Raw genomic sequence first — 288358 nt, 5'->3', positions numbered from 1 at the left:
TTTATCATAGAGTACTGTCATGGACAAAGTAAAGGGAAAACTATTTCAATATGCTTAAAAATATTATGCCTTTAACCAAAATACTTATATTAAAAATATATTTTTATATATTTCAATATATTTAAAATATATTTAATAGTTGTTTAACAATATACAGTAAACTATAACTCATGATTTCATCATGGTAGTTATAACAGCCGTTTATTAAATTTAAATAAGAACAAATTCAAATAGCCTTTGTCTTTGCAAAACCTTTGGTATTTAGTTGCATAATGTACTGTTTTTAAACTGCTGATAAATGAGGTTGAATTTTTAAAATTGTATGATGTTTGGTGGAACTGGAAAAGGAAGAGATGCGGCTAAAGATTATCTGCCCAGACCTTGTAATCAAAGTCTGTGTTAGACAGCAAGGTCAAGTGGAGCGATAACACAGCCTACATAATAGGCCCTAGACTTTGCTGAGTACCGGGAAATTCACTTTTTTGGAGGTCCTCTCCCGGAAAGATTAGAAACTTTTACTCTTTCAGAAATTTCTAACCCAACCTTGAACATTCATTTAGACTATTTAGCTTATAATATTTATGATATTCTTTCCTGATAAACTATCCTCGGGTCAGTTTTATGGATGCAAAAGTTCCACATTTTCGGTATAATCACTTTATAATACGTGATAATAATATCTTTGAAAATTTTCAAATACGTAATCATGAAAAAAAATAGGTATTGACCAGCACATTAAATTAAAAGAAAATAAAAAATTAATTTTCCTTTACTCCATTTACACGCATATTATTGAACAGAACAATACACTAACAAAAATAAACAAAAATAAAAAGGCACCGCGTGGCACGGGGTCCTGGGCGATGCCCGTTTGCCCTGCCCTGGAGCCGTCCGTGTCCTGCCCAGGGTCCATCCCTGTCCTACCCTTCAGCCGTCCTTGTCCTTGTCATGGAGCCGTCCCTGTCCTGCTCTAGAGCCGCCCTTGTCCTGCCCCACACAGGACAGAGATGTCAGTCGTGGGCTAATGTAAGAAAATGTCCTGGGATTTTTGCCCGGATAGATTGATGTTAACCACGGCAACAGAAATCAGGATGGCAGTACCTGGTATCGAACACTAGTCCTCTGTAAATCGAGTTTAATGTCTCACCACTGCAAAAGCAGCAAAGAAGCAGCTACCCCCACGTATAACTTAACTGAATGCGCAAGTAAAACGTCCTAGGTTTATTATTAATTTATATTGCTGGCTATTTATGGTAGTATTCCAAGACGAATAAGCGTTGCCTTGTTGGGACACAATCTTAACCTAACTTGCGGGCCGTATTCCAGAACGTGTCCAAACCGAGTCCCAGTAAGGAAAAAAATCGACAACCATTTTAATATACTATTTGTTTCCTGCCAGAGACTAGGAACTGGTTTCAACGCATTTTAGCGGACATTCCGCAACCATTGATACAATTGTTACGGCAAAAATACTAGAGTTAACAGCGCCTTCGCACGAAAATAGAACCACCGCCTTTCTAAGGGGTTGAAATAGCAAGGCTTGAAAGACAAAATATCATTATTTATTTAATATTTTTACTATAAAATCCATTATAATACATTGTAAAACTCCTATTATCTAAAACCTTTGTCTTAAACAATGTTTAATGAAACGAACTATTACCGTAAAAACTGGGGTTGAAATTAAACAAAATTAGAACTTAATATCAAATTCGTCGGAATTTACTAATAACCATCTTAATATTCTCTTAATCCTTTGTCCAAAAAAAATTTTTTTAACGACCACGTATTAGTGCAAGGGATGAAAAATAGTGTTTGTAGGTCACAAATAATTGCACTTACTTAGTAGACATAATATTAAATTCATTAAGACTACAATGCTGGCAGCATTAAGTTAAATACATTCAAAATATTTTAACTGCATGGAATATAATAAAATATTAAATCGACCGTTTTTTAATATTGGCAACATAAAGGATGTTATGTAGGCTACATTAAGTTCTTAAAAATTTTCAGGAGTTTATATAGGTATCAAAATATTTCCAGAATAAATAGTTACTTCGAAATATACCTTCGCCTACATGCTGTGCCGAAAGGGATTTTTTCTTCTAAAGCTACTAGACATGACATAATTGTTACAGTGTTCTTAACTAAAAAGGTGATATATCTCTTATTCCAAATTAAATAAGTCGTGTCCGTAGAATTTCTGTAAATTTTCTCGTAAACGTTTCGTATATTTGCAAACGTTTTTAACAGAGTACAGTGAAATGTGATTTGGAAGATTACTTTTGTTAACCACTCAGAGCTGAAGATCAGCACGTACCATGACGGCGTAAGGCCGGGTTTATAAACTACGTAAGGGAAGCAAAGTAACGACGAAAAAACGCAACACGCTGTAAAGACAAGAAAATCGTGGTCGTTTATAAAGCACGAAAGTCACAAGACGTCACCATGCCTGCCAATTGAAATCGTGAAATTGTAGGAAAGAAATATCTTTCATTGGGTTCTTTTTATTTATATATATTAACGTGAAAAAAAAGAAATTATCAACAATTTTAATGTAACATGTTAATTTTTTACCATGCAAAAGTTTTTAACAAGTGTAAACCGTGATTTAGAAATAATTTTAATAAACGTGACGAAACTTTCAGTACTCGCCAGAGATGTAACATCTAACCTCGGTAACGAGGAAATTCGTGTGTTCTCATGTTGCAAGTAAACTTATAATACTAAAAACGGACACAAAATTTAACGTATAATTCTTGAAAATAATGCTGAGCGTGATTATAAAACGCAAAATGTGTTTCAACTACATATATTGATGCGAATCACACGTAGTTGCTGAACCCACCGCTAGAATTAGTTGCCGGAGTAGTTTCTTCGACTATTGAATCATTGGATTAACAGACCGAAATTTTAAACTATATAATAAAACTGCCCCGGTAAAAGCGGAAAAGACTTGAAAAAATACTAAAATCCGGCATGGTACCTGATTTCCGACAAGGAATTTTATTCAAATACTGTCCATCTTGTCAAAATTATTTAAACAGTTAAAACTATAACGTTCTCCTTTGTCTTTGCGAACTTTGGTTCGCGCCATCCACCACAGATGTCAGCACGGTGGTTACACATTTCCGTTCCATGCGACGACAGTTACATTCACAAAATTACTCCCACCAACTGCCATATACCGAGAGCTAAGATGTTAAACATCAAAACAAAATCATGGCCTTCTATGCACATAAAGTAGGTTCCAATAAATAAATCAAAACGCAACCCTAAACACAAGAATTTGATGCCTGCGCTTGAGTTTTTGCGTCTTGCGTAGTTGATCAACTGGTATTAAAAAAATTTGGTCGTCAAACGTTTTGCGTCTTGCGTCTCTTGCGTAGTTTTATAAACCCGGCGCAAAAAGACAAAACAGCGACCTTTCACGCAAACGCAATATCCCACCAAGCTGATGAGGTGGGCGGGGTTCTCTGGCGCAGTCGGAAGATACGGCACGCAGGAGCGGCTTTCACTGCGAGCCGAGTGAAGGGGTCAAGGTAGAAAGTATCGCCTTCCGCGCCACGTCCGGTCGCGCACTTTCCATCTGCGGGGAACACCGCGCGTGGTGAAACCTAGTGACGTACTCATCAGCGGTGGACCTCTGGGAGGGGCGATAGCCCCCACTGCCACTCCACGATCCCCAGTATTAAAATTATATGGAGACATAAAATAAAATAACTTTCCAAGGCGTCAGACAGGTGTTAAAATAGCCTTCGGGACTATTACTTTTCGAAATTTATTTATTTATTTATTTTACTAGGTGATATTATTCCATGCCTACCTTACCCAAAAAAAAAAACCTCTCCTAAAAATCGATGCAGGGTCCGCCCTTGATGCTACTTCATGCTAATTTTATTTCCTGATACTTTTACCTTAAGGTGTTGACCCGGCAAGGGGAAATGAGTGGATAATAAAAAAAAAAGCGTTGCGGGGAAAAATACTAGTATATTACATGTAAATACGTATTTTATGCTCCGCACTTTATGGTCACTGATAAATAATTGCGAGAACATATGCTGCTATGATTTCTAAACCTAATAAACACAACGTTTGTTAAATTTGAGCTGTTTTTTAAGATAAAGGAAGTAAACAGTATACAAACACTCTATCCTGAGATTACTTTTATCGAGCATCCGCGCCCCCCCCCCCCCCCCCCCCTTTTTTTTTCCATCACACACACAAGAAAAACCTTAGGGGCCGCAAATTCCATGCCCCACCGCCTCCCTACTAATACTACTGACCCCACAGACCATAAATATTTCACTTTTTGTAAGTCGGTATAACGTTGAACTATTTATTCTAATTGCTCAGAAAATAAAAGTTTCTGTAATTTGACAAAAGATTCATTTGGAAACAAGTTGCCAATAAATAATTTCTAATACTACAAGAAAGATATTGTAAGTTTGTACAACTCATGGCTATAGATATTTTTGCGTATATGAAATACTTTTTTTCGAGATAAAACGTATTTCTTACGAAAATTGGGGCATTGTTTTATTCTTTGATTTGTGTTTCATTCAAGAATAATTTTTTAAACCATGGAAAAGATAAGCGAATATTCAACTATGTGACTTTATTTTGTTTTTTTATTCTTATTAATGTGCGCAGTTAATACTGAAAAACTATTCAGGTAACTGTTTACAAATAACTTAGGCCTATCTATTAGAGGTACTTGGACAATGCCAAGCATAAATGTTCGGGTAAAATCTGAACCCAGTATTACTACGAACACTATTTTGTAGTGATACAGTTGTTTTCATGTAAATGTAAAAATGTACAAATATCTGTAATTTTACATAAATATTTCTGTTTCATTTACAAAAACAAATTTGAGTGTAGCTATCAGCTTCACTGTGAGGAAGACTTCTAGTACTAACGTTAAAATATTTTCAAATACAGTGCAGAAAACCTGGTTTTCCAGAGTCAATAAAGAAAAAAGTTACACTCCCAACTGGAATTAGTAATGAAATATTACAATATTTCAGCAAATTTGTTCGTCTCAGTTTTGTGACTCCTCAAATGATTTTCAGTCAAACGTCGTCACGATATAATGGTTGCCGTCATTTTTTCCATTCATGTCTCTCTACCCCTCATAATCACTAATGACATTAATGTCTACGAGACTTTAAAAATTAATTAATTAATTTACATTAGGTGTTCCTTCATCGTTCCTCTGCCCTATTTCCTCGGTGTTAGGCCCTGTCACATTGTCGATATTTCGCTTCCAACACCTTTCAATAAAGTTGGTTGAATAATGTTGGAGGGTTTGAACGACAACTAAAACGACACTAACACAGCCATGTTTGTTGTGAGAAGTTGGATGACGATCCAAATCGCATCGCAGCATTGTAGTGTAAAATGTCTAAAATGTCACTCAGGTGCTAACAATTGAAATACTTGAGCTACTTTTTACACCCATTATACATATTACAATCAGTGAACATTTGTTAAAAATATTTGCTGCAAAACAACAAATGAAAGAGGGTTGTCATGTTAAAATTTACAAAATAGCCCTTAAATAATAGTAGGTAATTACGAGAAAATAAAATAAAAAATCATGTGCGACGCTCGCTGGTGCTTCTAGTGCGGTCTCGCCTCTGAACTGGCGCGCGGTCTTCTCATCGTGCATAGGGCACAATAACATTATACGGCGGGAAAATGAAGATAAAAGTGTAATGCAAGTTCCTTCAGTGCTTTCAAGAATTTGTACAGGATTTTTCATGCCTAAAAAGTATACAGAAAACTCATGTTTTCGCTCTTCTAAAACAACATTTTTTTAAATTTTTTTTTTAAAAAAAAGGCAACAGGAAACAAGACTCTCCATCTGTTCTCAGAGTATTCTTAAATTTTTTTTCGTAAACTCGGATATCTTGAACCGATTTTAAATCGCGTGGTTTTTCCTGGATCTCTGCACACTGCATTTGTGTCCAGGTAGGCGTGACCCGTAAGTCCTGTTCTCGCATCACTGGCCGCTCGGAAGGCCCTCGCGCTATTTGTTCTCCTCCTCCTCTCCGCTGTCTACCTTCGCTCCGGGAGAAATTCCCTCTCCGGCAGCCCGTCGCTCCATCTTCATCCCCTCCGGATCGCTCTATTCATTTTGCACGCCTCCGCGCGCTCCGTCTTCTGCGGGCGTCATCCGGGCCAGGCGGCTCTCTGCTCGGGCTCTTCAGCTCCGGGTCCGTGCTTCCCGGGTGGCTGCAGCTGTGGGCCAGGCACAGGATCCTTCAGTTCTGCTTGGCCAGTCGGGGACGGGCTTCTGTGATCGGCCAAACCAACCAGCCAACCAGAAGTTAAGAAAGAAGTCTCTGTTTGGCCCACAGATGCAGTTCCCAGACAAGAGTAGCTACGCAAAGTCCTAAGATCCTCCGTGACCTTTCCCGCGTGGTTGATACTCGGCATAATGCAAGCACAAGACACGTCCAGGTCCTTACCTGACACGTATCCTTCCCGCACACTTTTAGATTTACTCGGGTTAGGAACAAAAAAAAAACGGATGCACCCTGATTATGGCGACTGCAATGTTGGAAGAAACGTCGGTGAAACCTTCACCCTCGACGTAGCGAAATCCCGCAAGCCAAGAAGCGTAAAACAATAATCAATGAATAACGTTGTGCTTAATATAGTGGGATATACGAAGATATTTTTTGTGATTATTAAAATAAAAACAAGGAATGAAATTGCAATATCGAAAAATGGCAGGTGAAGCCAAACTTTAATGCTATTCTTAGCGTGCACATTTGCAATTTTTATTTCATGTTAAGCCGTTATCTGTGTGCCATATTTACCATTCGGCTGCTCTTTTACAAAAGGATACTTAACCCTTAAGGGCCCCGCCTACCTGGGCACACATACGGTGTGCATGCAGAGCTTCAGGAGATGCCACGCGGTTTGGAAACTGCTCAAAATATCCCAGTGAAGTCTGTTTCCGAAGAGCATTTAAGAACACACTGAGGGTGGATAATTTGTTAGGTTTCCGTATTTAGTTTTTAAACTGTATTTTTAGGAGACTGATAATGGCTAAAATGTTTTTTTTTCAGAATTATTTTTTTTGGGCATGAAACCCACGGTGCAGATTCTTGAAAACACTCGCGGGATTTGAAATAGGCCTTCATTTTGCCACCAAAAAAAATATATGGTTACCGCTCAAATCTCATAGTTGCTCTATGCATGACGAGAAGAAAGGACGCCAGTTCACAACCTTTAGATTAGAGGCGACAGATCACTAGGAACAACAGCGAGCGTCGACCTTATCCTAACTCGTTAACATGAATATACACTCCCGAATAGGCTGCCTGAATGTTGGTGTTTTGCGTTGATGCAGTGGCTGGTGTGTGTTGACGGTATATCTTTATATATATAATTCTTCTGTACGTGTGTATGTGACTGAACTCCTAAACGGCTGGACCGATTTTGATGAAATTTTGTGTGTGTGATTAAGTTGGTTCGAGAATGGTTTAGATTCACAATTTGGTCAAAAATAAAAGTTTCTTTTATTTAATGTATTAATAATGTTCGCAGGCTTTCACGGCTATTGTCTGAAATAGCTTGGCTTCTGGGTTGTAGCCGCGTCCTTGGCGAATAATTCACCAATTATTCGCGAAGGACGCGCTTACAATCCAGAAGCCAAGCTACTTTAGTTAATTTATTAATTTATTTTTTGTTGTTGATCTTTGGATGGTTTAGGTTCACAGTATATATATGTGTGTGTTGTGTATTTATTTGTTTTGTTAATCTTTGGATGGTTTAGGTTCACTATTGGATCTGGTAGGCAGCGCTGCGATCGCGTTTTAGAATATATATATATATATATATATATATATATATATATATATAATTTGTGACATATCAGTTAAACCCGATGGTTGGTGCTGCGATCGGATTCTAGTAATTCTTTTTATTTTGTTGCATTTTCGCAAATCAGTTACTTGCGTCGTAGCATAGTGTTTTTATTACATTAAAACTAAAATAGAATTGCGTGCTTATTGAGAATATTATATTATTTATTTAAATAACGTTTTAAAGTGTAATTAAAAATATAAATTGTACAAATTTGTGAGGTGCAGTATTGAAGTGAGTTTTTTTTACATGAATTTTCGTGAATTTTAATGATGTATACACGTGCATTTAATACCAATCAACTTATGACGTATAGAACGCCTCTTTGAAAATAAAAATATAAGTTTGTAAAATAAATTATAACATTTATAAAATAAATATATAAATTACTTAAAATAATTAAAGTATACAGATATACTCACACACAATCGATTGGTCGAGTTGTGATAACTGTACACGTGGAAGCGTTAGGTATTTTAATAAATTTTTTATATGCATTTTCATTAAAACGGTACAAAGAATTACATTTTATTTAAAAATAATTTTAATTTTCGAATTTAAAACGTTTGAACAGAACAGCGTCTGTCGGGTCAAATTCAAATTCAAAAGTCTTTATTTATGAATTTTTACAAGGATTGTACAATAGTAGTTGGTACTCCAGCACTCAGTGCTCTTTTACCAAAGGACATTACATATTCAGTAAACATTATAACTATTCACACTTATACATACATTTACATTATTTACATGTTTTTCAGGATTACCTTGAAGGAAAAGTTTAAAAAACCTTCTGCATTATTTGGAACCCGGGGCTCAATGTTTTTTGTTCGCTTGGACACTAATTGTAGGACGCACTAGGACGCACTAGATAGAAGTGTGTTCGGTATTACATGCATTATAATAACAAAAACAAAGCACTATATAAAATATGTACATTATTTACAGTCGTCGGTTTGGGCATCGTTCGTTGAGAGAATGGTGGCATGGCACTGTGGTGGGCGTCCGTGGCAGGAAAACACTTTTTTTTTGGGTCGTACTGTACAAGGGGGGGGGGGGGGGGGGCATCTGTGGGGTGCCCAGTCACAGTGGCCGCCCTGGATGTTAGTCGATTATGAGTTTGTGTGGGTGAGGTTGTGTGATATTGTGGTGACCAATGTTACGTACTAGTGTGGACGGGTGTTGTGCTGCTCTGCGAAAGAATGTGTCTGCGTATTGTATAACAAGATCCATGGGCGATGGAATGTCTGCGAGGGCGTGTAGCTGTATGTTGGTTACATATTTGTATTTTCCGAGTGTTGCTCTGAGTAATTTGTTAAAGCATGTTTTTAGTTGGTGGAAACGGATGTCGGTCTGTCGGGTCCGTTAGTATTGTATAGATGTCAAAGAAATACTACCTATTGTAGCAGTTGCCATAGTGTGATGCGACTTCCGTAACATTTTTATATAGTTTTTCGTTTCATGTTGCATAGACCCCGAAAACATCAACTCAAAAGTTTATATATATAAATGTTAAGTTGGTTTGTGTACGCTTCAAAAACTCAAAACGTTCTGCACACTGATTGAGGTCAAATTTTGACACAATATAAAACCCGCTTCAAAGATAGTTTTTTATCTATTTTTCGCGTCAGTTACATACCCGCAAACGCGAGAAAACAGATTTTTTAACGGTCAGCTGTGTACCAGCAACCGAGCCATCTGCCGGAAGCGAGAGAAAAACACTCTATACTAAGCTAACGTGAACCTCAGTCACGTGAGAAATATTACCTGTTTATTGACAAAAAAAAATTATCCACAAATCGTAAGTAGAGGTTATGTTTTGTATGAAAGATGAACAGAAATAACATTTTTGTATAATTATTATTAACCAATTTTGTTTAACGAATATATTACTTATTTATTTAAATTCATGCATTTAACTAATACTATCAATTTTTAACAACTTTTCAAAAATTTATATCCTGTGTCTAATTGTTGTTAACATGGAGTTGTAAAAACGATGAGGGATGGGCAGAAAAAAATATTAATAAAAGTTTTTGCCCTCTTAGAATTGCAGAATCTTTATTATACCTTTTTTTTTTGTCCCTACAACAGGAAAAATCTTGATTTAAGTGCTTTTTCGTGGTCACATTGGGATTTCACTGTGCTGTACGTCAAAATTGAAGTACAGTTTAAGCTTTGTGTACTTTGTATCGAAATTTTTGTTACTTGCCAATAAGTTTTGTCCTTTGTCTCATCGTTGTCGAGCTGCAGCTATGAAAAACATGAGAGATAGGTGATAAAAGTTTAATTAAATTTTTTTGGCCTTTTCAAAATGAAAATTTTTCGATATTAAACTTTTTGTCCTATCTCTCATGGTTTTCAACCAAGATCTGTGAGAGCCATAGGAGGTTATAAGCTTATCCCTTCTTTCTATTGCAGTGAAAACCGAAATAATGCCTAGCAGGAAAACGAATTTGGGTCGTCGCACTCGCCATACAGAAGGTTCGAGAAGACGGCTTTCGAATATGGCTGAGGAAGAGCGGGCATCCGTACGAGAGACGAACAGACTAAGCACCACCCAGGCGCGTAACAAAGAACCAGAAGAGAGACGAGCAGCCAGGTTTGAGGATGCACGATTGCGGGCACGGCAGTCGCGTTCTGCAGCAACAGATTTGGTTCGTTCTCAACGGAATGAACGCGAGGTGTCGAGGATAACTGAAACACGCATCCAAATAACTGTAGATCTGAATCTACGATACAATCGTCTTGCATTCCGGTACAATCAAGCTGTTGATTATAGTTCAAGTCCGCACGTTGTCATTGGCCAGATGACTCATGTATGTACCTACTGTCAGGCTCTAAAGTTCAATAATGAAACGAAAGGGATGTGTTGCGCTGGCGGAAAAATCAAATTTCCTCAACTTGAAGCACCACCAGAGCCGCTGAAAACTCTACTTGCTGGATCTACCGCTGAATCGAAGCATTTCCTATCGAACATCAGGAAATATATCTCTTGCTTCCAAATGACGTCGTTTGGTGCGGAAATTGTGACTGCTCAATTCATGCCAACTTTTAAAATCAAAAACAAATATATCACAAATTTGGCTCCCTGCTTCCGTTCCCAGGTGGTTGCCATAAATTCCTTCAAATGTATTTCATCGGTGATGATAGAGATGAAGTCGATGCACGTTGTGGAATACATACCTCGCTAAGAAGATCCATAATTTCGCAAATACAGGAGCTCCTTCACAAAAAAATACAATTTGGTGCGTTTGTTAAAAACGGCAATGGATATGATGCCATCAGATACCTACAAGATTGTCATTCGCGCCGACAAAACGCCCGCTGAAGAACATTTCCGGAGATATAATGCTCCATTTATAGACGAATTAGCAATAGTCATAGTCGGAGATCAGTTTCAAACTGTTCTCCATCGAAGAAACGATCAATATTGATAAACGTCGCAGAAACGCACCGTTGTTACGATGCTTTGCAATATCCAGTTATCTTCTGGGATGGTGCCGATGGATATCATTTCAATGTGCAAATGATAAACCCAGTGAATGATGCAGATATCAATAAAAAGTGCAGTGCAATGAACTTTTACGCCTATCGCTTAATGATTCGGAGGAACGAGGACAATTATATATTGAAATGCCGTCAGTTTCACCTATACATTGTGGATATGTATACAAAAATTGAAACGGAACGTTTGCTGTTCCTTCGTTTGAATCAGACCAAACTTCGCTCCGAATAATACATTCATTTGCAAGATGCAGTTGTGAATGACGGTAATACAACCAACATTTGAAAGCTAACTATTTTGCCATCTTCATGCATAGGCAGTCCACGTCACATGCAGGAATATGCTCAAGATGCAATGGCATATGTTCGTCATTACGGGCGTCCAGACTTATTTACCACCTTCACATGCAATCCAGCTTGGGACGTGATACAGCAGCTGTTACTTCCTGGCCAATCACACGTCGATAGTCATGACCTCACAGCACGTGTTTTCCGACAAAAGCTTAAGTCGCTAATGGATTTTATTGTAAAACATGAAGTGTTTGGATCTGTGAGCTGCTGGATGTATTCAGTAGAATGGAAAAAGAGAGGATTGCCTCATACGCATATACTAATCTGGCTCTACGATAAAATAACTTCAGATGAAATCGACGATGTTATATGCGCTGAGATTCCACGGGCCGACGTCGATAAGGATATGCATGCAGTTGTTATCAAAAAAATTATACACTGACCATGCGATACACTAAATCTGAATCCACCAAGCATGGTAGACGGGAAATGCTCTAAGCAATATCCTCGAGCATTCACAGCCAACACAGTATCAGGAGATGATGGATATCCTCGGTATAGGAGACAATCAACTGAAGATGGCGGGAATTCGGCAACTATAGCTACACATGCGAAATGGCGATATAGATGTAGACAACCGTTCGGTGGTCCCATATTCGCCTCTGTTGTCAAAAACATACAAAGCGCACATAAACGTAGAATATTGTTATTCTGTCAAATCGATTAAATACATATGTTAGTATGTGAATAAAGGCAGCTATATGGCAGTGTTTGGTGTGCAACCAGAAAATAGTGACAGAAATAAAGTACGAGTTATCGATGAAGTTGCATAATACCAGGCTGGAAGATACATAAGAAGCAATGAGGCTGCGTGACGAATTTTTTCATTTCCCATGCATTTCCAGCTGTGGTTCACTTAGCAGTACATTTAGAGAATGGACAGTATGTTTATTTCAAAGATGCAAATGTGCGGCAGAGAGCCCTTAATCCACCTGGTAAAACTCTGACTGCTCTTTTCACCTTATGTTAGGAAGTTGCTTTCGCCAGAACTCTGTTGTACTCAGAGGTGCCCTCTTATTACACATGGAATGTAACTAAAAAATAATTCGTACCACGCAGACGAGGTGAGCCAGTCTATGGTCAATCTGGCATTTTCAGAGAAAATATAATTCGTAGACTTTATACAGTGTATCCTAATCAAGATGAATGTTTTTTCCTTCGCATGCTGTTGGTAAATGTGCCTGGTCCTAGATCTTTCGAGGAATTGAAAATTGTTGACGGCGTCACACATGCCACTTTCCGCAGTGCGTGCCAAGCTCTGAATTTATTAGAAAACGACCAACAGTGGGATATATGAATTAATGACGCGTGCAACACGGACATCCAAACCAAATTCGTGCATTATTCGCAATTATATTGACCGCTTGCTTTCCTTCATCTCCCTCAGAGTTATGGGAAAGATATCGATCGCAAATGGCTGAGGATATTTTGCATAGAGTACGCCTAGAAAATGCCAATATGTCCATGGAATTTACAGAAGGCATTTACAACAAAGCATTGATAAATATTGAAGACAAGTGCTTAGCTATTGCAAATAAAGTTCTTAGACAATTGGGAATGCCAGCACCCTCTCGAGCTGCGATTGCTTCATTCGATGTGGATTTGCGCCGTGAACAGAGATACAACACTGGTGATCTCCAGTCATATGTCCAATCAAACATTCTCAAATCAAACCGTGAACAGAAGGACATTTATTATCACATAATGCAAATGATAAATGGCGGAGTAGGGGGTACCTGCTTCTTGGATGCGCCAGGAGGCACTGGGGAAACATTCCTTATCAAATTGATTCTGGCAACGATTCGATCAAAAAAATTGACATAGCCTTAGCTCTCGCTTCGTCTGAAATAGCTGCGACATTGTTACCAGGTATAAGGACTGCTCATTCAGCTCTGAAGTTGCCATTAAACATGCAGATCATCGAGACTCTCACGTGCAATATTTCCAAAGCATCCGGTAAGGGAAATGGATTACAAAACAGTAAGCTCATTGTTTGGGATGAATGCACGGTGGCACATAAAAAAATCGCTTGAGGCTCTTGATCGATCGTTGCGAGATTTGCGTGGAAACGTTCAACCATTCGGGAATGCATTGATATTGCTCGCAGGAGATTTTAGGCAAATATTGCCTGTAATTTCTCGATCGACACCAGCGGACGAAATAAACGCTTGCCTGAAATATTCAACATTGTGGCGACACGTACGTATATTAGAGTTGACTACGAATATGCGTGTCCAACTGCAGAACGATCAATCAGCCGAGGTATTCTCACGGCAATTACTGGACATTGGGAACGGACAGCTGCCACTCGATGTGACGTCAAGACGAATATAATTTCCTGATATTTTTTGTAATTTAGTAACATCGAAAGAAGAACTGATCGAAAAAGTATTTCCTAATATTCAAATTAAGTATTGGAATCATTATGTGAACGAGCTATCCTGGCATATAATAAAAATGTCTATCAAATTAATAATGTTATTCAAACGAGCATTCAAAGTGAGGAAATTACTTATAAGTCGATAGACACCGTTGTGGAAGCAGACGAAGTAGTTAATTATCCAACGTAATTTTTGAACTCACTTGATCTACCAGGGATGCCACCACACATATTCAAATTGAAAATAGGCGTGCCAATTATCATCTTGCGGAATATTAATCAGCTAAAACTCTGCAACGGCACGCGGCTCGCAGTTAAAACATTCGATGAACAATGTAGTGGAAGCCACGATTTTAACGGGCCTTTCAAAGGTGAAGATGTCCTCATCCCCCGAATTCCCATGATACCCTACTGATGCGCCATTTCAATAAAAGATTACAATTCCCAATTCGATTGGCGTTCGCAATCACAATCAATAAAGCTCAAAGGTCAATCTTTAGAGTTGTGTGGTTTAGATTTAGATGCTGATTGCTTCTCACATGGACAACTGTATGTTGGGTGTTCCCGTGTCGGCAAACCAGTTAGCCTTTATATCTACGCAGACAATGGGAAAAAAGATATATATATATATATATATATATATATATATATATATATATATATATACTAGCTGTACCCTGCCACGCTTCGCGGTGGTACATTGTGGTTGCATGGATGATAAATAAGGGACCAAAACAAAGCATACGTTTCACAGAAATTTAATTTTGCAATACTTGAGGGTATACAATATTTTTTTGTATATATATATGTCAACTCAAAGGTTTATATATATATATAAAAGTCACAATTTTTGGGCACGATAACAGCCTCAATTTTTCACAAATCTCTTCCAAACTGATACATAAAATCTAGTAGTCGAAAATCTCAGTCGAGTTCGTTAATGGGCAATATCCAACCAAAGGGGTAGAAATGGGGAAGGGTTTTGGAAAAACCAAAAATCGCTGTAACTCCCATGATATAGAAAATATCACAGCTGTTTTAATAACTCGTAGCAGTAATACCAAAATCTTTGTCTGAATAAATTTTTGATACTGTTTTTTTTTCAAGGGGTTGAAAAAACAAGTGTTGGAGGACAAAAACAAATCATAACTCCCTTCATAAGCACAAGATCAAATTTGTAGAAATCATTTATTAATATTATAATTCTAATGAGGGGTAGAATTAAAAAAATAATAATAACTCCCTTAGTAGGTAGACTATCAAATCCGATCGGATTGTTAGTAAATCTTATAATTTTTATCTAAAACTGTTGATGGAAACAATTTTTTGATAAGACGAACCATTGTTGCAGAGATATCATAAAAGGAGTAGAATAAAAAAAATCATAATTTTTGCACCATATACACTATTAAATTCGTTTTATTTTATTGTAATACCTTAAATTATTATCTACAACATTCGTCTGAAATAAGTTTTTATACGACCAACCATTACTGCAAGGGGTGGATTAAACAGGAGTTGAACGACAAAAAAATTCATAACTACCTTCGTAGGCACACCGTCAAATTTGTTTGGATTGTTTATAAATATTATCATTTTAATCTAAAACTTTTTTTGAAAGAATTTTTGAGTAGACGAAATATTGCTGCAAGGGATTGAAAAAAATTAGGGGTAGAATTAAAAAAAACAATTCATAACTCTCTTAGTAGGTACACTATTGAATCTGTTCAAGTTATTTGTAAATCTTATAATGTCTACCTGCATCTTTTGTCCGGAACAATTTTTAATAATACAAACCATTACTGAAAGGGGTTGAAAATATCTGGGATTGAAATTAAAAAAAAAAAAAAACCTTCACTACCATTCACTCTTTGGAATTAAAGTTTATTTTTTGTTTATTTTTTTAACATTGTTGAAAACTTATGTCTCTAGTAAATTTTATATCACAAATCATAAAGGCAAGGGGTGGAAATAATAAGGGCAAGAAGACAAAATGTCATTACATTTTTTATATATATACTATCAAATATATTAAAATTTATCTTAAAACTCAGAAACTTTATCTAAAACCTTATGTTCAATATATTTTGATGTAAGAACTATTACCGCAAAAACAGGGGTTGAAATTAAAAAAAAAATCCGTGTATCAAATCCATCGGAATTTATTAGTAACCATCTTAATGGTTATTAATTATTTTATACGACCACGTATTAGTGTTTGAAAGTAAAAAATAATTGTATAACTACCTTAGTTGGCAAATATGAAATTCGTTAATATATTCAATGCTGGATGCATTAATTTAAACACTTTCCAATTATTTTGGCTGTTACGCAGTTTTGCACTGCGTAACTATACGACAACCAGACAACGCCCCTACCTATCTGATGGATACCACCCGCAGCACAGGGGCGCGCAATGTTTGATTTCTGCGCGCCGGACGGCAATGCATCGGGGCCGCTCGGGCCGCTTCGACTCCGCCCGGCTTCGCGGGCTTCGTCCGGAACCACCAACGATGACGTTCTCCCGCCGGCGGGTATCCAGACTGTTCCTCGGTCGGGCCCCGGCGGACTATATAAACCGGCCCAGCCAACGCTTCAAAAAAAAAATAATTGCTTCTGCAGGCAGTCTCCGACTGGCCCAGCAGCATGAACCTGCAGTGACGACGATCTACACCACCGGCCTCCTCCGTCACGCTGCCCGACGACGTGCCGACTCGCTTCAGCAAGAATACGGTAAGAAACGCCGTCAGAATCTAAGTCCGTAAGAGACTCTGAAAATATTTCAACCCAGTAGAATAATTACAAGTCCACGAAGGACTTAGAATAAATTCAAGCTGAATTAGTTTGGACTTAGAATTTTCGCAGAGTGAGGAAACAGAAGGTTTGCCTCGTCTGTAGAATGAAAGGAACTGTCTCGTGAAGGTTACGGGATAAGTAAATGTTTGACTGGTGTTGAAAGTAAAACGGCAGTGGGGCAGTGTGGCAAGTGACGGAGGAGAGGTCGAGTACCGCATAACGTAAAGTGTACCAACTTGCAATACGTTGAGGCTTACCGTAACGTAACCAACGTAGTTTTACGTAACGGGATTCGACTGAACTGTTATATGTTCCCGAACAACACGATCAATGTAACGAGCACTCCTGTGTGAACTTCAGTACGCAGCTACTTCGTAGAAAGACTGACGAGGCGAATAAAGATAAAGACTGCTCGCCGCAATATTGGCGGGGCACCACGGCATACCGCTGTCAGTAATCAGGAGACATTTGAATACGACTCGCTGACTACAAGTGTGTGTAAGAACGTAAACATTTTAAGTGTCATAAATTTGGTGTTGAGACTTACACCAGAAACACTGTTTAATAACTTTAAAGAATCAGACCACGATGAGAGAGAATGTATTTTAAGATTAATCGATATTTCTTTCATAACTGTGCTATAAGCGATTTCATGTCAATTCTCCTTGATTATTTTCTTTCACTTTTCTTATTCTCTAATTGTAATTTGATATTGTTTGGAAAATGTTAAATTCATGTTAGTACAGTTATTTAACGTAATATTGAATGTGCCAAAAACTAAATGATTTGACGTTCATATTTTCTGCTAATATAATTTGCTGTTTGTATTATAACAAGGCGTTAATTTAATGTGTGTAAAATATATATGTGATCCAATATTGTTAATTATATTTTTCTGTTCACAGACATCGTGGGCACTTGCTGTAATCGTCGAAAATGAGAAATCAGAAGGTTGTCATATATGATCATGCGTGTATTGAAGGATGTGATGTTGTTATTACAAGTTTTGTTAATAAAAGCACTTTTGTTTCACGAACTTCAGAACCACTTTCTGAGATTCTAACCCTTGTCCCCCCACCCATCCGGACTGGAGGTAACACGGCTGTATGAAATATGAGAAAATGTTAAATCGATCTTTTTTGAATATTGGCGAAAATATAAGCTATTATTTAGGCTATATTAAGTTCTTAAAATGTCTCAGGAGTTTACAGAAGTTTCCAAAATATTTCCAGAATAAATAAGTACTTCGAAATCTACGTACGCCTGTAGGCTGTGCCAAAAGGGATTTTTTTTTGTGGCGTTGGTTTGGGCGCTGGCTTGTACACGTATCGTTTGTGTTCTTTATGAGGTGGAAGAGGGAGAGTGTTTTGGTGGATTATGACGTGATATGGATTATGTGGTGATTGAATTGCTATGATTTGAGATGCTGTGAGATGCTGGGGCGTAAGAAAAGTTGAAGTGGACAGTTGGTGACTGTGATGGACTCCACTAATATAATATAAAATGTGTACGTGGCAATCATATGCGTTACAATATTTGAAATTCGTGCTAAAAAAAAATTACACTAACACATTTGAAATGTAGCTATATTCAAATGTTCACAGTTCTAATATAACTTAATTAATTTTTTTAAAGACAACCCCATTTGCCTTTTCCAGCATAACGAAACATGCGGCACTGTGGCGACGCTTCACTAACGCTTGTCCGAGAGTGAAGAGTGGGGCGCTCGATGTTCCCCTCCCCCTTTCCTTCCTAGACCGCCCCACTCTGAGTGTTAATATTTTCTTCACGCTGTGATGAGTCTTCGTTTCGACTTAACTTTACCAGCTGTAAGGAAGTTTCGGTTCAAAATATATACCTACGTCCCGTGCAAGTAGGCGTACCGCGTTGTCTGGCGACCTTCGCACAAGGCAGAAAACGGAGGCAGGACCGACGAACAAAGCTTGTTTTCGCTCGCTGGAAGACTGGTTTCGTGCCAAGGCCGATGGACGCCATGGACAATGACCGGCAGCCGTCGCTGTTATCCAAACTTCTCGCAGTGGCGTAAACGCCGCACGGCTTGCCTTGGGAAGCGCTCGAGTCTTCTCGAGGTTTAGCTCAGTTGAAGGCTTTCGAAATATTACATTCTCATTCAACCTTAATTTCTTGAAGAGCGTATTCATATTAAATGAAGTCAAACTGAAGTCTATATATGTGCGTGTATGTGTTTCTTTTTCTTAAATTATAAGTTCAGAAATGTTTTCACGCACATATGTGTTTTGGTTAAACAAAAAGTTAGGATGTAGAACGGGCTATCGTCTTATATCGGGTTTCTACGTACACATAAGAAGCATTAAACGAATGAGATCAGAGCACAAACATAATAATCTTTTTTTCTGTAAAGCTGTACCAGGCATGGCACCACAAACATAAAATAATTTATTTTAGCAAGTTTTCTGAAACTTTTCTTTGATAGTACTCAGAATGTATAAAGTTAAGTTTTTGATTGCATAAAGTACATCATGTCCATTTTTCTATGAAATAGAGTTGACACATTTAAAACACTAAAGTATTACCTTGAAAATAGTGTTTCGTATAATAAGAAATACCAAGAACAATGTGTTATCATTGCATAAAGAAATGCATATCACAAACGAAGAAACGTGTTGGTAACGTTGAAACAAATGGAAAAAAAATTGTCGTCCTGAAAAATTAAATTTTTGTGACATGTTGACCATTACGCTGTAAATTGTTTTGTATAGATGGAACAGAAATATCACAAATATTTGTAAATTTGTACATTTACATGAAAACACCTGCATCACTACAAAATAGAGTTTGCAGTAATACTGGATTCGGATTCTTATCCGGGCATTTATGCTATGCGTTGTCCCAGTACCTCCAACATCTAAGTTGTTCGCTGAATAGCTTTCCAGTATTAACTCCAAAGAAACTGCACCAGAATGAATACAGTTTTGACCACTTTACTGTGAACCAAACTTAGTGCTTTATTTTAATATATGCTACAAAGTATGCTTTAATTTTAAATGGATACTCATTAAACATAAATTTTCTAGGAGCCAGCACTGTTTTAGACATTTTTTGGTGCATTTCTAAAGCTCCTATTGCGATGCCCTTGACATGTTTTGCACATTACTGACAGAATTATACAGCCATTTATTATTTTAAAGAGCCAGCGACCTCGCTATCTGACAACACGACATGGGGCAGCGCTTCTAACTTCAATAGCTTTTGCGACTGCTCGCCATGTCGATCCGAGGGATGGCCCAGTCATGCATAAAGTCAAATAGTTGAATATTCGATTAGCTTTTCCATTGTTAAAAAAATATTTTCGAATGAAACATCGATTGAAATATACAATTATGCTTAAATTTTCGTAAGATATAGCCTACTCAGTATTATCTCGAGAAACGTATTCATATATCCAAAAATAACCATAGCCATGTGTTGTAAAAAATTACAATATATTTCCTGTAGTATTACAAACTATTTCTTGGAAACTGGTTTCCAAAGTACAGATATTGTCTCTGTGTGCTGTCAATATTTTCTTGTAGAAATCTGGTGCCGGGCCTCCAGTACAGTCTCCCTGTGAGATAACGATAATGCCACACACCTTCCTCAGCTTCCGCCAAAGAAACAAATCCCGTTTACTCGACAAGCCATTTACCGAGTAGTTAGATGGCGATAGGTGGGCGGGGGGATCTTGTTCGAGTCTCAAGACATTGTTAAAAACGAGGCAGGACGCTAATTCGGTCGAAAGGTGATCCCATTAGCCTGCGACGCACAAGTAACGGTGACGCCTTTGCGTGCTCGACTTGGGGGGCTGGCGAGATGGCTGCCTCTCGGGCCTGCTGCGAGACAGATCGCGTAACAAGGTTAAATTCTGCAGAGCACGGAACAAGGGGAAGAGACAGCAATGTTGTAAACTTCTAACATTAGTTAACGATCGGTCCACAAGAACGGGGGAAGTTCCTTCGACTTGCCACAAATATATATATATATGTAAATATATATATATATATATATATATATATATATATATATATATTTGTAATTTTACAAAAAAAATCTTTTGGAAATCAGTTGTCAAGAAAATAGTTTGTAATGCCACAGGAAAAATATTACAAGTTTGTTCAACACTTTACTATGGTTATTTTTTGCATATATGAAATACGTTCTTCGAGATTACACTGAGTATTTCTTAAGAAAATTAGCGCATAATTTTATTTCATTCAAGAATATTTTTGAACCATAAAAATGATAATCGAATGTTAAACGATTTTACTTTATTTGTATTGTATCATGTTTATTAAATGCGCAGTAATACGGTTTAAAAATAACTTTAAATATTGAAGGTACCAGCACTACACAAAAAAAAAAATTAATGCCCGGACAAGAATCCGAAAGCAGAATTACTGCGAACATGTTTTGAAGTGAAACTTCATTAGGCGATTTCTGACGCTAATATGGTGCGGACGGTGCAGAGAATTCCCAGGCCTCGTTCCCTTGAGCGGGCTCCACGTGGTGGCGTGCGGCTCAGGTTGAACCCTGCCATGCTGCAGGGACAGGCGGGTCGCGGCAGTAGGGACCGCCTGCTCCTGCTTCTGAAGGGAGTATTTGGGCAGAGGACAACACAACGGGGTTTGAATTTATTATACACCACGCTACGGGCCATATTCGTAAGAAAATGGTGTTCTTTCGAATACGTATTATTTGGATTAGCCTACTTGTGTAAATCAGTATTGTTAAAGAGTGTTATATGAGTATTGATTTAGCTATGTAACTAAATATTTTAACGCTACGTCTAATAAATCGATGAACGCCGGCTGCACGCACGAAAAAGTGTCCCATAAAGCACATTGTCCCGTTACGCTGTGTCCCGTTACGCTCATTGTACGCTTGCGCCGCATCTATCTCTCTTCCACTCGTTTGGAACAACCATCGATTTGACTTTTTCGAGGCACATTAAACTTGAAACACTCCCATTCGTTTCCTACTTATCCTTTCATCGTCCCTTTTCCTGTCACGTTAAACTAAGGTCCGTTAACCGACTTTACAGACAACCATTTTTTTTTTGCTGGTATAATGATTTTCATGCTTTAGTTTGACAAGGTAATTATTTGTCACGAATTATTATTTGATTAACTAAATCACACACCGTATTATAATTATGAGCTTATGAGCGTGTAAATATCTTAAGTCAAACTAAGAATATGCTAGTTAAAAACAAGTTTAAATAAATCCCGTGCAAGGAATATTATTTTTTTTAATGTTCACTTTGTGGCAATATGGTTATAATGTGAAGTATCACCATGAGGAAGGTCAGTGCCGTTCAGTTTACGCGTCGCGGAACGGCGGATATGTTGTCATTGTTCATTCATTCGACGGCAGAACATTAATAATGTCTATGAATGCTTTGCAGTACGTCTATGTAGCTTATTGGCAAAATATGTTGCTCTATAACTCAATGATAATGTGATATTTGCAGTACTTAAATTAGTCTTTTAAATGCTCGATCACATTTAACATATAACATAATATAAAATTCATTTAAAAACTAATTTATTATAATCAATCCTAGTTTTCATATTTACTAAAAAAAAAAAATCCTTCATGGCGTATGTCAACAGTGAGTAATTAATATTTATTGATCAATAATTATTTATATTCAGAGTTTTATTTTGAAATGAGCAAAAATTCCGTCAATTCATGTTTATATATACTTTAATAACATTTTTAAAATAAAAATTGGTTTCTTAAATACTTGAAAAAGAAATGAAAGCCTAAAAACCCACGCTGTGTTATCTTGTTATTTTATTGTATAAATGGTTATCCTGAATAATAATACTAAGTAATATTATAAATGTGGTTGAGAATAAAAATTTATCGCAGTTGATTAACGTGTATAAATTGTATTTAGAATTGTTTCCATGCTGTAGTAGGAGTCCTCCAAATCTTAATACAACATTTTTTTGGTGTGTTATTTAAACAGTGAATAAAATTTATTGTTAAATATTAATTATTGATTGATCAATAATTATTGATATCCGGAGCAGTTATTTTGAAGTGAGTAATAATTGTGTTTATATTTGTTTATTTAAAATAAAATATCCCTCCCCGCCCCCTCTCTTTCTTTCTCTTTCTCTCACACACTCTGCCGTTTTACCCCTTAAGATATACTTACGAGTCGAGGTTAAAATTGCCAAAGAAGTTTCACCTTTATCACATACACTGAGTTACACGCGCTATTTATTTAAAAATGAAACTTCTTTGGGCACGATTAAAGTAAAGTTTCAAGGTTGAATTTTAATGCAACGTTTTCGTGAAACATTGTCGTGAAACGTGCCTGACGCGAATAAGACAGAGATAAGGTACTTGGCTATAGAGATATAAAGAGAGCACTATGCTATGTACATTGCTTGGCTCGTTTTCGTTCTCCTCTTTGGGCGACGATTCGGCCCCCACCCAAAAAAAAAATAATAGAACCGAGAGAGATAGATGAACGAAAGAATAAGACAGAGAATGTGTGCATGTGCTTGTTTCAGAAACTATATATATATATGTGTGTGTGTGTGTGTGTGTGTGTGTGTGTGTAGGTGTGTGTGTGTGTATCCTATACAGTCAGTTGTGAATGCCTTGAATTTGAGCAAAATCATAGTTTTGTGCCGAAATAATGGCAATTATATTTTATTATTTATAAACAGTATTTGTTTACGTTTCTGAAATATATATGTTTTAAGATGCTCCAGTACTGCAATTAAAAATAAAGAAATTCCTTTCGGCACAGCCTAAAGGCGTTGGTAGATTTCGAACTACCTATTTCTTCTGGAAATGTTTTGGAAATTTCTATATCGCCTGAAACATTTTAAGAACTTAATGTACATAACAACCTATATTTTCACCAATATTAAAAAAAAGATAGATTTAACATTTTTTCATATTCCATGCAGCGAAAATATTTTGAATGTTTTTTTAATTAATGCAGCCAGCATTTATGTCTTAAATAATTTCATATTATGCCTACTAAAGTAATTATGCAATTATTTTTTACCTCTAACACTATTTTTCATCCCTTGCAAAAATATATGGTGATGAAAAAAAAATTTGTTTAAATGTTTAAGGTAATATTAAGATGGATGTTTTAATTTTTTTTATCTCAACCCCTGTTTTTGCGGTAAAAATTCATTAATCAAAAATGTTTCTGCCAAATGGTTTTTCATAAAGTTTAAGTGTTTGACATTATATTATAATGGTTTTGATAGTAGTAAGTTATAGCTATTTTAAAACTAATTACTTTTTTATCTTTTTACCCTTGTTATTTCCACCCCTTTCAGTAATAATTTGTTACTTAAAATTTACTCTAGACAAAAGATTCAACAATATTTAAAATGTTAAAAAAATAAATACTAATTTTATAGAGTGCATGGTAGGGAAATATTAATGATTTTCTTATTTCAACCCCAGGTTTTTTCAACCATTTGCAGTAATCGTTTGTAATATCAAAAAAATTTCCAGACAAAAGTTTCAGATAAAAATCATAAGATTTACAAACAATTTTAACGGATTTGATAGTTTACCTTCTAAGAGAGTTATGTATTTTTTGGAATTCTAACCCTCGTTTTTCAATCCCTTGCAGCAAAGGTTCGTCTAATCAAAAATTGTTTCAGACATTGGTTTTAAATAAAAATTATAGTATTTAAACATTTTGAAGGCATATGATGGCGTGCCTATGAAGGGAGTTACGATTTTTTGTCATTCAACCCCTTTTTTCCCACCCCTTGTAGTAATGGTTGGTCGTATAAAAAATAAATTCAGACGAATGTTACAGATAATAATAATTTTAGGTTTGACAATAAAACAGAATGGATTTAATAGTCTAATGGTACAGAAACTATAAATCTTTAAATTCTACCCATTTATTTATTTTTACCTGCTGCCTAATTGTTTTAGACAAAAACGTTTTAGATAAAAATCATAAGATTTACAAAGAATTTGTATGGATGTGATAGTGTTCCTAATATGAAAGTTATTATTTATATTTCACTTTGCCTGTAAATTTTCAATCCTTTGCCGCAAAGGTTCGTCTATTCAAAATTGTTTCAGACAAAAGATTAAGATAAAAATTATAATATTAATAAATAATTTGTACGAATTTGATGTTGAGCCTAAGAAGGGAGTCATGATTTATTTTTGCCTCCAACACTTGTTTTTTCAACCCCTTGCAGTTATGGTTGGTCGTATCAAAAACGAATTCACAAAGAAGTTTTTGATATTACTCTTACGAGTTATAATACTTTCAAACGGATGTGTATTCGTCATATTGGTCGGTTATTGCGCATCAAATAACTCGACCAAGATTTTCCACTTCTTGATTTTATGTATCAGTTTGGAAGTGATTAGTGAAAATTTGCGGCAGTTATCGTGCCCGCAAAATTGTATACATAATATATACATAATATTTTCAGTTGACAATGGTTTTGGGTCTGTGAACCATGAAACGAAAAACTATATAAAAAATTTTTTCTGAAAGTAGAACCACGATAACGGATACAATAGGTAGAATTTCTCTGAATACTATCTAAAAAGGTGCGTGTAATTAATGTATGCACGTTAGAAGGTTTACTTCCACCGTTTTGATTCACTAAACAAATTTAAAATTAATACGCGTAGTTAAAAAATAATCTATATATGGTTACATATATATTACATACTACATAACATAAATATTTTACAGCACAGTGGATATATAATTAATTATGCCACACGTATGTAAGGGAAAGGAGATGTATATGTTTTTTTTAATCAGATGTATAAATATTTTATTTTGTAGTGATAGAGTGGCTTTCGTGTAAATGTAGAAATTTAAAAAAAATTAAAATTTTACATGATTAATCCAGCTCCGTTCACAAAACTAAGCGACAGTGCGGGGTCCGCGGGGCGCTGACTGGTCTCCGCCCGCGCGGAAGCTGCGGCGAGCTAATGAAAAGAGGCCGGCTCCTCTGTTGTTTCCTAGCGGAGGGGGGGAGTGTTCGGGAAAGAAGACCGAAGAGGAACTGGCGAGATTTCCGGCCGGATCTCTTTAATTCACCTTCCCCTCAACAAAGTATTTCATTACGTCGGCGTCCCCGGGGCGTCATTCCAAAATGGCCGCCCGATAACACGCGCAGAGGCAGTGGAGGCTTCGGCGCCCTTGCAAAAAAAGAACATTCCAACGTCCCGCCGCTTTCCAGACGCGGCACGAACAAGAGCTGAGAATTGAATTAATTTCGAGAGTTTGGGAGAAAAATAGTAATCACTAAAACTCTTTAATGCGTCATAGTAACTCCCAGTTTTTCTTAGGTGGTAAAAATTAATTACTGGCTTTCATTTTTCAATTTGTATTCTTTTTTTTTTGTATTTAATTTCCCTTTGGTTTTTTTTCTTATCTTTCTTCAGGCAGCGAAGCGCATTTATATCACTGATTAATGAAATTACAGATGTGCCAATGTATAGGTATACCACATATCCTCCCCCCCCCCTTCCCAAAAAAAGTTTATAGCACAGACAAATAGATATTACCTCAAGTTTTATAACAATGGTTATAAAAATGTCTTAGAAATTAATACTTGCAATAACTCAAACGAAGTTGATTCTCAATAGCAAATAATGTAGGTTAGATGATTTTTTATTTTGTAAAATTTATGAATACGTACTAGATATTGTAAATGATTGCAACAATTGCCATTATTAGATATGTATAGCCATATATTGTTTTAATGTAGGGGAGAGCGGGGCAAGTTGACGATGTTAAGCTTTGAAATGGCCTTTAACAGATAAATAAGCATATATAATATCTAATTTGGTACCAATACGAAGTACATACTAATTTCTACCTAAATATGTAAAAAGGTTGTATTACTTTGCGTAGTTCCGAAGATATTGACAAAAAACCAATTAGTTAGCACATTCGTCATCTTGCCCCAGGAGTGGGGTAAGTTGACGAACCTATTGGGGTAAGATGACGAAACCAAAATATATATATTTATGGACAAAGTAAACAATAGTTTTATAGATATCCTACACTAAACAACGTGCAGGATGTAAAGAAGATATATTGTAACATATTTAAACGACTTTGATATAATTCCTTGACTTCATAATTGGAAAAGTTTTCGTGCCACCACTCAGAACATGTGTAACACTGAATCCAGTCTTCATTTGGAGGTTCCACGTAAACTTCTTCACATGCAGGGCAAGAAACGCTATTTAGGCTTTATGGTTTTGCTACAGAATGATCAGAGCTTTGTTTTTCAGTTTTCTTAGTTTTTCTTTCATTTTTCTTCACTTCATTCTGCTTCTTCTATCTATCTCTTCGTCACTCCAACGCCTCCTTTCCGTTTTCCGCTTATAATATGCCTAGGCATCTACAAAAAAATCAAAAAAAAATTGTTACGACTATTAACACAGGAACTATTTATAATATTTTATAATTTCATTATTATTTTTATTTTACTTAAATGTTCGTCATATCTGTACATCATTGGTTTAAATAACACATATAATACAAAATAATGCTCACACTGTCATTACCTATGGCAAGTTGACGATTGCAGGGGCAAGATGACGAATTCGTCATCTTGCCCCCGTCAACTTGCCCCAGCAGCCGTATTTTTGCTTTACCAAAATCACGAACAACATTAACAAATTTTCTTCAACAATCTATACACTAAAATACTCCCAAAAGTCAACATTTCATTTTACATATATAAACATTTAAAACAAATGGACTCTTTTCTCGTAATAGCTTAACATACGTACCTTCAATATTACAACAATGGCTCACGAAACAGACTGCCTCTCAAAACTGCCACATTCAAACTGACTGAAAAATTCCGCTGCACCTGCCTAGTAGGTGCAGATGGTGACACACAAGGTCACAGGTGCGCCAACCGTCTATCTGTGTTTCTGGATTAGTTACATACGATTCGTCATCTTACCCCGTTCGCCAATTTACCCCGGTCTCCCCTACGTTATTTCCTTTGAATATTTATAGATTTCACAGAGAAGAAACAAAACACCAACATGTGTAAAAATTTTCATTAACTGCAAAATTTCTTTCAAATTGAAACCCAAACTCAATAAAAAATTTAAATTAAAAAATTGAAATAAATATTTAAATAAATTAATATTATTGAAATAAATTAATATTATATAAATAAATTAATGTTATATAAATAAATTTATAATAATTTTATAATTTAAATAATATAAATATATTATTTTTATACATAAATTTATATATTTCAATATAATAATAAATAAAAATTAAATACAAATAAAATTATATAAATAAAAATTTTTAAAAAAATAAACTTTGACGCGCATACGATTTAATTTCTACTGGGAAAATAAGTGTGTATATGTAGGTGAGTGTGCGCTTTTGTGTGTAAATGAGTGTGATTCAGTTTCATTTTAGTGTGAATTCTGGAGAGGAAAAAATATTTCTAATAAAGGTAAACTTATATGGGAGAAATATACATAAAACCAATAAAATTAAAATATCTAAAATTTAACTTTCTGGCATATTTTATAATACTTACTATTCTCTAAAAACTTTCCAAGAAGAATAATTTTCAGTAAAGTTGCATTATTTTAGAAATATTTTATAAAATGACGAAATTCGCACGTTATTATAAATTATGAATTCTGTATTAAATAATAAAGTAGTTTTAGAATTTTCACAAAAATATATATTTTTATTGCTTTATTCTAATGTTCCTGTGCAGTGGTCGATATAGGAACGCAAATATTTTAAAGTAAACTTAAATGTAATCCCTTGAATACAGGAGTATGTAGTTTTCGCGAAAGGATTTCGAGACCTGCTAAAAGTCAAAAACACTGTAGCGTCGTCTGAGATTTGGGATTGGTTGAGTTTCTTTCAGGTACAGTTTAAGTATTGGCGCACTAATCGCGGCCATTCTTTGGGGAAGCAAACGCGTCCTGAATGGTCAGGCCAAATAAGGCAATACATAGCTTGCCTCGCAGACAGTCACCAATCACAAGGAAGAACCTCTGGGGCGGGCATGTATTATTGGTTATTGCTAGAGAACGGAAATATTCGCAGATTCATTTAGTGATTTGCTAAAATTAAAATAATTATACTTTTGTGTTGCGTCTGACTCTTGTTTTACATTTAATCTGGGCCTGTTAGAGACCCTCGATCAAAGAAGTATCGAATCACAAGTCACCCAGTTGGGTCACACCACACAAGTCAACGGCCAGTGAACACATGACGGTTACCCACGTATGCAGAGGATCGTGGAGTCTATCCTGGAGGTCATTGAACCCGCGAGTTTATCCCGTCCATACTTATAGCGATAACATTTGAACGTATTTTGAAGCAACATTTGATGGTGTGAAATGCTCTTACATCAGTACCTTTGTGAGTTACAGCGAGAGTTCTGCAAAACTCGCGTTGCTTTCTGGCATCAGTGTGAAGTGCATATTACTGTGCATAGTCAGGACAGTTTAGTTTTCTGATCGGTAGAGCAATGTAACTTCGCGAAAAGATTTCCAGATCTGCTATGTATTAAACTATTGTAGCATTGTCTGTGTTTCGTGGTTGGCTGGGTTTATTTCAGGTGCATGTCTACTGTCATAACACCAACCACAGTCATCCAGCGCTAAAGCCAACACGTCCTGAATGGCCCGGCCAAGCAGGGCAATGGCCTCTCTTGCAGACGGCCGCAAATTACAAGGGAACAATTGCTAGCGCTGTATAATGATGATCTAGCAGATTCTTTCGCGAAAATTAAATGCCTCTACTGATTGGCGGACTTCCACATTGTATACCCTCTACCCTGGTTCCTAATGACTGGGCCACTTGTTTGTTTGCAAGTTTTTTTTCTACAGGTCCCTTCAAAAGTTTGGGCCATCAACAGATTTAAGATGATAATATTCTGATTATAAATTTGCGGTATAAATTACTTAATAATTTTAATGGCTCTTAAAATATTCATTTAACACATTATTAGGTAACAAATTAATAGAGACCGGAACAATTTGTGGATTCATTTCGCGATATGCTGTAATTCAAATAATCATACCTCATTGTTGCCTCTGCTATTGGCTCACAACTCGCCTGGATGACTCTGGGCCAGTGAGAAACACTCAACCAAAGCTGTATCGTTACAAGCTATTACAGTGGGACTTATCAGAAGATAGCAGCCAATGTGTGGTGACATTTGACCATGTGCATGTAAAATATTGGAGTTCATCCTAGAAGTCATTAAACCCGTGATTTTTTCCGGTCCCTTCTAATTAATCATTCTTAATTAAATAAATTTTAGAGTTATATAAAATCTTTGTTGCAGTTAAAATTATGTTTTTGAACTTTTTTTTAAATAATGAAGTTTGCATAGATTTTTGTTTTTTAAAGGAAAAAAACCTGTTCAAAGTAAAAAATATAAATCGCAGGAATATTGTGATTTGTTTTACTAACAAAACAAGCTTTTGAAACGAAAAGCAACTCAGATAATAGTTTTATAACTAGGCCTCGAAAACGATTAAATAGTAGAAATATATTCTAAGTTAAGAAGTAATTTTTTTCCATAAGTTTAGAGCCAAATATTATTATACTAAATTTTTACTAATGTTCATAAACTTGGCGTGACTTACATTTCTTCAGCATGTGTATCAAATTGTACATCAGTGTTTAGCCTGGCAAGGTCCCTACACTATTAAAATATTTCACTTTAAATTTTCGAAGAATGCACGTTATATATTATCCAGGGATCTTCATAAATTTATCGTTATATTCGTAAATTTATGGGTAAAAATTTAACTTATTTCGAACACGAACCCACATCAATATTCTTGGTATATATTTTTTAAAAACTCGTTAAGCCTTATGCAAAAAACCAAAACACGCACTTATTTCTTCTATGTGTGCGTTTACCCTGTATATACAGAAAACAATGTTTCAAAGATAAAATGCGGCATAGTTTCTATGAAGATCCATTTATCTGAAATTGCGAAGAACTCCTCGTTTATTTTATGTGAATTCTTTGTTGAACAGTCTTTAAATTTACTGTAATTTCTAGCAGTATAGTAATAGCAAGCCTTCAGGGCCCTGTCAGTTTTTAACTAATTGAAAGTTTGCTAGGTTTTTTGAAAACTTAAAAAAATTAAATGGTTGGCCAGTGCGCGTCCCAACCTCCTCTCGCCGCGCTACGAACAAAGCCGCGCGAGACATTATGCATGGCAGCGGGTCGTCTGCGGGAATATTTATTCTGCGCTACGGAATACGTTTAAAAAAGTTCCTTTTTATGATCGACTTCCACCTCCTTCCGTTTGAAGGCGCGCCGACGAGGCAGCAGCTTTCGGGAGAAAAAAAATACCGCGTGGTGGAGATGAAAGACACCGAAGGGTTAGGCCCCTGGAGAGGGGCTTGGGAACGGCACGAAGAAGGTGTGGCGCGTAATGGCTGCGGTAATTCCACTCAAACGAGGAGAACTACGTGTAACGGGGCGCGAACCAATTCCTCATGCAAACACGGGGTTCCAGTGCGCCCTCGTACTGAGGGTACCGGGGATTAAAAAAAGTAGTGTCCAAAATTATTATTGAATAATTTCAAGTTTTTCCCTCATGCTTTAAATAAATCAATACGATAAAAGTAAATTGTATGTAAATGTTTACGTAAATTTAATTTAGTTTTAATTGATTGTTTCAAGGCCTTGAACCCATGGCCCATGTACTTATCGCGAAAAGATTTCCAGACCAGCTGTGTGTTAAAACTGTGTAGCAATGTTTATGTTTCGTAGTTGGCTGAGTTAATTTCACGCACATATCTACTGTCAGCGCACCAATCACAGCCATCCAGTGCGGGAGTAAATGCGTCCTGAATGGACCGGTTTCTCTTGCAGACTACCGCCAATTTCAAGGGAACAATCGATATCCTTATTGCAGTCTAATGAGCGAACAGATTGTTTTGTGTAAAATATATGACCCTATACTGTAAGCCTAAAAAATAAATTCTAGCCATTAGTGATTTTGGTGCTGGACAGAGGTGCTGGAGTACGCAGTGTTCTTTAGGGCCCAGAACCGAAAGTACCAGGAATTTCCGGTAACTTTGATATCGTAAAATAACCGTGTATTTAAAATCGATTCCCGATTCTTTCGGGACTCGACACCGACAGCATTAAATTTAGTTTTTATTGCGCGCTAAGGTTCCTTTCATTCGACACCCTCCTCTGGCGAGGCGATCTCTGCAGGAGGGGTGAGGGGAGTCCTCAGTCGCCAGGCGGTGTTCGGACTGCTGTCTGTGCCTGTGGCTGTTGCGCCGATATTCTTTCAATACGATATATTTTCTTTTAAGTTTGTTATGCAAAGAAGAAATGACATTTTTAGTTAATAATTCTGTGATTTTGCATGCTTTAAAACGATTTTATTTCCTCTATAGTTAAAGATTGAAATCAAGATAGTAAATACTTTTTGCAATTAAAAATTGTAACACAAGATGTTTATCTTTTTTTTTAATTTGGGTCACTAAGACTTGTTTAATCGTTCAAAAGTAACTATTATTACTTCAATCACCGAATGCTGCACCATTAATTAAAATGAAAACTACCAAGCACCGAAAGAACTAGGAATTCACGATTCCGTTGAAGACTAGTACCGAAATTCCTGGTTCTGAAAATCTGTTGCGGTTCCGAATACCCTAGTTTTCTTCGTTCGCTGATAGACGCCTCCTGCTACGTACTGCTCGCCCAGACGCCCACGTGGGTGGCCATTCAGGGCTGCGACTCGGGTGCGGGTGGGCGATCAACGTCAAGGGCTAGTGCAAACACCGCGTCGATTGCCCGCGGACACGTCCTGCCACGACATCCTGGTGGGCGGGCGTCAGTAACCCCCCGCAACACAGGCGGTTCCCACGCTCAAAATAACCTCCTGCAATTCTACAAAATAATCCTCTGGAAACAAGTTGCCAAGAAATAGTTTGTAATACTACAATAAATATATTGTAACATTGTACAACACATAGCTATGCTTATTTTTGCATATGTGAAATAGGCTTTAGAGATAATACTGAGTATTTCTTACGAAAATTGACGCATAATTTCACATTTCGATTGATGTTTCATTCAAGCATAATTATGTATAAACCATAGACAAGATAATCTAATATGCAATCATTTGACTTTATTTTGTTTTATTATGCTTTTTAATGTGCGCGATTAATATTGGAAAGCTGAATGGTTCACAAATAACTTTAAATATTGGAGATACTGGAACAAAATAAAACATTAATGTTCGGGTAAGAATCCAAACCCAGTATTACTGCAAACACTTTTTTTTGTAGTGTGCAAATTTAAATACATCTGAAATTTTACATAAATATATGTTTTATTTACAAAAATATTAAAGTGCATCGTCTATTACTATAAAGCTGCAAGCAATTTCGTTGTGCAAATTTATCCCGCGCCAATGATTATCCCTTGCGGGACCAGTATACACTTCCCGTCAGGGGCAAGACTGGATGGGCGTGGCCACCTGGCAATGGGGAATGGATAAGCCATTTCATCGCGACCGGGAGTGTTAGGTGGAGGGCTACAACGAAAGGCTGAGGAAAACCCATCCCAGCATTATTGCCAGCCAACCCCCTTAACCATTTAATAGGCCCATGCATTTTTCGCGAAAAAATTTCGAGACTAGCTGGAAGGTAAAACACTTTATCATCGTCTCTGTTCCATGGTTAGCTGGGTTTATTCCAGGTTCGTGTCTACTGTCAGCACACCAATCACAACCATTTAGTGCGGAAGCAAACGCGTCCTGAATCGTCCGGCCAAATAGGGAAATGACCTCTCTTGCAGACGCACGCCAATTACAATGAAGAAACCGCAGGTGTGTGTATACCTTGTTGTAGTCTAATGATAGTTCCCCTAAAATATATTACCCTGACCTTAGATTTACTGAGGTTGACTCAAAGGAAACAGTCGACAGTCTAGAATGTCAATGTGTGTACACTGGAAAGTCCCTATTCATTATTGAATCACAGGATATTTTTTCACGTCCTGAAGGACAATGAGACAATTAAAAACACCTATGAAAGCATCTGAACGAATCATGTGCGACCCGGAAATAAGGTGATATGTAGCAGCAGCTAAAGAGCACATGATAGGTCTATACCTATTACTAGAGCCACGAGCATTTCACTCTAGGCTATGCACTCACCTTATCTACATATATATGATCAAACGTTTTTAGAATGCTCATGAATTGATAACAAGGTCACCTCATTTGGCGGGTTGTACACAGATATCGAGAAAATTCGCGGATTCATATCGCGATGGACTAAAATTCAAAATGCATATACCTACATTAAAGCTGTTTTTGCTATTGGCTCACTTTTCATCTGGATGACCATGGGCCAGTGAGAATCCATCAACTAAAGAAGTATCGACTCACAGGAAAACCAGTTGAGAAGTCACACAAGTCAGGAGCCAATGAACTGGCGTTATTTTCCCGAGTATACAGAGGACTGAGTATTCTATTGTGCCGTGTATTAGGGATTTAGGCACGTTTTATTTAAAAATTTTGTAATCTTAAATAGTTTTGGAAATATTTTTTTTTTCCTCTCTCATCTTATTTTCTTTACGGCCAGGCCCTCAACCTCTGTTCTCAGAGGCGAGCTGATTTTCTTTCCCAGCCTCATGCTAGGCTAGCATTCTGGCTAATATTTCTCCCGCCTCCAGGCACGTCGGAGCCGGTAACGTTATTTCTTCGCGGGTCTTCTTTTGCCTATAGCAGCTTGTGAAGCAGTGCTGAGCCCTGCTAACTCTGTCACGAATCGGTATAAGGTTCACTAGCAGCAAGACACGACAGGAGGATCCCGTGGGCCTTGCGTCCCACAGACCATGCGTTTTTTGAAGCCATCCCCCGCCTGCTCACCCACCCCTCACTTCTCAGAAGTGTGGCTAGGAGCGACGACCGCACGGGGACGTTAACCGGAGTCAAGGCCATCTCAGGCTTGACAGCCGCAGTTACGATTCTGCACCTTAGCGACACCTAGCGACGGCTGTGGTAACAAACGCCACTCGTGGGCGTCGGCGGCGCCGACACTACCGCGCTCGCGCGGAGGTAACGACAACCTTTCCCCTTCTTATGTCTCAGGCCGCTAGGTGGCACCACTGGTTACTCCATTACCCCCTAGCTTGACACTCTCGTCGGTCACAAGTCGATTTATTAGTACTTCCTCTCGCCACCAAAAGATAGCGCCTCAGTCGCGCAGTCACTCCAGTAAGATCTAATTTTTTTTATGCCGGACACCTTCGGGTGGACTCGGTCATTTTCGGCTCAGAGCCTACCCCCCCTCCCATTCTCTAGAGACCCCGCGCTTATGATATCCTGGTGATATCCCGCTCTGGACTTACTTCGGTGCGCGCCTCCTGACTGACTGGTACCTTTAATATCTGCGATCTTCGGCGAATCATCGACATCGCACCGTATATTATGTAGTCTGCTCAGACTAGAGGGATGGAGTCCCTATCTAAAATTATTATTAACCAGTCAGTAGTTTAGTTGAGAGTACCTAGAGAAACTTAGTATTTTTTTATATTTTTTTTAAATTTAATCATGATGACTTCCGTGGCTACCGCGAATCGTGGTTCGAGTTTTCGGAGACGAGACGCCCTCTCCTGAGCGCCAGGACCAACACCCTGTTTTGGTAAGTCTTGACGTCATCCCCCCCTTTTATTTTCCTTCTATTGGCCTTTTGCGCCATTTAAGCATACTGTCTGGAAACAGGTCTAATTCTTTGGAATTTGGACTTCTGTTTCAGACAGGGTTCCAAGTTTGGGGCAGCCAAAATCCTCTGCCAGAACCTCTGGAGTCGGTTCTTGAGCAGACCCCACCACCTTTAGGCCAACTACCTCGCTCACCGTCTACCTACAGCCCCGGGTGATACCCGCATTATTCTATTATTCTATTCACGAACTCAACAAAAAAAAAAGTGTAACCCAGTTAAGACAGCGGACAGTAAAAGCAAGTCGAGGAGAAGAAATTTATATTATGTTTTGCAAGGACTATATGTACAACCCTTAAAGTTACCAATGTTGATTTCATTAATGTACTTAAGTATTGTTATTTTTGTTAAGCATTCAGGGCCGGCCCGATAGGAGATAAGTTCAAAGAATATAATATAATAATTGTAATTGTGAGGAATTTAAATAAGATCACTTATCAATGAAAAACAGATGTTATTAAGGAAAATTTAATCTATAAAAAAAGAAAGAACAATGATTAATAAAATAAGGAAGTCTATAGACGTAACAGTTGTTTTTATTTATTTAATATATAATAACGATCCTTTTTCTCCCAAGTGTTCGTAGGGAGTCTCTAAATTTTCTTTGTTTGCTCCTAGTGTCGCCTCTGTTGTTGACTTTTGTAGCTATCAATTGAGGGGCCCCAGTATTCAGAGTTTCCAAATCTTTTTATTTAATTACTTAATTATTCTTTAAGACACTAGGGGTATTACAAAATGGTAGCAGAGCGTGGTTACGTCTATAGGCATACCTAAGTTGAAAGGTCATACCTAAAATTAAAATTTAAAAAAAATTGAATAATAAAAAAAAATTATATTTTTTTGTCACTTAGAGTCTTTTTGTAGTAAGTAATTTGTGAACTGTCCGCTGATACACGTAGTAGCTAAATTGACCTTTGAATTATAAAATTATCATAAGTTTTGCTGCACGTCGGTCTCTGTGTTTACATTGGAGCGCGCCCGAGAGGCAGCTGGCTGCCCATCCATGCGCGTGGCTTATCAACAGAGACGTGTCCGCTGGACAAGATACTCCCTCCCTCCCCCCCACTCCACTAGTTAAAGGCGCTGCGTGCCAAGGTCAGTCCTGCCGGCTGACGGGACGTTCATTGTAGGTACCGTGTTGTGCAAGCTAACCTGACAGCTTGTTACACCCGAGTACACTGTTCATTTCCCGACGCGCGTAGTAGTAATAATAATAATTTTAATTATGAAGGCACATACTTCCCACGCAATAAAGCAATTGTTTTAATCATAAGCTAGATTTAAGTGTATACCTAAGTTAAAGTTTAAGAGATAATTTTAAGAGGGTAGTGTTTTGTTTTGTGTAATACTATGAATCCGGACAGGATGATTACTCCGGAGCTATTACTAGTAGATGAATTAAGTTACGAGTTGCAGTTGCGTAATTTACCAACTTCTGGAAATGCGCAAGAGCTGCGAAAGAGGCTTCGAGCCGCAGTACGTGATAAGTTACCTACCTCAGTACATAATCTAAATTTAGAAATACTCGAGGAATTCAACATAGCTTGCTCCAAATTTTACGACATAGCTGCTTTCGTAAGTTATTCAGATGTGGAAGAGAATTTGCCCAATGTAAAGCGACACATTATGCGATTAGAGCATGTCACCAGACGACTGGAAAATCTTGTGGTACTTTCCGCAGATGTGCTCAATGGTGTTTATCGAACAGAGCTAAATTGTTGTCTGCAACAGACAAACGCCTTCCAAATTAAATTGAAAGCTAGGGCAGCCCAATTAGAAACTCAACAGGACCTCCGGGCCAACATTGCCTAGGCAGAAAACCTAGGAATGGAAACACTAGGAAATGTAGAGAGTGAAAATCCGGAATTTCCTCAGGAAATAAGGCAACCCGACACACAAGTATCTTTGTGCCAAACAATGCAGGTTCCGCCCATTTCATCAACATCTCAAGCATTCTTCGCAGTTTCAACCCCTCCCATCCCAGCAGCCACCACTCAAATTCCCTCAGGCGTGCATGTTTCTACAGCTCCCATCACCAGTGTCACATTTTCCGGCAACTTGCCTGCAAATCCGCATCCTTTAACACAGCAAAATTTGTTTTTCCCATTCGCCACAAACCAATCATATTTTAATCCATATTCACAGTTTCATTCTTTATTGACATCCGGGCAAGGAATTCCGATCCCTACCATCCCCACCGCGCAAATTGCACATCCTTCACCCCCACCTCCGCCATCAACGCAGAATCAACCAGAAACAACATTACCAGTTACGCCAAGGGCGGCTGAGTATAGCTGTTATGGGAAAATTGCCCATCCAGTCGAGAGATTACTTGTTGGTTTTCCCGAAACAAGTGGTCTTGACCCAGATAAATTAATCGAATTCATAAGGCACTTACTTAAAATCAGACAAAAAGGGGGCATTCCTGACAAACTGTTGTTGGAGATAGTTTTTCCCTACACCTAACCTCCACTAAGTGAAAGAACGAGTCAAGCTATAGAAAATAGTTACTCTTTTGACAAATACCACGAAGAAATTTTGAATTTCTTTATACCTGCCAGACTTTTGACAAATTACCGTTTGGAATGGTACAACAGGCTACAGCGAAGTAATGAAGCATTGCCGCACTATGTAGCATCAATCAGAGAAGCCGCGGCGGTTCTCAGATTGGGCGTATCAGAGAGCGAAATAGTTAGTTGCATAGTAGATGGACTAAATCAGGCAGAGCGCTCACGCGCTGTTTTCCAGGCTAGGCCACGGAGTTTTGTAGAACTAGATCAACTCTGTATACAGGCCATGAGTTACGAATATGCAGACACTCAGAGAAACAGGTCAGCGAAGTCCGTGGATAAGCATGATTCTCAGGCAGAAACTGCAAATAGCTTTCCATACACGAAACAACAAAATAGCCACCCACAACAAAAAACAAACTACTACAGAAATAATAAGTATAATTCAAACAAGAACATACAACAACAAACACCTTTCTGTAATTATTGCAAGCAAACAGGACATTACATTGAGCAATGTAACCACAAAAATTTCAAACCAAATTTCAACAAGGCAAAAAACGCGTAAGGCGGTGGCCAGGCAAATTTCTACCTGGTCCACCTAAAACTTCATCCGAGAGGAATTTTTCAGTGCATAATGTGCATACTAACGAATCACAAAAACAAAACAGAAATCAAAAAAGGCATAACGCAGGAAAACAAAAACACAAGAAAAATAAACGAAAGAAATACACAGAAAAAGACAGTAAACACAAACAGAAGATTATGACACAGCAAATTAATCATAAAGAAAATTCTGAGAAATTCATAAGAATTTGCAAAACATGTGTTAGCCTGACTAACAAGGGAAAACGTAAGTGTCACAACATTTTCGGTCACGTCCGAACTGTATTACCATACACTAAAACAATGTTTGGCAAAAATCAAATTATTGGTCTGATAGATACAGGAGCTACTCGTAGTTTTATTTCAGGCGATTTGTTTAGGGAATTACAGAAGAACAAGCAGGTTCTGAAAACAGAAGTCACGGATGTGCGCTGTTTTACTGCAGCGGACGAACCAATTAGTATATCCAAAGTGGCTATAGTGAAAATCAAGATAGAATTATTCACGTGGAATTTCCCTTTTCTTGTGGCAGAAAACTTAGCCACGCAGCTTATTCTAGGCTCCGACTTCATCGCTAAAACAGGTATTTTGATTGATCTACAAGCAGGAAGTTTTGTATTTAAATTTAATAAAAATCTTGTCATATCATTCGTGGAACCTGAAAATAAAAGGTCAGGACAAGTTACTAATGTTTCTACCAACACTGACGAGAGAAATTCTTTGTCCCTGGATCATCTCGAGCCCAGTAAACAAGTTGCTATTCGAGATTTGTGTAATGAATTTTCAGATGTGCTAACTAAGAAATTAGGTCGAACTAACCTAATTGAATATCAAATTGAATTGACTGATACCACGCCAGTCAAAAGTCATCCTTATCAACTTTTAGGTCCTAAAATGGAAATTATGAGAAAACACGTACAGAAAATGTTAGATAATAAGGTAATAGAACCTTCTAATTCTCCTTTCAGTTCACCTGCATTTCTAGTGCCCAAGGGCACGGAACAACGTTTCGTCACTGATTATCGAAAACTGAACAAACAGATTAAAATACCGCAAACACCCCTCCCAGATTTGAACTCGGCCTTTCATTGGTTTAGTAAGGCCAGGTATTTCAGTGTGTTCGATCTCAATTCGGCGTACCATCAGATCCCACTCACGCAAGACTCAAAACCTATTACCGCATTTTGCGTACCTTGGAATCTTTACCAGTATAATGTGGTACCTTTTGGCTTGGCCACAGGTGCTCAAGTACTCACACGACTTCTTGAACAAGTAGTAGGAGATTTTAAGTTTAAATTTGTTTACAATTATTTAGATGATCTTGTAATTTATTCAGAAAGTTTTGAGGAACACATCCAGCATCTGACTCTTGTCCTTGAAAGACTGCGCAAGGCAGGCCTCACTGTAAATACAAAAAAGGTAAAATTTGCTGCTTCCGAAATATCTTTTCTTGGACATTTGGTATCACACAAAGGTGTTACAATTGATCCAGAACGAACACAGGCGATCAGAGAATTCAAACCACCTACAGACACAAAGGGCATAGCTCGTTTTATTGGCATGGCTAATTTTTATGCCAAATACATACCAAATTTCGCCGAGCATGCGGCACCTTTGAATGCATTACGTAAGAAAAATACACAATATATTTGGGGTCCTGAACAAGACAAGGCATTTAATTTCTTGAAAGAAGCCATAGCGAATCCACCTGTTCTGCGCATGGCAGATTTTAGTAAACCCTTTATTTTACAAACAGACGCCTCAAGTGTTGCTATAGGGGCGGTATTGTCTCAGGAAATAGATGGTGCCAGGCAACCCATTGCCTTTGCCTCACGTACATTAACTTTTCAGGAAAGGAAAGCATCTTCAGTGTATGAATTGGAATGTTTAGCAGTAGTTTTTGGTATTGATAAATTCCGACAGTTTCTGGAACATAGGGAATTTCTATTGGAAACTGATAATCAGGCACTCGCTTGGCTGTTAGCTCACCCTAAACAATTAGGAAAACTTGGAAGGTGGATCACCAAAATTTCTTCTCTCAAATTTAATATTCAACATATTCGCGGTACTCAAAACATTGTGGCTGACACACTTTCTCGAATGTTCGAGAACCCCTCCGAAACAATATCTCAGGAGGAACCTCAGATTTCGTGTCAGGCACTCCTAACCGATTTCCCCTTAGCTTTTCAGGACATACAAACACATCAACAAGCCGACCCATATTTGGCAAAAATAATTGAACAAGTTAAAGCGGGTACAGCTCCGAAATTTTATAAGTTATCTAAAGGTCTCCTACAAAAACGTACACAACAGTCAAGGCACCTTAAAATTGTTCTTCCACAAAATCTGCGTGATATGATTTTCACATATTACCATAGTTCACCTCTCGGTGCCCATTTAGGCATTTATAAAACCATTCAAGGTATCCGACGCCATTTTATTTGGGAAGGAATGCACCGGGACATTACACAGCGAGTTAAGTTATGTAAGCTATGTGCACTAAGCAAACCTGCACAAAATACACAGTACGGTTTTCTTGCCTCAGAAGTAGCCGAAAGACCTATGCAAAAACTTTTTATTGATTTTGTAGGGCCGTTTCCTCGATCCAAATCCGGACACTCTATGCTTATTGTGGGCATAGATGCTTTTTCGAAGTTTGTTTGGCTTATTCCACTCCGTAAGGCTACAGCTGACACCACTGTGCGTGCATTACAAAATCACATTTTTAAAACTTCAGGATTACCGAACATAATTGTATCCGACAACGGAACACAGTTTACATCCAGAACTTTCAAGAACATGTGTTTCTCGCATGGTATACAGCATGTGACAACATCGCCATACTACCCTAAACCCTCGCACGCGGAGAGATTTAATAGAAATCTTCGTTCGGCGCTCATAGCGTTCCACGCGAATGCGCAGGAAAAATGGGACAGTAATTTGGTGTGGTTACAGATGGCATTTAATTATGCCCGACATGAAGGACACAAATCCACCCCATTTGAGATTATGTTTACTTATAAGCCCAACACACCACTTTCCAATATTTGGTCTCTCGAAGACCTACTGCCGGATGATCCCAAGGACATCACGGAGATTTGGAGAAAGGCGCGTAGGAATTTAAATTTGGCTCACCAAACAAGTCAGAGAAGGTACAATAGGTACCGCTCTCCTAACCCCTACAGGGTAGGTGACACGGTAATGTGCAAAGCACACCCGCAGATTAAGGCCATCGATAAGCGATCGGCCAAGTTATCGTATCGCTGGACTGGACCTGTTACAGATCCAACGGTTTCTAACCCCAGTGACTGTGAGTCTAGCCGACCCCAGTTCCGGAGAGTATGTGACACGAGCGCACATCTCCCACCTTAAGAAAGCGCATCCGAATTTAAAATAGGAGCGATTACTTTCTCTAAGCCTTGGCATGCCAGATATATATATTTAAGACTGAATAAGGAGTTTAACTGAAGAATAAAAAACCTAGGTAGTAACATTAAGTAACAATAAAAATCCATGGTACTAGTTTGTAAGAAAACTTAATATAAGGTGTTAGTTTAAGTGGCCACTTAAGTTAATAATTTTATTTAAGATAATGAATTTAATCATGTTAGTCATTAAGAATGTGCACATTAGTTCATAAGAGTGTTTAATATTTTTAGTGTGTTAGCATGTAAGTAGTAGGATACCGGCGAACCTGGTAACTCGTCCTACTGAAGTTTTTGGTTTTTGTTTTTGCTTTCCCCTAAGCTCCGCTTTAACGCGGGGGAGTATGTGCCGTGTATTAGGGATTTAGGCACGTTTTATTTAAAAATTTTGTAATCTTAAATAGTTTTGGAAATATTTTTTTTTTCCTCTCTCATCTTATTTTCTTTATGGCCAGGCCCTCAACCTCTGTTCTCAGAGGTGAGCTGATTTTCTTTCCCAGCCTCATGCTAGGCTAGCATTCTGGCTAATATTTCTCCCGCCTCCAGGCACGTCGGAGCCGGTAACGTTATTTCTTCGCGGGTCTTCTTTTGCCTATAGCAGCTTGTGAAGCAGTGCTGAGCCCTGCTAACTCTGTCACGAATCGGTATAAGGTTCACTAGCAGCAAGACACGACAGGAGGATCCCGTGGGCCTTGCGTCACACAGACCATGCGTTTTTTGAAGCCATCCCCCGCCTGCTCACCCACCCCTCACTTCTCAGAAGTGTGGCTAGGAGCGACGACCGCACGGGGACGTTAACCGGAGTCAAGGCCATCTCAGGCTTGACAGCCGCAGTTACGATTCTGCACCTTAGCGACACCTAGCGACGGCTGTGGTAACAAACGCCACTCGTGGGCGTCGGCGGCGCCGACACTACCGCGCTCGCGCGGAGGTAACGACAACCTTTCCCCTCCTTATGTCTCAGGCCGCTAGGTGGCGCCACTGATTACTCCATTACCCCCTAGCTTGACACTCTCGTCGGTCACAAGTCGATTTATTAGTACTTCCTCTCGCCACCAAAAGATAGCGCCTCAGTCGCGCAGTCACTCCAGTAAAATCTAATTTTTTTTATGCCGGACACCTTCGGGTGGACTCGGTCATTTTCGGCTCAGAGCCTACCCCCCCTCCCATTCTCTAGAGACCCCGCGCTTATGATATCCTGGTGATATCCCGCTCTGGACTTACTTCGGTGCGCGCCTCCTGACTGACTGGTACCTTTAATAACTGCGATCTTCGGCGAATCATCGACATCGCACCTTATATTATGTAGTCTGCTCAGACTAGAGGGATGGAGTCCCTATCTAAAATTATTATTAACCAGTCAGTAGTTTAGTTGAGAGTACCTAGAGAAACTTAGTATTTTTTTATATTTTTTTTAAATTTAATCATGATGACTTCCGTGGCTACCGCGAATCGTGGTTCGAGTTTTCGGAGACGAGACGCCCTCTCCTGAGCGCCAGGACCAACACCCTGTTTTGGTAAGTCTTGACGTCATCCCCCCCTTTTATTTTCCTTCTATTGGCCTTTTGCGCCATTTAAGCATACTGTCTGGAAACAGGTCTAATTCTTTGGAATTTGGACTTCTGTTTCAGACAGGGTTCCAAGTTTGGGGCAGCCAAAATCCTCTGCCAGAACCTCTGGAGTCGGTTCTTGAGCAGACCCCACCACCTTTAGGCCAACTACCTCGCTCACCGTCTACCTACAGCCCCGGGTGATACCCGCATTATTCTATTATTCTATTCACGAACTCAACAAAAAAAAAAGTGTAACCCAGTTAAGACAGCGGACAGTAAAAGCAAGTCGAGGAGAAGAAATTTATATTATGTTTTGCAAGGACTATATGTACAACCCTTAAAGTTACCAATGTTGATTTCATTAATGTACTTAAGTATTGTTATTTTTGTTAAGCATTCAGGGCCGGCCCGATAGGAGATAAGTTCAAAGAATATAATATAATAATTGTAATTGTGAGGAATTTAAATAAGATCACTTATCAATGAAAAACAGATGTTATTAAGGAAAATTTAATCTATAAAAAAAGAAAGAACAATGATTAATAAAATAAGGAAGTCTATAGACGTAACAGTTGTTTTTATTTATTTAATATATAATAACGATCCTTTTTCTCCCAAGTGTTCGTAGGGAGTCTCTAAATTTTCTTTGTTTGCTCCTAGTGTCGCCTCTGTTGTTGACTTTTGTAGCTATCAATTGAGGGGCCCCAGTATTCAGAGTTTCCAAATCTTTTTATCTAATTACTTAATTATTCTTTAAGACACTAGGGGTATTACACTATCCTGAAAGTCATTGGAACAGCTAATTTTTCCAGTCTGTGGTTAACCATGATTGGAGAACCACTTCTTCTCCTTGTTTATAAGTATTAAGGGCCGTCAAGGGCGTGTGAGGAGCACTGTAGTTCAGTTATAAGAATTTTAAGCAGATGTATTTTTGCTTGAAGTCTACTTTGCTACTCAATGAATCCGCGAAATAATCGTGATAAATTCCAAATTAAAATGATTCAGTATCGCAAATCGCCTACTCTTGAACGTCTAGGGAACTATATATACAGCATAGTCATACACAAGGGTGTATCAGTCCTCCAAAGAAAAAGAGGGAAGAGGAGGGAAGATTTTTAAAATCCAACATATTTCATGGGGGAGAAGGTTTCATGATGCTATACAATAATAAACAATAACAAAAAGGAACAACAACATAAAAAAACCTTTGCTCCAATAGTGCTACTTAGTCACATTTTAATGCATAGTAACATAAGTAATGACGCCATTTTCCCAGTTTGCTTCGGTAAGACTCTGGCCTCGCATTGTTGAACACCCGTATTTGGACTTGGACTTGTTTCTCTCTCAGGTAGAGATAGGTGTAGTTAGAGGTACGGGAATTTGGCGAATTCAATTGGTCGCTAGCTATTTTCACAGTGTTCATGATTGGTTCGTAGTTGTTTGGACCACCCACCCCCCTCCCCAATCTACGACCCTGAACGAATGATGCTCAGCTAGGAGAGAAGTACCTACACGAATCATGAAGTGCCTATTTCAAACTTAGAACAGAAAGTTCACACTTATAAATCAGTCAATGAAAAAGTAAACGTTGGTAGATCAAACATAAAGCTTTAAATTTTAGCCTAACGACAAACTAATGGACGAAATTTTCGGGTCTCTAGATGTTCATCCTATTTGAAAAAAAATTAAAAAATACGAACGTCGCTAGCAGTAGTTAAATCATAGGTAACCATTAAAATTCGCGTTCCCAATGACTAGAGACCTGCAAAATTCGCGATTTCAAATCCCTAAAGGATAGACTCGATTATCCTCTATGCACTCGTGTAAATAACATCTGCTGATTGGTTACCGACTCGTAACACCTGTTGACTGGAATGATCGTGATTCGCTAGGTAATTCTTCTGTTAAAGATTTTTCATTGGCCCAGAGTCATTCAGATAAACTGTGGCCCAATCACTGAAGCAAAATAATGTCAAAAGTATTTGGACTCTATCCTATCGCGAAAAGAATCCGCGAATTTTACAGGTCTCTACCAATGACCTCTACGACAGACCCTACAGCCCTCTGTATACTCGGGCCAATGTCACCTATTCATTGGTTGCCGACTGGCGAGTAGTCTCACCAGGGTAGCTGTTATTCGGTAATTCTTCAGTTAGGGGTTTCTCATTGGCCAAGATTATTCCCTATAAACTGTGTGCCAAAAGCGGAAGTAGTTTAGAGGGGTACATAGGGACTGTAAACATTTGTGGTTTCAGTGATAGACTCCGCAGTCGTCTGAATACTCGGGAAAAGTCACTTCTTCATTGGCTGCTGATTAGCAAGGCGGCTTAACAGGGTAGCTTGTGATTCGACACTTCTTTGGTTGAGAGTTTCTCATTGGTCCAGGGTTCTCAAGATAAACCGTGAGCCAATAGCAGAAGCCACACAAATGTAAAGGTATTTGATTTTAGCTTATCGCGATGGGTGAAATTTCCCATTTGTATGCCTAGAGACCGGAAAAATTCGCGAATTCATTTCGCGATAGGCTAAAATACAAATAGTTATACCTCAGTGCTGCCTCTGCTATTGGCTTTCAACTCACCTGGATGACTCTGGGCCAATGAGAAACACCCAACCAAAGCTTTATCGAATCACAGGCTGCTACGTTGGGACGTCTCACAAGACAGCAGCCAATGAGTGGGTGATATTTACCGAGTGTACGCAGAACTATGGAGTTCATCCTGGAGGTCATTGAACCCGCGAATTTTTCCGGTCCCTAGTAATACAATACAAACTGAATCCACGAGTTGTTCATGTGCCTACATTGTCCAGCGAAGCTACAGCGTTGCGGGCAGCACTTCGGCGCGCTGCGTGCGTCCGACGCCCCGAGGAGAAGAAGAAGACGGTCTCCACACGAGGTGCTGGGGGAAAGTGCGTCTCCGAGTCGGGAGCAAGAGACGGGAAATCTGCATCGTTCCCGCCTTCTTATTCGTCGTCGGAGCGGGGCTGCGAAGTGCGCTGTCGCGTTAGAGCGTCCCATCGCCTCGTGCTCACGCCTCGAACAGCGGCGGGGACAGGATTTCATCTGGCGGGGTACTCTGTAAGAGCAGTGATGTCACACAACACTGTTGTATTTTCTTATACTTTTACAAAAAAGGGTTCCTTAGGAGACCAGTTGTCAATAAATAATTTTTAGTACTAGAAGCAAAATATTGTGATTTGACACCACGCATTGCTATGGTTATTTTTTACACGTATGAAATTGGTTTTTGGAAACCATAGCCTATTGAATATTTTCTTGTCGCGCTTACTAAAATTGGCGGATAATTTGAAAATTTAATATTGATATTTCATCCAAGCAATAATTTTTAGAAACATGTAAAAGATAATCGAATATACAGCAATTTGACTTAATTTTGTTTTGTCATGCTTATTATTTTATGTTCACAGTTAATACTGGAGAGCTGTTCAAGGAAAAGTTTACAAATAACTTTAACTTATGTAGGTACTGAGACAGCAACAAAAATTAATTCCCGGGCAAGGAACTGAACTCAGTATTACTGCGAACAATTTTTGTAGAAAAACAGTTGTTTTTATGTAAGTGTACTAATTTACATGTATCTGTAATTTTACATGATAATTTCAGTTCAAAAAAAAATTACATTGTACACCTGACTTGACCAATCATTTGAAGAGTGTATTTTTCATTAAAATATTTCCACCAGTTGTGTGTTAAAACATTGTAGCTTCTTTTTTTTTTCGTGATTGGTCAAGTTCCTCTCAGGTAAATGTCTACTGAAAGCATACTAATCGCAGCAATCCTGTGCGGAAGCCAACTAGTTCTGATTGGCCTGATCAAAGGTGGCAGATGGCCGCCAATTAAAAGAAACGATAGCTGCGCATACTTTATTGCAGTCTAATGAGCGATCAGATTATTTTGCGTAAAGTACATGCCCCTGTTGATAGACTTTCATTGGCCTAGATACCTCCTGATAAACTGCGTACAAATAGCTGAATCAGAAGAACGGTAGGGTACACGTATTTGAATTTCAGCCTATTGCGAAATGAAATCGCGAATTTTTCCTGTCTCGAATAATAATGTATTGTACAATTTACACTGTTTCTAGTGTGGATCTAAAAAAAATGGGTGGGTGTACTTACGTACGCTTACTTGCCTAATAAAAAACTAACTTCAATATTGCATGTAAATAATTAATTGAAATAAAATATAAAATTACTGAACTAATAATTATAAATCGGTTGGCTAATGTATAAATTCAATCAATTAATAAAATTAAATAAATATTCAGTATTCAATATTAATATAAACACGAGTATAAAATTAATTATTTAATTTAGTAAAATAATGAAGTTGAATTTTAATTAATAATGATCAATACATACGCTGGATGTCTAGTCTAATTTTTAATTTAATTTTAATTAAATAATAATTTATAATGCATATAAATTACACGTACGGGAACATAACCTCGCTTAAATAAACACATTTGTAAGTACACGTAAAAAAATTTGCAAATACCTAGAGACCTGCAAAAGTCGCGGATTCATTCGGTGATAGGCTGGAATTCAAAAACATATACCTCTTAGATAATTTTGCTATTGGCTTACTGTTCATCTGGACGAATCTCAACCAGTTATAAACCCTCAACCAAAGAAGGATCGAATCACAGACAAACCAGCTGAGACGACTTACAAGTCGGCAGCCAATGAACTTGCGTTATTTGCCCGCGTGTAGGCCTACAGGGGTATGTGCATATCCTGAAGGCCATCGAAATCGCGAATTTTGCAGGTCTATACTTATATATAAGAGCCTAACTAGTTAAGTTGGGCTCAGGTAAAACCTGCATAGATACAGGGAAAACACTAGACTATTCATGTGGGGTTCAATAGTGCAAACATTAAGCAGGACATGAAGGATGCTGCGGCAGCGCTCTTGTCCCGCACAGCGCGGCGGGGGTCGGCTCGCGAGCTGCCTAGCCCGTGCAGAGTCAGCACGTAGTCGCGGTTGCCCCCGTGAGGGCAGTCGGGGGGGCCAGAGACACACGGCCTGGGCGCGACATCCCTTGCCGACATGACTGAACCTCTGGCAGGTGCTGCACTGCGAGGGGCCCTGGGGAGACTAGGTTGGGACTGACTGCCTGTGGTACTTCGATAACTAGCTTGTCGCATTTATCGCGGGTCTGTCGGTTGTCCGGGAACCAAAACTTGAGGAAGATAGAGCGATCGCCGCGAATTCCTGCTGCAGGTACGCCACACACACACGAGCGTGGACAATGTGATAGTTGTGGCCCGAGGCTAAGAACGCGAAAAGTGGTTTGACAACATTTTTCTTGGCCGCTAATTGCTGCTGTTGGGGAAGGGGTGCGGGGTTCGCAGTCGCCCATCTGCCATGTCATCGTGTTTTCACTTCTTGTCGCGCCCTTGGACTTGCCATACGTGGCTGTCATCGTCTGCGTCTCATGGTAGGGGAGCCGATGTCGAAGCGTCATGTCCGTCGAACAGCCTAAATGCACTCGTATCACCCACTGACCGAACCCCGGAAATAGTTAGCCCGGGTTGCGGCTAGGTCGAGAGATGCTGCACCTCGGGTGTAAACTAGTGCGTTGGTCGCTTTATCGTCAAGTCAGTCAAATAGCTTACTTATACTTTCCCTGTGCACACAAGTGCGCACAGGAATTCCCTTGGTCGCGTGTGGGCTGGGCAGCGCTTACAAGTGCAACTCTGGACAGCTCTCTCGTGGGTCTGCAATCGTACTCTTGGCACTGCTTCTACCTGGCAACTCCTATTCTGACAGTGCACCAAAGTCTCTCCCTGTCTGCCGGCGTTGTTCGTCAGCGGCCATACGGGACAGCTGTCCGGCAGCTGTCGGAGTGATTGGTGCGGGAGTGGGCAGAGGTTGGGAGGGGAGTGAAAGGGGTGGGGGCGCTGCTCGTCCCAGTTCCAGATCCGGCCGTTTAGAAAGCCCCTCCGGTGAAAGGAAGGAAAGTGTGGGTGAGCGAGGGGCACCCACGCTGACGGCGCGGTGCGGCTTCGCTGTGTGAACCGCACCGCCTCTCGTCGCACCCACGCTATTCCGATAACTTTCCCAACTAACCGCTGAATACTCGATTTTTTTTTAAATGTTGGATTTCACGTCTCGTCCAACAATCAGGGGATCCGAACACATAACTTAAACAAAACACAATTTATAACAAGGGCCGTGTGATTTTCTGCGAAAAGATTTCCAGACCAGCTGTGTGTTAAAACGTTGAGCTATTGTTCGTGTATCATGGTTGGTTGCATGGGCGTGGATCCGGGGGGAAGGGGGGGGGGCACGCCTCCCTGGAATTAAGAAGCCCCTCACTAAAGGGAGCCTGCCTGCACTTGTAAAAGCTTGACTGTGAAACTGCTTTGAAATCAAAACTATGTCTTATTAAAAACCTTTTGTATATTTTAGAGTGTTCTGCTTATTTCATGCATGTAGGCCAAAAATAAGGGCAACATACAACATACAAGCACCCAATCAGAGATGACACGTATACAACATACAAGCACCCCAACCATAAATGAAGCGTATACGACATACAAGCATCCCAACCAGAGATGCACGCGGTTAACCCCGCGTTCAAAACTCTCGGACCACGCGGTCCTCCCTGGAGAATACTACAGATTTGCGCCCACATGTCTACTGTCAGTACACCAATCATAGCCATCCGGTGCGAAGCAAACCCGTCCTGAATGGTACGGTCAAATAGGGCAATGAATTCTCTTGCACACGGCCGCCGAATACTAGGAAACAATCGCTAGCGCAGGCATGCCTTACTGCAGTCTAATGAGCGAACAGAATTTTTCGCGAAAAATACATGGCCATATTTAAAACAGTCGTGGCTTAGAAAATTTGAAAAATATCCACCATAATTTAGAAACACACATTTTGAACTAACATTAATTATAAAATTATAACTTATAACTGTCACAACTTAGGAATACACGACTTAGAATTGTCATAACATAAAAACACGCGACTTAAAACATTACAGTATTGATTCACATAACTTAAATAATTCATAACTTTAACACATGACACATTACTGAGAAGCATCACAAATTACAACAACACAACTTAAACAAATATATTTTGTGCTTTCTAAGTTATGTTTTTAATTTTTTTTTTTTTAATTACTACAGCGTCCCGTAAACGAGCGTATGAGAGCAGAGAACATTTAACGACTCAAATCATTAGTGATCGGAAGGGGGGGGGGGGGGGGATTTCAAGGTTTCCTTTCGTGATGGACTGAAATGCAATTTTTTTTTTTTTAAACTTTGTCTTGCTTTCGCGATCGACTCACGGTTTACAAGAAGGGTTTGCCGCAACTAGGATTCATCGGCAAAATAAGTATTGTTACGAACTGGGAAGCAGAACCGCGACGCGTGCCACATACCTGAACGAGCTCTCCAGCGGTAGTCTGGCCCGGGGCGTCTCACACAGCCACTGACGTCATGCGCGCATTAGTGCGGCTTGACCTCATCACCTCTACCCTAGTCCTCCGCGTCATCCTTCCTCGGCGCTGTTATCTATCGCTGAGCGGCCTTGGGAATTCCGCGGGCCACCGCGTGGAGTGGCGTGAATAAACATCGCTTTTCTGGACTTTTCGGGCGTCGAGTCGGCCCGGGATGATGCGACATGTCGCAGTCACTTCTGTCCAATCTGCAAAGACGACCCACTAGTATAGAAGGACGACGCCGTTCTTTGCGGCAGTTCCGCGAGAGTTCGGAGAGTTCGGAGAGTTTCGAGAGTGAAGGAAATTGCGACATCGGTGAAACGGGTGAGAGACCCTTAAGTGATAGGTGATCAGACATGTTTTAAGAACAATTATTTATTAGTAAGAATAAATATTAGTAATAAATAAAACTGTAATAAAACTTAATTAGGCTATCCCTTATGAACCCGGTAGTTCTCCCCATTATAAATCGTAATAGTATCAAAGCACGGGCAACCCATTCTCAAGCGAGCAGCCAATGAGCAGGACTGTGGAGTCAATCCTAAAATTCTTTGAGCCGGGTGAATTTTCCAGCCACCACAAATCAATTGTCTATGCCAGGGACAAAAAAAAATTCGAATTATTGTTTGTCGACAAGGTAGAAAGTATATCTTTGCACACTTGAATGACCTTGATCATTCTATGACGTGCTATTTGACACGCCTCGTAGAACTAGAATCCAGTAACTGAGAGCTCTGCAAAATTCCCGTCATTACTTAGCAACAGACCAGCTTGCTATTGTACGTTGTGATACCTTGTGTCATTGGATAGTGTGTTACTCAACACTCCCTGAACGACTAGAAAGCAATCACAATCTTGCAACAAACAAGTGACCCAGTCATGAGCAGAGGTACGGAAACCTCGGATTAATTTGGTCGCAAGATTGAAGGAAAAACTTCACGCTCTTGCACTGTTTTCGTGATTGGACCGCAGCTATTTGAACACACCCCTCCACGACCGTGAGCTAACGGTGCACGAATTTTAAGCCTTCCTATAAAATAGGCTATATAAAGTAATTAGAAAAATTCGCGGTTTAGTGGGCTCTAGGTTAGACCCCAAATCCTCAACGTATTCGAGCCAATGCTACCTGCTCTTCGGCTATTGACTTATGAGACTTGTAGTTTGGATTGAATGTGATTCACGATACGCCTTTCTTTGAGGGTTTTTCATTGGCTCAGAGTCCTTCAGATGAAATGTGGTCCAATCGAAGAAGCAAGGGAAAAAAGCGTAAACTTATTTGGCTTCTAGTCTATCGGGAAATGAATCCGCGAAATTTCCCGGTTTCTAACTATATATTGAGGGAGAGGTGATTTATCGCGAAAATGTTTCGCACCAGGATAGTTTGCAATACGCTATAACATTTTACACTCTTGTAGAGACTCGGAAATATAGCTGATTATTTTGATCTCCAGATAGACTGCAATCACCTATACCCTGACATTGCTTTGATTATGGTATCACAATTGTTTGGACACTTCCCTCTGCGACTGTGGGACAGTGAACCACTAGTTAGCAGTCGTGAGAAGTAATCACCTTGACCCGCTCAAAAGAAGGGGAGGTTCTACAGTAAGGACTCGGCTAATAGGAAAGCGTATTTGGGTAAAATATACATAAGAGTGGGAGTTTTAGCCTGACATCAAATTAACCCGCGAAATTTCCGGGCCTCTTCTTTTATTGCTGGATGATTATTGTTGTTATTATTATTTTTACACGGCCCTGGCATGCAAGATTGAATAACGAATGTTCTTTATTGCAGTATGCGTTTCTTCATTGTCTGATGTAAGTGCGGAAAGATAATTCCGCCGATCAAATCCAATAAGATAATAAATGCTGCAAATGTGAACAAAGTCTATCTAAATATATATACCTATCTAAATGTCAAATTTTCTTGTGCTAGATCATAATCTTTAGCAATTTAGTAGAAACACAACAGGACATGTAAAAAAATTAATTAGTAACTAATGCAGTTATGTTATAATTAATTGTTCCTGAAATTATCCAGAAAACAAACGTTTTAATATTAAATGGTGAAGTGATACTGTAAGTTCTATAAAAACAGAGACTTTCCTACAGACGTCTTGTACTCATCTTTTCATTTTCTCATCTACATTACTTTTACTTTCTTTCCGGCGAGATAAGAACAATATTTATTACGAAGGTGGTAAACGTATCATAATTCACGCGTGCTTAAAGTGCGTTTACTTACCAATTTCAGCGCCTGTTTAACAGTTACGTAAACTTGCTAGTCGCTCGAGAGCGTCTAAATTAGCCACACGCCGGAACTCGTCTCCTCCCCTCCCCTTTCCTTCCAGGTTCCTCGGGAACAACCCCTGACCCTCTTAGCCGCCTGCTGATAAAATTAAAAGCTCCAATACCTCGCTTGCTTGCCCTCCTCCCCCCTTGCTCCTTCGTTACCTCAAGAAAGCTTTTACCCACCCACCACTTAAAAGCAGGCGCTTTTTCCTTTTGTTTGCCACCTGAGGCGGGGGCGACCGGCCTCGGGCGAAACCACGGTAGTAGAAAGGGGCCGCGGTGGTAGACCAAAAATCATTTTACCGACAGACAGTGGTGGATGTATCTCTCTGCTGTTCCTCTCTTAACACGAAACTCACTCCCAACACACCGCTTCTAACTACTCATTCGTCAGTCGCATATACAACACCGTCCACGAAGCTCACTCGTCGCTTGTTATCGCTCGCCAAGGGGTCACTCCTCCTCTTCACTCCACTGCTCGCACTCGCTCGCTGGTGTCGTCACCAGCCTCTGTCACCTGGTCATCCTCCCCGCTTGTAGGTCTCTCAGCCCCGCCCTGGAGAAGTATCGGGGGTGCTGTCATAACTTAGGAACACACAACGTATAAACATACAAGATATAATTTTCTAAGTTATGACAGTCCTAAGTTGTAACTTTCTAAGTTATGACATTTCTATGTGACATGGTTTGGCGTTGTGTGTTTTTAAGTTATGAAAATACTAAGTTATTATTTTATAAGTTATGATAGTTCTAATTTATAACTTTCTAAGTTATGTTGTTTCTAATTTTCGCGTTTCTAATGTGAGATAGTTCTAAGTCGTGTGTTTCTGAGTAATGGTAGTTATAAGTTATAGCAGTTCTATGTCGTCTAGTTCTTTGTTGTGTGTTTCTAGGCTACGTGTTACTAAGTTATAAAAGTTCTAAGTTGTGTGTTTCGAAGTTATGATTTTCTAAGATATGTTGTTTCTTATTTGCGTGATACGGCGTTGTGTGTTTCTAAGTTAGGCCCCTACACGTTTCTCAGTCATGATAGTTATAACTTATGACAGTTCTAATTTGTGTAGATGTTTTCGAGAATTATAAGTTATGACAGTTCTTGTGTGTTTATTTGTTGTGTGTGGATCCCAAAGGTCTCGAAACCCTTAGAAATTATTTGTTACCACGATCTCCGACTTAACACTCGGTGGTACGAGCACAACGATGTCTTAATGTGCTATTGGGACGCACGGAATGCATCAAGCGAGACAATAAGGCGCCGAGACTAGGAACTGGGTTCAGCGGCGTTTCCCCAGAGATAAGCGTAGCTAGAGCACCGCTCCAGCCATGGAAACATTACCATGCACTAAATACAAATATCATGACTACTATTTTTTTGTACTTGTACAAAAATAAATTCAGCTGTCACCAAGCTTTCAAATATACTCCGTGTGTTGTACTTTCGCATACCTTGCTCACAGTGGTAAGACGCTGTACTCGTATTCCATAGCGGATTTTGAATTCATGTTTGGCCATTTCGGTTTTATTTTGTTTCCCATAATTTCTCCAGGCAGATGCTGGTATTATTCCTTACTATAGGCCATGGCCAATTCCTTCCCCATGATACTTATTGTGTATAGTGTGTTATCTTTTCCAATGACTTCGCTGTCCATGAAACAAGCCTAAAGAAGCGCACCTGGTCAGGGGTGTATCTGTGCTAGTGAGGCGGAATGACAAGTGCGACGCTCGCTGGTGCTTCTAGCGCGGTATCTCCTCTGAACTAACGCGCAATATTCTCGTCGTGCACAGGACAAACTATGATATTTGACATAACCTTATACGGCAGAGAGATGGATACAAAGGTGTAATGCACGTTCCTTGGGTGGTTCCCAGAATCTGTACCGAACGTATCATGTCTAAAGATTATTCCGAAATACGCTTTCAACCATTTTTATTCTCCTAAAAACGCAGTTTAAAAACGAAATAATAAACCAGACCTACTCATCCGCACTCGGAGTATTCTTAAATGCATTTTCGTGAACGCACACTCGGATATCTAGAGCAGTTTCCAACTCGCGCGTTTTTCCCCCAGGAGATCTGCACTTCGTATGTGTGCCCGGTAGGCGGAGTTCAACACATATGTGACGTCAGCGCAACAGAATTCGAGGCCGCTACAGAATTTCCCATTAGAAAGTATTCTTTTCCTTTTATTTTCAACGCGTTGCGGGCGCGATTTTACCGAAACAAGCTCAGAATTTTGTTTTCAAATGGTGGTTAAACTGGCGAATAGGCAATACATTCATTATTCAAGCATTTTTTTTTAAATTTATAGATTAATTTGTAAAATCATCCAATACCTAAGTTCATGAATTAAATTAATTCAAATTAACATAAAAGTTTCTTTAAATAAAATATTCTCAAATATGTCTATTAAACCAAACATCTACTTAATAAAACTCTAACACCGACTCACTGGAGGATCCAGAAAGGAGGGGGGGGGGGGTCTTAGTGGCATGCCTTCCTCCCCCCTGAAAATGGAATAATAGTTAATTTTTCTCCTTATTCCTCATCCTTGTTTACCAAACTTAGTTAAGAATTGTTTTACTGCAATGCTATAAATAACATGTATTTTTGAACCACAAAAAAGTACTAAATATTTTAATGTTAAATCTACTGAAATTGTATTTAAAAAATTAATTTGTCCCTCCCCTGATCCTCATTCTGGATCCACCCTTGCACTGACTGACTGACAATGCACAGGTTAAACCGGTGGGTACAGAAGCATGACATTTTGAACAGGAGTTCCTTATATAACGTTGGTGAGCACTAAGAATGGATTTTTGAAAATTCAACCCCTAAGGGAGCTAAATAGGGGATGAAAGTTTTTATGAAAGTTCGTCATTTTTGACGTTTGAAATACGGGAATTAGTTTTCAAGCTTCTGTTTACAAATAAAAGTCATTTGTAACAGAGTAGGTACACATACGGTGTGCAGAGATTTAGAAAACAAAACACGCATTTTTAAAAACTACTCACAATATCCGAGTGTATGTCGAAAAGCATTAAAAAATACACTGGGGAAGAATGAGTAGTTCTGTCACCGAACTGCGTTTTTAAATTTTTTTTTTTTTAAAGAGTGAAAATGGCTAATCGCGTGTTTTCAGGATAATATTTAGGCATGAAAAACCCCGTAGAAATTTTTGAATGCACTTAAGTGACTTTCATCACACCTTTATCTTAATCTCTCCGCCATATGATGTTACGGTTACCGCTCAAATCTCACAGTCGCCCAGTTCACGAGAAGACTGCGCGCCAGTTCAGAGGCGACCCCGCGCTAAAAGCACCTGCGAGCTTCGCACCTATCATCCCGCCTCACCAACGCAGATACACCGCTGACTAGGCGAGCGAATGACACGCAAATGTCGGCCGGGTGGTGAGGCGTTTCCACTGGGTAAAAATGCTGAACGTCGCACAATGACGATTCTGCTGACTCGGATGGGGCGTAGACAAAACATGTTTTCGTGGCCTTCCTTCCAACCACCTCCACTTACCCAACCACCTCCCCTTACCCAACCACCTCCTGCAAACTAACTACAAACAAGGCTCAAGAAAACGGCTGACCTTCCCAGTGGCGCTAGGCGATCTTCACAACAGCACCGCTTCGAGTTACAACGTGGTGGATCACGGACGTTGTTTCAAAGAGGGTATGACACATTACAGGCCATTATTTTATATTTACGTTCAGTAGTATATAATAGCCGGACTTGGCGCAGGGTTTAGGGTGTGGTGTTGTGGTGTTATCCGCCATCTTGGATTATCACGTCACGGCGGCCATCTTAAATGACCGTGACCTTGACCCTTGACCTTCAAAATTTTTCAAATTTGCCAAAATTCGCCAAAATTTACAGCTATTTGAAAAAAAAATTCCGCAAAAAAATCTCAAAAAATTTGAAAAATATAAAAATTTCTCTTTTCGAGGGAAAAATTCCCGTTTCGAGGAAAAATTTACCGTTTGTAGCGTTACCAGCGGCTATAAATGTCCATATAGAGGCTTAAGCATCCATGTCTACAGCCTCCGATAAGCCTCTGACGTCATCATGGAATATGTCATCATGGAATATGACGTCACCGTTGCAATTTCCGTTACGTCCGCCATCTTGAAAATCTTTATTTTCCGATTTAAAATAAAAAAAATAATAATAAATCAATAACATTTTAATAAAATGTATTTTAAAAACATACACCAACGACAAGGAGCTCTGAGTCCTCGGTTCTAACCCGGTGAGGGCTAAAAGTAAAAATGGCGAACGATCCTTCCTCCACGGAAGATGATGGCAGACTGACCTCCCACCACTTATTTCAAGGTATACATATTTATATCGTCAGATAGTCTAACGTCATGTTCGCCATCAATGCTAGAAATACGGGAAAAATTTTAAAATTAATAAAAAATTATTAATTAAATTCTAATAAAAATCTTTAAAAAACACCGTTGCACTTTTCGTTTCGGCCACCATCTTGAAAATCCGTAATTTCAATCCTAGATATTCGGGAAATATTTTAAAATTAATAAATAAATTAAATTATATTTTAATAAAAAATCTTTAAAAAAAAACATTGTTGCACTTTTCGTTACGGCCGCCATCTTGGAAAACCGTAATTTTTATGGTAGAAATTTGGCCAATATTTAAAAAATTAAAATTAAATTTTATTAATCACATTTTTATAAAATTCTATTTAAAAACTCACGCCCTGAAGTCCTTGGTTTGAACCGGTAAGAAATAAAAAAAAAGTCGTTAGATTCTTCTTCCATGGAATCCACCTGTCGACTGACCTCCCAACACCAATAAATACCAAGGTATATATCATCAGCTGGTATGATGTGATGCCAGCCATATTGCTTTCGTCTGCTGGAGGCCACCATCTTGTTTTCAGCTACTAAAGTGTGCCACCATCTTGTTATCAGCTACTAAAGTGTGCCACCATCTTGTTATCAGCTACTAGAGTGTGCCACCATCATGTTAGTTTAATTTTACCCGTCAGATTGTGAACTTATCCGTTGTTGAGCAAGAATAGAGTTCTAGCACAACCAGAAATTTTTGTAATTTATTATACATTTTTGTTTTTTTATTTATTATTATTTATTTTTGATTTTTAAAAAAACCTTTCTGTTATTTTCTGATATTAAGGAAACCTTACGATGGTTTTTCCGAGTGCTCCCGATTATTTGTGAGAAATCGAACTCTGCATGAAGGATTTTTTTTACTTAATGAGTCATACCATTTTATTCAGAGTTACATTTAATTTGTGAATTTCTGCTACTAAATCAGCACTTACAATATTTTTATCAGGTGGAATTAAATATAATATCATTTTTCAGTCAATTAATATTAAGCTCTGAGACATCTGAGAAACACTAACAAGCAAGACGAACTTCCTTCTCCTTGGTGCTTAACGAAGCATTCCTTCTTTTGCGTACTTTAGTGAGCATCCCGCATCCCACATAAAATAAATAAATAAATATGACTCAAAACAACACGTGACGACATCTCATGCCAATAATCGGGACTACTTACTACAAGTTCTTTTGCATGAGATAACTTTACTCTCACCGCTGGCTGGAGCTATTGTAGCCGATTGGAGCATTGGAGCCATGTATCCTCGAAGCATCGTATCCTTTTGTTGTGTCTTACAATATTTTTATCATTTGAAATTAAAAATGAAACAACCATTACTCAGTCAAATAGTATGCCATGAAACATCTGAGGAGCACTAACATGAAAGACGAACTTCCTTCTCCTTGTTGTCTAGCGAAGCCTTCCTTCTTTTGCGATCGTTAGTGAGCATCCCGCATCCCACATTAAAAAAAAATATTTACCTCAACACATGTGGCGCCATCTGCTGGCAGGAATAGGCACTAATTGCAACAAGTTCTTTTTCGTGATATAACTTAACATTCGCTGATGAATGAAGTCAAAGACATTTCGATCCTATTAGTCTCGTAGACACGTAGCCTTGTGTCCTGGATGCTTCGTAGTCCTGTAGCCTCGCGATCACGTAACCTTGTGTTCTGGAAGCTTCGTATACCTGTAGCCTCGCAGTCTCGTAACCTTGTAGACACGTAGCCACATAGTCTCGTAACCACATGGCTCGTAGTCGCGTAGTCATGATGCCACGGAGCCTCGTAGACTTGTAGCTACGTAACCAAGTAGCCTTGTAATCTTATAACTTAATGCTGTTGGAGCAGTTGGAGGCAAAGAGAAAATTCAGCCGAGGACAGATGCATCAATTGGAGCCTTGTAGACTTGTAGCTACGCAGTCAAGTACTGATATAGACAAGCAGTCCTGTAGTCTCGTGTCTTCGTAGCCTCCTAGTCTTGTAGTCAAATAGCGCTAGGCCTAAGACTATTTGGAGTCGAATAATTTTGACGTAATTGATTATTGGAGCCAAAACACTGTTGGAGCCAATGACTGATGGAGGCATTGTATCCTAACGTAAAATTAACGAACGCAACCTACTGAGTTGAATGTTCGTGAAAATGTGCGTTCTTTTCGTTAGATGTGCTTCCTTTTTGGTGAATGTGCTTCTGATTGTGCTTTCTTTCGATGATTGTGCTTCCAAATGGTCTTCCTTTTTGTTTTTGTGGTTCCAAATGTGCTTCCTTTTTGTGATTGTGTTTCCAAATGTGCTTCCTTTTTGTGATTATGCTTCGTCTTTGTCGAATGTGCTTCCGTTTGTGCTTCCTTTTTCGTTGAATGTGATTCATTTTCGAAGATGTTTTGACTCGTGTATTATAGAAAATAGATCTTGATTTGACTAGTATATTGTTCCTTTGGTTGCGGGTATATAAGCGAGTCCTACACAGCAGGTCGCTCGGTTTGTTACTGTCGCAGACGGTGTAAGGATCACCTAGTTTGTTTCATCTGGTGCATAAGTCGCGTAATTACCTGTTCTTGAGAACTCGATGGCATCTTTACCGTCTTAAACGGATAACTCGATGGAAGTTATACCATCGAATACCGGAACCCTGATGTCAGCGACGACTAAAATGGAGCAGATCCCGTTGGCAACGACGACACCAACACTGGAGGAGACTTCAACAGTCGTGGTACCACCGACAGAAGAAAGCTTAATGATTTCAGTACTGGCTGCACAGGAAACTTTGACAAACGCTGTTTCGCCCTCGAAAGAGACTTCAACAGCAATGTTCGATGGCACGAGACTATGATGAAGCACCTAAAGCTGCCAAGATAGAAGAATGTGGCGGTGTCCTGAGACCGAAACGATGGAAACGACGTGATATATTAAATAAATCTGATCAAGCTTGTGATGATCACCGTCTCAAACATGAAAGTTACCCTGAGGTTGGTGGTAAAACGGAAGACACCAGAGATCATAATATTTATTATAAAGGTGCAAGGAAGATGGTGGTAGAAGAGAATGATTACACATCATGGAAAGATCCAAACATATTGGTTGACCGGCTAAGACTTCTACATGGTTCGCTTTGTGCAGGAAACTATTCGTGCATCAAAGAAATATCCTTCATACTCAAGGAACTGAGGAATGCTGGCTACATACAATAATGACTTGTTTTACTTGCATTTGTATAATGTAAAGCAATAAAATAAATAATTTAAATTATAAGAATGTAATGTTTTTATTTCTTGTATTATGATTTCTTACTAAGACTAATATCTCGTAACTTGTGCTTCCTTTTTGCCTTTTTTAGTTGATGGAGCTTCCAAATGTGCTTCCTTATTCGATGATGCATCCAAAATGTGCTGCCTTTTCGTTGTCGGTGCTTCCAAATGTGCTGCCTTTTCGTTGTCGGTGCTTCCAAATGTGCTGCCTTTTCGTTGTCGGTGCTTCCAAATGTGCTGCCTTTTCGTTGTCGGTGCTTCCAAATGTGCTGCCTTTTCGTTGTCGGTGCTTCCAAATGTGCTGCCTTTTCGTTGTCGGTGCTTCCAAATGTGCTGCCTTTTCGTTGTCGGTGCTTCCAAATGTGCTGCCTTTTCGTTGTCGGTGCTTCCAAATGTGCTGCCTTTTCGTTGTCGGTGCTTCCAAATGTGCTGCCTTTACGTTGTCGGTGCTTCCAAATGTGCTGCCTTTTCGTTGTCGGTGCTTCCTTATTCGATGGTGCATCCAAATGTGCTGCCTTTTCGTTGATGGTCCTTCTATTTTTAATGTTGTTTTGACTCTAGTATTATTGTAAATGGTTCTTGATTTGACTAGCGTATTATTCCATACGGTGCATGTATATAAGTGAGTCCTAGACAGCAGGTCGCTCAGTTTGTTACTGACGTCGTCGGTGTAAGGATCACCTAGTTTGTTTCTTCTGGTGCATTAATCACGTAATTACCTGTTCTTGCGAACTCGATGGCATCTTTACCGACTTTAACGACGAACTCGATGGAGGTTGTACCATCGACTGCGGGAACCTTGACGTCAGCGTCGACGATGGTGGAGCAGATCCCGTTGGCAACGTCGATGTCAACACTGGAGGAGACTTCAACAGACGTGGTATCGCCAGCAGAAGAGACTTTAATGCCGCTAGTGCTGGCTGCACAGGGAAACTCGGCGAACGCTGGTTCGCCATCAATGGAGACTTCAATGGATGCCGAATCGACAACAACTAACGAACATCGGTGCTGTTACTGCGACAAGATTTTCTCAAACAACAGCAATGCTCGACGACATGAGAATAGAGAATGTGCCAAGAACCTATATCGTAAAATGTTTGTTTGTGAGAAATGTCATAAGCAGTTTGCCAGAAAAGATAATATGAAAACGCACATGAAGGCATGCAAAGGTCCTGCTGTTCGGCAGAAAGTAAAGGTTTCGGCGCAACAACGATGCATTGATGTTCATAAGAGTATGCCTGGAGATGGTGCAACTGCGGCAACGTCAGTATCTGGATCGGGTCTGAAAGGTTCGTCTTCATCACCACGGTATCCTTGCAGCTACTGTGATACGTCGTTCGCATTTGCTCATGATGCACGAAGACATGAGCGGAGCAAATGCACGAAGAATCCATCTCGCATGAAGTTTCGATGTGATGAGTGTCATGAATGGTTTACTAGAATTGATAATTTGCGACGACATGCGAAAAACTGTAAAGGTGAAGTCCGTGTGCCTACTGCTGAACTACCTGCAGAAATTTCGACTCCTCGGTTTAGGTTGAAGGCTCGTGAGCGTACAAGCAAGAAAACCGATGTGCAGCAACCGATTGGTATGACGTCTGAACAGGAAAATAAACCTAAGACTGTGTTCGGCGCATTACAAGTGAACGATAATGGCTTCTACTTGGCGCAGTCTGCATTTCGTGGAACATTGAAGGACTACTATTATTTAAATACGTTAGGTGAGTCGAAAGACATTTGTAATTTTCTTGATGATATCAGAGAGGACATAATCAATCAGCTTACTGATGATGTAGCAACAAACGGACCTTTGAAATATAACTTGTGGTTGGACTGTATATATGGAAAGCCATATTCGTTCGATGACAAAGTGAAGAAGTGTGCATTCAAGACATCGGCTGCAGTAATTTACAGTTCTAACGATGTGAAGCAAACTGTTAAAAACGGTATCCAGAAACTCTGTCAAGAAGAGGTGGACTATGTCTGTAAAGGTTCTGGCTGGACTCTGTCTAGTATAAACCGATTGGAGCTAAGAATTAGTCATTTCACACCGCTGCGGAACTAAATGATTATAAGATTGCTGGCTTTCGCAAATGATCCTGTAGTAGAATAGAAATTATGTAATAAATATTATGTTTGTAAAAGAACTTGTGGTGTTTAATTCCTCGAACCTGTTACTATTATGTTAAATTGATGTTATATTTAATTTTTTTGCATCGTCCTAGATCGTACCAAGGACTTTAGTCGACCTAATCTATCAGTATATAGATTACAAATTTATTTAATAAATTTTGGAATTTTTCCCGAATTTCTAGCTAAATAATTACGGATTTTCAAGATGGCGGCCAAATGACAAGATGTCGGGTGTCACAGCAATAATAAATGATTACTGCACTCTAGCGGATAAGAATTAAACTAACATGGCGTCAGCGCACTCTCGCCGACGATACACTGATGATGGCTTCCAGCAGACGAGGACAAGATGGTGGACATGACGTCATACTACCTGACGATATATATATATGCTTTGAAAAAAAAGTGGAGGGAGTCAGTATGCCTGCAGCCACCGCGGGGGGAAGGATCGGTCGCCATTTTTATTTTTTTTTGCACTCGTCGGGTTTGAACCGAGGACTCCGAGCTCCGTGTCGTAAATGTTTGTTTTTTAAATATTTTATTAAAAATTTTATTATTTAATTTTTTTATAATTTTTAAATTTTTTTCATTAAAATCGAATAATAAATTTAAAGATGGCGGCCGTAACGGAAATTGCAACGGTGACGTCATAATTCAAAATGGCGGATAACACAATGCCGGAATGTTCGAGAAAACGAAATGACATCATCCAAGATGGTGGATCCAAGATGGCTGTCGGGGTCAAGGTCAAAGGTCAAGGTCACATTCTGATAGAGGCTTAACTGAGGCTTGAGTTAAGGATGCTTAAGCCTCTATCAGGACATTTCTAGCCGCTGGGATTTTTAAGGACTAAAACGGGAAATTTTCCCTCGAAACGGGAATTTTTCCCTTGAAAACGGGAAATTTTTTCTTAAAACGGGAAATTTTGAGTCATTTTGAGTCATTTTTGAGGAATTTTGAGGAATTTTTGCCGCCGTGACGTCACAAATCCAAGATGGCGGACACCGACACCACCACCACAGCCTGAAGCCTGATCCAGTAGCCCCATTTACATACTACTGACATAATCAATCAACATACTGATCACGTAGCAACAAACAGTCCTTTAAAATATAACTTGTGGTTGTACTGTATATATCGAAAGCCATATTCGTTCGATGGCAAAGTGAAGAAGCGTACATTCAAGAAATCGGCCGCAGTAGTTTACAATTCTGACGATGCGAAGCAAACTGTTAAACACGGTATCCAGAAACTCTGTCAGGAAGAGGAGGACTATGTCAGTAAAGGTTCTGGCTGGTCGCTGTCTAGTATAAACCAATTGGAGCTAAGAATTAGTCATTTCGCGCCTACATATGCAGGCCTAAATGTTTTTTAAGATTGCTGGCTTTCGCAAGTGTTCCTGTAGTAGAATAGAAATTAAGTAATAAATATTACATTTGTAAAATAACTTGTGGTGTTTTATATCTCGAACCTGTGACTTTTGTGGTATTTTTACATTAAATTTAATTTTTGCATCGCCCAGGGATCGAACCAAGGACAGGAATCAATCAGTAAATTTATTGAAATTTTTTATGGTGAATTTTGGAATTTTTCCCGAATTTCCAGCTAAATAATTACACAATATAAATATGGCATCCAAATTTTAAGATGGCAGGCATCTCAGTAATAATAAATTATTGCTGCACTCTAGCGGGTAAAATTAAACTAACAAGATGTTGGCACACTCTAGTAGCTTAAAACAAGATGGTGGCCACCAGCAGACGAAAACAATATGGCTGGCATCACATCATACCAGCTGATGATATATACCTTGGTATTTATTGGTGTTGGGAGGTCAGTCGACAGGTGGCTTCCATGGAAGAAGAATCTAAAGACTTTTTTCTCTTACTGGTTCAAACCAAGGACTTCAGGGCGTAATGAGTTTTTAAATTGTATTTTATTAAAAGGGTATTAATACAATTTTATTATAATTTTTGAAATATTTTTTAAATTTCTACCATAAAAATTACGGTTTTCCAAAATGGCAGCCATAACGATAAGTGCAACGGTGTTTTTTAAAGATTTTTTTATTAAAATATAATTTTAATTTTTTTTATTAATTTAATAATTTTTCCCGAATTTCTAGCATTGAAATTACAGATTTTCAAGATGGCAGCCGTGAAAAAAAATGCATCGGTGTTTTTTAAAGATATTTATTACAATTCAAATAATATATTTTTATTAATTTTTAAATTTTTCCTGAATTTATAACATTGAATTTATGGATTTCCAAGATGGTGGACATGATGTCATACTATCTGGCAATATATGTATACCTTGAAATTTGTGATGGGAGGTCAGTCTGCCGTCATCTTCCGCGGAGGAAGGATCGGTCGCCATTTTAATTCTTAGCCCTCACCGGGTTAGAACCGAGGACTCCGAGCTCCATGTCGTTGGTTTATGTTTTTAAATATTTTTTATTAATATTTTATTAATTTACTTTTTTATAAATTTTAATTTTTTATTTTAAATCGGATAATAAATAAAGATTTTCAAGATGGTGGACGTAACGGAAATTGCAACGGTGACATCATATTCCATGATGACATTCCATGATGACGTCAGAGGTTTATCGGAGGCTGTAGATATGGATGCTTAAACTTTTATATGGACAATTGATAGCCACTGGTATTTTTAAGAACCACAAACGGTAAATTTTTCCTAGTAACGGGAATTTTTCCCTCGAAAAGAGAAATTTTTATATATTTTAAATTTTTTGAGTTTTTGGCGGAATTTTTTTTCTCTCAAAAAACTGGAAATTTTGGTGAATTTTGGGCAAATTTTGGACAATTTTTGAATGTAAAAGGTCAAGGCCACGGTCACGGTCATCTAAGATGGCCGCAGGGACGTCACAGTCCAAGATGGCGGAAAACACCACAACATCACACCCTGAACGCTGCGCCAGCTCCGGCTATTATATACTACTCAATACGGTTTAAGTGGCCTAACTTCATCGAAATTATATATATATATATATATATATATATATATATATATATATATAGTTATGATTTATATTGTTGGAAGAACTGGGTTCGTAAGGGATGGTCCAATTAAGTTTTTCAGTTTTATCGATTACTGATATTTACATTAATAATCACTAATTGTAAATAAAAATGTCCTATCACAAATCACTGGCATATAAAATTATTATTTTCAAGTCACTCAATGTCTGCCAAGTACACAGTTCGCACTCCTCACTGCAGCTAGGCTCAACAGTGGTTCGCCCCTTACCTCGCTCCTGTCCACACACAGTCACGCGCCACTCAGTCGCCGCACTCTCACGATCCAGTGGAACTCCGCGTCGCACCACTCTCATGGGAGGGAGCGGTCTCTCTCGCCCTCTTCGCCGATGTCGCACTTCCCTTCGCTCGGAATACGCTCGGAACTCCCACAGAGGCCGGCGAGGCTGCTTAAGTAGTCGTGAGTCGTCCTTACAGAACCGACGTCATCCCGGGCCAACCTGACGCCCGAACAGTCCAGAAAAGCAGCGTCAATTCGCATCACTCTGCCCGGCGGCCCACGGAATTCTTCAGGCCGCTCAGCGAAAGATAACAGCTGACGCGGAGGGTGGAGGGGGGATAGCGATGACCCTTGTAATCCGGCCAGGCACGTGTGGCACAGCTTACGTCAGTGGGCGGCACGTGACACGGCGCCTGACGCCAGTGGCCTGGCAGGGCTGCCAGCCTGCCGCATGTCGCGGTCCTGTCTGCGTTCGTAACTCTCTCTCTCTCTCTCTCTCTCTCTCTCTCTCTCTCTATATATATATATATATATATATATATATATATATATAGTGTATACTTCATAATTTTTGCTTAATTATCTGGCAAAATTGAATTTTTAACATTTTTGTGCAGTATAGATAAGGAGTACCAAATTGAATAAATAAGGGAACATTTTTGGGTTAAAAGGGAACGCTGTTGGGTACTGCGTCATACGTTTTGGCTTTCTTTCAGGAAAAAAAAAGTATTTTTATTTGGCCTTTTTAAAATAATATAAATTCTGAGGAGTTTAAAAGGCTAGATAATGTTACATGTTTTTTTTTCTAAATTTATTTAAACCATATCACACAGTAGCCAATAAAAATGACTTTAAGTAAAAAGTTCTTAATTTTTATTCCATTTCATTCTCTTAATCCATACTACACAATAATGTTAAAAAAGCATTTTTTGCAAGTTATGAAAAAAATTATGTATATATATTTATAATGTTTTTGAAAGTTCATCTTCTCAAAAAGTCAGCAAGTTTAATCGTATGGAACGTAAATATAAAATAATACACTCTTAAGGAGGTAGCACAAAAGGCTCACCCCCCCCCCCTCCCCAAAGCTCTCATCTTTATTGCAAGAAATTTATAAATTATTGTTATTTACGCATCAACCAAAAACAAGTACATAAAACAGCATTCAACCCAACGAGGATCACAGGCTTTCGCGGTCCTTGTATAAAGCTACTTGGCTAGTGGGTTCTAGCCGCGTCGAAGGTGAATATTTCCAGACTCAGGTGACTGCGACCCTGAAGTTGGTGACTGCAAGGTCGACAGAATCTTTGGTGAAATCTTTGCCTTTGACGATGTTAGAAACCACACACCAAGCAACTGTATTTTTCGCATTTTTACCAGCTTCAAGTATAACATTTCATACAAAAAAAATAGGTGAACATTCAATTGACTAAATTAGCAAATTTTGAAGAAACCTTAAAATAAAAACGTATATATATAATTTAGAGTGTGTCCCTGATTTCACTCAAAGGGTTTTGATAGCCTCATAAATGCCGAAGAGAATATAGCTACACTAAAAAAAGGGGGTTGTCTGTAAAATCGGTTTACGGACGATAATTTTACGCCATAACGTCATAAGAAAACATTGATGAAAAATTGCATACTTTTTTAATTTTCAAATATTATTTACAGTTTTTGCAAATTTAATTTAAATAATTTGTTTAAATATAATCACTAACAATTAGTTTAAAAGCCCGCCTTAACCTTTTTTATATTATAGAAGATTTTCTCGCACTTTGGTTGGCCGGTTCTTGCACGCTCGGCTCAGGCGGAACGTGACAATTTTTCGTTCGTGCAGCCGGCTTTCATCAATTTATAAGACGTTATCACGTCAAAAATCGAGTATCTCCCTCCCGTTGAATGTGTTATAAATACGCGATTAGTGATAATTCCGGGGAAGTTGTGACGATTTACATCTCTAAGACAGCATTATCTTATGCCTGTCGGTGCTAACAGGGTGAGATAAATTTGATTTAATTTTTATGGTGTCTTTTAACTCATTGACAGCGAAACCATAATCTATATATATATATATATATATATATATATGTGTGTGTGTGTGTGTGTGTGTGTTTAGGTGTGTAGGTGTGTGTGTGTGTCTGTGTATGTATATGTATATGTGTGTGTGTGTGTGTTTTTCTCACGAAACAAAATAAGTTGGTCATGATCTAAAGCGCTTATCAGAGTAAGTACATTCTTTTGAATTTGTAGCAGAACAACTGTTAAATGCTGAGATTATTCCTTTCTACAGACAATGACCAGAGATATTATTCAGGGTAGCCTGCACAATGTGTGACGATGGTTCAACTATCGACTATCGTCACATCTCTACTGAAGGCAGCGTCTCAAACCTCTAAGGCCACACGTAAGGGCGAGAGATCTGTTCTTTCAAGTAAGATTGCAGGTTGCATCGGCATACAACTATTCTGAAGGTTGACAAAAATGCCTGATTTCCTTTAAGATGCTCTTTTCGAGGAGACTTCAGAAGCAGTGGTGGACACAATTTATTTTTGGGAGGAGATTAGAAGAATAAAAACATTACATGTATTTTGATACAATACATAAAATTATTGGAGTTTATATTATAGATTATACATTACTATTTCATAAACGTATTTATAAGATATTAGAAAAGCCACACGGCAATGCGTTACGTTGTTCAAGACTTCTGTTAACGGAACGAATGGTAAACAGCTGTCTTTTCAAATTCCATGGAAATGTTCGCGCTCGCTGACACGCAGCAGTACAAGCGCCAACTGTTGGTCGCACCGAAAAAAATTGAATTGCGCGCGCTACTCCCTAATTCCTGTCAACCCATTTCCGTCTCATTCTCGAAATTACTCCAACCAAATGCCTTATACCGAGAGCTAAGATGTTACACGTCAAAAACAGAATCTGTGTGCTCTGAAAACTCACGTCAACAACAAGGGGATCTGGACAGTTATGTTATCATTCTCAACATGCATCACTTCCCGTGTGGTTTGGAGTGGCAGGTGTTGTAACAGCTCTTTATGCGTCACTCAGAATAACACACTGCCTTCACCGAGATCTCGCAATTTTTTTCTTCATAATTTCAGGGATGAGATATTAATATCCCCTATCCCTCCTTCCCTTGTAACCACCCCTGTTCAAGAGGTCCCCGTCTGCCCGGGAACACACACGGTGCGCATAGCTTCAGGTAAAACAACGCTATTTCAAAACTACCCAAGATATCCGAGTGGGGTTGCTAATTGAAAGCATTTAATAATTCGCCGAGGGCCGAAAAGTACTTTTGATTTCGGATTAAGTTTTTAAAATGTATTTTTAAAAGAGTTAAAATGGCTAAAACATGTTTTTTCAGAGTAATGTTTAGGCGTAAAACCACCGGTACAGATTCTTAAAAGCTCTCAAGGGCCTTGCATTACACCTTCATTTCCATTTCTCCGTCATATAATGTTACTATCACCGCTCAAATGTTACAGTTTTCCTTTGACAACGAGAAGACTGCGCGCTAGTTCATTGGCGATACCACGCTAGAAGCACCAGCAAGCGTCGCGCTTATCATCCCGCCTCACCGACACACACACACACACACCCCTGACTATGCTAGCTCCTTAAGGAGGTATTCAGCCAGAGCCAGAGCCTATCCTCCTTATAGGCGAAGGAAAGCCGGTGGCTGAAGGAATAATTCAGTAGGCGCGAACAAGGCGCCAGCCTGCACGCACACACACTCGCACACACGCCAACATTGCTTTATGTTGCCGGCACCGCCAGCCGGCGACCCCTGAGAAGCGAGGGCTACAATATTTGGGTCGAGGGTTTAGAGAATAGCGAGCAGCTCAAGCGAAGCATGTGCAGCATTTAAATTCAAATGTTCATATAGGCAGGGGCGGTTTTATGAGGGCGAAACCCCTTTAAAAAAAATTTCCTGGAGGGAAACTTTATAGTTTTACTATTTAAAACGTAAGTAGGTAATGTTTAAGGATTGCCATCATTCGGGCTACTATTTTTGAAATTTTGAACTTCCCATTTAACTGGAGGTATTCCTTACCAACAGAAACACTCCTCCTCTAATCCCAAATAATAAAAAATAATTATAAAATTCGAATCGGTATTGGGCACAGTAAGTAGGGTAAGTAGGGCCGAAGTATAAACAAGAGTGTTTAGCTGTGTGTCGAACTGGCAGATTTTGTAGGCAAAGTGTTCACATGACCCGATTTTGTACACCACAATTATAACATTTTTTGTAAACTCATTTTTCATTTGTCATTTTTTTCTAATGAAACTATCAAAATTACAATCCACCATATGTGTTTGAAACTTTACAATAATACGTGTTTCAGTATGGATATATTAAAAGTAAAATTTTAGGCAATTTAAGCTTTGAAAGTGTTAAATGTGCCAAAATAAATGATTGATGAATGCATACCGGAACCTTTAGATTAGTGAATATAAAATTACGAATCAGCCAGTAAGAACACTTAATCGTGACACCCAGTTACGTTACTAACCACTTGCTCCTCGGCTTTAAATGGCAAGTAAGATCACCCTCAAAACGGCTAGTTTTGTTTTATTTCCCAGCTCAGTTCGAACCTCAACAGCTTCACTCGGGATTCCACATCACGCAGCAGCTCACTCCAGTGTGGAATTCTTAAGAATACAGTTTCAATAGGCATTCTTCGCTTCAACCTATACACTGTAATTATTCTTCTTATTTTTAATAAAACAGAAATATTCAAGTTAAAATTTCAGATATTTGTAAATTTGTACATTTACATGAAAACAACTGTATCGCTACAAAATAGTGTTCGCAGTAATACTGGGTTCAGATTATTACCCGGGCATTTATGCTTTGTGTTGTTCCAGTACTTCTAATACCAGTACTTCTAATAGTAAACTTTATTTGTAAACCGTTTCCTGAATATATTTCCAGTATTAACTATGCCCATTAATAAAAATAATAAAACAATAAAATCCAATTATTGAATATTCGATTATCTTTTCCGTGTTTTAAAAACGTTATACTTAAATGAAAAATCATTTAATATATAAAATTATGCGCCAATTTTCGTAAGATAAATTCAGAATTATCTCGAAAAATATATTTCATACATGCGAAAATAACCATAGCATGTGTTGTACAAAGTTACAATATCTTTCTTGTAGTATCACAAAATATTTGTATTTCTTTGTAACTGGTTTCCAAAGGACTATTTTGTAAAATAATAGGGAAAAAAATATTTCTGTGTAGTGAGAGTTTTCTGCGTGGTATAATATACTAATCGTGACGTAGATCGAGTCTGGTCTTCTGGGCGTAGTTCCATCATCGGTTTATGATACACCATCAGACCTGTCAAATTTCGGCTGATGTAAACAAACGAATGTGTTTCAAGCCGGGCAGTTGGTGGGGAGATGTGATGTGTGTGTGTGTGGGGGGGGGGGGGGGGGGGGAGGGCAATATTCTCGACATGGGCACAGAGGAAGGAGGAAGTGAAGATGGGATTAATGTTTTGAGATATGTATTTAAACTGTGAGTATACCTCGATAACCAATAGGATGAAAATTGCAAGTCTATTACTGATACATAGAGACAGGCATTTTTAGCGAAAAAAATCTGAACGCCTAATAGACTGCAAAAAGGCGTACTTACTTGTGATTGGCGTTCGTCTGCGAGAGAAGTCGTTGCCTTATTTGACCGAGCCACTCATGACGCGTTTGCTTCCGCACTGAATTACTGTGATTGGTTATGAAACGATAAATCGGAAAGAAACTCACTCAATCACGAAACACAGACGATTCTACAGTGTTTTAACTTTCAACTGGTCCCAGAATCTTTCCGCGAAATACGCATGCCCCTACTGATACAACTCACTGTAAACCTTACAAACACATAGATCACGTTTACAGTTACCGTCACGGTAAGTTTATACACGCACACCCGCCTGCACGAAAGGTAAGATAACAGACTGCATGGAGAAACGAATACGTTTGATGTAGGTATATGTATAAGATATTGTGTCTAATTTGAAATGGGGTGGAGAAATTTCTTGGTGATCTCTTGACGACAGAATGCTGAAGGTATTATAAGGCAAGTAAAAATCTGCCTTGCATATTCTAATGTAAGTTATTAAGTCACGAATTAGGAAATACTATCATCGTTGACACTTGGACACAAAAAATAGCAATGTTTATAACCCCCATAAACGATGACTTACTTCTGACAGATCTGCTAGCATGCGTTACTGCGCAGTTTGCTCGTCTATGGAGTAACGCAAGTCACACGTCAGGCCAGTTTATATTTAATTTGTTGGTGAGCTTGTAAGCAGCCCGCTCACAATATCAGAGACTGTGCAGCGGTGTGGTGTTGACGTGGTATCGTAAACTTGAACTAGCCATCCACAGTGGTTTGGTCTAATGCTGTCACTCAGTAAACTGTTTACACCGCCTATATTAATGACGATATTTTTCCTCGCATGTTATTTACTCAGTAGATGAAATTCTGAAAGAGCTCAGACCACGTCCATACCAGCCAATTTGCTGTAAAGAGATTTATATGTTAAACTTAAATGCACGCGATTCCGTCAGTTTTTATTATATGCTTTCAGAAAAACGCCAAGTGGAAAATTTTTATAAGCATAAAGTTCGCTACATGAACAAAGTTCCATTTTTTTTTTTTTTTTTTTTTTTTTTAATATTTGCTATTATGTGAAGTTAACTTTTTCGTTGTGTGACAGCTTTCTATCATTCAGTTCTACCGCCTGAAGATGGATGTACTGTCATTGGCAGAGACCCCGAAATTTCGCGGATTTATTCGGTGTCAGCCTAAAATTTACAATCCTAAGTATACCTATGTGTACTAAAATTTTCTTTCCTATTTACTGATTCCTTGTTGTAAAACCTCCCCTTCTCTACTGTTAGCTAGAATTCGTAGAGGGGAGTGTCCAAACCATTGTGATACATTCATAAAGCGTTGCCAAGGTAATTGGAGACCAAAATAATCCGCATAATTTCTGGGTATCTAGTCATTGGTCAGACCTTGATCTTAAAAAAAGTCTACAGCGACGGCATTGTATCTCTTTAAATGTAGTAGCATCAACGAATTCTGTAATCGGAGAAATCATCGGTAGGCGTGTGACGAAGAGCGTTGCTGCGTGTTTTGTTTGTGACATACAGACCTTCGCCGCTCGATATCTCTGGTTTAGCGGATTTGGAGTTCCGCTTCTTGCAGTTGAGAATGTTCGCAAAAAAAAAAAAAAAGTGCCGCTACAGCAGAGAATTAAGAAAAAAAAGTATTGTTGCTGTATCGTAAACTGGCTGTTTCTTGCGTTCGCTGCACTCCTTCCTCCTGTACAGTTAGAGCGATTCTCCCCTGCCCCCGTCCCCCTTCGTGCGCGCCATCTGGAGCATTGTGGATCAGCTGCGGTTTGGCGCCTCCCTACATAAACCGACAGCACGGCTTCCTTCTGATGAAGTGATACATAAGTAAATATCCGCAGACGATACCTCTGCTGGCGGCAAGGGCGGAGGCGCGGTTACACGGTGCGGAGACCACGCCTTCTGGGCGCCTGCAGCCGCAGCCACACGATGCGGTGTTCAGCGAGACACTATGTCTGGTTGTTTCATTTCCTTGTGATTTCTATTGTTTAAGGGTTATTTATACAAAATTATCAACTTAGAGCTCATGCATTTTATGTTGCCATAAACTTTCGTCATTAGTTATCTAATTCCAGTAAGAAGGAACTCAACTAAACGTTATTATGATCATTTTCGTGACATTTCACAGCTATAAAATAATGATAAGCAAATATCTGGTGGCAAAATTTGTGAAGAAAAAAAATGCAGCAGAGCTATCGCGATAAATTTAGAAGAATTACTCTTTAAAAAAGTAATCACAAGAGAATGAAATAACAAATCAGAAGTGTGTGAACGAGTCTTAAAAAAAAAAGAGAGCGCTAAAAATAGATGTGAGGCTTTAAACGTGTTCATTTATTTGATTTATGTAGTTAGTGTTGATCGCTACACAGAAAAATTGAATACTTTTACAAAAAGATTCCTTTGGAAACCAGTTGCCAAGAAAGGTTTGTAATACTACAGAAAGTATATTGTAACTTTGTACAACACATGGCTAGTTATTTTTGCACATATGAAATACGTTTTTCGAGATAATACTTAGTATTTATTACGAAAATTGGAGCATATTTTTTTTTTTTATTCAAGAAGATATATTTTTAACCGTACAAAGTATAATCGAATGTTAAACAATTTTACTTTATTTTGTTGTATCGTGTTTATTCCTCCCATTTCAGGTCATGATTTTATATTTATATTAATCACTGAACAACTTTTAGACTTTTTGAATTGTTTAACTTTCACGAAATTAAAAATATATACAGCGCGTACTTTTTGCGTAATTAGCTGCCAAAGTTACATTTTTAACGTTTTTGGGTTGTACAAAGAAGGAGAATTTAATTTATTGCAAAACTGAAACTTTTTAGGTTTAACTGCAATGCCACTGGCTACTTCATGATATGGTTTGCATTTATATCACAAAAACTCATTTCATGTTTCTTGGCTGTCAAAATCGTAACAAATTTGAGAATTTTGAAATTCCATGTAAAATTAATTAATATTTTCTGAAAGAAATTCAAACCAGTTAATACTGGAAAGTTATTCAGGAAGCGGTTTACAAATAACTAACTTTAACTGTTGGAGGTAGGCTACTAGGACAACACACAGCATTAATTCGAGGGTAAGAACCGAACTCATATTATTGCGAACTCCAATTCGAAGCGATACAGTTGTTTTCGTGTAAGTGAATATTTGTAATTTTAAATAAAAACCGTTGCAGTGCAGCTGCCAGAGGAGCGGCGTGCCGTGACGGGCGGGCATTGTGCGGCCAGGGCGGGGCCTAGTCCGCGGGACAACAGCTGCCCTCCGCCCGGACGACCCGCCAGTGGTCTTCGGCGGTGCCACCATGACGGAGCGCGCAGCCCGCAGCCCGCCAGGTACCCGTCCGCCCGCCAGAGGCTTGGTAACCTCTGAATGTCTGCAAGTGTATCGGTTGCGACATTTTATCATATAAGAATTTTTTTTAAAATTATTCAGATGCTTTCGTAACAATATTCTAATTTATCTTTTAAAGTATTTAAATGCCTGTGTTATGAAAAAATCATCCGATTCATAGAAGTTTAATTAATTAAGCACAGTAACTCTGGAAATTTTGAAATAAATACCACAGCGAAAAAAAAAATATTTGAGGTTCATGAGTTGGCAGCGTGTTTATGGAAATGTATTATGATGGCCAAACAGGAGTGTTGTAAATCGCGCGGCGGCTGACGGATGGACAGACGACGGTCGGACGCGACGGGCTATTGTAATTTCGTCTTAACTTGTCTCAAATTAGAAACATCTCGAAAGTAGTAGCATTTGCAGTACCAGCTTCCCCGAACTGTCACTTTCAAATGTGTCACACAGATGTTTCACAAACACCTACAACATAAGGCCCGGTCTCACTTTTTTTTTGTCATTTATTTTATTCAAAGGCAGAGGGCGGTATTCCAAGGCATTCGGGCAAGGTACCAAATGAGCACTACCTTGTTGGGATACAACTCGTAAAGAACGTGTCCCAACCCAATCCTTGTTAGGTAACGAAAAAAGAAACGTTTTAGTAAGCTGTGCTCTGCACGAGGCTAGATAGGGTAGGGTGGGGCTATTTGAGTACCCTAACATAAAAATCAAAAATTTTACATCTTAAATCGATTTTAAAAATTAATTTTTGCTAAACATTGTAATTGCACTTATTGAATTACATGTATCTCAGTTATAGAAGTCGTATCTATCAAAATGCATACTACAGAAATAAAAGTCAAACCCATTGTAAAATATGTCAATAATAGAATGTGTGGGGCTATTTGGGTTTCGCAAGGGGCTATTTGAGTCGTTAAAATTATATTTAATTATGGAGTAAATGAGCTGTTAAATAATATAAATTGTGCTTCGAAGTTATCTGCAAGTCCCTTTATGCAATCTTTCGCGTACAAATGTTTCCTACTAAATAAAATGTCCACTAATACCATGTTTGAAAAGTAAACAGAAACACGAGTTTCCATAGGCATTAAATGCATTTCCCACAAACAAACATTTTCTGACCGACAGCTCCAACACAAACTTCATGATACCAGCGAGCACATTGCTGACAAGCTATCCAGTCACCTTTCTTCAGCGATTCCAAGGAGTTATAACGTAGGCTACAAAAACTACACGGTGTGTTATCAGTTCCTTCGCAGTGCATTGATACTTCATTTGGATCATCCTCAGAAGTTGAATTTGTAGATATTTCACGTAAATCTTCAGCTGGACAGTGAACACTTCTTTCACTGGAATTTTTCTTTAGTTTCTTGCCTGGTTGTCCTTTCAATAGTTATATTTGCCTCTTTGCTCTACAGTCAGAAATATTATCTTTTGATGTCAAAAGTCGAGATTTTTGTTTTCTGCTTCCTTGTTTTTTGTTACTATTTGTTTTAACTGGTGTTGAGAGAATCTGTGAAAAATCTGGAGACTTTGAAGACAACTGCTTCGTGGTTAAAGTTACAGTAGATATCTCGAAGGAATCACGATCTTTTTGTGTAGAAGCAGATTCTCCAGAAAGTGGAGTCGATGGAATAGAGCCCTCTAGCTCAGGTTGTTCTTGCTGTGTGTAGAATAGTGTCGATGGTAAAAATTTCTCTTCAGGGACTATTTCAGGATTGTATGGATGTATTCCTGTGCATTGAAAACCTTTTTCTGCAAGAGCTGGCGTTGCAGTTCTGAGCCAGGCCTTTTTGAACAGTTCCCCAAAATTGAACTTGCTGATTTTTCCACCTGGATGGCTATGGATATACTTCGTGGCTTCAGTATGATAGTGTGTATTGAGAGTCTTAAACACAGTTCTGTCCATGGGTTGAAGCACATGAGTTGTGTGTGTGGGGGCAGACAAAGTTCAATGTCATTTTGTTCACAAAACTCCAAGAATTCGAGGGAGCAGTGAGAAGAATGTCCATCCATCACCAGAAGACATTTTCCGGGAACCCTAAAAACATTAAAATGTTTTAACCAAAAGAGAAATATATCCTCGTTTATGTACCCAGACTCTGACATTTTAACTACCATTCCTGATGGCATGTGCTCGTTATACTCTTGTCGGAAACGAACACCCTTAAATATCACCATTGGTGGAATATACTGACCACTTGCACTGCATGCTGCAACTATTGTAACATTTTCCCCATGTTATAATCTGGTGATAGATGTTACTTCTCTTTTCCCTTTTGGAGCTACAACTTTGACTGGTCTATTGTTCAAAGGTAGGCCACTTTCGTCAACATTATAAATGTTCTGAGGTTTACAGTTGACTCCAATTTTAAGAGTTAGTTTGAAGCAAATAATAAAAGTCATTAACCGCACCTTTATTCACCCCTGCAGCACGAGCCTTTGAAAGTCCTTCGGGTTTTCTCAACGATAATTCAGGATGTCTTTTCATAAATGAAAGGAACCAATCTTTCCCTGCGATTCCAGATTCTCCCCATAGATGTTTTATACTATTTGACACAACATACTTGTAAACAGCACGACACACTCCTTTAGAATCACATCCTAATCCTCGGTGGGATAAGTTTATCAGTCTCAAAACAAGTTCCTTCTCTTTTTCGTCACTTAACACTGTTGGGTAACCAATTTTTTTTTTTTCTTGAAATATATTATTGGAGGTGATGCTCACTGTACGACTGTCGAAGTCATTTTGTATACACACTTATCCTCAAAGTTTCATATGGTATGCTGAAATGAACTGCTGCTGCTCTCACGCTTAAACGGCACTCCAAGACAGCTTTGGATGCTAAATTAAGCTGCTCACTTGTCCACTTTAAATATGCACCAGTCCTTTTGTAAGTGCGAACCATCTGAAAAAAAGTGCGATAAAATTACATAATATGGTGTGCAACAAAACTTTTTCATATAAATGTAATGTAATATAATAAATATTAGCAAAAACCATCTTTACATTTAATAAATATATACTTGGTATCACAACAATCACTTTTGTGTTGACCCAAATAGCCCCATTGTTGACCCAAATAGCCCCAGAAAAACTACTCAAATAGCCCCAATTACTTTAAATCACAAAATTAGCAAATTACTCAATTCATTAAAAATTATTCTTGCTGTGAATATACTAAGAGACTCACAAATTCTTCTTCTTTCGTTTGACATATAACACTTACGATAAAGTTTCACGTTACACTTGGATATCACTATTTCCCCGGGTATTAAAGTTAGAGTTTAATATTTCAAGACAGTGAGATGATTACCTTGCGCCGTTCGCCGCCCGTCCGTACACAAAATATCACATAACATCAGCACACAACATGTCCGTCTGCTCAGCACAACCTTCTTCTCGCTTCTGAAGTCCAGTCCGTGCCGATGATGCGCGGAGTTATTGCGCAGTAGCCGAAAGTCTTATTTCGACTCAAATAGCCCCACGACCCAAATAGCCCCACCCTACCCTACTGATTTAAATGCATTCTAGCGGAAATTTGGTAACCACCGATACAATTGTTACGAAAAAATTCTTCAAATAAAAGCACTATCACGCGAAAAGTGGTGTCACTTTAATTTTCTCAAGTATTTTTAAAGTTGTGATTATTTGTTTTTATGACCATTACAGTGTACAAACTGTATTACAAGATAGTTTTGCTATCATAAAATTTCATTTAACATACCAACACGCTTGGTTGTCCCCCGATGATCACAAAAATGACTATATACGAGTTAATGGCGCCAGATGCGGTTCAGCCATCTGGACGAAATCGACGAAAAAGTGAGCTCTGCGCATGCGCGGAATTTGGGCAACAGATGAGCAACGTATAGGACACCAAGACCTGTGCCCTAAAAATAAGGGACTGGCCGTATTCTATCGTGCACTAGGAATACGAGGTGTAGCACATTCAACACATAAACCCTTATTGTTGTTTGTTGGAACACCGGCCCTGCGCTGGCGCTTTTCATTTCCATTTTCTTTTTATTGCCCAGTTTTCAATGGAAAATTTGGACATTAATGGGAAAAGGAAGAATTGAGGTGTTATTATAATGTAATTTCAAGTGCTGGTCTATACCCTTACGTTTTCGATTGATTTTTCATTATTTAATTGTAGAAAAACTTTCGATATTCGTATTGGCTCATAATGACGCGATTTCTCTGGAATTTGATCGTTGGAAATTGCAAAATCAACCGGAGTAAATTTTCTAAAGGAAAATTTATATCAAAATTTCTTAAGATAAATCAGAAAACTATCGTCGAATTTTAAGTTCAAGAGTGACATAAAAAAATGTTGTTTTGAAGATTTTATTCTTAAAATTTCCCTTGGGAGGTTTATTACATATCCCTCCCCCATTTGATCACCGTGGTAAAGGCCCCTATCAAAAATGCAAAAGTTCCACATAGATAAATAATAGACCGGGTCCCTGCATGGTCTAAAGACGCCACTGTTTATCAAACGTAGCTCTTGGGAGAGAGCGTGGCTATTCGTAGCGCCAGAACACAGTGGAGTGGCGTAGTGGTAAAAATTAATTAATGAACCAAGTCTGAATCGCGGGCTATCGGGGCCGGAGTAACTAACTACTACCAAATATTGTAGAAGACATTATAGGAAACTCAGGTCTGATAATGTGGGCGAAGCACGAGACGCGCTATTACAGCGCTCCTAGCGGCGTGAGCTGTAAGATACTAATTCGTGTTCGTTTAAATGGGAGACTTAAACCACGAAGGTAAGAAATAATACCTACATGACTTAGGCACGGTTTTTCTATAAATTCAGAAGAAAAAAAACTATTCTTGTACTGCAAATAATGATAATGTATTTTTCGAATTGTTCGAAAGTAGTATGTAATAGCCGGTCCAACGCCAGGCTTCAGGCTGTGGAGCCTGGAGCCAACCGCCATCATGGATTTGAGACGTCAATGCGGCCATCTTGGATGACCTTTACCTTTAACCTTGACCTTCAAAATTTGCCAAAATCCGCCAAAATTTCCAGTTTTTTTGAAAAAAATATTCCACAAAAAATTTCAACAATTTTGAAAAATTAAAAATTTCTCTTTTTCGCGGAAAAAATTCTCGTTTTCTTCATAAAAAAATTCAAAAATTAGGATTTTGAAAAATTTCAAACGACTTTTGCCTTAGAAAGAACACTAAATCCTAAAAGAGGCTTAAGCATTTAGATCTATAGCCTCCCATATGCCTCTGACGTCATCTAGGATCATTACATCCCCGTTGTAATATACCTTACGGACGCCATCTTAAAAATATTTATTTATTGCACGATTTTAATAAAGAAAAATTAAAATTTATAAAAAAAGTTAATTAAAATTTAATGAAATATTACTTAAAAACCACCGTTTCACATATCGTTACGGTCCCCATATTGGATTCTAAAAATGTTGCATGTTTCATTACGCAAGCAATCTTGGTTGAGTATTATGCCATTGTTACACATTTCATTACGACCACCATATTTGACTCTAGACTGTTTCTCTTTTCGTTACGGTCGCCATTTTGGTAAACCGTAATTTTTATGCTAGAAATTTGGAAAAAATTTCAAAAATTATTAAAAATTTATTAATATAATTTTAAAAAAATAAAATTTAAAAATGAACTTAGGCCTTGAAGTCCTCGGTTCGAACCCGGTAAGAGCAAAAAAAATGTTGATAGATTCTCCCTCCATGGAAGCCACCTGCAGACTAATCTCCCACCACCAATACCAAGGTACTATGCCCGGCAGTTATCTTGGCGTCTGAGCTCCCTAGTCCTATCTGGGGGGGGGGGGGGGGAGGGGAGGGCGAAGAGGAAGCGATACCATATTGTCAAGGTCAGCGGCCAGGTTGTACTAGCAGAACAGAAAACATTCGGCGCGTGACTTCCTACACTACATAAGTCTGTATCCACGTCCGTGGGGGCCCCAGGGCGGTAAGGCTTTTTGGCTAAGAGCGCTGGGTTACCAAACCAAAAGTGAGAAATCCTATGAATTGTACTTGTATTACATAAGTGTAACATTGTGTAAATTGCAGTGGTTGTGCTCGAATATTTGTACTCATCTGTCAGAAAAAGTAACAAACTATTATCTAAACCTGTAACGTTTTACTTTGTCCCATTAAATATACTTACGGTGTCTACTAATCATTATGCTAACCAAAATTAATTGAAATGTTAACTCAGTAACTAGCGAAAACCAGACACGATTTATTTTGGAAAACTAGGTCACTTAGTATTTAAAATAAATTTAAAACTATGCTTCTCAATTCATTGTGTTCTCAAAGTTAATTAATACAAAAGTCCTACAATAAAAAGGAAACGACCAAAACATTACGCAATTGTAGCTCTCCGCGCGAAAGCTATCTCACAGTTGATGACGCAGGAGCCAGTCTAGCCCTTATCGTTCTCCGTTCCATTTAGCGCTGGATGTACATTTAAGTAAACATGGAGCTTGTTATGTTATATATTTGCTGCTTTAACTTCATGTCAGTCGTTTAGGAAACACCTGACTACCAACGTTAATGGCATTTAAAAAATGCTTGTGTATGTGTGGCTTTATATTTTAATGCACTTATAATCGATTATTTATTATAAATGTAAATACAATTTGCATTGTACTTCCACTTTAGAATGCATATTTTAACCTTCAAAACCTCATATATATTATATGATTTGTTTAATGTAAGTGTGAAGTTCTCTTTCCATGATAATTGATTGTATTAGGTGACGAAAAACAAAATTAAGTTAAAATTAATTACTAATATTACTATTCTTATTACTTTCTCTAGGTACTCCCGTTTTCCCCGTTCTGTCATTTCGTCAACGCTTCATACTCATCATTTCTCCACAATAGGCTATCAAGACCTTACTTGTTAATAGCCGCCCAACTTACAGACACCCTAACTGCCCAAATATGTTACTCCACTATACACTACGTAACAGTAACGTAGTAAAGATATATTTCCGTTGTTTATTAAATACTTAAAATATCTGTTTTTTTCCTGGCGTAGTCTGTGGGTCATGTGGTTGTTCTTTGCTGACTTTACGAATCCTGACTATGGACCGTTCACTCACACCCGTGTACTTCGCTGCTCTTGCCGTCTGTCTCTGTAAAGGCTCGAGCAGACATTTATTTTTCGCTTCTTCATCAATAAACTCCATCACGGTTTTTATTATTTCCCGCTCTCCGCTATGTATCACTTTACCGCGCCTCTGCGAGCTGCCACCTTCGCCTTCCATTTTTGGGTATACACTGAAGGGCGATATTTTCCTAACAGCCACTACACGGCTCTCGGCTACGTGTCGCCTGCTTACCCCCTCTTCTTTCTCCCGTCCCGCTGTCCCCGCACCCCGCGCTGAGACACGCCAAGATAACTGCCGGCCACAGTATATTCATCAGCTGCTAAGATGTCACATCCGCCATATTGTTTTCGTCTGCTGGAGCATGATACCACTATGCTAGTTTAAGTTTTAACTGTTAGAGTGCAGCAATAATTTATTATTATGGAGACACCCACCATATTGTCATGTGGGTGCCATCTTGGAAATTCATAATTATTTAGCTAGAAATTCGGGAAAAATTCCACATTTCATTAAATAAATCACTCGTTCATTTACAGATTAATTCGGCCAATTCCTGTCCTTGGTTCGATCCCTGGTCGTTACAAAAAATTAATTTTATGTAAAAAATAATAATTTCAATAAATCATGTTCAAAATCCTAAAAGAGGCTTAATATCCTCTACTACCAGCCTCCAGTAAGCCATTATGACCGCCATATTGAAAATTTATATTTATTGACCTATAAATTCGGGAAAAATTCCACAATTCACCGAAAAAATCACTCATTCATTTACATATTGAATCGATGGATTCCTGTCCTAAGTTTGATTCTTGACCAGTGACTAGTGTAACTAAATATTAAATCAATTTTATATTCTGTTCTCCATTACTTTTTGTAAGTAGTAAGTAAATGGGGCTCCGGTGACATGGGTTTTGGGTTTGATGCTGAGGTACCGACCACTATCTGGGATTCTGATGTCATGGCGGCCATCTTGAATGACCTTGACCTTGACCTTTGACCTCGACCTTATTTTGGATCCACCATCTTGGATGATGTCATAGCCGCCATTTTGTTATCTCGAACATCCCACCATTTTGTTTTCCACCATTTTGAATTATGACATCACCATTGCAATTTCTGTTACGGCCCCCATCTTGAAAATCTTTATTTATTATCCGATTTTAAAGAAAAAAATTCTAAAATTTATAAAAAATTAAATAATCAAATTTTGATCATAAATATAAAAAAATACTGTTGCATTTTCCGTTACGGCTGCCAACTTGAAAATCCATAATTTTAAAGTTAGAAAATCGGTAAAATGTTAAAAATTCTTTAAAAAATTAATCAATCGAATTTAATAATAAAAAATTAATAAAAAAGTTAATACAAATATGAAATGGTACACTTACGTCATGGAGTTCGGAGTTCATAGTTCGAACCCGACAAGGTCAAAAAAAGATCACGACAGGTCCTTCCTCCATGGAAGCTATCGGCAGACGGACCTCCCACTACTTATGTCAAGGTATATATATCGTCAGCTAGTATGATGTCATGTCCACCATCTTGTAAATCTTTATTTATTAACTGATTTTAATGAAAAAAATGTAAAATTTATAAAAAAAATTAATTAATTTTCAATAAAAACTTTTAAAAAACACCATTGCACATATCGTTGTGCCCACCATATTAATTCTAAAAAAAATTATGTTTCGTTATGCCCGCCATATAGGATGACTATGACATCATCGGTACACTTTACATTATGTCCGCCATATTGATTTCTAGAATGTTGCACTTTTAGTTATGCCACCATCTTGAAAAACTGTAATTTTTATGCTACAAATTTGAAAAAATTCAAAAATTATTAATTAAAATATAATGAAATAATATTTAAAAAATGCATTTACACTTTGAAGTCCTCAGTTCGAACCTGGTAAGATCCAAAATAAAATAAAAAATCGTCGACAGATCCTATTCCACGGTAGCGGTCGGCAGGCTAACCTCCCACCACTAATACCAAGGTAAATATGACACTAGCTAGTATGACGTCTCATCCACCATCTTGTTTTCATCTGCTAGAGTGCGCTGACACCATGTTAGTGTAATTCTTATCCACTAGAGTGCAAAATATTTTATTATTACTGAGGCGCCTACTATCTTGAAATTTGGGCACCATCTTGGAATTGTGTAATTATTCAGCTAAAAATTCCGAAAAAATTACAAAATTCACCAAAAAATTGCAATCAACTAACAGATTGATTCAATCGTTTACAATCCTCTGTTAGATCTCTGGACGATGCGAAAAATTTTTATTTTATGTAAAAAATAATTTCAATAAATATTGTTCATAATTCTTAAAGAGGTTTAAAAACCTCTACTACCAGCCTTCAGTAAGCTGTTATGACCGCCATCTTGGAAATTTGTATTTATTGACCCATAAATTTGGAAAAAATTCTAATATTCATCGAAAAAATCATTCATTAATTAACTGATTGAATTGATGGTTGGGCAATGCACAAAATGAAGTAATTTAATTAAAATTACCACAAAAGTGACATGTTCGAGGAATAAAACACAAGTTCTTTTAAAAACATAAAATTTATTACATAAATTCTACTCTACTACAAGTACAAAAAAACACAGGCAATTTACTAAAGTCTTGAACAATTCTGGAATTCTGCATCTGCTACCCACGAATTAAAGCGTGGTGGAAAGCCCCACCACTTAACGTAGGATCATCCAATTCTTAGTTTTATAATTTTCTCCACCAAATACATATCGGGATACATCGTAGACTGAATCTCTTCGTCATAGAAGCCACCACGAATAGGTTTGTGGTCCAAATCCTCGAGGTAGTAGGTCCTAGGCTCCGATTCACGAACATGTGTCACACGGAAAAGTTCAGGACTCCAGTTCGCAGTGAAACCTTTCTCGAAGATGCCTTTCTGCTTGGAGATTCGCACAATGTCACCGACGCTAGCTTTAAGCTTTCGTGGATCTTTCTTCTTTGTGTTTTAAAACACTGTTTGAAGCAGGCGATTGTTCGTTACGTCCTTTGACTTCATTTTCGTGGTAGAATACACTGTGGAATTATACTCATCTATTAGTTTTGGCAAGATGTCAAGCCACTTGTAATTTCCGTTAACCATGAACTTTCGCCACATCTTGGAATGCAAAGATCTGTTAAACCTTTCGACAACGGAGGCTTTGACATTACTAAATGTAGAGTAGTGTTTGATGCCATACTTCTTCATCAAAGCCTTAAAGGTTGCATTGTAGAATTATTTCCCGAGATCCGTTTGCAGGTGCGACGGTACACGTCCATCACGCAAAATATTGTTCATGGCCTTGGCTACTTCAGTTGCAGTCTTTGATTTTATTGGTCTATCCCAAGCGAACTTGCTAAAAACATCGATGACTGCCATCATGTACTTGAAACCTTTATTCAATCGGGAATACGGTATCATCTCAACACGGTCTGCTTGGAATAAATCATCAATTCCGTGAACTATGACTTTGCGACGAAGATATTTTCGTCTAGCAGGAGCATGAAGTTCGTGAGCGATTCCGGTTCTACTCATTGTATGTAGCCAGCTTACCTCAGTTCTTCGAGTATGGAGACTATTTCATTGATGTGCGAATAGTTTCCTGCACCAAGTGAAGCGTGTAGAAGTCTAAGACGATCAACTAATTCATTGGGGTAGTCCCAATACACATAGTCAAATATCTGATCACTTTCTAGCTTTTTTAAACCTTCACTGAAAAGATTAGTGAGAATGTCGATTTTTTCATGATATTCGTCTTTATATACACCAGTATCTGGATCGTTATCACGAAAATGTGCATTGGTTAGTTCTAGCAGTTTTTTTTTACTCTTGTAAATCTTTGTGAGAATATCCTTTAGGCTCCCTGCAAAACAGCAATTCGTACAGACCCGGAGTTCCGCGCGTTTTGAACTCTTCTACGCGCACAATATTTCCTAGTAGAAAGTCTATTTATTTAGAACCGAGGAACCACTTATTATGTTTTCTGTACACTCCATAGGTCGTGTCATTATTCCGGCTCGTAAACGATATCAGGTATAGACGGACCATTGCATTAACTTGGTGTCCCTTTTTCGGTATTTTTTTTGTACATGGACTCTGTACTCGTAAATTCCTCTTCGTCTCTATCTGGTTCATACTTTCTCTTCTTTACAGTTGACATTTCATCTTCAACTTCTGCCTTCACAGTGATGGTTGGTTCTTCCTTATTTTTAAGTTCATCGAGACGAGATTGGCTTAAATATCTCTTAATTTTCCATCTCACGTGCAAGTCTGGTTCTTCTAGCAAGTATATATTTTTCACGGACAGACTGTATAGCACGATGAAGGTCACCGGCCAAGTCCAACATTGTACTGGCTGAAAACATATTGCATGATCTTTTATATGTTTTTTTATTCTTTCGCAGAAACTTCTTTCTTGTGTTTGGCTAAATCTGAATTTGTTGACAAGTGAGTTAGTGATGCATTCAGACTACTTTGGAAAGTCCTCAAATCGTCACATCTTTGTGCATTCGATACTTCGATCATGTCACGAATTGGAGAATCCGAGGCTTCCACGCGCTGGTCGATGGCTATCAGGTACTCTAGTAATTCGTTTTTCACACTTTCGACTCTTTGAGCCAGTACTGAAATGTATGTGCGGATATCGTCGTCGTGAGACTTGAGAGAAGTACGTATCTCTCGACTGCCACGGCCGAATTTCGAAATGCTATGACTCATGTTTGATGATAAACTGATCGAAACCTTGTCTGTACCTGTCACATAGAGGCCAGTCCTTGACTATAACTAGGAATCCGTGCTTGTTTTTCCAACACAAGGAGCACATGTCTTTGAATTCCTGAAATGTCATGTCGGTGTTTACGTGGTCGTCATAAGCGTGACGTAAATTTATTTCATCCATGCGAAAAAGTAGGGTAGCGAGGGGCTTGTTGTAACAGTTTTCATGAAAACTAATATATCTTGAGATCCATTGATTAAATTGCTACTAAATAAAGATGGATGGATGCTGTAACTCTTCCTCTACCAAATCAAGTAAAAATAATACCATAACTATTGGTCATTATTTTACAATCAATTATTTTCTAGAAGAAGTGCGGTGTTACAACTTACCTCGTGCTTGGGGCAAGTTGTAACGTCTACCGGGGCAAGTAGTAACGACAAAAAAAAAACAATAATACCTCTAATCATTTATTCTTTGTTTATTTTTAATAAAATTTACATCTTTCTAAAGTAGGTATTATGTAATTCTTATCAAAAATTAACTTAAATACACTTTTTAAGTAATCAACACCTTAAAGTAAGTAATTAACAGTTTTATTTAGTTAAACATTACTTATAATCATCATGGCACTTTTAAATCACGGTAAGTAATTAAATTATTTATATCTAAGGTATGCTTCGTAATTATCTCTTTCTAATATCTATCTAACAAAGTATTGCACTTATATAAGAATCAACATTTGGTGGGTTTAATTATAATTAAATTCAGTCTTCATCTGAGCTACAATTAATGCAAATAAAAGATATAGTGTCTCCTGTAACACATCCTACATGTGCCCACATCTTACAAATGATACACTCGACCCAATCTTCTTTATTTGAATTTGTGTAAGCCTCACCACATACCAGACAATACCAGCTTTCCGAATACTGCATTTTTTTCCCTAAAACTTCAGCTGCCGCTAACTCGTACACTTCTTGGGTTTGTATTGCCCGCTCTGACTTTCTTTTATACACCCTCATTCTAGAAGAAAAGGAAAAAAAATTAGTAGGTATCTACATCATAACTTGGGGCATGTTGTAACACGTTACAAAAAGCCCCGGGATTTTGTTACAACCAACCCCATGGTATGATTTTTAACATTTATCAAGATAACTATTTTAACAATTTAGTAATCTTAAAAACTGGTGCACATTATCAGAGATAGATAAATTTGAATGTAAATAATATATAGAAAGTTTGAAATTAGTCGATAATAATAACTCAAACCAAAATTTTACGACAGTACAATATTATATTACCTGGCAAAAATGAAGCGCGTGCACACTTCCGCTCACTGCGCCGGCCGGCGGGACACTGGCTATGGCAACATGATGCGGCGCGGTTTATAGGTCAAATCGAGTCAAAGAAATACGCTAATAAAGTTTAAGATCCTAGTTAAAAGAGCCTGTTACTACTTACTCCTGTTACAACATGCCCCTCGCTCCCCTACTATGATGTTCGCGAGGTCACATACCAGATGCTTGGGAATACGACTGTACGTCTGACATAGGTATATGCAATCCACTTTGGCGTGCCTACCCATTGAAAAGTACTCTTGTATTATGCCTTGCTTCTCGCACACGACATCGTCAAAAATAAACAAGGAATTGGCTCTTGCTTTGCCAGGAGGCTCCACATCCGCATTATCATTAAACGGAAAGTACCTACTCCAGACTGTCCACCGATCGTAGAATCGTTGCCAGGCGCTGGTACTTTGGCTGCAGCAACTATTTGTAATAGAGGTACACATTTTAGAACCTATGGCCGTTTGGTTCCTCTAATAAACTCAGTAGAACGCACGTTTTGCCATAGTTGGATGGACCTGCAATTATGCATCGTACGGTAAAATGTAACAGTAAGCCATGTTGCGATTCGCGCGCACAGTCTCCGTCGTCTCGTGTTATGCGCACGGGAAAACACACTTGATGACTTGCATTGTACTGAGGAAAATGGAAATAAAAGCAAACACATTTATAATTTCTAGTCAGTTGTGCGTAATGACTCGAAGAGGTAATAACAAAAAACACATCGGTGCAGGACTCGCGTACTCGCTGATAAACAATCTACCTTTCGAGCTACACATTCCCGGCTACAGATTCTGCGGCCTCGGCACTAAACTAGCGAAAAGGTTAGCTCGCGGTGACGTGGGCATTAATTCTCTCGACGAAAAGTGCAAGCAGCATGATATTGCCTATTCACTCAACAAGCATCTGGAATCCAGGCACTGAGCCGACGAGATATTGGCACAGGAAGCCGAAGATATAAGTAAATCGACGAACGCGGGACTAGGAGAGAAAATCGCAGCTTGGGGCGTCTCCAAAATCATGAAGGCAAAGACTAAATTAGGAATGGGTGCTCGGCGAGCTAGCTCCATCAAGTCAAAGACTAATTCACGCAAGACCAAACGCAAGAGTGGCGCAGCCGTACTAAAAGCCAAGAAAAAGTTACAGACTCTTGGCAAAAAGATTATTGGAGGATTTCTTCCTTTGCTTTTGCCTGCATTCGGTGCTCTCGGTGGCCTCATCGGTGCGACGAGCGGTATAGTGCGGGCAGTCAACACTTGGAAGAATGAGCGCAAGCAGTTAAAAGAAGCACAACTACACAATGCCAGCATGGAAGACATTGCCATGGGTAAAAATAACGGCGCGGGACTCTACTATAGAGCATCCCACTCTTAGATTGCAGTACACGGCTTATGGCACGCGCTGTTGCCAAATCTCTAACACATTACGAATTTCAGGAGATGTGTGTCTTTGTAATCCGGATCGAATAAGAAGCATTTTAAGAAATCATATCGTAATTTATAATATTTTATACTATTACACATATAAATTTGTAATAATGCCACTTTCATGTAAATTTCAAATAAAAACTACCTATTGTAGACGAAAATTTCTTATAGTTTTCTTTTATGTTCTAAAAATCCCATATATATATATATATATATATATATATATATATATATATATATAGATCACATTTTCATGGGCCCGATAAATGCCGTATTTTTGGACAAGTCATGTCCAAAATGATAAATAAAGTACGGTAATGGAAATTCTCGGTCGAGTAAGTTATGGGAAAAATCCGAACAATTGGGTCGAAATGGGGAAGATTTTTTGAAAAACTGAAAAATCGCAACAACTCCCATAATATGAATAATATCGCATCCGTTTTAACGTATGATAACTCGGAGTACCTAATGCCAAAAAATGTTTTCTAAATAAATTTTTGATACGACCATCCATAACTGCATGGGTTCGAAAAATATTTTCACCGGACGAAAAAACTTAACTGCCTTAGTAGACACCTTATCAAATCTGTTTAAATTGTTTGTAAATATCATAATTATTTTCAAAAACTTTGTCTAAAACAATGTTTGATAAGATGCTTGGTGTTGAGAAGGATAGAAAAATAATTCAAAATTTTGTACCATGATTGCTATTAAATTCCTTCGTATTTATTTCATACATTTTACATATTATGTTCAAGATTCGATTAAAATATTTTTGTAACAACCATTACTACAAGGGGAAGAAGAAAATATGGGTGTAAGGATATAAAAATCCCTTTTTGTTCTAATGTAAAGAAATATAATCATCAAAATATTCCTGCGCCATTAGGCTGTGCCGATAAGGAATTTTTTTTAACTTTAACGCACAACAAGAATCTGTTCACACACATTTAATTCATGGGAATTTATACGATAAATGTAACGTTAACTTGATTATGAAATTAATAACATCACATACCTTTTAATCACAATCGCTACCATGTAGAAAATAATATCACGTATGTTAATATATAATTTGTCAAAATTAGAACTGTAACGAGTCACTGGACACAACGCGTTGCTTCGTCGCGAGACGCGATACTAACTGGCAGGCTGGTTTTCAGAAATGCGTGTCTAAGGAAATACATGGTTGACTAATGAAGCCATGTATTTTAAATTGCTTGCAGGACAGAACCCCACTTATCTAAACACACGACCCTGTTTCCTCTTACGACGGCAGCTTGTGAGAGAAACCTCTATTGCAGCGCGCTCTTGTACTGATAAAACACATCTTTAACAGCTATTTCCACGGAAACTGTAGAAGAAATTGAGATGGAGCTGCTTTTAAAAACTAATTCAATTCATTGTGAACATTTTTCACGCTTACGTCCCCCATCTATCTTTAATAGAAAAAAAGTTTTCCGCTGGTCAACTTTTTGATGTGTCAGTTTGTGAGAAAATGCATTTCAATATATTAAAAAAATTATTTAAGTGAAACCTGTACAGTTTTTGTCTTAACATTTTTTCGGTGGCGTCCTAAGGCATTAATTTATTATTAAAAAAAATCTGTTTCAAATACACATGTAGGTTTTTTTTTTATGTGAAACAGTTCGCAGTGAATAATTTATGTTTTTTTTAATTTTTTCGGACACTTAAAATATTGTTAAGTATTCAAAATAAGCATTGCCTGGTGCGTATTTCGATGCTATACAATATGAAAAAAAGCTTGGTCCAAAAATTAAAATTTTAGTTTCGTTTGATGTTTGGCAACAACGCACGAAGAAACAAGGACAGCGCTAACGGCAATCGGCGTGTGTTAGAGAGAGAGAGAATGCGCCCATTTACTTCCACACTGCAATCTAAGAGTGGGATGCTCTATAGCAACCTCACAAATCAGGACGAGGCATGAGAAAGAAACAAATGAAAATTTTTTAAGTTCTTTGCCGAAACATCCGCTCACCAATATAGATTTAATCAAGTACGCTCGAAAACTGAAAATACCAAATTTCCGAGGCGTGTTTATGCGAGACACTTTACCCAGCAAGCCAAAGACACGCGAGCGCACCATAATTAATTTAGATACATCGTCGGGTCGTGGCACGAACTGGGTAGCGTACATAAAGTCTGGAAAAATGGTCTAGTACTACGATAGTTTTGGAAATTTACGACCTCCGCCAGAACATAGGCTGTAACTGGGCCGGAAAACTACATTGTTCTACAATTACGAAACCGAACAGGCATCTAATCTAACAAACTGCGGAAACTTGTGCCTTCGCTTTTTAACTAAAAAAATATGTAGTTTACAAAAAAAAATTGCTACCCAAAGGTTGTGCAGTGATGATAATTTATTAGTCATGTCGATAACACTTACCTTGACAGGTCACGCATCAGAACTGCGGGCGGTTCATTTCCCGCCCCTGGATTTAGACGGTAAATGGTGTATCGGACTCAAAGATTTTCAAACGTATATAATGCCATAACAAATATCGACGAAGAAAATTGTAAAATCTGCTTCCTAAAAAATGATGGGACCGCTCATGAAATACAGTTACCTGTTGGCTCTAACGAAATTGACGACATTGCAAATTACATCAGAGAAATTTTACCACATGCGTGGAAATCCAAACACTCAAAAAAGCATTCTAACATGCAGTGAAAATGTCGACTTTTCGAAACCTGGGACCATAGGTACGATGTTCTGATTCGAACCAAAGGTGTATGATACAGGAAGAACGTACGAATCTACGCTTGCAGTAAACATTTTGCCTGTGAATGTCATAAGAATAAACTGTAATTTGGCAAGTTGACCGTATCTCAACGGGAGACTAAGCAACATGCTGCACGAGTTTTGGCCAATGGTCCCCCCAGGATATAAACTGGTCGAAGTACCGCAACGTATCATTTACGTTCCAGTCGTCGTGAAGTACGCACACGAAGTCGTCGTCAGAATTGTTGATCAGCGAGGACGCTTGGTGAATTTTCAAGACGAAGAAATTACATTATGTCTGCACTTAAAGCGATGGGCATAAGGTTTGTGACACCAAACAGTTATAAAAGAAATCGCATTGGCGTGAATAAGAACAGTTCTCTACCAGACATCGATGCATTGAAAACCTGCTAGAAACCATTGGAAACTGGCTGCATAGGATACCACGATGAACGAAATTTCGCCCTCGATGTAAACTTCAATGGCTGATGATTCAATAATAACTAACGATCATCGATGCCGTTACTGCGACAAGATTTGCTCAAACAGCAATGCTCGACGACACGAGAAGAGAGAATGTGCTAAAAATCTTTCTCGTAAAATTTTTGGCTGTGAAAAGTGTCGCAAGAAATTTACAAGAAATTTAATTTGAAACATCATTAGAAGACATGCTAAGGCCCTGCGGCGTGGCAGAAAGTAAATGTTTCTATACAACAGCAAATGATTGATATGTATAAAAGTACCCCAGGAATTGATACAACTGCAGCAACATCATCATCTGGTTCGGGTCTGAAAAGTTCGTCTTTATCAACTAGACATCCTTGCGGCTACTGTGATACGATGTTTGCATTTGCATGCTCATGATGTACGGACACACGAGATGAGTAAATGTACGAAGAATCCTTCTCGCATGAAGTTTCGCTGCGATGAGTGCCATGTTTGGTTTACTCGAATTTATAATTTGCGACGACATGCGAAAAACTGTAAAGGTGAAGTCCGTGTGCCTACTGTTGAGCTACCGGCAGACTTTTCGACTCCTCGGTTTAAGTTGGAGACTCGTGAGAGTACAAGCAAAAAAAAAAACAGATGTGCAGCAACCGATTGCTATGACGTCTGGACATGCAACTAAACCCAAGACTGTGTTCGGTGCATTACAGGTGAAAGATAATGGGTTCTACCTGATGCAGTCTGCATTTCGTGGAACACTGAAATACTACTATTATATAAATACGTTTAGTGAGTAGAAAGACATTTGTACTTTTCTTGATATCAGGCAGAACATAATCAATCAGCTTACTTGGCGTAGAAACAAACAGTCCTTTGAAATATTACTTGTGGTTGGACTGTGTATATTGTAAGCCGTATCCGTTCGAGGATAAAGTGAAGAAGTGTATACTTTCAAGAAATTGGCTGCTGTAATTTACAGTTCTGACGATGTGAAGTAGTCTGTTAAACACGGTGTCGAGAAACTCTGTCAAGAAGAGGAAGACTATGTCAGTAAAGGATCTGGCTGGTCTCTGTCTAGTATAAACCAATTGGAGCTGAGAATTAGACATTTCACGCCAATGCAGGACTAAATGTTTATTAGATTGTTAACTTTCGTTAGTGTTTCTGTAGTAGAGTAGAAATGACATAATAAATTGTTTATTTGTACTTTTGTGGTGTTTTATTTCTCGAACCTGTCATTTTTATTAAATTATTGATCAAGTATCGGACCAAGACAATCGAATTAATCAGTAAATTAATGAGTGATTGTTTTGATGAATTTTGGAATTTTTAACGAATTTCTAGGTCAATAAATACGAATTTTCAAGATGGCACCCAAATTTCAAGATGGTAGGTGACTCAGTAATAATAATTAATTCTGCACTATAGTGGACAAAAATTAAACAAACATGATGGGAGCGCATTCTATCGCTCGAAAACAAGATGGTGGACTCCTGCAGACGAAAACCAGATGGTGGATGTGTCCTCATACTATCTAGTGATGTTTATATCCTGGCATTAGTGGTGGGAGGTCATTCTGCCTGTGGCTTCCGTGGAGGTAGGATCGGTTATATATATTTTTTATTTTGACCTCACCAGGTTCGAACCGAAGACGTAAAAGCGTTTTTTATATAATATGTTATTTAAATTTGATTAATTAATTTTTTTGTCAATTTTTAATTTTTTCCCATTCAAATTAAATAATAATTAGGTACCGATTTTCAAGATGGCAATCGTAATAGAAATGCAACAATCTAGAATCCAAGATGGTGTCCGTAACGAAACCTTCAACGACTATGTCATCCACGTCCAAGATGGCGAGTGTAACGAATTTTGCAAAGTTTCTAGAATCCAAGATGGCAACCGTAACAATATGTGCAACAGTGTTTCTAAATATTTTTTATTAAAATTTGATAAGTAATTATTTTACTAATTTAAAAATTGTTCCCGTTTTCTAGCATAATAATAACAGATTTTGAAGTAGGTGGACATGACTTCATATTAGCTGTCGAAATATACCTTGGCATTACAGGTGGGAGGTCAGTCTGTGGCGGCTTCCATGGAGGAAGGATCTGATTTAAATTTTTTTTACCCTCACCGGGTTCGAACCGATGACATAAAAGAGTTTTGTTTAAATTTTTTTAATTAAATTTGATTACTTAAATTACTATATAAATTTTGGATTTTTTTCCATTAAAATCGGATCATATATAAAGATTTTCAAGATGGTAGCCGTAACGGAAATTGCAACGGTGACGTCATAATCCATGATGTAGGAGGCTTATCGGAGGCTGTATATATGGATTCTTAATCCTCAATATGGACATTTCAAGCCCATGGAATTTTTAAGGACTAAAACGGGAAATTTTTCCTCGAAAATGGGAAATTTTTAGGAATTTTTATTCATTTTTGAGATTATTTGAGTCTAAGATGACCGCCGTGACGTCAGAGTAATCGGTCATTGACCCGGCACCACCACCCCAGCCAGAGGCCAGGCGCAGGATCCCCCAAACTATACTACTTGTCTTTGTTCTGTCTCCCTCCCCCTTCTCATTGTTCTAGCTTGTCGTTCGCCATATCAGGCATGACAAGTGTCAATCAAATTCTTCTAGTAGGGAACACTCACAATGTATCTTTACACCTACACACAAGTGTAAATTCATTTTGTGTGTTTAACTTCATTAATCCATTAATGAAACCTTACATCGATTAAATAATTATAGTACATCAATAAATATGCAGCAAATGATAATGCACAGAAGATGTGAAGCACTATAACTGTGTGAGCATATTTACCCAAGATTGTTCTTTATTTAAAAGTTTATTCTAAATTAAATTCCGTCCTTTTAACAGGCAAATATTATAAACGGTCGGAAAAATTTTATATTATAAATTCCAAAAATAAATTTGAGATGCAATTGAAAAATTAACTTTGCTATGGTATTATCATAATTCTCAGCAAAAAATGCATTGAAAGAAGGTAAATGTTATTTAATGTCTTGCATTTCTTATCTCTATTGAACAGTAATTTTCAGTTTGGCTTTTTATTTACGTAGTGTTGAATATTTTCGAGGTTTATCAGGATGTTTTTCACTCACTCACCCTCGTGAAATGTTATTTACTAATATCTCTATTTCTAATTTTTACATCGAGGCTTAAATTTACACCTAAGTCCCTCGCACCGAAATTTGGCGTGCAAACAACTACGCTATAAACGCTTATACGCAACTGTGAATAATTAATCCATAGAATGCAAATGTCATGTGGTGCTCATTGTTATACTGTTATAACTTCAGAAGATGTGGGCAGGGTTTCAATGTTGTCAGCCATACATATACGCATACCAGTTGACTTTTTTTGCGGGAAATATATTTAGCTTATATAGTATCGATGAGTTCATTTTCATTTTTCATTTACCATATAAAGTCAAAGTAAGGAAGGGCAGGAATGACGTTACACGTTTAGAAAAAAATATATAAAGAAGGCATTCTAACTTTGTACATGCTATTGTACCAGGGGCGTAGACAAGGGGGGGGGGTTTAGGGGTTCAACCCCCCCCCCCCCCTTAGCACCAAATCTTTAATTAATTTCTTATTCATCACTCAAACAAATTTCATATTAAAATTAATAAAAAATTTACCATTACAATATTTAAATTTAAGTACCTTAAACTGCTAAAATATCACTATTTTACACCTTAAAATCCAAATTTTACCGGGGGAGGACCCCCGGACCCCCCGTATTCCCCGGACCCACCGCTTTAATACGGGGGGGCCATGCTTCTTAACACCCCCATACACAAATCCTGGCTACGCCACTGTATTGAACCAACAAACCAAGAAGTTTTATAGTTCACTTTGTTAATTTATTTCGTAATTGTTACATTTCTTTTTAAGTAACTATCAATCGATATTTTCAAAATGAATTATTTCCAAAAAATTCACTAACATTTTAAATCTTTTAATGATTCAACAGAAATGTTAAAAGTGTAAATTTGTCTAAATAATTCTTCCAAGTCTTAGATGTCTGTATCAGAAAGTTTAACACAATGTGATGCACGCTCTTAAGGGAAGCCTACATTGCACAGAGCCTCACCTGAACCGTTCCGAAGTTCTCCGGACTTTATCGATCACTCGTGAAAGGATTAATGTATTTTAAGGCCATAGAGTATTTTAAATAACGCTAACCTAAACTAACCAACCTTAAATTTTATTTACTATAACCTAACCTACTCTCACTCGAAAAAATGACCTTTTATTTATTACATTTACCGAAACTAACCTAATTAAACTTCACTAAACTTCGCTTTCATCACTGTGAACTGTAGGCTATCCAAATTTTAACTCAATTAGAAAAAAAAATTCGATAAATCACAGTAACCCCGGCACGCATATCACGCGAGTATAAATTTTTCAAACTGTCTCAAGATGCCTTTTACGAAATAACTTATTCATTGTTTTTTCCAATAGAAATTATTTATTTCGCAAGGGACTAAATTAAAAAATAAACATATAAATTGAATGGCATTTCACACAATTTAGCATAACTTGATGTAAATTATTATCACTGAATTAATTTATTATACAGAGATAAACATTAAAAAAACAGGCGTAAACTTTGCAAGAAAGATATATAGTAAAACTATTATCATAAATAGATACAGTATATATAATTTATTAAGACTTTAAACCTTTTAAAATACGTGTAAGTCTAACAAGATATAAAAATGTTGAACTCGAATGTGACTTCTGTGGCTCCATGTATATATTTCAAAAAGTTGCTTAACAATTGGCATATTAATGGTACATGGACACACATATGGTGTGTAGATAGGAATAAATTCGCGCGATTGAGAACTGCTCGAAATATCCGAGTGGGGTCGTTTACGAAAAGCATTTAAGAATACGTTGAGAGTGGATGAGTAGTGTTGTTTCCGTATTTCATGTTTAAACTGTGTGTGTTTCAGAATATTGTTTTGGCATGAAACATCCGGCACATATTCTCGAAAGCATTCAAGAGCCTTACATTACACCTTTATCTTCAACTAGCTGCAATACCCGGCGTTGCCCGGGCTGAACACAGGGTGTAGTTAGTAATTGTCTTCTTAATTTGAATGTCAGGTGTGAAAATTAATTTATATCACTTTCAGATCCCGACAGACGTTGTTCTGCCAGTGTATAGTTATTTACCTGGTCTGTATGTAATTTAGACTTTATAAAGCAATATAGAAAAAAGCTGAAAAATAAGAGATTACTAATATTGAAAAGATTCCATTATCTAGCTAATGCTCGGCCTGCATTGCAATGCCTCATTCAGTTTTGTTTTGTAATATGTTTGAAGTAGTTCCACATATACAAATCATCTACCCATTTCTCTCTATATATATCTCTATCTGCATCTATATACATCTATGTATCTCTCTATCTCTATTTATCTCTTTATATCTACATATATACTTCCCACTATCTCTATATCTTCTATATAAGTCTCTATATAGCTCTATACATCTATAGGTATATCTCTTTATCTAACCCATTTCATTCTCTATACCTCACTCTATCTCAACTTATTTATCCGTCTCTATCTCACTATATAAATATATATATATATATGTATGTATATATATATATATATATATATATATATATATATTCCATCCCTAAGGGAGTGAAAAAGTGATAATTTCATTTTATAACAGAAAAAATCATAGGTCATAGACATACAAATAGTGAGTGAGTGTCATTTCTCTATGTCTGACACACGATCATACTCATAGTAAGGTCTGGCAAATTCATATTTTTCTCCTTGGTGAGACCAGTCCGCTTAGTGCAGCTCGCAGCGGCTAGCAAAATAAAGGCGCTAATAACAGGTTTGTTCTTAACTTCGTCAATAGATAGAGTTGCCTTGAATTTTAAACGCACCATAGTTTGATGTGTTTGTCATGTCTTTAATTTTCGTTTGTTTGTGCCGTATGCGTTCCTGTACCATTCATCCGATTGCGATGAAATTTTGGGGATTTGTTATGCGCATGCCCATGAAGGTTACTGAGACGGTATCTATAACTATTTTTCAATCGTTGGAGCACGAATCGTGTCAAAAAATGTGTTTATTTCATTTTATATAGCTGCACTTCGTCTGTTTTTGTTGTATAAGTGCGCACGCATGACACAATTTATTTAAATATAAAAGAGAGACATATATATATATGCATGATACAATTTATTTAAATATAAAAGAGAGACATATATATATATATATGTCTCTCTTTTATATTTAAATAAATTGTATCATGCATATATATATATGTCTCTCTTTTATATTTAAATAAATTGTGTCATGCGTGCGCACTTATACAACAAAAACAGACGAAGTGCAGCTATATAATATATAATATATAATATATTATATATATTATATATATATAATATATAATATATAATATATATATGTCTCTCTTTTATATTTAAATAAATTGTATCATGCATATATATATGTCTCTCTTTTATATTTAAATAAATTGTGTCATGCGTGCGCACTTATACAACAAAAACAGACGAAGTGCAGCTATATAAAATGAAATAAACACATTTTTTGACACGATTCGTGCTCCAACGATTGAAAAATAGTTATAGATACCGTCTCAGTAACCTTCATGGGCATGCGCATAACAAATCACCAAAATTTCATCGCAATCGGATGAATGGTACAGGAACGCATACGGCACAAACAAACGAAAATTAAAGACATGACAAACACATCAAACGATGGTGCGTTTAAAATTCAAGGCAACTCTATCTATTGACGAAGTTAAGAACAAACCTGTTATTAGCGCCTTTATTTTGCTAGCCGCTGCGAGCTGCACTAAGCGGACTGGTCTCACCAAGGAGAAAAATATGAATTTGCCAGACCTTACTATGAGTATGATCGTGTGTCAGACATAGAGAAATGACACTCACTCACTATTTGTATGTCTATGACCTATGATTTTTTCTGTTATAAAATGAAATTATCACTTTTTCACTCCCTTAGGGATGGAATTTCATATAAATATGGGGTCTATGTGTTAACCAGGTTATAAGCTAGCTGTAGGCCAAATTTCATTCAAATCCATTCAGTAGGCTTACTTTTACGTGAAAGAGTAACAAACATCCATCCATCCATACTTACAAAGTTCGCGTTTATAATATTAGTAGGATTCTCCGCTATATAGTACTGTTATGGTTACCGCTCAGATCTCACAGTTGCCCAGTGCTCGACGTGAAGACTGCGCGCCAGTTCAGAGGCGACACCGCGCTAGAAGCACCATCATCCCGTCTCACCAACCCCTTGAACATCCCTAGTATTGAGCTTGATGGAGGAGGTTCTCCGGGCGTGTTGTCCGCGCAGGGTCCGCGCTGCTGGTGCTGGACGCGGCGGCGCTGCCCGCGCTGGCCGCCGCCGCCCGCCGCCCCCGCGACGCCGCCCCCGCCGCCGCCGTGTACCGGAGCGTGGCCTGGGCGCGCCATCCCCAGCTGCCCGCGAAGAGGGAGGTCTGCGGACGATCGGCGAGTGTGCTGTGAGTGTCTCCCGCTCGGGCGGTCTTCGCGCTCGTTCTACGATGACACGGAACGGAGTTTCTACAACAGCATTCAGACGGAGACGGACCCGTACGGATTAGCTCGGCAGTGCTTAGCTCCTCAGTTTACGTTGCTCCATGCGACCAATAGAAGCCGTCATGTTTACTTATGTTCTCTATACGTTGAAAATTGTTTCAAGTATAAGATGATTTAGTGTTATATTATTACTTTGTCGTTTTTTATTATATATGTAAATTATGTGATATGATCTCGATGCATTATATATATATATATATATATTTCAAAATTAAATTAATATTTCGTAACCTTGAAATGCAATCTCGTTGGTTGCCATTTGTTACGTTTCCGTGCATTGTGCGGAAGCAGCAGACGCGTTGGTGAAATGTTCCGGGAGATCCAGTTCCGTGTCCGAGCTATTGTAGAACGGGCCTTATAAACTACGCAAGAAACGCAACCAACGCAAGAAAATAACGGAATTTTATAAAGTACGTAAGTCGCAAGACGTCACAACCCTATAATTTTAATTGTAAAACAGTATAAAACTAATTTCTATCTCGGACTTATATTGCTTGCAGCCCCCTAGGACCTAGGTCCTAAGACACTACAAATTTAAAAAAAAATAATTAAAGATGGTTTACTTCCATGTAAACATGGGAACCCAGAGACAGCAGTTGCCTTCTGATTCCTGTTAGGCCTACTTATTAATAGCCATTACACTGAAAAGAGAGAACGAAATATTAGCATGTTGTATTAGTTAACGAGACAGCACACCCTTAATTCCGGCATAGCAACTCAAACTTTTATTAAGCAATAATGCGTGATCACACTAGCATCAAGCTCACAGGTTTTAAAATAATGGTTACATATTAAAGAGAAAAGTATCACAGACGTAATCATATAAGAGTAATAATCGCTACTACGTTTAGAAGAGACAAAAGATAATGCGTTACTCAATATAACAACCAAATTACTCAAAGTTACATATAAATAAATATTCAGCTATCAACAACATATTTTATAGATACAAGCGACAGCAATAAGATCACTAGGAGGAATAGTTTACCCTGCACGCGAGCATAACATGTTTTTGCTACACCGTCAATGGCATGCTTACGTAATCATGAAACGAAAGTCAAATATGGACTCACGCGCGCACAGGCCATGAACATCAAAATATTGAAAAAATAAACGCTCTAACGGTAATATGAATGATTATAGACATACTATATGCATACATGAATAGCTACTTGAACAAAGTGCAAGCGATTCACGATACGACGTGAATATAACACAACCGAGTTACAATTAGCGAGACTAACTGGTGTCAAGGGGCACGTAGCAAATACGTAATTTTAATCCCAAACATACAAACCTACAAATCAACAAGAAACTCTGGGCGTGAACCAAGCTCGAACAACATCACTAATATTGAGCGTATTTGAACAGCAAGCAGGTAAAAAAAGTAGAAAGCAGTGACAGCAAAGGAGTTACAAAGCGCGTGACGATACTTTAACTCACGTGAAAACAAGTAAAATCACCTTCTACAAACACAACACTTATATCGACCAAACCATAGGTTCACGACAAGTTTTCTACTTACGGTCAAGATTAAAAAATGGACATCAAGCGGCGGAGCTGAACTACGCGCAACGCAACCAACACCCGACACGCAGACAACCCAGGAAACGTGAAATGATTACAATCACTAGTTAGGAAACGCATCATGCAGAATCTAGGCATAAACCGTGGAACCAAGTAAACGAAATGCATTACATTCGCTCTAAGAGCGCAGTTAAGGAACCGCATGACGCGAACGTGAAACCCTTGCACACATTGTGTAGCATTTAGGACCGATATGCGAGGGTAAGCTAATCTGATTAATTTAACAAGAAATGCAGCAACGGATAGACAATAACTTATTACGGCCATAACACGTGCGATATTACATGACATAAGTAGAAATTGTTAATAATTTTATTTAAAAGTGTTATTTTCTTTCATTGACGTATATAATTAAATGAAAATCGTTGGCTTCTATACACATAACGTCTGCGCTGTTAAAAATTTTCGAAACACTTCTCTTCAAAAATGACCGTCAAAAACGTAAACCAACACGCGAGAAAGTTGTAAGTTAAACATAACTTGCGTTGCGTTATTGCGCCTTGCGTAGTTTACAAACAGGTACTCTAAAATGTGGTTGCTGAACATTCTGCATTTTACGTTCTTGCGTAGTTTACAAATCAGGCCTTACTCTGCCAAGGTATTTGAGGAGAATCTTGCATCGATTCTGACCAAAATATTTTATGTACGTTGAAGGCAAATTTGTTGGAAAATGCAATGGAATGTACGGAATATTCTTCGTGAAGTTCTGGAGTAGGAATAATTGGTTGGGTTATTTTGTTCAAGTGTCTTTTAAGTGAATACCCAAGGAAAATTATTTCAGCCAGTATTTTTGCAAGATAATAAAGTTTAAATTTGATTTTATATTATTATTTCTAGTCGTGTTTTGAGTCTCGTTCGTTTAACGAGGAGTCAAAACTTGTTGAAATGGGCTTTAGCTCTCGGTGATTTAATGACAGAGAACCAAGCAAGACACTCCTTACGAACAATTCTGAACTTTACCACAAAACATTATGGTTATGGAACAGATTGCCTTTTATCAATGTAAGGAGTCATAATGGCAATGATTACTTAATAATTTGCAAACTGTAAGTCACTGTTGTAACTGTCACGTTTCATTGTCTACTAATGTTTTCGGAATACGCCATGTTTAATAGCAATATATATATATATACACATCTTTGATTGAATTTTGAATGTTGAAGTTTGATGTACTTAAACTTTCACATTGAGATATTTTTTAATTACTTTCTCTAAGACTGTCTCGGCTACCAGTTTGTGGATACCTCTATAATTCTCTACCATTTCCACCAACAAATGGAGAGAATTTGAAAGCAAACATCGTGCAAATTAATTGGTTCTAAACACAATCCCCCCTCCCTATTTTCATTAAAAAAATAATAATAATAAATTCTGCGTACGCTCTTGAATTTCAGTTCACTATTGAGAATGTTTTAAAACTTGACTTCATGATCTGTAGTGTTCACAACTGTGACGTCTCGTCTGTCTGCTATTTGAAATAAAACCATCGTTGTGTCTGCAAGGTTCTTTCATCGCTGTTATTTCTTCCCTACAATAATTTTTGTGACACAGATTATCTTGAGTCCGCAAAGAGAGGCACCTAACCCAGTGTATGCCTATATTAGTCTATATATTTCTGAAGTACTTTAATTCCATGGATGTAAATAATCCATAACGTATATTTTGGGTGTGTCTGTAAGGCCGGGTTTATAAACTACGTAAGGAACGCAACGTTGCAAAAACGCTACACGCAAACAATGTAAATCACGATAGTTTAAAAATCACGATATTTGCAAAATGTTGCCAACCCTAGAACTTGAATTTGTAAAAAAATTCTTCCAGTGTGCTTCTTTTGATGATTCATATTGATCATGAAACGTATGAAATTCTCAATAATTTTATTTAAAAAGTTTCTTTTTTCCACTGTGCGAAAGTTTAACAAGTGAAAAACGTGATGTATATAATAAAAAACATATTTTTCTTCTATGCACATAACATCTTCGTCTTTAAAAGTATTCGGAACACTTCACTTCAAATATGGAAGGCAAAAACGCAAGCCGAAACACAAGACGTTTAAAATTGGTCCATGCTGCGTTGCGTTTTTACGCCGTGCGTAGTTTATAAACAGTTACTGGAAATCGTTGCTGTTGAACTTTATGCGTCTTGCGTTTCATGGGTAGTTAATAAACTTGGCTTAAAATTTGTCAGTGATTTGTCATGATGACGTAAGCAATAAAAAATTCCTCCCATAATTTCAGCGCCAGCGATAAAACGTAATAATTTTGGTTTGCGCTTGCACAGACAATCTTATAATGTTTTCCCTGGTTTACCACCTGCCACCGACGCATCGACGTCTCGCGTACGTTAGCGCAACAAGAAACATAAAGCTCGTCTCTGGAGGCAACCGAAGCATAAAAATGTATCGGGAATCGATAAAACTAAATGGGTTATGAACCGAGGTTCGCCGACCCTTTAATAAGGAAGCACCGCGATCCTTAAATCTTCCATCATTTCGGAGATGTGTTCCCGGGGTCGGACGATACATTATTCAGGCTTTGCGCCCGAGGTCCTTCCGTTCCGCGCGATTCCTTCTGCGTTGCCGACCCGGACATAGCACTCGAAGACGAATACCTACTGCGCCAGCTGCCAAGTGATGAGTTCACGTGCTGGTTCCCAGAAACAGGTAAGGTACAAAGATCTACTAGGCTTACATGCATTATGATATTATTTGTATTTTTAGTTCACAGTGAATTGCAGACAGAGACGTAGCCAGGGGGAGGTCGGTGGGCTCCAGCCCCTCCAATCCAGGATTTAAAAAGAAAAAAAGGTAAGATAGAGTAACACAATTAAAGCAACCTAGCTACATAGGTTACAGAGATATTATTTAAGAAGGAATTTTGGGAGGATGTTTGAAGTTGTTCTTCTTTAGGCATGTTATAAAAAATATTTAGAATTCATTTTTACAATGCGCATGCACCATACAACGAAATTTTCCATTTTCACAGGATGAATAAAACTCTACATACAAAAAATTGGTGCGTGTATTTATGTACGCGAGTTAGAAGTAATATTTTCTTGGCGTCGTAAAAAACTGACTTTAATTTTGCATGCAATAAATAATAGAAATAAGATAATAAAAATGACTGGAGTAATATTATAAATACGGTTGTTAAAGTATAAATTCGATCAAATAAAATTTTTTAAACAAATATTCGTATTCGATATTAATGTAAAAACGTTTATAAAAATAATTAAATATTTTAGTAAAATAATCTAAATATAGTGAAAATCAATAAATTTACTGAATGTTTTTTTATAATTTATTAATTTTAATTATTTATAAAATAATGTAATAATTCATAATGCATATAAATTATACATACGGGAACATAACCTCACTTATAGAAATACTCTTGAAAAAGTTTGAAAACACACTTCTATCACTAATATTCACAATAAATAAATGGTTTTATTTATATGGACCAGTATTCAATATCAGTCACTAAAATATATGATTTAAAAGCAATTATATAATTTTTATTTGTATGTAGCCTTTTTTGTACAGTACGAAGCCTTTATTTTTATCCTTAGTGGGCTACAATAATGTATATCCTCCCCATTATAGCCCGACAAACTTCACAAAAGCTCCAGGAATTTTGTTTCCAAGTAGTCTCTATTTAATTCCGGTTTGCACACGTGTTTTTGTACGCATTTCTTTAATAAAAACCTGGCATGAGTTTTTCATGTTTTTTATGATATGTATTTATGACTGGTCTTAACGAATTCTTCAATTAACTGTTAGTAAGATCGAAGTATGAAAACAAATAAAAAAAGTATAAAATGTTCAGTTTTCTTTTCTCAAGCCAAATCATTGATCACATTTCTAAATGAAGTCCACTACTCCCCGGGATTTTCGTGTGACGATCAATTTTCTTTTAAAATTTAATTATAAAGAAAACTTAAAAATAAAAAATGCAAAAATGGTTAAACCGAACCCTCTCCTTCTCTACGGCCCTGTTTCAGACATAAAATAATGGCATTTAGCAGTAATAAGTGGATATAAAATCATAAAAAAATATATATTTTTTATTTTCTGAGAATAATTTGTGGACGGACGCGGATCCAAATTGATTACGAAAAAGGGGAAGGGAGAGGCACTGGGTCACATGCTTTCCTCCCTCCATGAGGGTAAAACCACTCCTGAAGTAAAATTTTAAAAATACTTATTATAACAGATGAATAACTATTCATATTTAAGTCTGCACCAAAGTTATAAGTACCTATATATTAGTCCCATTCCTTCGGGTTTAGGCCCTTTCTACAATGCACGGAAGCGGAGACGGATAGGTACATCTCACAGAACGGAGTATCTACAATTGCACGTATGCGGAGACGGACCCGTACAGGTTAGCTCAGCAATGCCCAGCTTTTCCGTCACGTTACTCCGAGCGACCTATATAGTGGCCGGGTATTTGACTGAAGTGGTAGCTATGTCGGCTTACATTTTAAATATGTTAAAAATTATTTCAATTACAAAAATTTCTAGATTTTCTATTTTAGCTGAGTGGTTTAATTTTATTATACATGAGAATCCTGACTGTACTGTGCTTCAATTAAATTTATTTTTAGTAATTGTGAAATTCCGTCTCATTGGTTGCCGTTTGTTAAGTTTCCGTGCTATATGGAATGGGTCTTCCGATCCACGCCTCCACAATTACAATAGAATAGAAGATAATCCTATGTCCACCCTTGTTTTCGGGTAATTTTTGTAATAAAAATAAGTGTGGTAGAAATAGGTACAGTACTATTTTTAAATAACCCTAATTTTTCGCAGAGTGCTTTAGCTGGCAGGTTATTGCTTGCTACTCACGTTTCCCCCACCAAATTATTCTGTCAATCTTACATAGGCTATACATATCTCTGTTTATTTCTTCATCCGCCCCTATTCACCTCGGCCCGTAAACAATTTAAAACCCTTAATTAAAATTATTAAAATATTACAATAGTACAATTATGAGGTATGCTCACTTGGTATGCTTTAACATGTACCAACTAGCAGTTACATTAAGTAAAAACATAATATAAGTTGGACTCGCAATAATCTGTCGCGTTCGTCCGTCACCCGTCCGTCCGCCATCCGACCATTTGTCTACAAGCCGAGCGATTCACAATGATCCACATGTCCATCGTAACATTGAATATATACGTTATATATATTCAATGATCATAATACTTTTCTACTTTGATGCTGCCAGCACCTATTAATAATGTAAAGGTTGATCAATTTGACGATCATGTACACTAAGCACTTAAATAAATGATTAAACAAACACTACAATATTTATTTAAATATAATTTCGAGTTACAGTGCATTATTAATTACTTTTGTTTCTCAGACAATTATTTTTAAAAATATCAAACTCAAAACGTGTTCATAGGTTAAGTTAAGAACATACATAATAAGGAAGCAGGTTAACAAATAAACAAACTAAAAAAAAAATTAAAATAAAGATAATGCCTTGCAGAAAATATTGAGGTTATGATTACATCCATCCGTCGAATGTTAAAGCTTATCAAGGTTTTGACGAATGGACGGATGGAAATTTTTTGGCCGTCTGATTATAGCTAAATGCCACGTGTTTGACGGATGGACCGTTGACTGATGACACCGCGATGCGACGCGACGCGGCGCGATGTGACGTGACGTCATACCAAACCAGCCAATCACAACTACATCGCCCGCGATGCGCGACAGCTCACTTGGCGACGAGGCTGTTTCGGGGTCGTTACCACAACGCCGAATTACCACAACGCCGAACGTACAATAACGCCGAATACCATAACGCCGAATTCCAAATTGACCACAACGCCGACGACCCGAAAACTGCTGTGTACCACAACGCCGAATGACCACAACGCCGAATGACCATAACGCCGAAAAATGTTGCTGCGGGAGTGCCAAATGAGCAAACTGAAAACTACTAAATGAATTTATGTGTGTTTTTCAAAAGTACCTTAACGCCGAAATACCACAACGCCGAATGCCATAACGCCGAATCGGTAATTGACAATAACGCAGAATTAAATGTTGACGATAACGCCGAAATACAAATTGACCATAACGCCGAATCCATACTTGACCACAACGCCGAATCCGTATTTGACCACAGCGCCGAATCCCTAGCGTGTTGCCTACCAGCCAGGAACCTAAACGCAGTATTTGGAAACTTATTTTCTTTATAACGAAAGCAGCAAAGTTTAGAATCTTATCTGTAGTTGTAAAGTGGCACAATTAATTAAAGTAAGTTATAATTGTCAGTTATTATATGAATTTTTAGCGATGATTAGTAGCCCCGGATACTTGGTGAACGGAATAGTTATTTATAAAATCATTCCTCTCGAGCTGTCTCCTCAGTTAATGCTTCGTTATCATTTCATGATAGCATTTAAACTCACTTCCATGTATCATTATTAACCCGCATGCCTAAGTTTCATTGTGCACTGTGGAGGTACATATAGCTGAAGTAGCTATTCAAATGCTTGGAAAACATTTAAGTCTTGCAAGATGACTACATAACATAATTATGCATTATATTAAGGTGGTTTGGACGCAATAATAGTTGTAGTTTTATATTTGTACCAAACAATGTCCAACTTTTAACCATTGATTCCGGTTTTCAATGGTTTCCCGAAAGGATAATGCTGAAATGGCGCGGTTGAGATATTCGGGCGTTTTTAGGGTCTTGAAAATTACATTTCATAAATTCCTTACATATCGTAGGGGTTTGTGAATTTTTTCATGTTAAGAATAAATCTTGTTCTAGCCGCAAATGCGTTCTTAAATGCGATATAAATGTGTTTAACAAAAAAAATAAGCATAGTACACCTAATAATTTTTTCTTGAACCATTCGTATTTATGTTACAGATTTTATGAAAGTATAATTAGCGAACATATTTGCTGTTTTTTTTTATTCCCAGGGGCTTTATCTTGAGCCTAGCATAGATAGAAATTAGTGTGATGCAATAAATAATAAATTAAATATTATTTACTTGGATACTGTAAATTGTATGCACCTAATTATAAATTTATCTTATTAAAGCGTAGCGACGAATTAGTAAAATAGCATGTATGTAAACTGATAGAGCTAGAGTTAGGTCCCGTTTGTAAGTTTACTGCGTTCAAGAAAGGTAATTGGTTTGTGCAGGAGCGCAAGAACTAACTATTCTCTATACCGCGAGGGTAAACGTTGCTTCCAAAGAGCCCGCTAGAATGCGTGGAGTGCTCTGCTATAGTGATGGGCAGAACGGTTCTTTTGACCGAACCGGTACTTTCGGATCAGTTCCGTGAAAGATTCGTTCAGAACGATTCGTTCATCTCGGTCATTTCGTTCTTTTCTGTGAATAGGATCTGGCTCTTTTATCAGGTGTCGTAACTCGTTCATCCTTTAGAGTATTGGCTACGTGTTTGCTTCCAGCCTCCCCTCGTTATCGCGTGACCCGATAACGAGAGGAGGCTGGATCGCGTGGGTGGTTATCTTTATCTACTCTGCATGGGTAAATGAAATTTCAAACGTCTAGTTGTATACTGACTGTTATAAAATTATTGACTGTTGATCGCTGCAAATGCTTCATGCAGTGATTCTATATAATACGGGAGCATTAAATCTAAGAATGTTAGGTACGAAAGTGATCTTTCTTAACTTTAATTTGTAATCGCACTATTATAGCTAGTACTTGAACATTGCTTTTCGTAGCCAGTGAATCACAGTTGCGTATATGAAACAAGATTATTTATATTGTATTACTTTTTAAGTTACAAATATTAATATACAGGCTATTTACACTCTAGAGAGAGTAAAGTGTTTACATGTAGACCAACACATTTAGAGAAAAAAGACAAAAATTGAATACTACTACTGCGATTCAGTATGAAGAGAGAAAAATGAAGTAGGTACATTAATTAACACCTAAATGGTAAGTGTGAACATTTGTAGTTACTTTCCCTGTTATTTTTAATTCATGTTTTTTTTCCCCCCAAATTTGTGTATGTGAATGTGAAAACGCAATTTTAAACCACTACTTAACAGTTGACATTTTCAGGTATAGATACTTTTCATGTTACCCTATTTTATTTGATCAGTTATCGTTTGCTCTTATGAACATGCTCACGCTGTGATTACTAATTCTTCAGACTCCTGACGTCATGAATCATTTCACGAACGAATCAGACCGGGCGCGTGGCCGGTTCTCTCATCTCGTTCTCTCGTTCTCTCCGCGTTTTCGTTCTTCCGAATCTTTCAAGGTACCGGCTCTCAAAGAGCCGGTTGGTTCTCTCGTTCTCTCCGCATTTTCGTTCTACCGAATCTTTCAAGGTACCGGCTCTCAAAGAGCCGGTTCTTTACATCGCGAACGAATCGCAAGATTTCGTTCTCTCAAAGATTCGTTCTTTTTGAACGAATCGTTAACGAACGACCCATCACTACTCTGCTAGAGGTGCTTGGCGCGGCCATTGTGCTAAGGAAGGCGCGCTGTTGTCACTTACTCGTCTGTTCTTTTCCAAGTGAACGAAGTGCGCCGGAAAGTCCAGAACACAAAACGTGACAACTTCGTAGTCGACAGTGTGAATATTTATGTAAACTAAATATATGTATGTTCAGTTCGAAAGCGTAGGTCAGATATTTTATTGGGTTTGCCATAAATTTACGTTGCCGTGATGCAGTAGGTACTGTGCGTATAGTGAAAAATCGTTACGTTTTTCTAGTAAGGCCTGTTCTAAAATACAACGGTAACGGAACAGACGGAACCGAAAACGAAAACGGGCCGTTGTTCCGTTCCGTCCGTATTTTTCTCTTTCTACAACTACACAGACCCGTAAGAAAAACAGCCGGTAAATAGCAAGCGTGGCGTCACATAAAACTAAGAGTATCAAATTAATTACTTTTTAAATCTTTGTATATGTACGGTAGTATATCTGGAAATATATTAAATAGACATTTGGAAAGGAATTCAGAAATAATGGAAGGCATAAATCTCCTCGTCTTACGTTTAAACATTTCATTTTAAAGATTTTCTCCAACTTGTCATATATATATAGTAAATATTTTACCATGAAAATCAGCAGTTCGTTAAAATTCATCACGACGAAAAACACACGAACAATTAAATCACAAAACTTGTTTACATTTTGTTTCTGTAAAATAAAAATAAAAAAATAAAAATTTTACAAAAATAAATCAAAACAAATTGCGGGAGGTTATGCCGTCCACCCTGGATAGTCAAGGTCACTGTGCGGAATGAGCGTTTTGTAGTAGGAGTGTGGGGGTGGTGGTGGAGGGTTAAACCAAATATTTTAGAATGACAATATAGGAAATTCGAGCCTTTTAACATGGTGAAAGCTGGCGACACCCGACAGCAGCGACCCTGGTGGCTTTGCCTAAAGGAACGCCCGCGAAATTAAAATTCCCATGCATTACAATGGGAGATACCAGCACAGATTTACTCTCGTCTCTTGAAATATTGTTGTTATCGTGAAATAAATTTACGGTCAATATATTTTTACTGAAACAGAGTATTCATATTTCAAAACAGTTACCCAATTTACAGAGCTATATTGATTTTTAAGACCATTAAATATAGTGTTACTGTAAACATAACAGACAACCAAATGACGCAAATCAGACAGTTTTTAATAATGAAACATACTTAACTCTAAACCTGAAATTTTATAAATCACATATTTTATAAATATTCCGTGAAAGTTGAAAAAAATTTCCTCGAGGAACTGCTTACAGTGAAAAAAACAACTTAAAAATTGAATATGAATTGTCCCGAACCAAAATTAAGTATTTTTAATGTTGCTAATTTGAAGTCAACCAAACACTTATAAAATTGAGATTAATTTAATTTATTTAACATAACCAAACACTTAAAACTAATTTACATTATTTTTATGTTGAAAACCAAACATAAAACCTTTGAAATCAATAATTTAGGTAAACTGCTTGAAATACTACAGTGACAACTAAGTCATTCAGCATAATGAGTGGAGCGCAAAAATACAAATTTGAGGATATTTAAATTATTTTTTAGGTAATGCTCTGGTTTAAAAATATACAATAAAAATTTAAAAACAAAATTATATTAAAAATAGATTAAAAAATATTTTAAAACATTGAATTTTGAAATATGCATCATTGTTTCCAATAAGGCACTATCATTTTTAAACAGTGGAAAAGGAATATTTGATTTAAACTATACACAAGTAAACATGGCTATAGCAAATATTGTAGTTCCTATTAAGATATTTGGCTATAGTTTCAGCCTTCGGAAAACTAAAAAACGACTTCTAAAAGCTAGATACATCGTAATTATTGCAACCAAACATTGCACAAACTTTTCCAGTCATTATAAATAACTTAAACAGGAGAAAACAAAGAAAAAACGTCCATTTAAAATTATCAAAATAACATTGTCTCAAATGCGCTTACAACGTATGTCCAGGCTAGGCCGCCAGAATGCGCTAATGAAAGTGTCGCCCGTTTTTTCGACGACTTTCCTATATTGTCCTAAAATATTTGGTTGAACCATCCTCACACTACCATAAACCTGTTTAGGGACTTAAGTGGGGGGAAGGGGCGGGGTGGTACATATCCCACATTGTAAACAAACAACGTCTACCATCAACTACTAAGTACTATAACTACTATTATAAACGTTCATTTAGTAGTGTGTCAACAATGTGAGGGATATAATAGACTAAAGATGATGATAATACTTACAGATTTACGCAAATACTGAATGCTGGTTGTGATCTGCCATACCACTGGCGCTAAAATACTAAATTATTCCACGCTTGATAACTTAAAAAAAAATTATTTTCATATTTGAATTATTTTCACCTTGTAAACACCGCTCTTAAAGTGACAATAGATGGTTAACACCACTATGCAAGACTAATTTATATTCAAAGTCATCCACCAATGCCTTGTCATAAGCTTGGAACAGTTTACCGACATCAGATTAGTCATCCCATGGCTGAGGGGATGACACTGACATCACGCAAAATGTTTATTCAGATCTGTATAATTGTGGGTGTGAGTGTTCATGAACGTAATAGAATTGTAATTTTTTATATTAGTACTTAGTCTGCCACTTAGGAGTGTTTTTGTGTATTTGTAACATTTATGTAATTGTATCGTTTGAGCATTGATTTTTAAATAACATATCAATAAAAAGAAAGTGTATTTTAAATGTGTCCAGTGTAAGGAACGTTAGCATGCCCTCTGCGCTTTTAAAGACGTTCATAAATGAGAATGAATCACTGGAATATCAGGTGTAGGAATAGCGATATATATACACAAAAGCATAAAAGTGACTGCCTTAGACTTTCTCATGCCAGGTAGGCATGAATACTTATCAGCACAAGTACGTCATAAGCACAGGGATATTGCCGTAAGGGTCCTGTACAAGCAAAAAAAAAATAATATGTAGGTATATTCCATATACTAATTAAACTGAAGACTGTTCATGGTAAATTTAACACTTCTGAGCACCTGGTTACTTTTTTCTCTCGATAAATTTGTATCCTTTCACTACTTATTTATGCTAAATATTTATATTTTTCTATTCAGGATAGTCTGTTTTTTCAACCCAACAAAAATTATATGTCCGAAACCTCTACGAAATATAATATTGGTTGTTAGGTTATTCAAATAGTAGTGATTTTCAAAGTGTCCACTTTACCGTGAACGGCCTACCTTGAAAATGAATTATTTAACATGTTAGAAAAATATGAAGATATAATCTTATTAGATGATTTCAACATAAATATGTTAAAACTTTCCGCTGTGAAACAGTTCTACGCAGGAATCCTAAATATTGCGCAACGATTTAAGGTGGCCATCTGATAGCGGGTATGTTTTTAATGTTCGAGGCGTGGGAAGGGCGGGAGAGCTAAGAGCGATACAGACACGCGCATCAAGGTCCTAACGCCTATATCCGCCAGGCGGTCTTCTGACATGCAGCAACATTGTCGAAGACTCCCCTCTAAGGCAATTTCAGTGGGGATCCTATCATTTTATGACGAAATATTAAATGTGAAGGTTTTTTGCACGTTCCTAAACCATTTTAAAGTCAGTGAAACTTTATTTTCAAACCTAAAATTGACGGTGAAAATAACCATTTTAGCCATTTTAAGCTTCCAAAAGAGGTTATTTATATAGAGGATTGTATAAGCTGGCATCAATGGTCTAGGAACACGTGTAACATATGTTAAGTGGTATTGGTAGCAAGTGCCGAGCTCACACGCGGTACACTTGTGTGATACGTGAACTGCTGAAGCTCTGCACAGTATTTATAGTGGCCGGTCTAAACAACCTCCTTAAATAATTTCACGTAACTGGATATAATAACCCAAAGATATCACATGAATACCAGAAGAACCTCGTATTTTACAAAAAAATTCGAAAACTCAGCAATTATAAAAAAAGAAGAAATTATTTCGTTATGGGTATATTTCAGCATATTGCCTATCGCATGTAATTTCATTCTGAATAATCTAATATTGGTTTTTACTTATTGTATGCTCGTGTAACATGCATATTTTGTCTTTAACAAGCTGTTTTGAGAAAAATATGCCAACTTTGCTTACAACTAATGTATACAGAATTAACGATATTTATAATAAACATAAAATACTTTATGTGTTAATTACGAACAACAAACTACTACACTTATTGAGACAAATGTTTTAAGACGCTCGTCCACTCACAGGTGACTTGTGTGAATGAGACACTAAATCGATATACCGCCCTTATCCTCGGTGCCTCCAACTCTGAGTCGCCCTTCACGCACAAGCAATTGAACGAGCATGCAGCGTTTTCATTGTGCAGCGTGTACCTACGGGACTTTAAGCGGTAACCTTATCATTTTTGCTATAACTACGTAAGTCTGAATCGAATAATATATTAGTAACTGCAAGAGTGGAGGTTAGCTACAGCATTAGCCTCCCACCTAGGCGATCCGGGTCCAATTGTAAAAAAAAAAATTATTCTTTCAAAAATATATTTCATTTCGATCAATGTTCCATTTGCCCTATAAAAAATAATAAAGTGTTATGTTTTAACTAGGGGAAAAATCAGTACTGATATTGAATGTGCAAAAAGATAAACATGTTGGCTGTATGTTTAGCTTCACAGTTGCAAGAGAGTGCGCTTATCTTACGAATACAGCATTTCAATGCCTGGCAGGTAGGCAACAAGTTATGGTTTCGGCGTTATGGTCATATTAGAATTTCGGCGTTATGGTCATATTAGAATTTCGGCGTTATGGTCATATAATGGTTTCGGCCTTATGGTCATATAATGGTTTCGGCGTTATGGTCATATTGTAGATTCGTTGTTGTGGCATTCGGCGTTATGGTATTTCGGCGTTGTTGTACATTTGAATTCTCTTTCAGTATATTTAGTGACTTTCTTCTGAGTTTGTTTTTGTGGCAGTACTGCAATGACATTTTTCGGCGTTAATGTATTTCGGCGTTGTGGTCATTCGGCGTTGTGGTACACGGCAGTTTTCGGGTCGTCGGCGTTGTGGTCAATTTGGAATTCGGCGTTATGGTATTCGGCGTTATTGTACGTTCGGCGTTGTGGTATTTCGGCGTTGTGGTGCGTCCCCGCTGTTTCGTCGCTTCGGCGATGTCGCTGATGACGTCAGAAATAACAGCCAATCAGAAACAAGATTGTGGTAAAGAAGAAGAAGAACTGAAAACAAGAGTTAAGAAACGATGTATTAATGCATCTAAGTAATGTTAGTAAACAACACGTGGATTTTGTTCAATTGAAATGAGTTTTGAAGAGCGTCATTAGATACCAGGTCATCTCATCCCGCTATTTTACTGTTATTGGTCAATCGCGTCTGACGTACATGCTAGACCATATTGCCGCGGGAATTCAAATTAATCACGTGTCTAAATGGCACTTTCTTAAATTTTCCGATTCACATAGACTGATGTAATTTATGTACAGGTTAAATGTATCACGTGTTTCCGCTAGTAATATATTTAATCTTTGTTATGTTGTCAGTTATTTAATCGTAAATTAGGCTCAAATGTGTATTTTAAAATCTAAACTGGTGTTGTTGGTAAACATTGTGATGCGTGCTGTTCTTGCAATATTCACAACATTGTGTTATTTAATGCTAGTTTGTTTATGCTTGTTACCATTGATAAGTAATTATATTCAATATTACATTTAGCTTCCTTGCTAGATGTTTAAGTTTCAACATGTTATGTTCATTTGCAGTAGTAAACAAACTTTGTAAGTGTATTAAATATCATACAATATAACAAGTTTTATGGTAATGACTATCCTCCAAAAAATATTCTAAGAATATTTAATGGCCCTTTAACTACCAAATTTTATATTTGTGTGCAGTAATATGATTTTGTCTAATCCATTGCATTCTAACCTGTGGATCTTCCACATGTGATCCCTCTGCCTTTTACCTATCTCTGAGCTTTCCAAAATCCCCTCCCTTTAATTACCTTAACCTATTTCACCATTCTTTCTTTCTCCTCCTTTACAGTGTGTCCCACATAAGCTCCATCATCATCACTGATGGTCTATGCATCTTCCTTCTTCCGTCATCGTTTCTCCTCCGATATTTGTCACTTATCTCACTACATTGCATTGTACCTTTATAACTCTTAAATGTCCATCGCTAGGTACGAGTCCCAAATTCCTGTGGCGTATTCCATATCTGGTTATCACCAGCATGGAAGATGCCTTTTCATTGACTTTTATTTCTCTCCTTTAGTGTCATAGCAGTTAACCCCAGACCCCTACTCCCTTCTTCACCGTCCGCTATTTTTTTTTTTTTTTTAATCTACTCATCATGCTTTCCCAGACATCTTTCATTATGAACAGCAAGGGCCCCATGGCACTCCCCTGTGGTACGTACTCCATGTCACCACTCCCTCTTCCTACAATTAATTTAATATTAAGTGAGCTAGTAATTTTGCATAGAAAATTTTATTACAGACCTGTCATTTATAATTATTAATTTAAGTAAAAAAAATTAAACTGCACTCTAAAGCTGTCTGGCCTACTATTAACCATGTCCCTTTCCATCAGCTGTAATTCTTAAGAATGGTAACTCCTGAGTAACATGGTAAATGATCACTATGTGAAAGGTTTGCAAGGTTAACTAGGATCTGTAATTCTGAAAATGGTAGCTCTAAGTGAAAGATTTATTAGTGTACAATAATAACACAATTATTTTTTTAAAGTAATTAATTCTTTAAAAGATATGTATTTCCCTGCTGAAATTCTTTCATTTTAATCCTTACTCAACTTATTTACCAAAAACTAATAGTCTCCAAAATTACCACATATACTATTAAATTTTGATATAAAATCTCAAATTAAAATTGCAAAACAAACTCCCAGATCATTTACCATGATAAAAATATTTTGGTATTTTGGCATTCTTGGCAGGTACATGTTTCCAAGCTGGTATTCCTAAATATGCTCCTTTCCCACTACGGCCACTACTTACGCACCATAGTGCAGGCAGTAAGGCATACTCAGTTTCTGATTTACCTGAACACTTCTTCTGGAAGAAAACATGCCTAAAACACTGAAACACTTTATTCCTACCTTGTGATACTTTCCAACAAGTGGTCCGCAAATATGTGGCTTAAAACACAAATATCACAGACCATTGTTCAAAGTCTTTATTACATGATACATCGCTGGGTAATTTTATTTCATCTCTTAACATTGGAACGTAAAATTGTACTAAGCCGTTAATGAGAAACAGTATCACATAAACATCATTTGCAGTTTAGACAAACATAATTTTTTTTTGAACGAGAGTAACTAGAATAAAAAAATATATTTTTTTTAATTTGTCAGAAAATTAAACTACTGGTAGAAGATGGAGCATGAGAATAGTTTTTTTTATTTTGTGATCAGATGTTTACAGTAGTAATCATATTTTGAACTGTTAGTTACAAAAAATTTCACCACAAAATGCCAAACTTCTGCTGTAAGAGGTAGAAAAAGAGGCAGGTTTTTTAAATGTGTACACAGTGACATTCCTCTAGTTTCAAAGGTTAAAAGTGCAAAACTTTATTTGTGTAGAATAAAATTGTACATTTGTACTATATAAAAAAAACAGCATGCAAACAAACATATACACTTAATTTGTATCAATATAAATGTTTATTTACATGTTCATAATTAATCTCCTTGATTGTGTTTGTAAGATTAATTTTTTGTTACAAGTAAAAAATATATAAATGTTGTAAGACCACCTAGTGAAAAATGACCAAGCTAATAGTAATTACAACAATTATGTGAACAAATAACCATCAATAATATAATCCACTATAACTCTAGTGTGTTAAAATGTAGTAAAAATTTATGTACCTACTTAAAATAATTCTTAAGTGACAGGATTTAAACCTGAAAACTTGTAATCCATAACTACGTACAAACCACTGAGCCAAATAAACATAATAATTTACTGTGAAAAATATTTCATTGTAGGTAAGTGTTTGTATCCTAGGAGTGTAACATCTTTTAAAACTTGCAATATTTATTTTTGTGACTATTAAATTTATTACTAAATGTACTCGTGATTATATTGATGATTTGCATTTCGAAGTCACCATTAATTTAACAGATTTTCATTATTTTTCATGCACATAACACATTTCTCCATATCTTAAATTGTTTTCATTTTATTAGATGCAGTCTGTATACTCTCATCATAATTTTTTACTGCTAGAAACAGTAACAAGGTAATTTTTCTCAAATAATTCATCAGAAATATTTCAACACTCCAAATCTGATCCCAGAACATAATTCATTACATCAAAATTCAGTATTTAACAAAATATATTGGTAATCCATAATAATCTACATTTACTTATGCCTATTATAAATTGTGGTGAGTAAGAAGCTATAAAAGAAATACAATTAGTCACTATGTTCTGTCATACAAACTACATCAATTGACATGATTTTTCTTTCTAAATATTTCATCAACATAAATAGGCACTTCAAGTATGTTTTATAATGAACACATATTTGAAAGATAAATAAAAAGCTGACAAAAATACACAAAACTTTATTTTTTACTACAGGCATTATCTCATTACTATTTTGCTTTAATTGTTTTTTTCAATGCAAATGTGTAGGAATTGTTTTCCCAACTTGTAGCTGATCATTTATTACATTAATTTACATAAAAAGTAATTTAATATTTTTTCTGTGATTTTACATATTTGCGAAGTTTCAAATGGTTTAGCGTTAAGTCTCCTTAATGAAATATGTACATAAATAAATTTTGTTACCAAGATATTTATGTAAATGATATAACATTATTTACATGTTGGTTAATACCACCTCTATTAAATGTTAAATTTATTTATTATACTGTTGCCATTAGTTTTTTTTTATAAAAGTCATTTCGCACAAAATCCTGGATAAAAAGAATTAGTGTGGCAGCTAGCCATGAAAATTAATACCATATTTTCTTTATCTCTGAAATTTATATGGCATATGTATGTATGTGTGTGTATGTATATGTATATACACACACACATACATTACTAGGTATATAATTGTACGAATAAAATATAAACTGCAAGGCTTTCAATATCATCACACTTTAATGTGATTGTTAAATGGACAAAGTCACAAGACCCACTTGGCTGACCCAGCCACAGGCTGGAAACAGTGGATGATGATGCTTAGTATAAATTTTGGTGTGTGGTAGACAAATACAGGTTATAAATTGAGGTAAAACTAAGCATGACTCCCTAAATACTTCATTTGGAGCTAACAAGACATATTTTACATCACTAGATTATTACTTGTTACCATGGGCACCCATACCTGGGGCAAAGAACCCCCCCCCCCCCCCCCCCTTTTGATAGAGAAAGACAAAAATGTAGTTACGTATAAGTCATCCAACACTGAAATATTTTCACGTAGAAGATTTTAAATATATGTACCTACTTACAAATCACCATTTGTCTTCCAAAATATTTAAAACACCATATACCTCCAGATCTCACTTCCCCCCCCCCCCCCCTCAAAATATCACATGGGTGCACTTGCTTGTTACATAAGTATACAAACACATTTGTAACTTTTCCATGCATCTGAATTACTTAGTTTGATATGCTACATATTTTCTATTCATGTTGAAAACAACTGTGGTTAGGTTCAGGTTTTTTTTTGCTAAACTGCATTAAATCACTGTGGCCCAATTATGACCACAAAACATATTAAAAATTATAAAATGCACAAATATGTAAATATAATAAGAACATAGACAATTACTTGTGAATGTAACAAGGGACAACTCTTTGCAATATGACCAGAGTTATTTATTTAGTTTCAATTTAGTGAAAAACCAGAGAAAGAAAACAATACAATGAAAGAATGAGTGATCTGACAAGCTATGGAATGTTTGCTATTTAAAGATAAACAAAGCAATGACAAATTAATTAAACCAGAAAATGAAGTTCATTAGGTGTTGTTCACATCAAACATGCTTTTATTCAATGAACGCTGAGCAATATCAGGAGCCTTATTGTTTTCCTACAAACATAATACATCCAATAACATTTAGTCCTGTCAAACAGTTTTAGAAGTTCTATCTTGCGAAGTCATAAGTTTTTGTTAAACAATTCTGTAGCAAACACACATTCTGAAATTATCCATGACTGCAATTTACATGTAAATTATTTCATATGAAATACAAAAGATTACTATCACTCCAAACACACCCCACAATTTTTTTTGCTAAATCTAAATTAAATGACACTTCCTTCAAAAAATCTATAAGCCTACTATTTATGTTACAATTTTTTTCATTTTCTTGCACACTTTGTTGCTGCTTCTTCCAACACGTTTTTTACTTAGCTGTCGATTGAAATGATTCAATCTTAAAAAAGTCCTTATTCTGGTAAATATGTATTGTACGGATTAGCGCCAAAAAAAATCGTAAAAATATGAAATTACTTTCATTATATGCTATCTTACGTCCTCTTTTCAGAACCGCCTGCGGAGATTAAAAATTCCAATTACTTTTGGAGATATCGCCGTTCTTATTTTGCAATACAAGCCCTATGTAATCATTCAACAGACGCCATTTTATATTTTGCCGTGTGTGCGTGAATGCCTAAATAACAGAAATTTTCCATTAAGTAAGGTTAGTTACATGATAAATACTTCAAAATAAACGGAAATTAAAAATAATATTAATTAATTTTACTTGTATAGTTTTAAGTATTTATAATGTAACTGACCTGACATAACAAAACGGGACAAAGGTAGATTAGGTCAGGTCAGCTACAGTATAAATACTTTGAAACTGAACGGACATTAAAAATAATAAAATTAATTTTAATGGTTGTTTACTTTTAAAGTATTTATAATGTAGCTGACCTGACCTAACAAACCGGGAAAAAGGATGAACAGTAGGAACTCACGTAATTTTCTTTTTACGTGATGTAGTCGTTCAACTACGTCGCGAAAAAAAAAAAAAAAAAAAAATCATACTTGTAAACAAGCAACACTGGTGGAACGCGGGAAGCCTACGATTCACTCATCCTTCTGGACATACCCGAATACTCACGTTGGCAAGCCTTCTTTCAACAGACGAGAGGCAAACGCCCGATCGTGCATCTTCGGTTTTTTTTGTTTATTGTAAATAAATATGCAACTCATGAAAACTAATGGTCAATTAGGTTATGTTAGCTACATTATAAATACTTCAAAACATTGTGGATGGTTGATTTGGTTAGGATAGCTACATTAAAAATACTGTGAAATCATGTTAACGGTTACCTAGCGCTGGATAGCTACATATTAAAAAGTTATTTGCTAAGCAACCATAAAATGATTTTACAGTTTTTTTAATGTAGCTATACTTACCTAATATAACCAACCATTCACAGTGTTTTAAAGTATTTTTAATTACTTCTTGCTAATTTTAAGAAAAGAAGGCTTGCCAACGTGAGTATTCGGGTATGTCCATAAGGATGTGTGAATCGTAGGCTTCCGGCTGAACTCCGCATCAGTGCACATCACGAAAATTAAAAAATTCCATATCTCCTAAAGTATTTGGAATTTCTGATCTCCGCCGGGTTTAATGAAAAGAGGAAGTTAAAGAGCACAGAATAAAGGTATTTTCGGATTTTTAAATTTTTTTTTAAAAAAATCGCCAAAAAATTAATATTAAAAAATTCGATATCTCCAAAAGTAATTGGAATTTTTAATCTCCGCAGGCGGTTCTGAAAAGAGGACGTAAGATAGCATATAATGAAAGTAATTTCATATTTTTACGATTTTTTTTGGCGCTAATCCGTACAATACAGATTTACCCTTATTCTTACAAATGAAGCAACCAATTTCTTCTTAACAGCAGGCATTTTTACATTACTAAACCACAGCACGAAAACAAAATCAAAACATGCACGCAATTTCACAGTTTTGTTTACTTTGAAGGTCTAGCCGGATACGTCATTTCACGAAAACACCCGAACGACCAAACTCGTTTTTCTTCTGTTGAGACGACCTAACGCATCTCGGCCATCTGGAAATTGTTTACATCAGTTCACTTTGAAAGTTTTACTGAATAATCGTGCGATATGTTTAAAATGAGACATATTTAGCAGAAATAGTTTTTATTTATTTAAAATATTATTACCGATTAAAAAATAAAATCTACTAACTAGTGACATCTAGGTTGTAAAACGGACTTACTTTTTCACGCTAATGTAGTTACATATATAAAGGCTAGGTAGCGTAAATGGTTGCGTACTAACTTGCTAGGTAGCGCTAGTTAAGAAATGTTATACGTAGCGCAAAATTTGTAACTTAATTACACCACATCACTGAAAGTAATTGAGAGTAACTTGTAAAAATATTTCCGAATAAATTAGCAGGCTTTGTATACAATCCGATTTTTAAATTTCGTTGACTGTATTATTTATTTTAAAGCTGTAAAAGTAATTTTCGTACTGCCAACTGTGCAAACTCAAATCGCAGCAATTTGTCGTTAGGCAAGAAAAATTTAATAAATCCTTAGCCTTAAATTTGCAAGAAAAATTTCCGTTGTAAGTTTTTATAAATTATTAAAAAATGGAAGATTTCTTAATATGTAAAGTTGGTCAATTCACTGCAAGTATGTGACGCTACATTTACTGTTTGAACACGCAGCCGCACGCTCACACAAAAAACCCTTGTCCAAAGACCACGTGATATTGTGTGGCCAATAGGAAGCTGTCGCTGAACGAGTGAAGCTGTAGTCTTTTGTTTTATGTGTTTTATTTTAACGTGAAGGGTAAAACTTCACTTCGGTTAGGGTGGATTCTAGTTTTAACATCGAAGTGACGTATATCTGTTGTCAAGGAGATACATTAAAAGTAACGAAGTAGTGATCTGTGCGTGTTGTAGGCGGGCAAGTTTTTAAGTTTTGTATTATTTGTACGTTTACCTTTATTTTCGTGATAACTCCAGTCAAGAGACAACTAATCGTAAGTGTCAAACCAATTTGTGTCATTTGTACTATTGAGTTAGGTCCAATTTTTGTCATCTAAACAGCAATTATTAAATGCCACTGAGATAACTAAACTGATAATTTATTTTTACATTTCAGAAAATAATTCATTTTCATTACCAATTAAATACACACCAGGCAAGCTAAATTGTGTGTGAATATCGACAACCACTAACCTAGAAGGTTTTAATAATAATCCCAATATTGTTCGAGAGTCTTTGTAACGGAAAATGTTAGCTAAGAACAAATAAAAATTTAATAGGTTTTGAAGGAAGTGGCAACAGAATTATAGCTGTGCATTCGAATTTTATCTGAGCAGACAATGTGTATTCTTATGTGGTTGACATCTCATGTAAGTTCGAGAACAAGTTATGTATCTTTTTCGATCCTGATAGGTGAGGGAAGATTTCACAGCAATTTTTCATTTCATCACGACCTAACCACTTGTCTTGTTTATCTTTTAGCCTATTACTGATGAATTTATACACTCATGATTCGCCTTTAAAATTTATCTTCTGATACAAATATTTGTCATTTTGGCTGAGCAGTTTGCTACCCATTTTTACAACACACAAAAATGATTAACATGTTGAAATAGGCTACATTAACTATCTATTTTCATTTTGAGGTTAGTAGAATCTTTTTGCAATAAACCTTACTTACTATACAGACAACTTAAGTAGGGTCTACTCGTAGAGTTGAAAAGGTTGTTGTGGAAAAAAAAATTGAAAATTGTACATTTTAGTACTAATGTTTTCTTAACTACCCCATACAAGTATGTACAATTCAATATAGTAGAGAAAACTCGATATTGAGGAGACGAGGGAAATTGTAAGTTTTAAATCATTTGAATAAAAAAAAAAATCATTAAAAAATGCTTGAAAATTTCTAAATTAAAGTTGAGGGTAATCACCAAACAGATATCTTTAACATAGGCCTATAAATTTGTGTGAACAGCTGGTTAGGTTAGCTTAGCTTAGCTACATTTAAAATACTGGGTAGTTGTTTCTTATTGCATACCAAGGTTATAATTCATATTTTCAAAATCAACTACAGTTTGGTTATTCTATTAATGTGCTAATCTAATCCATAAACTTTCCTTTTATGTAATAATCTGAAACACTTGCAAAAATTTAATCGTAGAATCCTATGTTAATGAAATCAATCATTCACCTAAATGAAAAAAAAAATATGATGAAATATAAAATAATACCTTTGAAACAATTTACAACGGCTCAAAATATGTGAACATCTTGTAATTTCAAACATTCAACATGACGGAAATTATATTCTATATACATGTTACTGGAAAATAATTTAGTCTTAGGTAATTAGAAAAATGTCAGGAAGTAAAAAAAGAATCCTTTTCAGATTTTTATTCACTTTTTTTTATGCACCCTTCTACTTGATAATTAAGTACAGAGTTGAGATTGAAAAAGAAACTGAAACAGAATGAAAAAATAAAACAAGGTATACTAATTGCAGAGTTAATGTAGCAAGTAGGCAGGTGCTCCATTCCGACAATGTTCACGCTCCAGGAAGGAAACAAATTTGTGCAAATTTGTAAAATAAAAAAATCCAATTAATATAATTTTTTTTCTTATAAAAAATTCTTTAAATTCTTGATCTTTCTTCAGTTATATATTCATAGAGATTTTAATTACAATAATATTGGATTCTTCAATATGTACACATAACTGATTTGAAAAACAAATTTAAAACATGATTTAGCACTCAGGATCACTGTAGCTAGGGATGCCAAATTTTAAACACATATTGATCTATCAATCTTTCTATATATTATTTGAATGATATTGATACCAATAAAATGTCTGCTTGATAATATTGATATATCAGGTTATCAAAATTTGAAAATCCTTGATTTGCTTTATTATGAAATTATTTAAGTATAAATGTAACATTGAATTCTGGCTATTTCTAAACACTTACCTACTAGCAAAATAAAACTTATTTTTGTACATGCAAAAATTTACAAAGTAATGATACAAAAAAGAAAGTTAAAAGTATGGATCATTAGGCTACGATTTTCACAAAAAAAACTCTTAAAGAACCTTTAATGACTGAAAGTCAATATCAGTATCTTTATCTGTTATGTAGTTTTTAAACTGTAAGAGTGTAGGATTGACGAATAATTATAAATTTGTACAAATTGTGAGGGGGAAAAAATATGAAGATATTATTTTATTCCAGTTTGAGATAAAATTTCTATATCTCGTATCCAAGTTAATTTCTTGATCCCAATGGCATGATCTTGTATGCATTGATCCTGTGGTACATGATGCTTGCTGTTTTAATTTAGTACATAGAAAAAGATCCTGGGCTGAAAAAAATATTGTGGTATATCAATGAATGATCGTAAGTTGATACAAAATAGATTTTCCTTTTTATCCAACTTTAGAGTATAATTTTTAAGTTATATCACAAGTTTTGGTTATTTTCAGGATCTTTCAATGTCATAAATTAAAATGGCAAGCATCGTGTACCACAGGATCAAAATGTACAGGATAAAGGAATAAACTTGGATACGTGATACGGAACTTTTACCTAGTTTGATATCATCGGAGCTAATATCAGTATTAAAATAATATCTGAATCAAAATATTGATACCAAAATATAAAATATTTTAAGTACATGAAATAGGTATCAAGATCATTGCCATCCCTAACTGTTAAATGCTTAGGTTAAATTAATATAAAAAAACTGGGTGTATATAGATGGCAATTACTGACTGCAGCTTGTATTACACTGTCCGTTACCTTGAAGTAACATCTCCGTTGGTATCCACTCGCAGCCGGCAGCTGCTTCCAACTATAGTGCAGGCGAGTTTGCTTTTACAGGAAAGGTTTTTAATACAGCATTCTATGTTTTGGAGCATTTGTAATCATGCACCAATAGAACTGCTTACATTCAGATTTCTTTGCATGGATTATAGCTGTTGACCTGCGCTGCCAGAGTTATAGTTTGTTCAGAGTGTATTGTATACTGTGGGTTTTCATGTCAGTACAGTGTTACCTGTTTTCTAGCAGATTACATTAGGCCTGTGCGATTACTAGTTTTTGAAGAAAAGATCTAATTGAATTTTAAAATATTTGCGAAGTCAAATCAAATTGTGAATATTGGGTAAATATGTAGTTGGGCGGTATTTGCGAAAAAAAATTTAAAAAATCCAAAAATACCTTTATTTTATGCTCTTCAACGTCCTCTTTTCATTAAAAGTGGCGGAGGTAAGAAATTCCAAATACTTTAGGAGATATCGAATTTTTAAATTTCATCATATGTAGTTGAGCGGTATTTGCGGAAAAAAATGTTAAAAATCCGAAAATACTTTTATTATATGCTCTTCAACTTATTCTTTTCATTAAAAGCGGTGGAGATAAGAAATTCCAAATAATTTAGGAGATATCAAATTTTTAAATTTCATCACAATACCAGTGCCGTGATGTGGCGGTTAACATTGTTTCTTGTTTACGTACGAGGTACGAGTATCTACTTTTTTTATTGGATAATGATGTCAGGTGATTGTTCGTGATAGGCCAGAATTCAAACGAACCAATACGTGATTATTTAGTTCATTTATTGTTTAAAATTGTGTTTAATTACCGCCTCCAATTTAGGTGAGTTTTTAACGTTTCTAATTTTAAAGTCTTATTTGTTATTTTGATATTGTTGCGCAAGTAATAAGTAACAAAAAAAATTTACGTGAGTTGTTACTGTGCATCCTTTGTTACGGGTTTGTTAGGTAAGGTCAGTTACATTCATTATAAATAATTTAAAACTAAAGAATAATTAAAATTAATTCACATTATTTTTAATGTCGGCTTAGTTTGAAAGTATTAATAATGTAACTGACCTGACCTAATCAACCATTTTATTAATTACGCATTGACGATTCACGTATTCACGAACACACGGCAAAATAACAAAAATGGCGTCGCTCGAATGGTTCCACAGGTCTTGTATTGCAAAATTAAAAAATTCCTTATCTCCTAAAGTATTTGGAATTTCTTATCTCCGCCGCTTTTAATGAAAAGAGGAAGTTGAAGAGCATATAATAAAGGTATTTTCAGATTTTTAACATTTTTTTTCGCAAATACCGCTCAACTACATATGATGAAATTTAAAAATTCGATATCTCCTAAAGTATTTGGAATTTCTTACCTCCGCCACTTTTAATGAAAAGAGGACGTTGAAGAGCATAAAATAAAGGTATTTTTGGATTTTTTAAATTTTTTTTCGCAAATACCGCCCAACTAAATATTTACTGAATATTGTTCTCAGTGAAGCTATATTTAACTTATCTTATGAAATACAGTATTAAAGCTACAAAATAATCGTTTAACTTTTATAATATTTTTTACTAATTTTGTGATTAACCAATCTGACCCTATGTATAACATAATTCAATAAAAATTATAAAATAACCATGCTTAATATTAATATTGAGCATTCGTAAGAGCAAACAAAGTGACACCCTTTTTTTTAGTAACCATTTTTATTCAATCATAACAATATACAACAAAAAAAAAAAAAACTAAATATTTTCATGATATAGTCTTAGGCTTCCAATGTTTAAAGCTTTGCAAATCTGAAGCTTCAAATCAGACAAAGCTTTGCATCACAACCAAATCATTTTTTTTAAAAAACAAATTTCCTGGAAAAGTCAAATTTAATAAAAAAAGCTATGATTGATTTGCTTAATTGAAGCTTCGCACAGGCCTAGGTTACATATATTATCATATTTCAAATTTTCACACATGGTATTCCCATTAAAACTATATCATTCAAAATCTGGCAAGATCATTAATCAGACATTTCTGTAGTCCTAAATTTTCTGAATTAAATACCTTTCACACTACAAAGTTACTGTCGCCATTATTGTTAATGAGATATTTTCATTTTGTATAACTTTCCAGTGAATGGTATTAGCATTAGTTTTGTAATTTTCGTCCTACTTCCAGGAAAAATGCACACATTGAAAAAAGCATCTAAGCCTAGCTGGGCTCCCCGGTGCCTGGACCATGGGGATTTTTGCCTTTATTCTCATTTTCTCAACATTCCTGGCCCCATGAAAAGAATAGGAATCAGAGTATATAGGGCCTAGGTGTTCTCTAGGAAGGGATCAATCTTAAATAAAAGTGTACGTACTAGACTGATGATAGCCACTAAAAAGTTAAACATTTTGTCTCAAACTTCTATGTCACCTGTGAGTCATCTAAAACTGTCACCAGTAATTTATTTTTATAACTTAAGTTTATAGCTTTATGTCTTACTCAGTCTGGAGTAACAAAGAATGTTTATTCTGAATAGGCTAGTAGGCTTATTTACGTTGAAATGTTTCAGTAGGTATGTATAGACTTAATTTCGACAAGGACAGTCAATAAAAGTAAGACTTGAAAATTTTCATTAATAGTCAGAATTTTGTGAATGAAATGTAACTGGCCAAATATTACGTTGTTTGCAATTATGATTTTGTCTAAACTTGTTACTAACCCATTCTGAGCATAGACAAAACTTTTTCTTCTTACATACAAATTTCACTCCAGTTTAAGTATCATGTTCTAATTTATTTCACAGTTTCTGTAGATTTAATTGAATTTTGTTTGCCAATTTTCTTTTAGAACTCTATTGCATTATTTCATAGGTTTCTATGACTTTGCATTTATCATTTGCATGGTTTGTTATTTCTTTTCATAATTAAAGGTTTCTAATCTGAGATATATTTTATCTCTCTTTACCTTTTAATCATAGCTGTATAATTATTTGTCTACAAGCACCCGTTCTGTTAAAAAACAAGTAAGTTAAATGTTTATACATTAACCAGGCATAAATGGCAATACCTACAACAGTGTGCTACTTGTGATATTGTAGATAAAGTCTGATGTTTCAATTATTATTAATATTATTATTATTATTCCTTCAAATATGTAATGCTTTTTTTTAAAAAAAAAAAGATTAAAATTTTCACACACAAACAAAATGATATAGATTTTTTATGAAGACATCCTCAATAATTTATTCATTTTTCCTGAAGTATTCAAAAGTTTGAAACACAGTGCAGTAGAAGAAAGTTGTAACTACAATCCTGCAAAATAAAGATCTATTCAGACTTTCGTACAATTAATGTAGAAATGTCTTCATTGTTCTTCTATACATCCGCCCCTTATATTGATTTCATTACAAAAACTTTATAAGCTTAGTAGAGTATTAGTGCACAACTTGGCAAAATCAATTAAATTATAGAATCTATATAACATATATTTGCTCCAAAATTAAGTATCGTGTAATGATCCCAATTATTTGCTGTGTAAATCATTTTCAGAGGAGAAGTCCTAAAAATAGGCTACTGATCCAGGGAAAAGATTTTAATTTGGTTTTCATATTTAGGGGGTGCAATGAAATCTTAAGAGAAAGCTTAATGTTCCAGTTTTCAAACATTTGTGTTTTGGTGACTTGTATCATTTCAGAATAGCACGTTGTAAATGGACACACAAACATTAGCCTATCGCATGGCAGGGTTATTGTATGTGCCATTGAAATGCTTGGGAAGAGCGGAAGCTTTCATGTGAGATTTTTTTCCATATATTACTTGGCCTATTTTCAAATGAATGAATATGACAGCAGATAATTCTACTTTGACTTCTTATTGAAATGAATAGTGCATACTGTTGTTTCCAATTCTAACACTGGACTAAGAGCAGATATTTTACTATGTGTATAATGATTCATCCTAATATATGTTTGTTTTGTTCTTGCTGCTTAGTATTGCTATTTGTGTAGCCTGTGTACTTGTTTCTTTGTCGTCCACACCTTTGCAGTCGCTACAAATGAGTGTTAGTGTGCATGTAACAAATTGTAAAGAAATAATGAAATAAATAAAAAAATTAGTGTTGGAAACTTCTGTAGAACCTACATTTAAAATTACCTTGAAATTCTAGGATTTTCATAGGAGGCACAGATTTGTTATTCTGATTGAGGATAAAAGTAAATACAGTAGAGTCTCGCTAATTCGGACCCCGCTAGTCCGGACATCCGGTTAATCCGGACGGATATAAAAAATACGTAAATGATGAATAAGAATATTGTGACAAAGGAAAATAAGAAAATATATTTGTAAGAGAGGGTCCTCTTGCCCTCAGTAGCCGGGAGTATTACCGCTAGTTTTCCGCTCATCGTCTTTTCCAAGAAGTGACTCGCTCTATCTATACCTGCGAGTTGTTTTGTTTTTTTCCCTTCAGTTGATGATTACTCGTGCTGGTGACAAGTGTTTGTGACAGTTTAATTTTATTCAGTGCGAGCATTGTATTGTGTACACTTATTAAGAGCAACGTAATGGCTACTAAACGTAAGAAAGTGACTGTAACTATGGAGCAAAAACTCCAAGCCTTATTTCGTATTGATGCGGGTGAATCATTAACTAGAATCGCGCAAGATCTAGGAGTGGGAAAACAAACTGTTTCTGATTCGAAAAAAAAATCGGAAAGAAATTGAAGATTTTTGTGCTAAAATGGTGAGTAAGGACAGTCTGGGTAACAGAAGCACGTTAAAAAAACCAAAAAATGAAACTAGACGAGGCTTTGTACATTTGGTTTTGCCAACAACGTGAACAAGGCGTTCCGCTGTCGGGCGTAACATTACAAGCGTTCGCGCTCAAACTCAATGAAAAATTAAAAGGTGACCCTGCTTTTACTGCCAGTGTGGGATGGTTATCTCGTTGGAAAGATCGACACGGTATTCGTGAACTTAGTGTAAGTGGTGAAATGTTGTCAGGTGACAATAGTGCAAGTGAAGACTTTAAAGTAAAATTTGAAAAGTTTGTTAAAGATGAAAACTTAGAGCCTTGCCAAGTGTTTAACGCTGATGAAAAGGGATTAAATTACAAAATGCTTCCAAAAAAAACATTAGCATCAAAATTGGATTCTGTAGCCAAAGGTCATAAGGTAAAAAAAGAAAGAGTAACTTTGCTTCCTTGTAGTAATGCTTCTGGCAACTTGAAAATTCCACTATTGGTTATAGGCAAATCGGCTAAGCCTAGGGCCCTTAAATATCTTAATAGAAATGCTCTTCCAGCCCAGTACACTTCACAAAAATCAGCATGGATGGACAGCAAAATTTTTAAAGCATGGTTTTTTGAAACATTTGTTCCTAAAACAAAAAAGTTTTTGAGAGACGAAAACCGCCCAGAAAAAGCTGTGTTGTTAATTGATAATGCACCATGCCACTCGAGTGAAGAAGAATTGCGAGACTGTGAAATTTTCGTAAAATTTCTGCCACCAAACGTGACTGCTTTGATACAACCAATGGATCAAGGGGTGATTGAAGCAATAAAACGGCGATATAGGAAAAAAATGATCATGTTTCTTTTAGAGCAACAAGAAGCAGATCCGTCCGCTAACTTAATGGATCATATTAAGAAAGTGACAATGAAGACTGTCATTTACTTGGTCGCAGAAGCATGGGAAGAAATTAAACCGTCAACTCTTCAAAAAAGCTGGAAAAATTTGTGGCCAAGCATTTCACAGGAAAAACAGGGACAAGACGAAACTCAACCAACTTCAACTAGCTTTGATTTTGTACATGTTTTTCAACAGTTGGAGGGTTGTGCCAACATAGAGGAGAATGACATATCAGAATGGATTAACGATGACAACGGTATTGGTCATCAAATGTTAAGTGAAGATGAAATCGTGGATGCATGCATTGCAAACACAGCAACTGAAATAGACAGTTCGGAAGATGACGATGGAGGTACGGAGGAATCAGCTGGCCCAACTCATGGCGAAGCGACTACAATGCTGGAGGGGTTGCTGAGTTACTTTGAGAAGCAAAGCGACACAACGTCTGCTGAGCTACTGACGTTGAGGTGCCTACGAGATCGCACGGCAAAACGACGGCAATCTTCTTTAAAACAAAAGAATATTACAGACTTTTTCGAGTAAATTAATTGTTTTTAAACTTTAATTGTTTTATACTTTTTAATTACATGTAGGTATGTACAATACATATTATTGTTTTATATATGTTACATACATATGTATATAGTTTCTTAAGTACCTTATAATAAAACGCAGTTGATTTTTAAGCATAAAGATTTTTTATTTAGCCTATAAAACTTGTTTTTGATACATTTTAAAGTTGATTACGGATGATCCGGACAGGGTCCGGTCCGGACAAGTCTGGATTAGTGAGACTCTACTGTATGTTAGTTTAGAGTTGGATGTAATTAATCACATGCAAATTTGACTTGAAATTAAATTCACTTTTACCAAAGTGTCAATTGATCGGTTTGTGAAATTGCCTTCTTATATTTATATCTAGCAATGTATATCCAGGCAATATATCATGCAGCGAACAATAAGCAGTGGAAATATGGTAATATTGATGTAACTTTATAATTTTTCATAATTTCTTATAGTAAAACAAAAAAAATTTAATTTTACTAACAAACAAAATATAATGAACACAAAACTATTTGCATGTGATAAACTTTTACATAATATTTCAGTCATCTACAGAATTGTTGACGGCATACTCAGAATACTTTGGTTATACACTTTTCATATGTTGAGAATTTTTCAGAAGAGATGATCATGAGTTCATTTGTATGTGTGATGAAAGTAATTTTAATTGCCAGTATTGCTACAACACATTTAAAAGAACTTTTGGGGTTTTTACTTAGTCTCTAAGTGCATAGGCCTTCCAGACAATTATTATTCCTAGGCAAGGTGGGATATACCCCCTTATCCCCAAAACCCACCAATTAATAGAATTTAAAAGAAAATGGCAAGCAAAGTATTTCTATCCCCCTTCTCTCCAAAGAAATTGCATGCTTACATTCCTGTTCCTGGTTTTAGTTACAACTATTATATTAAATATTTTTGTCACCGTATTTCACAGGATTCCTGTTCTCGCAAATGGAATTTTTTATTGCAAATTTGTGGTATTTAGTTTCGTAAGTGACAGCTTGAATAATGCAAATTATCTTGCTGGAGGGAAGACAAATTTTGCTTAGTTATGCTATTGGTTATTTACGATTTTTTTTTTGTATTTTTTACTACCTTGTTTGCTTAAATTATAAGCACATACAAGTCACACGAATATTCATAATTGCTTTTTACTTTGTCACATATTGGGATAATTTTTATTCACTGCCTGAATTTACTTAAAAATAACTGGGTTGTTTATGAAACAAATGTTTTCTTTATCTGATACAACTGACTCAACTTTATAACTGTATTCACTGGTTGTTGGTTAATCATGAATGTTAATCATAATTATGAGGGAGGGATGTGGAAAATAGGAAGTGGTTATTTCTGGATACCTTAAATTTTTTAAGCACCGCCAACTTAATATTTATTTATTTTTTGGTATGATCTGCAAGTTGCCAACCAGGTAATAGAAAGCTATCAGTGGTCCCAAAATTGATCATCTTTTACAGTTTTGATACTTTGAAACCTAAGTTTGTAATCAGTGGTTTGTAGTCCTTAAGATTGCCTGTTTATGTTTGCATGTTTTGACAAGCATTTTATAATATAAATAACATTACTTGATTATGGATCACATTATAGTGGGAATGTTTTTCATACCTTGTAGTTCACATTTCATTGTACAAAGAAGGTATCTTAACAAAATCTTAATTTATTTACTCATTTTGAAGCCTTCAGTAACTGTAACTCTGTGTTAAGGATTCTTTTAATTTTTCATCAAATGAATGAGATTAACACAATACAATTATATGAGTTGAAAATTGTTATCTTATTAATAAAATTAAATGGTTGTTAAATGTTCTTTTTTTCCTTATTAAATTATTTTTGTTAGGCATGTTTGTAGGTGCTTATTTCAAAATAGTATTGCTATCAAACTAAAAATTTTGTAATTTGAAAGCACACAATTTATATTTATTTTGAAATTTGCCTTTTGCATGTGTATTGATGTTCATTAGAGTAAAAATTTGTTTTGCTAGGCTGTATAAAGTTTGCTATAAGCATGTTTGCATTTATTTATATTGTGATTTTTGCCTTGCATTACACTATAAACATATGTTATTTGTAGTTTTTAGTGCACTTGTTACTTTTTGTTCCTTTCAGTTCTATTTTTTTTTTTCTCTTGTGTTTGGCTGCTTCCTGCGGGCAGGCGGTGAAGATGCCGTCTGGCGTAGGCGCATCGTACAGGTCTCTCGCAGACGATGTGTACAAGAGCACGACGATCGAGGAGAACAAGTTTAGCATGTTAGAGTCGGTGAAGAAAGTGTTTAGCTTCGCGAACCCCGGCACACCCACGACGACCACGTCGAGGTCCGAGCCCCTGGTCCCCGCCACGCACCGGCCCCGGTCCCAGCCCCAGCCTCAGGTGGTCTCCAGGTAACGCACCCCACGTCGTACTGCTTCCTGCTTCGGTGGCGGGTCGGTGTGCTCTTACTGCTGTACATTATCTCATTCTGCATTATCACTCTGACTCTGTTAGAAATCTAGTTTCGGAGGCCTTTAACAATCTCTTCACATTTTTTCCTCCTGCTGTACATAGGCTGTTATGTTCATTTATAACCTTTTTTACTATCCATACCTGATGGACTCGTTTGTGGTGGTGCTGGGTGTCTTTCTAATTTATTCACGTAACCTTCCTGGAAATGATTTTTAAACCTGAATGTTAAGGTGGTGCTAACTGAAGTTTTTTTTTTACTATGTTTCCTATATGTTTTTTTACAAATAATACAAGAATTAAGATACACACTGTTCCAGATAAGTTTAAAATTTTTGACAGCTGTCGTAAGGTACATTCAGATTGTGACAGCTGAGTATTATGACTTAATCAACAAAGTGAACACAGAGTCATGTACCTCCACACAAGTCAGTCATGTATCAATAATTATATTGTTAATTTTTTAAAAATAATCACCTGTCAAAGTCTGAATGTTCCTTGCAGCACAGGTCAAAAAACTCACCTTATCTTAGAACAGAGTGGGTTCAACTAACACCAAAGTAACTTAATCCTTCTCTTCAAAGAGACTGTGTTGGTACTGAAAATTAACTTTTGCAGTGGTTAACTTGTTAACAGTAATCACACTGGCAGTTAACCACAAATAGTTTAATTTTTGTGGGCTCATGTTTGTATGAAGTTTTGGTGGCTTGTAATTACTTTTTTTCTTATCAAATAATGGGTTATGTATCTGTGGTACTATTTATATCCTAACTAGCGACCCTAAAATCGCTTGTAATTGTGAATATTCAAAAATCTTTAAAAAAAAAAACTTTTTATGTATTAATTTGTATTGAAAATATGATACAAAATGACCAACAAAAAAAGCTGTTTATCCAATCGCTACCTTAATTCACAGGATCACCTGCTGTGCTAATCTGAAGATTGCTTGATAATTTCATCAAAATCAGTCCAGCCGTTTTGGAGTCCATAGGGAACATACATACACACACTGATTTTTCTGACCACTTTTGTCAGTTTCTGTAATGGGGAAGAAATACTAGTTTATTGTCTTAAAGAGAATTTTGCAGCGATAAAAAATTATGAGGCATCACTTTTGTTGTTTGTGTGTTTGTGCGTACATGCAAAGTTTTAATTTTAATCTTAGGCGGGGGAGCAAATTTGTAGGGTTCCCAAGGGAGGTTCTGCGCAGCCCGGGTGTTTTGCATGTTGTTTTTAACTGACACAAGTCATCTCTGGATAGGGTGCTTGTATGTTGTATACTGCCCATTTGGTGGACTGTATGCATGAAATAAGTAGAAAACTTTAAAATATACAGAAAGTTTTCCATAAAACATAAATTTGACATGTACATTCATCAACCCTGTTTCACAGTCACAATTTTGCAACCACAAGTGAGCCCCCTCGGTGAGGGGCTCTTTATTTCCTGCTCTCCTCCCTTCCCACCCCCCAGGATCTACGCACATGATGTTATCTATTTTAGTTTTAAACCAAATTAATTTTGACTGAAATTTTTTTTCTTTATTCTGTTAACTACCACTTATGAAACACACAGTTCTTAGTGCGTACTATTTGTCATTTTATTTATTGTTTTACTTTGTCTGGCAAAGAACGATCTTTAAATCAAACATGTATTGAATGGTTAGATAAAATTCTAACAGATCATTAATATTTATAAGAAAAATTGGCAAATCCATTATAACATGATATTATCTCTAATTTATTGTTTTAAATGCTTCTGCTGAAAGCTTCTTGCAATATGGACTTCAGGGTTTTTTTCAGGTCCAAAGATGAAGGAGATATTATTTTGTAAAAGTAGAAAATATTTGTATAGGTATATGAAAATTCAAACACACATTCACAAATGCATGCACTTACATATACATACTCACAAAATCATAAATCATACTGTCCAACAAAAAATTTCAGGAAAAAATCAATTGACACATGTACTGTGTAGCTATATCAGACAAAATGGGACAAATTTTGAAGTTGCCCTTAAAAATATTGGTTTATTCTTGTGGAACTTCTTAGCTATATGAAGCCTTGAAGTAATACGTGATTGTAAATTAGGCATATCTGTCACGCTCTAAAGAAATTTGTTACATTTTAATGATTTTAGAATTGGGTCATGGGCCACAATAGAGTTTTTGGCCACTTTTCACAGTATATGTTAATTTTAAAGATTAATTTTTTTTTTGTGTTTCAAACATTTTAAATATATTTCAGTTTTACAAAATTTAATTAAATCAATTGAACTTAACTTGGGTATTGATATTTCATAACACAGTATTAAATAATTTTCTCAAAAAAAGAAAAATAATGAAGTAGACAGTCACACTGAACTTAAACCTGATAAGGTTTCATTCTGTAATCTATTTATTTCCCCTTGACACAAAACATGTTAAAAATTTTCACTTTGTTGATATTCATGCAAAAAAATTACACACACACACACACACATATATGTATATATGTATATATATGTATATATGTATATATATGTATATATTTCATTTCATGGAAGTTACATCACTTCAAAATTCGTCATATTTAACATTTTCCCCCCCTTGTAACTATTAAATAATGAGTTGAAAAAGCTACACAAGTCATTAAAAATATATAAAACCCTATCTCAGCATATGATCAAGTAGACAGTTCTAGGTAAAGCCATGAAGTGTGATTGAATAACATTTTTTTTTAAACAAAGGTGGTCAAAAAGGTTTATTATTGTGCTAAAAGTATGTTCTTGTTTTTTACTTACTGATTTAGAAAAGGAAAAATATTTTATGCTGCGTTAAAACAGATATAGTCAATATGGAAAAAAGAAATGGAAAATCATAGTATCATTATGGCTGGGGTAAATTTGAAACAGCATGACGCGCATAGCACAGAGGCATGGAAGTTGAATGTTTGCAAACAGATTGTTGAAGCCACATTGTAAAATAGCACTTGTCATAACATAGTCATTAAAAATAAAACTGAAATAATTGTATTTAGGAAAAAAAAAATTGTTAAAAAGCTGATAAAATTCAAAAGTTTGAAAATGGAAATTTTGACTATAGTTGATATGTTCCAAACAACATTGTTGTGTGTAAATGTAGCTTTGACTTCTTGTGCTGGGCATGTGCACAGGTGCTATTTACATATTTTTGGTTTGGTGGGGGAAGGGCGGTGTCTACAACTGCTTCTGCATCTAAGAACACAGGAAAAAAATATAAAATAAATTTATCAAAATTTTTAAATGTGTTTAGTTGTTGGTATTTTAACAGTTCGAAAGAAACTAATTGCGGAATAGAGACAGTGTGTCATAGGTAAGAAGTCATTAGATCCTCCTCCGTCATGAAAGAGGTTGACTTCGGAAGAAAAAAACCCTCCCCCTTTTCGTTTTGAGATGGATATGTTGCGTGTTATCGCAAATGTAGTCCGGGCTTATGCCCGTTCTACAATGACACGGTAGCGGAGACGGATCTTCCGGAACATTTCACTTTGTCTGCTGCTTCCACAATGCACGGAAACATAACAAATGGCAACCAATGAGATTGCATTTTGAGGTTACGAAGTATTAATATAATTAAAAAAGAATTATGCTTTGAGTTCATAGCAGAATTTGCATATAATGAAAATAAACCACAAAGCAATAATACAGCACTATATATTATTGTACTTTAAACTGTTATTAACGTATTTAGAACACACATAAACATGGCTACCACCGCAGCCAAGTATTGTCGCACGGAGCAACGTATAAGGAAGAGCATTGCTGAGCTAATCCTTATGGGTCCGTCTCCGTGCAGTTGCAGAAACTCTACGTTTTCGTGTCATAGCAGTCTGGGCTCACAGGGGAACGCAGCGGGAACTCGTCAGAGGGCGCGCATTATCGCCGCTCATCCCGCAAGTAACGGTATCGTCGCCCACTTGGGCCGGACGCAGGGTGTTATCGGTGTCGACGTGTGCGCTGGTAATTAAACGCTTCTCCCCCTTCCCCTCCCCCTCCCCCTCCCCCTCCCCCTCCTCGTCTCGTTATTAGCGTCTCGGGTATCCAAACCAGCGCTGCTCGCCGATGTTAATTGGCGAGACGTCGGGCCCGCGACCCCGCCGTTCACTCTCCCGGGTTGTGAGTGACGTACGGCCAGTGTTGCTAGCTGTCTAAACCTATAGCCCTCCAAGATATTCGAATATCCGCATTTACCTTTTTTTTGTAAACTATAACAGAATTAGTAATTATAACTTTGCAGACTGCAGCTAAACAAACTCCTGTGTCAAATAATATATTACAAACTGTGGTTTGGCGATAATTTTATTTTTTTGCTACTTTTAACATTTTTATTTAATTAGAGACTGTTGACACCTGAGATTTCCATTGAATATAAAGCAGGTGTACTTAAGTGCATTTTCTCTCAACATAAGAGACATAGCGACGAAAAATCATATGTTGTGTTACTCGCTACTGTATTCGCTCTAAGCGTTACTGTTTTTTATTGCGCTCTGATGAACGTTATTGCCTCGACGCACCCTAGCGGCTATAAAGACGTTTCATTAAATAAAACATTCGAGCGAATCTTTCAGTACTCGCTAGTGATGTGTAAACATCCAACCTCGGTAAAGAGCAAATTCATGTGTTCTCATATCGCAAATACACACACTTGAACAAGAAATTCAACGTAGAATTCTTTAAAATAATGCCGAGCGTGATAAATATGCTGATAAATAGAATTTATTTTTTTCAAATACCAAAATTTCTAAATGCAAATCACACACATACTTTATGCGCCCACTGCTATATTTCGTTGTCTGAATCGTAAACGTTGCTTGCGACCATCATGCGCAGATAGCAGCACGAAACACATGAAAATTTTAAACTATTAGAAACAGCTCCGATAAAAGCTTAAAAGACTTGAGAAAATCCTAAACCCCGGCTTTGGATCTGATTTTCGACACGAATTTTATTAAAATACTGTATATATATATCATTGTAATGCCAATTTTCTTATGTATATTAAAACTTGTAATTTTTAATTCTTCGACTCTTTTAGTTTACCAAATATATTCCAAGGTAGTTTTACTATATACGGGTTTATGTTGCTACACGTGGGTCCGACATCTTGACGACTTCGGCACCGTTACAAATTTCCGTTCCTTCTACTTTCGTTCCATTCACGAAATCACTCCTACCAAATGCCGTAAGCAGGGTTCTTCGTCCGGCTCTGGCTAGCGGTTAGTAGAAGCGAGCTGTGTCGAGAGTTGAGAGCCATTGTTGTAATAAAAAAAAAGTGTAACTCATTACATGTGATGGAAGTAAAATTTCTTTGGCAATTCAAACATCGACCCGTGAGTTCTCCCTTTATATTTATTTGGCGTCAAAAACGTCTCAAAACAATATTTCACGAAAACGTTTCATTAAGATTCGGCCTTGAAATTTTACTCCCATCGCACCCAAAAAGTTTCAGTTTAAAAAAAAAATTATGTCCATAGCTTTGTGCTTACTGCGGAAATATTATAGTTTTAAAGTTTTCTGAACACCTGTAAATAAGTAAATCAGTTCTGTTTTTTAGGGTATATTAAAACCAAATACAAAACAGAACACTGAAATTCTCTAAAAAATTATACTGTCGAAGTATTTTGATTTTTGAAACCTGCTTTATAATAAAAGTTTAATTAAACTGGGCTACTGCTTCTGCACACTTCTCTTGTAAGGCAAATGATTTTATTATTATACCAGTTTGTGTGCTGATAACAACTCACTAAATTCGCTCAGGATCTCACCTTGAGCCGAATTATCACTGTTAGTTACAGTAGTGTTGTGATGGGAAGAATATGCATTAATACAAACTAGAAACTTGTAGGGTAAGATAAATTAGCAATCTCTGACACAAAATAAAAATAACAGACTTGCAAATAATATGTTTTAAATAATTTATGTATATAGTTTGGAATAAGCAAGACAGAATAGAGTACGATCTGTACTGTAAAATCCACACATATCATGCACACTTAATAGTTATCAGTTTTCAATATAAAAATGGCTAGATCAATGAATAAATCAACATTAAATCATTTGTAGTAACAATGGACCATGTTAGATAAAATAACTAAGTTCTGTTTTAGCTCTAGCGTGCAAATGTTCCGGATGTTACACATGTATATGTTATATTGAAATATTCAAAATCAATTTCTGTTTCACGCCACTATAGGGGTTCTTTAATATGTTAATAGTTAGGCCGACCAGCAAGTTCAGTGGTGAATACAAGAAACGTTCAATCATGACCACTGAAATTATGAACGACAGTCTTAGTTTTAAGTCAGTGTGTGAATTTAAATGTTACGCTGTCACAGTTTAAATTGTATATTTCAATCAAATAAGAATTAGGTTTCTATTAAACTTTAGATATAACGTCTCAGTTAGCAGTTTTTGAATGATAAGCTTGGCTTCTTGTAATAGTCACTAACAATGGAGGACAATGGTACAATCAGGGACTTATGAATTATGCCTAAGTACAATACTTTCAAGTACTGCCCTTATTACTTCACTAGCTAACACTCCCCGATTTTTTTACGGCGCTTCTCATACACATTACTTCATTTTAGTTTTTGATTTAAGAAGGTTTTTCACACACATAATTTTCCACAGACGTTAGGTTCGAAATGTTACTTTCTGATTGGTACGTTTGCCCTGGCGCAAAAATCACAAATTCACACACGTTATACTAAACGTAAAAATATCTGTAAATTTACTGTTTTAAACTTCTTTTTTTTTGTTTCAGTTAATGTTTATAATGTATTAACACATGCAAAGATTGTTTATTGTTTTTGCAAAGTCCACTCGACGTGATAGTGTGTTGATTATAGACAGTTGTTAGGTAGATTTCAAAGAAATACTATCTATTGTAACCGTTACCATGGTGCGAGTTTCGGAAATTTTTTATATAGTTTTTAGTTTCATGGTTTGTAGACCCCAAAACCGTCGTCAACTCGTTTATATAATAGACATATATATAATCACAAATTTTGTGGACACGATAACTGTCGCAATTTTTCACAAATCACTTACATACTGATACATAAAATCTAGTTGTGGAAAAACTCTGTCGAGCTCGTTAATGGGCAATATCCGACCAAAGGAGTAGAAATGGGGGAAGGGTTTTTGAAAAACAGAAAAATCGCTGTAAATCCCATAGTATGGACAATATCACATCCGTTCGAACGTAATTATAACTCGTAGGGATAATAAAAAAATATTTTGACTGAATAAGTTTTTGATCCGACCAACCATAACAGCAAGGGGTTGAAAAAACAATTGTTGGAGGACAAAAAAAAAATCATAACTACCTTCGTCGGCACAACATCGAATTCAGACAAATTATGTATTAATCTTATAATTTTTGTCGAAAACTTTTGTCTGGAACAATTTTTTATTAGAAAAACAATTACTGCAAAAGGTTCAAAAAAATGAGGGGTTTGAATTTATAATTGATCCATATAACTCCGTTAGTAGGTACACTATCAAATACGTTGTGATCGTAAATCATATAATTTTTATCAAAATCTTTTGTGTGGAACAATTGTTGATAATACAAATCATTACTGCAAGGGTTGGAAATAACAAGGTTAGAAAGACAAGTAAGTCCTAAATTTTTTAAATTGAAATTGGTACTATCAAAACCATTATAATTGATTGTACAACCCCTAAACTGTATTTGAATATTTTGGATTAAACAATGTTTTTTTATGAAACGCGTTATTACCGTAAAGACAGGGTTAAAATAAAAAAAAATAACTTCCTTAGTATCGAATTTGTCAGAATTTATTAATAACCATCTTCCTCAATCTTAGAACAAAAAAAAATCCGTACGACCATGTATTAATGCAAGGGATGATATGAAAAATAGTGTGTGGATTACAAAAATAATGGCATTACTACCTTAGTAGGCATTACATAAAATTCGTTGACATTCAATGATGGATGCATTAAGTTAAAAACATTCAACATATTTTCGCTGCATGGAATATGGAAAAAATGTTAATCCGATCCTTTTTTTAAATATTGGCGAACATATATTAAGATCTTAAAATGTTCCAGGTTGTTTAAGTTTCCAAAACATTTCCAGAAGAAAAATAGGTATTTCGAAATCTACCTACGCCTGTAGGCTGTGCCGAAAGAGATTTTTTAATTTTTAATTGCAGTACTGGAGCATCTGAAAGCATATATAGTTCATAAACGTAAACAAATACTGCTTATAAATGATAAAATATCAGTGCCGTTGTTTCGGCACAAAACTATGATTTTACTAAAGTAGACTAATAGTTGAATGTCTGAAATTTTAAATTAATTGTATTTAGTGATCGCCATAAAGAAAATTGCATAATATAGATTGGAATACTTTTACTAGTGTGTGTATGTATGTGTGTGTGTGTGTGTGTGTGTGTGTATATATATATATATATATACACACACACACACATTTTACAAAACCTTTCCGCTGAATTATAATATTTTATTTATATATATACACACACACACACACACACACACATACAAACACAAAATACACACACAAAGACCTTACATACAATAGCTTGCTGACACTAAGCGTATTAGTCTTGCATTTTGACATAAATATGCATCTAAATTGTTTTAAATTTCCCTTTACTGATTCAAGCCTAGACGTTTTACTTTGTTATAACTTTCACAGTAGCTTATCACTGGTGTCAGGCCTTATAATTTTATTTATTTTACGTGTGACTTAACATACTGTTTCAGTAAAAAAGCAATAAACAAACTAATTAGGGCGTAGCTTCATTTCTTTCTAAGGAAACGATAGTAATAAGTTCTTAGCTGATGCATATTGTAACACAATTCGAAAAACGAAGAATAGCAGAGCTTGAAGGTAGGAAAAAAAAAACACTCGTGATTCTAGTGCATTAAGAGTGAAGGGAATTGAAGCTAGGCTACACTCGGTAAAGTTGGCAGGAAGGGTGGAAAATGATGAATATGAACTCTTCATAAGTTTGGCCAGTTAGGTTCTGAGAAGTCAGCTGTAGCATATTTTATTGCAGTTGAAGTAACCATACTTCTGCAATCTCTCTGCACTGGACTTGAACGGAAGTGTTCTGCGCCACGTCACTTTCACGTAAGCAGTCGTGGAACGCTTTGGCAACCTTCATTAAAGGGGCGCGTCTCATTTTAGGCCATTATTTTATATTTAATTTAAACGCTTGTAAACATGTAGAATTATTCAATGATTTAACTTCCATGAAATGAAAACTATTTATATCTCATACTTTTTGTATAATTAGCTGGCAAAGTTGCATTTTTAACGTTTCCGTTCAGTATGAATAAGGAGAATGAAGAAAAATATATATTAATTTGGAACTTTTTAGTTTTAAAGTTAATTTTACTGGCCACTATGTGATATGGTTAAATTTAAATTAATTAAGATTACCTAGCCTTTTAAAATCCTCAGAATTGTGTAATTTTAAAACACTTAATAAAATCAATTTTTTGAAGGAATTACAACCATATCGTGCCGTAGCCACTGGCATTGTCTCTAAACCCAAAAAAATTAAATTATTTTTTTCCCCCAATTTGGTTTTCGTTATCCGTACTGCACAAAAATGTTAATTATGCATAAAGTATGCACAATATTATTACGAACGCGGAAGACACGGCCGCGACGCCCGCGACGCCCGCCAAGTACCCGGGCGCCTGGCGGGCCCGCACGCCCACTGACGTCACTTCGCGCATACCTTTGTAGATTAGAGCGGCCCGGCCTCGCCACCCCCTCTACTCCCGCGTCATCCTTCCTCGGCACTGTTATCTATCCGTTAGCGGCCGGGGATTTCCGCGGGCTTACTGAGGCCGCCGCGTGGAGTTGCGTGAATAACGCGCCAATATTCTGAATGCTTCGAGCGTCGGGTCAGACCGGGATGACGCGACACTCACAACCACTCCAGGCAGTTCCAGAAAGACGGCCACCGGGTATAAAATTGGGGACGCCGGCCTCCGCGGGAGTTCCAAGGTGCAAGTTGAGTGAAGTGCGAGTTCGGCGAGCGGCGCAGGCGCGGAGCGACGGGACCAGCGAGTGTGACCGAGTGGCGCGAGACTGTGTGTGGACAGGTGCGAGGTTAAGGGGTGAACCACTGTTGAGCCTAGCTGCAGTGAGGAGTGAGGAGTGTGTACTGTGAACTGGACAAATACTTAGTGATTTGTGTACAGACATTGTGTTGATTTAATTAGTAATGTAAATATTAGTAACAAATAAAACTGTATAACAATTGGGATAGCCTTATCAACCCGCTTTACCCATGCGTAACAATATATATATTACATTTTGTTGAATTTCGGTCGCTCAAAAAGTCTAAAAGTTTAACAATTTTAAACGTAAACATAAAATAATGACCTGGAACGGGATATACCGTCTTAAGATTATCTGGAGTGGACCATAGGTGTTTGTTGCTAACCAAGGTATGGCCGTGAAGTCCGGAAGAGTTATTTTCCCAAGTTTTCATCCGTGGCCTCTCATGCTGCGAATATTTTTTCTCGTCCTTCTGGCATATTTATTTGCGTTTCCCACGATACCACGCCCTCCGAAATTTCAGACATCAATAACACAATCTCTCACTTCCTCCCCTCGTCGATTCGCTTCGGGAATTTTTTTTCCCCAGTGTACCAATGGGGCATCGCTACGATTCTCGATAAAACACGGGCTTGTATTTATACACGTCGAGTTACAACTACCCTCCTTTCTCATGTAGAGTTGTACCGATCCATCGTCCACTGACGTGAAATGTTTGGGTGTCCGGTGTTACCTGCGACAGAAAGTGATTTTGGAGGGGCGGAAGGAGGAGGTAGCAGCTGCCACGCCATTTTTAAACTGCCCCAGCACAGAACTACTGTATGGAGGGAGAGATAGGAACCGAAACACGCTGTATTGGTTTCGACATATTTTATGCCAGAACAATCTCTCATTTAATATTGCAACGATCACAGTTGGTCATTCCCATAAATGATCTTGGACAGCTAACGCCAATTAATTCACAGGATAAACTATTTGCTAGCAGTATGTCACTTTTAATTTCAGGAATTCCATAAATTATAAACTATGCTTAAACGAAACAATGTTTGGAACGCAAACAATATAAAATTATGGCCTATAAATCATTTAAACAAATATGGCGTCATTCAGTTTCTAGCTCTCCCCCTTAATCCTTAGTCACTTATACACTCATATCTGACACAATTTTAAGGCAGGGTCCGAATTAAATTATTCAGTTGTGTGCTTGCGTCCTTGTATACTTTTGCCCTTGTGTAATTCACTTGCCCTTGCGAACTGGACGAATCCTGACGGATTCAAAGTTTGGCTTCTTCAAACGGTATTAGCTAGCCGAACCGTTTGTTTACATTATTTCTTCAATTGAATGTTATTGGAAAAATAATGTCTAACCCGAATCATTATATTGTAACACTTAAATAGTAACACATTAATTTACGGCTACTTACTTTATAATTATTCGTAAGCCACTCAATGTCTGTCAAGTTCCACAGTTCGCACTCCTCACTGTAGCTAGGCTCGACAGTGGTTTGCCCCTTACCTCGTGCCTGCCCACACACACAGTCTCGCGCCACTCAGTCACACTCTCTCGATCCCGTCGCTCCGCGTCGCGCCACTCTCGAGGGGGTCTCTCACCGTCTTCGCCATTGTCGCACTTCCCTTCACTCACGGAACTCTCCGAACTCTCGGAACACGCTCGGTCATGTTGACTGGAGGCTGGCGTCGCCTTTTTATACTAATTGGTCGTCTTTCCAGAATAGACGGGAGTGACTGCGGCATTTCGCGTCATCCCGGGCCGACCCGACGCCCGAAAAGTCCAGAAAAGCAGTGTTTATTCATGCTACTCCGCGCGGCGGCCCGCGGAATTTCCAAGGCCGCTCAGCGATAGATAACAGCGCCGAGGAAGGAGAGGGGGAGAGGTGGTAAGGTCGAGCCACACTAATGCGAGCATTGACGTCAGTGGCCGCATGAGACGCCCCGGGCCTGACTACCACTGGAGGACCCACTCAGGTATGTGGCACGCGTCGCGGCTCTGCTTCCCATATTAAGTCAAAATGATTTTACGATTCTATAAATTATTAATGTTACATCAAATAAAGCTACAAATGTTTTTCAAAATGGCGACGATTCTTTTACTTGAAGCACGTGGGAAGTACACAGATTCGTTTACTTGCATACTACACTTCCAGTTTGAACAGCCCGTGTTATGTCACTTCCGGGAACAAGTACGTGTAAGTATGTACTTTTGGCGAATGCGGACACGGTGTAGGGGGTGGCGCACACAGACGCGGGTTTCTTGCTCCAGTTGTCTTCAGCGCATGTCTTGACGCTGGTGAAGCAGGCAGTGTCGCACAGAGGACAATCTTGCTCAACCAGCGCCACACGCTCTTATTTCACTTTGTCACAGGATTGCTGTTGTGATCAATATAGTTTATGGAAATTTTTTTAACCTCTTCCAGTGTGAATAAGCTACAATAAATTTAAACGAATACATTATATACATGATGATAATTTTATTACAGATTTATTTGTACATCTTATAAATCTCTGAAAAATCTATATAAATAAAAATGTAAATTTTCGTTCAAAATCTTAAATCTCCGAAAGTTATTTACCGATTGCTTTTAAATTTGGCAGGTAATATTATAGATAAATATATACCTATGGGTAAAAAAATTTAATTTTAATATATTCATTGCTATAGAGCATGGGCGCAAATCTGTAGGATTTCCAGGGGGGGCCCGTGAATTTAATTTAAGAATTTTGCTCTAGAGTTCAACCGAAACAAGTCTTCTCTGGATATTAAGCTCGTATGTTATACACTTTATTTTTACGTAAGTGATATTAACAATAAAGCAGAGCAACATATGTTTTAGTAATTATTAATTAATGACTATAATAAGTGATCTCTCAAACATGTTTGAATAATTTGCTAACCTAAATACATAAAATATCCATTAAAAAAATCTATAAAAATAATATACGTGAATATAATGCAAATAGATAACACCCCACCCATACATTACCATTTTCCAAAAGTGTTTATTCTAATTTCAATTTAAAAATAAATGATTAAATTAAAATAAAACAAATATTTAAGGGGGGCTCCCATACAACAGACATGATTTTTTTTTTTTGCCGTTTTTATAGATGATGGTAAGGAACCCTTCGTGCGCGAGTTCGACTCGCACTTGGTCGGGTTTTTTTTTATGCCACATCACATAATTACTGCGATTCAAATGCTGTTCGTGAAATTCTTTGTTCACAGTTTTTGATGCGCCCTAAAAACCCAAAGCGCCAAAGCTAATAAACGGATCAACATCAAATGAACGATCGAATTATATTAAAACCCTTAAAGACTATTTTATTTAGTAAAGGCATCAACCAGGTAAAAAAGAAAAAAAACTTAGTGACACAAATGAAAAATCTCGGAGATAGAACTATAAAATTTATCCTACAGCTAATTGAACCACATACATTTCTCGGCTTATATTTAGTATAATCAGTATTTTGGCAGTGAATTATTTAGTTAAAATATGCCGCTTGATTAGTTATTAAAGAGACGCGTTTGCTTCCTTATTAACTTAAATACGGATGTGTAACGTTTAAACTTCTTTCTCAATCTTACTTCTGTTTACTCGTGCAGTGTTGCAGTTATCAAATAACAAATGTTATAAAGTGATTATCGGCCATGAATTGTGAAAATTATCGTTTGATAATAAAAGGGGAGTGATTTTAAATTCCATATTGACGAGGAAAAAAATTATTCCATGTATATTCACATGTAACGTACAGAGCAGCTAGCCTTACAGAATGGAGATGAGCTAAAAAAATTCCAGAAAATGGTATATAAGTTTCAGTTCGTAAATAAACTAAATTCTTTTATAATTACTCTTAAAGTATTAAGTTGTTTATTTACTGGAAAAAATAACGTTACATAATCACTTAAATAAAATATATTACCTAAAATAATAGTCACTACTTATAAAACAATCAAGCTTACCAGGTGAGAATCAGATTATGTTTTCCGTTTCTTCCGCGTCACGAACTTATCCATGTTGATGTTTGCCAAGAAAGCAGAAGACTGGGGCACACGAGAGCAAAACCACTTTAAAAACAGACTACCTGAAACCTATAATACTGTCGTTTCAGAGGACAGGGTAGTGTGGGTAACAATGGGGAGGAAAAGCTAAGGGAACCCTACCCTAGCTTCGTCCTTTGGAATGAACGGTTTCTGGGAATTAAGGGTTTAAAAGTTCTCACTGGAAAACTCCATACCATGGCTTTCGCAGAAGGGGTAGGGGAAAATAACTACGGAACTCGAAGGTAGGAATGTAAAGCATGTCAAAGTATCTGTCGTCGTTGTAAATAATAATATATATGAATATATATAAATAATATATATATAATATATATAATATATATATATAAATAATATATATATGTTGTGTACACCATTAACTTTAAAATCACGAAGTGGGCCCCCCCAAGGAGGGGCCCATTAATTCCAGGGGGGGGCCCGGGCCCCCCTGGCCCCCCCGGGATCTACGCCCATGCTATAGAGTGTCATACATATGTATATAGAAGAGAGATAGTGGTATAGAGAGTTATATATATATATATAAGGGGAAGTCCCCTAGTGGCGGACATAAAACTTTATGTATGATTTCGTTATGTCAACAGAGTTAAAAATCAAAATAAATTAACAAAAAAGCAACTTCTTCATAATCATATTAAAAACTTAAATTAATCTTTGATTAAAAAATGCAATCACTGCAAGTGGCACCTGGTACCGGACTGACTGATATTCGAACTCCAAGCGCTGGACATTTTCAAAACATCCTGCATGGATCGCATATGTAGACATGTGTACATTCAGGGATGTCTGCGCATGCCTCATGAGCCCGCCCACGGCAGCTGGAGCACTGTGTCCAGTCCTCGCCGAGGTCCTCTGAGCACACTGCGCAAGTAGTTCTTTAACCTCCACGCCTTTGGCTTGTTTCCCCTTCTCTTATATTGCTGTTTCGAACTTAGTTCTCATTCTTTTCTTTTTCTCCTTAACGTTCTTTTCTTTCCCAATTTATTCAACAGTAATTTTGTATGGGGGTGATGATAGAATTTATCTTCTTTCACATTTTCTCTTCCGAGCCGCTGATCGTTCTTTGGAAGCATCTTACAATGGCGACAATTTATGGACACTCTGGACAGTGTCTGGATCAAAGTTCGTCGATGGCTTGGGACTGCTGATTGTTGGTTAGTTGGTAGATTCTATAGGAGGGTCCGTGGATTCTTCATAGACCTTTGTTGGTCCATTTTTCTTTGGTGTTGGTCTCTTCCATTTCGATCTCTTTCCGTTCTTCTAGTCTCTAAAACAACGTACAACAATTAGTATGATTAGTATAAATACCAGAATAAACAACTTGTTCACTGTCCGATGTTAAGGGACAACTATGTGTCCGGTACTACGGTACAAGGAATTGTTAAAATTACGTGTTCCATACTACAACTGTTTTGGAAATCAACAAAATCTTTCACAGTCTACGAATGATAATGGAACACTACCTTTATTAGCAACTACCATGAACACTTTAACACAAAAACGTTAGCAGTAACACTCACCTGGATCTATGTAACGCAGTGTTTTCCTGCCAAAAACAGCAATCTCCCGCTCCTGCCTTGGCCTTCTGCGTCACTGGCAAACCGCGTCCCGCGCCTGTGCGTATCGGTACGCTCTCCCGCGCCCCTTTTAGCCGTTTATGAATCGAATGCGTTGTGACTTGCCGAGGTAGTAAAAGTGTCCGACGCTAGGTGCCGTCGGGTGTTGCGGGACTTCCCTATATATATATATATATATATACTCACACACACACACACACTCACACACACACACACACACACACACACATAGGGGGATATAGATTTAGAGTGAGGGATAGAGGCTTTTTATTTGTGTATCTACTTTAAACAAATTACAAAAAAAAATTGAGACATTGCAACGTATGCAGGGCATTAACTAGTTTAATCGAGCACGAAGAAACCATGACCACCATTGTTTTATATATATATATATTATTTTACATTCTCATTATAAAATATTCTTTGCCACGGATGTGCACTCCCCTAATCTCCAAATGTTTGTAACAATCGTCGCAACCTTTATTCTTGTGTCTGTACGCAGGAGTCCTACACTTTCAGTTTTCGTCCGTGCGCTACGGCATGGTTGTGCTTTGTTTGCCAGTACTCTGTAGTCTGCTGTTCATTTAAATTCTCGAGGGTAGGGTGGACTAGACACCCCGCTCTACATCCGTCAGATCACTTTTCGCTGGCACGTGGCGAAAAGAAATTGACGTGGTAACTGGTGCGAGAGTGCATAAATTTGTCTTCGCGAATACAAACTGCTAATTTGCTATCCGCGCGCTTCTCTCGCCTGGACTGGTGGTTCTGCGCGAGTGATGACGTGCGACGCGGCGATGGGGTAAGCGAGGGTTGCTATAGTCTGTCTCGCCCTAGATTGCAGTGCAAAGTAAATGGCGAACACGGTTGCCAGATTGACAACACTATCCGGCTTGTTAACATTAAAAGTTTTATTTTATATTCCATCGTTATATCATAATCACTTTTTTATGTCTGAATATCTTAACTCTCGGTAATACATTTGCTAGGAGTAATTTCGTGAATGGAATGGAAGTCGCATGGAACGGAAACGTGTAACCACGGTGATGCCTCTTTGGCGGATGGCGCGAACCAAAGGGAAACGTTATGGTATTAAATGTTTGATGGGTTTTAACTAGATGAGGCAGTTTTTTTAAAATAAAATTCCTTGTCGAAAATCAGGTCCAAAGCCTGGTTTTAGTATTTTTTTTTCCAAGTTTTTTTCTCTCTCTAATTTATTGGAGCAGTTTCATTTAAAAATTTCGTTCTGCAAATCGAATGATTCCATAGTCGACGTAGTTGCTCCGGCAACTAATTCTAGCTGTGGGTGATTTGCGTAAAGAAATGTAGTTGAAAAAACCATTTGCGTATATATTTATCACTTTTAAAGATTAAATTACGTTAAATTTCATGTCCTAGTTTCGTATTATAAGTGTATTTGCAACATGATAACACATGAATTTTCTCGTTAAGGAGGTTAGATATTACACATCTCTGGCGAGTACTGAAAGACTCGATCACGTGTTTTTTTTTATTACAATTTCTTGATTTTTCTAAGACTATAAAATAGTTTATACTGTCAGTATTATTACATTTGTCATTCTGACAAAAAAAAACTAGCCGCTTAACACCAGTTATTATTTCACAGGAGAAACTATTTTCTGCAGTTAAGGAATTCCATGTAAATTTGTGCTGTGCTGAAAAGTACTATACTTGTATAATCAAAATTTATAAACAAAAATTGTTGAAACCAAGATAGCATCTTTCACTGACGTCTCCTTGGAGATTTAAAAAAAAAATAATCAGATGATGCTCTTGATGAAATACAACAGAAAAATGAATTCCCACAATTCTCATTTCAAATGTTACTTTATAAAAGACCATTTTTCAGATACATTTAAAAAAAAAATTCATTATATTACAATGTGTCTGAAACTTTTGCGCTCTGTGGCGTGCATTTGGCAACAGATCACACCGAAACAAGCAGAAATTGTGCATTGGAAAGAGAGTGAATGACCATTTAAATGCACACTGCAATCTAAGGATGAAATGTGCTGTTGCAATCGGCAGCCCCGTACGTCCTCTGGTTTCCTCCTCGACAATTTCTTCGTTTCCTAGCCGGTGTGTAAGTAAGGGAGGGACAGGAAGGGGCTGTTGCCCCCTCTAAAGCAACTCATTAACCAGCTTAAAGTGACTAATGTATTCATCAATTTATGGCCACTAAATATACAAAATTAGAGAGTAGTTTTATCTTTAATCACGATTTAGAAAGTAATCATAAGCAGTGGTATTGCAAGTATATACCTTTCACAAGAGGTACTTTAGTTTAAAGAATTTCAGATTTTGAAAGAAAAAAAGCCTAAAAATGTGATTTAAAGTGTTATCTTTTTTAAATTTACCATGGGTGTCCTCCTGTGTAGGGGTTGTTCAAAAACAGGCCCCTCCCCAGACGCTCAGAAACAGTCCTGTCAAAAATGTATTCTTGTAGATTTCTTCGGCTCTTTTCTTACACAATGCTCATGCTTCCTAGGTCCGGTTACTTCTCCACCTTAGCTATTCTTCAGGAGCAACAGAGATGCAATTGTTATACTAGATTAATTCCCAGGTTTCCTGTTTATACTAATACTAACTGAAGTACTCGGCGTTGCCAGGACTAAACATATGGTAATATAAGGAACATCACTACCGAGTTTCAAGTCTGTAGGACATAACACTAGAAAAACGGGAAAATATTGATTTAGAAATCGACTTGATTGGACATTCTCGTTGCATCAAGGCTACGCATCAGCAAAACCGGGACGCCAAATTTCAGCTTCATTTTGTGGGAGGCAGGTAACACCTAGGCAAGACGTGACGAACGCACCAAACGATATCTTGTTACAAATTCAAGGTAACGCCATCTATTGAAGTTTTAAATTAAACTGTTATTAGCGCCTTTAGTTTCTTAGCAGGTGCGATCTTCACTAAGCGGATGGGTTTCGCCAAGGAAAAGATAGGAAGTTGTCAGACCTTACTATATGACCGCGTGGCGGACATACAGAAACGACTCAAGCTCACTGTTTGTGTCTGTGACCTACCTTTTCATGATTTTCTATTATAATAAAATTATATTTTAAAAATATAAAAACATGCTTTCTCCTATATGAATTAAAAAGTAAAAAAAAAAAATCTTTACATTTACTTGTTTAATTCAAAAGTGAAAGAATGAACAACCGTGTATAACGTAATTTTATTTAATAAGCTTAAAATAAGAATCAAGTAATAGACAAAAAAATAATGAAAAAAAGCATAGCGACTCTGACCTAAACAATAGCTATTTGTGGTAGAAAATTTAAGACATCTGATATTAAGCTTGCGTTGATCTCTTCTTTCATTTTCTTAATGACTCCAGCCTAACGAATAGACATTAGTGTTAGAAATTTAAGACAACTGATATCAAGCACCCCACGCTGTTTTTCATTTAAATTAATTGTTTTGTTTTTTACTTGATTCTTATTATAAGCTTATAAACAAAATACGTCATTCAGAGTTGTAGTTCATTCTTTCGCTTTTGAACAAATTCGAACCCTCGGGCACATTTTACACCATGTTCCGGCCTCTTGGATTTTAAACAATCAAAATCTAAAAGGAATAGATTTTTGAAATTTTCGAAATTTTGGGGGTTGACCTGGAATAGGGTGAGGGGGGGGGGGGGGGGACGGGCAGCCTACCCCCGGGCAAAGTTCCCACCATGCTCCGGCCTTATGGATTTACAAAAATCATGGTTATTGCCGATAGCACGAAAGTTTATAATCATGAAATTATTGTATTGTCCTACGGATTGCTTATACTTGCAAAGTTTCAAATCGATACGAAAATTAGTAGTAGGTTAAAATCGACTTACAAGATGTGATTACATAGTTAGAAGTGAAGCTAATAAAAGCGTGTTAAAAAGGAATTTACCCTTTTTTTCACTCCATTAGCGATGGAATTTCATTATAATGTGTATTCTATGTCAATCTCCGTGCATAAACTTATTTTAATGCAAAAAATCGTAGATCCGTTGCTCCGTTACTGCGTGAAAAAAGGGCAAACACACAAACACACTTTCGCATTTATAATATTAGTAGGGATTGCAAAGAGAAAGAGAGCGAGCGAGTTTGTTTACTAGTTAAGAAATAAACTCTACTGGACCTGTTTGAAAAAATTATTTCACTGTTACAACTACCTACATTGTTTCAGATGGACATAGGCTATGTTTTCGTAAATATATATGTTTCTGGAAGACAGCAATATTTGTAAATAAAACAGAAAAAAAAACTTCCTTAGCTTATGTTTATTAAACCGTTCAGATATAACGAACTATATTTGTATGTCGTTATAATACACCGATTGCAAATCGGTGGTAATAAGGATTAATTTATGTTTGAAGTTCAAATGAATATTCCCTCGTATTATTTTTTTTAAATATTATAATAAAATAAATCTAATGCCATTTAATGTTTTCCTACTTCTTCATGATGATACTGCATATATGTTGTTTTCATAGTAATATAGATGTATTCAGAGCTGAGTTCATCATATTGTTTTGTGACAGAGCGTAGATCTAACACGTCAACGTTAGTGTTTAATAATATGTATAGTTCAAGGGGAGAAAAACTTTTAGTAATTGTTTGATCGATCCTCAAAACAGCCTTCCCTGCTCTTAGGTTTTAAAATTTTTTTTGTTATAATCTAATTTTTGTGTTGTTTATCCAAATATTTAGCATGACAGGGTATAAATAATACCTCTCCCAGATTTTATACCTAATAGCTGCCTACTTCATCCTAACTGCTACAACCGTCGTAATTTTGTACCTCAGAACCAAACCTCACAATTGAGCACTTTGCAGGAGAGAAATAAAACTGATCTCTCATAGCCCAGGCATTTTAGGGGAAAAATCGAGCAAACCTAAAAAAAAAAATAATGTAGTTTTGAAATTTGGCACAGACATTCCTTTGGGTGTTAAATATTGATCCTAAAAAGTCCCCATCTCTCAGATGCCGGCTTCATACTTGTTTAAGGCAATAAGGGCGTAAGTGCCGAAATATGCATATCAAGACATTTGCGCGAAAAATATTCGTTCTAATATATCAAAATTTGGTCAAAATTTTAAAGTTAAGGGTTCTTAGTCCTTAATCATTCGTTTTTATTTCTTTATACACAGCAAAAAAATTATAATATAACCTAATTAATACTCAACTAATGGAAATAAAATGTATCACTGCTCTATATAATTACCAGTTACATCAAATCCACCACTGATAGGCAAAAATATACCTTTATTATGGTTTTCCGCTATTTTATTAACTTTAAATTGGTGGGTCAAACATGTGTATGCGATAATAATTGACTGACATATTAAGGATTACAAGGAACTACTGCACAACAATTGGTTTTTGAGCAATTTAGGTTAATATTGACTATAGCATTTTACCAGAAATAAAAATAATGTAGGTTTTAAATTTGGCACAGACGTTCATTTGGGTGTTAAATATTGATCCTAAAAAGTCCCCATCTCTCAGATGCCGGCTTCATACTTTTTTAAGGCAATAATGGCGTAAGTGCCGAAATATGCATATCACGACTGTTGTGCGAAAAATATGCATTCTAATATATCAAAATTTGGTCAAAATTTTAAATTCAAGGGCCCTTAGTCCTTAATCATTCGTTTTTATTACTTTATACACCGCAAAAATTATATTATAACCTAATTTATACTCAACTAATGGAAGTAAAATGTATCACTGCTCTATACAATCACCAGTTACATCAAATCCACCACTGATAGGCCAAAATATATCTTTATAAAAGTTTTCCGTTATTTTGTTAGCTTTACATTGGTGGGTCAAACATGTGTATGCGATAATAATTGACTGACATATTAAGGATTACAAGGAACTACTGCACAACAATCGATGGAGGATACCTCTTGCATGTGCTTGTGTGGCCGAGACCTGCTACATTTGGTCAAATATGTGAGGCTTATGTTACATTCGTACAAAAACATTTTTTCTGTGACAGCAACTGTAGTGTTTGATGGTTATGACAAGGTAACCACTAAAGAGGAAGAGCGAAGGCGGCGTTCTACAGGGAGGTCTTCCACCGATATTTCAATAGCTGCTAACAATGTTGTTTCATCGACGCAATTTGACTTTCTGAGGAATGACCATAACAAAAATGGGCTCATCAAATTATTAGTAACTTATTTTCGAGATTCAGGTCATAACGCCATTCAGTGCTCAGGAGATGCTGTACCACTATAGCACCTATTGCTCTTCAGTATTCAACAAGCTGTTGTTTAAAAGTAATAGCAACTGATACAGACATCCTTGCGATGTTGACTGCGAGGTCAGAAGAAAATACACACATTGAAATTGTCCATCCACCCTTAAACAAGACAACAGGAAAGATTTACAGTATATCAGCTATTCAGCAGGACATTGGTGAAATGAAAAACTATATTTTGTTTTGTCATGTTATGACCGGATCAGATACAACCAGTGCTTTCTTCGGTAAGGGAAAGAAGCAAGCATGGAACATCATCAAGAACGATGTTTCCATTCGGAAAACAGTCATGTTTTTACATGTCCACATGCGGACAAGAAGATCGTTATTGCAGCTTGAGAAAAGTTTGCAATTGCAATGTATCAGATACATGATAACTATTCCACTCTGGATGAAATGAGAGTATATATGTACACCTGCAAGATCCCAAAGATTCATGTTAGTGCTTCTTTCCAGCTAGCCTCTCTTCCACCAACCAGTGCCGCATGTGAACAGCATTCTCTTCGGGTTTACCTACAGGTGCAAGAGTGGCTGGGCCATTCATTAGATCCTGTTGAGTGGGGATGGAAAAGTGTGAGTGGCACACATGTTCCTATAACAACATCCCTTCCTCCAGCTCCAGAACAGCTCCTGAATTTGATATCATGTAACTGTAAAAGTGAATGCAGCTACAAATGCGAGTGTTTGCGGGCTGGACTGCAGTGTGGTATTATGTGTGCCAAATGTCGTGGGGCAACATGCACTAATGTTATCATCATGGTTCTGATGAAGAGGACCTTTAATGGACTGGTTAATTTTTTTATTGTGTATTTCCATGATTGATTTTTGATCAGGTTTCATTTTTTTTGCTATGTATTATGCAACAATAATGGATGTTAAACAACTAAGTGCCTTTTACTTCACATCTTATACAAGTTACGATACAACGAATATTTTTCGCGCAACAGTCGTGATATGCATATTTCGGCATTTACGCCCTTATTGCCTTAAAAAAGTATGAAGCCGGCATCTGAGAGATGGGGACTTTTTAGGATCAATTTTTAACACCCAAAGGAATGTCTGTGCCAAATTTCAAAACTACATTATTTTTTTTTTTAGGTAAAACACTAAAATTCCTGGGCTATCAATGATACTGCGTTCCCTATCAAATCAATATGCGTGTGGCTGGTCAAAAGGAACTTAGGATTGATCTCTTCAGAATGGTATTTTTTTTTATTCAACGGCCACATTGTAACAGGGCATAGGCTAGACTGTCTAAATTAAAATCAAATTAACTTTTGGACTTGGGCTCTTATAACTCTCGCTAAATGCTTCATAAAAGTTTTTGAGTGAGTTAACAATGTGATGGCTCGATATAAACCGAACTTTAAAAATACAATCTAAAATAATAATAAAAATATTCGCCAAAATTTGTACGAAGGCACATTTGGTTCTGTGGTACAGCATTATTACAACAGTTCTCGAATGTATGCATAATCTAGTGCTCAAAAAACAATTGAACTTGCCATGTAGAGCAATATAATGTAATACGGAAGATCTACTCCAAGATATGGTTTGATGTTTGACAAACCAATATGACGGGATCTAGTCCATTATTAAATTCAAAAAATTAAACGGCACCTTTGCATAAAGGCCGGCGTGCCTCTTGGACGAATGGAACAAGAGAGCTTATTTGTACTAATCTTTACTAATATGCATAAGTGTATTGTCTAGGTTTGAACCATAATTTATGCACGTTTTTTAAGAAAGGGGCTTTGATAAGAGCATCGTTGTCTTACATATCAAGCAAGCATCATTTCGAAATCTATATTAGTTAATTAGTTATAAGCAAAATGAAAATAGCATTGAATCTTATGATGTTAACGCGGGTTGCGTAGTGCCCCTGAAACACTGGAGTGGCCTCTTAACGGCAGAATTTTTTGCTTTCGCTGCTGTGAATTTACCTCCGCGGTGCAGACAGCCGTAAACTTCGCCTAGCCAATCAAATAACACGGTTATTTGTTAGCAGCTTGAGGCGTCTAGTTGTCTGTCAAGTTGTGCGCCGACGTCAAAGGTGAGATATTGCGTGTACATGCTTGTGGCACTGGCACTTCCCAGCATGAAGCATGACTTGCTTCGTTCACGTGTAGGCAGCCATGTGTGTAGGAACGTGCAAGAATATGCAGGCATGTGTGTATGTGGACTTGGTCGTGTGTGCAGGCTTGTATGTAGGAACGCGCACGAGTGGTTTGTTGGTGTTTTGAGATGGTAGAAACTTAGTTTTTTTGCATAGTGACATCTGGGCAGCATTAATTACCATGGTGAAATAAAATTTTTTTTCAACATATATGTTAAAGTTTGTTCACGATTAAATAACAGTTTTTCGAAGTCCTGCCACTTAATTGTGTAGCTTCCGCCGAAAATTAACATCATTATCAATGAGATCCGGGTGACGCATGTTCATGCATCGGTCAGTACAACTGTGGATTTTTAGAAACATCAATCAATTCATATTTGTGTTACATTAGGAGCATTTCCGTATTGACTGTTTAGTATTATTAAAATTTAATCTACTTTAGATCACTAATTAAGTCACAATATTTAATGTATTTGTGTTGGGATCTTGACTACCCGTGTGTTTTATCTCTAGGCCTTAGTTTAGTAGATTGTTCAAATAATAACAATGTCTCAAACATTTATTTATGTGCTTGTTATAAGAATCCTTTTAGTTAACCCAAAGAAAATAAAAATTTTGTTGGATTAAAATTTTTGTGCAATTTGTTTTTAATTATAGGCTTTTTTTTTCTAAACAGCCTACTTCGTGTTAGCAGTGAGAATTTAAACTTTTTTGTCACTGCATATTTGTTAACACTGAATGTACTAAAAATTTCACATGTAACTACTTTGTCCCACACAAAAACATGTTTAGAAGTAGTGATTTTTATCATCGTGATTCACAGTTCTGAGTCTCATTTGTATGGAAATGTACGACCAATTTCACGATCTTAATCGTGCTTGCGAAAATTTTGTTGTCGATACTGTATAAACATAAGCAAAATAGGAGAATACATTAAATAACCCACGCATATCCCAACAGACTTACTGACATCTCTCTTTCTTTCCTATTTTTAATCAGTGATTTTTACCGATCGAGTGTCCTAACGCTACTGCGAAGGACATTTCTGTATATTACTCACGACCTTTAAAAGAACTACAGCTGGATGGACAAGCATATTGCCCTGTTGTTCCAGAAATGTTTTTTTTATTATTCTTTTTACGAGTAAAATACGAAACAAATTATTTTAAGTAAAAACAACAAAGCCCGAAGGCAGACTTGATACCGCAGTGGTGTGCTCAATTATGCATAACATTTGTGTGCGTTCATACACTGTAAAAAATCTTTACATATACAAATGCTTTGAAATTTTTTACATTTTTGATGTGTAATTTTGAAAACAAATACAGTTAGTGTAATTTTACATATTTTTTTATAAAAATTATAGTTTAATTACTTTGCGTTTGTAGCAAATTTACATACCCTGAGTGAAAATACACCCGCTGTACACTTTTGATAGTATTCTTTACTTAAGCACAGTAGTAAAAACAACAAAAGTAAGTGTAAAATTACACTCATCGGTGGAGACTTTGCTGCCAAATTTTGTGTAAAACTATATAATTCTGTTCAGTGACAGTGTACTGCTATCTGGAACATAGTGTCGAGTCTTGCTCGAAAACATTGTGAAATTAAATGCAAGCAGGGGTATACTTTCCGAGCAAAAACACACAAATTATTGTTGGAATCAAAGTAACATCGTGATGCGATTTCGATTCCTATTTCTTCCTTTGATATTAGCAGTATCCAGCGTTGCAAAACAGCGAATGCACATTTTTATATAAAATATTTAAATGGCACACATTAAAAAATATGGTAATCATAATACGTGTAATAGACGTTATTAGCCTATGCAGTTGTATGGGAAATGTACCATACAGTGAGACTAGGCGTTACAAGATTGAACGATACACAATCCAATGGTTAGGAGAGCCCTCCCCGTTATTGGCTGGAACTAGAGCCAATAGGTCCTCTCGTGGTTGGTTACCTGAAGAAGACCCCTGCAAGTATTTAGGTGTAGCCATCCACAAGCAGTGGTGCAAGGAATGGACATTATATGAAAGTGGACATTGCACCCAAGTGCACAAATGGTTTGCTCTTCTGTACTCTGATAAACTCTTAATACATACCATTCTCTGTATTCTGTATTCTATTACATGCCCTTTGCATTCCGCATGTCTATGCCCAGGGTTTTCCCTGTGTCTATGCAGGTTTTACCTGGACTCAACTTATCATAGTTTTTATATAGTCTAAGATAGGAGAGTCAGTCGTGGCTTCAATCGCTGCTATGGCTGGCCAATCCCCGCACAAAGCACCCGATGCATGTGACCCTTCCCTGAATGGTTAATTTCGAGCATGACTAGGCGTATATTCTTCGGCCTGAGACCCACCTAGGTCTCTCCCTAACCCGGACTCCTCCTAGGCCGATCTTCCAAGAGAGAAAAATAAGGGTTTATATGTTGAATATGCAACACCTGTACCCTAACCGTATTCCTAGTTCACGATAGGTTATGGCCAGTATGAACCTTATTTTTAGGAAACTGATTTTTTTTGTGTCTTATCCATTGCCGATTTGTTGTCCAAATTCCGCTCATGCGCAGAGATAACGTTTTCGTTGATTTCTTTCAGATGGCGGACCCGCGTCTGGCGCCATTAACTCCTATAGCCTATAGTCACTTTTGTGATCATAAGGGACGTTCCAAGCGTGTTGATGTGCCAAATGAAACTTTCTATTAGCGAAACTATCTTAGAATACATTTAGTAAACTTTGTCATAATATTAAATAATCACATTTTAAAAATTACGTGAAAAATGAAACGGGCGGTTCTATTTTTGTGCGAGGGTGCTGATTCCTCTAGTATTGTTGCCGTAACAATTGCATCGATCGCTTTGAAACGTCCGCTAGAATCCGTTGAAATCAGTTTCTAACCTCGCGCAGGACACCGTTTATTAAAACTTTTGCTGATTTGTTTCCTTCTGGGATTCGGTCAGGACACGTTCTTGAAATACGACCCGCGAGTTAGGTTAAGGTCGTATCCAAACAAGGAAGTGCTTATTCGCTACCTTACCCGAACGTCATGGAATACAGCCCTTGGTTTTTGTAGTTCAAACTCTTCCACTGCGATGCGTCTCGACTTTAAAGCCAAGATAATTTATCAAAAAAATGGCCGTGAAACCCTGCAGTCTACCTCATACAAATATGTTACTTTTTCTGTACATTTAACTAAAAAACTAGTAGAAGGAGCATGGATTTATTATAAATTCCCAAACAGCTGTATAGGTTAATAACTTACATTTCACTTTTAGTAACAGTACCAAAAAATCATTATTTGAATGATTATTACATTGGGAAAGATTGAATAGAAATTTTATTTTGGATATACGCCATTGTATTTTTTACACTGTATGTCATAGAGAAAATATGAAGAAGGGACAAAGAAAAATGGATACACAAAACACACAGAAAACAAGCCAAAATCAGTCTATGTTGAATGCATAGACAGGACAAGGAATTCCGTGGAAGAAATTGGAACAATTATATCACAGCACAGACAAATGCAGTTGGCTGACAACGACGAGGTAGTTAAAACAAGATCAGTTAATACAGACAAACAATCTTGGACAACACAGCGACAAACAAAGGAACCCAGCGATGATACTAAATAGATAATCTGGGCATCACAATGACAATACAGCGATGGATCGGCGAACCCAGCGACGAAATTAAACATATTCTGGCAGCATTATGACAACACAGAACCCTACTGTGGTTGTCTGTGCTCTGATATTGTGTAATTGCTTCCAAATACTTATCAATGTTAACCATACATATAACATTTACATCGGCTGATTTTGGCTCTTTGTGTGTTAAAATTTCTTTGTCCATTCTTCAGATTTTCTCTGACATACAGTGTAAACCAGCAATGGCATATGTCCAATATAATGTTGTACATTACCAAAATAACTATTGGAGTTTAATAATGAATAGAATTTTAAATTCTATATCCATTGTACACTTCGTTGTATGAGTGGTCGCAAAGGTCTAGTGGTTACATCATTCGTTTTCTACCAAGACAATGTGGATTCGTTTCCCAACAGGGTCAACCCCAGAATTTTCGCAAATGGGGAAACTTGACGGATGTTGCCGTAAGCCGATTAGTTTTCTCGGGATACTCATTTTTCTCCCAGCTATGCGTCCCTTCCGTCAATGTTCATCGTCTCTTGTGTTGATGAGACATTAAGACCAAATTGATTGATTGATTGATTGATTTATTCGTTCGTTCCGTCGTTGAAGCACGAACGCCTGCTTGCCTTCACACCCAAGGAAAACAGGTCGCGTCTATAATTTCACAAGAACTGCTAACATCTCAATGCTGGGATCTAGCCTGTGAGGATGTAAAAACAGTAATTTTTTAAACAACTATAGACACTAGTATTATCACAAGTTATAGAACTACTTACAAAATTTTTTTATGTTCTTAAGAAATAATCAAAGTATTGTAGCGTAAAATTAATCGAGGGTTACAGGATGTTTAAAAGTTCGTGGTTCATAGGTTACAGGGTGATAGAATACAACTAGACAATCAAATCACCATACAACATATGCTCGGAACTCTACCGGCGAAGCGCTTGAGGGCGGTACGTGGCGTTTTATACAATTATTAGAAATTTAATAGAAAAAAAAGAGAATGACAAAACAGCAGTGAATTCAAGGATAGTGTTTTATTCAACAACTTACAACCACACAAATTCCACGTCACAACTACTTGCAATGCTAAAAATTGCAGACGCCAACACTGACGTAGACTTCACGCGCGTCTTTTTGGAAAACATTCTCATTACACTATTTGTGCTTCCTCTATGTAAATCATGTCGGTTTTCTCTTGATTCACTCGCGCATCCATCTCGTCGCAGATCCACAGCAGAAATTCGGACGGTGCCTTCTAGTGCTTCACGGGTTGAGTTTCGAGCATACAAGATACGGTGACTTGTGCTAGTCTAGTTGCATTCCATCACACCATAATGTATGTGCCACGAATTTTGAAACGTGTAAATGTTTGGAACTGTACATAGTGTTTGTTGATTTCCCGCACGTTGAATTCACTGCTTGCTCTATACAGCTGGAGACAATGTATGGCTGTATTTAGTTGCGAACATGCATGATTTTCCTTAGTTTAGCTACCGCATGTTGCTTATAGTTGCCCAAACGGAGCAAATATTTTTGCAATACTTGATGTGTGCATTTGTATGGTGTCATGATACGATTGTATAAACTTAATTCTCATAAGTATCGCAGACTTTCGAGGCCAGTGTCTGAGGTTTATTGGCTTGTGGGTTTTATCTACGTTAACATTAAAGAGTTCACTAACGTTTCGGTTGACATTGCGGTCGCCATCATTAGGGTAACAATCTCCACTGATTTATTTTTTAATCCACCACGGCCGAAGTATTTGTGGACCCTACTAACCAAATGTGAATTGTACATTTACCCACAGCTGCAGCTAATCAGGAAACATTCACCTATCGGGCGAAATTATTTGTAATTCAGATGACTGCCATGTCCCTGTTACCTTGATGATGGCAATTGTAATGTGGAACTAAACGTTGGTGAACACTTCACTTTCGACTGTAAAAAACCACAAGCCAAGAAACACGAGTTCCAGTTGTTTGTGTTATTGGTTATAACTTTATTTCCAGAATTTGTATTCCTTCGATGTTTTTTATTTTCAAATCTTGTGATTTTTTTTAGGGACAAAAAGATGCCCGCCTCCACTTCAGCAGAAGAGACTGCGCTGTTGGGGTAAGGCGTGAAGCCAACGTGCTTCTTCATATGCAGCGTCATTTGTCATTAGGCTTGACTTTCTATTCGTTTAGGTGGTGGATACTGTTGAACGTCGGCCTTTTTTTTAACGCCATCTTTTTTTTTAACGCCATCTTTTATTCGGGTCTATGTTTTCATTCATTGGTGTCGTGTGTGTATTGTCTCTGTACTCGTATAACTGTTTTATATAATAATTGTGTGTGTATTTTTTAAAGTTATTTTTCCTTGCTAAATGTGTTCTCGATATTTATAGGTGCTTTTTTATGAACTGTTGAAAATTTGCAAACATAGTGCATGAAATATTTATTATCTTTGTAACATATTCGTAGTAAATTAAAATGAATTTTTTTGTCCAATTGTTGAAAATATTTGTTTTATGTTTTAGATAAAAGCATGTTAACGAATGAATTGATGTGGTATGTGAATGGTTTCAATTTTTTTATCGGAAAATATGTATTTGGATGTATGGTAACGTATTTATTTTTTATAGTTAACTTAGTACATATTATTTGGCATTTAAGCCCACATAACTTTCTGCTTTAATTCAGAAAGTTCAAATGCATCAGTTAACAACAACAAATCTTTTATTTCCAGTCATGACTTGAGATAAAACTTGTAGTCATTCGCTTTACAAGTTCATCTTGATTTTTATGTAAAAATTTAATTTCACAGGTTATGTTTTACGATTTTTTTACATGAATTTAATGTCTAACTAATTCTAATTTAATATTGTTTGTATAAATATGGTTTATTTATGAATTTTTGTATGTTGTAACATGTGATGGTGAATATTTATTATGAATTCCTTAATAGAAATAAAGATGAATATTTAGTGAGAGAATCTTTTGAATGTTTTTACATTTTGGATTTCACTGTATCTATTTTGCACATCGCCCTCTAGGTAACTGTTCACGTTCATAACAATCCCGAAAAATACCCTTGCAGTGAATAAATTATAAAATATTTTATGAGGAATTAAATCTTGCTTACTTCATTGATACTACGTATTTTCCCATTACATATTTGTATGTGTGATTAGGTTACTGCTTGTTGAGTGTTTACTTCACATAGTTTATGTAGGTAAGTCTTTTAAACAATAATGCTTGTAATAGGTATCGTTCATGATACTCACTGAAAGGGTATTCGACATTAGTTGTTATGGGATTTTCATTTTCATTATTTTTTGACTGGTTTGGCCAATGATTTCTAGCATGTGCTTGGCTTAGAGAAATTCTTACACCTGCGCATTTAATTTATATTTATAAAGTTTTCAAAATTTAGATTGATTTATTACTTGCTCTGATTTTTGGTAATGTATGTTTCTATGAGCTCTGTTTACAATAAGGTATTCAACCTATGAATAAAAAATTTTGATTTGTAACATCTTAGCTCTTGATATACGGCATTTGGTGGGAGTAATTTCGTGAATGCGACGCAAGTCGAGGAACAGAAAAGTGTAACAACCACGATGCTGCCATCTGTTGTGGATGGCGCGAAGTAAAATTGACATAGCCAAAGGGAAGCTGTTGTATTAACTGTTTAATGAATTTTGTCAAAATGGGCAGTATTTTAATAAAATTCCTTATCGAAAATCATGTCCAAGGCCAGGGTTTTGTATTTTTTGAAGTCTTTCGCTTTTGTCAAAGTGGTTTCATTATCTAGTTTAAAATTTAGGTCTGCTAATCAAATGATTTAATAGTCGACGTAGCTGCTCCGGCAGCGAATTCTAACGGCGAGTACGGAATCTACGTGTGATTCGCGTCAAGAAATGCAGTTAAAAAAAATTGCGTACTTAAATGTATCACACTCTGTATTATTTTAAAGAATTCTACATAAAATTTCGTGCCAGAGTTTCGTGTTATAATAAGTGTATTTGCAACATGAGAACACATGAATTATGCTCGTTACCGAGGTTAGATATTACACATCTCTGGCGAGTACTGAAAGACTCGTTTATGTGTTTTTTTCTTTTCTTTGGTTATTCCTATGTGGCCGTGATCGCTACAGCGGCAGGCACCCGTGATGAGGGTCATGGGTTCGATTCCAATTGCTGGCATTGTTTTGTCAAATTTATGATTGTCGAATCTGTTGCCCAAGTGTTTCGGATCCCGTTGTAATCTCTTGTCGGCTACTAAGTACACAGAGAACCCCCTTGATTTTTCACTCCGACAGCTTGAGTTTCCAGGAGGGTCCAACGTCTCACTCTTCGGTCGGGCCCTAGTACTAGACCCTTTTTTGGCCTAAGCCAGTGGTACCAGCGGGCGGCCCGCAGCATCGTTTCAAACGGCATGTTTAAAAGAAAATTCCACTAACTAAATATAATGAGGTATACTGTCGTATTTTAGCCATCCTTCAATCAAAATAAATGTTGGTACTTTAACAAGGAATGAATATACCCATATACATACATACATTCATACATATATACAAATACACTCAGTTGTATATATCACTTGTAAAACTGCAAGGCAGAATTCTGTACCATGCAATTTGGTGCATGGCTGGCTGTTCGTTTTTTACTGACCGTACAGAACATGGCATAAAAAAATTGCCGTAAAGATACAATATCTATTTATGTGTCTGTCCCTAGGATTGGTTTCAGAAATTATATCTGTCACCGAGGGGGGGGGGGGGGGGGAGGTGAGCTAGCCTTTCAGTACTCGTCAGTGATGTTTAAACATCTAACCACGGTAACGAGCAAACTCATGTGTTCTCATATTGCAAATACACTTACAATACGAAACTCGGGCACGAAATTTTACGCAGAATTCTTTCAAATAATGTCGAGCGTGATAAATATGTACGCAAGTAGTGTTTTCAACCACATTTCTTGACGCGAACCACAAGTAGTTTCCGCACACGCCGCTAATTCACTGCTGAAGCAGCTTAGTTGACTATAGAATCGATAGATTTGCAGAGCGAAAGGCTAAACTATATTATGAAACGGCTCCGATAAAAGCAAAAAAAGTCTTGAAAAAAAGTACTGAACTCCGGCTTCGGACATAATTTTCGTCAAGGAATTTTATCGAAGTACTGTACAATTTTTGAAAATTCATCAAACATTTAATAGTGTAACGTTTCCGCTTATCTCCATAAACTCTGGTTCGCGCCATTCGCCACAGGTGGCAGAACTGAGGTTATACATTGTTATACATTTCCGTTCATTCGACTTTCGTTCCATTCACGATATTACTACGACCAAATGCCGTATACTGAGAACTAAGATGTTTACACATAAAGAAAGAGGGGTGTGGGGAGTTGCAAATCAGGGCATTGTAGATGTGTGTTAAAAACCTGAAAAACAGGTAAATGATCAGTATCGTAGTAACAAAACAGTACATATCAATTATTTCCCATTTTATGTGGAGAATAACCGCATGTCTCCGCAGTTCGACTGCCGCAGCGGCGGGTAGGTTCTTCAAGTTATCTCGAGGTTGGCGAGTTTTTCTTGTGACTTTCGACGTTCGTGTGCTGGGCGTGCTTCGTATTGATTACTTTATTTTTTTTTTATGCCCCTTCGTGCGGGTATGTTAATATCCCTAGTCCCGTCTCGTCTAAGGATCAATACCAAGACGTGACCGTTCCACTGCTGACGTAGGCTGCAGCTAGGGCCCACCACGTTGGTCGTGAAATGAGAAAAAAAAAGTAGGAACTCGGTTCCAAAGTGCTGACATCCGTTCTTCGAGAATGGACGGGTTGTCATATTGAAGTGGGAAAGAGATCGAAAATAAGAACTGTGCCCTAAGTCCCTACCATGCTCTAAAAATATATATGAATTTATACATTCGGTATTAGTGTTGTTTTTGCATTTTTTGTCGTGTATTTTGGAAAATAAAACACAAAGTTTGTGAATTTTTACACATTCCTTTACAAAATTACTACTAAATCGTGTAATTTTACATTAAATGTATGTTCATCTACTAAATATCAACATTGGTGGGAAAGTACACAGTTGTAGTGTAAATTAACGATTCTTCTGAGAATTATTAGACATAATTAGACAGGCAATTAGGCATTTAATTAGGCCGTTAATTAGGCAGGCAATTGTGCAGTTAATTAGGTAGTTAATTAGGCAGGCAATTAGGCAGGAAATTAGACATTTACATCCACCCTGTCCTATTAAAATTTCACTAACATAAAGTGAAATAACATAAATTGTGATGATAATGCACTAACGGGGTGTATGTAATTTTACACCCAGTAGGCCTTAAAAAACTATTAGCAAGTGTAAATTTACTCACTTTTATCCCTAAGTGCACTGAAAAAATATTTTTGTGGCATCCACAAATAATTTATTGGCCACCACAAAATTATTTGGTTAGTATACACCCTGCCAAATAATTTGTGGTTGCCACTAAATATATTTTGTTAGCATTACAAAATTACTTTGTAACTACCTAGTAAATGGTTTACTAGATAGCACTAAACTGTTTGGTTAGCTTAACAAATGTATGGAAGGTCGACAAAATTATTTTGCAAGTACAACAAATACATTTTTGTGGGTCCCAAAGCACAGTGTTATGGACCCAACCAAATAGCTTTGTGGGTTCCACAAATTTCTGTTGTGGTCACCAGGAAATTGTTTAGTGGTCTATACAGAATGGTTTTGTCAGCGGTACCAAATAGCTTTGTGTTTTCCAGAAACTGCAATTGTGGCACCCAATAAAGAGATTTGTCTGCACTACTAAGTAGCTTTTTAGGAACCAACTAATATTTTAGTCGGCACTACTAATTACCTTTGTAAGTTCCACACATTGCAGTTAAGGTCACCAAGATAAATATGTAGAGTAGCTGTGTTTGCGAAACAAAAATGCTAAAAATCCGAAAATACTTTTATTATATGCTCTTTCACTTCCTCTTTTCAAAACAACCGGCGGAGATAATTAAATACCTATAATATTATACAAAACATGTCAAATAGGTCCACTCGTTCCTTTTTCTTTGTACTGAGTATTCCAGTTTTTATTCCATATTGTTTATCTCGCTGTCCATATTACGTTCACAAATGTACCCAATATTCAGCATGCATAGTTAAGTACCCCCTTAAAATTTAAATGCATAATTAATGGTTTTAGTAATGGACCAGTGTTATCAGTGGCGAGTTGTAATTTTACTTCGGCTATTTGTTACTTCACTGCTATGAGCAAAGATGTCATTTCCCAGACAGTAAAAAGTATCGAGGCCCAGGAATGCAGTACAAATTTTAAGGGACTGGTTTCCTTAAATGTCTCCATAATTTGTTTGTTTTGTTTGTTTTGTTTTTTTGCTCATGGTTTGGATTTAATATTTGAATGTTTTATTGTTTATAAATGGTTCAGTAGTTTTTAAAATGGTTAATAGTTTATAAATTTAAATGTTGATTTATATTTCAACTATAGCTCGACTGAAAGCATGCATTTATGTGGTGTACAGTTTTTAATAAACTGTTTGTATATTTTCAATCATTTTATTTTAAATTCAGTTTCTATATTTCATGCCCGAATCTCTAAATGTATGATTTTCTACGGACCCTGATATATCCTAAGTTTTAGGGATCTAGGTCAAGGACCGCAGGAGTAATATTAAGGCCTGCGGATTGGCTGGCAGCTGGTGCCTGGGGGAGGGATCTAGGTCTCGTGTGCCGCAGTGAATCAATACCTGGGGGGGGGGGGGGGGGGGGTGGTAAGGGGGCTGACAGTCATTACACTTGCCTGCATTTTTCTGGCTGCATGTCGATGGTCCCGATGCTTTAGGAGTGGGGGGAAAAATTACGAAAAATTATTGCGGGCGGCATCAGGGACGGCCGTAAGATTATACGTGAATGCCACGTTTATCTTGTGGTGTGGGTAGTTCTCGTAATTACGTAAAATTGTTACTTTTAAGTACAATCATTTTAAATCGCTTCATAGGCATACATAACAAGTTATTTAATTTTTTAAAAATTCCATGCGTGGCTGTACTATTGAAAAAATATAAATATAAATCCCTTCTGAACATCAGTACGTTTCGTGGTCATGGTCGTTAAATGCTTTTGGCATCCTGGGTTGAGACCACGTCTGTTGGTAATTTTGTATCTATGTTTTATGTTTTGTGAGAAGCAGCTGATTAATGACTGGTTCACTTGGGTTAGTTCAGTCGGGATAGAGTTTGGCCAATCAGGTGTTAGGTGCAGCAGCATTGACGTGTCAGATGTCACCTATTTTAGATCCCTTGTTACTGTGTGTGTGTGTGTGTGTGTACACACACACACACACACACACACACTTCAACACACACACAGTAGAATTTGTTTTCAATTTCTGTATTTAGTCTAATTATATATGTATACAAAATATAAGTTTGCGGTCAGGGTTTTTGGACTTCCTTTAAAACTCATGTTTCAATGTATTTCCATTTCCGGCAGGCAGCATCTATAAAACGCAATGTTCCATCTTGCATTAGTTACATGGTGGATTTGACACTTTGGTTTTGGCTATTTAGAGATCGTCTTAAAACTACTGCAGTGACTTCTCTCCATTTGGCTAAATGAAAAAAAAGTATATTTTGCATTTATTGGGTTTATATTAATTTTATTGTATAGCTTTCTTCTCAAAAAGAGCCATTTAGGTGTAGGCTAAGGGTTGTTATGTTCGGTCTTTCTTCCATTTTCAGAATCTAAGCTCTTAAGAGAATACGTATAAAGTTATTAAATACTTTTTTTTCCTTACATAATTCCTAATAGCAATTAACAGAAGGAAAAATAATCTGCTTGTTATTACCTAAAACTTGTTTAGAAAACATGCTTAGCCTTCAATGTTGTGGATCTGACTGGATATTTGGATGCGAAGTCCACCGCACCACAGACCTAGTGCTTGATGCCTGCACCAGTGTGATAAATGGAAGAGGAGACGAAGGAAGATACTCTGCCAAAATTCAAGATAGAGAAATTCATAACAAACCACATTCATTAATGTCCTGACCAGTTGAATCCCGGCAGCAGATGAAAGGTTTGTCTTAAAGAGGGAGCGATAAGACTCCATATTAATTTCAACTTTTTTATGTCTACAATTTTTCAAATCTAAATATTAAAATTTTTATTTCTTTAAGGCTAATATCACACAGTAAGAGATTTGCAAACACCATAGCACATTGTCTGTCGAGAAAATTTATTACAGTTATATTCATTCTCAAAAGTGAAATCAATTATTGACGTTAAATATTTCACAGGTAAAATTATTTCTCACTATTAATTTAAATCTTTCCACGAAGTTCTTTAATAAGCTTATGCATTAACAAAGCCAATTTATGAAAATTAAATAATACAAAATTATGGACTAAAAACTGGTGAACCAAGTTGAAGTCTTTCATGCGCTATCTCTTCGCCTTAACAATCTATCATACCCAATTGGATTCATGTATGAAATGGGTATTGGAAATTAAAACTAAAATATTGCTTAAAAAACCAGTAAGTTAAGATAAATTTGGTTGAAGTATTTATAACAACTGAAAATAATACTGCATTAAACCGAAAAAAAAAATTAATTTTGGTGCCCTAGGCAGATTGGAATACTATTGGCATGACAGTGTTTATTTCATGGCATACAATTTTAAAGGAGATGGATAGGAGCCGAAACACACTATATTCATTTCAACAGTTCTTATGTAATTTCAACTTTAAACATTTAGTAATAAAATTGGCCTTCCTTAAGAGAAAAATTGTACTTAAATAGTATTTCAATGACAATAACATAGTGTCTATTGGCAGTATTATTATTACAGTTATTTACTTAATGCCAATAACTTCACAGAAAAAAAGAACTATTCGTAGCAACCGGTCATTAACTTTAGACATTGCATTAAATTATGTACTCTGCTTTAATGAAGTCAGTTTGTGAAAATTAACAAAAAATTCGTCTGGCTTAAAAAGGTTTTAACCAAGATGGCGTCGTTCGGTTGCTATTCCTCCCGCTTAAGAAGTGGTTCTTGTTGAGCTAAAATAAATTCAAACTTGGTACGCGTCCGACAACATCCACCGGTGGCATCTGGAACGTGAGAGCAATGTTTTCCCAGTTTTATGTTGAGAATTTGCAAGTGAAATTAGAGTAGAGGGAAGTGAAGTGTTCCGACTGAACGCGAGGGAAATTTGACTGTGAAAGCGAATCGATGCTCTACTTTCCCGACAGCAGTGGCAGGTAAGGCGCCTCGGAAGCTTCTGTCCAATGGTCTAAGTTTCGAAATTGAGTAATGAAATCGATGACGAAGCCCCAACCAATTGTTTCTAAGCAGCGTTAGGCTACCTTGTACGAGATTTAGGTCTATGTGCATTGATCAGGTTCTGTTCTGGTCATATTAGTACACTTAAACATTCCTGCAAAGCAACCCATATCTCGTTGGTGCCTTAGAATAGCTAACGTTATATATACATACTAGCTGCAAGTACCCTTTTCGCTGGTTTTTTTGTCGTATATTTAATTATTTATATCTAATACAGTTTTTTTATAAAAGACATGTTAAAAACTTCTTTTTTATTTTGTTTATTTCTTTTTGTACATTAAAAACCTCACGTACTAAGCATACACAAATATCTTGCATATACTAAATTTTATTAAAATAGTTATTATACACTACAATAGATGTTTTGTTGTCTAGTGCATACACAAATAAATTTTAATCATACACTTTATCTTACGAAAAATCAATTGCCGCATGAGTCACATTTCGCCTTATATAGTCTCTGAGCTATCCCCACTACTCACACATAGACCTTGACCATACTAGAATATTATGGAAAATTCTTCCTTGCGCTTTGGTATTTTTTTTATAATTTTACTTTTCACACTTCACTATTCACTTTCTACTTTTTTTTCCTTTATTCGTACACTTCTTCTTATGAAAAATCAACCGAAGCGTTTGCATCCCATATCTTCCACACCCTTATAACTATCGACGCGCAACCACCATCGTGCACGATGGGAGACTTGGGGCTACTACCACACACAAACACCATTCGTCTGCGATGTGTAGTTTTGGCTGCAGAGTGAAATGAAGAGACACACACACCACACACACCACACACACCACACACACCACACACACCACACACACCACACACACCACACACACCACACACACCACACACCACACACACCACACACCACACACACCACACCACACCACACCACACCACACCACACACACCACACCACACCACACCACACCACACCACACCACACCACACCACACCACACACCACACCACACCACACCACACCACACCACACCACACCACACCACACCACACCACACCACACCACACACCACACCACACCACACCACACCACACCACACCACACCACACACCACACACCACACACCACACACCACACACCACACACCACACACCACACACCACACACCACACACCACACACCACACACCACACACCACACACCACACACCACACACCACACACCACACACCACACACCACACACCACACACCACACACCACACACCACACACCACACACCACACACCACACACCACACACCACACACCACACACCACACACCACACACCACACACACACACACGTCCAATATAAGTATAAATAATGAGTCTAAATACGACCGACAAACTTCGGCAGCAGGTACATAAAGACGTAAGTTCAAAATCTCTTTACGAGTTAGGACATAAAATTCTTCCCAAAGCTGGTATACGTCTTTGAAGTTGGGGTTGAACCAAAATTTTCATTGTAAATAATATAGTATTTAAGGTGAAACACCGAGCGTCTGAATTTTGTTTGATTGAATTATTTGGTTTTTGGTTGCAGCAAAATTATTTCATTGAAATAATTAGGAGTGACATCTTTATTACCCACATATTTTTGTGATGTGTTACTTTCCATAATTATTTCAGTGCAAAAATTTTTTTGTACGGCCACAAAATTTGCGGTGGTTTTAGAACTTCCTTCAATCAAACATAATCCAGACGCTCAGTTTTACATCTTAAATACTTTCTATATTATTATTATTATATACAATAAAAACTTTGTTCAGCCTTGACTTAAAAGACGTATGCCAGCCAGCCTTGGGAAGCACTTTACACCATAAATCGTATAGCAATTTTCAACTTATTTTGTCGGTCAGTAATTAACTTTGGGTAGTCCATTAAATTACAATTAAACGACGGAAATTTCGTAGGGCCTAAAAACCGTCCAAACCATGATAGCGTTTATCAGTTTCTATCTTTCCATCTGAAATACTATATATATTGAAGAAAAAAAAATGTGAGCCAGTCTTTCAGTACTCGCCAGAGTTGTGTAACATCTAACCTCGGTAACGAGCAAATTCATGTGTTCCATATTGTAAGTAAATTTATAATACGAAACACGTACACAAAATGTAACGTATAATGTTTGCCAATAATGCCGAGGTGATAAGTAAACGCAAAATATGTTTCAACTACATTTATTGACGAGAAACATATGTCGTTTCTGCACTCGCCGCTAAAATTGGTTGGCGGAGTATCTACGTCGACTATAGAATAATTTGATTAACAGATCGAAATTTTAAACTATATAATGCAACGGCTCCGATAAAAGCGGAAAAGACTTTAAAAAAAAAAACAACTAAAACCCGGCTCTGGAACTGATTTTCGACAAGGAATTTTATTAAAATACTGCCCATATTTTTAAAATTCATTGAATAGGTAATACTATAAAGTTTCCCTTTGGCTTTGTAAACTTTGATTCGCGCCATCCGCTACAGGTTACAGCACCGTGGTTTCACATTTCCGTTCCATGCGACTTCCGGTCTATTCACGAAATCACTACTACCAAATTCCGTACAAAGAGAGCTAAGATGTTGCACATTAAAAAAAAATCTTTAACTATTTATGTCTGTCGATTGTTTGGTGTGCATGTCCCAGAAGTTAAACATTTTGTTATATAATCGTTTGTTTATGGTTGGCGCGTGAGTAGAAGCGTTTGTTCACAGTCGGTTGTCGCCGTCGCGCTATTGTGATTCCGGCATAACGCGGTGGCGTGTCGCTTGCCGCAGTGGGTCCACAGCCATCGACCGTCAGAGTCGCGCGCTGGTCAGAACGAGGGGCAGGTCGATGTAGAACACGGCTGCTATCGATCCAGGGTCCAGACGGCAACATGGACTGGCCTAGTTACGGGAGTTGTTGCCCGCCTCTTCGGATGAACAATTATTTTTTCATTTGCGCGAAATTCCAGCGTGACGGGACGTAAATAACATTTTTTTAAACGCTGTTACGACGTCCTGCCATTAATTTACATGTTCCAGTTTGTAACTGCTATGAGCCAAAAAAAAACTGCTAAGTTCATTACAAATTTCACGATTATAATTACACAACTTAAAACCACATCATGTGTCTAGGATGAGGTCTAACGCCAGTGAGTGCTAAAAAATTAAATAATGAAGTATTTGAAAATATCCTTAATTATGTGATCAATCTCACACGCATTTCCTTGTCATTACACCGAAGACAATAAATTTATTACGATTAGCTCTTTTGCATTTTGTGTGTCTTCTCAAACTTTGTCAACATATGTTTACTAAATATTATCTAATAGCAATAAAACGTCACAAAGGGTATTACTTGCGCAGCTGGTAAATAATAGTTAATAAATATATGGTGAGAAAAATAGTGATCAAATAACAAATATAAGGCAGTTATCGGAATGATTTACAGGATAATCCCTTTATTAGTAGTAATAAGAAGACAGTGAAATAACCAACTCGGCATGTGAAGGACCCCGTCTAGTCAGAGATTTATCTGTACAGTGAGACGGGATGATAAGTGCGACGCTCGCTGGTGCTTCTGGCGCGGTATCGCCTCTAAGCGCAAGGCTGTGGACTGGCGCGCAGTCTTCTCGCGCATAGGGCAACTACTCGCGCATAGGGCAACTATGAGATTTGAGCGGTTACCTAACATTATATGGGGGAGAAATAAATAAAAATAAATGTATTGCAAACCCCTTGAGTGCTTTCGAGAGTCTTTACCGGGGAGTTTAATTTCTAAAAATTAGTTTGTAAATACGCGTTTTATCCCTTTTCACTCTCCTAAAAAATAAAGTCTAAAAATGAACTATGGAAACAGAACTACTCATCCTCCCTCAAAGTATTCTTAAATGCTTTTCGAAAAGAGTTACCACGCGGATATCTCAGATCGCGTGGTTTCTTCTGAAGCTCGGCACACCGTATGTGTGTCCTGGTAGGCGGTTCTCTAAAGTCTCCCATGCTTGGATTGTTGTTCGGGAAGTAGGTACAAGTCTTAACGCCACAGCAGACTGTGTTCACTTTCTCACGCTTCACTCCAGCATGAATGTCAGTGTTGAGGTTTCTTGGACGAACGTCGTTCAGGCTCGTTCCAACTTCACTTGCGTAAGCACTGTTGACTAACTGGAATAAAGTTAAAAAAAATAATAATAATGCAATGTTAAAACAGAAATGGACGCTTTTAGTGCTTGTAAGTGTTAATCCAAGGTTTTTGCTCTTTTTAAGCAAGGGCTTTATAAATGTATTTGTATAATTTTGGAAATAGAAGCCGGGTGGACTATAGACCGTCTCACGCTTAGATTGCAGTACACGTCTTAAGGCGCGCTCTGTTGCCAGATCTCTAGCACGTTACGAAGAAGTTAAGGGAGGTGTACTTTTTGGAATTCTGAGTGCACGAGAAGCATTTTAAGAAATCAATTTTAGTAATTTATAATGTTTTGGCCTATACCTACTATCACGTTCATAAATCTGCATTAAATCGCCTCTTTTTAACTTAAAACAAGAAACAATCCACACTCATTCATTAATACGAATTCATACGAAAATTTTAATATCCACTTGATAAATAGATAAACATTATTCACTACCTTCAATTTCAAATACTTGTTATATTTGGCAACAGCTCATGCAGAAACAGTAACAGGGCTTACGGAAGTAGAAGTGTTAGATAGAGAAGTGCAGTTTATTTCCCCACTGCAATCTAAGAGTGGGACGCGTTATAGAGAAGGAAGAAAAGGCAGCAGGTGCATTGGTCAAGATTACCCCAGACAGGGAAAACTCAGGGAATTAAAAGGTGTCCTCAAATACTGGAAAAAACAAAGAAATTGACAATATGTTTGTTACCAAACAGGATGAGAAATTTTAAATACTAGTGTGTTTCTTTATTGCCTTAAAAACAGTCTGTATTTTAATCATAAATTCATGCTTAGTTATAAACCCACTTGTTTTCGTCATTAATAAAACATAAGCTATGAAATCAACGACTGTATTTTGTATTGATGTAATGGTTTGAAGCGCGTAGTAAATTTCGATAGTCATTCACTTGGTCAGAATCAACCCTGTATTGTTTCAAATTTTCATCTAATGCAGTGGTTTTATTTTACAGAGACTGGCAGCGTTGTTTGAATAGCATTGATGGAAATTATGACAGTTCAAACTGCAACTGGGTACTACGCAGTGAAATATTTAGTGGTTAATTGGACGTTGAACGTGTTGTAATTCGTTTCGATTAGTACTTTTAGTTTAATGTATTCATGTTATTTGGCAAGATCGAGTGATTGAAACAGGAAAATTTCTGGGAAATTGCTCGCACCGCTCGCTGCAGGGAGCATAGAGTGGCGCAGATTTGAGATAAACATGTTTTATTTTGTGCGGGGCAAAAAGTTTAGAAGTGAACAGAGATGATGATGATTCCTTAGTTTTCAAGTTATACTTCTTTAGGCGCGTTACGGGAACCTTAGTTTTGAAGTTATACTTCTTTAGGCGCGTTACGGGAACCTTAGTTTTGAAGTTATACTTCTTTAGGCGCGTTACGGGAAAAGGAAAGGACAAAATTGAATTATTGACGTTGCGCGCGCACCATGCAACGAAATTTTCACAGGATGAAAAGAAAAAGGAGGCGACTTACTAATTAAAGTCCACATACTAATGAAAATTATATATGTTCTTTTAAATCTTATACTTTATTCTTGATTGATATTGAATTCTGGTCCGTATCATTAAAACATTTATTTATTGTGAATATTAGTAGAAATCATGTATTTATATAATTTTGGGTTAGACTTTTTTAGACGCGTTATGAAAATATTATGAGAATGAATTTTTACGGTGCGCGCGCTTGGCATGCAACAAAAATTGACAGGACGAAAAAAAAGCGACATGCAAATAAAAATTATATATGTGCTTTTATATCATATACTTTAGTCATCGATATTGAATACTGGTCCATTTAATTAAAAATAATAATTATTGTGAATGTTAGTGATAGAAATTGTGTTTATAAAGTCTCTCAAGTGTATATAATATATATTTATTTTATTTTTGTTTATTATTATTATTATTTGAGTGTCTACCAACAGTCAGAGCCTTTAACAGGTGGGCACTTAACAAATAAATACAAAAAATAACAATATCATACACAAAACACAATAATAACACAACAATAAAATGGGACAACACAAACATAATAAACACATGACAAAAGACACTTAAAAATATAATAACTAAATTTGTCAATTTTAAATTAATTCATTATCAATGAAATAACAATAATACATTATTTACATCAGAAATTATCTTAACTGCAATAAAATTAAGAATTCAAAATGTCTTTCATTGAGATATTTGCCCTTTTGAAAGGGTCAAAATCTTAAAAAATATCATTACAATTATCAGTACACCGTTTTGATAGCTCATTTTTTATGTGATACGTTCGAAAAGGTCGCATTGTTCTATGATTGAATGAAAGAACTCTAAGACCAATTTTGTTTAATATTTCAGTGCTGTGGTAAATATTTATAAAACAATTTATTACAAAAACAGTATCAGAAACTTTCCTTCTAAACTGCAGTGTATGCGTGTTCAGGGTTTCAAGGGTTAAGTCGTAGTTAAAATTCTCTGAATTATCATATATTAAATGTTTGTTAAAAATGTATCTAAACAATTTCTTTTGTATATTTTAAAGTCTATTTGAGTCAGTGGTAGTTATAGAGTTCGAGATGACAGAGCCATACTCTAATCTCGATATTACTAAGGTAAAATAAAGACTAATTACAGAATCAAGAGAGCTAGCCAAATAAGTTAAATATGTAATATATATATATAAGTGAAGTTATGTTACCGCATGTATAATTTATTTGCATTATAAATTATTACATTATTATTTAATTAATAAAAATTAGTAAATTCGAATAAACATTTAGCATATTTATTGGTTTTCATTATTAAAATTTATTTCGATTATTTTACTATATTAAATAATTAATTTTATACACTTGTGTTTAGAATAATATTGAATACAGGCTATTTATTTATTTTTAATTGAATGAATTTATATAGCCGGCATACCTTACTATGCCTTTTTCATTTTTTTTTTGTAATTTTTGTAATCTCTCCCCTTATCTCTCTATATATCTCTAGATATCACCCGCGCTCTCTCTCTATGTGTCTGTATATCTCCCTCTATCTCTGTATGTCTATGTCTATATCTTCCGATCTATGTCTTTATCTTTACAAAACCGAAGACGTACACACATACATTCATTTATATATTTTTTTATCTACCTATAGTTTTAAATATATCTTTACCTGTCACATGTGTAACATAGGTATTTAAAATACACGCGCGTATTCGAATGCAACTTTGTGTCAAAATTTCATAGCAATAGGTGAAAAACTTTGGATATTTAAGATTTTGAACGAACGAATATTCACATTTTTATTTATAATTTAGCTGTGAATGTGAATTATATTGTGATGTTGGAATAGACGAATCGTTAGTGTACAATGAGAACATCGTAGATCCTGTCTAGTGAAGTCTCCTGTGCGTGGGTATGCGTGGGTGTGCGTAGATTGTAAAGCTGATCAACTCAGACTTCTGGCTCAAGTACGCAGTCGTGTGCTCGCGACCTCGCGCATTTAATTGTTATTGCGGCGTACTTGACGATTCCTGACAGGTTCAGTGTTTGGCCTCTACAATTTCTAATGTGCATTTACTCTCTCTTACCAAAGCACGGTATCTGCTATTAGCGCTGTCCTTGTTTGGGTGTGTTCTGTTACAAGATGTACCCAGAGAGCACAAAATCTTTAGACACAACTTTATAATGTCATGAAAAATGTTAAAATGTATTAAAACAATTATGTTCTGTAAAGGAACATTCTGAATTAGAATTATGGTGGTTTCAACAATTTTTGTCATCAAATCTTGTTATACCATCATATTTATATATAAAAAAAAGGCTCTGTTTGACTATGTATAACACATTATTAATGGCATACATTTTTATTCAGAGTGACTAGTTGTTAAAAGTAGTTTCTCCTGTAAAATAATATTGGTGTTTAGTATTGATAATTCTTTTCTATAAGAATGTATGCAACTGCAATAATACTGTCAAAATACACTTTTATGGTCTTGGAGAAATCAACAAATATTAAATATTATCATATTTATTGGTGGTATACAAAATACGATTTTTAATGTTAACAAGCATGTCAGTATCAATCTGGCAACAGTGTACTGCACTCTGACTGCAGCCGGGGGCCGGCGCGGCGGGCAGACCTCTCCACTCGTAGGCTCCAGGCGAGATGATGTCGGATTGCCGCGTGCCACCCCGGATGTGACGTCACCTGCCATTGAACTCTACTGCTTCCTCCCCACTTCCCCCCAGCCGCACTACGACCGACCCCCCCCCTCCCCCTCTAACGCTAGTTCCGCCGGAAGCGGAACAGGGCGATTGTTTCGGGCGGCGAGGAAGCATGCTGTTGCGCTGCCACCACACGTCTGCTTAACCGCATGAAGTATGAAGTCCTGTAGTAATAGAGGCGCCTCAAGGCTGTTCAAGAAGCTAAAACGTGTCTTAAATACTTCTGTTTTAAAATTCTGTCTATACTATAAGTTATTTAAACTTACCAAAGAGTTTGAAATTCAAATTGAAGTAAAAAATATATTTATTTTTGATTTATTAATTGTTTTAGTATTGTAACTGCTTAATTGTGGGTAGTGCAAAAAGCAATAACACTCCAAAATATTTTTAAGAATGTTTTGGGAAAATTTCGTAATATTATGCAATGTCAATTAAAATAAGAAAAAAATTGTTAAAATGTGTTTAACAATTTAACTTTGTAATCAAGTTTTGACTCCTCATAATAAATAAATAGCATTCTGTATTTACATTATGTTATAGCAGAAATATTTTACTTTACACTGATACATGAGGCTTAGCAGTGCGGTAAGCAGTATAATAATGGTGATCAAAAACATTTCGCCGTGTGTAACTGCAGCGCGAGGCACAAGTTATGTCGCCATTCGCAGCTCGTCTTCTCCCCAGCGGCCGTACGCAGGCGCTCCTAGCGCGATCTTGCTGCGGACAGCTACCCTCCGTGGATAGGCGAAGCAAATTTTCGCGCGCGTCGTAGCAGTTGTTTTGTGAGCGATTGTGAATTGTGAGTATAGTGCGCTCGGATCGTTTGCCTGTAAAGCATGGCGAGGATCAAAATACCACCGAGCCAAAGATACATAACTTTTTTTTTAAATAATGATTTCAAAATACACAAAAGTAACATAAGTTCACTAAAATGCAAAAAAAAAAAAAGAACCGTTTTTTCTACACCAAATTAATGTTTTTTTATTTTTTTATTTTTTTGTAATTAGGAACTTACTGTTTATTATTTAAGTATTTAATTTGAAGAGGGTAGTTCGTTATCACATATATTTCTCATCCACAAAGGAAATTAATAATTATTTATGTTTGGACAAAAAAGGGCATCGATAATATTAATAATATTCATCATGCCTTGCAGTAAGGCTCCGTCGTATCAAAATATATTTCAGACAAAATTTTTAGTTAATATTTAAGTTTACAGTAAGTTTAAATTATTTTTATATTGTGCATACTGTAACAGTTATGAATTTTTTTGGTCCTTCAACTCATATTTGTTCCACCTCTGTGATGTATTACTCTTAGGAAGTACAATAAATTCATACGAATTAAATAATTTTCTTATTAAGGAAGTTAAAAAAGTTTTTCTGTATTTAAAATTACCTAACCATTTTACAACCCATCGGTATCATTATTCCTATTAACAAATTTGATCGAAATTTTTCATTACTAGATTCTCTGTATCAGTCTGGGTACGGACATCTCTGTATGTTTATGTTAGAACTTTTAAGTGGACGACTGTTTCGGGATCTCGGTATCATGAAACGAAAAACTACATAACAATTTTCCGGAAGTAGCAATATGGTAACGACTGCAAAATGTAGTACTTTATTCGAAATCCATCTAATAACGATATTCATGTCTAGCTACCTGACCAAATATATTAACATTTCATAAAATTAAATGTTACACATTCAGTAACAGAATAAAGCTTGGTTACTTCTTTTTTAAATTAAGAAAAATATCATACGAAGATATATGAAATCAATTTGTGAGGCACAGTTTTTTTTTGACGTGACAACATCTAATAAATCGATGAACGCCGGCTGCACTCACGAAAAAGTGTCCCGTAACGCACATTGTCCCACTACGATGTGTCCCGTTACGCTCATTGTACGCTTGCGCCGCATCTCTCTTCCACTCGATAGGAACAACCATCGATTTGACTTTTCAATCATGTTTTCTTCGTTTGAATTATTAATATTATGTAATTTAACGATCGTCCACCGATTATCAGCACAATCGGTACGGTTATTTAAAAGTAATGTTGAATTTTCAAATACGTTTTTGTACGAACAATGGGGTTTACATTTACACATAATAATTCAAATTACACCCGGGATCTTTTGCACAATGTTTTAAAAAAATATTGTAACACATTATAAATAAGTTTGGTGTATTCGGGATGCGTATTTGTTTTAAAAACGTATCATAAAAACGAAATAATGTTATTCCCCTACGGTGCTGTCATCTACGGTGACGGACGCGAACTGAACGAATCGCGCTATCTACCCGCTTCCGCGGCAACCAGGCACTCGTTAATACATATTTTCCTTTGTTTATCGCGAGGGGCGTTATTATTAATGAATTATAAATAACATTTCGTGCCCGGGGCCACAATTGCATATCATTTTGAGCACAGGAAGACATAAAAAAGTAAAATATTCTCGACTAATTTTAATCTCGGCCCCAGCGCACCACGTGCGTCTGGGTTGGAGATTAAAGCCGAAATTCTTTCTTAAACTTACTAATACTTATTTTATTAACTGCAAGGGCATTTTTATTGAATTCTACGTTTAATTTCACGCCGAACAAACTTCGTCGTTAAATGTGTAATTGCGAAAAAGCGTAAAACATTCTCGACAATCTTGAAGTTAAATAGCAAACATGTATAAAAGTTATAGTTAAAATAATCTCTTCGTTAAATTAATAAACATATTTGAATTAATGAGTGCAAATAAAAGTAAATTTATCAATTAAATTGTAGATTTCATTTCACTCCTTCTTTGTATAAAAGTTATAGTTAAAATAAACTGTTCGTTAAAGCAATAAACATATTTGAATTAATGTCTGCAAATAAAAGTAAATCTATCAATTAAATTGTAGATTTCATTTCACTCCTTTGTATCCATACAAAATAGTGATAATTCAATAAAAATTATTCAATTTTATTCATAAAAGTATGCAATCATTTCATTAATGTTTTGTTATGACGTTGTCACGTATAACTATCGTCCTTAAACTGACTTTACAGACAACCAATTTTTTTTTTAACTTTGGAAGTGTTAGTTTGTTATTTGACAACCCGAGAAACTATAAGTGAATGAAACATGTATCGTGTGAAGTAAAATCCTACATTACTAGGTGGGTAATTATGATTCAGCTTGTTACATATGCAGATAAGTATATAAGATGCAAAATAGACGCTGTATACAAACCATATTTTAAATATGAGTTTTTGTGTGTGGGCCTGTATCTAGTAAATTGGCACACCTCCATTTGACGGCAAAGAACCGCCTCTACTAAATCATCTTCTTATATATAAAAATAAATGTTTGTTTGTTCGTATTCTATAGATACTCTCACGCATGGTTCATCCGATTGAGTTGAAACTTTTGTGACAACTGGTTGTTTATTTATTATTATTTTATTTGATTTCGGTTTGACTTGTTACTGCTACCAAATTATAATGAAATAAATATTGATATTATAAAATTATTTGTTTATGTAAGTAAAATACTTGACTGGAAACGTGTCAGGGTAAACCAGCCTCACAACAGAATACACCTCATCAATTATAATTACGTAAGTCCAGAGGAACTTAGTTTAGTAAATGACAACAACATACGTATCTTCATCTATTAGTGGTGATATATTTAGTTAGAAAATACATTTAAACTAAACAAAAAAACAATGACTCATCTGAAGAGGTAAACAAAAGTCATAAAATTATCATTAAAATGGAATGTTTGTTATCAATAGTAAACCTAGGGTGCACCCAAATTACAGGCTAATAATGTTAAAAATTACTTTATATTAGTTATTTAGTTTTTATAATAAATTTAAATATCATGTTATATCCATAATTAGGATTTTACTAATTGAGTCTATAACTTTAAATGTAGATTAAAATCTTCTTCAGGAACAAAACAAAACATATTACAAAAATACTTCATTTAAGTAATTAAAGTCCTTTTTTGGAAACATTAGGTAATTAAAATCTTTTGCTCAACATTAGGCGACGAAAGTCTTTTTCTTTTGTAAGCGTTAGGTGACGAAACGTTTGGACGACAAGCAATAATAAAATTTCATTAAAAAAAAGAACGGACTTAGCTGAAGATGAAAAATATCCTTGACATGTTCAAGACGAAAACTTGTACAGCAGCTAGGACGTAGATTCAATACATAATGTTTGAAGGTAGGTTAAAGAATAACCCAAAACGTAAAGAACTTGAAGAGGATCCAAAACGTTAACCTCCTGCAACATAAGGTTGCAGAGAAACAAATATTAAATCTAAAAAGGCAACAACAAAAAAAACTCTCTCTCTCATGCTTTCTCGTGACTTACCGAAATCGGAGGCTGAAAAAATTTACACTGAACTTTAGGTCATCTTGTAGAACCAAATAAAAACACCACTTCTACGAGAGATGTCTACCAAAAAAACTATGGTGCGAAAAAGTACATTAATCAACCACCATCACTGACTGGAGCCATCTTGGCGAAATGCCGAGAACAACGGACGAAGCGGGTAAGTAATTCTAAAACAATGGAGCATCGGAAGCTTACCGAACTGCCACCAGGTTGCGTGGACGGTACTAAAAAAAATGCTCTAGGAAAAAAAATGGTCTAGAGTACAGATTTTTTATATGAAATCACGTGAAGAAGCGAGGAGAAACTGCAAGCAACTGCTGACAATCACGTGGGCAGCACGCCGGGACACGGCGGACAGGTGGGCGTTACTAAAAACTCTTAGGCTAGCACAGAACATCCGGCGAACAAATGGAAGGTTTTGACTGAAGCCAAACAAAAATAGAATTGTGTGCTTAATGGAATATAATACAAAAATTTAAAGTAAATATCATTAATAAAATTAAATTTAAAAAAACTAAATTAGGTTTAAAATGTAATTAAACACAAGTAAACATTATAAGACTCAATATAAAATAATTATTAGGTACAGAAAACAAAAATAATTTTACTATTTTACGAGTGCCGAAACGTGAAACGGCACACTTTGCACACTTGACCTTCGAAACAAGTCACTGTCTAGGTGAGATTTCGATAAAACAAATTCTTAAAGCATAATTTAATTATTCGTGGTTAAATCTCACCATTCCATCGTCGTAGTACAGGCTAACCACGAAAAAATGCGGGCTATTAGAAATAGTTCACTCGGCACGAGACGGAGCGTGCGCGTTGCATGCAATCGGCGAGCTATCGATATTGGAATATGCGAGCACACGCTATGCAGTAATCAACAAAATATGAATGCGCTGCTGATAAAGATATAAGATTGAAAACGTTTTTTAAAGAAACTTTACACATCACCAACTTCATATTTCTGTTAATTAAATAAGTAACCGGTAATATCCTAACAAAAATGGTTTAAACTTTAAATTATCGTTTTATACGGGGAAACCTTTATAGGGTGATTGTACGTTTTATACTGCCCATATTTGGCCTATATGCTTGCAATAAGAAGGAAACGTTAAAATATACAGAAAGTTTTTCCGTGAGACATAGTTTTGACATCAAACCCGTTTCACGCTTTTGCAAGCGCAAGCGGCCCCCTCAGTGAGGGGCTTCTTATTCCAGGGGAAGCCGCCCTCCTGTCGCCCCCCCCCCCCCCCCTCCCCGGTTTTATGCTCATGCTGACAGTGTTGGTTACATAAAATTTGATAACATTGTAATCTGTGCATGGTAATATATCTGTTATCTGGTCAGATAGACTGATGGTGCATGGGGAAACCGAAAAAAGTCAGAAAATTATCTGATTGATGATTTTGGGAACACTGAACTTACAATGAGGTGGCCATGTATGCTTGCATACATTGGTAAGTTCATTTAGTTTTTGGAAACAGTTTTGAATGACTGAAGTTTTGCACGCTACTGTGTTCAACGATGGAAATTCTAATGAAAACTTATTAACCATCTTTGGGTGTAGTCGAGAACAATTTCCGCAAAGTTTTCGTTTTGCAGTATGACAACGATGACTTTAACCACGTCAGAGCATAACCATGTCCTGACAATGCCTAACCCCATGCTTGCAATATATAAAAACTATTTTTTTCTCTGGTAGGAGGATTTGTGTGGAGGGGTAATATTAACTAAAACTAAAACTTAAACTTCAAATGTCTTAAGTGGAATCCAAGAACTAAATAATTGTGTTTAAGAGAGATCACTTGGTCATTTCCAGTGTAACGGAAAATTGCAGCACTGTACATCGCTTCACCGATGATTACCCGATAGTGAGGAGTGGGGTGCTTGATATTCCCCTTTCCGACATCGAGGGCCCCACTCCTAGGCAGCGTCGCAATTTTTTAACGCTCCGAGAAGTCATCGCCTCGGTTTTCCCCACCGGCTGTAAAGAAGTTTCACTTGAAAATAAATCCGAGATCGTCCTGTCATTCAATAACGTTGTCCGTTTTTTTTCTCCCTCTCTTGAATTTTAGTGTGTTGAATTTTATCCTATGGCGGAGATTCGCAGCGACCCGGAATACACACACGGCGCGATGTGACGTGACACGGAATCGTGTAGTCGGGTCTCCCTGCTGACGTGACCCGCCCGTTCAAGTACACTCCCTCCGTCCCTCACTCTAGGGTGTGCCCTGTTCGCTCGCTCCCGTCCCGCCCACCGTGCTGCCTTCCAAACATCTTGTCATCTTGGCAAGCCCTGCATCCTAAAAGACTGCAAGCCAGAGGTAAACATACAGGGCGAGTCTGAATTCGATCGACAAACTTGGGCTACTGGTTCATCACGACAAAAGTTGAAAACCTCAAGTGCTTCCCAAGGCGGTATACGTCTTTGGAGTTGTAGGTGAACAACCTTTTTTATTGTAAATAAGAGAAAAAGTATTTAAGATAGAACACTAAGCGTCTTTATTATGTTTAATTGAACGAAGGTCTACAACCACCACGAATTTTTTTCGCGTAGCAAAATTATTTCGTTAAAATAATTTCTGCGTGTTACTAAACCCCCAGTTATTTCAATGAAATAATTTTACTGCAGCCACAATTCGCAGAGTTGTATAACTTTATTAAATTAAACATATTCCAGACGCCAGTGCTTTTTATCTTCAATCCTTTTTTATTTACAGTAAAAAGGTTGTTCAGCCCCAACTTCAAAGATGTAGATCAGTCTTGGGAAGCATTTTAGACCATAAGTCGTGTGGATGTTTTCGACTTATTTTGTCGTGAATAACCTGCAGCCGAAGTTTATCGGTCGAATTCCGACATATATCTATACTGGGTATATAAATATATATATTATGTCTTTAAGTTTAAATGGCATGTCTCTAAGAAAAAAGTTACATTCATTAACATAAACAAAATGGTTGAGGATTCTGAAAATATCGAGGATTTCTAAAAATATTTTGGTCCAGAAGGTTTATAATAACACTGGCATGAAATAGAAACACGACCTTACAGCAATGAGGAACCAACACTGAATGACGACATCCATCACATGAAATTAAAATGTATGTATTCATTAAACAAAAAAAAAACTAGAGGGCTGCCTCCAGCAGATTTTGTTGGTAAATTTTTATTAAAATTTAATTAAATATTTATACTTTTTTCAATTTTCGATAATATATTTTCAGGATGGCGGACATAACGAAAAGTGCATCTCGCAAGAGTGGGACGTTCGATGATGTCATGGTAACGAAAAATGAAACGCAAAGAAATGGGGGTTTCCATTGAAAAAAAGGCGGACAAAATGGTGGACGTGATGTCATAGTTTAAAAATGGCGGAATGTTCTAGAAAAACAAAATGACATAATCCAAGATGGTCACCGGAAGTGACGTACTTAAAGATGTCCCCTGGTAGTGACGTAATCTAAGATTGCCGCTGGAAATGACAGTCCAAGATGGCCGCCAGAAGTGATTTAATACAAGATGGCCACTGTGGATCCCTGGATACCGAACCATGAGCCGGTGCACCAGGACGAACCAAACCTATCTACTGCTCTATTGGTGGCTGCGAAAAAAAAAATTACATGGCTCATTCACTATTCGTGATGCATATCATAGTAGTTTCGTAGTTGCGAAGAAATTAATTTCTGATGAGAAATTTTAAAAATGTTACAGAATTTCTTAAATTTAAAACGACGATCTTCTTTCGGCATCATCAAATATAGAAAGAAATAAAAACACACCAATCATATTAATTATTATAAACATAATTGTTAATGATTCCAAATAGTACTTCAAATTTCCATACAAAACTGACGGAACTACTTATTTCATAAAATACTGGTTGAGCAACTATGTAACATTTTTCTGTCGTCAAATTCAGTGTGTTTAATGAAGTTAAATATTCACATTCACGTAACCGGTTTAGTAAAACAAAAAGTATGTACTTAGGTACACATGTTAGCAGCTGCATTTATATTTGATTTAAGACGACTACATTCATAAACATGTGTATAAAATTAATTTCTTAATTTAGTTAATCTAAATTAATTATATATAAACTGAAAATCAATAATATGCCTAATTTTAATCCTAATTTATTATTTTTAATTATTTATTAGATAATATAATAAACGTTTAAAATGAAAATAAATTATACATACGTGATCATAACCTCATTTTTATAAGTACACTAGAAAATACACTTGAAAAAGTACGTACACAATTTATATCACCAAAATTCACAATAATAAATGTTTTAATATATGGACCAGTATTCAATTCAAATCACAAAATTAAAACGCAAAGCACACCTAGCTCCGCATCCGCCGCTAGAATTCGCTACTGGAGCAGCAACGTCGTCTATCGAATCATTCTATGTGCAGAGCGTAAGGTTAAACTGTATAATGTAACATCTCCGATTTTAACGAAAAAGACTTGAAAAAATATTAAACCCCGACTCAGACATAATTTTTGAAATAGAATGTTATTAAAACACTGCCCCCCCCCCCCCCCACCTTGTTAAAATTTATTAAAAAGTTTATAGTTTCCACCCACATTAGATGACCATGAATTATTAAGTATTGTTATGATTTATAATGTGGGGAGAACTGGGTTCATAAGGGATAGCCCAATTGAGTTGTATTACAGTTTTATTAATTACAAATATTTACATTAATAATAAATAATTGTACTAATAAAATGTCCGATCACAAGTCACTGGCCCTTAAAAATGTTTATCCTTAAGTCACTCGATGTCGGTCAAGTTCCACAGTTCGCACTCCTCACTGGAGCTAGGCTCAACAGTGGTTCGCCCCTTACCTCGCGCCTGTCCACATACAGTCTCGCACCATTCAGTCGCCGCACTCTCGAAGTATAACTTCCAAAAATGTCTTCAGGGTCGCCCGCCTAAAGTAATTGAATTAGAAATAGAAGCTTTGATAGTCGTGATATATTTATTTCAAAGTATAATATGTGCCTTTTACTCGGTGACCATTATTGCTCCATTAAAGTCTTCCTGAACTGGAATGCGGAGAGGGTTGGTTTTGTGACACGCCCTGTCATGTGCCTGTCCAGAGTGATGTGTGCAGGGGTGGGTGTGTAAGAGGCGTGGAGGGGGGTTGGTGCGCTAACAGGAATGCGGTGGCGCCACAGGGCGAGCGTAATTCGATCTTCGATTGGCGCCACTTGGGCGGGCAATTATCGGCTTCCCCCTTTGCGCTCCTACTCCAACCCCTTCCTGCCGACGCTAATTAACGCTCTCGTCCACGGTGGGGGAAAGGGAGGGAGGGAGGCGGCTATTAGTATAACTGAAATTTGTAATCTGCCTATCCGTCTGACGACTCAATATCACTCGTGCAGTTTCATGAGGCTTTATTAAAACTTCAAACTGTAACTTTTAGAATTTTATTATTTCTCACTCTCCCCCCTTACCACAACAATTAGAACTAAGGTAACCGTTTTCTTATATGGCTCACACATGGTTTAAATTTTATTTAATTCAGTCGACTAACATATGTGGATGTCTGAAGTGCACACCTAAGGCTATAGTAGGTTTGTAGCAAAAATATAGCTCGTGTGTTATGGTTCTAACCGGTCCATATTGAATATTAAGCAGATGCACTTTTAATGGTGGAATTATTTGAGATGTTCAACAAACGTCGTATTGTAGATACTTGCATATTTTTTTCTGGCTGCGTACAACAGTAAAAATAAGTTTATTTTCTGTACATTGTTAAATAATTTTCTAATATAGTAATTTAAAAATGTAACATCATCTTTGTTTCATTTTTTATGTAGCCACCTAACCTTGAATATTATATTCTTTAAATACATTACGCGAAATAACACGTACACTTCAACGCATGTAAGTACAGCGGGTGTGGCGACGAAGTTTACATTCCTGCCGCAGTTATTGCTTTGGCAGCACTCTTCAATCGTCCCCCCCTTTTTTTTTTTTTGTGAATGTTTGCGCGAAGAAGTCAGAAAATCTCGAAATTTGGCAGGTTTTTCTTTCGATTTTTTTGAGAGTTCCAGACATCGCACCGTTGTGTGATAGGTATCAAACGAGTGTGCACAACTTCCATCTGATTCTCATTTGTATGAGCCATTATGCAACACGCACGTGTGCTGCCAAAGGAACAGTATTCCAGAACTGCACTAGTTGCAAGTGAATATTGGTTGCAATCAACTCAAGTCGTTGAGCATTATCATAAATCGCAGATATAAATTTTGGAAATTCAATTATTCTGTGGTTATTTGTGTGTATCATAGTCCAGTTATCATCATTTTTTAAACATTAGGTAATTTTTGAGATATATTTCTGTAGAAGACTCCACATTGACTTTAAACAAGAGGGTACAATTTTAATTATTTTACATTAGAATTATTGCGCTTGTGAATAATGAAACTTTAACTTGGTACAAAATAAGGTTGTATAAAATACATGGCTAGTCCTTACTTGTGTTTCCCTAGAGTTCTATTATTTAAAAGCCTTACATTACATAATTACAAATCAATTATCTCATTTTAATGAATAAAATACAAAACTTCATTCAGGCAATTAAAATGACTTAATAAAACTCTGTAAAAAGTTTTTTTAACATCCGTCAAAATTATTATAATTAGCGCTCTCGCATAAGAGTTGTATCCTCGCTTGTCTGACTGCCTGATTGCTTTCAGAGGCACTACACGGAAGCAAACTCCCCTTATGATGCCACTACAAAAAATTAGTTAGTGTTTCTTAATGACGACGCAGAAGGTGTGTTTGAAGTCACTAATTAAAGCGAGCCTCTCTTTAAAGCGTCGTCGTCATCGTACCGCTGCATTATACCGCATCGAGGCTGAACTGCGTTTATGAACTACACAAGGAGGGCAGGATCGTCGCACGTAACAAAGTAAAGAAAATTACAGTCGTTTTTGAAAGTCGCAAGTTGTTACCACCCTACAATATGAAACTGTAAAACAGTAGAAAAAACATAATTCTTTCCCGGGATTCTTTTGATAACTCATGTTTACACTTCACTTCAAATAAGGAAGGCGGGAACGCAATAAGTTTAGATGCGTTTCGTGTAGTTTATATAAACTTGTATGTGAAAAATAAAAATGTGTTCTAACTTTCTGCGTCTTGCGTTCTTGCGTAGGTTAAAAACCCGCCTCCATAAGTAGTAAATTAGCGGGAAAACGTAACGCGCGATGGTGTGCGTCGCCAGGACTGCAGGGGTTGCTTATCGACCAACCAGCCCTGAAGTGGGTCAGACCTATCCTACTCCTTCCCTTCAACATCACACTTCTCGAGCCCAGGTGAGAGTGCTCAAGAGGGCCCGCCTGCCCGGGCGCACACGCGGTGTGCAGAGCTTCAGGAGAGACATGCTCAAGATACGAGTGGTGTCTTTACGACAAACATTTAATGATACGCTGAGGGCGGATGGGTAGTTCTCTGTTTTCATATTTCGTTTAAACTGTATTTTTAGTAGAGTGAAAATGATACATTTTATCTATATTTCCCCTACATATAATGTTATTGTTACCGCTCATATCTTATAGTGGCCATACGCACGTCCAGAATACTGCGCGCCAGTTCAGAGCCTTGCGCTTAGAGGCGACACCGCGCTAGCAGCACCAGGGAGGTAGCACTTATCACCCCGCCTCACTAACTCAAATACACCCCTGACTAGTTGAGCCTACCTGTTACACTGACTCTTTGCTCGTTAATTCTAGTCATGCAGGATGTGTTGGGATCACACTCGCGACCCTCGCCACATAAGCAGTCACTGTATACCTACACCGAGAAAAAAAAATTGTTTTGCCAGCCTTTACCACATATTTGTTGGTATTTTACGAAATGAACACACAAAGTAGGTGAAAACTAATAGTTTGTCATAGAAAAGATTTTGCTGAACCAACGAAACCATTTCCGTACATTCAACTAAATATTTTGTTGAAGTGCACTAAAACCAAAATGTGAGCGAGTCTTTCAGTACTCGCTAGTAATGTGTAAACATATAACCTCAGTAACGAGCAAATTCACTTGTTCTCGTATTTTTATGTTACAAATAAACTTATAATACTAAACTCGGATACGAAATTTAACTAAGAATTCTTTAAAGAACGTTGAATGTCATACATATACTGATAAATTAAATATTTGCTTTTCAAGTAACATAATTTCAGGGAGGATAGGGAAAACTCAGGGTTTAGGTGTTGAAAATTCTACACATGTACCCTAACTGTATTCTAGTGCACGATTAAGACACGGCCATACCCTTATTTTTGGGGGAACGTATTTTGGTGTCCTATCCGTTGCCGATTGTTAACCGAATTCCGCGCATGCGCAGACCTCACTTTTTCGTCGATTTCATAAAGATGGCGGACCCGCGTCCGACGCCATTAACTTATATATAGTCATTTTTGTGATCATCGGGGGACGTACCAAGCGTGTTGGTGCGCCCAATGAAACTTTATGATAGCGAAACTATACTGGAATACATTCTGTACATTTTAATGGTCATAACAAGACATAATTGCATATTAAAAAGTACTTGAGAAAATTAGAAGGACGGTTATATTTTTGTGCGATGGTGCTGCTATCTCTAGTATTTTTTCGGTAATAATTGTATCAACGATTGTGAAATGTCCGCTAGAATGCGTTGAAACCAGTTTCCAGCCTCGCGCAGGGCACCGTTTATTAAAACTGTTGCCGATTTGTGCCCTTACTGGGACTCTGTTTGGACACGTTCTGGAATACGGCCCGCGAGTTAGGTTACAGTTATGTCCCAAGAAGGCAGTGCTTATTCGCTACCCTACCCCAACGTCTTGGAACACCGCCCTTGTTGGCGTGGTCTGCTCGCGAGGGGTCAGCGAGGCAACGGGGTCGCTTCACTTCCTCATTAGCTCGCGGCCGCGCCGGCCAGCTGGGATTGGCGCAGGGGCCAGTCGTCAGCGCCGCGAGCCCTCGCTGTGTCGTAGCGTCCTTGTGCTTGCCGCAGCCACCAGCCACGGGCCCGCCCAGGGGCGTCCATCCCCCCCAGTGATGGTGGCGCATCCTCCCCTTACCCCTTTTAAACCCTCAATCTCCCCCCTTGTCACAAGATGGATGATTACCTAGGTCATTGGATTTGATAGTGTCAGCAGATTCGGGGCGATTAATGTCTACTGATAAACATTTTTAGATTTTGTGTTTATTTATTTTTCTTATCTCCCACAATATTTTTAATCCCCTGTTTCCCAACGCTCCAATCTCTTCAGTGGCTCAATTTGGGCCCGCCTTGCCAGGGATGAGTTTGTGTTCGTGAGGCGGGATGAAAAGTGCGTTGCTCGCTGGTGCTCCTAGCGCTGTGTTAACCTTTTCCCGCCGTGCATGAGATCTGAGCGGAAAAAATGAAGATGCAAGTGTAATGCAAGTTCCTCGAGTGCTTTCAAGAACCTGTGCAGGGAGTCCCGTGCCTATAAACTGTTCTGAAAACACACTCTTCTAACAACGCAGATTAAAAACGAAATACGGAAACAGAACTACTCGGCCGCCTTCAGCGTATTCTTAAAAAAAATTATTTTCGTAAGCAGACAACACTCCGTTATCTTGAGTAGTTTTTAAATTGCGTTTTTTTTTTCTGAAGCTCTGCACATCGTGGCGGTTTCCCAATACACATGGACGCGTCCAAAGCACACACATCCCTGCAGCCCTCAAGACTGCTCACATTATCAAATTTTCGCTTCCAACACCTTCCAATATGTAGTGTGATAAAAAGTTCGAGGGTTATGACTTCACAGAAAACGTCACTAGCGCAGCCATGTTGGTTTGACAAGTTGGATGTTTGAGTTTCAATCAAATATTTTGCATATAGGACGGGCTATAAAATAAATTTGATGTAGGATGCGATCGGCCAATCAAAAGCGTGCCTAGCGAATACGCAAATGGCATCTTATTCCGTCTCAACGATTCTTTTAAATGATGATGAGCGCATGGTCGATTAAAGAAGTTAAAAAGTTAAATAACTAAAATAATGATAATATGAATGTCGTATAGGAAAACATTTTATGCGTAAAAATGAGATAATGTTTCTATAACTTCAAAAAAATCTCTGGATGTTTATTTCATTATAGAACGAATATTATTGTGATTTAAATTTATTCATGTTCAAAAAATTAAAAATGTACGAAGATAAGTTTTAAAATAATCGGTCTAGCACTATGTTGCATTATCTAATTTAAAAATTGCAAAACAAAAATGAAAAGTTTGAAATAGTTCGCAACTCTATTGTCAAATATATTGGAGACATTTAGCAAATGCCGCCACAGTGTAGAGGACGCACATCTAAGGGATGGATGGTATCTGAATACTTTCACTGCTAGCATTACCTGTTGACAGTTGTTATTACTAATGTGTACGAATATTCAGCAAAACGTAAATAACAACGACCAGTTTTAAAATTGTAATAAATTGTGGATGTTATAAATGTTAGCGATCAAAATAAAAGTTTAGTTAAACGAAAGCCAAAAAATTAAAAAACAAAAACTTATAAGGAGCATTTATCAGTTTAGTTCACCTTTCGGTAATTTTTATTAACGCTTTTATTTGTCTCTATTTAATTTATATCTTACGCTTATAACGTTTTAAACAAATCTTATGCCAAAAATATTGAGTAATATTATATACAAACAAAATAAAACACGATTTAGAAGCAAATGGACGCAGGGGCGCATCAGTGGATGCAAGTGTCTCCTATAAATCTCCATTTTAGTGGACTCATGTAGGGATGCATCGGCATCCCTTGTGAGGATTCGGAAGCAACGCAACGATAACCACGTCTACAAATATGCACTTTCAGTGGATCCCTTAGCTGAGGGATCCAGTAAGCTGGGTTCACAAATAAAAAAAAACCGTAAGCGAATGCTTAGCAGGCCAAGCACACGACTATGCACACGACTTTTGCGAAGTCGGTTCACAATTGAAACTTACTGTTTTTTTTTTCTGCCAATGAGATATTCGCGATGTATGAGACATTTACCAAATTATTATCCCACGACATCTGACCAGCAATTCGTGAACACAGTTTAACATATTAATTTGGGTAATGTGAAATTTCTAGTATATCAATTTACTCACGAAACTTTATTTTTTTTAAATTAATTAGAGGAACTTCGGGTATTATGGAATACCACTTTGTTTTCCAAATGTAAAAAGTACAATATTTTAGTTATCGTTACCGGGATTGTGCTAGTATGATAGCAATACTATTGTACATAAGTCCAGTAAGTAGAAGTACTTAAGCATAAATAACGTCTTTACAATTTCAATTTTTCCACAAAAACATAATTTGGGGGCAATATGGAATAGTATGGGTAATATGGAATACTACGAATTTTCAATTGTCTCTATTATTTACTGATAATATGTCTTCAAAGACGCTATAGAAAGTAATAAATTTGTAATTTTAAAACAAAAGGCAATAGTACAATGTCGAAAGGTTTTTAAACAATACCATAAAATACCAAACACTAACAATAAATAGGGTTTCAAAGAAACACCTTCTTGCAGAATTCGTAGACGCAATGAATTCTCAGTGAAGGAATCCTTAATTACTAATACTTGTTTACAGAAACTATTTCAATTAGTAAATCACAAAAAGAAAGTCAAACCTAACAAAACCAAGTTTAGGTTTAAGTTTTCTTCGAACAGTTGAAGGTCCAGCTTGAGAAGAAGATTCAGTTTTAGTAGATTGTGTGATGTCTGGGTCATTTGTTGTATTCATGTTCATGTGGATGTTGCTTTTCTTTAGGCCACATGTTTCGATCTTTGTGCTCTTCTTCTCACTCTCTCTTTTAATCTTCTTGTCGTTTTGGTTACGCTTTGCAAGTGCTTCTTCAATTTTGGTTTTGTATGGTGAATCAGTGATTACTTCAGCAAAAGTTCTTTTTCGACCGATGTTGGAAGATGTAGATTTTCTTACAGGAACAGGAGAAATATCCTTGGGTAGAACCATGATTTTGAGCCTTGAAGATGAGTGAGCAGGGCATTGATCCATTGAAGGGGAATCTCTTGAATGTTCACATAATTGAGACTTACAATGTGATTCAGTCATTGGTATAGACCTACCATCACATTCTAAGTCGTTGGCTTCACTCACCACACACACTTATATTTAGGTTTCTTCGTTGTCAGCTGTGTCATGTGGTACTCTATAATTTGGGTTAGGACTAGGTCTAATAATAGTAACGTCATTCCCTGCAGCAATGAAGTCGACATTACTGAAAACATGTCTGTTTACGGGATATATCCCTGTTGCTTTAAATCCACTGACAGCGATCTCTCCAGTTTGTAATTTAAGGTGTGCCCTCCCAAAGAGTTCTGCAATGTCATAAGGCTTCATGGGACCTGAACTATGCCCGATGAATTGCCGAACCTCTTCACTATAGTACACTTTAAGGGGACCCATAAATGTTTTGTCTAATGGCTGTAACTTGTGAGTACAGTATGGGGGCAAACTCACAATGCGTATGTGGTTTTCCCGTGCCAATCTGATGACTTCTAGGTTTTTTGTGTGACTGTAGTGTCCATCGAGGATCCACAGGATGGGTGATTCTTTGGTTGGTTTCGTATGTGATATGAAATGTTCAAACCATTGGCCAAAAATGTTTGTCTGAACCCACCCTGATGGGTGGCAAACCCCAACAGCACCGAGAGGGGCCCCTTTGAGTTCTTGCACAAATGTTGTCTTTACATATATTTCTTTCTATAACTTTCATAAACATATCACGAACAACACAATAGTTTACTGCATATTTTGAATAATAATAATAATAATTGTCCAGTTAAGAAACAAAATGAGCGGGTATTATGGAATACCTTGCAAAATGGAGCGTAATTTGGAATACTAGATATTCCATATTACCCGCACTAGCCATTTTGTAACTAACGTGGTGGCAACTACAGAAAAAATCCGTAAGACGCTTGAGAAATATATAAAAATACACTTCAATACTTCTACTTTACATATACTATAACAGTGGTAATATTTAAAATAGTTAAATAGTTATTGTGCTTACAGATAAGCTCATCTGCACAATATTCGTGATTTGTAGAAACACAAAACGCACGATGTACGGTGCAACGCAGCTCCAAACAATATGGCGTCTGAGCAGTTGAAAAGGTGTACAAAGGAGCAGAAGTTCCACTTGTGTCCGCATGGTTGCGACTCTTGTCAGCCGAGAATCTGCGCTATTCCATATTAACCGCCTATTCCATAATACCTGAAGTTCCTCTACTAGTGACTTATTATAAGTAATAGCATAGTTAATTATTAAGGCAGGAATTAACACCTGATCATTGTAATATCTAGAAAATTTCCTGGTACAATATGGTTGATAAATATAAACAATTCTCTAATCCTGCAAAATAGCCTCCTACTTCACTCACATTGGCTGTTGCGCCATGCGTCCGTAACATAAATGAAATTTCCCTCCTATGCGCACGACCTGTCTCCCATGCACACGACCGTCTTATGCGCTATTGTGAATCAGTGGGTTCGAAAACACGGAGGTCAAATCTTGTGTACGCGAAAACTGTTACTGTTACATTTTTTTTTTCAATTGTGCACCCAGCCTACTGCCCCATGCAGCCCATGTGTGTGCCCAGGTAGGCGGGGCTCTTCAGCATGGCCGACGTGGCGCGCGTGGGTCCGGTCGCCATGGCGACGGGCGGCAGTGCCCTGGTACTCGAGGGGGTTCCCCCGGCCCACGCAGGAGCGGCGGCGCGCGCAGACGCCCGCGATCAATACCGTGCGCCGCGAGCCCTTATCTGGCTTCTGCGTCGGCAGCCCTCCTCGCGTGGGCCGGCCTCCGGCTGCGCCTTTATGCGGCAGCGCGGGTGCAGGGAGCCGGGGGAAGCTAACATAGTGTTTACGCATTATGGTTACAAGAATACAGTGCTGTGCCCTATAACACATTTTTCGAAACATCTATTTCTTCTCGTGCGCGATCTGTTGAGTTAATTGGAACTGCAGAAAGTCACTTTCAGAAGTGCTATCCTGAAGTCTTTTAAGAAACTGCTGTCTCGACCTTTTAACAATGGTAGTTTTCCTGTCATGGTACTTTTCCCCGTGTTTGGTGTAGGCCAAGGATGAATTCTACTATAATGGGTAGTTTTCCAGCATGGTATTTTTCCGCGCACCCTATATCGATGCTTGCGTGGGACGAGACCACTCGTGTCACTTTCTGTTATTTATTTTAAATTGTTTATGGGCCAACCTAATCTCGATTTATTATGCTTCGAATCTGAAGTGTCAGGAACAAAGTTATATAAAAGCAAAGCCATGGAAATTTACTCATTGAAGAAACATTAAACTATTTTTTTAATATATTTCTTATATATATTCATTCTTAGGCTACAAAAAATCCTGATTGTGTCGGAAATTGTTTCCTGAAATGCTAAACAAACATTTTCACAGCACAGTGGCTGGTAGCTTCTGTAGATATAAATAATTTAGCTCTTCTTAGCTAAACAAGGTTTTAATTTCAATTTATGAATTTCCCTTTCCCAAAGTAATTTTCTTATAGTCTTTTTTCCTTCAAATATCAAATCTTTAAATACAAATATATATTATGGTTTTTAAGGAGTTTAGGATTTTATTAGTCCAACTCTAAGGCACACATGCCTTAAAGACACCTGAAAATTATTATTAGTTTCTGGAATTCAAATCTTTATCAAAGTGGCACTGTAGGAATTATGTTTGTTTAGTTTCATACACAGTATTCAACCAATGACAGGTTTATTTTCGTACACCGTATTTAACCAATGACAAATTAGTTTCTTACGCCGTATTCAACCAATGGCAGGTTTAGTTTCATACGCCGTATTCAACCAATGGCAGGTTTAGTTTCATACGCCGTATTCAACCAATGGCAGGTTTAGTTTCATACACCGTATTAAACCAATGACAGGTTTAGTGTCATACACCGTATTCAACCAATGACAGGTTTGATAACGGGCGTGTGTTACATCGTCTTTTATGTCTCATTAGCCTGCGCCCGTGCTTCGCTGCGGAAGTCTATTGGCAGAACACTGTCGCACAGCTCATTTAATGCACGAAGGGCGCGAAATATCCTTTCTAAATGCTATTGTATAACCCACGATGAACCTATGTTCTTATGTTAGGTATTTAACACGTATATTTAGATATAATGTAGTGACCAGTGGGTGGGTTGGTTTTGGATTTACCAGTTAGCCTCAATAATTAGGAAAAAAATTAAAAAGATATGTAACTTCCCGCTTAAGGCAGGGTCTGCATGGATGAAATGAGGCTGACACTCCCAGGAGCTGGGTGCGCTATCCGAAGGACAGACCTGTCGTTCTGGCCTGCATATGTAATTATACCTGGTCCTTACTGTTATTACCAAAAGCGGCCATCTTGGATTCAGCATTTTTTTAAGGTAAAATAATAATTAGTTCAGCAGTTTTTCAAGGTAAAAGAATAATTAGTTTTTATTATCACGACGAAGAAATTTTAATAACACAAAAATAGCTCGGAGTAAGTATTAAAATTCAATTTATTTTATTCCGAATTTGATTCGAAACAGATTGTTAAACGTGTCGCACGACTGCAGTAAAGAAAGGTAAATAATGTGAAATACGCTGCAGATAAATTGTCACGGCGACAAAAACCTGCAAAGATTTTTAAATGTCTGACACACTACTTTAATCGTTGAACTGGATAATGTTATTCGCTCAGGATAATGAAGAGCTAAAATTTCTAATAATAATGATATAACTAATTTGAATTGAAGAAAAAAATAAATAGTTTCGAAGTGCACACGGACCCCGCCTGGAAGAACTTTTCACCAAAATTGCACTGTTCTATTCCTTCACGTTTCCGAGTTACGCGAACGACATACAGATATAAAGACATACTATTGTTATAACATCCAGTTCAAATCACAAAAGGAGATCCCCAGAGTAGCGGCCATAGACTTTGAAGCGGCAATGTGCCATTTAGTTTACGGGTCTAAAATATTTGGGGGGGAAGGGGGAGCTGGGTTTTTAAGGGCAGAACTACTCCACTCGACGGGAAACCGAGTCTTGTTTCCAAGTCGCGACCCCGGAAGTCTCGGGGCGAGGCCGACCCGCAGACGTCCGGCGCGAACCAGTATCGATCAGTCGGACAAGTGAGTCCTCGGGACAAGATTTTGTGTTTTCATTTTTAGGTCAATTTTTTTTAAATCAGGAGATTACAGTTTTATTTTTATGTACGTAAATTGCCTTAATTCATTTTTAAAAAAAATGTATTATTCAACAAATTTACAACTAAGATATTTTTCAACACTTATTTAACAAGAATAGTCACCTTTGGGCTATGACGATAAAATCATTTTTAATAAGTGTATCTAGAACAGAAATACTCAGAAAATTAAAATGAATACGCACATTTTTTAGCTTGAAAAATGTACCAAAGGCATTAATGTAGAAACGTGTTACTAATAAGAATTGCAAGATCAACGACGTAATATTTAATTTTTCCAATATATTTAGGTTATTAGATCCCTGTTAAGGAAATTCTCAAGGTGCTTAGAAATTGTGACTTATTAATTTTATTACAAGGGTTAAAATTATGTATTTATAGGTTCAGCGCTAATTTTTTTTAACTGAAATTTTCTTAACTAGGATTTTTTTACTTTATATTTTGCTACAAATTCTTACTAAATTAATTTCTTTCAGTGAATTCACCACAGTTAAATGTAAAAATTTTGTAATTTGAGCTAGGTTTTGTCAAATTGCCGATTGATTTCATGTTTTTAGTTCATTTTGGTGCTAAATGGTGTATTTACTTTCGTTTCTGTGTGTTATATTGAAATGCTTTGCGATGATGTTTTTTTCGCAGTTCCTTGTATAATCTTGTCCCTAGTGACGAAACGTTTCTTTGCGTCGACGCACTTCGGGGCGCGAGCGAACAGAAACACCGCCGCCGAATACTCGACACCTCCGCGCCCTGCTGTCGCCCTCTTGTGGGAACCACCAGTCACGTGCGATACATCTGTGACGTCGGGAGCTGTACTGATTTCCAGATCAGAAAGAAAGTTTTTCTATTTCCATCGCGTCGCTGACGCTCGTGTTACTGGAAATGAGCGTCATAATTTGGTTTTTAAATGTTGGTAAACGGGTGCATTAGTAAAGAAAAATATTATTCTGTTTTATTTACTAAATACGTTTACTCACAATGAATTTTCGGAATACATAATAAATTTGGATCATTTATTTTTTCTCAAACATGTCAGTTTACACAAACTCGTAAACGTGGATTGCTGCCGTAAATGGGTGGCGTGTGTAGTGGCAAGAATAGTTTTATATGTAGTTCGTATCTTATTAAAAAAAAGACATGTTCACAATAATGCGATATTTGCTGTCACATACCATCCGCCGTGTCGCGTCTGTCGTGCTATTGTGCCTCCAGAATCACACTCGCTCGACGAGTATATCATATCAAAAGAAAAAAAAATTGGTCGTTTAGAGAAAGGTGATTGCTGTAGGGATCAGCGAAATTCGCGTTATTATATGCCAAACGTCCAGGTGGCAAACTGGTGTACATTTTGGCACAATCCGTTACATTTATCCTGCAGTATTTGACTCTTCCTGAAGGACTAGAAAGCAATTTACAAACCTGGAAACAAAAACATAACCCAGTCATGTGTATCAAGGACATAGGGTACAATGTGGCACTCGGCCAATCAGCAAACGACACGTACAATAATGTGGATTCTACTATGGGGCCAGGAAACAACGCAAATTGTGCAGGTGTATAGAGATTGTACATCGCTACAGACGGTCGAATGTTGCCGTGAAATTGGACGACAGCACAGCGAGTCCATCATTACAACGTCCCGCTATTCGTTGAAGAAGCGCCTTCCGCACTTGGCTGAACCAACGAGAATGCGCTTGCTTGAAAATGTCTGCGCCATGTTAAAAGGGAAGGGGGGTGTAGTCATTTTTAATTTACTGTGTGTTTACATTAAATGTAGAAATGTAGTGTGATTAAACTTAGTGAATATCTGTTGAAAATATTAGTCACAACAACAGATACAAGGTAGGTATCATGTTGAAATTTCATAAATAGCCCTTAACTAAAAGTAATGACCAGAAAACAAGAAAATAAAATAAAATGGTGTGTGAGGCCGAGCCTTAACATAAGGAATTATAATGTGAGGTTGATGGTAAGAACTTTACGTCATGTATTTACAGTCAGCCGTCAATTCTTTCAATGCCGGGGCGAATGGTGTTGCGACATACTGCCGCAGGGACAGTAGCGGTCGAAAGTCGTTCCTGGCTATGTTTACGAGGTGCTTAACGGCGCCCGCCGGAAATAAAAAGTCCGCAAAACGAGGTCGCGGATGGACCCCACCCTAACCTTCACGGGGAGGGGTGTGTCTGTCAGTGAGGCGGGCTGATAAGTGCGACGCTCGCTGGTGCTCCTAGCGCGGTATCGCCTCTAATCGCAAGGCTCTGAACTGGCGCGTAGTCTACTCGTCGTGCATAGGTCAAAGATATAATTTGAGCGGTAACAATAACAATATATGGCGGATAAATTATGATAAAGGTGTATTGCAAGGTCCTTGGGTGCTTTCAATGTACTTTAACCGGCCGTTTAATGCCCGAAAATTGTTCTGAAAACACGCGTTTTAGCCCTTTTCACTCTTATAAAAATACTGTTTAAAAACGAAACATGGCATCAGCGTAAACAGACACCACCCGGATATCTTGATCAGTTGTTTTCAAATCACATGGTTTGTTCTGAAGCTCTGCTCGCCGTGTGTTGCCCGGGAAGTGGAGGGAGGTACGGGACAGAAAGAAAGACGCCATCTTGGTTTCACCACTTTTCAGGCCATAACAATTGTTTATCACTTAATGTTGACATTTTTCCTTCGTTAAGGCAGCAATTACACGTGAAGAGATTTCTGAGACAAAAAATAGTGCCTGTTGACAGTATTATACAGTTTTAGTCATACTTACTACACGACAATGATTTATAAGGAAAACTACATACACATACGTAGTTTTATAACGACTGTTTTAAAATGTTATAGGTTAATTTTGTTTTAATGTATATATTGGACAACACCTTATAGTTTGAAAAATACTTCAAAAATAGCGCCGCGTTAGTAATGCTTTAAACTTAGATAACCAACAAATTTTTAAATATATCTCATACTAGCTGACCCGGCGAACTTCGTACCGCCTTAGCGTAGCAATGATGCACTACTTTATTTTGTATAGCTGACCTATCTTAGGTATGAGTACCTATTCAATTTGAACTGGAATCTATAATATCCTCCATATAAAAATGAATCCATAATTCCCTGGTATCACTATAACTGAAAAGGACCTTACTAATTTAATTAAATAAAAAACAAAATATATATTGACAAAATAGTGTTTATTCCATAGGATTCAATAATTCCACTAATGTTTTTACAAATTGCTATTGAACAACTTGGCATTTTTAAGTAAACAATTTGCTCAATACCACGCGCGCTCTATAAATCAACTAATAGTCTCTGTACCCCTCACTGCTTCTCTCTACTCTAATGCTTTTTGATAAACTATATTTTTAGTTTTATGTTCTGGCGCGTAAATAAATAATGTTGATGGTTTTCCGACACGGGAACAGGCGACATATAATTGGCCATGTGAAAAACATGGATTTTCTAGGTTGATGCCACATACACTTAGCGACTGCCCTTGCGATTTATTTATTGATATTTGCAGCAAACATTCTGTCAATTCTATGTCAAACGTCATAAGGTTACTTTAAAAATATTTATATTGTACAAAGTGTTGGGTTAGTTTGGAAATAATTTTATATAAGGTGGTTCAGTATTCTTAAATTTTCTAATTTTCCGTTAAATTTTTTCTTTCATAAGAACCTTCTTGTGACAATAACAAACACAACAAAAAAAGAATTATTGAAATCGGTTCAGTCATTTACGCGTGATGGCGTGACCAAGGGAAATAGGAATTCATTATTCTTAAATTTTCTAATTTTCCGCACAATTTTCTTAATTTTTTCTTTCATAAGAACCTTCTCCTGACCATAGCAAACACATCAAAAAAAAAATTAGTGAAATCGGTCCAGCCGTTCACGCGTGATGCCGTGACCAAGGAAAACGGGTTTCATTTTTATATTTTTATATATATATATATATATATATATATATATATATATATATATATATATATAGATTTAGCAGCAAGTCACTATTAACTTAAAAGGAACTAAATTAAATTATGTACCATGCATTATGAAATCCAAATATCCAGTAATCAACCAGAAAAATTGTTATGAAAAAAAAAGTATAATCGAAGATGGCGTCTTTTGGTGCGTATATTTACACCTGAATGGCGAACAGACTCCTCCATATTGAATTTTTTTATAACTTAATTGTATAGTGAAGTTTTATTTATTTAGCCTATTCAGGGCGTAAATAATACTTATATAAACTTTACTTTTAAAACTCACCAAAATAAGCTGGATTTAATTTTGTCGCATTTGTATCCATAATTAGAAGTAATTAGTAGGCCTATATATTTTTAAAATTTCATGCGAATATTAACTAATGTCACTCAATCTTCTAGTACATACAAGAAAATCTGTAGGAGTAATCTGTATGCCAATAACAGATTTTATTTTTAATATATTATCTGTAAAGTAATTTTTAAAAAGTTAATAAAATATTCAAAGCTGGAAGGGATCTCTTCTCTTTAAAGTTTGAGCATTGCTAAAGCTGAAGGAAAAAAGTCAAAGCTTTTTAAAGCGTCGAGCCCGAAACGAACGTGTCATTGTATCGTTCCTTGGATGAGTTCCTGTGTTTAGTTCGCTTCCAAACTTTCGCCGAGGCTCCGCCTTCAAGGATTTTTCCATTATTTTCTTGCTATAATTATAACTTTGAACTATTTATCACAATCTTTTATCTACCTTATACTTCCTATTGCAACCACATATTTACTAACAGGCTCTAGTCAGTAAGCGCCGCGAGGAAATAACTTATTATTTCACGCGGGCGACTAAAACTATCATAATCACACCAATTCAAAAGCGTTGAGTTTTTCAAGTGGTCAAAGCTAAGTCCTGTGCCATGAAAAACCAAAAACATTTAGCACTGAAGCTTTATTGCAAGCGGTATCGAAATATTTGAAATGGCAAGTAGAGTTCTAGTCCCCCGTAAGTCATGTCTCGGTCGGTGGTGCTCCGATCGAACTCCCTGCTTCAAGACGGGCGTGCTGCGGCTTGAAGAAACACTCGGTAGCCGTATCAGGACGTTGGGATAATATACCAGTTTCTTCAGAGCAGTTCTATTGCACCGTGGAAAAGTTTTATTTTATGAAGATCCTGGATCTGGATGCTTGGTCGTGGTTCAGGGTTCGGGGAAACATGCTTTTTGTCCTTTTTTTTTCGGTACTACGTGGACCCACTTCTTTTTTCTGTGCCCATAACTTTTCTAGTTTTCCTTAACATGTGCAACGGAAACTTATGAAGTTCAGTATATGTGCCCGTCGGTATCGCCATACGAATCCAATAAAGTAGAATATTGCAAAACTTCCGAGGAGTTTTACTTTCGAATTTTCTGGCGTTCGTTTGAGGTAGGAAATTTAGTAAAACTGAAGTGCGGCAGGGGTGGTAAATGTACGTAGTCGTTCTTGACTTTGAGCGACAGTACTGTCTTATAAGCTAGACTAACGCAAATTTATAAACAACGCGAATTGAAATTTGGATGTGTTATCCGCGTTTTAGTGTCCGCCTGACAGGGTCGCCAAACAGCTTGTAGAACTCTAGTTGTTAGTGTCATTTACAAACCGTTGAAGATTTCTGGAATGTGTCTGATTACGAATAGCATTTAAGAACCATTGCATGTTTCTGTATAAATTTCGTTCCATGGTTTCGTATATTATGTATATTTTTTGGACAGTGAAGAAAGCTACAACGGGTGTTTTCATGGACATTTTTAGGTATGAAAAATTCACCACACAGTGGTATAGGGGCGTGCATGAGGCCTTCATCTTTAATATTCCAACATAAAATGATACGTGACCGCTACAAGTGCCATAAAACTCCCTTACCGTCTAAAAGACTGCACGCCAGTTCTGTGCCTGGCGCGTAGAGGCTGTGTGAGGCTGTGATGCCGAGCCAGTGTCGCCCTTAGCGCCCCGCGCTTTTAGAGCTCGTGCGCCCGACCAGCTGGCCAGCTTAAATGCAAAATTCACCCGTAAGTACAGCACGCAGTTCCTTTGTTTTTCGCGTCAGCCGACACAAGATTCCCTCGGCAGTGTTCGGCGGGCTGGTTCGAGTGCAGCACACGGCACGCCTCCGCCACTTGCCTGGCACGGGGTGGATGATCCCTCGGTGGGTAGAAACACACCCGCGGACTGATCCCCGTGGTGCTTCTCTTTGGGTAAGTAACAGCGCGACACGAAGCAGTGAGGCCGCGCGTAAGTTGAGACGCGCTTCTTGCATGTCTGTTCTGAAGTTGAAGTCGGTTGGTTAGCAATTGGATGGCAAACCAAGTTGTAGCAGTATTAAGGCCCATATGCTATATAGAAATGTTAAATAGCCTGAAAATAACTCGCTTGGGGGAATCGTAAAGATGCCATCATGTAGTGAATATTGCTAAACAAATATATATATGCAAGAAGTTAGCGTTAAACCTCATTATGACAAAACACTTTTTTTTTGCTATGCACATAGAGAAGGGGTTTGGGGGATTTCTCACTTTGACTTTACGTATTAACATGGTAAAGATTGAGCACAACATATTGCTTACTTCTCGGTTCGTGAGGTGGAGTGTGGTGAAGTGAGGTGAGGTGACTCACCGTAAGTTTCTGTGAAACTCGGAAATGAATACAACAGCGAGTGTTCGCACGCAGAGTGAAGTGACTCATATTCAGCGCATCCGTGAGCTGCGAAGTGAAGAGTTTGGTTTTTAGAAGTCCTGAATGGCCCGGCAAAACAGGGCAGTGGCTTCTCTTGTAGACGGCCGCCAATGTACAAGGGAACCATCTGTAGCGCAGGCATGCTTTATTAGAGTCTAATGATGAGTAGAGACCTGAAAAATTCGCGGTTTCTTTCGCGATAGGCTAGAATTTAAATGCGTTTAACTTTTTGCTACTTTGTTAATGGATCACAGTTGGTCTGAAGGACTTTGAACCAATGAATAACCCTTAACGAAATAAGTATCGGATCACAAGCATCCCAGTTAACAGGTGTCACGAGTCATTAGCCAATGAGTAGGTGTAATTTGCCCGAATACATAGTGGATTATGGAGAGTGTCGTAGAGGTCATTAAAACCGCGAATTTTTCCGGTCCCTAATTATGAGATATCAGATTTTTTCGCTAAAAATACATGCCACTAATGATGATCACCAATACTAAAGAGACGGAATTACTGGATGCCCTCCTTTTTATTCCGCCTGCGATTCGCAAGCGAGCCCTATTCGCAAAGATTTCGGTGTGATCGTTGGAAAGTCCTCGCGTCTGACACGATTCTTTTTGGAAATCGTCCCCGGCACGATCTTCGTGCTTCTCTCGCATTACCGCCCGCACGCCCTTGCACGTGATGTATGTCGGCCTTCTCTCGATCAGCGCACGCATCCGTCTCGTCGGAGATCCAAATCACAAATTACTACTGTTGCTGTGAACTGCGCGTCTGTGTAGATTTTGCACATTGTAAGGTGACTGGTGCATGTCTAATTGCGTTCTATCATGCCCTAACGTTTATACCACGAATTTCGAAACATAATGTAAAGCAAATGTGATCATTCTTGGAATGGGTCTTGCCATGTGGAAGATTGATTTAAAAAAATTATTTTGGACGCACGGTTTATCACCCACTGCGTGTCCTAAAGAAAAACCTGAAGAATGGACAAAGAAAAATGAATACACAAACACACAGAAAACAAGCCAAAATCTGCCGATTGCAGTAGTTAAATGTATATACAGTACAAAGAATTCCGTGGAAGGAATTAACGAATACAGTAAGCTGATAACGACGGGATTTTGGTTGGTTTTCTGGCTGTTTGTGTATTCAATTTCGTTGTCCATTCTTCAGGGTTTCTCTGTAACATACATAGTAAACCAGTAATAGCTTATTTCCAAGATAATGTTTTGGATCAAACTATCGACCGCCTCTGCTTCGCACGGATGTGAACTAATGTGGTGTAATTTAGATTTAATAATGAAGTACTTATAAGTATCAAGTTATCGTAAGTGTCCCTGTCTTCAAAAAGTGTAAACCAACTAAAACGCACTGACCATATACTAAAGAATTTATTTTTAAACAATGTTTACAGCTTTTTTTTCTCATTAGGGAAAACAAACAAATGTTGTTTAGAAGCCACACGATAAAGGACATATATCTGAAATCTATTCCTTTTTGAGACATGCAAATTGATGCATCAGTCATGTATAAGTCAGCGAAGCCATGTAAGTGGCCTAAAAGCTGATTTTTTACGACTTGATTGCAAAACATCGAGATTTCTCTATTGTCTTTAAATTTAAAATGAATGTATTACACACACACAAATCTTCCTGAATAAATTCTCTGAATGATAATGAAAACCGGATCAAAATCCAGTAAGCGCACAGACAGGCAGGCGCGATAGCGACTTAGTTTTATACTATTTAGTGATATGGTTATTGTTTCACTTAAACTTAAATAGGAGTAATAAAAAAAGCAACCAGATAGCAACCATATTCAAGGATAGGAATTTAATCCCGCAGAAAGCCCTCTTGCAGCGAATAAACGAGTCTCAGCCCGTCAGTGTGTCAGTTGTGTACTTGCGCCCTTGTGTACTTCACTTGCCCTTGACGAATTCGGACGGATTCAGTGTTTGGCCTCTTCACATGGTATCATCATCCGGCCGCTTAGGTTGTTTACATTTTTTTTCAACACATAAATTTAATACATTTTGTTTGGCTGAAATTAATTATTTTTAACACTTCGTGGTTGTCACACGATTTCGGCAATTTACTTTTATTCTTAACTTTGTTTCGTAGTTGCGAAAGGATGTATGTGCATGTATTGGTTCAAACTTCCTTATAAACAAGTTTAAATATTTTTCATTAAATGTATTGATATCAGTAAACTATAAAGTGAGAATTATTTTACGAGAAAAATAAAGTTGTGTGGGTTTGCAACCTGTCTAGTTGTACAAGGATACTGCCAAAACTTTTTTTCTTCAAAATGGTGACTTGTGTTCAAATCAAAGTACGCAGATTCATTTGCTTGCGTACTTAATACTTCAACCGGGTTGATAAATGTAAACACACAAACTATGTTTCATGGGAAACTTTGTGCATATAATTAGTTTTATGCTGATTGCGTACATTTAGGCCAGAATATTGCCAGCATACAACAAACAAGCATCGTATCCAGAGATAACTTGTGTGGATTAACCCTACGCGCAAAACTCTCGGGCCGGGCGGCCGCTCCCCCCTTCACCCCCCCCCCCTTCCCCCCCCCCTTCCCCCCCCCCTTCCCCCCCCCTTCCCCCCCCCCCCCAAGGGTTCCCGTGGACCCCATTGCAAATCCTACAGATTAGCGCCTCTGCGTGCAAGTATATACTTCAGACGAATCCGGACTCGGCCGTACTCGCCGAGACGTCGCCCAGCTGGTACCGACATGCTCGCCCGCACAGTTGTTTGTGTCACCGGCGAGCGGCTAGAGAACTTGCTCGCCGCAGATCGACGCATTTAGCTTTGCGACGTGACGAACGACCAAAGTGTAGCTTTCACGGCCCATCCAAGTCGATGGCGCTCTTAAACGTCCCGCAGCCCCATCGCCTGTTGAACCAGGCAAGAGAAAGTTTAAACGCTGGCGAAGCTTAGGGTTGCAAAGGTAGTGCGGTGCATAACTATCGTTTTACCGTTGGGAATTTGAGTATCTTGGCTTTTTTATAGACTTATCATCGGTTAACATCATTTTATTTTTAAACACTATAGGTAGGAGCATGTATTTTTCGCGAAATAATCTGATCGCTATTTAGACTGCAGTAAGGCATGCCCGCGCCAGCGATTGTTTCTTTGTAATTGGCGGCCGTTTGCAAGAGAGGCCATTGATTGCCTTGTTTGGCCGGGCCATTCGAAACGCGTTTGCTTCAGCACTGAATTTATGTGATTTGTTTGCTGACAGTAGACATGCAACTGAAATAAACCAAGACAATGCTGCAAAGTTTTAACACGCAGCTGTCCTAGAAATCTTTTAGTGAAAAGTACATGGCTCTAACTATAGGTAAACAACTCCGTCTTATGCCGGTAATTTTAACGGGGGAGAAAGCCTATAAACTAATTAACCAGTGTGTCAAGCAACAGGGAAGGAAGGAAAACCTGAAACATTCAGGGATTTTAGAATTTCTGGGAGAAAAAAAAACCATGGAAATATATGTTAGGTCAGGAATTTTAAATGAAAAGGTTAGACAAAGGCTTATCGTTGTGTTTAAATTTAATAATTTTTTTTCATAAGGAAATGAAGCAAGTTTATGGTAAGTCATGGAAAATTTCCTGTATTATTTTTGTTGACTTTGCTGGACATCCTGTTAACCTAAAAATAACCCATGCCCATGGTGGACTCAACTCATGATGCCAGGCCAGAAGTCAAAATGTTAAGAGACAAGAACACAATTTAGGGAAATTGACCAACAGAACGGAACCACCTCAGTGTTTTCCTAGCGTGATTTCAAGAAAACATAGGAACATCGGAACATACCAGGTTGAAACTGGATAGGGACCGCGGATCCTCCAAAATGTGTAGTCAGTAGATGTTTACGAGTAGTGTGGATGCATTATTTACGGATGCAGTCTTAAAGAGGAGAGAGAGAAAGTGGTAGAGAAAAGGGGGAGAAACTGAAAAGGCCATCTTGGTTATAACATGTTTAGGTCATAACTATTTTTTATAGTTTGATATTGGATATTGGGCTTCGTTTAAAGCATGGTAAGTAACTTAAAGGAGGGTCTGAAGTTAACAGTGCCTGTATGGCTGTTACAAATAGTTTTAATCGTTGATTCATTGCCTTTAGTATTGAATTTATTTTTGAGAATGACTAGAACTTAATAATACTGTCCATAGAGACTATTTTATAGCCGCCGAAAATATCTTGTGTGTTCTTTGCCTTACAGAAGAGTAATTTTCAATAAAAAAAACTTTAAACAATTAAGATCTCCAAACCATTGAAACCAAAATAGCGTCTATTCCTTCCTCTCTCTACCAAAGGATCCCTAAGAAATTAGTCAAGAAAGGAGGCCCGAATTCTTCTGACGCTAACTAAACGAGGTGTACCAAAACATAAATAAATTTTTAGGCGTTCATTCGTTGACCAGCAGTTGGCTGGTTGAAGTACCGATTTATCGTCACTACTAAAGATAGTACCACAAGCCTTTGAAAGGCCACAATAATTAATGTAAGGACGTGAGCGACTCATCCTTTCACGAAAGGCTGCATCGGCGATTCTGTAAGGATCCTTGCAGCTATTCGGAAAGCCAACAAAAATATATCAAATTCTCTTAAGATGCCTTTTTAAGGATCCTTTCGGCTAAATTGCCCTTTGAGTAGTTTGTTAGTTTATGAAAGTTAAGGCAAACTTCAATATTGCTTTACATCAAAGTCTGCTGAAATATCATTCTGCAAACACAAAGACGGTTAATACACCACCGTTTATCTGATATTTCTTTGTTGAAATATTCTTTAGGTACGCGGTACTTCAGTTGGTCATGATGGTTTATAATATATATATATATATATATATATATATATATATATAATATTTGTGCTTAGTGCGAGAGTTATCATAACAATTCAGTATGTGTTGCCAGTTTTGCGTGACTGAAGCATAGGCACATGTTATTAGAACAATGTTTTTGATTTAGCGCTTGGCATAATTACAGTAAATCAAAAACGACTTTCAGGGCTCAACCAACCTTGACTGTACAGTGTGCATCCAGCAGTTACTCTTACCTGTCGCTCCATTCAAGGATCCGATGCCGAGTCATTCAAATTTTTTTTTCTGGTCGTGCACCTTGACCAGAAGCGCACTTGGGTTTCAGCGCCCCCCCCCCCCCCTTTTTTTTTTTTTTGCTCGTTGCCCAAGGGGCAGCCTCGTCACTGCTGAGTCACCCGCGTGGCCGTGTCCTTGGGTGACTCGAGACGCGCGGCTCTGAACCAGCATCCCTGAGTTCATAGAGCAAGGCTGACCGACACGTCCCCGGGTGACTCGGCCTGGTGTACTCTTACACAAGATTCCTCTGGAAACCACTTGTCAAGAAATAGTTCGTAATACTACAAGTAAGATATTTTAACTTTGTACATCACAGGGCTAGGTTATTTTTGCATTTATGAAATACGGTTTTCTTAGGTAAATTGGCGCATAATTTTATATTTTAATTGATGTTTCATTCAAGCGTAATTTTGTTTTCCAAACCATGGGAAAGATATGCTAATTTTCAATAATTTGTCTTTATTTGGTTTTATCGTTCTGATTCATGTCCGCGGTTACTACTGGAAAGTTATTCTGGGAACGGCTTACAAATAACTTTAACTATTAGAGGTACTGGAACAATACAAAGCATAAATGCCCGGGCAAGAATCCGGACCCAGTATTACTGCGAACACTATTTAGTAGTGATACAGTTGTTTGCATGTGAATGTACAAATTTACAAACATCTGTAATTTTACTTGAATATTTCTGTTCCATTTACAAAACAAATACAGTAGAGTAGAGGGGAAGCCGAAGCCAACAAGGAGGGTAAATACAGCAACTGTTTGTTTCAGGGAGCCTACTGTGTCCGTCTGTGCCGTCGTCGCTGTGTTGTCCAGAATATTTGTTTAATTTCATCATCGGATTCGCCTGTGCATCGCTGTTTTGTCCAAGGTGGTTGTTTGTATTTTCTGTTCTTGTTAACAAATGTCTCGTTGTAAGCGCAATGTTTGTCCTGCCGTATTTGTACCGACTAATTCCTCCCACGGAATTCTCTGTGAGCTGTCTGGGTGTTTAACATATGGCATCGGCTGATTTCGGCTGGTTTTCTGCTTGTTTGTGAATTCGTCTTTCTTGTTCATTCTTGGGGTTTTAACTTATGATATTCAACCAGCAATGGCTTATGTCCATGAAAATCTTTTAAATCAAGATTCCCAATTGCAAGAATCATTCAAAGAACGCGTGAATACATCTATCACACCAATGACCCAGAGCCTAAGGATTTTTTTTTTTTTTGTGAGGAGGGGATAAATCTGCGTCACAGGGTTTTTGCATCTCACTAGGTTTGGTCTCGCCAGAGCCACCTAGATGGTCTCGCCCGCCGTGTTTGTCATTTTCTTTTTCTTGTCCTCACCATTATTTCAGGGCTTTTACTGTCAGTTCATTCCTTTGCGTCTCTCAAATTTTGTGTTTCGTTTCAAATTTACTCAAAGTATAATTACTAAATATTTAATTATTATGAACACTTGCGTGACCTGTTATAGCTCGAAAATAACGTTAGCTAAATATCTGGTGAGAAAATTTGTATTGCAGGTAAGTCATAGGAATTAATTTACCGGAAAAACTCTCAATTAACAGTAATGACAAGATATTTAACTTTTCTACTCGGTGTGTGAGACCGAGCCATAAGGGAAAACTTTATAATATTCAAATAGTTTCCTTTAAAACACGGTTTTTGTGTTATCACAGTTAAGATTGGCTCCATCTACGCCCGTGTGTTACGCCGTATTAATAAGACCCGAATTTTTAGTTCACAAGGAAAGCATCGAGTGGTATTTATGACCGCCATATCGGAAAGAGAAAATGCCTCGTCGTAGCGTAGCTGACACGTGCTCAACGTGGACACTTCCATTGTCTTAGGCGATCGGACCCAGTCTTGAAGGTAACGACTTCTTTGTTGTGCGACGAGACTAGCGCTCCAGTCGATGTGGCAAGTAACTTGAGTTAGTAAATCGCGGTTGTTTTCGTGCCACCATTGGCAGGGCAGCTTTCAGTAACTGTGATCGCTCCGAGACCACCAATACTGCACGCCTGTGGGCGGCCCAGCCAGAACCCTGTCCGATGCCACGCCTTCACAGCAGGTCTCGGTGCGAGGAGGATAAGGGGCATTGTTTGGAGTTGCTTGGCTTTTGGGTTGTAGCCACGTAGAAGGCCCTCATCAGTGAAGCAGTTACCTACTTCGCCCTCGACGCGGCTATACAACCCAGAAACCAAGCAACTCCAGAAGAAGGGGGTGTTTATCTTTTCGCATGGTCCTGACGATGACTCGAGAATATCCGATAGAACTGTCAAAATAGGGTTGTGAAATGGAAGATTCGCGATTTAATCTGGGTACAGGTTAGAATTTCAGTAGGCCCATACGTTTGCTTACGTCCGCGTTCCTTCAAGCGATTGGATTTTTATATACTTCTATTTTAGTTGGTGTATTTGCAGTTAGGCTTATCGGGTGGCGGCTTACGAATTAAACTTACCTGATCTTACAACTAAAATTAAAATTTTAAAAAATATACAGATAAAAATTAAGGAATATTTCAATAAACATTTTTGGTATTAAAAGTTCGAAAATTAAAATGCTAATTTAAGCATGGCTGTACTGGTGGCACCATAGAGAATTTCAAGTAGTTTTGCGAATAACCGAGAAATAATCACATTGAAAAAAACAGTCTGTTTATAGTAGTGTCCAGATATTTATTTCGAAGACAGTGATCCCTACATAATAATTTTTACGCACGCGGTCACAATTGTCTGTGACATACACAAAATCTTACAGTGTAAACACGTTACTATTAACCACTGAAATAAGTATTTTGCAATATCGCAACACAAAACATGTTGTGTGTAATTGGCGCGCCAACTATGGCAAACTGGACTAAAGAAGAAGCAAATAGCGATTTGGGCGCATGACGAGCGGCGGCCCCAGTCGTTTCTAGGCCAGCAGTAATAAGATATATTTATTTCAACGTCTTGAATTTGCAATGGTGTGAGGTGAGTTGTATATGCCCCACGAGGTCATTTAGATTTTAGATTGAGCCCATGAAATTTTCCAGTCTTTGCATAAAACATTATTATTAGTATCTTTGCCATTGTAAAACGAAACAAATGTGCAATTCTGTTTAAAATGAATGTGTAATGAACACAGTAAACTAATGGCGACTGAAAACTATCGAATGTGAAAAATGTCGATTTGAATGCATGTTAAAATCCTGGAGCATAGAATCTGGTTGTTTCCAAACGCGAGCCAAAAAAGTAGAGCTGTCATACCAAATATGCGTAACCCGGCTTTTATAAGTTTATTTTACTTTTATTGTGTATCAGTATACCGCGCATTGGATTCTACTCTTATTTGTCTGAGAAACCTTGAAGACAGCATATAAGAGGTAACAGCCGACTAAGCCGTAAAATAATGAAATAAAAAAAAACTCCTAACGCATAAACTTCTGCCGTGCTGTCGTGAATTTTTCAGTTGAATAAAATAGTTTATGTTGCATGTGATGCACATTGCGAAAATGGCGTGGTAGATGTTCCATGGCTGCACGTTTAGCTGAAGTCATTGTTTATTTTCAGTAGCCATTCATGTAAATGGCATTTTGAATAAGGCAAGAAGCGTGGCAATTCTGCGGAAGACGGGGCGGGGTTGGAATGAAAGCGAAACACGTTATTGTAATTCGTTCCAGTCACCCGCCCCATTTACGATGCCAGTTCCAGTTTTTCGCCCGCGGATTAGTCACTGACTCCGGGCTCCATCTGTGAGTATAATTCAGTCCTGGAGACAGGAAAAATTCGCGGATTCGTTTCGCAATAGGCCAGACTCCAAACCCGTTAACCTTCATGCTCCTTCAGTAATTGGACCACCATTTACCTGAAGGACTCTGAGCCAATGAAAAACCTTTAACAAGAGAAGTATCGAATCACAAGCATCGCAGGAAACACGTTTCACGAGTCAGTAGCCAGTGAGCAGGTGTAATTTGCCCAAGTACATAAAGTATCGTGGAGTCTATCGTAGAGGTCGTTGAAATCGCGAATATTTCCGGTTTATATTAATTGCAGGTAATTTTAACTATTTAAAACCCTTTTCTTAATGTGGGATATCACACACCCTGTTTTTTTTTATTTTCTAGTCATATGTACTAGTTAGGGTTATTTCTATAAATCAATGTACCTAGTTTGCACTTGTTCTGTCACAAATATGTTTCACAGATATGTTTTAATTGCTATCATTTGCGCGCCTTTTTACACCCATTATATAACACTCTGTAAATATCTATGAAAAATATTAATGACAGAACAAGTGCAAACTATGCACACTGTTTGATTTATAGAAATACTAGCCCTTAACTAGTAGTAATGACTAGAAATTGAAAATAAAAAAAGTGGCGTGTGCGACTCCAACAGGCCCCGTCACACTTTAAAACTCGCGCTTCCAACAGCTTCCATTAAAATTATGTTTTACAAGTTTCATGACTTTTGTACATTGAACTGATTTTAAAATATTTTTAATGTTTGATGGAATCGGTCAATTAGAAATGTGCCCAGTGAAAACGGAACTGGCTTACGTTTCCGTCTCAACGAATCTTTAAATTGACGAGGAACACGTGAGAGATTAAAGAGGTTATAGAATTAAAATAACTAATAATATGAATGTTGCTTGTAAATTAATTTATTTGTGTAAAATCAAATATGACTATAACTTAAAAATATTGCAGAAAAATAATTTTATTATGAAACTAGTACTCATATGATTTAAATATACAGATGTTTTTTAAAGTTAAGAAATGCACACAAATCAAAAATTTAAATTCTCCGTCCTGCACTTCCGCGGGAGTTCGTTTCGTCGGCCCTCGCGAGCGGCCGGATTCAAAATTCACTTGTCCGACGAGCGCAGAGATTAGGCAGCTTCTCATTTCCGCCTCTTCCTTTCTTTTCTGTTTGCCGCTTATCCTTCCTTCCTCTTCGCCGAGCCTTGTTTATCGCCAAAGATCGCCGCGTCGACCCCGATGGAGGGGAAGCGACGATTCATAGACCCCCGACCAGTCACCGATCTCGCTCGTGCAACTCCTTGGAAGAAACCACATGTATTCCTCATCCATTACTCTTATTGTGTTTATAAGATTTATTTATATTTTGAGTCAAATGTAATGTATGCCTACCTAATGCATAATAACCTAACCAACGGACAACAAATCATAAGCAATTAAATAATTTTCTTTAACCATAGTATTAAAATGCAATAATAAATTATTTAAGAAAATGTAAAAAAAAATACCACTCTCTAGTGGCGGGATTCGAACTAAGCAGCTTTAAAATCGGAACCATGCTCTTACACTGTGAGTTAAATAGACCGAACCAAAGTTTGGGGTAAATATTTAGTTATAATTGGTAGACCAGGATTACAACGTATTTTAAATGTTGCTATTATTACGTCATGTGACATTTATGTTCATAAAATGTATTTCAAACTAGTTTTGCTATTACAAATATTTATTTGGCACACCGATACTCTTGTAAGTCTCCCGATGTTCACGTAAGCGAATATAAGCGATTTAAAGGGCCCTGTAAAATATATTCGAAGTAGTTCCACAGAAAACTCACAGAGAGCAGTGTCGAAGCTGTCGTTCATAAGAGGATTATCTCTCGCCACTATGTCTGAGACAGCCAGCCACCAGCTTGTGGGAAGGCGGAATTACAATAAGCCCGTGGTATCCGTCCGCTGGCCAACCATCATCCGTACGCCAGCTGCCGGAGTGATTTATAACACTCCGTTCACCGTCATAATATTTTCCTTCACAGTTGTTGCCAACTGTTGAGAGATCTTGAAGTTTGGAGAAAAGTTTTCTTGTATAAATAATTAGATTAGTTACATGATGTGTAAAATATTAGCTCTCGGTATGCGGCATTTGGTGGGAGTAATTTTGTTAATGGAACGGAAGTCGTTTGGAACGGAAAGTAACCACGGTGCGGCCAACCGGGGTTAAGTTTTCTTCAAGTATTTTTCGTTTTTATCGGAGCCGTTTCATACTTAGTTTAACCTTCTGCAAATCGAATGATTCGATAGTCGACGTTGCTGCTCCGGCAACTAATTCTAGCGGCGGGTACAAAAATTGCGTGTGATTCGCGTCCAGAAATGTAGTTGAAAACACAATTTGCGTAATTGTTTTATACCAAGCAAACACTTAATACTCGCTTGTAAAGATAAAAAAAAATGTTTCGTATAAATGAGTATGAGAAGCAGTAATTCTGGTAAGCCACACTACAAAGTATGTGGCTACCAAAACAAAGTGAACTAATTTTTCACTGGTCTGTTTTCCTGATAATAGCTGGTGCATTGCTCCTCACAATCAATGTGGCTATGTTAGTAATATGTTAAGAAAATTACTATCTAGCGGGTGGGCCCATAAATACTTCAAAAACTAGATTTCAAGTCTCATTAATTAGAGTTTCTCGCCCAAGGTGCAGCGCTCACGTCTTCTCCAGAGGGAAATACATAGTCTTTGTCATTTAACTTGTTTCAAATTCAAAAGTATTGCCAATGGTTCTCAACGTATCCTTCTGCCACTGTTGTTCTGTCATCTACTTCACGTTGTCAGTGATCGTAAAAACAACATGAGTTACTTTGCATGGGTAGCACTGGTATACCGGAAATACTACCATCGCGAACTTTCAAGTTTGAGACAAGTTACATGTCGGAGACTGTAATAACTATGACGAAAGTTCAGGGACAATACTCACAACGCTTGCGCAGTTAAGTATACTAATTGGCCTTGGTATACTGTCAAATTTTTTCCCCTCCCCGATGCTTGTCGACATTTTTATGAAGTCTTCTGTTTTCTTTGGTTTATTTTTATTTTTATATACGTCCGTTCAGGTAGTAGATTTTTTGCTGTTCACTTCCGCAAGTCTACTTTGCGCTTTTTCATATAATCACTTAATAATTTTTGTGAGATTATAATAACCCATTTTAAGTCCCATTTTCAATATTTTCGAGACCTACCCCCCAAAATAACTGAAAATTTCATGCTAACAGTTTTACTGGCTATATCATAAGTATTATTTTTTTTAAATTAATTGAAGAGTAGAAATTCAAAAAGGACTAAGTGCCAAGACCTAAAGTATAGCGATTATTCCATCAAAATATCCTGTTGTGCCATCTCCAGTAAGCTTCAAAACCTTTGTTGCTGTTATATTTCTAACAAAATGTAATAAGTGCCATTTGTAGCGATATTAAATAGGGATTTTCCTCGTCATCAAGTCTAAGCTATTTATGTATTCAAACGCTTCAATCATTTATATATAAAATTTATGTGTTTGAATACATTTATATTTTATTTGAAGATTTTGCTGAACTATACGTTACACATAGAAGCTGGAAGATTGCTTGGATTTTGGTCGCTCGTGTGATGTTTTCATGACTGATTCACAGTGCTCTCGACATGGCACAATGCGTGTGTACACCCACTCCAAGGTCGACCCGACAAACTACGGCGAAGATAGAAGTATGAAGTATTATTCTTACACACCGGAACAAATTCGCGGGTTTAATGACCTCTTATGATGAACTCCACAGTTCTACTTACACTCGTGCAAATACCACCTACCCATTGGCTGCTACCTTGTGAGACGTCCCAACGTAGTAGTCTGTGATTCGATACAACTTTGGTTGAGTATTTCTCATTGGCATAAGAGTTGTGAGCCAATAGCAGAAGCAGCACGTATGTATAATTGTTTGATTTTAGCCTATCGTGAAATGAATTAATGAAATTTTTCAGTCTCTGATTACACACATTAAATGCTATCTGGGCATCTTGGCACTCAAGTGGCCAAGTAATGAGCGCACCCCCTCCCTTTTCTCTCCTCGTGAACACACAATGAATTACAACCTGCTGCGGGCATTCTGCATCTTCCGTTACCGGCCACACCCACCAGACCACGCCTGTTGTTTGCGTGGGTAATATTCTCGAACAAACGTCCGCCGAAGTTGATCACCGCCGTGATGAGTTTTCGAGATTTCAGACTGAGATGGTAACACAATGCGGTTGCTATATCGATAGTTCCCATCGCACCTCAGAGTTTTCAGGTGTCAAAATGTTAATATTTTCTTCTTTTTATTTTGATAATTGTTATTTTTGTAAAGTGATATTACATGGCGCGTATTATATATTAAAATTAATGAGAAATTAATTTTCGAAAAGGTTTCCAAGCATGATGATGTGAATGCGATATTTTACTGCTGTGCGAAACGTATTTCGAAATTTTCGTAGTACATGTGGACGGTTGCTCTTTAGTATTTCTTCTGTATGGAAAAAACAATTGGGATTCCCCGTTTTTTTATTTCTCGTGTTTGGTGTTAAATAAATAACATAATAATATTCTATTGTAATATGAATTTACCTTATATGTGACAAATTGAATAACGAACAAGGCAACAAAGGTAAATAAGAAAAAGCAAGTGACAAAACTAAACTGTACACGCCTAGGAATCAACAGATATGATAGCAGTTGAAGAGCCTACCTAGACCTACTCAGGTTACCGAGACTTGTCAAAGAACCATTCACTGGCTGAGATCAGTTGCTTATGCTGACAGCGCGGTCGACATGTGCGTCGCCAACTGAGACATCACCACGGCGGCCAGCCCGAGATCTCAGCCCGCCCGCCTTGTGGGCGGCTCGATGTCGCCCTACACCTCTGTATGAGGTAGTGCAGACTTGCCAACCTTTACGATTTTTTCGTAAAATGTACGAAAATCACGTCCGTTTTACGATTGTACGAGGATGTCTGCATTTGTTTTACGAATTTTAAGTACGAGCCGTTTATTAAAACATGTATTTTCCGTCTGCCTTAAATGTTTTATTGTATGTTTTGTGAAAGCTGTTGCCATGTGTTGTTGCTGTGGAAACGAATGCGGTAATTGAGTTATATTATTGGTCGAAGGCCAGTGAACCACGTAATTTGTTGTTCGATTGTATATCTTTCCTTATTGGCCGCCTGAGTTACATAGATGCGCTTACAACCAATCACGAACCAGTTTAAATAGCATTTTTAGTTTGGCAAGATGGTGTGTGCATAAGCGTATGTTGTGATTCTTCAGTTAAAGTTGTGCCAATTTTGATTTTGTTTATTACAGTTTAGGAAACAAATTTATTGCATGTTTTTAATAAAAACGTGTTATGTGCACAATTAACGGAAGTGGAATCAAGTAAAGAAGAAAATGCCCCCGAAACGTGATACGCATTATTCTCAGGCATTTCGTGATACATACACGCGGGATTTTCCGTGTATTCTTAAATCAAGCAAGGGAACACAGTTCGCATTTTTTTCAGTGTGTAGATGTGACATCAACATTGGGCACGGCGGAAGATATGACATCAATCTCCACGTGAACTGTTCAAAACATCTCGCAAATGTTAAAAGTGTCGCAGTCAGTTCAAAGGTTAGTGATTAGTTCGCTAAAAATAACAGCACAGACAATGCTGTAATACGTGCAGAATGTATTTTTACAAACTTTTTGGTTGAACATAATATTCCTTTAAATGTTTCGGATCACGCCGGCCCGTTATTTAGAAAAATGTTTTCAGATTCTGAAGTAGCAAAAAAATTTGGTTGCACAATAACAAAGTCGACAGTTATCGTGAAAGAAATGGCAACAGATGGAACTATAAAATTGTTTGTAATTTACAAACTGTGGCATTTTCAGTCGCGACCGACGGCAGCAATGACTGAATGCAAATTATATCCACTAGTAGTAACATTTTGTAATGCAAGTTTGAAAATGATAGTGTCAAGGTTGCTTTCATTACCAGTACTCCAGGGAGATTCTACTGGAAGTTAACTGATATCAGTGTATATTGTAACAAAGGTACACTCTGTTGATTTGTAGGGTACCACAAGGAACGAAGTTTTTCTTTGATGTGATTCTAAGCAAAAATGTTTCCATAATGGTAAATAATGAGAATGATTGTTGGTCTGCAATGTTAATGTATGTTGAAACGATTACATAATTTCGATTACTATAAAAATGTGATATCATGAAAGTTTATTAATTTTTCAATTGCCACGAGCAGTTTACGCGTGTTATATTATTTTTTATGTATTTTACTAATTGAGGGTTTCAAAAGTTGGCAAGTCTAGTAGTGAGACTGTTCGTCGCAGGGTGTGCCGCGTGGTTTGGGTGTTGGATTGGTGGGGGTGCCCGCAAGCGGGAAGTTGATGTGTTGCTTTTTGTGGCGCGCCTGGACCACAGCCGGGATCTGCTCGGGCCCCGGGGAGGTTCAGCCCGTCGGAGGTCGTCTCAGCGGCGTCTCTCGTGGGCAGTGATTCCGGTGTCCAGTGTGGGTGCGTCGTGGTGTCGGTGTGGCCGTTTTTCTGGGACGTTGGGACGAATGTCACTTGAGAGCTTTTCTCTGGCGGGGGGGGGGGGGGGGAATGCATGCTTGTCCCACCCCCAGCGCCCAGGCCTTATCCGCCTGCCCCCTGAAGCCAGCTCCTTCCTCTGGTGCCTCCCAGATCCATTCACTGACCACCAGTTCAAAACAAAGCTCTTTATACAAGGCGCTAGGCCACGGGACTATTTCTCCTGATAAACTACCAACCCACAGGGGTTTGTAGCAAGAGGCATATGTACAGTTGTCAACCATAATGATGTGTACCCAGCAGTTAACGTTGTGTGTTTGTAGTTGAGAATTTTTCTCTGATTTATTCAAAAGTGTTTAATAAGCCGAAATAAACTTGTAATAGTGTTTTTCATAAATATCCGTGAAACTCGCGCATTAATTTGACGTCAGGCTAACGTTAAAAGTCCCTGTATACTTTACCAATATTAGCTCTCCATTGGCCAATTTCATTGCGAGAAACATTTTTTTTTTAATTTGACTCAATGTAACTTGCTTTGTTTTTGGCTCACAGTCGTAGAGGGCGTGCCAAAATAACAGGAGCCCGGTTATTAACTCAATGCCTAATTGTAATATTTTGTAGTCTAACTTGCTGCCAAAAGCACGAAATTTCCTTGCCTCTCTGTTCATGGTTAGATACTTAAAAAATTCGCGTTATTGTGTGGCAACAGACCAGGTTACAAACTGTTGTACCTACATTTTGATACCCTCTGTCATTGGATCGCGTGTTCTTTTAGTCCCTTAAGGACTGGAAACAAATCACAAACTTGCAAATAAACAAGTTACGCAGCCACGCGGAACCAGAGAACATGGCTAAATGTTGGCAGTCAACCAATAAGCAAACGAGACTGCATTGGGTGTGTACAGTTACGTGGATTTTAACATGTTGGACCAGAAAACCACGCTTATTTGGAAGATCTCTAGTCAGGATTGGGGGCAGGTAGTTTTCGTGAAAAAATCTGAACGCAATAAGGTAAGGTATGCCCGCGCCGGCGGTTTGTCTTGTAATTGTCGGCCGTCTGCGAGATAAGCCATTGCCTTATTCACCAGACCGTTCATTCAGGACGCCCTTGCTCCTGGCTAAATGGCTGCGATTCGTGTGTCGTCAGTACACTACTAGAATTTACATTAATGTACAGACTTTTCAAAGAAGAATTTAACTCAATCGAAGAGTTCTTCCTAATTTGAAATAACCCACGTATGCAGAGGATCGTGGAGGTCATTGAAATCGTGAAATTTCCAGTTCCTAACCATCTCACAATTTTTTTTTCCTGCAGTGATTTCGGAAAACACCTGAGAACAATGTAAATACAGTTGAGCATCGATTATTCGAAACAATTCGGGACATCGGATAACTTATTTTTCGGATAACCTGATTTACGAATAAACTTGTAGCATTATCATAGGAACATTACGTATGTGAAACAAAGAAATACTGATATTGAACGCTTAAGTGTTTATGTACCTTACCTAATAGTTGTAGTACATCAAAAATAGCCTAAATGTTATGTTTCAGAGCTAAGGTTTTTTTTTTTTCTCTCAGCTTAATCTTGCACTGGCGCCCGCTAGCGGGAATACGTGGCACGCAAATTTAAATCCGCCGACTGGAGCGCTTTCTGTTAAACCGATGTTTCGGTTGATCGGTATTCGGATAATCGATTATAATCGCCGTATCATGGTTCGAAACTCTGGAATTCGTGTCCAGAGCGTTGAAAGCAGGTTAATGGAGTGGAGCGCAGCGCAGCGCACGGGCTTTACTGTGGCGGCGCAGCGAGGAGAGACGCGGCCCGCCTCGTGACTCGGCCTTTCGCAGCTGTCGCCGCCACACGCGAGCTAAACAACTGCGCACGCGCCGGCATTAGCGACTCTTCGCACGGAGCTTCCTCCGCCCGACCTCACTGCCACCTACCATACGGCCGTGCTGAGTGTGGGGACAGGCCCGTCAGACGCTATATGCAGGACCGTGCATTTTTCGAGAAAATATTTCCAGACAAGCTGCGTTTTTGTTGTTGGCTGGGTTTCTGTCAGGTACATGTCTACTGACAGCACGCCAATCTCAGCCATCCAGTGCGGAAGCAAACGCGTCCTGAAAGGCCCAGCCAAATAGAGCAATGGCTTCTCTTGCAGACCGCCAATTACAAGGGAACAATCGCTAGCACAGGAATGCCCTATTGAAGTATAATATAATGAGCGGTCAGATTATTTTGTGAAGAATGCTTGCTCCTAGCAATAAGCGGTTTCTTCCTTGTAATTGGCAATCACTAGGGGACACAGAAATTTTTTCCTGGGTAGAAGGAAAAAAAGGGGGGGATTGTGATAAAAGTTACAAATCATTAGATTGTTTTTAAAAACTTATATTACTATTGACACTAATACTTTGACGTATGGGCCGTGGGCCTACCCATATGTGACGTGGCTTCTCACACAGTTGAAATTGCAGAGTTTTGTAACATAGGTAGGTACTGCCTTCATTGATATGATTTTTTTTCAGCTTGTTGGGGGGGGGGGATCTTCTATTCTTCCCCCCTTCCCCCTGTCGGCGGCCTTTTCAAAGAGAAGCCATTGCCTTATTTAGCCGGGCCATTCAGTACACATTGCTTCCCGCACTGTAAGGCTGTGCTGACAGTAGACATGATGTACCTGAGGGGAAACTCGACCAATCACCTTATATATCTGTCTTAAGTCGTAGTTAAAGATCAGGAAATTTCACGGATTAAATTGGTTGCAGAATTCATATAATTAAATACTTATTCTCTTGCGTTGCTTTCCTATTAGAAAACATTTTTTTCTTGTTTTTACGCTCCCCTTTAACTACAAGCCAGTCAACAACAGGCCAGCAGTAGAGTGGGCGAATCACGCACAAACTGGTTGAAAGAATAAGAGGTTGGGTAGCAAATAATTCAGTCCATATTGAGGCGAAACCTGCTTTAAAATATAAAATAATTTTCATGTTTAACTTGGTTTTGAATGAGTTACCGAGATTTACAAATTTCTGGAAGAATTGTGTGCGAGATAGCGAGTCTTATCGGTGGATACATGTCAAGTTCGTGCTGTTATTTGGAGACAAGCTAAAATGTATATCATTCATTTGTTTCCCGTGGTGGTTCGTTTCATGATCCATAGAACCCCAAACAAATGTCAACTGAAATGGTTATGTTTATAAACTAACACACACACAAAGAATGGGTCTGAACTTGATCGACAAACTTCGGCCGCAGATTCATTAGGAAAAAAAGGGTTGAAACCATAGTATAGGGCCTATAAATTACTCGTGGGATAAAGTGATTTCCAATGCTAATATAGACCTAAGCCCGTGAAGTTGGAACTGGTACCAATAGTTTATTGCAAATAAAAATTTAAAAGGAAACCTTATACTTTTTTAATAATGCTTAGTTAACCAAGTTCTATAACCAACGCAACTTATTACTGTCGTGAAATTATTTAATTGGAATAATAAGCGGTAACACCATTATCTCCTGTACATTTTTTAGACGTCCCTGACCTACTGTACATATTTCCTAGACTACTCCGTGATTTTCCACATACTTAAAATATCCTAGTTTTTTTTTTTTGCAAGTCATCCTATGAGAGATGCAAGCATGGGAAACTCTTATAATCCCTATATGTGAATTGAAATAGTACAATTTGTATTAATTTGTATTGGCAATCAGTGTCTCCTCGTCGAGGTCATTAGAGATGGTGACATCGACTTGCACGAACCATTCCAGCGTTTGCCTGGAGTACTGAAAGACCGTAATCTAGACAGCTGGACCCGAGACTCGAACCCGTTTACTCTGGTATACAAATCCAGTTTGTACAAATGGCCGCGGAAGTTGATTGGTTCAGATCACTCGCCTCCTGCCAAGGTGATCCCGGATTTTCTGAACTAGCGGGAAACGTCGCGGACGTTGCCGTAAGGCGGTGCTCCAGTCTCCCTCAGTGCTCACACCTTGGCTCGTCGCTTCTCGTCCTATAGTGATTTTGAGGTCTACGAGAACCTATGTATCAGTCAGTCATTCATCGACCAACGGAGCCAGGTCTTCGGAACAACAAATGGGTACTATAGAACCGAATACGGGACACTCATGGAAAAAGATGGACACCTTGCGAGAGTTGTATAGAGCTTTGTTTAGGAAAGTGGAGGGAAATTATTAAGTACCATAGATCTCAACACCGGTCACTCTCCTAAAATCACGCACAGAAAATATTATTCTGTACTTTTACGGAATACTCCTTTAGAAACCAGTTGCAAAGAAGTAGTTTGCAATACTACAAGAAAGATGCAACTTTGTACAGCACATGACTATGGTTATTTTCGCATATATGAAAAACCACTTTGGAGCTAATAATGAGTATATTTCTTACGAAAATTGGCGCATAATTTTATATTGTAATTGATGTTTCATTCAAACATATTTGTTTTAACCATGGAAAAGATAATCGGGAATGTTAAACAATTTGACTTTATTTTTGTTGTATCATGCTTATTATGTGAGCAGTTAATACTGGAAAGCTATTCAGGGACGGTTTACGAATAACTTTAACTACTGGAATTGGGTTGTTGGGTCAACACAAAGCATAAATGCCCGGATAAGAATCGGAACCCAGTATTACTGCGAACACCAATTTGTAGTGATACAGTTGTTTTCGTGTAAATTTACAAATTTACAAATATCTTCAATTTTACATCAATATTTTTGTTCCATTTACAAAAAAAATACTGTGTTGAAACTACTGTGTTCAGTAATCCTAGCGAGAGAATTGTTTCGTACCTAGGATTGAAGGAGATTTATCATTTGGAGTGTATGTGTGTATTGGGTTTTGAAGAACTATTTTTACGAGCCCAGTGTGTTTAGTTAATATATCAATAATTGTATAATGAAGAATAATGTGTGATAATTTGACCTGTTAACGAATGTGTGTACTGCGATGTTAAATCTATATTGAAATCAATTGGAATAAGTATAATATTCCATCAGATGCACAGGAAAACAGGCACAATATGTGCTATATACTTATGTAATAATTACCGAGTGCAAGATATTGCTAAATCTTTGTATTTATTCCTAAAAACTGACACTTAATTTATATTCTTGTAAACCTATTTCACTCCATAAAACTATCCCTGCAAAAGTATCAAAGACTTTGAAATGCCTGTTGCTCATATAAACATTAAATAATTTACAGGAGCTGTACACAACGATTTGAAAATTAAATATGGGTTTATTTTTCATGTATCACTGCTTGAATGATAGAAAGATTTATATAGATATGTATATATAGCGATACATATATAGAGAGATATAGGTGTGTAGAGGAGAGAGATAGTGAGAGGGATATATATGCATAGAGATATATATGTATATGTATATATATAAAATTAAATGCTTTGTATGTGTACCTTCTTCAAACAAAGTACCAAAAAAATTGTATGAGGCATCAGGCATTGCAACACATGCCAGGCATTTAGTTGAATACAAATAATACTTACAGAAATCGCCGTCTATAAGTATATTTATTATCAATGCTTATAGCTACTACTTCAGTAAGAATGTATTCGTTGCATTAACTTAAAAAAAAGTACAGAATAGTATTATTTAGTTGCTAGGTTATAAATAAGTTAGGAGGAGACATCGCGACGCCTCAGTCGGGGGCCTACAGTGAAAGGGTTGGGTGGTCCTGCTGCTCGCAGCACGATGCCCTCCGACAGCATGGACGACATCGAGCTGAAGAACATCCAGCTGCAGTTCCCGCAGGCGCGCACGCTCGCCCGCGGCGACAGCAGCGCCCTGGAGGAGCGCGTGGAGACGGCGCGCGGCAGCGTGCTGGTGGCTGTGCAGGGCAACCGCAACCGCCCCGCCATCCTCACCTACCACGACCTGGGCCTCAACTGTGAGTACCGCAGCCGTCCCTGCCGCTGCTCCCACGATGCAGCACAAGGCTGTGGAATATTACTTTCATAATGAGATCATAGCACGGGTAGAACTTAACGTATCTGATAGAATTAAACCTCAAAGTAACAAACACTGTTCTTGTACTTGAAACGATTTTTAACGTATTTAGAACATAAACAAACATGGCTACCACCGCAACCAAGTACTCAGCTTCACTGAGCAACGTAAACGGAATAGCTAATCCGCACGGGTACATCTCCGTGTTATTGAAGAAACTTTTTTGTGTGAAATCCGTCTCCGTTTCCGTGCCATTCTAAAACGGACCTTATCAGGCACAAACAGACTGATGTCGGATTTACTGGAAAATAAGTGTATGAACATTCTCCGTGTATTACTGTATAAGCTCCCTTGTTTGACGCTGGGAGGATTCAAGCCCGGCTCAGCAGGACGGCAGGACGAGCGGTCTGACCTCTCGGACCGCCGTGGCTTCGCTGTCCGGTAGGAGAAACCTCGCATTGTTGCGGTCATCCTGCGGGGAGGCGGGTGCAGAAACCCGAGGACCGCCCGTCCCGTATCCCTTACGTCGCCTCGGCTCGCTCCGTCTCCTCTGACCACATCACTTCCAACCACGGCCATCCTGTGACAAGAGCTCGGTGGCAGATACACGGGTTGTTTCAAAATTCACGGTTAGGGCGGTGTCACTATGCGTTTGAACTGGAGCGCCGGTTGCCAGTTTATATTAGGTAATTTCTTCTAGATCACTTGTTTACATGTTTGATTTTTATAAATTTACTTTTTGCATTCTTGAGAATTGTGCTTTGTATACTCTATGAAAGCCTAGCGTAAGAACATATAAAAAATAAAAAATCGCCGCGGAAGTTTTAGCCGCAGTGGAAGAAATAGGTACATAGTGTGACAAACCTCAACAGGAAAATCACAAGTCACTCAACAACTGGTGAATCGCTAGAGGACGCTTTCCAACAAACAATATGGACGAGCAGTTCACAGTTAACGTCGTCAATTGTGCTTTGGATCTCCGAAGAGGTAGATGGATGCGTACACGAATCGAGTGAAAGTCGACATTCATTGCATGTACGGGTTTACGGAAGATTCGGGAATGAGTCCACCAATTTGTTTTGATTTCGATCTTGGTCTCCACATACTTCCCGGGCTCAAAATTAGCTAAGTTTTCTGGGGGTTATCCCCATCTTTGTTTCGCGTGTCTTTTCACAGGATGCGCACTGGTTGGTGTCCATCTTTGTCTTGCCTTTAGTAGTGTGGGCTGCCATTTCTATCCCCGCTCGAAGTGCCTAACATAAAGAGATATCGCTTCTTATAAATACATTTTGTTTCGTAAAAATTAGAAACTTTTTTTTTGGTTGAGCAGGACAGAACTACGGGACACTGTGGTAAAAATGTGCTTGCATCTTTGACTGCCTTGACAAAACCCCATTCATTTTGTATACACAGCATACATGCAAGCTTATGATTTTTAACTGTAGTGAGATATTAAAAAAAATTATTTAGGGACATTATTAATTTTACACTTAATAATCCTTCCGATAGTGTTAACGAATATTAAGGATGTACCCTTAAGAGGAAAGGAAAGGTAACATCGTGCATGGATGACGAGAGTATAAAAACAATAGTAGAATCTGAACGATTTCACAGAATTCAATGGGGCTGGTTTGGTCGGCTAGATATTATCATTATGGAGAACTGAATTTTCAGAAATAGTCAATACAGTGTATAGTTAAAAAAAATTCCAAAATGTTTTTCATAAAATAAGGGCTTGTAATCAAAAAATAAACAAATATGCAAATCATTTGGCTGTAAAATTATAAAAATTACACAGGAAAAATATTCTATAGTAACCAAATCTTAATGAAATTTTAAAAGAAAACCATTGAAATATACTTCGTTCTAAAATTTGGTTATCATAAAGGTTTTTCTTATTTTATTTGAATAATTTTACAACCCATTTTTTTTTCATGTTTGTTTATTTTTATGTTTCAAGCCCTTATTTTATGATAAACCTGTTGCATTTTTATCACTGTACACTGCATTGACTATTTCTGTACATTAGATCTTCGTAATGAAAATATCTAGCCGACAAAATCAACCCCATCGAATTATGTTAAGTCGTTCAAATTCTATTGTTTTTATATTCTCGTCGTTCATGTACGATGCGATCTTTCCTGTACTCCTAACGATGCAACCTTAACCGAAGGGATCCTTTAGTTTGAAGTAAGTGAGAAACTAGGCGTGAAATTTATATCTAAATTCTTTCTACGCGTACTCCACCTGGTGTACCAATTGAGAATTACTTTTCCGGCAATCATGGGTTGCGTCTTAAAATTTTTCACTCTTTGTTTTTTAGGCAGTTTTAAATTTGTACATGTTGAAGTTAATCACATGACAGTATTCTGTAAGTATTAAAGAGTGTAGACAGCAGTTGACTGGCTAACCAACAGACTGAAGTTAACAATTTTACTAAAAATATAGAACCACAAACCTCCCAAAGACAAGAATCCATGTAAAGACGCGAGTGACTCGTACTTTCACGAAAGGATACATTGGCGATTCTGTAAGGATCCAAGTAAAAGTGGACTTTTAATGATCCGTCTCGTCCGTCTATCACCCGTCCGTCCACCACCTGTCCGTCCACCACCTGTCCGTCCACCACCCGTCCGTCCACCACCCGACCGTCCACCACCCGTCCGTCCACCACCCGTCCGTCCACCACCAATCCACCACCAATCCACCACCCGTCCACCACCCGTCCACCACCCGTCCACCACCCGTCCACCACCCGTCCACCACCCGTCCACCACCCGTCCACCATCCGTCCACCACCCGTCCACCATTCGTCCACCATCCGTCCACCATCCGTCCACCACCCGTCCACCATCCGTCCACCACCCGTCCACCATCCGTCCACCACCCGTCCACCACCCGTCCACCACCCGTCCACCACCCGTCCACCACCCGTCCACCACCCGTCCACCACCCGTCCATCACCCGTCCACCATCCGTCCACCACCCGTCCACCACCCGTCCACCACCCGTCCATCATCCGTCCACCATCCGTCCACCATCCGTCCACCACCCGTCCACCATCCGTCCACCATCCGTCCACCACCCGTCCACCATCCATCCACCATCCGTCCACCATCCGTCCATACGTCAACAGGCCGAGCGATTCACAATGATCCGCACGTCCTTCGAATACTTTTACATTCTGAAGCTGCTAACAGACTAGAAGGCTTAAATAGTGGTATAGAATTGATCTTTTATAGGTATTATTACAAAGCGCGCTGGAGCCAGGGCCGTAGTGCGAGCCCGGCGACTTACCTTCCCCCCCCCCCCAATTCCCCCCTCTTGCGACGCGTCGTCGCTCCTCGGCGCTGTCACCTATCCCTTAGTGGCCTGAGAATTCCGCGGGCTTTCAGAGGCCACCACATGTAGTGGCCTGAATAATGCGTCGTTATTCTGGTTACTTCGAGAGTTGGGTCGGCCCGGAATGACGCGACACGTCACAACCACTCCAGTCTTTTCCAGAAAGACGGCCACCGGGTATAAAAGCGGTGACGCCGGCCTCCGCGGGGGTTCCAGCAGGCGAGTTGAGTGAAGTGCGAGTTCGGCGAGTGGCGCAGGCGAGGAGCGACGGGACCGAGCGAGTGTGACTGAGTGGCGCGTGACTGTGTGTGTGGACAGGTGCGAGGTAAGGGGCGAACCACTGTTGAGCCTAGCTGCAGTGAGGAGTGCGAACTGTGGACTGTGGACTGGACAGATACTTAGTGATTTGTGAACGGACATTGTGTGGTGATTTAATTAGTAATGTAAATATTAATAGTAAATAAAACTGTATAAAATTAATTGGGCTATCCTTACGAATCCGTTTTCTCCACTAGTAACAGTATATTAGATTGACTACCATAAGAGTTAAGCACTTAATAAATAGTTTTAAAAAATTTTCTCTGATATTTAAATATTTATTTGTTAAAATACTTTTAAACGTAAGTTAATATCATTTAGTGGAAGCAGGTAAACAAATTAACATACTTAAAAACCGTTAAGGTAGTACAGGTTGCCGGCAATAAGTATCTTGCTAACGATTTGGAGGTAATTTCGTCCGTCCGTCCGTCCGTCAAAAGGTAAGAGTTTGGTAAGGTTTCGACGATCGTGTGGATGACATTTTCCGGGCCATCTGATTGATAGTCACGTTATTTACGGACGGACGGGTGAACCGGATCATTGTGAGTCCAGCTTAACTGTTCGGAAAGGAAACAAAAAGTTTTGACATGATATCCCCTCTAATATGTACTTTTTCAAGGAACCTTTAGGCAAAAGTTTCCTTCAAGTAAGCATTAGGTGCTGTTCGTTGTATTATTTTTCCGGGTTGAGGCTTCGTGTGAGCGTTGGGGATTCTGAAGAGAGGGTGGTGAACCCACCGCACCTCTCAGCCACCCCAGTCTTCGCTCCAGCAGACGGGCTGTGGACCGACGGGCTGGATCGATCCAAGGTTCACTAGCCTCTTGACTGCACTCGGTGGCCGTCCTATAGGGGTGATCTATCCCTCCTATAATTCCCCTATTACAAAAAAAAATACTGTAAGGATAGCGAAAACATAATAATTTATCCGTCCGCATCTGACCATTGAAGTAGGTTAGTTTCATTTAATGTTATTGATGTGTAACGTCTTAGCTCTCCGTACACGGCATTAAGTGGGAGTAATTTCCTGAATGCGACGACCAAGTTCACGAAGCCAAAATGAAACTTTATACTATCAAATGTTTAGTGAATTTCAACAAGATGGGCAGTATAAAAAAATTCCATGTCGAAAATCAGGTCCAAAGTTGGGGTTTAGTATTTTTTCAAGTGTTTTTTTTTTTTTTTTTTTCATTTTATGGTAGCAGTTTTATTATCTAGTTTAAAATTTCGGTCTGCAAATAGAATGATTCAACAGTCGACGTGCGAATTCGGAAACTATGTGTGATGCGCGTCCAGAAATGCTCTTGAAAACAATTTGCGTATATTTACCATGCGTGGCGTTATTTTAAAGAATTTACGTTAACTTTTCGTGTACGAGTGTCGTACTATGTGTATTTGCAACATGATAACACATTAATGTTACACATCTCTGGAGAGTATTGAAAACACTCACTCACATTTTTTTACACTCCCTTTCTAACTATTCCCCACTCTCTCTCCCTCTCCCTCTCCCACTCTCTGGGTGGGCCTATCCTTGACTGCCTGTGGGCAAGCGATGTGGCGGGCCACCAACTCCTAGTGTTGGGACGAGGACCGGCAGGAAGCAGTAGGCGGCCGGCGGAAGGCCGTGCAATTCGATAACGCTGTGAGGTCGCCGGCACCTTTTCCGCGTTGGGACTGTAGCCAACTATCGATTTCCAGCTCGCGAACTTCCTGTTCCGCCGTTGCGTCTCCAAAGCTGTTTTCGTAGAACACCTATTTAATTAGGCCGCCTCCTCCACCTCCTCCCCCTCCCCCCTCCCCCCTCCCCCCCCTCCCCCCTCCCCCCTCCCCCCTCCCCCCTCCACCCTCCCCCCCCTGCACTTCTTCCTCCATTGTTGGCCAGCTGTGGAGCAGATAATACCACGACACTACAGATGCTCAGAATATGTCAATCTTTGCCTTGCTAATCTAACTGATGAAGATATCTAAAATTAAGGTTTTTATATACTTTTGTAACTTATGTACATGTACTTTTTTCTTTTGAATATTATTTTTTGATTTTTTTGTGTATAGATTTTTTTCTGAAACATCTTGTATTTAAATTAATTGCTATTTTTAAGTTTCAATTTTATTAAAATCCATGTTAGATTTTTATGCAATTTTTTATGTATTTATTTATTGTAAATTGTTACAATTTTTTTAATGTTTAAAATATTTAAAATAACGTACGTACATTACTGACTAGATGCACTCATACACAAGCGTGCTTTTGTGAGTGCTAAATTTCCTGTTTAATTTATGATTTATTGTCATAGAGTAAATGAAAAGGAAAGTAAAATTTTAAATAATAGAAGAAAAAAAAGCTGAATGCACATTCTTCATCACTGGTATACGATTGGAATTAAATTCTTAGCCCTCACGTCAGGTGGGGAAAGAAAATACTGTTTTTCCAAGACCGTTGACATTTTTAGGATGAGCTACTAACTCGACTACCTCGTGATTTACTCAAATAGTTCGTTTGGAGTAACATCTCGATATTCGGGTGGTTTATGTTAAAGTCTGAAACGTTTCTCAAGTGCAAATGAATTCGGACCGTCTTGGTGTGGGGAGAGTGATTCTACACTCGCGTGAAAAATATTTGACACAGAAAGTAGATGGCATTACGAAATAATTTATGTTAGTCTTGTAATCAGACAGCAACATTGTTTTTAATGGGTGCGTTGCGGTGGATGAAATATAATTCTATTAGTTTCCTTGGTTGTATTCATGGATGTAAGAAGTTAAGTCGTTGTGTAAAACATTTGCCATGTTAATATTTTAAGTTAAAATGAGAACGACCCAAATACCCGGTTCATATCTGGTTAGCAAAGGATTTTTTTTTTGTTACGACGAATTTAACGCCAACTAGCTGAATTACCCGGCGTTCCCTGGGCTAAATCATCACCCTTGGGAGCTTATTTTCAGAAAACTTCGTTCTCAGTTGATGGCTACCTATATCTATACTAATATTATAAAGCTGAAGAGTTTGTTTGTTTGTTTGAACGCGCTAATCTCAGGAACCACCGGTCCGATTTGAACAATTCTTTCAGTGTTGGATAGTACATTTATCGAGGAAGGCTATAGGCTATATTATATTATCAATAACATTAGGGATCCTTACTAAAAGTCCAATTTAGAATCAAATGCGTTGGAGGGGGTTAGATACAACATGCAGTACACGTACAAAGTGTGTGTTGACAATGCCGCAGGCGCTAGAAGTTTATTTCCTATTGCCTATTAACATTGTTGCCACACACTAGATGCCTTATTCTTAATTTTCCCATACAAGTAAAAAACACCCGTGTGATATTAACAACGAAGCAATCAGTACCCTCATAAGAGTTCAATTAGTATTTAAATACTTTTTATCACTTTAAATCGCAAACCTAAACTATTGTTTTTTTTTCCTCTCTCTGTGTTTAATTTGATTTTATTGCCCTTTTTTTCAAGTACATATATTTTACAGACTTCAAACTTCACAGTAATGTTCCTTATGTTACGCAGGATGACATTTTCCAAACATTAGATCCCATGGGTGGTTAAAACCAGGCAACAGTGGATACTTTGTTTGCATGAGAACAGGATTTTGAATTGTTCATGCCTTCTGGGTCTCCATGGCAACGGTCATCGCGCGGCAGTGGCGTACCCACAAGGAGGGGCATGTATAAAGAGCGGCGCAAGAGTGATCTGCCTGTAGACTGCCGTAGCGAAGTACGGGTACACCAGTTGTATGTTGCGTGCACGAGTCGGGAAACCATCGGTGCTATTCATTTTCTCTCCGGTACATTATACATCATTGTAATAAATTTTCACTGAATTTTTTTTTATTTACCATTACTGTAAATGGGAGATGTGGCTTAATTTTTCTCCATTAGTATAGCCGTGCGAAGCCGGGTCGGGCAGCTAGTATAAAAATATTCTGTGCAATTTTTAACGTAATAAAAATTGAATTTTCCTGCTATGCTATTGTGAAAATTCGGATAGTATTAAGCAAATAAGAATATAATGGAAATGGGGTCTGATTTAATGTAGATATTTTATGATATAACTATAACATCACATGCATTTAGTCACTTCATCGAGATAATTCACAGCAATAATTTGCTTATTTAAGTTTACGAGTTTAAAATGCTACCGATTTTTATTTAAAATTTGATCCATTATTAAACTAGTTTGAATAATTGTAAAAAAATTATCTTATCAACTGAGACGAAGAATCAAACATTTTAACGTAAGAGTAATGCCCATCATTCTTAAATTCATAGTGAAATAAAACCAGATCGTTCTACCATTAAACAGGGGTTCAGTCTATAAATAATTCGTTTATTCATAAAAATTAAATGGGAAATTATTTACTTACAAACAATAAGTGTTCAATCATAGTTAACTTTTTTGTTCAAGATTGTTGTGCTTATAGAATTTATTTTTACTATAAGTAACAAAGGCCACGTAGTATGAAATAACGGAACCATCAGACTTGGAAATGTTTTAAAAGTTATAACGGCAATTAAATACAGGAAAAAAATCATTTTTGCTAAAGTAAAATTTTTATAATTTAATATCCATATATATAGAAGGTTGTCTTTTTCTGGTGATGGAATTTAAACCAATTCAAAAATAACCTCCTCTGATTTGGAGGCACACACTTTGCCAATGCGCTATCAAAGCACAACTTAAATTGTAAATAAATTGTTGGTAATCAAACGTATTTTTAAATTTGGGATTACTCCTTTCTGTTACTTTTTAAGTTTACCATTTGTATTCGAGAATAGTATTGCTATTAAAAAATTTCATTTGGCACACCGATACGATTGGTGCGCTCCACAATGTTTACGAATTCGTGTGTGTATGTATGTGTGTGTGTATGTATATATATGTATATATATGTATGTATGTATGTATGTATGTATGTATGTATGTATATGCTGCAACACGTGGGTCCGCCATGTTTACGACTTAGGTTCGGCGGTAGCGATGATGGGTTTTCCTGCTTATGGGCCGATTGTGGTATTCTCAAATAATAACAAGCCACAGGCGGATATTCCACCGCAGCTCGTCGCTCATGACAGCAGTTCGTTAATTTCCAAGCTCCTGTGCACGAGGCTACAATTACTGGCCACAGAATGAACTAGTCAAATCGCAGGAACTGTGTTTAATGGGCATAACGCTATTTCACAGCATTCAACAGTAGTGGTACCGCCTAGTAGTCCGCAATGCTCGGAGGCTACGACAAATTGGCGAGAGTCTTGATGTCGCCTGCCCGTGTTTTTGTAATTTGAGAATGCGGATATTGTCGGAAGGCGGGTAGTCGTGAGCGTGGGTCATGACAGTGCGAGGTTAGCGCATTTGGAACGAGTAGGCGGGAGTCTTTATGTCGCCTACTCGTGTTTTTTTTTTTTTTTTTTTTGTTATGTATTTCAGAATCAAGCCTAGTGTGTGGGAGCTGGTAGTTTCCCCACCCGCCGCTAGAATTCTCTTCCGGAGCAGCTACGTAGACAATTTTTTGCAGATCGAAGCGGCTCCGATAAAAGCGAAAGACACTTTTATAAATACTAAACCCCGGCTTTCAGTGGCGTAGCCAGGATTTGTGTATGGGGGTTGTTACGAAGCATGCCCCCCCCCCCCCCCCCATTAAAGCGGGAGGTCCGGGGGTCCTCCCCCGAGAATATTTGGATTTTAAGGTGTAAAATAGTGCTATTGTTTAGCAGTTTTCTTTACTTAAATGTAAATATTGTAATGTTAAAATTTTTATTAATTTTGATATGATATTTGTTTGAGTGATGAATAAGAAATTAATTAAAGATTTGGTGCTAAGGGGGGGGGGGGGGGTAAACCCCTAACCCCCCCCCCCCCCCCGGTTACGCCCCTGCCGGCTTTGGACCAGATTTTATAAAAGGAATATCAGGAAAATATTGCTCATCTTAAAAGTTCTATAAAGTTTCCTTTTGGATTTGTGAACTTTGGTTCGCGCCATCCGCCACAGATGGCAGCACGGTGGTTACATATTTTCGTTCCATGCGACTTCTGTTCCATTCACGTAATTACTCCTAGCAAATGCTGCACCCCGAGAGCTGAGATGTTACACATCAATAGTTCGGTTCTCTTAGGAAGTTCCTGTGTTTTGACACGTGCGAGCTTAGTTTATTGGCCCTTCAATCCAGAAATAGTTTCCCCATCACGTGTTGCAACCGGCTGTGTGGATTGATAGGCTGCCTCGCTTTCGGCGAGCCGATACGGAAGCTAAACCTTGAACAGGTTTTTTTTAATTGAATTCCGGTGTAATTGCGTATCATGTACAGAATTTTTATACTTTACACTCGAAGCCATGTCTGAACGTTACTCGTGGCGAAATTGTAATCGGCTGCACATTGTTATTCTGAACTCTTTGATAAAAACTCTGTACAAGGTTGCTTTAGGGGAAATGACACACCGTAAATAACTTATTGCAACTTACTACGTGAAATTGATATAAACAGGTTCCTTCCAAAATATATAATTAAATGGAAATTATGATCAATTATAAATTACTATGTATAAACAACAAATCCCTGCACAATCATGGGAAATTTGAAAAATGCAAACATTTGATGAATGATTTTATAATTTTTTTATAATGAAAATGGGTTGTGCAATTTTGTAATCGTGAAAATAATAAATACTTATTAGCTAGAGTATAGCTTCTACAAAAAAAAGTTTTTATCTTTAATTTATATCGACAGTTCACGTCATATCTTTTTTTTTAATTTTTTTTAACTTTTCTATGCACAAAGCTGGGAGTGAAATATTACTGTTATAAGTTAAGTAAAACATGGACATTACATGTAAAAAAATCCCTTTCGGCATAGCCTACAGGCATAGGTAGATTTCGAAATACATTTCTTCTGGAATTATTTTGGAAACTTCTATAAACTCCTGGAACATTTCAAGAACTTAATGTAGCCTACATAATATCCTATATGTTCGCCAGTATTCAAAAAAGATCGATTTAACATTTTCTCGTATATCATGCAGAGAAATTATTTGAATGTTTTTAACTTAATGCATCCAGCTTTGATTGTCTTAACGTACCTATTTCATATTATGCTTATTAAGGTAGTTATGCAAATTATTTTTGATCTTCCAACACTATTTTTCATCCCTTGCACAAATACGAGGTCGTATAAATTTTTTTTTGGACAAATGTTTAATGTATCATTAAAATGGTTATTAATAAAAACCGACACATTTGATACTAAGAAAGTTTTAGTTATTTTTTAAATTTCAACCCCTGTTCGTTAAATCAAAAGTTGTTTCATCCAAAGGTTTTAGATAAAGTTTATGCGTTTTACAATAAATTTAACGATAATTTGTCTTTCTACTTTTACAGTAATGGTTTGTATTATCAAAAAACTGTTTTATACAAAAGTTATAGGTAAAAATTATAATATTTATAAACAATTTGAATGGATTTGATAGTGTACTTACTAAGAGAGTTAAAAAAAATTTTAAATTCTACCCCTCATTTTTTCCTACTCCTTGCAACAATGGTTCGTCTGATCACAATAATTTTCAGACAAAAGTTTTAGATAAAATTATAAGATTAACATCCGAACGAATTCTATGTTGTGCCTGCGAAGGAAGTTATGATATGTTTTGTCCTCCAATCCGTTTTTTTTTCAACCCCTTGCAGTTATGGTTGGTCGTATCAAAAACTTATACCAACGAAATATTTTGGTATTTCTCCTACGAGTTATAATACGTTCAAACGGACGTGAGATTTTCCATATTATGGGAGTTTTCGGTTTTTCAAAAACCTTCCCTATTACCGCCCTTTTACCCATTAACGAACTCGACCGATATTTTCCATCACTAGATTTTACGTATCAGTTTGGAAGTGATTTGTAAAAATATATTACAGTTATCGTGTCTACAAAATTGTGATATATATATATACATATACATATACATACATACATATACACATACATATATATACACATACATATATATACACATACATACATACACACACATACACACACTTGAGGTGACGATGGTTTTCGGGTCTATGGACCACGAAACGAAAAACTATTTTCTGGAAGTCGCGGCTACAATAAGTAGTATTTCTTTGATTTCTACCTTTAAAAAAAGAGGAGGAAAGCCACAATGGTCTAACTCCGATTGGCCAACCAAAGCCAGTGAAACTAGCTCTGAAACAAACTTCTAGCATTTGACTTTATACACACGCGCTTTGTTTTGCTAACCAATTACTGACCAGAGTGACTTCATCTTCAGAGCAGACATCCGCTCCAAAGTCTCATATCCAGTGGTGCCAAGTATTAACGGATTTTTAGTGATTATTACTGATTTAGACGCCCAGTTACGGAACTACGGATTGTTATGTTTATTACGAAAACAGAGAAACTTAAGGTGGTCTCAAAATCAGCGTTCCGTAATAAATGTCGCTCACGTATATCTTGTAATAAGAAGGCAAATCTTTTGTAAAGTACTTAACATAAATATGTATCTGAAACTTATTTTAGATTTTTAATTATTAAGTGGTTTACAAACCTGCGAAATTTTTAGATTACCTGATGACTGGATTATCTCTTTACTGTATAAAGGTAATTGTAATTATTTTGTAGAGTCTGACAGGGGTGGAAATTTCCAGGTGGGGCCTGCGCGACTCGAGAGTTTTGCGCGTGGGATTAACTGACCCCAAGTCATCTCTGGATAGGGTGCTTGTATGTTGTATACTGCCCATATTTTGGCTTACATTCCTGCAATGAGCAGAAAACTTTCAAATGTACAGAAAATTTTTCACAAGACACAGTTTTGACATCATACCCGTTTCACAGTCACGCTTCTGCAGGTGCAAGCAGGCCCCCCTCAGTGAGTGGCTTCGTTATTCCAGGGGGAGGGAGGCTATTAACCCCCCCTCCCCCCATCTACGCTCATGGAGTCTAGTTTATAGCTTAAACTTGAGGCCTTACTTAAGGCGCTCGAGTTTAAAGTCGGAGATCGCAGAAGGGAGTACCAACTAAATGCAGTGAGAAGTACGGTCCCTAGGCAAAAAAGAATGACCTGGATAATAATTGAAAACATCACTGCCTGTTTACTATTTAATATTTCCGCTTGGCATCGGCTTGGTACATTGAAATACAGAACCATTTACACAAATCTGCAGAAGATCTAGATCTCGCATTAAATAAAAGGACATCTAAAGTAATCACATATTATAAACACTATATTACGGGTAATTATACAAATATTTAGAAAGCATTAGTTTTTCCCTAACAGGTCCGTTGATTACAATCCTGGATGACGTAATTGTCTATAACTGTTGTTTAGGCACAATTCCCAATGTTTTGGTCAAACCGGACTCTCGTTTCGACGTAATTATGCGAGTCTCACATCCCGCACCACAGCAATGTGTTAAGTCTGGCTTGCAGTTTACGTAAATTCTCACGTAGCGTAAAAAGGAGAAGTAGAGTTTATTTCGCCACATTACGATTCAAGAAACTAGCAAGATAATGAATTTGAGTTTATGGTCAGTCAAGTCTCTCTGCTCATTGTTTTTCCTTGAAAAACCAACCCGGTGTGTGGCTGTTAATAGCGGTTGCGTCGAGGCTTACTTGTAGTTGCGCAGCATGGTGGACGATAACCCGGGCTGGGCACTGGTCGATGCGTAGGTGAATGGAACAGCCTTTCCATTTTAGCAGCGGCGCAACACGCCTGCACCCGCTAGCCGAAGTCGACTCACCAGCCGCCAGCACCGTCTCCCCGCTCGCCAGCCGCAGACCGTCGCAGGTTAACGCGTCACCATGACGTCATAAGGCTTCGCGCGCCGCGCGGTGTTGGCTCGCGGAAACACACACAAGCGCAGCGCCGTGAATGTCCGTAATGCTTATGTTTTAATCAATCTTCAGGACGAAAATGAACCAAGTGCCAAACAATCTATCATAACATATGATATAATTAATTACCAAATTAAAAGGAGGCGTGGCAAACGCCTCAATATCCCCCCCTTAAAAAAAAAACTAAATTAACACCAAAAACCAAAGAAATTTAGGTAGCTTCGAGCCACTATAAGGCGAGAAAACGGGGAAGCACTCAAAACACGCCATTCAAACAAACGACCTCAAAGAAAAGCAAGAAGAAAAAGCACACAGTGGGAGAAAACACGCGAAGAAAAACACATGAGAGAGACAAAAAAAACAATGATTAAGACCAAACAATGCTTTGTGCCACTTTCCCGTTTACTCGTTAACATACAACAACATACTTCAAAAAAAAATCTCTATTCACATGACTAAAAAGGGCAAAAACAATCATTTACTTTGATCGGGTGTGAACCTCTTAAGATGACTAATATGCGCCTTACGTGTCTCAAAACTTTTGTCCACACGCTGCAAAAGAACGGTTACTCCCCCTAAATGCCTTATCACCTTGTAAGGCCCCTGGTAAGAAAACTCTAATTTAGCGGTTTTGTGCAGCGCTTTGTTACTGATGGGAAAACTTTTGCAGAGCACCCAGTCTCCCACCTTAAAAGGATTTTCCAAGCGCCCCTTATTATATTGTTTCGCAACCTTATTCTGAGCGTTCTGGAGATTTTTTATAGCTTCTACCCATTTACTTTCTAATAAACGTGGACTACTGATCGCCCATAATTCCTCTCCTATACCCCAAACATTTAAAAGAGGGTGTGGTATTTTCCGCCCCAGAAATAATTCGGCGGGAGTGAAATGAGTGGCGTCATGTTTAGCCATGTTAAATCCTAAACTCAGCATATCCAAATTTTCATCCCACTGGCGATGGTCTTGATGATGATAAATAGTAAGTGCAATCTTGATATTTTTATTCACTCTTTCTACCAGGTTTGGGCAAGGATAATGCGGGCTGGTGTTAATGTGGCAAATTCCCCAACGAAAACACATGTTCCCAAATATTTGACTATTGAAATAGGCCGCATTGTCAGAAACCACATTCTCAGGTGCTCCAAAAATTTGCCATATTCTTTGCGTAAGAGCCTTGACAATTCTCGCCGCTTTCATGTCAGATAAAGGTAAAAAAAAATTAAATTTAGTGAAACCATCCACAATAATCAAAAGACAATTATTTCCCTCTCGAGATCGAGGCAAAGGACCAAAAATATCTATGAAAACCTTCTCCCAGGGACGCGTGGGCAGAGAAACGGAGTATTTACCCAATTTCGAATTTACGGTTTGTTTACTTAACAGGCAACTTTCACACGTGTTAACATGATTTTGCACATCTCTTTTCATATCCGCCCAATAGACTTCATCTCTCAATTTATGATATGTCTTGTCCACTCCTCCATGACCCCCAAACGCACTATCGTGATAATATTTTAGCACCATAGGCCGTAAGAGCTTAGGAATATAAAGTCTTTTCTCTTTCCCACTTTGTTGATAATATAATCTATGCTTCACTAACACGAAATTCTTATTTTTGCCCTGCAGTAAATCCCGCATTATATTTTGCCCTTCCAAATCTTGTTCTAACACCTCCTCTACTTTGTTGAATAGTTCTGGCTCCACAGTAAAACGCCCACACCTGATTACTTCACTCTCGTCTTCCAAATCCTGTTCACCGCCTTCCTCCTCAAACATCCGCGAAAGGGCATCCGCGACCACATTGTCCTTTCCCTTTACATGAATTATTTTGAACCTAAACCTAGTGAGCCTCATTACCCACCGCCCTATTTTCCCTAGTTGTCTCGGATGCGAAAACAACCAGGTCAAAGCCTGATTATCCGTGTAAAGGTCAAATTCGTCATGCTCTAGATAAGTGTCAAAACGTTCCAAAGCATACATGCAAGCAAGGGCTTCCTTTTCATATGTGCTATAACCTTTTTCATGTCTATTAAGTGTTCTTCCAGCAAACATAATGGGTTGTAGACCCTTGCCAAAATCTTGCAAGAGAACCGCGCCTAACGCGACACTCGAAGCGTCAACCTGCACTACAAATCGCCTCTGGAAATCTGGTAACGCTAACACCGGTGGGTGGGAAATGGCTTTTTTCAAACCGAGAAAAGCGGCCTCCTCTACCTCACCCCAATTAAAAATAACCCCTTTTTTTCTTAAATTATTTAAAGGGTAGCACAAATCCGCATAGTTCTCAATAAAGCGGCTAAAATAGCCCATCATGCCCAAAAATCTCATGATGCCTTTTACATTACGAGGTCTCGCGAAATTTACAATGGCCTCAATTTTGTCAGGGTCCATTACAATTTTTCCTTCCCCAACAATGAAACCCAGGAACCGAATTTTCTTTCTGGCCCAACAAACTTTTTCAGGATTGACTGTTAACCCTGCACCTCGTAATTTTTGCAAAACCCCTTCCACATGTTCCAAGTGTTCCTCGAAAGAATTAGAAAATATACAAATGTCATCCAGAAAACTAATGACATTTTTAAATTGATATTCTTTCAGAATGTAAGATAAGATACGCGATAAGCATTGTGAGCCAAAATTTACCCCGAAAGGCACTCTTTTCCATTGGTACTGTCCCCACGGGGTAACAAAAGCCGTGAACTTCTTGCTACTCTCCTCCAACATGCATTGGTGAAAAGCAGCATTAAGGTCTAACACCGTAAAATATTTCGCTTGCCCCAAATATTGCAGCACAGTTTCCACCTTGGGCAGCGGGAAACCATCTAGTTTTATGCGATCATTCAAGATTCGGTAGTCCAAGACTAAGCGATACTTCCCCGGTGTTTTTTTTTTTACTAAAAAGGCGGGTGAAGCGTACTCTGAACTCGCTTCTTCTATAACATTTTGCTTAAGTAAATCATCTATGATTTCCCGAAAAACTAGCATTTTGGGAGGAGCACATTGATAGGGCACACACCTCACCGGACGTTGATCAATTAATTCAATCCGGTACGGCATCAATTCACATTTTCCCACCTTTTCCGTAATTACATCGGGATAACGAAAACAAATATCCCTGATTTCGTCCTTCTGTTTTTCTGTTAAGTGTTCCTCCACCCCCTTTAAACCTCCGCAACAAACTTCAAATTTATTCTTGGGTGCCTCAAGACTAATTTTGACTTTTTTATCAAACGCGAAGCATAACCTCCTATTCTTACAATCCACTATAGCTCCCGTGCCCTTTAAGAAATCCCATCCTAAAATCAATTCTTCGAGTAGTCCAGGCATTACCCAAAAATCACGTGTCCAGGCAAAATTTCCTATTTTAAAGTGCAAACGTACTTTCAAGGAGATTTTCCGGCTTTTCCCGTCAGCCAAATGTACCTCAAACCCTGGCTCCGTTTTTAAATTTTTTTTTAGTTCGGGATGTCTCGTTATTAACCTACTCAAAAACGCCTGCTGTACAAATGAATTGCTAGCCCCGGTATCAATTAAACCCGAGACTATCTCCTCATAAAAACTTACCCTGACACACCTATTACTTCTAGCTTTCAATACCGCCAGACGATGCTTATTTTCAAAACGAAACCAGCTAACCCTTTTTTTTTGTAAACAATTGCGAGACAAATGCCCCCACTTGCCACAAAACCCACACACTCGTCTAACGTTATTCCCCTGACCTTTACTCTGCTTCTTCTCTGCGCATTTAGCGATGAGATGCCTCTCACTGCCACATGCATAGCACTTCTTTCTAATTTTATATTTATTACTTTGATCATATGCTGAAATTTCGGACTTTACACCCACCTTATCAACTTCACTGCACCTATCCACTCTCGTGACATTCAAGTCCGCTTCCCCATTTATCCCCAGGCTACTTTCACCCTCTTTTAAAATGTTTGATTTTTCCTCCTCTTCGCATAAATCGGAAACCCAACACACATTATCCACCTCCACCGCCCAATTACTAATATCGAACAAGCTGGTGGGCCTCTCCACAAAGCTACACTCCCTCCTAATGTGGGGATGCAAGTTTTCTAAGACTAACGGTATCCACTCCATTTCCCTCATTTGGACATTAAGGGCCGTACCATGGTCCAAAATGTCATGTACATAACTCAAAGTTTTTTCCCCTTTTCTTTGAAAACGACGGGTTTTCTCTATTATAAGTTCCTCTCTAACTCTACAAGGACATAAATTTTCCCATAACGCCTCCTTGCAATCAACCCAGGACATATGACTCTTATAACGCGCAATGAGTATATCGTAAGCTAAGCCTGTGCAACGCGAAGCAACAGCTAAAATTAAATCGCTCTCATTGGAAAAATAATTTGCGTTAGCTAGCTTGTCTACGGCCATGCAAAACTCTAATATATCCTCTACATTTGCTGACTGCAGTTTCGGAACATTTTCTAATGATCGCAAAGCAAACTTATTTTTTAGAAAATTTGTACTAAGCGAGCCAGACCCACTCGCTTCTGCCTGTTCCGTTTGCCATGAAACTCTTTCTCCTTTCAAATGCGCCAAAAACTTCTGTCTTAAAACATCTATGCTTTCGCCCGCACTGTGCTCGACTGACGCAGCTCTTAAATTAGTCATTATCTCCTCTTTATGTAATTTATATATCCAAGCCAATGCCATACTGGTGATATAAAAAATCAATAAGTATCTTAAACACCGAAAACTACCGCGTCTGCGACTCTGACCAGCAGAGTGGCGCAGTTTTGAGGCCTTACTTAAGGCGCTCGAGTTTAAAGTCGGAGATCGCAGAAGGGAGTACCAACTAAATGCAGTGAGAAGTACGGTCCCTAGGCAAAAAAGAATGACCTGGATAATAATTGAAAACATCACTGCCTGTTTACTATTTAATATTTCCGCTTGGCATCGGCTTGGTACATTGAAATACAGAACCATTTACACAAATCTGCAGAAGATCTAGATCTCGCATTAAAGAAAAGGACATCTAATGTAATCACATATTATAAACACTATATTACGGGTAATTTTACAAACATTTAGAAAGGTTAAGTTTTTCCCTAACAGGTCCGTTGATTACACTCCTGGATGACGTAATAGTCTATAAAAGTTATTTAGGCACAATTCCCAATATTTTGGTCTAACCGGACTCTCGTTTCGACGTAATTATGCGAGTCTCACATCCCGCACCACAGCAACGTGATAAGTCTGGCTTGCAGTTTACGTAAATTCTCACGTAGCGTAAAAAGGAGAAGTAGAGTTTATTTCGCCACATTACGATTCAAGAAACTAGCAAGATAATGAATTTGAGTTTATGATCAGTCAAGTCTCTCTGCTCATTGTTTTTCCTTAAACCAACCCGATCTCCGGTTGTTAATAGCGGTTGCGTCGAGGCTTACTTGTAGTTGCGCAGCATGGTGGACGATAACCCGGGCTGGGCACTGGTCGATGTGTAGGTGAATGGAACAGCCTTTTCCATTTTAGCAGCGGCGCAACACGCCTGCACCCGACGAGCCGAAGTCGACTCCACCAGCCGCCAGCACCGTCTCCCCCGCTCGCCAGCCGCAGACCGTCGCAGGTTAACGCGTCACCATGACGTCATAAGGCTCCGCGCGCCGCGCGGTGTTGGCTCGCGGAAACACACACAAGCGCAGCGCCGTGAATGTCCGTAATGCTTATGTTTTAATCAATCTTCAGGACGAAAATGAACCAAGTGCCAAACAATCTATCATAACATATGATATAATTAATTACCAAATTAAAAGGAGGCGTGGCAAACGCCTCAAACTTAATAGCGTTTGTAATTTAGCGCGTGTGATTACTGATGGTTGTGCCTGGCAGTTGGCAACGCTGAATGTCCCGTGGCCTGGTCGGTGTTTCAGATGTGTCCAGCTTCCAGGCGTTCTTCAACTACATCGACATGCGCGCGCTGCTGGACAACTTCTGCGTGTACCACGTGAACGCCCCGGGCCAGGAGGAAGGCGCCACCACGCTGCCTGAAGAGTGAGTACAGGGGCGCGCTCGCTGCTTGCGAGTGCTGGTCCACGTACATACGTAGTTGACACGTCCTTCGAGGCCCGTCTACAACAGTCCGAAGCTCTGGGCGGTCCGTGTCCTTGTCCTGTGCATGACGTCGCATTGTAGCACGGATAACTGTCCTGTGTACAATTGTGATGCCTTACGTCCGAATCTACTTATTTCTAAAGTAGTCACCATAGCGCAGTAAAATTTACAGTGCCAAATTGTTTTGTTTACTGTTTTCATGCTTTGTACTGAGTACGCAGCTAAGTTTTTGAATACTTAGGTAACTTGTGAAAGCTGTGGGAGTTCAGTTATATTTATTTATTCTGCAAAGCAAAAGTAAATGCTAATAAATGTCCGTTATTTTTTATTTGCCATTTTGAAACGGGAACCGGAAACAGAAAATAACACGAGTGTTCTTCTATGCTACCAAAGGGCACAGATTGGACATAGAGTTAAAGTTGACGAATGTATTCGGACCAGGGAGATTCGGACCATCGCCCACACCACCCATGGCGTCAGAGGGTCACGTGGACCAATCAGCGATAAGTGTCCGTCGGACACAATTTAGGATATTGCAATTGTAGACGGGCCATAAGGGGCTCATACACGCTCAGTTTAACTGTCCGTTTATCTGTGTGACGTCATGTTTGTACGATAACTGAAGCAACTGCGCAAGTTTTTGCCGTCCAGCCATTTGGGTTTTTGGCCTAAGTTCCGCGACGTCAGTTCTGACCGACAAACGGACAGTACTTCAGTTTTTCCAACCGTACTAAGTTAAGTTTTTACTGCTAGTTTAATTGAAAATGTCGGTCGCGATGGACACGAAGAAGGAGGAAAACTTTCTTCGTTTTATCGACACGTACAGATCTCATCCTGCGTTGTGGGATTTAGAAAATTCCGACTACAGCAATAAGATTCTCCAACCAGATTTTACGTCACTGGAAATGCTCCTATATAATCACTCATTTTTCCATGCTCCTTTTCCCCCCGCTGATTTTTATCTTTCTCTTCCTTCTGCAGTAATGAAGCAGTATCAAAAGGCAAAATGATTATTTTCTCTTATCGCGCTATTTTGGTGTTAAAGACATGGTATACGTGACACAACTAAAGAAAAAACTGAAGAATCTGGACGAAAAACTCCGGTGTGGCTACACACTCTAAGTTAAGTTAATCGTTAAGTTTTTTTCTTCCGATCAGGATTCAAATAAATTGGCAGATAAACTGAGCGTGTATGGGACCCCGGCCAGAACTTCTCAAAATGAACCACGTGATTTTCAAACTGCTCAAGATTTTACAGTGGCGTCTGTTTAAGGAAAGCATTTAATAATACTCTGAGGGCGGATGAGTAGTTCTGTTTCCGTATTTTCGTTTTTAAACAGTTTTTTTATTTAAAAAACAAATAGTGAAAATGACAATTACGCGTGCTTTCAGACTATGCAACACCCGCAGAGATTCTTGAAAGCACTCAAGGCAGTTGCATTACCTCTCAATACTCGCTCCCCGTCGCCCAAACTGCTGCGCCCCGAAAGACCAAGTCCGCACGTGGAAACGAATGGAGACGGGGAGGAAATGGCGCGTGGAAATCCAGGAAGAGCAGGGAACTGGGGCGGATAAACTGGGAGACGTCGGCTGCAGTATATCCGGCGCCAGGCATTAGGACGCACTTTGCCTAATTGCCGCTGTGAAGCAGAAGATAGTGTGAGAGAGAAACGTGAATACTAATTTATTTAAAAAAAAACAGGAATTTTCCTATCTTCCTTGGTTTAGAGACGAATCCTTGCTGCTCGCCTATGGGCCCCAAGGTTTTAATTTCGCGCCTCGGCTCACTTCGATTATTTCTCCAATCTACCAGGTACAGACCGTCAATAATAAATGGCGACCATTGTTTTTGCCAGAAGGTGGCCATTATTATGGATGGGGAATATTTACTGTTTTATGGAACGGAAATGTGTAATCACGGTGCTGCCTTCGGTGGCAGATGATGCGAACCAAAGTTCACAAAGCCAAAGGGAAACTTTGTAGTATTAACGGTTTAATGCATTTTAACAAGGTGGGCAGTATTTTAATAAATTTCTTTGTCGAAAATCTGGTTCATAATTTATCAAGTTATTTTCGCTTTTATCGGAGCCGTTTCATTATATAGTTTAAAATTTCTGTCTGCTACTCAAATGATTCAGTGGTCGACGTAGCTGCTCCGGCAGCGAATTCTAGCGGTGGGTGTGGAAACTACGTGTGATTGATTTGCCTCAAGAAATGTAGTCTACGTTAAATTTCGTGTCCGAGTTTCGTATTATAAATGTGATTGCAAAATGCGAACACGCGAATTTGCTTGTTACGAAGGTTAGATGTTCACATCTCTGGCGAGTACTGAAAGATGCGCTCACATTTGTTTAAAATTTAACATCGTAAATGAAGATTTGCTTCTCATAATCTGTAAAAATTAAATGAATACACATTAATAAAAATACTTTACTAAAATATCATCTTATATATACACGATTAGTGTATAAGTGTTTAATGTAACGTGATAAATACTTTATTCTTTGTCCTAAAAATCTCGATTCGTTCAACATTACGGACAACATAAAGTAGGCGCTCGCACCAAAGCACCCAGCAGACGATATACCGTAACAACTCTTCATCAAGAGTAGGAGCATCGAGAGCATAGCCTGGTTGATCTGAGAACACTTTGTCCCTACTACGAGATGAACGGCCACCCGCCATGCTGTTTTCGGCGAGTAAAACGCGCAAGGTAGCCAGCCCACAGAGTTGAAAGGTCAAAAAGAGATTGCGTGTAGAACAAACATCAAATTTTGAAACAGTTTTCATGGCAGCGTCATCAAGCGCGTCTCCAGGGGAAAAAAGGGGGGAGGGGGGGCGAATGGGGTGACAGCCCCTCCCGAACCCAAAAGTTATTTTATTTTGTAGGGTATATCTATGTTAACTTACGGGGTGTTATCCGCCACATTCCTAGTCGCCAGCTGAGACATAGCTTTGTGTTGTTGCTACAGCGGAAAGAATGCCGTAAAAACAGAAGATAGTGGAACTACCCTATTCTTTGTTGAGCAATAACAATTTCTAATCAACTTTTTTTTTCAACTCTCCGAGTATTCCTTTGCAGGCATGTCCCAAATTGCGATTCCCTCCGTCACTTATAAAAGAAACATGTCGGTGTGGAAACTTAATACCGCCACGGCTCTAAGAAACAGCTGTTTTACATACGTGGCTGGATTACAAACGCGACCCCCGGCCTCTGCTGACGTGAATGGGACACTCGAGTAGTTCTCTATTTTTTTTTTTTTAATGTTACCACGACGTGGTGCGTTTCTATTGGCGCTCCCGCAGTGGCCCAGTGTGAAGGGGGGAGCGGGGCCCGTAATGGCATGTTTCGCAACTGCATCCTTTCTTTGTACGACATCCCCTCCCGAGAATTCTTCCCGGAGCTGCCCCCGACCGCCGTAAAGACAGACACTATTCTCACTCCGCAGGACCCGGGGACCCGGGTTAGAATTCCGAAATCAACTTCGCTGATGCCGGGTTTATAGACCACGCATGAAATACGACGACGCAATTACGCAAAACGCAATCAATGCAAGAAAATCACGGTCGTTTATAAGCACGGAAGTCGCAAGACGTCACCATAACAACTTGAAATTGGAAATCTTTCTTCATCGGGGTCTTTTGTTCATTCATGTTTATCATGAAAACGCATTAAATTTACAACGATTTGATTTAAAAGTGTTATTTTCTTTCGCTGTGCGGAAGTTTGACAAATGAAAACATTTTTATAATAAAAATAACATAACCTCCAATTCACATAATGTCTGCTGCTTTAATATTTTTTTTTTTTATATTTCACTATGGCCGTCTAAATACCCTTTATACAATGACACGGAAACTGAGACTGATCTCATGAAACAAGAGTTTCTACAATAGCACGAGACGGTTTCGGACCCGTTCCTTCAGTTTACGTTGCCCCGTGCGACCAATAGAAGCCGAGTACTTGGCTGCGGTGGTAGTCATGTTAGTTTATGATCTAAATACGTTAAAATTTGTTTCAAGTACAATAATATCTAGTGTTCCGTTATTACCTTGTTTATTTTTATCATATATGTAAATGCAATGATTAGAAGCTTAATATTGTTATTAAATTAATTCAGTATTTCGTAACATTGTAATGCAATCTTTTTGGTTGCCAACTTGTTAACGTTTCCGTGCATTGTGGAAGCAGCAGCCGCGACAGTGAAATATTCCGAGAGATTCGTCTCCGTTTACTTGAACCGTATCCGTTTCCGTGCCGTTGTAAACGGACCTCAAAACGCAAGAAAGTTGGAAGTTGAACAGCACTTGCGTTGCTTTATTGTGCCTTGCGTTTCTTGCGTAGTTTATAAACCCGGCCTGATTTGGGTTCTCCGTATTTTTTTTCCCCTCCGGAAGTCACTCCAGTAAATCCGACGGTGCGCCCGGCGTTCCACGCTGTATCTCCCTCGAGCTTTGTGTTCTCTCTCTCTCTCTCCGAGAAACCCAGCGCAGAGAACAACAGCAGCGAGGCGGGCGAGAGAGCAGGTGGGGACCGCCGAGCCGGCAGGTGTAGGGATCTTATCACCGGGCCCGCCCAGCCTCCCGAGTGGCAGGTGGTCGCTCCAGCGCCCTTGGACCGCCTCCAGCTGGCGCGCATCCGGGGGAGCAGATGTCCAGCGTCGTTCTGGTTGCGTGCCAGCTCGCGGGACCCGGGACCTCCCGTCTCAAACCCGCTGTACAGTGGCACGGAACAGAGTTCCAGCAATAGCACCCAGTCGGAGACGGACCCGTACGGATTAGCTCGGCAACGCTGATCTCTTTTTTTTACGTTGCTTCGTGCGACCAATAGAAGCCGAGTACTTGGCTGCGATGGTAGCCATGTTTGTTTTTGTTCTAAATACGTTAAAAATTGTTTCAAATACAAGAATATCTAGTGTTATATTATTACATTGTGGTTTATTTTTATTATGTATACCAATTCTGTCCGTATTATGATCTCTCTCTTCGCTCACGTTGATTTCCTCAAATAATTATGAAAGATCATTGCAAATAAAATTAAATAATATGGTTTTTTTTATTATTGTGTGACTAGAATCATCAGTATTTAAAAATTCTAAAATACTGAAAACATGCTTTATTGAAATATGTTTCACTATAACAAAATATAAATAATTTTAAATACTAACATTTTGAAAGGTTAAAATTATTAATGTATAATAAATTAATTTTTCTTTAAAAGAGCTTAAATCGGATTGTTATTCTAAGATGCTCCTGTATACTATGTTATATGTTTTTCTGTCCAGTGCAAATATGTGTAGATTTCGGGCATTGTTCACATGCGAACAGGCTACATATATTTGGCCATGGGAAAAGCATGGCTTTTCCAAATGCACCCCTGCTACCTGCAATGTTTGCCCTTGCGCTTTGTTAATGGTAACAGCAAAACTAAGCCTGACGGGAGACTGAACTCTTTTGAATTGGAACGGTAGATCAGTGGGGATAATTGGAATTCGAGGTATGATAACTCTTTCCCCTTTACCGACACCTGTTCAAATAGTAGCACAAAGTATATTCTGTCCTAATTGTGTGATCCGAAGCCTCGTTCCATTATATAGTCGAGGAGCATCTAGATTTCGCATAAGCATTACTTGTACATTTAGTTTCATTTGAAGTTTATGTTGTACACCCGAAAGTTCAAGTGAATTTCAAAACTCCGCAGGATATTAAGTGCTTTGTACTGTATCCATGATTGTATCTATTGATAAATACTCCTTCATTTTCCCTTGCAACTCTTTTTAAATATAAGTGTTGATTTTATTAACTATATGATTTTTTGGCACCTATATTGCTCTTGCGCACAACCACTGATCACTATTCAAATTTTGTTGCAAGTCCACATAATTTTCTACTAAATTACAAAATTCTCTCGAAAGTAATATATATATATATATATATATATATATATATATATATATATATATATATATATATATATATATATATATATATATATATAGAAAGTAAATAAAATTCAGCATCAACGTCCAAACAACCATCACCAAAGAAAATAATCTGACACCTAACCTCAAAAATGAAAAAAGTTTAAGTATTGTTTGGTGGTGACTGAAAAATAAAATTGGTTAGTGAATTGACTGCCGGTATTACAGTATTAGTTTGGCGAATTATTTAATTTACTTATTGAAACGCCAGATGACGTTAAATTTCATTCAAATTACTCAAAATCTCAGTCGGACGATCATACATACCAATATCAATTTGTTTTCTCTTCGGAAAAAAAAGATATATTTTTAAAAAAAAATGTCCTATGTCCTTTACTATACCCTTGAAAATATTCGTACAAAATTTCATGATGATCGGTTGAGTAGTTTCCGCGTAAGAGCGTAACATACAAACCAACAAACTAACAAACAAACTCACATTCACATTTATAATATTAGTAAGGATATATATATATATATATACACACACACACACACACACACACACACACACACACACACACACATATATATACACATAATTAAATTAATATTTCATAACCTTGGAATGCAATATTATTGGTTGTCATGTGTTATGTTACCGTGTGTTATGGAAGCAGCAGACGCAATAGTGAAATGTTCCAGGTGATCCGTCTCCGTGTACGTGATCCGTTTCTATTTCCGTGCCATTGAAGAACAGGCCTTAAGGCGATATTGGTCGATAGCGAATGGAGGCCCGGGCTCTTCCCGAAAATAAATAAAAACAGGTCTCGTATACCACACAATGCGTTGAATACAATTCAGAAAATGCATTATTATCTTGTTCAGGGTGTCCACATTCTTTAAAGTTAGGAACTTGGAATTGATTTAAATGTTATTTTGAACATATGCCATTGCTATTTTGCACTGCATGTCATAGAGATAACCCAAATACTGGACTAAGAAAGATGGATACACAAACACATGGAAAACAAGCCGAAATAAGTCAATGTCAAATGTTTATTGTATAAATAGCACAGAGAATTCCATGGGAGGAATTAGTCAGAACAATATCACAGTACAGGCAAGCACAGTGGGCTGACTATGATGATGCAACAAAAAACAGTAAATACAGTCACCTTGGACAACACGACGACAGACAGAGGAACCAAACGATGATACTTGGACAACACACCAACAATACAGAGCCACATTTGCAAACCCAGGGATGAAATTAAACAGGTTTCTGACAATCCCACAATAACTTTACAGGCAAACACAGTAGACAATTCCAGACAAAACAGTTGGTCAGGAAATTCACTTGAAAGTCAGGAAAAGTCATGAAAATTTCTCAGTGGTATCAAATTGAGGGTAAAATTTATGCTCCAGTCTGCCATCACCAAGACTGTGAAAGGTTTTTTTTTTTAAATGATATTTTAGTGCATAGTTTTACACATTATATATGGATGTATGCAAGGTTCTGTTTGAATTTATATTTTTGTAATATAAGTCTAGGCCAGCTGTGGGAATGGTGGAGGCTGTATATTAATTATTTATTTTGAAACATTCTAAAATAGGTAATTTATTTTTAAAAAAATAGTTAAGGAAATGAGAATTTTTATGGTAAGTTGGGTAAAAATCAGGGAAGTTAATTTATTGCAGAATTGTGTGAACAATCTGTTATTGAAACATTCTAATGTTTCTGCAGTTTTAATAGTAATGTTAGTTGAAAGTTAAAGCGGAATTGGTAGAGATCCACCCAAAATCAGGAATGTTGAACAACACAATTTGTATATGTTGTATGCAATCCCTCTCTCACATACCATCTTAAACACGCACGCATACATGCATGCATACACACATGCATACACACACATACATACATAAACACCTTGCCTTCCTCCACATATTGCCCTTCTAGCAAAAAAAAATGTGCAGCACTACTTTATTTTTATAAGTGATTACAATCAATTGGTTATTTAACTGTCTACGTACAATTTTAAAATTTGGCTTTGGTTTTGATTCTAATTAAACTCATAGGTATTACTTAAAAAATGTTTTGAATTTTTTTTTCCTACCACAAACAAAACTCTTACATACACTGCTGTTGCAGGTACAATTTAAAATGCACTGTATAAGATAAAAAAAAAAGGGCATTGAAATATATTCTTGGTTATTTTTAACACTTTTCTGTTTGCTCAGAAATTGCCCTTCCTTGTTCAAGCAATCGTCACTTTATGTTAAAAATATGTATTCTTCATAAAGGAAAATTATTTCACTTCCAACATTTAATTTGTTTATAATATCTGTGACATACATACACAATGCATTTAGTCATTTAAATAATGCATAACACACCCCAAAAAAGAAAAAAAAACTATAAGTGATTACGACCATTCTCTGTCCTGTGAGACAATTGTAATGCTACTATAAACAGTCACAAAGCTGTCTGTAATAAATTCACATAAATTTTTGTAGGTATTGTTAGGAAAACAAAATATATTTTAATAAAATTTTCATTGTATTTGTGCTTTTAAATAACTTCATAGTTTTCATGTAAAATGTAGATATTTATGACTGTTGCACAACATATTTCGGACACGATGTGTGCTTTCTGCATTTATTCTTATAATGGGAAAATCTGCAGAGGTCGGCTCAGGTTTTCATGCCAGCCAATCAGAAAAGACTTTTTTTTACAGAAATACTAAGATGTGAGGGTAATGTAATTTTTATACCAATGTGTCTTTGTACATAAGAGCTGCGTTGTGATTGGTAAGTGAGGTCACGCAGCTGCCACTTCCCTGCGTGGTGGTACGCAGTTGCTTAGCCTTGTCAGTCATTTTAATTAGACATTTAGGCCCCAGATGTGCGGCGCAGGCCCAGTTGGCCCGTTGGTCCACCAGGACTTGTTTCCTTTTCTTCAGTACACAGAAGACGTAAAGTCACTAGGAACATTTCTTTTGTGAAGGCATAAAACTTTGAGGAGCGATCAGCAAAAGTAAAGGAATGTTCTGTTACATCTTAGAATCGCGAATTAAACATGTGATTTACGACTTGAAAAGATAAATTTCAAAACTAATTTCAATTCTTTTATTTGAAAACAACCATTAACAGTTTTGAATAAATCAACAGCATCCAATCGAATATTTTTCAAGTGTTTTTCTGTGTGTGCAAGGAGCAATCATAGTCTTAGCTGGGCCCAATTGTGACTTGTAACATGCTTTAGAAAATAATTTGAGTGAGTTACGATGTTATGTTTGGAATAGAAAATCTGCAATCAAACAAAGTTGGCCAAATTTGTACTTTCGACTCCTTTGGCACTGAGGTACAGAATTTAATGACACCTTAAGACAAAGTTTCAATTTTATGTTCCAGCTTTGTGTATCCCACAATGGACGAACTCGCTGAACAGATCAACTTTGTCATGTCACATTACGCACTCAGGAGCATCATTGGATTTGGAGTAGGAGTTGGTGCGAATGTTCTCGCCAGATTCTCTCTGGCCCACCCAGACAAGGTAATGTATACTTAAATAGTTATGTATAGTTAAATACTGATGTTCCTAACATAATTTTCCATTTTCAAGATAGTGTTATTTGATGTTTTAGTATGTAAACGTGTGTTTTTCTGTGCCATTTTGTTTACTGCTTGGTGATATTTAGTTGTGTTTTGTTGATAGGTTGAAGCACTTTGCCTGGTTAATTGTGTGTCTACCCAAGCTGGCTGGATTGAGTGGGGCTACCAGAAGCTGAATTCAAGACACCTTAGGTCAAAGGGCATGACACAGGGAGTGTTAGACTACCTAATGTGGCATCATTTTGGAAGGGTAATAGCAATGAGCTAAATTTTTTCTTGTTTTTTGAGTGATAATATTTCTTAAGCCTTGTCCTTTTTTTATCAGCGTTATGTTTCATGTCACTTATTTCTCTATGCTGCAGGCTTCCTCCCCCCCCCCCCCCCCATTTTTCCTCCAAAATCCCTTCCTCCTAAAACCCATAATTTTTATGTGATCCTCGTTGTAGATACTTCTATGAACAATATTTGTCGCAGGATTATAGTTGAGGATTATGGTACAATATTAATACAGACCTTTCAAATTTTTTAATTAATTTTTTTTTTTTTAATTTGACCAACTGCTAAACATAAGAATATTCCTCATTAACTAACATGTACATCATAAAATTTATATTATAGTAATCTAGTCAGTTGTTTGCTTTAAATGGTTTTGATTTTCTCAAAAGAAAGGAAGCATTTCTTATGAGAGGTTTATCAGAAGTTGCAGGGTGGTTTAATGTTTTTTTTTTTTTTTAAAAGGAAAAATAGAGTTAAGATTTAAAAATGTACATACAACTCACAAAATAATACTTCATGTTAAATTAAAATGAAATTTTGTAGTCTTTTTTTTAATAGTAAGTTGTAACTTGTTTCTTCTCTTAACTTTTTTTATCATGCATTTAATCAAACATTCTTAGTTGACAGTTAGAGGAAATAAAACCTTAAAAGGCTATATTTAAAAACTATGAAGAAATCTGTTTTAAATTTTGAAATGCATATGCATTCATAAGAAAAATATTTTTTATTCTCATTCATCCACAGTACTATTTACCTTGTAAAATTTAAGATAAAGTAAACTACTGAATTTACTCAAATTTAAAAAAAAAAATATATTTTTTTTGTGGTATTTTGAGCTCAGAAAATAGTGCAAGTCTTACAACGAAAGGCAATACTCAGGACAACCTACATTCGCGAAAAAACGCATCAATACTGGTTATGATATAAATGGAACAAGTTATTTAGTAAGACAGTAATTATTGAGGCTGTGGCACATGAAATAGGTAGGTGGTCAACTCTCACTTTAAATTAAGATGCACACCTGTTGAATTTATTTCCAAAATAACCTTATTTAAGGTTAAAGCAGCCGAATATATGCAAGGTTGACAAATACAGCATGTGCACAAAACCTGCCGGGCAGCATAGTGGGGTTAGTTAATTATTTAAAATAACTAATGCATCTGTACTACCATACTCATATTAGGTAGATTTCAAAGAAATACTACCTAATGTAGCCGTTACCATGGTGCAACTTATGGAAAATTGTTATCTAGTTTTTCGTTTCATGGTTCATAGACCATGTGTGTGTGTGTGTGTGTGTCACAATTTCATGAAAATGATAACTGCCGCAGTTTTTTAACAAATCGCTTTTAAACTGATACATAAAATCTCAGTTAAGTTCGTTAATGGCCAATATTCGACCAAATGGGTGGAAGTGAGGAAGGTTTATGAAAAACGGAATAATTGCTGTAACTTCCATAATATGGAAAATATTGCATCTGTTTGAACGTATTATTTCGTGGGAGTAATACCAAATTTTTTCGTCGGTATAAGTTTTTGATACGACCAATTATAACTGCAAGGATTGAAGGACAAAAAAAATCATAACTCCCTTTGTAGGCACTACATCGAATTTGTTAGGATATTTTGTTTATCTTATAATTTTTATGTAAAACTTTTGTGTGAAACAATTTTTGACCAGACAAACTATTGCTGCAAGAGGTTTTAAAAATGAGGGGTTGAATTGAAAAAAAAATTCATAACTCCCTTAGTAAGTAAACAACCAAATCCATTCAAATTTTTGTAAATCTTAGAATTTTTGAACAATTGTTGATAATACAAACCTTTACTGCATGGGGTTGGAAAAACCTGGGGTTGAAATAAGAAAATAAATAAAAATTCACTACCATGTATTCTATCAATTTAATGTTTATTTTTGTTTAACTTTTTAAATATTGTTGAAAACTTTTGTCTAAAGTAAATTTTATGTAACAAACCAATACTGCAAGGGGCAGAAATAACAAGGATCAAGGATGCAAATGTGTTATAGTTTATTGTAAAACTCCTTAACTTTATCGAAAACTTTTGTTTGAAACAATTTTTTATGAAACAAACTATTACCGTAAAAACCGAGGTTTAAAATAAAAAAAAATTAAAATAAAAAACTTCATATCAAATTTGTTGGAATTTTTTTTAACCATCTTAATATTACCTTAAACCTTTGTCTAAAAAAAAATTTATACGAGCACACATTAATGCAAGGAATGAAAAATAGTGTTTTAATGGTCAAAAATAATTTCAATACTACCTTAGTAGGCACAATATGAAATTCGTTAAGACATTCAATGCTGGATGCATTGAGTTAAAAAACATTAAAAATATTTTTGCTCCATGAAATATAAGATAATGTTTGATTAATCTTTTTTGAATATTGGAAAACACATAGGATATTATGTAGGCTACATTTTCTTAAAAAGTTCCAGGAGTTTATAGAAGTTTCCAAATCATTTCCAGAAGAAATATGTATTTCAAAATCTACCTACACTTTTGGGCTGTGCCAAAAGAGATTTTACAATTAAATATGTCACTTACATTGAAGTGCATGGTATATTTTGTAGGTAAACCTCTTCTTTGAGAGATATTTGAAATTAAAAAGAGGGATGCATCTTATAATTGATGGTGTCATCTTAGAATAGATCATGTCTTAGATTCCAGTAAATGCATATATTTAATATATTGTTTTAGAATTATATGAAAATTAATTTTTTAATAAACATACACAGGGATTCCGTTAAACAAGAAAAATCTGAAAAACAGGAAAAAATCAAGGACTTTAAAAAGTGTCTTAAAAACCTGGAAAACACAGGGAAATCAACAAAGCCTTGATTTTAAAACAGTAGTTATCAGCAATTTTACATTCTAAGTAGTATATTAATGTCTTAAACTTGATAATATTTTAATAGTAAATTTGAGAAATGTTAATAATCTGTAACACAATAATTAAACATTAATGATATAGACAACGGTTTCTTTATTTAAAACACAACAAAATATCCTGGTTTGATCAAACAAATATTTTATTTTTATTTTTCAGACTAGTAGTATTGGTTACGTAAAAAATAATGGTGCAAATTGTGTATTGTAATATATCTGTTAATCTTGCCATATTGACTGATATTGGGGGAGGTGGTAGTTAGAGTGGACAGCTATAACTGGGAAAAGTCTGGGAAATAGGCACAGGTACGAAAGTGGGAACCCTGATACATAGGGACAAGATTATGTGGTGAATTGCGATAAAACCGAAATAACACTGAAAAGTGCATCAGTTATCCACATACCACCAAAATACACATTAATACACCATTTATCACCAGTATGAAACTAAAAATCATAAAATTTTTCAGTATTGTTGATAAAAATTTAACTGAAATCTCAAAATCCTAATCTTTTAATATAATAAATTTGATTGATGTAATTTATTTAGCAGGAAGTTGTACCAAAAGGTATGTAGTAAATAAAGTGAAGAATTATTTATTGTTTGTTATCTTGCACATGGTATTAACTCATTTTCACATTATGGCATTGGTACATTTTTTTTAGCTACACAAACACTTGAAAATTTATTTTTATTGTTCTGAGTAGTAGTTAAACATTCTTATTAATAATTATTTTATGTATTGTAAAAGAGCCATATATAATACCCAAAATCACGTGTTAACATATTTCAGTAATGTGCTATATTTATGAATTGACAGAATTAAATAACAATAATAATAAACAACAACAACAACAACAACACCAAAATCCCCTGTTTTAAAAACGAAATCAGCCTATCAATAAAACCACATAATCTTGTCCCTACTGATACATTTTCTCGCCCTTTGCAAAATTATTTGAAAATTGTACATTCTTATTCCTGAAGACAATTTTTTTTTTTTTAATTAGGCATCGGTGTGTCACCTGTTGTTCCAGGGAACAGAGGAGAGGAACCACGACTTGGTACAGGTGTACAAGAACTACTTTGAGCGGCACGTGAACCCCACCAACCTGGCGCTGTTCATCGACAGTTACGTGCGCAGGACGGACCTGAACATCTCGCGGGACGTGGACCCGACCCGCTCCAACAGCCACACCCTCAACATGCCCGTCATGAATGTCACGGGGGCGCTGAGCCCGCACGTCGACGACACTGTCACCCTGAACGGCCGGCTGGACCCCACCAACTCCACCTGGATGAAGGCAAGTGAATATTAGTCAATCATTTGGTATTTCATTCAACATTTCAAATCAAATAATTTTTTTGGTTAGTTCGGTACCAATTATACAGCGAGTGGAACTCATTCACAATTAAATGTAATGAAAAAAATCTTTTATGCATAAAGCAAAGAAGATATTAATGAGAAATACTGATTTGTGTTTTGCAAAATTATACATTCTTTTTTTATGGTTAACTAATAATAATTATGATTAAAATTGATTGAAAAACCTTTATTTTTATGTTTTATATCAGTTATATGATTCTCAAAGCTAAAAATTTTTTGGCACAAGAAAATGCCTTGCACTGGTTTTTTTTTTCCTTCTATTTTTGAATTAGACACCATTCTCATTTATTTTACTGTATTTTGCATACATTTTCTTGGACATCTGTTAATCTTGAAAAAGAAAGTTTCGCTGTAGGTTTGAATTAAAATCGAAAAATATTCATTATTCAGGAACTAATTTGATATTTGATTCAAAATTGAATTTGAATAGATAAAAACAGGATTCGCAGAAGCCTAGCATGTACATACTCGTTTCACGCACTTTTGAAGTCCGGCTATGTAAAACGGTTGCAGTGAATCATCTTTAATCCAGCACGTTTGGAAGCACAACCATGTCAGAATAGTAGATACAAGATTTTACGATAAATTTCAATAACACTAAAATGCAAGTTAATACATATGTTAGCACCAAAGTGTAACTATTCATGAATTTATCATTATTTTAACAGAACTTAAATCACAAAAAAAGTATTAATCTTTTAATACATTATTTATTTCAATGAAATTCATTTATTAAACATGAAATTTGCTGAAAAATATATTTCAGTAATGTACGAAATAGATTGAATAAATAATTTAACTTTGTTTGATTTTATGTCTTACTAACTCATATTTACATTTTTAAAAAAAACACCTGCTTAAAAATTTTTTGTGAGGAATTTTGTTTTATGCAATTTTTTCTGCTTGTTATAAATTATTTTATAGTAAAAATTCATTATGTATCATCATAAAAATTCAAATAGTTTTGTGAAATTAGTTTGAAAAATTTTTTATGTTCATACTTGTTGATTTATGCATGCTATGAATTTGTAAAAATAAAAAGAACACCACCAAAATCTTCAGTTTTTAAAAAAAAAATTTGCCTTAAAATACTACAGTAAAATTTTGTTTTTAATGGTTTTGCTAGACTATGGAACATAGATATAGTTTAAACCTGAATTTGTACATGTGAAATATGAAGTGTAACCCTCTAAAAACAGGAAACACTTTACTGAAATGATAAGGAACATTAATGATAAACTCTGAGCAAACTAATAATTCAGGCAACACAGTAATTGGACCTGGGGGCCAAGTTCAACTGATGGAATCCATATTGATAAAATTTTTACTTGAGAAACTTGATTAGTGCCAGATTACAGAATGTGCCGAACCGTCAATGCTAATTGCCACGTAGGCTTTGTTTTCTAAGTTAACCTTTTAACAGCTTCTTAAAAGTATAGTATTTAGTATTGGCAGGAAAGTTCACTTCGCACATATGATGATGGCAAGAATTTTCTTGTTAGAAACATTGTTATATTTTGTTAAAACTTATGCAGTGTTAGATGTTTGGCTTGTGGATGAAAATCATTATGTCTAAAAAATAATTATTTTGAAAAGTGGTGGAGGAATCACATTGGGCTGGAGTTCAGATTTAAAGCAGAACTTCAAATATTGTTAAATAGGAATAACTACCTAATGTTTATATGTTGAGTTTGAGTGCTCAATTTTTAATAATCTTATTCTTGGTATACTTTTTTTTTTTGCAATAAGAATGCCATCAGAGAAGGCATACTGGGAGAGCGAGTTAATTAACTACTAAATGTAATATTGATAATACAGTTTAATTTTCTTGGTACTATGAAACACAAACTATCTTCATTAAAATATGCTGTCTTTCTAGTCATAAGCAGTTGCTTATTGCTTGCAACTTGCTGTCTGATGGAACTTTTATTGTTTTAGATCCAGGACTGTGGAATGGTTTTGGAAGAGCAGCCAGGCAAAGTTAGTGAGGCTTTCAGGTTGTTCCTACAGGGCCAGGGCTACGGTAAGTAATGGAAGCATGAGCTGCTTCTGCCAAACTACCGGTAGTACCTACCCATTACTCTCTGCACTCAAATTGCTTTCTCTGTTTGAAGGCAAACATGAAACACAGTCTAGTGGAAGACATATGGTACACTTGCATATTTGTGCTAGAAGTATTGATATTAATTGTATACTGTTGTTATGCTTGGATGCAGTTATGTGGTCAGGAACCAACTTCAAAAAACAATATTCTTGCTATACAGTCATTTTCTTGAAGCCTTTCATATCACTGTTATATAACTGGACAATATTTTTTTCCATATTGATTCATTTGCAAAGTACTTAATTGATAAGTATTAGTTTTTTTTTTTTTAAAAAAAACCAAATTCAAGAAATGACAATTAGTTCGTCCTTGCGTAACTGCAGTGAGTTTAGAAAAAATGTTTGAAACACAGGTGTAGGCGTAGTTTGAAAAGCATTAAAAAATTTGGCATAACATCTTTCACATTAAGCCTATTCAGCTTTTGCATATTTTGTAGGGTACATAGTTTTGTTTACTATGTATCGTGTGTAATTGCAATGTATCTTACTACAATTGTTTTTAGTGTAGAGATACGTAGTTTGTTTCATGAATAGCATTGTTTAGATGATAATCTTAACACCATTTTGATGTACCGTATTAATGGTACATGCATAACTTTGCCTTCAGATTTATTTCTTAATAATTTGTATAACTTAGCTTGCTTACAGTATTTTGTGAAGTGGTGAAAGCTATATTATCACATTTTGTTATGTATAATTGATAGGATGAGTTAGATTACTATCTGCAGTATTAGGGTTTAAATTTCAAATGCAATTAAGGAAAACGAGGTGTTTGCAAAAAAAATATTTTATATGCCTTAAATTTAATTGCAGAATGTTGACTGAAATTGTAACTAAGTTAAATTCACATTGTATTTAAAAAAATTTTGATTTGATCCAAGATGGTGTCATTTGTACCAATTTATAACCTATAGATCTTCTTTGTAATGCTTGGCTCTTCAACATTTAAATGTAAACATTCAATGCTACATGAAAATGTATTACGAAGAAAGCCTTTGCTCTGCGTAATTTTCCACAGAGGCTGCTGGTTTGTGGTGTCCTCCACTTTATCGGGTGCACATCATTTAATGCTCAATTTCAACTGCAGTGTTGGTTTAGTGAGTTACCAAGTCATTGCTTTTTGTTTTAGCACGATAACTATGGAGTTGTTCACTATGTGAGCATTTCAAATTAATTTTTGCACCACATGTATTTTACAATCTTGCTAAAATTTCTAAAAAAAAATTGTTAAAATGTTGTTTCATGGCCAGTTTATATAAGTTAGTTTTATTTACATACTTGCTAAGTTATACAGAGTAAGGCAAATATTTAATATTTAAATTTTTGTCTATAATTATGCTTCATGGCCAGTTTTTCCAAGTTAATTTTCTGTTTTTACACAGCTGGAAAATGCATACATCTATACTTTGGTAATTCAATTTTTTATATATTTTTTTGTAAAGATTACTTTACTTCCTAAAACCAAAAATCTACACTGCAGGTTGCTTAACATTTTTTTTTTGTTTTTGACTACTATTAGGACTGTTTTGCAAAAAAATTTCCTAATTCAGCACATTAAGCAGAAAATACAGTTTTAAAAACATTTATAAAATTACATGTAACCCATATAAGTATGAAAATAAGGATTATGGAATAAACATACAAAACTAAATATAAGATCATAATTTGTTTCAGAAAAAAAAAGTATGCCCTAGGAATTTGATTAAAAAAAGTACCTTTGGAAAATTGTTTCCATAATCATGTATTTATGTGTATATTTAAAAATATAATCAATGTTTCCTTAAAATAACTTTAAAACTACTTTTAGCACTAGCTTTGCATGTAATTCATACAGTGAGGTCGTAATACTGAGATTACATTGTTTTCTAAGTGGGCATTCATCTCTTGGATAAACCATGCATACATTATTAATGAAGGATGCAGGGACACGTGAACAAATGTGTGCATATTTTTAAGAAAGAGGAATAGAAGCAACGTTTTCTTGTGCAAAATGATAGTAAAATACTTTAAGTAATATTCTCATAGCTTTGAGTGTGTTTCAGCACACTTTTTTGAATCTCTTTTTACCATATATCCATTTGAAACAGGTGGCTGCAATAACTGAAATTTTTCTTCAATGTGACATTTATTTTACCTAGAGATGAGAATTATAATGTAAGTTAGCTTAATAACACCCTAGGGTGACATAAAAATTTAGTAAATGTCTTGCGGCTTCCCTGGATAACGTGACTATAATTATCTGCGAAAAGCTGATGCTGTAGTTATCAAAATTTAACATGATGGAGGTTATACATATAGGTACTGAATTTTAGGGACAAGATTTTATGGTGGCTGGCAATAAAATTAAAATAACCATGGAATACAATTTAGGACACCATTTTTGACACTGGAATGCAAGTTAATACAAAATAATGCACCAAAATGCATTTAAAATCATAAAATCAATTAGTATCTAAACCAACTTGAATTGAAAGCAAAATAATTTAGTGTTTTTCAATGTATTGAATCAACAAAATTAATGGGGAAAAAATTTATTTTACGTTGTTTGAATTTTGCATCCCTTATTAACTCTTATTTACATCCCAGATGCTGGTACATTTTTCAAACACAGAAATGCTTGTTGTTTTTTTATTCTCAGTAATTCTGTCCTCAATATGCCAATTACAAATTATTTTATTGTAAAAATGCATGGTGCATTACAGTAAATATTACACTATTTTGGTGGAATAAGTATTCAGAAACATTTTAGTGTCATATTTATTGATTAATAATCTTATTTTTGTGAATAAAATAAATTAATATAAATAAATACCACAACAAATTTTCTGTTTTAAAAATAAAGTTGATTTGAAAATAAAACCATAAGCTCTTGTTTCTACATAATTTTTACTAGTTCATTCTTGGCAGTTTCCTGTTTTTTAGCTGACCCCTGGCTTCTCTGCTTATTCGTCTGTGCCCCTCCTGCCTTAAAATTTTATCTCATTGTCTGTTGTTGCATATTTATGTTGATTTACAAACAAATTGCTGAAGGAGTTCAAGATCTGTTTAATGATTTTATGAATCTCAGCCTTGTTTATTTTGAAATCCCACAAATTATAGGCACAAATTTTTTCAGTTACTGTTAATTACACGGAGTTGACGTAGGACTTATGTAATTGTTAATTGTTATATGAGGGTATAAGTTCAGTATTAGCATACAGTATTAAAGAGAAGATTTTTTCACATTAAATTTCATGTGTAAAGATGTACTAAACTAAAACACAAGATAAATTTAATGAAGTCACTAATTAACGATAATACAAGACTGAATGTGATCCTCACCCTTACTTCTCAAAAAAAATGTGTGTTGGAGTTTTGTTTTTTCATTTTTACATATTAAAGGAAAGCTTTGAGGGTACTTTGCATCGCCTGAAATAAAAAGTTTGTTTTATTCTGTTCTTTCTGTTCAGAAAATGCATGTATTTTTTTAAAATGAATATCTTAATTTGGATTTTAAAATCTGTGTCAAAAAAATTGTAAAATATTTTTTTCTGAGTTACAGATATAGTGAAATATGCTTCCTTCCAGTTTTTTTTTTTAAACCCTATAATTTCTATGATTTAATTTAGATTGTCAGAACAACATTTTGTTTGTTATTCATGCTAACATCACAAAACTGGTTTAGTAATTGATTTGGTTGAATACCAGTGTTCTATGTAACCTTGATACATAGCTGATCCCAAGGAGGCAAATTATGCCTCACAGACATAATTCAGCAGTTTAGTTGTTGCTAACTTAGTGAACTATATATTAGATGGTTATGTAACCAAATCATTCCAGTTTTAGATAAAATTAAAATTTTGAAATAAAAATGTATTCTAGTCTAATAGTACTGAAGGACAAAGTAGAACGTAGCAGAAATTTAATTCCCCTAAATTAGATGTATTGCATATTTTTTGTGAAATGCACATGTACTATAAATGTTAATACAATACATATTTGTTTGATTGATTTGTATTTTAATCTCCTGTTTTGATTCAGCAGTTCATTGAAAAATACTTGCATATTACAGAAGATGTTTGTACCAGAAACTGTTATCAAAGCACTACACATCTTTAAGTTATAACAATTTATTTTTAAAAAAAAATCAATAAATGCTTTTACTTACAGTGTGCTTTTCTCGGGGTGTTTACATTCTCGAAAGTGAGGGAAAGGTCAAGGAAAATTGGTCAGGGTAAGTCAGGGAATTTACTTTAAAACTTAGAAAAGTCATAGCAATTACACAGTGATAGTAGTTTGAGGGGGAAATGTCATGCTCCGGTGTGCCATCACCCATACACTGAACATATATATTTTTTTCTCTAGACTAGATGTTGTTATGGTACATAGTCATACACACTGTAAAATGGCATATGCAAGGTTCTGTTTGAACTAACATAGTTATAGGGATGGTGGAGGCTGGATTGTCTATATCTTTTTCAGAAGATTAAAAAAATGTGTGTGTGTGTAGTCCACGCACGACAGAAGTGAAACTACTTTATCATTATATTATTAGGTACAGGAAACACAATTCTCTTTAACTAACGTTGCAGATCATTAAAAAAAAAATATACATATATATATGCAAGTGTTCATTGTAAAGTATGCAAGTGTGCAAGTATCCTGCGTCATTTCTACCTCTCCCTTGCCGTCTCCTCTACTGGTGGTTCCCCCACGATGTACGTAACTATTCCCCTCCCTCTTCTCCTGGTTCCTCCACCACGTACCTAGCTATTCCCCTGATGCGATCAGAATTTTTGAAACGCTCGAAAACTGTAGCCTCCTCAGCTAAGAAGTTTTACTTCAAAAAGTTGGTAGGTTATTTTTTAAAAATTTGTCAAGGAAATTTGTAATTTTTATCTTGGAAAAGTAAAAAAATTTTCTACAGATTTGTGAGGCGCCCTGTTTTCAGTCATTTATGTGGAGCTGCGTTGGTGTGATTGTTTGAAACCTGCCCAGAACTCCTTGTATCAAAACCTCGCATGATAAAGCGAAGTATTTTTTGTAGAAATCTGCGGCCAACATGCTGAGCGTACATTTGAAACAATTTTGCATGCAGTTGATGGCACAATTTAGCAGGCATTTCAAGTTGGATAGCTTTGTTGCTTACTATTTATTTTTTATGTGTAGGTATTTCACTTTTATAATATTTGTGCAGTGCAGTTTGAAAAAGCAGGTGCATATAGAACATTTAATATGTGACATTATTTTACACTTGAGATCCTTGAAATAGAGCCTGGTATTATGACACCATGTTGTAAGTGCATATAGTGCTGGAATAGAATCACTATAATGTTTTGTATCTCTTTTATTTTCTTTGCTTTGTTTGCTTTTCGATCATCCTGTTCATTAAGAACTAATTTACTCACTTCAGTCTTCAAAATGAATCACGTTAAATTTGCAGTCAGTAATAATTAGTCATTAGTTTTTGTTTTTTTATCTCTGAACTAAGATATTAGTGATTCCATGAATGATTAGACCATAAAAGTATTTATGTTATGAAGTATGAAAATATTTTGTCACAGTTTGTTAAATAATTTTTTTCATAAAACGTTTTTTACGGGAGAATTTTATTACGATGGCTATGCACTTAGTATGTAGAAAGCACATGATAAAAAAATTTGGAATATCTTTGTTTGATCACAGTACCTACCATTAATTTAGAATGTACATTCTGTAGTATTGGCAACTAACATTGGAGAATAGTTTTGAGACTAAGGTGAAAGTTACCACTGTTATGATGTGTTTTGGAACATATTTTCTTTACAATTTCACATTTGGGTTCACACAGCAACTTCAGGATTTTGAAGGTTTTTTTTTGTATTGACTTGGAAAGTTTCAAAGCATATGACAGGGATAAGTGTCATAATTCATTTAAATCACAACTTGATTCTTATGAGCTCTGGATTTATTCTTGCTTTTCAGTATCTCTCCACCATTTGGCCACACTGATATGTGTTATAAATGGTTACCTAACTATCAACGTATTTTTTTACCTGGTGTGTGAGTAATCTAAGATCATTATTGCTTCAGTATATGAAGCAATAATGTTTGCTGAATTGAAATTACTGGCAGAAGCGTAGCTGCCAAAAGAGAAAAAAAAATATGCTTTGCTTCATGTTCATTTTCATCTGGTTGGCTTCACTGTATGTAACCAGCAAGTATACATTATTTGAAAGATTCTTGCAATGAGGTAGATTGATTTGAAACATTTTTATGGACATATGGCATTGCTGGTTTTCACTGTATGTCATAGAGAAACCACAAAAATGGACAAGAAAGCTAAATACACAAATATTCCAAAAAAAAAAAAAAACCAAAATCAGCCAATGTTAAATGGTGAATGCATAGGCAACACAGAGAATTCATGGAAGGAATTAGAAAAAAATATCTCAGCACAGACAAACACAGTGGGCTGAAAGAGACAAGACAGGAACAGAAAAAACAGACATTAACCTTGGACAAAACGGTAACATACAGAAGAACCCATTGATGATACAAAACCACAATCTGCACACCAGCAAATTTGTTGGCCAAATGTGTAGAACAATAGAATTGTAGTTGTTAGCTTGTTCTTTTGGAGTGTGTAGTCCCATGATATTATTGACCATTTTGGTTGTCTCTAGCTCCCTAGTTCACTATTGGAGTATTACCATATTGTTTGGTGTATAAAACAAAAATTTAATGCAAGTCTGAAGATCCTTAAAAGCTGTCTTACGTCTTATATGTCAAGTTGTATAGTGTGACAGTACGTATGTCACTTTTGCATGAAGTCCACACACACACACTTGCTCGAACACACACATACATATTCACACTCACTCATGTTCTCACACATACACAATCACACTTCTCTCTCTTTCACACACGCACATCCTCACTCACATACACTCACACATACACACCTACTCACTAACACACTCACTTACTCCTAACGGTGTTCATGCTAATGTTAATGGAGTCCAATGTAGGTTTAAAATTCCTAGATAGCTTTCATGTGTTGCAGAATTTAAAAAAAGTTTTTAAAACTTCTAGTCAACATTTTCCAGTGACCTCACGTCGTATATGAAGATGCAGATTTATTTTCTAATTTCATTACCTGAAACTGACATTGACTTACTTTTTATACGCCGGAAACTACGAGATAGCAATTTGCTGTTCTATGTTTGGTAGACTGCACATTGAGGGTTATTGGGTTAATCCTGAAAAGATTTTTATTCTTGCATTCTCAACGTTGAAAGATCTGTAATTTAGATTTAGAATGTCATACTTTATTCAAGGCAGAACCTTTTTCCAAAATTAGTTGTCAATGTTACAAGGTTACATCTTGAAGAAATGTTTTCGACAATATTAAATGTACGATAAGTAAGCTTTCTGGAAAACCATGTTTTTTTTTTACGCACAGCAATTGGTAAAGAAACTTGGTGGGCAGTGAGACTGTAAATAAACTTTTGATAATGTTATGTGTAAAATTATTTGTATTTGCTGTCATTCAGTATACAAATGAATTATTCAGAATACAAATTATTGTTTTGTTTTACGGTAAATTTTACTGGATGTCGATTTTAACTGAACTACACGATTAAATGCTGTGCAAGTTTTTTTTGTATATATAGGTACATTTTGTTTAGTGTTAATTGAATTGTGTATAATATAACAAAATACTGTGCTGATTTTCAGTTAGTGATATCTCTTCCTCAAACAGTATTATTTTCTTTTAAGGAACTGAGGTTACATAAAATTTATTGTTAGTAAATATTTATTTATGCCTTAATTATTTTTTCTGTAAGGCATATGAATTTTCCTTTAAAAAAAAATTGTTGAAAGAATAATGGAGGGTATAATTCCAGTTTAATTAGCTTTCAGAGCTCTTCTTTTTTCTGTTCTTGTTTGTTTTATGTTTTATCCATGCAGATGACAGACATTATTTTTTCCTTTCTGCTTTTGTTTTTCTTTTAAGCTGTGAAAGTTAACCGGAAAGTTAACCGCAAGCAATTGGCACCTGCATCAGCTGAAGGTAATTTTTATTAGAAAACAGAACTGAACTGTGTGTGACCCTTACCCGGCAAGATTGAGTTGCTAAATGTAAGTGTTTAGCTTTATGCTCGGTTGTTATTTTGGTGTTGGTTTTGTGGCATGATACAGCTTCCTGCACTGCTTTTTGTGGCCTCTGGTGATGGTTTTGGGTGAAACATGCATACATAACGTAGCTCATTGCGTCCTGACAGTAGGCTAAAACTTCAATATGGTGTAGAGATGCTCTTTGAACATTTCTGTTTGTAGTAATACAAAATTACATTTTTCTTTCTTTCTGTATTTATACTATGTTAATAGCTTACTGCACCCTCCTCCTGGTATATTTTGTGCAAGTGTTAAAATGCAAGTTAAGTCTTAAAGAATATAGCTTAACTGTATTTCAGTTATCTTTATGAATAATGAAATAATCAAATTTTAATTATTTAATGATTAAAATGTACAGCCTGTAATTTACTTTCAAAAATTTTGTTTTTTGGCTCGTCTGTTATGTAATTTAGTTTTTGGTCTCAAATTGATACACCACAAAATTTTAAGCATTTGGAGTTTTGAATAAGTAAATTCCGTAGAAGTTGCTCATTTGACCTACTTGAAAGAGCAAAATTCAAGATTGTGCAAAAATATTTGATTTTCTATAAAATAGATACGTATTATTTAAAAGGTTGGCATTTTCTCAGTATTAAATAATAAAAAAATAAAGGAAACCTGGGTCTCAATTTGTTCTAATGTGATAACCCAGCTAGATGGGGTTCTGCTGTTTACTAGAAAATGTGACATTCTGTATTTGTGAAATTTTATGTTTTAACAAGTAGGGATGATTGCATTGTGAAAGTATAAATTTTTAAAGCATCGTAATGATTTTAATGTGCTCCTATCCCACAGGGAGGATAAAGTTCAATTAAGAATAACCATATGTATTGCCATGGGAGATTGAGCTAAACAGTCTCAATTTCGTTAAGTTTTAGTGTAACCTATTTCTTCAGTTTGTACATTTTCCCAGTACACACATAGTGTGTGACTATGCGAAATACAAGGGACAGCTGCTTGCAGCTACAGAAGTAAACATGCACACTACGTATGCTATTTTTATTTAACTCAAAGGGTTACTGTAAATTAAAGTTTTTTTTAATGGTTGATTTTCATTTTTATCTTTAATTATTTTTGTGGAAGATTTGTTTTCCAACAGCATGTGGATGGCACATCATTTAGATAATAAAAAAAACTTTGGAGGTGAGAAGTAATTGTGACATTTATGATTAAAATTTAATGTTATCATTTCTATTCAAAATTACTGTTAACTATGTCATCTGCTTTTAAGCCAGTGGTAATACAGTGTGACAGTGGCATACTCTGAACGATGATCATAATCAGTTTCATGTGCAAGTATGTAAGCCAAACCTTTATAAGGTGTTTGGTAACCATGCGTGCAATATCAAAACTGCTGTATTTGCATTATTTGCTGATGTTTATACGTTGAAACTTGCTTGCGATTTGACAGAGCATTGTCATAAAGCGTAATTTTCCATATTAAGAACTTAAATTTATGAATTGAGGATATTTGTGTAGAGGCTAATTGAATTACGTGTGGGGTTTCTCCACAATGGTAACTTTATGTATGCAGGTTTTAAACTTTGTATGCATCTACTTACCAAACAAACAAATTAATTTTATTGTTAATTACATTTTAATTTGTCATTGTGATGGTGTATGTATTTATGTGTTGTTCAGTAGGTTTCCTGTCTTTAATATATATATATATATATATATATATATATATATATATATATATATATATATATATATATATATTAACATTAAACTTGACATCACTAACTGTGGCTCTCTTTCTAATCTCAGTAGATACAAAATAAAATAAACACATTCTATTGGGTATTAGTTGTGGTCTTTTGCACGTTGTACTCATGTATATTCCTTCCAGATTTATCTTCTTTGCGTAATATTAATATTTTCACTTTCTGCATTATTTTGCTTATTCATGTTGGTATTCTAAGTAGTCATTATGAAAATAACTTTAAAATATTTGTAGGCTCTTTTTTTTGTGTAAACTTTGTAATTGTGTAATTAATCACAATAATACTAATGTTGAGGGGCCCGCCTAATCATGGGTCTATTTGTGTTGGTGAAGTGGGAGGGTAAGTGTGATGCTTGCTGGTGCTTCTAACACAGTATCACCTTTAAGAGCAAAGCTCTGAACCAGCATGTGTCTTATCATTGTGCATTAGACACTATGAGTTTTGAGTGGTATACATAATATTACATAGCAGAAAAACTAATATTAAGATGTAATGCAAGATCCTGAGTACTTTCAAGATTCTGTACAGAATGTTTCTTGCCCAACTATTTTAGCCATTTTAACTCTTATAAAAAATACATTTCAAGAACAAAATCCAGAAACAGTACTCCTCGTCTGCCCTCAGCGTATTCTTAAATGCTTTTCGTAAACAGATCCCACTCTGATATCTTGAGCTGTTTTTAAATTGTGTTTTGTGTTTAGTTTTTCTGAAGCTCTGTGCACTGTATGTGTGCCAAAGCGGACTCTACAAGCACGTATCAGACGCCACTCAATTCTGTAACTGTGGTTTTTAGGGACTGTGATTGCTGATATGATTAGTGTCTTGGGTTCAAACCCAACACCCGGCATGCTTTGTTTTATGAGCTCTGAGCTGTTAGCTGTTACCAAGTTGTCCAAAGTTTGTTATAGTTTTGAAGGCCCCACCATTTTATGCCAGGTGTGCAAAACTCATGTGGGCCACAGTTCCTTTATCATGTTGGTATGTCTTATACACAGCCAGCATAATCTGCAGGCAGCAGGCTTGATATTGGTTTTAAAACCCAAAAACCTACAGTGCACTTTTAAACAATTCAATTATTATTTGAGGCTTGTACTCAGTCATTTAAACTGAAAAATATAATCAAATTAAGAATATTAAAGGCTAAATAAAAAAACTTGTATTGTTATGAATATCTAATTTTATTCACATAACCAAAAAATTAAGTAAACAACACACATTAAAATGAAGTATTCTAAAATATAATTTTGTTTATTCTTGGGCATTCTTCCATACATGGTGAAATGCTGTTTGATTTATTTTGGTACAAATGCAAAAGAAAAGTGTGTTATGTAGATAGGAGTGGGACGAAGCCATAAAACAACCCTTTGCAGGCTGCCAGCTTGACACCCCATGCCTTAAGCCATGTTGATACAGAGTTGCAGTTACAACTTCAAAAATAAAGACCTCACACTGGCACTCAGTTCACGATGGAATAACTAAAATTATTTACATACATTAATTGTATTCCTATAAACCTATGTTGCTGTGTTTGATGGAGTTGATACCAATGCTATCACAGTGTTTTTACAGTAATGAATTTTAAAATCTGACAGGCTTATGCCAGAAATGATTTCAGCTTACTATTTATTTAGAGTCTCTCACTAAGGGGGAAAAAATAAAAATTATAAATTATTTAGAAGAACTATGGGATAAGAATAGACTATACTTTATAAGTTCTGTAAAATGTGAAAACTTCATTAAAACATGATTTTCCTTATACTAGGAGTAAATTTTAATAAAAAAAAATGTAATTCTTGATGAGACAGGCTAATTGTTTCTTCATTTCGATGTTACAGTACCTCTTTCATAATTCATACATGTTCATTAGATGGCTCATTCATTGCTTTTCTGTGAGAAAATTTGTCGCAGTGCTCATTACAAGCCCTAGTGACATTTATAATGAGAATGGTAATGTTTTTGCAGTTAATTATTGGTTTCAAATCAAAAGTGAGTAAATATGGGGGAAAAAAATATTTGTATTTTGTAATTAATAAGTCTTTTATATATATATATATATATATATATATATATATATATATATAGAGAGAGAGAGAGAGAGAGAGAGAGAGAGAGAGTGAGTGTGTGTGTGTGTGTGTGTGTGTGTTACTCATTTTCAGCTTATGATCAAATCTCTCTTATCAAGCATGTTCAGGACTACAGAGCCGTCAGGATTATCGAAAATAAATATAATGATAGACAATAATACTGAAAAACCTATACTGATCCAATTGCAGATTACGGATACATTTCTTTAACAGATCTAATCATTAATACAAAGATTCAGTATTTTCCGTTAATAGTATAAAAAAAAAGGTATTTTACCTAATAAACTTTTTGCACAGTCCAATCCACAACCTGACTTTGATGAATTGGTAAACACTACTTAAGTTTTGAATTCATTATTAAAAATATACTGTTTCTCTCCTAAAATATTTGTCCTTATTTATCTTCATAAATGTTAAAATGTGTAAGGTATGGTTAATGAAACCAGCCCAATTAGTTGGGAATCTCCTGTTTTGTTACGAACTGATTAGTGGGTGATCACCCTTTAGTAAGATACCGGCTGATTAGTGGGGTATAGGCCATTTAGGTATGAACTGCCTGATTAGTAGTTAATAACCCATCAGCCATCAGTAAGGTATCAGAGATTAGTGGAATATCACCTTCTGAAATTTACACATTTTTAATGTGTATCATTTAGTTAAGTATCGGTTATTAACGAGTACATAGAAAATCCAAAAATTTGGTGGTATTTACTGATACAAATATTAAAATGATTACATTGATACATCACTAATCAGTATAGTTTTAATATTAGCAAAAAAAAAACTAAACAGTGCTGTAGTATTGAAAAACCAGTTGTAATAGGCTTCTCTAAGGATGTACACTGTAAGTAGACAGTTTTGGTATTGTGCAAACGTGGTATGCAAGAGACTGTAAAAAAGCAATCGCTGAAAACTAACAGTCACAATAAACAATGAGCTAACTAAAAAGGTGGGCAGCACAGGTGTGTGACATGGCTCCAGTGGTCAACAAACACCTGAAACCACCCAAAAAAATCTGAATGTGAGCGGCTCGATCAGTGCAGAATTACAAAATGTGCCGAATCAAACAATGTAGTATTAAAGAGTGCTGACAGTTTGTTTGTGCCACATGTTAATAATTAAATGTGGTAATGACTTCTTAAATTATGAATTTTTGAGTACAGGATAGATTTGTCATTTCACTCTAACTACATTAGGTAGTGTGATAGGGCAACTATGCCTCTGTCTCCTATTTCTACAATAATAATGGGTGCATATTGTTTCATGAGTTAGTGTATTATTTAGTACAGTGATTGCCAACTTCACTCTTTTCGTGGGCCAGGATTATTTCTGAATCTAATCGGAGGACCAGACAATATGAATTAATATAAAGGGGGATTAGACCTAACCATCTTGCAATTTAAAATATTTTTATACAGTTTTCAATAAAGCTTCTGAGCTAAATTTTTTTGGCTTGACAAGGCATTGGACTTAGCTTTGGCTAGATTTTGCAGTCAACACTTGTGAACTGGTGTGATTAACGTGACAGTTGTAGTTGCCCGCATGAAATAATAATAATAATAATAATAATAATCATAATAATAATAAGTTGTTTCCTTGCAACAAGGTTGGGAGATATGATTTATGTATGCCTTGACATGCCAAAAAATGGGGGAAAATAGTTAAAAATTAGAATTATAGCAAAAATATGGGAAAATCTAAGTTGGCTGGGTCTAAGCCCCCTTAAATAACTCAAAACATATTTCTAATGTCCTGTTATTTGTGAAATGACTAATATATACAATATGTGGCATGTTATTAAGAAATGAAAAACAGTTATTTTAAAAATAGCATTTAAAAAATTAAAAATAAACCTTTACATCCGAGAAGTAGTACCATGAAACAGTATATCAGTATATGGATTATGGTTCATAACTTTGTTCTACATATGCAAATAAAGATGGATATTACACAATTGTAGGACCTAATAATATGTCTTTTTGAAAGATACTTGGAGTAGGTCATATTAAATGATGTTGCGGGCCGGATATGACCGGCGGGCCACCAGTTGCTCATCGCTGCACTAGTAAATGAAATACATTTTAATCTGTTTTACATATTTTTTTATCTCTTTACTTTTAAGGAAAACTAATGCATTGAAATTAAGTGCAGTGTTAGCATTAACAAATAAAAAATTAGAGCATTACTGTTAAAATTATGAAAAATTTTTTTTATTTAATTTAAAAGTAACTAGGTTCTGTAGAGTACTTTAGAGGGACTTTGTATGCTTTTTGGTAGAGTTGTTTTGTAGTAATGATTGTATCGTATTGTTCTATGTAGTTGTGTCTGATTGACAGTAAAATTAGACTGAGCATGTCAAATTAGTGACTTGTGGGCCATTACCTACCAATATTTTTTTCTAACTTGTTTAAGGTTTCTGAGCGACCACCACTTGGCTTCAAAGATTATCTGTCTGTCTAGCGACAAGACACCAAGTTAGAAACACCAACATGTTTTTTTTTTTTTTCATGTGGCATATGCAAAATTTTAATAAGGAAATATTGTTTTCAAAACAAAACTGAACTGTCATAAATTTTTTATACTGATTTGCATGAAGATATTTTATCTTCATAATGCCCACTAATTATTTATTTTTTAATCAGTATACAGATTATTCAACAAATGATGGACATAATTTTAATGAGGGGTAGGAAATGCCAAACCAAACTATCTTTGTTGAGAAACATATAGTCGCTTAAGAAACACCGCCTATGTGACAAAAAGCATATTTTTCAGGAGAGCTTATTAACTTCATGCACCATGCTGGAACTGAATGGTTGCTAGCATTAGAAAATAGACAGACCATAGCAACGCATTCTGTTGGATTTTCGGCAAATTCGCTTTGTGAGAAGATGCAAAATGCTTATGTTTCCATGGAGAAACAAAAAATTGAATTTTAAAAAAAGTAACTTAGGCGATGTTGTTTATTAAGCAACAATATGTTCTGAAATACAATCCTGCAGAGTTATAAATGTAAATAGTAGTACGCAAATTTCAATTTTGCGCTTGTTTGGCGACTTTATACTAGCTGAGAAGACATGTCATCACAGCAATGTGATGGCGCAGGTTTTGAAGTTTAGCTACATGCACTAGCATTCAGTAGTCTGGTGTGCAGCACAGTGGATATTTAGTCTATATATATGTATTTTGGTGATTAGCGCAGGTTGACAGTTTAGTGAGTGTGGTACTGTGATCACAGTATTTACAAACAATAACAGAATGGCAGACTTTAAATTTACAGAGATGTCCGCTAGGCACATGTTGAAAAGAGAGGTGAGAGGAATTGCAGAAAGAGCAGCGCTCATTTATCGAGGACGCATTCCCAACTGGCGTGTACCAAATAGGAAGCCCTTCTATGACCTAACCAGCAACTGCCTGAAACTGCATATGGCTAGCTCTAAACATCTGTACCCTGGTGGTCGCCTGAAGTAATGCGCTGCCATTGGCGTCTTCTCAGCCAGTGAAGTGGTGTCTGATGCCACCATACGGTTTGCATCTGTAACTTTGCAGTGTTGCATGTCCCTTAACTTAAAATTAGTTTGTTTTGGCAATACCTGCCACCCTTTAAACTGTAATGCTCAGTAATTTCCGAACACACCATATTATGGAATTATTCAATTATGCACAGAAGTGTTTAAATTGTAAAATATAATCTAAATTGTAAAATATAATCGTAGAGCATACCCTGGGTTTAGTTAGGCAAACCCTTTAAATAAGGAGTCCACAGTTCATGCATTTATCTTTTTTTCATGTCATCTCAAATTTGACCAAAAGTATAACCAATGGCAACCAGTTATGTGCAGAGCATCACATGATGCTTGTTTACAAACACTGGCATCCACATTAAGAAGTTTGCAAAAGTTGTTGACATGAAAATAGTGACAGAAGTACAATTACGTCTGTATCACACGATGGAAGGTTTCATACAGGATCTGCTAGAAGTACATAAAATTGTGACTGTTGTTGGCGAATGGTTTTGTTATGATAGTTAATATTATTTTTGCATTGTTTCTCACAATTGTCACATAATACTGTAACTGCTTCAGGAGACCACATGTTCACCATGTTTCAAATCAAAAATCAAAAAAATTGTAATCCCTCTAAAATAAATTACCGTTTTTAACACCAGGGGTGCACTACTACTTCATTCTTATTGGATCAAATTAACCACCTTCTACGAAACCTTCCACAGAAATTCAAACACGACCAATTACAAAAATGTTTCATGAAAACGGCCAGTGCTCTGCCAATTCTTCCACAGAACCATCCTTACCTACCTCCAAGGAAACTTCCTTCGTGTGAGCTTAACCATTGGGTTTACTTATAACTGTCAAGTTTAAGACAAGTTACTTACATGGCACACCCTATACATATCAGTTGCCAGTTGCATAAAATTAAAGGTTGTGGGGCACTAATTTTGGATGCTTGGGTGACATCATTAAGGGGATGTGCCCTTCCTTCCCTTGCCCTTTACCTTTCCTGAGAGACAGGCACCTAGTTTGACATGCTCTGAGACGGTAGATGCTGGTTTAGTCCGTAGATGCTCTCATAGAGAATGTGTGTTGTGGTTGCTCTGTTTCAGTCGCTCCCCTGTCTGACAACAAAATAGCCATCTATCGTCAGACTTCTCTGGAAGCCCTAGACACAGTCAGTAAGCGTACCCCGTCCCCTCAGTGGTCCAACTCAACCATTAACATCACAGAGAACCCGATATCTGAGGCAGTAGTTTGTTAGAGCGCAGGAGCAAGCCGCGACTCCTCGGAATGCTGCAAGGCTAGCAAAATTTATAGCTCGTAACATTATTGTCTGCTGTATGCATAGTAGAACTCAAATAATAAAAAGAAAATGTCCACAGTATTTTTGTTTTGAATTATAACCTTAAGTTTATTCTCTTGAGATTCTGTTCAATTTTTTTTTTTATGAATTATGATTTGATTTTGAACCTTTTGTGTGTTATAACATTGATCTTAGGAATATGTAAATTTAAATGAACTGAAAACTGTTGCATCTTCAGCAAAATGATGTATTTTAATGGTGATGATAAGAGAAATGTATTTTAGAAGGCAAGAAAATTATGTATTGTAAAAAATATTTGATTAAGACTATTTTTGATCATTAATGTATTGTAGAATGTTTTTAACATAAATAATTGAAAACCTCACCTTTGTACAGTAGTATTACCTATTGTTATGTTAATGTCGAGCACTGTTCTCGATGTTCAGAACACTGTTGTAGGTGAGTGTGTGTTTGTATAACTAAAGAGAGATGGTTATTATTCTTCTCAAGTTATGTGCATAAAAGATTTGCTTTTCATGCACATGTGTTTATATGTACAGGTCATGTTTAAAAATATTGTTAGTATTAATGTTTATCGCCTCTTGTAGTAAGTTTATGCTGACATATATTTTCAAGAAAATTTGCATAATTTTGCTTTTTTTTTTAATTCGTGGCTTGTTTTTCCATTGTGTTTTTCCTGATAGTTTAGATTTTAGCTTATGTTCAAAATATTGTAGAATTGGTTAGTGTTTGTCAAAATTTTAGTTTATGATCATATGTACTAGGCACAGCCTAGATTTAAGTTTCTCATTGTATCAAATAACAACAAAGTTATTGACTTGACATGCCTTGTATGGTGCTGAACAACCATTGATTGGTTGATGGTAGCCTGAGGATTTCTTTTTATTCTAAGGCATTTTGTAGTTGTAACATTAGGCACCTTAGAACGGTAATTAATCACTGTGTAAAATTTTAATGCAATTAGCACAAATACTTCAAGCCTTTTGGGGGATTGTGCTTTTAAATAAAGTTAGTTGAAATGAACAGTATGTTGTAATGTATTATCATTTACCACTCACTAATTTTTGTTCCCTTATGTTATAATTGTAAATTTTTGGTTAATTTTAATGATTACAGATCTTTTTTATATGTTTGATTATTCTTAGATACGAGAAAGTTTCAGCAGCACTTTATTTTACAAATCCCTCTAGCATTTTTGACCTGGCACTTCTCGCAACAGTAGCGAGATGTGTAACCACATGGCTTCAAAGGAGGGTTTTATTACCACTACAAAGGCACATTAGCCTTTTCAAAATGAAAACACTGCTTCTTGTTTTATGACTTTGTTAGCTGTCTTTAGCTGCATTTTTTTTCCAGCTCTCTAATATATTATTTCTAATATATTTTTAGGCTGATATTGGCTACCTTGTTTGATGTGGGTAGACTATTAGTATTTTTGTTCATATCCATAATCTTAACTTGTAATTTACAATGTGTGTAACAGAAAATGTGAACATATTTTGACCCTAAACATGCTCGGTTGCTTTTGCTTTTACTCATTTCCCTAACGTGTTATGTCCATTCTGCTTTCTCCCCTCCTAGTCTCCTATCTAGTCTGTTCTGTTGAGAAATATCAGTTAGTCATGGGTAATTGTGTGAACTCCTGTTTATAACTGTATCAAAAAAAAAATTATTTGTGATAGTTTTTAATGTGTTGCAGTGTATTAATTTGTATTTAAAATATATTTTTTATATTCTTCATTTCTTGATTTATTTTTAAGTTATTACATTAATTATTCTGTACCACAATGAAATGTCAAAGAAATATGTAAAAGTGACTTATGTCAGGTTTGTATGTTGAATTAAACAGTTGTTTTCTGATATTTTCATGGATCTTTCAACTAGTTAATTTATACTATGTTCAGTAAAACACACGTGAATATTTGTAGCTGTGTCTCACATATTGCCACAATTACACAATTAGCATTCACATTCAAATAAAAAAAAAGTATAAGTCAATAATTTTATATGAGGTCATAATACATTAAACAGTATGCATGGCTGTGTTGGTATTTGCGGAAGGATGCTGTATAAATTCTACTGAATAATTCAGCGAAGCCATTGTTACAATTTTAAGTCTAATTTTTTTTTAATCCTTTAAGTTTACAACAATTTTTACACAATTTTTGGAAATCCTAAAGATTTTTTCCCATAGGGATAGCAACAATATATCTCTATATTAGAAATATTTATATTTTGGTATCAATATTTTTGTGCCGATCCTTTCTTAACATCAATATTTTGTCCCAATAATATCAAAATTGAATAAAATAATTTCTTTTTTTACTTTTTTCTACACCATCATCTGAAGGAAAATATTTATTATCAAAATTAAATATACCAATCCCTTACTTAGCCAACTAATGGGTTCCTAAAAATGTTTGTGGTGTTCAAATTCGCGTATTCTGAAGCATTAGTCTCCATGGATAGCAAGGCTAATGTACTTAATGTGTTCCAAAATGTGTAGGGAAATATTCTTTTATAATATAAATGCATAGAATAATAACACTCAACGATAAATATGTCACACCATTTATCTCTATAAGCCTACCATTGAAATATTTGTATGACAAATATGACGTCACAAAACGGAAGATAGGTGGTTATGTACTTGTCAGTCGGCTGGTAGACTTGTCCACCCAAGCATGACCTTTAACTCAGGTCACATACCTTTCCACGAACTTTCCAAACCATCCTTTACTGGCTGTAAAACTGATATTACTGTCAGGATATTTACATTTCAATTTTTTCAAAAATTATGTGCCTATTCGCATATTATCGCTTGGTTCACACCAATCCGGTCAGGCCCGTGATTTTTTTTTCATTGCACCATTCATTTAAAAACTTTTCCATGTGAATCATCTGTTCATTTCTGATCCGGTACCTAATGTCAAATATATTCCCGCTAGTACAACAAACAGCATCAGACTTATATAAACATTTGATAGAGTCCTTATTTTGTATGATTGTGCGCACAGTTGACTTGCTTAAAACTAAAAGTGGGACCAACATAAGTGTGGCCTTCATGACATTCTGCACGCCGTAGTACTTCTAGATTTGTCTCAAATCTTGAACATGATGCATTATGCTCTCACTAGGAAGCCGTGATTCCATCTGCAGGTGCTTGCGAATACAGACGAATGGGCTGATGTTGCTTTGTGTTTGTACATGCAAGTTCCCTGCCACTGGCTCTACTGAAGTTCATCATGGCCCAGTCTGTGGCTGAGCGACAAAGCACAAAGGTACATTCCTGGTAGCATACGCGCAGATGTAAAAATATTTGGTCCGTTCACACTCCATAGCCACAACTGTTCGTTTCATAGCTGATGTTTGTACAACAGCCGATAGCATAGTCAGACTTACGCATGCATCTCTTCCCACCTCAATAGCTAACTGTATGCCACGGCACATCTGTTGTTTACCGAGGTGAAGCAGACTTCATGGCGTCATGCCTGCTGTTTTATTTTTGCCCATGCCATGTTGTTTTAATTGAAATTTACAGCCGTGCCATTGAAGACTGGGTCATTAAAATTAATATCGCACAATTTGAAGACGTGCTAAGTGAGGGATTGGTGTACAACAATGTAATTTTTCAATTTCTTGGATTTTTCAGTATTCTCTTCTCTACATGTTGGTTTTTTTTTTTTTTTTTTTCTCTCTCACCTATCAGTAGTGTATACAAATTAACAATTCATAAAAATTACTTAAAAATTACTTGGACATTGATGAAAATGAAGCCATCGGAACATGTAGATACGGAATAATTAAAACATTAAATATTAATATTTTAAGCTGATATTATACTGGAGTCAATGTATCAATCACATGATGTATCGAAAGACTGATATATCAATATGTGGAAAGATTTTGCCATTCCTACCCACCAAGGAAATTCAGGTTCTTTCATTTATGAGGTCTCTCATATTTTTGTAGTGAAAAATGTAGTGAATGTTGAAGTGAACTAGCTGGTTTTTTCAGTCATTCCATTAATGCTCTATTTGACTCGCATCTTCCCTCATCGTATCTAATGACCCAGATGTTGACAAGACATTAAGCCCTACTTCATCCATTCATTCATCCATCCATATACAAGTATTTAGCAACAACCACCAACCTCCTGTACTTTCCAGCTCGCACACCTCTTGCACTCCCAACACTAACACTTAGTTTTTTTTTCCTTGCTGATTTTTTTTAATTTGGCAATATTTAGTTGTACAAAAGATGAATTGCAAGTTTCTTTAAGCAGATTTTTACTTTCGTGTTGCATACAATTTATGCTGAACGGCCAAATAGTGACTAAAATAAAACAATCTCATTATAGAATTAAAGGAGTTTTATGTGAGCGCCAAAAGAGCTGCTCTCATCCAAACCTTGGCCGCTTGGATGTATTATTGCACTGCCTATGTTTTTAGTTTACTCAAGAGTTTAATTTGGGTTTTCATCTTTGTACAGTGTTTCCTAGTGGTATACATGAGTTTTCACATTATTGACGTTAGAAAAATCCCTAATCTGGCAAGACTTTTCACTATGATTAGAATTAAGCTGAAATTTACGGTATACCAAAATGGTAGAACACCTCCCAACAACTTCAAAACTGGAGACTAAGGATAAGTTAGATTTGAATCAGAATTTACTGGATCGTATCATTATTATA

The 288358-nt window shown here is 37.0% G+C and overlaps 1 protein-coding gene across 4 annotated transcripts; it reads left to right on the top strand.

Annotated features, from left to right (window-relative positions):
- Positions 1-124005: 124005 nt before the first annotated feature.
- On the top strand, positions 124006-285405 carry LOC134546237 (protein NDRG3). Of its 4 annotated transcripts, none has more exons than XM_063388917.1 (11): positions 124006-124279; positions 135455-135681; positions 165610-165660; positions 230813-231012; positions 250483-250603; positions 259999-260140; positions 260303-260449; positions 264427-264693; positions 266715-266799; positions 274858-274914; positions 283451-285405. In XM_063388917.1, exons 2-11 carry the CDS (start codon positions 135464-135466, stop codon positions 283600-283602), a joined length of 1440 nt encoding a protein of 479 aa, XP_063244987.1. In that variant the 5' UTR covers positions 124006-124279; positions 135455-135463; the 3' UTR covers positions 283603-285405. The 4 variants fall into 4 exon arrangements, 3 of the variants coding, with proteins under 3 accessions (XP_063244987.1, XP_063244989.1, XP_063244988.1); XR_010079115.1 differs by lacking the exon at positions 283451-285405 and adding an exon at positions 281242-283440 and having other exon boundaries at positions 124037-124279; positions 274858-274982; XM_063388919.1 differs by lacking the exon at positions 135455-135681 and having other exon boundaries at positions 124037-124279.
- The last annotated feature ends 2953 nt before the right edge of the window (positions 285406-288358 follow it).

This window comes from Bacillus rossius, chromosome 1 (genome assembly GCF_032445375.1).
Source record: "Bacillus rossius redtenbacheri isolate Brsri chromosome 1, Brsri_v3, whole genome shotgun sequence".
Lineage (NCBI taxonomy): Eukaryota > Metazoa > Arthropoda > Insecta > Phasmatodea > Bacillidae > Bacillus > Bacillus rossius.
Note: the sequence above shows the minus strand (reverse complement) of the source record. Positions and strands in the feature narration are given on the sequence as shown.

Coding starts and splice junctions, on each gene's coding strand:
- LOC134546237 (XM_063388917.1), top strand. CDS start 135,464: ATGCCGTCTGGCGTAGGCGCATCGTACAGGTCTCTCGCAGACGATGTG. Junction 231,013..250,482: donor CCACGACCTGGGCCTCAACT/GTGAGTACCGCA, acceptor TCGGTGTTTCAG/ATGTGTCCAGCTTCCAGGCG. Junction 266,800..274,857: donor CCTACAGGGCCAGGGCTACG/GTAAGTAATGGA, acceptor TTTTCTTTTAAG/CTGTGAAAGTTAACCGGAAA.